Raw genomic sequence first — 288358 nt, 5'->3', positions numbered from 1 at the left:
GAGCACAATGGGATCCAGCTTTGATTACAGTTTTTAATAAAAAGCCTCAAACTCTTTGATGGATTCTTTAATGCTATTGGGATATTATTTTTTCTTCTGTTCCCCACCCCTATTTCAAGAGAGCCATTCAGTGCATTGGTGATATCCAATTTATTTTTCTAGTTGTGAGTGATACCCTCTGTTAGCAGTATAAATTGCACCCGTTGCCCTTGGCAGAATTCTCAACAATTCTCCTGCTGCCTATTATAGCAGTTTCATAAATAGACACACTTCATTAATATACACTTTTTAGAAGACTAATTGAATTTTTCCAATATATCCCTCAGCAGCCATTGAATTATTTATCTAGTGGTGGATGTGTGCAAGCTCATGGGCGGTGATGCTGAAGAGTCACCAGTGGCTAAGGGAAAGTACAGGACGTGCTCTACTTATGTGTTGGTTGAGATGCTTCTGAAGGCCACGCTCCTGAGAAAGCAGGCAAAATAGGAAGTTCTTGTCAGCATCATCTTGCTGTGACAGTGATGTTTGCTTGTGGGTCAAAAGACTTGTCAAAATCATCTGATGAGAATACATTGGGATAGAGAAAGGTAAACCTAGGCTGAGAAAGAAAGGAACAGCAATGGACTCTATGTTCAAAACCTGGCATGACATCCTGGGGAGAAGACGACTTTCTGCAAAAGGCATAGATTGCACCGTGACCTTTGATAGAAATCTTAACAACCCAAGACTTCCTTGGAAGTATTCTGCAATGATGATAAATTCAGTATCCGCTTCACACACAGGTAATTGGCATCACTAGAAGTAAATGCAGAGAATCAATGCAGGAGGAGAAAAGGGAACCAAGAAAGAGTGAGAAAAACCCCAGCACTCAAGACAGGGACCAAGTTCAAAGATAAGCAAGATAGTCACTCTTCCTACATTAAAACTAGAATAGACCAATGCGTGTCTAAGTCTGACAGGAATTAATTAAGAAGTTCATGCCACAGACTTGTTGTCACTAACAGAAAAGAGCCACATTAACAATTGCACAAGGGCCTTTAGCATGATCCAATGTGGAGTCCCAACAAATGTTTGCAAGGAACTCATAAATGGACTTGTGAATTTTCCTGGTGCAGGTAAAGCAGGAATTAACTTCTCTATTTTTTTCCACCTCCCCATCTGCCTATTCTGCTCCTGTGCTGCAGGTCACTGTGTGTAGAATGAAGTCGACACAGAGAAAGGTCTCCTTGAACCCCTGAGGCTTCACAGATTTTTATTAAAATCACAGTAAAGATGGCTTTAAGCATCACATACTTTGCTCCCTCAGACCTGGGGCTGGCAATTCCTGTCAGGAAGGACGGGTCACAGGAAGAAGTAGATTTCAATCCCTTGACGAGGATTTCCAGGGCTCATTTAGAAAATCTCCCAGCAGCCTGCCATTTATTCTAGCGCAAAGAATTCAGCTCGCTCAAAGAAACAGACAGGTTGAGTCAGATGAACAGATTCAGAAGTAAGTTTTCTCCATGTACGACTAGTTCATACTGCTCGTCAGCTAAGACCAATAGATTTTTAACACTTTTTCCTCTTGACAGTACGAATTCTTTGTATGTATATGTATAATAGGCAACTTAATGTGTACAGGGAGATAATCCTACTGCCATTAGTATAAATAGCACTCATTCATCTTAGTGGAAATTAATCCTGTTAAGACTTACTTAAAAAGACTTGCCAATACTGACTGTCTTCAATAATTACTAAAGTTACTGTTTATCTTTGTGTTAAAGGTTGATGCTGTGCTGAGCTCAAAAGAAGTTATACAGGGGCAGAGTTTCTTCCGGAGGACCTGCAAAGGATGAGGCTTTATTACTGACTGTATTGTTGAAATGGCTGTACACCATCTGTTACAGGCTGCTGCCTTTGTGTCCACTAGCACAAGCCACTTAAAGGCTAGTCACAACCAAATTTCCTATGCTGAAGAGAGTTCACAGGCTGCTTTTCCAATGAGCAATGTGACCCTTTCCAAAGAAGAGCAGGAATACTGTGAAGTAACCACATACTCTTACAAAACTGGGGACATCCCAGTGGAAAAAATCTCTGTGGTGACTCCTGAAACAGGGTATTAGTGTCTCCTGGGAGCAGGGTACTTCTGCATATGCATGCAGGTTAAAAGGAATTAGAGCAAATCTGCAACGACTACACCTGCAAATAACATTTACCAAATACAAATCAATTTTTCAATTACACTGAAGATATTATCTCAGCAAAGAATTCACTGCCTTAAAAGATTCTGTTTTGAATAGTAAGCCATTCTCTAGTAAATTTAAATGGCCACAAGCCTCTCAAACATCATGATATTCTGTGGTGAATATGGGTTGTATGGTAGCTATGTCAAAGTTGAGTGAACAGTAGCAGAGTCTTATCCATCCTTTGCAATCTGGCAGTTAACATACTATAGATTTATGGAGATGACTATAGTTTGACTTACATGTCTCATATACATAAGGTTACCTCACAGCTGAGTTTTTCTATATGAGTCTCTTGACTACAAGAATGTTTCCCAGAGAGCAATGCAGTAAATTTTTTGGTTGGGAACTGAGTAGGTGATAAGAATGTCAAGTCATATTTATGCTTTTTTCCCCCTATAACAAGTAAAAGTGATTTATACTTAGGCAAAGAGCTGATATAAAAAGACCTCTATAAATTTAAAATGTTTTTTATCCCAGTGACATAAAAGCACACTGTTCTGCTGGAAGTAAGAAACATGTTTTCTCTGAGTATTACAAAAATGTAATACCGAGAGAGTTAAAATTTACAGTTCTTTTGGAAAACTCAGAAATCTTTTTCAGCTGGACTTCCACGTGTCTTCCTAGGATCCAGCCTGGTTCGTGTCACTGCCTTGTTCCCCTGCTCTTTACAGCTCTCAATACCCAGCAAAAGGAGGGGCAGTTTCATGACTACTTGAAGTTGCAGCCACCTGCTTCATCTCAGAGGGCTTCTGCAGCAACCAGGGGGCCGCTGTATCTGGCAGTGTCACCCTGCAAGTCCCCAGGATGCCCACTTAACCCAGAGCTTTCAGCTTCAGCCCATTATGACAGCTTTATGACTGCTGAGGATTGCTGTGTCTTACCAGACCGCTTAGATCAGCTTTAAGGCCTTCTCTATTGCTAAAGGCAGATTCTTATCCATTATAAATTGCCAGAGATTCATTGATTTCAGTTTACTGATAATGATTGCTTCTTACAATATTACCAGTTGGCCTCCCTTTGATCAAGATGCTGGCTCAGAGCACTCTGGCAGGAAAAATGGGAAACATGGTTATATCTGGGGGACTGAGCATTTAAAAAAATGGGGAGGTGCAGCTCCTTTGAAGCAACCAGTCACACAGCATTAGGAGTTAGTCATGCAAAACCTTAGCCTAGAAGGTTATATATCTCTCTCTCTGTTTGTGTATATAACCACAGAAAGCATCGGCCATAACGGCTGAGAGCTTTGCAGTTTTTCCTCTAAAATATGGAAGCAGTAGAGGAAAGACAATTTTATTTGCCTTATTCTCTCGCTACTTTGGCATCCTATTCAGTGACCACATCCAGGATCTCACGCCAGCTGAATCTGATGATGAGCAGGAAGGCAGGACTAGTCCAAGGCCTCCAATTCTGGAGTCATCCCATCAGGATGCCATCACAGCAGAGAAAAAGCAGCAGCTGACTCATAAGCATTTAGCACAAATAGGGAAAAGATGGGAGGGCGAAAGGTGCCATCACATGAGGGCTGAGGTCATTCCTAATGAGAGCATGGGGAAATGTGATCTGGTGGAGACTCATAAGGGCAAGGCCTGTCTGCGGGGTCAGAGTAAAGAGAGGATTTTGTGGCCATTCTAGAGGTATGAGACTGGGAGGAATTGGCAACTGGATTGGGGGAAAGCCACTAGGCTGCCCAAAGGGTTTTGCCAGCTGGGAAACAGTTCTGTGCTATTTGACAAGGGAACACGGTGTCAATATGTATCCCTTAATACTCAGCAGCTGCTTCTTCAGAGCACAGCAGGAAAGATTTTGCCATGCTTGTTCTGCTGTCTGGGCAAACGGGTGATTTCCCTTTGCAAAGCCCCAGGGCATAAGGCTGCCAACAGGGCTTCTGTTACGGGAACCTTAAAAAGATTTTCTCAATGTAAAACCCAAACCACACCACTCTTGTAGTACTTTGCTTTTAACATTTCTATTTCCTGGGAGACAGTAGAAATTAGTGCCTTACGACCATGTTCAGAGAAAACTTGGTAAAGAAGCATCACAGGTAGGGAGATCAGTCAACCTTTCACAGGGAGAATGGGAAAAAAAAAGCTGCTCTTGTGGGACAGATGTGTGAGGTCCTTGGCCTGAGCTGGCTGGCTTCTCCCACATGTGCCTGGTGGGCAGCAATGTGAAGGCCCAAGAGAATCTGTCAAACCCTCCTATCCATTAAAAAGGTACCATTTTGTATATGAAACAGGTTTCAGGTAGTTTCTGTTCCCAAATATCAAACCTGCAGGTTTTGTAAACAGTCGACTGACAATGTGGCTACCACTGATTTTTCTGCCTCTTGCTGTTTCACACAATACTAGCTCTGAAAAAGCAAACCTAGACTGAGTCCTCTCTGTCAGCTCTGGTGACCACAGTACTCAGGTTTGTCCTACTCCACTGCAAGCTTGCCAAAGAAGAAAAAAACCTCTGAAACCCCAGCAGCCCTGTTTTACAGAGAGCTATCTCCTTTGCTCCCAATGGCTCCCAATTCTGTCATTCTTGAGCACCTGCCCTGTGCTTATGGATTTCTTCTTGCAACTCTCCTGTAAAGTAAAGAGAACCAAGGCCCTAAGGGTTTGAGTAACATCACGAAGGAGGTCTGTGGTCACGCTCAAATGGATATAAAATAATGTCAGAATCCAGTGCCCCGGTCACCGAACCATTTCTGTCTTTCTCATATTTGTAAAAAAAAAATTATTTCCCAAAGCATTCGAGCCAGCCTTAGTCATTTGTTAGCCTAGAAAAGGTTCATACCCAAACGTACAATGAGACATTCAGAGTCCTCCAGCTCCAAAACACTCACATTTCTATGCCAATTAGGAATGTTCTGGTGACTAATTTGTAGACTGCAGTGAGGCCCATGAGTGCATCTTCAACAAATTTGTTCTAAAATATTCAGCCTCTCAGCCATCTAGGCCACTTGTTTCTATTTTACACTTTTGGTTTTTGGGGGGCTTGGGGGGTTGGTTTTGGTTTGGTTTTGCTCTTAATGTGCTGGTGGTTCAGTGTTGCTGATGTTGTCAGCAAGTGCTATTTAATGCCTTTGGCTACACACACAGCATTGGTCTTAACACTCTTTAGCTACACATAGTTGTACTAAATATTCAACTAAGAAGAATGGCAAACAACAATAGTAAGGGAGTAAATGAAAGGCAGATCCAGGCTTGTGTATTCTAGGCAGTGCATTCTCTAAAATATCATCTCTTTCTTGAATTTTGGGAGTTTTCAGTACTATTAGTACCTAAGCAAAATTGCAAGAATCATTCTTGACTAATCTCTACAATGTTTCCTGAGATCAATATAACAAAATTCACACATGGTGGGTTTTTGTGTCAAATACATCGTAAGAAATAATGTTTGTTGCCTTACTGTTACACCATGGGCAAAAAAACTGAAGTCATTTGGTCAGATATAGTGCCTGACTTTATTTCACGGAGCCAACAGTGAAATGCTTTTTCTTCTTGTGCTGTTACCCGAAATACGCCTGAAATGCTCAACTGACCTTCAGCAAGAAAATTGTCTTACCTCTGCTATCTGAAGGAGAGAGATTTTATGATTCTTACAACAGCTTTATCTGGTAAGCTACACTGTAAAGTGCATTTGCATTCACAGCCAGGTGAGGAGATCAACATCTGTTGAGAAAAGCTTCAATACTGTCTTCAAAAGAAGAGGTTAGAACATCTTCCCTAGTAGAAGACGCCTCATACTCTACCAGTTCTAGAGAGAACGGACAGAGGAGGTGACTGGACTCAGGCAGGCAAATGGTGGGCTGGGACAGAATTGGAAGAGGAGAGGTTACTTAAGGTTGGCCTATGGAAGTGGGATGTTTCGTAATTTTGCCCTGACATGGGATAAAAGGGGGATGTTACTCTGAGCATCTAATTTTGACTTGTCGTGAATGTTTTGATTTCTCTTGAATATTGGAGGGAAGTGGCTTGCTTTCTCTTTTTTGTTGTTCCTCCAATCCTGTCACAGCAGTATTTAAACTGAACTTTCATGGAAAGGAAAAATTCCACAGCACACGTCAAATGTCACAGCTAACATTTCACCTAATATACAAGTAGTCCCAGTACTAGGAAGTATAGGAAGGCACACTGCTGGATTGCAGTTTAGCTTTGCAAATTGGCCCACATGCACATTCATTCATTCACTCATTTCTAATGCTACTTATCGAACACATTCTTAGATAACAAAGATTGCAAGTCCCAAAGTGACATTGAGCGTGAGGGCTCCTTAGCTCTGTGTAGCGATGTGAAGTCTAGAACATGTGGTCAAAGCCAAGGATGTGTGGTTGTGACTACGGGTAGTGTATACCTGTTGAGTATATTTTCTTGACAGTGAATTCTGGAGGAATATACTGAAAAGAAGAAATAACAAGTCTTAGTGGTTTTTAAATTAACAGCCTTCTAGAGCTGAGCTAAACTCACAGACCATCAGTTTCTGAGTTCAGAATGCTGCTAATTAATCAAAGCTTCTGTCATAAAGCAATGTGACATTAAATTCCCATTAGATGTAGATGCAAAAATTAGTTTTTTTTTTCCATGCTGAACACCATTCAAATATGCTGTGAGTAGGTAAGATAATATAAAATGATTAGAATTAGTTTCAGCTATTTCTCCCTGCCCCTTTTCCCTGGTTAGCAGAAGTCTGAAGATTTTTTAGCTCAAAGACAAGATCAAGCTCTTCTGAAACTATTTTAAGGGATGTTGACTTTAAAAGGACAGTAAAACATTTGTTCATCTGCCATCTGTGACTTACTCCATTATTTTTGCCTTGTCCACTGAAATCAGTAAGAAATCACCTAGAAACTTCAGTGTCAGATGCCTTGAACTCAAAGACAGTTTTTGGTACCCATACATTTCCTAAGGAACAACAGGAAAATGTCTTCTTGTTCTGCAGCTGTGAGCCAGGTATCTTCCAAATCTACCCGTGAATCACTGAACCTTGACTAGCTCATGTTCTGGAGGGATGTCCCAGAGTCCAGAAGAGAAAACATCTTTAAAGAACATGCAGGCGAAGCACCTTATGATAACCATGCTGCTACTCCTAAGGCAATTCACCAACAGCCAAAATGGACATGTTTTTCGGTAGAATTTGCATGGGAAACAGTGATGGTCTATACTGCAGAAAGCCCATCCCAAAATGCTTTCCATAGGTTCACAGGTCATAAAAATGCTGAAATCATATAGAATGGGCCCTGTACATATCCCAAACAGATCAGTTCAGTCCTGGCTTGAATGAACCATGTCCTTGGTGTTAGTGACAGAGTTTGGATGGTCCCTGTAGCAAGGAGGGACTTTAAAAGGGGCAGTAACCAAGGAACAGTGGAAAATCAGCCTAGCAGAAAGAGTTACAAGGACAAAGAGGGAAGGAGAAACTCCCAGGCAAACCTTGTCCGTTCGAGTGCAACTAAGCCAGTGTGAGCTCCATGGTGAACCCTGTTCTGGAGGAGCCCACGGGAAAGGTGCAGTGTGGCCATCTGGGCAGCCCTCTGACCGGGCCTGGCTCACTCTGTAGATGAGGTTGTCCAGTGTGAATGGACTGAACTGTTCAAAGCATGTGTGAAAGCTTAAACAGAAAATAATACTGAGAAACAGAAGACAGGGCCTGACCTACTTTAAATTGAGGAACTGTAAAATCAGTTGATTTTGTCAAGTGGAGATAGTTACTTCTGGGGTAAGAAAAGGAGAAAAAAAGGCAAAACAAGCTTTTTGAAAAGATCAAGTTCAGCTTCTAGAAACAGCTACACTGAGCACATCCAAGCTACAACTAAGCTTTTTTAGTCAAAGATACCGTTTCTATTTATTCAGATAAATAGAGCAGTTACTACCTGTTTCTGATACCAGTAATGTTATTAGACCCATGGCTGGGCAAGAGATGTAATAGATGCATGAAAAGGCCAAAAAACTGGAAAGATTTTACTTCCTTATTTTAGATAAAAGAACATAATAGATAGATGACTGATAGATTATGATAATAGATACAACAACACAAAGAATGGTCAAGAGAAAGTAAATCAGATTTTTTTATATAGAATTCAGGAATAATGGCTGCACAGGCAAATTTAAAGGTGATAACCAGGAATGTTGCTTCACAATGCACAGTTGCATCACAGACAGTTGAGACCATATGTCAGTAGGATTCTGGTGAAAATCAGTGAATACATGCAGGAAACAGAAACACCTGATTTTTTATTTTATCAGCTGCCTGGAATGAATGTATGGCTTTCTGTTCCAATGCAGTACTGATGTGTTATCATATTGACAGGTGATTTCATTCCAGATTTTTTTTTCTTTTTGGACATCTGGTTCTAGACTGACCTATGGTGTATGTAGTTATTCTTGGTTTTATTATATTCTTTATGTTTAAACAAGAGCCTCTGCTCCTTTTCAGTTCTTTTCATCTCCACTCTCTACTGTTCATGGTACTTATTCTCCATGCTTACACCTATCCATCACTTATCTACTCACCTTGCAGCGCCTATTATATCTGCTTTTCATCTCGCCTGTTGTATGAATCAGCATACAAATCTGTGTTGTAGGGAAGGTAACTGTGAACCATAAACAGCCTTGGTAGTGGTCCAGGGAATTAATCTTTCGGTAGCATGAGGAGAAGTTCCCATCTTGTGCAACAAAATGTGAAAGTATGAAAGTAGCTGCGGTAGCCCTGCCAAAGGGTGTTCCCCTCTGGAATAACACTTTACACAGCCAAGGAAGTAGGCAGAACTAGACTCGCAATTAGAACAAACAGTTTCTTAAACTCAGTGCAAATGTACAAGCTATAGAGTGGTCCCGCATCACAGAACTGTATTGGGAGAGTATTTCATTTACATTTACATTTACCTTCAGCACTCACAACCACTCCTTAAAAGAATCCCTACTGATTTTCTTTTTTCCTGAAATTCTAAAAATGTCAAAGGCTTTTGATATATACAGTCAATATAATTTAAGTAGAGACAGCACTCTGAATCCAGAGACCCATGCATCTGATACTGCATTAGCTTAATTTATTGTTCACAGTAAGCAGTGGTTGTCTGAGCAGATAAGTTTTCCAGTCATATTATTTGACATCATTACAGTTGAATATGCACCAGAATACCATGTGGTGAGTACGTAATAAATCAGCTCATTATGTCTATGATCATTATGATTATGTGTTGTTCCAGATCTCAGTTGTGTTGACATAAAAGGAGGTAAACAGTATAAATTACTGACTCATCAAATGGCTTGTTTTAATTTGTTGAGAACAGAGAATGTTATTTTTTTGTGTGGCCTCTTTCACATGTAGAATCACAGTAATGAATATATAGAATATGTGTTAAATGGGAATAGCAGAATGTGGAATTAATCATACCCAAATGTACTACATAGACACTAAGGGTGAAAATGTAAGTGTCACAACACATTGACCAAAGGTTCCCATCCATACCAAAGGAATCACAGAATCACAGACTACTAAAGGTTGGAAGGGACCTCTGGAGGTTATCTGGTCCAACCCTACTGCTCAAACAGGGCCACCTAGAGCAGGCTGCCTGGGACCACGTCCAGACGGCTTTTGAATACCTCCCAGGATGGAGACTCCACAGCCTCTCTGGGCAACTGTGCCAGTGCTTGGTCACCCTCACAGCAAAGCTGCCTTCCAGCCTGCCAGCCCCAGCATGTATCCGTGCCTGGTGTTATTCCTCCCCAAGCACAGGGCTTTGCACTTCCCCTTGCTGAAATGCTTCAGGTTCCTCTCAGCCCATTTCTCCAGCCTGTCAAGGACCCTCTGGGTGGCAGTGCAACCCTCTGGTGTATCAGCCACTCCTACCAGATCTGTGTCATCAGCAAAGTTGCTGAGGGTGCACTCTGCCCCATCATCCAGATCATGAATGAGGATGTTTAACAGTATTAATCCAGTCTTAACCCCTGGAGTATACCACTAGTGACTGGCCTACAACTAGACTTCCTGCCACTGATCACCACCCTCTGGACGTGCCTGTTCAGCCACTATTCAATCCACCTCACTGTCTGCTCATCCAGCCCATACTTCATCAGCTTCTCTATGAGGATCTTAGGAGAGTCAGTGTCAAAAGCCTTCCTGAAGTCTAGGTAGACAATAATCACTGCTCTCTCCTCGTCTACCAAGCCAGTCATCTCACCATAGAAGTTTATCAAGTTGGTCAAGCACGACTTGCCCTTGGTGAAGCTATGTTGACTACTCCTGATGACTTTCTCATCCTTCATGTGCCTGGAAATGGTTTCCAGGATCAGCTGCTCCATCGCCTTCCAAGGATTGAGGTGAGGCTGACTGGCCTGGGTCCTTCTTCCTGCCCTTCTTGAAGATACAAGTGACATTTGTTTAGCTCTAGTCTTCAGGTACTTCTCCCAGTCACCATGATCATTTGAAGATAATTGAGAGTGGCCTTGCAGTGACATCAGCCAGCTCCCCTAGCAGTTGCGGGTGCATCCCATCAGGGCCCATGAACTTGTGTATGTCCAGTCTGCTTAAGTATTCTCTAACCTGATCCTCGTCCACCAACACTATGTCTTCCTTGTTCCAGACTTCCCCTGGTCTCTGGGACCTGGGATTTCTGAAGGACGGTCTTGCTACTAAAGACTGAGGTGAAGAAGGCATTCTTACAGGCTTTTCCATGTCCTGTGTAACCAGGTCCCCCATCTCGTTCAGCAATGGCCCCACATTTTCCCCAGTCTTTTTTTTGTGACCTATGTACACACAGAAGCCCTTCTTGTTGTCTTTGACATTCCTAGCCAGATTCAATTCCAGTTGGGCTTTAGCTTTCTGAACTTCACCCCTGGATGCTCTGACAATGTATCTGCATTCCTCTCAGGTTACCCATCCTTGCTTCCTCCCTCTGTATGCTTCCTTTTTGTGTCTGAGTTTGACCAGGAGCTCCTTGTTCATCCATGCAGGCCTCCTGGCATTCTGCCTAACTTCCTCCTCATTGGGTTGGACCGCTCTTGAGCTTGGGGGAGGTGATGCTTGAATATTAACCAGCTTTCTTGGGCCCCTGTTCCCTTCAGGGCTTTATCCCATGGGACTCTACCAACCAGATCTTTGACGATGCCAAACTCTGCTTTCCTGAAGTCCGGTGTTGTGAGCTTGCTTTTTGCCCTCCTCCCCCCCTTCAGGATCCCAAACTCCACCATCTCATTGTCACTGCAGCCAAGGCTGCCTTTGACCTTCACATCCCCAGTGAGCCCCTCCTTGTTGGTGAGTATGAGGTCCAGTGAGCACCTCTCCTCATTGGCTCCTCTGTCACTTGGGTGAAGAAGTTGATGCACTCCAAGAATCTCCGGGATTGCCTATGCCCAGCTGTGCTGTCCCTCCTGTATATATTGGGGTGGTTGAAGTTCCCCATGAGGACCTTCACAGCACAGTCTGAAGCAAAAATTGTCAAGAGGTGCACGGTGAGGGCCAAAGACATTTTCACAACTCTGTAGAAATCCACATCCTTACATATTTTCAACTGAAATTTGACATAGCTGCCTGAGGTACAGCAACTAGCGTATGGATTCATAGCGTTTTAGAACCACCATGAAACGGAAAAACACCCCAAATAGTGAGTTCGCTCACAATGGCATACTATTTGTTCCATGCAGTTTTCTTTATATCCTTTTTTTTTTTAATTTTTATAAAGACCATTGCCGTGGTTTAACCCCAGCCGACAACTAAGTACCACACAACCTCTCACTCACTCCCCCCTGGTGGGATGGGGCAGAGAATCAGAAGGGTAAAAATGAGAAAACTCATGGCTTGAGATAAAGACAGTTTAATAAGTAAAGCAAAAGCTGCGCGCGCAAGCAAAGCAAACCAAGGAATTCATTCAACACTTCCCATTGGCAGGCAGGTGTTCAGCCATCTCCAGGAAAGCAGGGCTCCATCATGCATAACGGTTACATAGGAAGACTAACGCCATCACTTCAAACGTCCACCCTTCCTTCTTCTTCCCCCAGCTCTATATGCTGAGCATGACGTCATATGGTATGGAATATCCCTTTGGTCATTTGGGGCCCGCTGTCCTGGCTGTGTCCCCTCCCAGCTTCTTGTGCACCCCCAGCCTACTCACTGGTGGGGTGGTGAGAGAAGCAGAAAAGGCCTTGACTCTTTGTAAGCACTGCTCAGCAATAACAAAAACATCCCTGTGTTATCAACACTGTTTCCAGCACAAATCCAAAACGTAGCCCCATACTAGCTACTACGAAGAAAATTAACTCTACCCCAGCCAAAACCAGCACACCATAATGTTTAAAGGACATGTTCTTAAAGTAAATATGACCAACAGAACCTATTCTTTCTAGCCATAAACTGTGTTATCAGTCCCCGTCTAATGATCCAGGAGTGTTATTACTGTGGCTGAAGAGCGCATCCATTTGTGAGATGCCCAGTACAGCCCATTAGGTATGTGAGAGGTAAAGTGAGAGGGAGATGCTGTGTAACATGTGGAATGAATATTTGCTCTGCTCTGGTGGTTAGACGGAAACTGCATGATCACAAAACACACGCATCACGTCACCTCGTGTATGGTTTTCTTCCTTGGTGCATTTGTCTCTAATGGTACAGCTGCTGACTGCAGCTATCATACCAGAGGACTCATACCTTTTTTGGCTCAGCTCCCAGTCCAAAATGAACGTGTTCATCCAGTCATTCACTTGTTTTTCACATTAATGGGAAGCAAAGGTGTAAGTGCCTTCACAAAACTATAAATGTTAAATGACTGTATTCACAAGTTTGCTCTTCATTGCTCTTTTCAGCTCAGTCTTCAGCTGGAGTTTTGCCTGGGAAAAGTTTTGCTTTTGTTTACTTTTTGAAGTATTCCTAACTCCTTTTCCTAAAGAAGACATGAAAAGACGCTGCATAAAAAAAAGGCTTCTACAGAATTTAAATTTGGTATCAATGTCATCAAAACTGAAAATATGTTGAGAAATATGGTAGAAGCAGTGCAATAAACAACAGGCCTAATCCACACCAACGTAAATTTGCATATCGCTACTGAAGTAAATGAAACTACGCTAGTTTAGGCCAGCTATACATCTTCTCAACATGTTATACCACTACTCATTTTAAAAAGTCATCAGCTCTATTTTTTTTCAGCTACAGTAAAGAACTTTCTTTTAGCCAGATGGTGATACAGTTTGAAGATGAGATTTTAAAACATTCTACAAGAGTCTTCAAAGGCACTGCAGAAGCATGGTTGTAATTTCTGGTGGTTAATTGTATTCTGGCAGCTTCTAGAAAATCCAGGCTGCTGTTGTCCTGAGCTCTGGCCTAATACATATCAAAAGATAATCCCTCTACAGTTAAATTTATCCTTTCACCCTGGTTAATACTAGCAAGTTAAAAAGTTTTAATTCTTTATTATCCTCGATATTATTGAGACCTATGCACACACTTAATTTTCAGCATGTTCCGTTGACTTTAGTAAGTGCTAAGCACGGTGCTTAAAGCTAAGCAATCATCTATGTGCTGCCCTCTGTATGAATGCTTTTCTGCATTAAGACCTACAAAAAGTTAACACAAAACAAGTGTATATAGCTGGAGATGGAAACAGACAAAAGGATGGGGAAAAACAGTAGTAAATTGGCCATGATTCACGGGTGATTAAGCAAATGAGTTAAAAATTCAGATAAATAAACCAGAATAATCTAAATATCTGGTTTGCATTGATATGGTGACACATTGATATGTTGAGATATGATGACTTCTTTGGACTATCAGGACACCAGCTAGTGGAGTTCAGAGCTCATAACAGGGTTTAGAAAATGGTTTAGAGGTCTTTAATACCAATATTGCACGATGTACCAAATGAAACCATTCTATGGTAGGCTGTGGTTCAGGAAAGAGAAAAGGACCTAGGGGAAAAAACAGGTACATGAGAAGAGTTCATAAATAAAGTGGCCATGCCCTGAGTGCATATGTGCACTTCATCACGTTGACCAGTTTCTGCAATGATCTGAGTCTCTTTGATGCCTCTTCTCAGCTTGCCTAGGTTATCACTGCGTTTGGAAACAAAAGCATCCATGCCCTACTGGGCATGGGGAAGAGATTATTAGTCGAGCTGTATTTCAGTCATATTACTGTCTTCATTCCTCTTGGATTTCCTTGTCCATCAGACAATAATAAGTAGACCCAGTGCTCAGCCATGACTGCTGAGAGCAGCATGGGGATTCTCAGTAATGCTGTACAGACAGACGGAAATGTTTATCTGAACTCAGCAGGAAAACATTCGGGCACTAGTTTTGAAGTGCATGGGCATGGAGGGGCTTGGAGCAAACAAAGCTCCCAACCCCTCTCTTTTTTGCCTCAGAATTACAGTTGCTCCTTTCCCACAGGTGCTGGGAGTGAGTCCTCCACATGCTCTGAAGGTGCTTCACAACCCTAAAATAGGAAGGGCACGAGAGCCCATAGAAAAGCTTCCCAGCCTTTCCAGCTGAATGTATATGACTCTTATGGCTATGACTTTCAAGGTTGGATGGTCAACCGCCTCTCTTACGTGCCTTTGAAAACCCTACCATGTTTCCACTTCAATTAATCTCAAAGTTGGTTTCCAAAGAAGAGGAAAGTATTAGCTATAAATACTAAAACAGCTGAAATTTCTTGCTTTGCAAATGGTTTCAGAGCCGAATAAGGGCTGCCTGGAGACAAGCCTGACTCACACTTTTCTGTGGCAGGTTATTTCTTCCTGGGCGGGGAAGGTTGCTGTCGAAGGGAATAGCATTAATATTTTTCAGTGACTTGGACATGGAGAGAAAGACACAGAAAGGAAAAGACGGCAGTGGGGTGTTAGAGCTACATTAAAGGACACAAGAAGCTTGGCTAGCTTGCAGAATTAATTGAGTTAACTGGTTAACCGAGTGCCAAGACTGTGATTTTAGTATCTCAGGCTAAGGGGGGTATTATTAACAGAAAGGGTCTCTCTTAAGAATCCAGATAAGGAATCTTATGTTTGGGAAAGTTTAGGAAAACTACACTAATTTTAACTGTTCCTTGCCGAGCAGCCCCTGAGGTCCTGTGAAGTCCTTGTAGCAGCAAGGTCTGTAAGTGCCTACGGCTACCTCTTCATAAAAGCACAATTGCTGACAAAAGGAAATTGCATCATCCAGCCTTTCTTCTTCTTTAACAAAAAAGGGGAAGTTTCACTGTAGTAATGTTAATGGCAGCAGGATTAATTCTAGGAAGTTTGGCAATGCTTCTTTAAAAATAGGTCATTTAGCAGAATAATGAAGAGGAGTTGAACACTGACTCGGTTTGCCAACCTGACCTTGTATTCCTGAGTCAGACATGAGCAGGGTGAGGACCGGGCTCTATACAGCCCTCCAGAGTGTCAAAAAAAGTAGCAAGATTGTGAAGAGAACGAAATAAAGAGCTACGGGGAACCCCTGGCTGCGCTAGTGCTGTAAATCTTTTCCTGATAAAGTCTGATGCTTTCTCCGCTCTCCCCCCTGCAGTGAGGTTCCCTCGTGCTTGGGATGTTCAGGCTCTTAAGAGTACTGCCGATTTGGTTTTGGCACATGTGAAAAAGTGGTTATTGTTGGTCAATATTGAAAATATCTCTTAAATTTTCCGTGGTTAAGTAACTGCCAGAAAGCCACATTCAGGAATGGCTATTACATAAATATGTGCTGATCTTAGTGGCCACTGTTGGGGAAGAAGTTACATATGCCACGGTAGGAAATGCAAGACGTTTTTCATGATCACTTAACCCATGAGTCAAAGAGATTTAGGATCAATAACTGAGCCTGAGGGTGTTTTGCAGAGCAGTGAATAAAATATGGGTCCATTCATATGGATCAAGGGAATATGATTCATTGATATTTATGACGATTAGAGATAAAAATTATTTTCTTGGGTCCTCTAGTCAACTGTTCTTTTTTCCCCTTAATCTTTTCCACATTGCAACAGAGTTCTCCTCACAGCTTGTACTACAGTTTTGGAAATCCTGCTCCTATTTATCCCTAAAGGCAGGTAGAAGAGTTAAAATCTTCCCGGTTGAAAACCTGTACTTGACTTGAATCTCCGGGCACTGCAGAACCATTTCCTGTGATTGCAGCACAGAGAGATAAAATTCCACACTGGTGGGAATAAACCGAAATTAGATCAAAGATTTCCAGACAATTAAGAGTCCTAACACAAAATGTCTTTTGCTGCTAATATATTTGCTTGGATTTTTTTTTATTTTTTTTTTTTTTTGCAGGCAAACAGGGCAGTGCTTCATACAGGAAGCCAAATTTGCCTATCAAAAACAACAATCCAAATTGACAGCGTGACAAGAGCTGATCCGTATTTGCATACACTGCAATTCCCCATGCAAATTTGTACAACTCCGCAAGCAAACGGCTCATTAGGTGCCTAGATAGCTATCTGTAGGCATGCTTCCTCAGTCGATATATGCAGGACTAGCAAAGGTGGATGGAATTAGTGGATTTGCGATGTGCGGTTCTAGCTCTTCTGCCGTGAGGAAGCTTAGCCTGTAGTTTCGTTTTAGGAGCTGGAAAGAACCGTCTGGTAGAGGAGGCAATGCAGAGCAAGCCCCGGCGCACCGTCGGGGCTCTGGCACGGCTGCCGAGTTCTCCCGGGGGGCTGCTGAGGGGCCCAAGGGCCCCCCGCTGAGCCCCATGCCCCTGATGGAGGGCAGGAGCCTCCAGCTCCCGGGCTATAAAAGCCAGGCGAGGCCTGAGGTGGGGTTGGCGTGAGCTGGAAATGCCTCCCTGGAAGCAGGTACGTGCCCGCGCCCTCCGCATTTGGGAGGGCTTGAGGCGGGGTGCAGGGGCTAAGCGCCGATGGCAGGGCGGCGAGGGGCCCTCCCCGCGGGCCGGGGCCCGCTCGCTGCCCCCCGGGAGCTGCCCCGCTCTCCCCGCGGCCGCGGGGGGGAGCCCGGCCCGGCCCCGGCGCCGCAGCCCGGGCGCTCCCCGCCTCCCCAAGCCGGCCGCCAGCCGCCGCCGCAGCTGCGAGCGGCCGGGAGGCGCCGGCGCCCGCTCGGCACGGCTCCCCGGGCGGCGGCGGAGGCGGCTGGCCGGGGCCGGTGTGCCCGAGCCTCCCGCTGCCGCTGCCTCTTCCTAGCCGGCACGAATCGCCTCCCCCCTGCCCCCCGCGGCGGGGAGGGCCACCCCGGCGGAACCCTCCTCCCTGCCTCCCGCCCGCCCTCCTCCCGCCGCCGCACACCCCGAGGAAGGGCTTGTTTTCCTGCCCGGATGATGAATTTCTCCGCAAGGTCATCCCTGCCCGCGGCGGCGGCGTGCCCGCGGCTCCCCGGGCGCCGCCGCGGAGGTAAGGGGCGGGGGGAGCGGAGGGGGGGGATCGTGAGCACCTCCACACCCCACATCCCCCGCACCCCCCAGCAAGTTTTTTCGGCGCCGGAGAGGAGCGGGGTCGGTGCGTGGACAGGTGCCCGGGGCACGGCGGGGTGGCGAGGCGGGGGGCTGCCTCGCCCTGCCGGCCTTGCCCGGCGCGGGGGTGCCGGCCGGGCCGAGCTGTGCCCGGGGAGCGCGCCCCGAGGAGCCGTGCCCTCCGCCGTGGACGGGCTGGGGCTGCGGCCGCCCGCCGCTCCGCCGAGCGGACACCCGGGGGTGGGGGGCGGCCGGGCCGGGCCAGCCCCGAGGGGGCCTCTCTAATCCTCTGCTGTTTTTTACCGGCGCTCGGAAGCGGCTTTGGCTCACGCGTGTCCGGGAGCGCGGAAAACTTAAAAAAAAAAAAAAAAAGACCAAAAAAACCACCAAAGACCCCCCACCATAATAATAAGGTGCCCCACCACCACCACGCCGGGCCGGGGGGATGCGCGGCGCGGTCGCCGCGGCAGCGGCGCGGTCGCCAGGGCAACGTGTCGGCGGCCCGCGGCCGCGGTGTCGCAGCGCGGAAGGTGCCCCGGAGGCCGCGGCCGCTGCGGGGGGCAGCCCCGGCCCCCCGCCTTCCGCCGCCCCGGCGTGGGGTTCACGGCGAAGGGGCGTCCCCCAGGGCCCGCCCCGCACCCGCTCCTGCGGCCTCCCCGCGGCGAAGCCGGACGGAAACAGACGTGCGGGTGTACCGACGTACCCTGGGACGGGTGTCTTCGAAACCGTGCCCTGGGGGGTGCGGGGCTGAGAGCGGGAGGGTGGCCCGCTCGGGTTGCGAGCTGGGGTGCTGCCGTCGGGTAACAGCGCGCCTTGACGGCTCGCCTGGGGATGCTCGCCCGTGTTAGCGCCGCACTGCCAGCGGGCTGGAGGCGCCTTGAGCAACCTGGCCTGGGGCGTTAGGGCTGGTCACAACCCCCTGATGGGCCTTTTCTTTCTCCTGCTGAAGTCGGTGACGGAAACTACGGATGATCTTGCCAGCTCCCAGCCTGTGACTTGTGTTGTCCACAGATCCACCTGCTTTTTGCACCCCATACAGGCCTTGGCTTCGTTAATACTTTTTTCCTTCATCCTTCTTCTCTCAGGAGAAGATAACAATGCTGCTGGTGGATTTAGAGTCATAAGGAATTATTATGATCCCATAATCTAACCTCTTCCATAATATAAAGCACAGACTATTCCCCAGTGAGTCCAAGGTCCGGCCCACCAGCCTCTTCAAACAGTCTTGATTTAATGACTTCCAACGATGGGGAATTGACTACATTCCTGGATAATTGTCTCTGATTGTTAATCTCATTGTTAAATGTTTGCATCTTTTTTCCGCTTTGAACTTTTCTGACTTCATCTTCTAGCTACTGGATCTTGTAATGTCTTTGTCAGATTAAATAGCTATCTAGTTTCAGATCGTCTCTCTCTGCTCAAGTGTTTAAGGGCAGTAATTAAATAGCCACTTAACGTTGTCTCCGACGAGATAAATAGACCGCGCTCCTTTGGTCTCTCCCTGGAATGCAGATGCTCCCCAGGAGAAAGGGCTGGGCTGCTCTTCTCTGAGCCCCCAGAGCCCCCACCACTGTCCTCGCTGGCCACCGGCACTGCACAGTGGATTCCAGGAAGGCTCTCGTTAATGTCACGTGCGGAGATAATAACCTCGGGCTCAGTATTCCCCTGTCTATTCACCCAATGGTACAAACTTTTCTTTCCCACGACTACACGGTGGGAACTTACGTTCCATTCGTTACATGCAGTGATCTCTGCGTTTCTTTGCGAGCCAGGGTTTTCTCAGAAGCTGGTTGCCTGTCCTGTAAGGGGCATTTAAATTAAATCTTCCTACATGCATAACTTTGGATCTCCCTACGTTAAACGGATTTTTCCCTCCTCCTCTGGTGTGTCTCCCTCTAGAAGTCAGCTGAGTTTTTTTTCTTGGGACCTCTGTGCTAAAACCGTCTTTCTTCTTCTTGGTAGCATTCACTCCAGATGACCTTAAAGTTATTTGAAGTTTACTGAGGGAGAAGTTATACTGTGTAACATACAAACTGCAAACTGAAAGTGCCCATTATGGTGAATTGGTTTCGTAACTGCTTTCGTTCAGCTGTGCCTCCAAGTGTTGGTGAGAGAGAAAGAGATTTGCTTTCCTGTCTTACAGAACTGTAAATACCACTACTGGGTATGATGTCTAGGCTGATACATATATTGTCATTGTGTTGCGAATCTTTAACTTGAATTTTGTGAATTTTACTTACTCTGAAGTGTGCTTGAGCCTGGATTTATAGCTCTCTTTAGAAAGCACGGTGTCTGAAAGTATGGGCCAGAGGTGGGTGTTTTTGACAGGATATTGTCAAGTTTTCCAGTAGCATGTAGCAGCTCGAAGGGGACTGAAAGGATGAGATTGCGTAGTCCGAAGGCACCTGCTGTGGAAGATGATACAAGATAATAAAGTTCTTTGAAGTGGGCTTTTTTCGTTGGGTTTCTTGGCGGGAAGGGTGGGGGTGGTGTGGGGGGTTTTTGTAACCACCTTGACTTACCCTGCCTAACAGCTTAACGCACACTGAGGGAGGGTGATGTAAGAAAGGTCTAAAAAATTAAAGACCTTGCCTGTACATGCAGACCATCCCATGAAGTAAGTGAGGTGATGATCCTTGTGAGTAAGGTTTGTTTGCATGAATGAAGATAGCAGGTTTCAGCCTTTAGAATGACCTAATTGTCTTTAAAGTGTTAAAATTAAGAAAAAGTACGTTCTGATTGTGTAATGACTTAAGTGTCAGGACAATGAGCTTTCTTGAAATTCCACAAGGATTTTTTGTTTTTCTTTTCATGTCCCTGAAAATATGTCTATACAAAAGATGGCACTAAGTATAGACAGTGATGCACTAAGTATAAACAGTGATGGACCCTTAAAAGGTCTGAAAGTCATTACTGAGCTCTGATTGATTAAATCTGATATCACATCTGATATTGAATAGAGTAACCCTATGAGCTCTAGAATTGTGGTGAATTTTCTACAGGCTGGTGTCGGCATCTTAGGAATTGTTTATCAATTGTTTATATAATTGTATATCCCCCCTAATATGGAATTTTATTACCTGGGAGGTATCTTTCCCCCATCCATTCAAACTCAGCTTCTCTCCCCCAAACTGGGCTAATTTCTGAGTTTTTTCAACATATGCTTTCCCTTCTCAAGGTTGCATCTTCTCTTCAACACCTTTTGCAATAAGAAAAGCACGCATATGTTGCCATAGGGTGACTGATCCCAAAACTTATACATTCTTGAGTCATGATGCCCATCCAGCGTCAGCCCAGCATTAAGAACAGTGGCTATTAATTAATCCTACAAGGCCATGACAGACAGAAGATAGTATTTTTATGAGTCTCAAACTTAGTGTCAGCTGAAGACTGTCCAGCAAGTGCCAGGTTAGAGTTAGGCAGATTTCATTAGCAAAATATGTTGGCAGTAGTAAAATTTGTCAGATTTGGGTCCTACAACTGTTACTGCCACCTTTATTTTTAACAACATAAACCCCCTCCGTCAGATGCAGCCAAAGCTAAGGAGAACCTGATTATATTAAGAGCAACACCCTGCCTCCGATTTGTTTGTGAAATCGTCACTGATGTAGGAGTAAAAGCAAGCTGCTCATAGTCTTACAGCTACAGACAGAGCAAAATTTTGTAACTTGTATGACTGTGCTTCTAGCAGCTCATCGTTTCTGAATTTATAACTCCCATGTTAAAGGCAGAAGTGGGATATAGGCTGAATCTGTTGCCTTTATGGATTTAAGAGCAATCCTGGATTAAGAGCTGATATTATCTAACGGCATGTAACGACTTCATAGCTGATAAAACTTTCATATGTGCCCTACAGGGTTATGAACTTGTTCTATTTGTACAAAATTCTTTAAAATTAGTTGCATTGTTACTGGCAGTACTTTGATATTATTATGGAAGATCAGAAATGTAACAAAAGTCACCCAGGATTGTTTCTGTATTAACCTTGGATACAAATTGGGTGCCCCAATTGTAAGCCTCGATACTATGTGACAAGATGTCTAAACTGATCCCATATTTGGTCTTATACATTGGATCATTTAGGCAAACATCACCTTCTTGAGAGTCAGAACAAAACAAAGATTGATAATATTTACTGGGGAAAAACAAATTCTGGATATGTTCTGAATGAAATTAAATTACCTTCCAGTAGGAAAAGCTTTTGAGAGCGTATCTGAGCACAGCTTACTCTTGCAAATAGTAAAAATAGAAAAGGGCTACCTATATCTGTTTTATTATATACACGGACTTTGAACTCAGTAACAGTTCTATAGAAGCAAAGACTTGTACTGATGAAAAATTCAATCACAGATGAACAGTTACTTATTAAAGTTCAGCGATTTGTTTCTTGGAGTCCATGGCTAAGAGTTCACATTTGTAAATTGGCAGCAGATCCGAAAGAGCAGAGGTGTCAGCACGCGGCTGAGTAAAGAGGGAAAAAATGCAAAACCAACACCCAAGCGGGCTGTGGGGCAGAGAGGCAAAGGGAAAGTTGGAGACCAAAGGAGTAATGACTAGGAACCAGCGTAATATCATTTTGCCCCAGTTTGTCCTCTGCCAGTGGTGGACACATGTACTTGGGGAAAATAATTAAGCAGAGGGAAGAATGCCAACAATCACAAATATTACAATGAATTGCTGTAAAAGCTTCTATCGGTGTGCTACAGGCACGTCCACAGAGGACAGATTGAATTCTTCTTTTTTCCCCCCATCTCTAACTCCATGATCCTGTGTTATGAAACTTAGTGGCGGGTATGGAAGCTATTACCACAGCCGATATCAACCAGACATCCAGGGAGATCCTCTTATTTTTTTGAATGATCCAGGAGCAAGAGTCTGTATCTATTATATCTGTGGTTATAATTGTTAGCAACACCCATTACTTTTACTGTTCATTTTACTATATTTAGTATCCATTAGTAAAACGTGGTAGTAACAGTTGAGTTTGCTCACTTTCCTCCCTCTGAAAGGAGTTCTTTTAGAAGGACAAGAAGGAGTTAATCAAGGGGGACACAAATAGACACCCCAGTGCTTTGTTAAACTATTACTATCTGTACTATTAGCATCTCTACATACTATTAGTATCTGTATCTAACATAGTGGAGACCAGCTCTGAGGTGAGACTCCAAGCTTGTGTCACTTAGCTTGGAGAATGAATAGTTATCGTTTGCCAAGTTATATCACTGTCATCTAGCTTTGGAGATGAAAATATTCTGCTGAAGGAGTGGAGGAGAAGAATTTTTTTAGAATGGGATCATAAGAAGAGTGTTTTCTGAGCTGAGATATTTCTCCTCTCCCTCTCAGGCAATCCTCACAGTCACTACGAAGGAAACAAACTCAACTATGATAAAATAGATATGAAGCACATTGCTAGATGGGAATCTTCACTGCGGTCTGGTGAACTTCTGATCCAGGAAGCAGCAGCATTGCTAAGTTTAAAATCATTCATATTGTCTATGGATTGATCGCAGTTACATAGTAATAATGTATACACTCTCATTTGTGTGCCTATACATTAATACACACACACAAATGGGGGGAAGAGCAGAGTTTCCTGAAGGGTTAGTAGCCTAGCAAAGTCTGGCAAGAGCTAACAAAGCTACCTCAGTAGTTCAGTTAGCTACAGCTATCTATTTGTTCAGCTGAAGCATAGATTAGGACTGAAGTAACTAGTGTAGGAAAGGTTGCTTGAGAAGAGCCCGCAATCAGAAGTAATGTATTCTTATTGTCTGAAAAAACAATATACCAATCATAGGCAGAAAGTAGTGACCAAACATTCAGCTTTGGAAACGCAGATCTTATTATTTGCCTTTTTTTTCTGACCCTTTTTTCTGCTAAGTGGACCAGGTGTTTCTAAAAATCTTGAAAAATAATCCATGTTTGCTTGAATTTTCTCTGTGACACCTGTATCTTGAGATTCTGCTGTAGCTCAGTGGTCGTAATCAATATTGTCAGCTCTTCACAATCATCATGCAATTATCACCAGTTGGTGTTTTGTCCTGAAGAACAAGATGGCTTTCTATATGCGTATGTGATTTTCCTTTTCTTTTGGAGAAAGTTGAACAAATATCGGTTACTGTGATCGGGATACCAGATTGCATTCTAGTGGTGAAAATCTCTTTCCCGGTGATGCTAATGTGCAAACAAAGCTCAGTTTTTAAAAGGGGAGTAAAAAAAATGCAAAATGAAACAAGGCGCTGTGCAATCATTTTTACTGCTCTTCATGCAGAAAGACAACAAATTCAGAGGACATGAATACTATGCTACGTTATGACTAATCTTAAAAGGATACTATAAAAAGCAATGGCTTCTTTCAAATGATGACAGTGAAGTCAGTGAAGACTTAATTCAGAAATTTTCCAGTGGCTCCAGGCTCCCTTTTTACATGCAAGACTAGACCTGCTGCTCCATGGAAAAATCACTAGAAATGTGAGAAAATCAGTCAAGGTGTTATCATGGAAACAGCGGGAATTTCCAGCACAGGATAACAAAGGATCTGATGTTACCTTAAATATGCATAAACAGGAGTCAATTAATTAACATCTGTGTGCAAAACAAAAATAGTTATGTAGTTGGGCATAAGCTTCAGATGGATGGATTTTTCCTTTCCTGGGTGGAACAGAAAAGGAAAAGAACAGTAGACTGTTCACTAACCTGATTTTATATGGCTTTGGGAAGAGATGAGTGTTCCTGTTGGTAGAGGGTAGAGCTGGACCGTGGTTCCTCTGGTACCAGGGAAACGTGGTGTCTGTCAGCTTAGGGGTGAGCAGGGTCCCTTAACCTAAAGCCAGACTGACTGAAGGTGATTTTTCTACTCTGGGGCAGTCATTTTGAAGTCCAAGGACTGGTGCTTTACCTCCAGTGTGTTGCCAGTGGGATCTTAGTCCAAACAGTAGCGTGTCTGCCAAGTGCTCAGGGAACAGACCCTCCCCTTCCATAGGGCCCCAGGGCTCTGACCGTGGAGTATTTCCAAAAGCAAGGTCGAACAGCCAAGTAAATCTGGAAAGTCAATGTGATGGACCAGATAGGAAATCTTCTAGCAAAGAAGATGATGTGGACAGGGTACTGTTGCATTTTAGCCAGTTCCCATTTTCTTAGACTACTGGAGCTACAATTCAGAGCAGCCCTTAGGATGCCCTTTGGGCACTGAGGAATGAACTAGATATCATCAGGTCCCAACTTCAGAAAGTGGAGAGGTGTAAAAGTCCTATAAATCTTCCTAGCTCAGCTCTCCTAGAAGCAGTCTGGCTGTTGGGGAGTTAGCTAGCACTTAGGCTAGAAAAGGCTGAAGGATAATCAGCCCTTAGTATTTAACAAACTAAAGGGTCACTATCATTAATGTCACTCGCCTTCCTCTGAAGCATCAGTTTCATGAAAAACTTCACACAGTTGAAAGACTTAGCTTTAGAGATGAGTCGTTAGGAAAATGATAAAATATAATAAGCGTGCTGGGGGGTGTAGGAAGCGGTAGAAGTAATGTGATAAAATATTTGTCAGAAAGATGATACTCTGAGAAGAGCTGTATGGAAACAAGATGACAGAATTATTCCACCCTGAAAGGCTGGTATTTCACAACAAGTGCTGAACTTTTTCTAACACTGCAGCACACCACAGCATCTCCATATTTATTAAAAGAAAATGTTAATCCTCCCCTTGAGGTTAATAATTAGGGAGTGTCTGTTAAAAGTCAGTAAACTGGCTATGAAGGTCTGCATAAGTTTATGAGAACCCTGATTTCTGCTCAAGCTAAGCAGTAGCCTTACACGATCCCCTGTTTCAGTACTCTGAAAAATAACATACCAGTTACCTGTCCCTACAGACTGGATGAAATCCCAATTACAAATGCAGCTGTGGTAACATTTGACAATTCTTAGTTGCAGCACCAAAGGTATTTTCACAGAAAGGGTAAGTGATATTTCGAAGGGTCACCCCCAGTCCGTGGTACAGCAGAATAAAGTGACCAGGCTTTTGAGCCCCTGCCTGCTGTCCTGTCCTTCACATAAACCTGTTCATGCCATAAGCATGAGCACTACTAATTGCAAACGTGCTTTCACCTACCTCAGCCAACGGCTGAATAGACTTGGAAGACCCATACCTGCATGTGGTGACTTCAGGTCAGAGCAGAATTTGTGCTGTTTATCTCATGCCTGAGAACATAGGGTTCATGGGGCTGAATTCAACCCGATGTTTTGGGGCTGAGTTTTGGTCATGTGCTAATGATGCTAGAAATGCATGAGGATGTACTGCAAACTATGAGGAATAAAAGCTGTTCATTCATTTCGTGAGAAATCAAGCAAGCTCCATCAGGAGATGCAGAGGAAAGCTTTAACAAATGGGTATTACAGAAGGATTAACTTCATTAATTTAGCTGCTTGTGCTTTTGGCACTTAGGAATTAATCCAGCCTTTATTGATTGTTTAAGTCTTGATTAACTTGATGCCTAAGAAATGGAAGGGACAAGCAGTTTCCTCCTGCATACAGCAGGCATAGAAACTAACAGAGAGATGGTCTTCCCTTTGATGAGGACAGGGGTCTGTACCTCCTGGCTGGGCTCAGCGTACACCTCAACTTAAAGGGAACAATTCAAACCTCAAGTCATGGGGCCACTTTATACCATCCACAGTGCAATAAAAGCAGATAATATCCTATCATAAGGCCTGGGAGCCTTCCCTCAGAAATACTCCCGTATTACATGGTCTACTTTAAGAGTTGCTTCCAGCTGGACCATGCTTGGCCATTATCATAGAAACATGTGCAGTTGATATTGGGAAATAGCAGAACAGTATTTATCCAGTTCAAAAGATGCTCTTAATATAAAGGGCCTCAGGGGAATATTGCTTGGAAACTGTATTTTCATAATAAAATGACCTATTTTAGAATTACAGTTTTCCATGCTGGAGGAGGCAGGAAGGTGGCAGGAGGCTTACCAAAGAGATAGACAATAAGCACACTCACACTTGCTTCCTAACGAGAAGATGAGTGGACTGAATCTATTAATAAGATAGCACATAGGGGTTTTTTTAGCTAGGTTCCTGCATGCAGGCTATTTGTATGTGTCTGCTATATCCAAATCAACATGCCTGCAGCAATGGGAGCAGACGTTCTGTTGTGGTTTAACCCCAGCCGGCAACTAAGCACCGCGCAGCCGCTCACTCACTCCCCCCACCCAGTGGAATGGGGGAGAGAATCGAAAAAAACCTAAAACTCCTGGGTTGAGATAAAGACAGTTTAATAGGACAGAAAGGAAGAAAATAATAATGATAATAATAATAAAATGACAATAATAATAGTAAAAAAGAATAAACAAAGCAAGTGATGCACAATGCAATTGCTCACCACTTGCTAACTGGTGCCCAGTTAGTTCCCGAGCTGCAATCCGCCCCTCCTGACCAACTCTCCCCAGTTTATATACTGGGCATGACATCATATGGTATGGAATATCTCTTTGGCCAGTTTGGGTCAGCTGTCCTGGCAGTGTCCCGTCCCAACTTCTTGTGCCCCTCCAGCCTTCTTGCTGGCTGGGCATGAGAAGCTGAAAAATCCTTGACTTAGTATAAACACTACTTAGCAACAACTAAAAACATCAGTGTGTTATCAACGTTATTTTCCTGCTAAATCCAAAACACTGCACTATACCAGCTACTAGGAAGAAAATTAACTCTGTCCCAGCGGAAACCAGGACACATTCCTATCAGCAGCCAACCCAAACATGCAGATGACAGGGAGAGAGCCCACACAATGTCTGTTTAAGCCACTCATCAAAAAGCCTTAGGAGAAGAAAATAAAGTAAAAGGAGGACAAAGCTAATAATAGTTTTTTTAACTATCTACCAAGAAAGCAAGCTTCAATGACATTACACTTCTAATACTATGATCCCAAGTAGTGAGCTGTGTAACAAGTGTTATTTGCTGTTACTCATCAGTTCCATCTGTCTGGATGCTCCAAGACAACCCACGTGTTGTTGCTTCTCCAGTAGCAGAGCCTGCCTTCTAGTGACTAATGAATCCCACCTACTCAGCCTCAGTTTGTCTCATATTTTGTCTGTTGAAACCTTTCTTCTTTTTCAATGTGATTTATAATCTAACTTCAGCAATCAAATTAGTGTTTAACCACCACATGAGTTCAACTAGTTGGCAATCAAAGCTACACCTGTTATTGTAAAATCACATGAGTCAGTAGCTAACATGCTGCTCAGAAAAAAAACTTAATTAGATGGCTGAAATTTGACCCCGCAGTTCAAGGCTGTAATTCCTTTGATGCAAACCCCATTAATTGAGTTGCTGTAGTTTATATGAGGTATAAATTTGGCCTTTTATCAGAGGTATCTAACCAGAGATATTAAATTGATGTGAAATTATTCCAAACACCATAGTTGCCATTCTGACATGAAGCCAAACAACATCATCCTTTCAGTCATCCTTAGGCAGCTGATTCAGAATGAATTTAGGGCAGAAGAGGTAGAGATGAATGGACAGAATACTTAGCTGTGGTACTTCATCCAGCCAGTAGCACGCCCTTTGAAATCCTTGTCCTCTACAATCTTTAGTGATGGTCCTGAAATACTCCGGCCTTGTGTAGAGCAATGTTGCCACCCTAAACAGCGGATAATGATGATAATGAACTCCCAAGAGTTAAAAGTTTGATTGTACCAGGGCTTCTGCAAATCCGGAACCCGTCTTCAATGTGCTTTGCATGGATGCAGTGTGCTGTGCAGAAGGTTTCAAGCCCAAAGTTTTCTGTGCAATGGTTTGTTGCAATAGCTTCCTATCATTGAATTTAAGGAAGACCAGAGTCGTAGAAAATTTGCAGAGAAAAAGACACTGAATAGGTCTTGTCATGACCTTCTCAGTTCTGTGTCTGGTTGCAGAAAGGAGTTTTCTGATCACTTTTATGCAGTCTTCCTGATGCTTCTTTGAACCTTTTTCTGAGTGGTTAATGATTTAACTTCTCCTCATATCTTGAATGAAAACAGGAGTGTAAAAGTACCTATTTTCTAGCAGACCATATGGTGGCTCTCGCTAAGCTTTTGCACAGTGGAGTTAAAGACACAGTTCAATGTGTTTTGGGGTGGACCTGTTAGCTTAGTTTTGGAGAGCATTCTGAAGACGAAATGTGCATGAAAATATATATCACCCCTTGAATTAATGCAGTATTCTTCCACCTCTCCTCCCCCCTCTTGAAGGCTGACTTTGCATGTTGCATGTGGAATTTCATCCATGGGCTCCTGAGCTGAGCTCCATGACCAGAATTTAACTGGGATAAATCTCCTGTAGTCACCTAGTCTTGATTTGAAATTCTTCACTGCTGAGGGCTGAAATGGTTAATCAGTCATATACACTTAATGACTAATTCTGCCTTTCTTGAGAGAATTAAGTCTATTTGCTTTCCTTTTTTTGCTTCTTATGTCCCTATACACAGAAAAATACTTTCTGTATAGTCGGAGAGTAGCTTTTTGAATCGTGTTTGCTGTTAGTCACCCACTGAAAGAAAGAGACCTAACAGATTACAAAAAAAATCAGGAAATGGGAAAAAATACCCATCAGAGGCTTAGAAAGACCAAGCAATGCTTACAATGTTCAAGTTGAGCATGCAACGTGAAGTAGCAAGAGGTATGAACATGGTCACCATCACAAATATTTAAGCAGTGTTAAAATTGTCTTTCAAAATGATGTTATACCATGGTGCAAAACATGATTTTAAAACGTCCATTTCTCATGAACAGTTTCCTGGCCTTGAGCTATATGAAGCTGTGAAATGGTCTGGCAAGGAGCATGGAGTAAGAGACAGATGGGGAATCAGTGCTGGAAGAGCATTCAAGCCTAGGTCCAGGAGGCAGAGGGCCAACAAATTTCTGTATCACATGGACTAACCAACTTACTTTCTCCTGCATGTCCTTTTTTCTGAAAGAGCAGCTCTCCTCTTCACCTCTTACATCCTCCTGCCTTCTTACCCGGCCAGAATTCACTCAGCAGTTGTAGAGATAGGTCAGCCTCATAAATGGAATAAAGTCATTGAGTCCATGTGGGAGAAGGCTGGTGTTCCCGGGATCAGCATTTAGCCTCCTTCTCCAATTTTGTGGGAGAAACTTAGGACTGAGGCACGCTAACCTTGAAATTCAACAGCTGAGCAACTCAATCTAGTTGCTGCCCGGAGAGAAGACCAGGGGGCTAACAAATTTCCAGGGCTTGTGGCTTTTCCCTTAAAGTAAAGGGCAAAGCCCCCACACACTAGGGGAAAAGAACACCTTTTCTGTCCTCCTGGGAAGGGAAGAGGGTGAGAGTTTTTAAGTGGTGATGGGGGATTTTCCAGCCCATTTGCAGTGCTAACCAAACATCTGTCTCTCTCAAACCACCTCCGGTGGCAGTCTGCATTTGCAAAAATGTTTTTCTCCTGTTGACTTGGAGTAGAACAAACCCAACAGTTTTCCTGTGGCTGCCCACACCTGTGGTTTAGAGTTGTTAATAAATAGATGAGGGAGCAGAGTGAACAGAGCTGAGGTGGTGAGGATCAAGCTATAGTAATTACCTGGACTGTGTTGACCAGCAGCTGAGCAGGGATGGAGGGGAAGGTGCAGGCTCCTCACCTTAGTGACAGCCAGGTTTCTTGGAGTGGGGCCTGAGTTTTTGATAATATGGTTATACAAGGAATACCTGATAAATTGCTCTTAGTTTCCTAGCTCTATAGCCTGGAGTTACTTGATCTTCTGACCCAATCTGCACCTCTGTCCACATACTTCCTCCATTTGTTCTTGGTCTGCTCTGAGTCCCCTTGCTCAAGCACACAGGCTGCAGGTTTATAGGAAGGGTCATTCAGAACAAATTGCCAGCCTCGCTCTCTGCAAAAGAATCAGCTCACCTGTAAGAAGAAAAAAAAGATAATTTAGTAGAGTCACTTGCTCAGTATCTCATTGCCTGCTGCCCTGTTCACACTGGATGTCCTCCTCTCTGTTGTCAAATGTTCATACCCCATCCAATCCCATGCCCTGTCCGAGCTTTCTGAAGAGCAAGAGCATTAACAGAGCCTTTTCCAAAAGTGCTTACCTCCTTGTATGACCACTTACAGATCTGCAGTGGTTGCAAGTACTTTTCTTGGGTGAAGTAACATCCTTTGCTTGTTCAGCTTTAAGGTGGTGCTTTTGGGGTTTTGTAGGTTTGAGGGTTTTTTCTTCACAAATGCTGGCAGCAGCATATTCTGTACACTTGTTCGGTTTTCTAGCTTGTGCTTTAACAGAGGTGCTAGTCTGTTTTGCCTCTTTATAGATTCAGGACTTGCTGTATAGCAGTAATCCAGCAAGGGGAGACACCCCTTTGAATGTCTTTTGGTGATGTTTCAGAGGTGGATCTCTAAAGCCAGATTCCTACGCTTGTGATTGCAAAGAGTTTTTAGTAGTAGATGATGAGATGTACGAGAAAGGTGTTCTGTAGTTAAAACACTGGCATTAGACACTGACTGTTGCATAGTTTTCTCTGTGATCTTCAGCTGTGTTAGCTTCTAAAGAAGAGACAGAAAAAGTATCGGTTCCTACCTCTGCTCTGTATCTTGCCTGCTTAACCTATGAATGTTTAGTATCTCTATGCTCACATGTAGCATCCAGCAAAATGGTAGAATATGTTAGGGTGTTCTGGCGTTTCTTTGATAAGAACAGGAACAAAAGAAATTGTATTTTCAAAAATATTGAGCAACTTTTGACTCCCACTGGCTTTACTGATATTTCTGATTATTCAGCACTTTTGAGAATCAGACTTGTTGATTTCAGCACCTAGCTTTAATCACCCAGATTAGGCTAGATGACTATATGTTAGCATATATCAAATTTTATGTGTGTATGTATGTCTGTCTGCAATCACGTATGTAGGCATAGTTTGTGGTAATAAAAATTGTATCCATAAACAGGATGTCAATAAAAATAAATTGTGGTAGGAAGCCTACCGTGCATCCACAGCTGTCAGATAACTGGTTGAAGTATCTAGTGCTTATCTTCAAGAAGGTCCTTTGTGGAAAAAAAAACATCTTGTCTGGATTTTCATACTGACTCTAAGGTTGCCATGTGTTTTCTCGCTCCTTCAAGTATGCCTCTGTGCGTGAGGCATCTATGTTCAATGCGAGTCCAGTAATTAAGCCCTAAGCTGTGAATGATCCTTTTTCACGCCCTGCCAGCTTCCACTCCAGCTGACTTAGAAACAAGGACAAAGCTATCGCGCAGCCCTGCTTGCTCACAGCTGCGGTCTAGCAAGGTACAGCCTGACCTCAGCTCACTTCTAAGATTTGCAGGTTAAATATGCTGGCAGCTTGAGCAAGGGCAGCTAAAACTGCTCCGAAGAGGAGTAAAAAGGAGCACAGCCTGATGTGAGGAGCTGGGCATTAGGTGATAAACTCAGTAATTGCTTAGGGCTGCCACATCTCTTTTTTTTTTTTTCTTTTTTTTTAATGCTTGGAGGCATGTTTTGCTTTCGTACCGTGAAGCAGCTGCGCGTAGCTTGAGAAGCTTGTAGCTTCACCATACATGAAGGTGAGCTGGAGGGATAGCTGCCATAGTGAGTGCCAGTCACGCTGCCCATGGGGCTGTCTGGTTTGGGCTTGGCCAGGTGGTCGAGGCAGCCAGCTTCAGTAAACCTGAGACTTTGTTAAACCCAGATGTGATATATCTTGTTTGAGCTGTCATTTTAATTAATGCTAATTGTAGTCATTAGCCAATTTGGCAATTGTTCTGAGGGACAGTGATTCAAGTCAAAGTTAATGTCTTCTACCAGTGCCTCCATCACAGTGTGCGTTGCTTCAGTCACCTGATAAATGGAAATGTAAATATGCCTGGCTTAAATGCAGAAGAAATGAGAAGAGGTATGCCTAGCGTTAGGCTCAGTGTAAACCTTGAACTACAGCTCTGGAAGATCCCAGCCCTCGACAGGAGTGGGGATGTCGCATTAGCTGGTGTCAGCCATCATGGCCTTGCAGAGGTCCAGGGTACGGACCATACATCTGCTATGGATAAGGCAGAGGTCCAGGATATGGATATGGCTGTGCCATATTGCAACAGGCAATGTTTTGGCTTATGATGACTCCAGTAATTGACTCCCAATATTATTATTAGCTTTGAAAGGATTTACAAAACAATGAGTCTCTGAGTCTCTGTTTCCAGCATGTTTTATTCAACTAGTTTCCAGATTTTGCATTACTATCTCTTAAATATTTGCTGTCTTGAGGAAGTATTTCTGGTTTTAGTTTGGTTCTGACACAGATGGGGCTTCCCAAGTCTCGGACACTAAATAAGGATTTGTCTTATGAGCATTGTGATTTTTAAGAGTTCAGAAGCAGAGAATGTAATTATTCATAAGCCTGTGAAAATCCACATTTAAAACACAGTATAAAAAGCTGCAGGCAGTTGGGTACCTTAGTCTCCCTTGTTGGGGCTGGAAGGATAGAATCACATTGAATCTAAGGATAAAAATACATGTTTTGAATAAGCCATTGTTAGGAGACAATTCTAATAGAAGGGAGGATGGTTCCTGCGATTGTTAGTGCGAGAGATTTTTACACCCCTGGGCTGCCTGCAAGGGCAATTCTGAAAAGCTATTACCATCAGACACCTGTGGGATAGACTGCAAATAACGAGTTGTTCCTAAAATAAGCCGTCGTACAGCACAGCTGTTGGTGTTTTTCTTTGCTGCAGGAAGGCAGAGGTGTTGAGAGAGTGACTTGGTGACTGAGTTGGCTTCTTCACCTAGGGAAAGCACTGAAGTCTCTTTGTTCAAGCACATCCACGTGGTGGATGGAGAAGACTTAAGAGCCTCTCTTTGTTCTGAAGAGCTCTCTGGCTATATAGTGAATTTCAGGACTCAAAGTTAGTGAGGTAAGGTTTGGGGGTTGATTTTTACCAATGCTGAGTTGGTATCGGTGTCAGTACCTCCTTTTTCTCAAGCCAAGAGCCAGAACAAAAAGTTTCTCTTAATTTTACCAGATCGGATCTGCCACAGTGGTAGTCGCTGTCATCTGGGAGGTTTCTCAGATGTGTCTTTCAACACCTTCTGTCAGCTCCGAGTGGAGACCAAAGAAGACATGGTGCAGTTTATAGGTATAACATTTTACCAACATGTTCCTATCTAGCATTTGCCTTCATTAGGATCAAGTGGCTGGAAGCCCTCACACAGCTGCAGTGCTGTGTACACAGTTAGGCTGTTCCGTCATATCTGGATATAAAGAACAATGGTGTCACTGATTATCTGCAGTACGTGACAAGTGTTGTTCTTCCTGGCTTTGCAAGGTGCCATTTAGGATGTGTCATCCTGTCCCTGCTTGGTTAGCACATCCTGCTTTCCCCATGTCCCACATGCAGTACCTCATTAGTTAAAAAAATAATAATGAATGAGGCGCTGGTCTCTGGTTTGGTCCAGTTCCACCGGGGTCCACAAAATTAAGCGTATAGCCTCAAGTAAAGAAAAAGAAGAGTCTGAGACTGCGATGACAGCTTTTCATGTAAGAGTCCCACTGAAGTCATATCATAAGCTCGTGTGACTAACGTGAGCAGGTTAGAGTCCTTAGCTGGATGTACAGGTTTGAGTCATTGCCCTCAAAAGAGCATTTACCAGCATTGCAAAGATACCACTGAATTGCTCCGATTTTATCTCTGAACACCGAAGACTTCCAACCTGCAGCCATTTGGTTTCCTGCAGAGCCTCAATACATCAGACAAAAAGTGGCCCAGCACACAGCACTTCCTCTTGTGTTTTTTTGAGAAGGTGTTTAGCAGGAGGCGGTTTACTAAGATTATTTTGTTCTTTTTACTGCTTTTATTGTCAATGACAGACAGCAGTGGAGCAAAGTGAGAATGTGAAGAAACAGGAAGCAACTGCTGAGGTGGCGGCAGGAAGAAGGCAAGATATTTTTAACTGGTTTTTTTCCCTAAAAAAAAAAAAGCCACAGTGATAGCTGTTTCAGCTGCCAGCCTCTTTATTCACATTAGTTGTGTTTCTGATAGCCAGGAGGCAAGAGCAGACATGGTGAGATCATCACCATGCCTTTCTTAGGTTAATCACATGCTATGGCAAATTTCTGTTACAGTAATGACTGGTTAGGCTCTTCATCCTTCTTCTCTAATTACATGCCATTTGGAGTAGTTCTTTTCTGTTAGGACAACGCCTGTAAATGACAATGGATATGTCCTTTGCCAGGTGCCTGTTATGTATAGACCTATTCCCTTCTCTAATACTGAGCCCAGCATCTTCAGTAAAATAATATATGAGGAGAACTGAATTTTTCAGATGGTGCATGAGAGTTAAACATTATCATTGGGTTTTACCTTATGCAAAAGACATTCCTCCTGCTATCAGCTCTTCCAAGGGCAAAATTTTCTTCCTTGCAAGGTTGGTTAAACAAAAAGTGCTGCTACAATACACTTCTCTGGGCACCTATAATATGGTTACTCAGCAGCAAATCAGGCCTAATTATCTAGGGTGCTACCACCACTACTGGGGCTGCTTCAGCCATGTGATGAGTGTTTGCATTCAGTGCACTGGAGGAATGTTCTTAAGGAGAAGGTCATCATGAAATTCAGGAAATTTGCTTTCGAGGATCTGAAAGCATGTTAGAAGTAGATAACATCCTTTGTCCCGTAGAGCCACCCTTTCCAAGGCACACCTACTCAGCAGCAATTATGTTTTCCTGACCACACAAAATGTGATTTTGGTCTTGGTCCAGCTCCCAATAGATGGAGGCCCACATAAACCTCACCATCCTGGTTGCTGCTAGTTGACTGGGAGTCTTAGCAGAGAAAGCAAGAATTGCATGGGCACTTAGCCAGCGTTATGCTTTCACCCCTAAAGACAATCACTCTGCTTTATAATGAAGTCACGTTGGCATTGCTGTGTAGGAAAAAGGTATTTATTGTTGACTATTGTTAAACTGCTGTCTTGAAAAACAGGGCTTTTTTTGTCAGCCGTCAATGTTCAAATGCATTCAGTTGCATGAAATGCATTAATGAGAGGTTAGGTTTCCCCGTGCTTTTGTCAGACAGAAGATGATAGCAGGATAGATAAGGAATGAAATTCCCACTTGGTTGATGGGCAATTCTGTTGCTTTCAACATCAAACATGAAAGTGGTGTTTGAAAGGTCCATACGACCCTCCTGTTCACATCCCTCAAACATCACGTCTTGTTTTTACTCAGTAATAAGCTGAAGAAAAATAATGTGGCAGTGAGCTATGTGAAATGGAGTCACCTGCCTGATGTGGACAGCAGGTTGCTGGTTTCCTCACATGTGCACGTGTCAGGAGCGTGCACACAGACGTTCCTCCTGAAATGTGGTTTACCCTTGAAGTCAGGCTGCGTTTCCTTAAAAGCGACTTCCAGTGTCAGATACTGAAATAAAAAAAATACGCTGATAAATAATGAGGGTAAACATAATAACATTCAATTAAAAAAAAGGGGGGGGGCAAAATATATATCCCTGTGGGTTTTATCCACATGTCACATCCCCTCTAGGGTGGCCCAGAATATGAGCTAGGAATGTTGCTGTAGCTTATGCAACTGCTACAGCTGGCTGCCGGTCGGTGTAGTTGTTGTTTGATTTGGCTGTTTTCATAAAGCCATTTATCCTTCCCTTTCACCTTGGAGGAGAAAGACTGACGGGCTCTTGGCGGTGTTCTGCAGCAAGCCCGGTGTTCAGCAGGGACTTTCACATACTTAGACGCCTCGCTGAAGGAAGCCTGTTTACCGGGTGCTGTAACCCTGGGAGGAGGCGTGCAAAGAGAGAGCCTGTCTTTGCAGCCCTGTGCTGCTGCCCAAGACCCCTCTCTGCCGGCAGGGAGGATTCTCGGGAGCACAGTGGAGCATGAGCTGAGTGGCCAAGTAGAGGGGCAGGACAGGGACATGGGGCAGAGGAGGGGACGGTGTGGGGAGAAGGGTGTGGAGGTGGTGCATGTTCAGGCTGCCACCCAGCCCTCCTGCGGTTCCTTCACACGCCACCCTCCTCTGACTGTGTGTGGGGCTCTTTTGAGAGATTCTAGAGGCTGCGATTACGTGAGGATCTCAGCTTCCCCTGAAAAAGGCTTTTAATCTGTGAGAAGGAGGTGAGCTTTGAAGGCTCAAAACTTCAAGGGCAACTGATGATGCCACAATTCTTAATTTAAATCAGGATTTTCAATCTCCTTTCCAAATGTTGATTTCTAGCAATCTTCTCGAGACTGTATTTTCTACCACTTTTGATATTGTTTTTCCCTGCTTTAAAGTGTTGGAGCACAAAGCAACCCCATTTTCCTTCTGGAAACCTGAAAGAGTTTTGCAAAACCGGGGTGCACCCATAAATCCATAACCTCTTGGTCCTTACTCCCACGAAAACAAGCCGCTCTTGCAGCACTTCCACAGCACATGCCAGCCTGCTGCCTTTGGCCGTGGCCAGAGGACGGTGACCTCTTCAGCAGGGCCAGCCCAGCTTTGGTGCCGGGGAACCTCTGAGTGAAAGTCACTGGTGTGACCACGGTAGCTGTACGCATCAGGGTACGGAAAAGGATAATGTGATCTCTTGGGATACAATGACTTGCTGACAGACATTAAAAGCAAAATGCAACCAGGAGTGAAGTTTACATGCATGCATAAGATTTACATCATGGCGCTGCTAACAGCACACGGGCTCCCATCAGGACTCTGAACAGGCACCGGAGCTAGACGTGGTGGTTGCTGCTTGTCTCCCGGCCAGGGCGAGACGGGCGCTGCCCACAGGGAACAGATGGGACACGTGCTAGAACATCCCGTCTCAGAGCAGAGCTGCAGTCGTACTTCCTTTTAGATGGACATCTTTCTAATTGAAGGGTAACTAATTATTCTGCTGCCAGCAGGACAGTAGAGCTGAATCAGGCTTGGTCCCCACCCAGTTTTTATTCATCCGTGGTTATGGCCCTGCCTATTAAAAGCTGGTTGCAGATATTCCCACGCATCTGTCCCTGGGTGACTGCTGAGGTGCACACGTGTCTCTGGACCGTTTTGAAGTGTTGGGGCAAGATTCTGCTCAAGCTCACAAGCCCAGACTCTCGGATGAGCTTGTCAGCACCATCCTGCACTCAGGCAGCCATGGGACTTGTACTGGTTCGCACCCTTCGGCCTGAAGTTGGAGGAGGTGTGCCCCAAATCTGGTTTTTATACCAGTCTAAAGCTGCTTAGGCCAGTACTGATTTTTCTGGCAATCCTGAGGTCGTGCTAGGGGAGGAGTGACTGATGCTTGCTTCTAAACTGGGATAAACGCTGCAGTACCAAAATCATATAGATGATCCCTTGTGCTCACTGCTAAGTACCTGAGAGTACTTAAGAGAGATCCAGTCTCGGCGATCGTCTTCTGCAGCCTGCTGGACACTGCACTTTCTGGACTCCCAGGAATTCAGCAAGAGTCTAGGGAGCACAGAGAGCATAGATTTAAAGAGAACATGTGCAAGAGCTACCTGCAGAAACAAAATCCGGCAATGCTATCTGCATGCTGCAGTGAGAAAATAATTTAAATATTAGATTTTTAAATGTATTTAAAATTAATCAGAATCGCTTTTGCATCTAGTGTAGTAGACTATATCATTCGCAGTAAGGTTACTGTGGCCTCTTGGAAGGGTGTACTTAAGGTTTGTTAAAAGCTCAGCGAAATGAAGGAAGATGCAAAGCAGTTTGCTCTGCTTTGGATTAGACCCAGAGGCCACTGTGCCATTTGGTAGGACTGGCTTAACCCATTTGCTCATCTGCAGGTTGTGGGCAGCAGGTTAAGCTGAGCTTTGTCCTTCTAAAGTGCAGCTCCCATTCTTTGCACTTTGCAGAGTTAAAGCCTGTACCTGGCAGAGAGATGCAAGAAGAGAGGAGTCAACAACTAGAAAAATATATTTCTTCAGCTTGTACAAAATATTGCTAGATAAATCTTCAGTAGCTGTCAGGCTGATTGGCAGCCATCTCTTTTTGGCAAAAAATGGCAGTGCATCTTGCTCTTGATATTTCACCCAATTTTCCTTGGTTTATTACCATTACAAAGCAAGGACAAGCAGAGCCTGACATTTTTCTTAAGTACTTACCCTCTGTTTTTCCTTTTGGACTCATTTCCCATTTTTCCCTCCGCCTTTTCCGTTTTTCAGCATCGTGTCTTGACACCTGTGCGAGCAGACCTGCTAGGCGCTGCAGGCTGTGTCTCAGCATCCATGTCGTGGTTTAACCCCAGCCAGCAACTCAGCACCACGCAGCTGTTTCCCCCTCCCCCTCCCAGTGAGGTGAGGAGGAGGAAAGGAAAGAAAAAAAAAGTAAAACTTGTGGGTTGAGATAAGAACAGTTTAATAACTAAAGTAAAATATAATACTAACAATATTAATAATGAAATATGATAATAATAGTAATGAAAACGAATACAACAAAAAAAGGGGGGGGGGGGGAACAGTGATGCACAAGGCAATTGCTCACCACCTGCTGACTGATGCCCAGTTAGTTCCCAAGCTGCGATCCGCCCCTCCCGGCCAACTCCCCCCTGTTTATATACTGGGCATGACGTTCCATGGTATGGAATATCCCTTTGGCTAGTTCAGGTCAGCTGCCCCGGCTCTGCTCCCTCCCAGCTTCTTGCACACCTGCTTGCTGGCAGAGCATGGGAAACTAAAAACTCCTTGGCTTAAGATAAGAGCTACTTAGCAACAACTAAAACCTCAGAGTGTTATCAACATCATTCTGACACTAAATCCAAAACACAGCACTGTACCAGCTACTAAAAAGAAAGTTAACTCTGTCCCAGCCAAAACCAGGCCAATCCAGGAGGAAGAGCTGCGAGGTCTGGTGAGGAGCCAGGCTGCGCCCCGAGAACCCTAGCAGGAGCTGGGTTTTCCTTGGGGCTGTTGATGCCGTTCAGTTGGTAGTTTCAGCGGATTTAGTGTTGCGGTGTGCAACACGACTGGTTAAAAAGTGCTTCTAGCGCAGGTGCTGGGAAGGGTTTTAGGAGGGGCTGTGGGGTTTTGTTTGGTGGTGTTTGCTTTGATACTAAAATCAGTGGCCTAGACTTCCAGTGAGCAGGCTTGCACAAATAAAGGTCCTTTTCTCATGGGCATGCATGTGTGCGTTGCCACAGCATTTCATATAGGCCAAATATGCAAAGGGGTTTCATAAATAGATGTGCATTCATTTCCAAAGGTGGTTAAAGTGTGTCCTTCAATTCAGAAAATCCTTAAACTCCTGATAGCCAGCAGCAGGAAGGGTGTACAGAGGATCCATGTCTGCGTGTGTGCTAGGACTTCAGGCAGGCCAGAGCCTTCACCTGATCTGATGTCTTCTAAAGCAAACGTCCCTAACCCAAAAAATAACAAGAATAATTGAAAAGCTTTTCAAATAAACCTCCACACACCTAGAATTAAAAACTTATAAATGAGAAATGTAATTTTTAATACAGTGAAAAATAAAAATAAACAGGTAAGAGAACAAGTCCTTGTAGGCAGGCCCTTGCTGCTAGGTCGGGTTGCAGCCAGCACAGGGGCTCCTGAGCTGCATGAGACTGCCTGGTCCTCTCCAGTCCCTGGGAAATTCCTCTGTCACCCTTGGTACCTGGCTGGATGCTCCCTGCAGGGGCTGCCACATCCCAGCTCCTTCTCAGCTCCCTCTCCAGCATTTGTTCCGTGGCCCATCGAGCTGAACTGTCTTCCCTTCTCCTTCTAGAGGGGTATGACAGACCCAACCAGCCATTTAAGGGAGCATAATAGCGAATGCACAAATAAGACGCATACCATCTATGATATCTTGCCCTGTTTCTGTCCTCAGGGCAGTTGTGATAGAGCAAAACAAGCCTTCAGGTGTGAACTAGTATGACCTTCATATGGTCATACTATTGAGTGGGCCCCTAGCAGCTAGCCCTGAGCCCAGATGCTGGAACAAAAGTGCTCAGATACCATGATGATGGGCTCAGCTGGTGAGCGGAGCTGAGATGAGTTGTCGTTTAAGGTATCAGAAAAGCATCAAGAAGCAATAGGAAAAGGTGAATAGCAAAAAAGGGCAGAAAACACCTTATTGCACTGAAAGCAGTCTAGCAATAGGCTGTTGTCCATCTGGGCTGAGTAAAGTCATGTGGGTTCACTGGATAGTGAGGGAGTAAATAGGTATCCTGTAGTATCTGCTAAAGCGTTACAGCAGTTCTGCTAACTGAATCAGCAGAGGCCAGTCAAAAGCAAACCACCGCATACAGCCACCTGCTTTGCATAACGTCTGCACAGAGGGTGCTGCAGCCCCGTGGTGTTGAACTTGTTGCTTCTGCCGTCCACCTCCCTGTCTGCCTCTGGTATGGGTTCCTGGGGTGTCTGCAGGTGTGGCCTGCAGTAACGTGTGCGGTCTCCAGGTGTAGAAGGGGAAGCGGGAATTTGCGCACCTTCTCCTTGAAATGTCAGCCCCATCTTTTGTGGGAACCGTATGCATGCAAGGTGTCTGTGGGCGTCCCCTGTCGCCTCTTGCTTCCCCGTGATTGTAGCATAAGAGTCTGTCTCCTGTCAGCATCCCAAAGCATGCTGAAGGATGGAAGCTGTGTATCTTGTATCTTACTTCTTCGGGCAACCTCTTTTGTATTTTAATGAATATGTCCTTGGTTTGCGCTGTCCTTCATTTGTAGTGCCACTCTTCGGTCCCACAGATAATTAGGAGAAAACCCATGAAGCAAATTTTTCACAAACAAACAGAATAACAAACACCCTTTGACACTAAAGGGAGGAAGTCACGGTGTTTACAGAGAACAACAACCTAATGAGCTGGAAATAAAAAACACTGGGTGCAGAATTAGAAGGATGCATGTGTATGTTTAAAATCTAAAGAAATGTGCTTTGTCTTCTATATATTCAGTGGTCTAATATGAGTTAGAGTGTGCCATTGTCTTTTCCTCAGATCAAGAAATGAGAAGGGAGGCTGAATTCCTGCTTCAGCACATTTTTATCTGTGTCCTTAAGCCATGCAGTTGTATGATGATTTTCGTGATGTTCTGAGAGATCATATGATGAGATTAGAACTGTTAAGAGCAAATGTTCAGTTATTCCATTTGTAGAGACAAGGGTGAAGAGAGGGCTCAGGGAATGGAAAGCTGATGAGAATCCAGAACTGGAGAGGGTGTGCTTGATTAGTTTGGGAGGTGCTTTTTAATTGCTTTTCATTATTTGTTTTTAAATTCTTTTTAAAATTGAGGGTAGGTGGAGATGCTGGCAGTCTTATTTGTGCTTTTGCAGATTTTCAGATTTTTCAAGAGGGAATGGGACGCAGAATCTTATGCTGGAATTTCCTGGAAATTTCCTGTTTTGTTTTATTAAATGTGCAGACTTTCTGGTTTTGTGGACATTCTTATAAGCAGCAAGAGGGAAATTTGTAGTGTTGTTTTATTGGGGGATGGGTGTTACTGAAATAAATAGTTTCTTTACATTGTCAGCATTGAGTTGCCTGGAAACTTCTTGAGATTTGGGGTTTTGGGGGATTTTTGGGTTTTTTAAAGCACATACATAAAGAAGACCGTGACAAGAGTCTATGAAGGTTTGCTGGCCATGCAGGGACCCTCCCACACCATACAAGCCAAATATAGACTTTGTCAAAGTTAGAAACTTCTTGTTGCAAAAGGTCCAGAAAAATTCTATGTTGAGATGAGATTGACACAGTCAGGCAGACTAATTTGGTCTGAAAGAATAAGGTGAAGAGGAACTGTGTTGGTGTAGAAAATCTGTTCTTATTACTAAAAATTGATTTTGACCTTTCTGGAGATACTAATTTCATCTCCTGATAAAAGAAAATTTTGGATGATTGCTCCAGGTCAGGCATACAACACTTGAAAAATTCATCAGCAATCTTGATTTGTTTTGACATGTTTTTTGGCCTACTGCTGAGTTTTGTATTTATGTTTCTTCTAGGTATTTGCTTGCAGTCAGTGTTGCTTGTTGGTTTGAATCCTCACTGCCTTGGCAGTTGGATAGCGTTGCCCACAGGTCCCAGCGTTGTTCTTCACTCCTATATAATAGGACTCCAATAATAAAAATGAGACAATAATCATAAATAAGACTCCAATAATAAAAATGCCTTTCCAATTCTGTAATTAGTTGGGTTTGCTTGCTTTCCTGTTGCGTAAGATTTATATTTCATTCTGGTTTTTATTAATTCTTAAGAAAGAGCATTGTCAAAAATTACCACATTTATTTAGACTACTACAGTGCCTTTGGCTCCTGTCATTAGGATGGCTTAGTGAAGAGTCTAACAAGAAAATAGCTCCCATGACTTTAACAGCGAAGTCTTTATAAAAACCTCATTCTCATAAACTAACTCATTTTCAGAGTCGTCCCAGGCAGCAGAATGACCCAGCCCCCCAACCCGTGTTCAAGGGTCAAGTGAAATGTCTGGGCTATGCTCTGTTGTCCCACATCAGAGAATAGGTCCATGTAGGTTTTTTGGGGCAGAATTTCCTCTGTCGACATATGTTGAGGACTTGGTAGCCAAATCACTTTTAATTAGCACATGTGGCAGTCGTTTAAATGTGTGTTTCTAGTGATGCTGGTGAAGAGCCACTAAACAGATGGGGAGAATTCATGTGGGGGTTCAGATCAGAACTAATTCACTTAATTGAAAAATTAGGAATCGTTCCCCCGTTGAGTGGGTATGAGTTGAAGACAGTGCTCCAGCGTGCAGATTGCCTTTCCCAGGTTTTGTATAGTGAAGAGCCAAACAGATTTGCTCTGCCGTCTTTACTTCTTCTGAAACTGTTTGCTGAGTAGTACATCTCATCCTAAAAATGGGGGTTGCTTTTGTTCCATTATTTGTTTAGTTGTTCTTAAATAAACTCTGGATCTAAAAAAAAAAGAAATGTGACCTGCCCAATTGTATGTACTGGTTTGGTTTTGCATCGATATTTGGAAAAGGAAGGAAGAGAGTAACAGAATTTAGACAAACAGATGCCCAAAGCCATCTGCTCCTCTCCTCACAGCCATTAGACGTTCATAGTACAACAGCGTGAGCATGGAACGGCTCTCCTTTCCTTCAGGACTACGTTGGCTGGCTTTAAAGTGAGCACAAATGAAGTGAAGACATCTTGTAGGCAGACACAAACTTCCATCGATTTTCAGTCTGGTTTACATAAACTCAGTACCTCTCAAAAAGCTTAGCAATCGTTAGCCTTGCTAGAAAGTCATTTTGGAGTGATGCAGGGCTGCTGTCACAGACTGCGGCTAAGAAACTTGGGACCCTTCAGGGGCAGGATCACTGTTTCCCAGGGCTGGCTTAACCCAGCAGACTGTGTATATCTGTCGTTGGACAGAGCCCAAAGAAACAGTATAAAAATAATAAATTATTAGTATCTGGAAGACATAAAGCTTAATGAGTAAGTAATAAGTCGCAGCGTTTTCCTTTTCTTAGAAAAACAGACTGGCTGTATTTGTTTTAATTTTCCTTTCACTGAGCATTTTTCTCCTGTTGCTCTTTCTAAGTATCCTAAGGTGCTGAAATTTAGGATTAATTTTACAGAAACTAAGGAAGTTATACAGCTGCCATTCAGGCTGAGAGAGAGAAGGAGAGTAGGGATGTTTTCTGGAAAGGGCTTTTGCTGATTTTGCTAGTGGGTAGGGAGGGTCTGGAACAGCTGAGCGATTGCACAGCTCCTTCCAGCAGTGTCTCCCAAGTAATGTAGCAAAGGAGACCCCACTGTGTGCCTGCAGAGACATGGGCACACAGCGGTACAGTAATTTTCCCAGCGTCATCCCTCTGGTTAACATAAAACTAAATGCTCAGGGTGTCTCCTAAGTCTCATACCCATGCTTTGCTGGCAGCATAAGCTGGGGAAAACCTTTTAAACAAGCATAGGTAGCCTGCAATTTACAAGAAGACTGGGGTGGGATTTTATCACTGGCCACCACAACTCTGCTGACACTGACAGGGATTGAGCCCTTGACCTCTAGCAGGGTCCGAGCTGGGCAGTGCTAAGTCATTTTGAGAGCTCAGCCAACAAGCACATTTGGAGATCGCCTCCTGTTTGAAGCAATGGTTTCTCTGCAGTCCTGGCCAGATTTCAACCTGGATAACTCTGCTCCACCTGCTTAAAATCCCTCTCCAGTGTTCCACTGGGTATGGCATGGGCCCCTCCTGTTCTGCAGTGCTGCAATGTTCCCCTTCCAGTTTCATACCACCTGCTCGTAAATTGATTTCTAGATCATCTGTGCCCCCATTTATTAATCGAGCTGGCCTCCTTGTAATTATTTCAAAGGATCTAAATGTGAAGGCAATAAGTATGTGCACAGCCCCGGTGCCGTATGGTGCAGTAGTTTCTCTTGGTGTTTATCTGCACCACCCAGCAGGTTGTCATCCCTCCATATTCCTTTTACCAGAGAGGTTTGGGTTCATCCACGTTAGTCTGAATTGACCTGTTGCCCCCTGTGAGCATGTCCTTGTTGGTAGTGCAGTTAGAGAAGGGCTCTCCATGAGAAGAAGGGGGAACTGGTGCTCAGCAAAGGTGTGGGATCCACTCAGGTCACGGGGTGGGAATCAGATCTGTTCTTCACATAGGCACAACAGGCAAGGTAGCACCTTTCCTTCCACAGGTGGCTTGCTAGAGGATTTTATCATAGCAAGTTTATTTTGTGACCTCAAACTTGCACACAAAGTCTGCGCCCCTTCCCATTCATCCCTGCTTTCACTTCATATTTCTTTTTTTTCCCTCCCTCTTGGCATGTCATTATGTTTTCATTAATGTATCAACAACAGGGCAGCTGTTGTTGCTTTGTCCCTAGTATTGTCTTCTCCATCCGGACCTTGGAATTGGGAGATCCTTGAATCCATGTCTTTTATGTGACTTTTAGGCAGAGTCAGGTGCTTCACTTTCCACCTTGCCTGCTTGTATTTCTCTCCAAGCTGTAAAATCAATCTGTTCTGGGTACTTTTTCTTCTTAAATCTGACTGCTGCTAACACTATGTTTCTTTCATTAACAGATTAGCTTTACAGGAAACCTGTCACCAAGAGCCTGCCCTCTTGTATCCACCGCCCGGCAAGAAAAGTCTGAGGAGAAGCTGAGGGCAAACCACATCTCGGAGACAGTCCATGGGGACTGTACCAGATCCTCTGAGGTCTGCCAAGCTTTCCCTGGTCACAGCTTCTGCGGAGGAGGACCACCTGGGAGACTTGCAGTCCGCCAAGCACCAGCCCCAACTACGCAGTGGAGAGAGGGCCAGCAATGGCTTCCCGTGCACCCCCTCTGGCTCTGCTGGAGTTTGCTTGTTTGACCTGAAATGCACGGCGGCTGCCAGCGCACAGAGGTGTGAGCAATGCCGCGAGGACAATGCTAGCCAGCAAGAAGCCTTTCCTCCCGGGCTCGCCAGCAAAGCTGCAGAGGGGTGTCCTGCAGCCGTAGAGCCTGCTGGTTGCTCCCGGCCAGCGGGCAGCCAGGGACCGGCAGCACCAGCCCCCGCTGCAGCAGGAGCCCCCTCGGCAGGGTGGGGGCCAGAGATGATGCCTGCCCCCCAGAGCTCCCGGCAGTTTGTGCAAGGCAGCCAGGCGAAAACAAGCTCCCTGACGCAAATGGATGACTCTGCCTTGAAACCTCAGGGGACTGATGATCAGCCGGCACTTGAGGTGTTAAATTATTCTTCCCCAGGCGACCCTATCAGGGGTAATGAGTCCTGTCATACTTCTCAGGCAAACCTTCTGCAAAGAGGGGAAAAAGACAGGGGAGCAGAAAAAAATGGTTCTGCTGCATGTCAGTCAGCCTTGCCAGCGAGGCACACCGAAGCTGACCTGGGGAGAGACCCACAGGCCAGTTTGGAGGCAAAAAGCGGGGCTGCAGACACCACACAGTTGCATCCCACAGATAAAACTGAAGCGGTGCAGAGCAGTGAGGCAGCAGCCCAGTCTGGCCACGAGAGCCCTCATCCTGTTCACGATGCGGATGCCGAGCCAGGGAGTCCAGGCCCCACCCAGCTCTCCAAATTCAGAGAAACGGGTACAATGACGGTTCAGCCAGAGAGCAGCTCTTTAACTCAGGAAGCAGTAAGCAGGACATGGCGAGATGCTGAGGTTCAGGCTGTGGCTACCGTGGAGAGCAAATCAGCCTCCACCAGTCCCAGCATCCTTACTGCCTTCTTAAAAGGGAATCCTCCTCCAGAGGAGAAGGAAGAACTGCACATAATTTACCAAGGAGGTATGGGGCTGAGCCAGTCTGCACTTACTGACAATTTATCCTCACAACAAAAGTCCCCATGTTCTCCTGGTATCACGTCAAAATCGACTGTTGTTATGGCTGTGACTGCTTCAGCCCAAACCCAGCCTGTCAAACCGCCTGGGGTCCCATCTGATGTGGTGTCTCCAGCGTCAGCAGATAATGCAAAACCTGTTCTCCCCTTCTCCCCTGCAGCCGTTACCTCCCAAGGGACATCTGTGGGTAATGCTGAAATGATCAGTGCAGCTCGTGACAGCAAGGATGCTGCTCGGCTGTCGATGGATGCTCCAGTCCCACTAAAGCCCATCCCTGTTGAGCAGCTTGCAGCTGACTCCAGTAATCAAACTCCAGCACAGTCTGGGTCTGGCGCTGGTGAACCAAGCACCACTTCTGCTGCCGCTGTCCCAGGAACCGAGAACAACGTGCAAGGTCTTGTCCGTGATGCAGGAAGCAGCCAGTTACCTTTACTCTGTAGCACAGACAGTGAAGTCAAGCAGAAGGAGGTCCTGGGCAGCTCTGAGCAAAAGCCTGTGCAAAGTAAGGGTGCAAGTCAAGGGGAGGCCATTCCTAATCAATCTGTGGTAAAACCAAAGGAAGAAAACTCGGTGGTGCTTGATCCTAAAGGAGGGATGAATGTTAGCAGCCAACCTGTCACTGTCCACATAAAGGCGTGCTTGGAGGATGCAGATGAAAAGGAGGAGAGCAGAGACCAGGGAGACACTGGCCAGGCTCAGATGGCCGGTGGCCAGAGCCTGCAGGCAGGACTGATGCCCGAGTTGAGTGCGAGTTCTGCACGTCTCACCCCTCCCTTGGAGGCATCGGCAGCTCCCCAACAGCAAGGCCTCGAGGCCAAGGAGTCCAGACGCAAGCTTCACACAGCAGCTCTTCCTGCTTCAGCTCAGGCCTTGCCAAACCTGGGGGAAAACAAAAAGCAGCCCACGCCAGCCATGGAGGCGAAAGTGCAGGTGAAGCAGTCCAAACATGTCAGGGATGTTGTTTGGGACGAGCAGGGCATGACATGGGAGGTTTATGGTGCTTCCCTCGATCCAGAATCCCTGGGAATTGCCATCCAGAACCACTTACAGAGACAAATACGGGAACACGAGAAACTGATCCGGGCCCAGAACAGTCAGACCCGGAAATCCATTTCCTCGGATACATCCTCCAATAAAAAACTGAAAGGGAGGCAGCACAACGTGTTCCAGTCCATGCTGCAGAATTTTAGGCGTCCTAATTGCTGCGTTCGACCCGCTCCCTCTTCTGTGTTAGACTGACGTGGTTTGCAGGGGTGCGTAGATGTCTGCGGTGGTAGAGAGAATCCCTCCCCTCAAGTCTCAAGTCCTGCTCTTCAGTTGTGTTATTGGGGTTGTGATGCACCAACAGTGGAAAATTATTCCCCTTTGTTTTCTGAGTAGCCACACATTCCATCACACCGTTATTATGCCACAGCTGGTGTATTTCCACATTATGCCCCCATCCCGACTACTGTCAGATGAAAAGCTAGGCACTTAGCAAAAGCACAAATTTAAATTGCCACCTTGCTGCAGGGAGAGCAGCACCTCCTGATAAAGCAGGAAGCAGAGAGATTGTCAGAATTATTATGGGAAGTTATTTGTGTGCATCACGAGGTCTTATACAAAGGGGTGGGCTGGGGGAAGCTGCGTGAGGTGAAACTAAGCTTCCACAGCTGTAAAGACCTAACGCAAAACAATTTTCCTGGTGTGTAAGTTACCCATGCTGAGGCGAGTCTGTGAAAATTGATCACTCAGAAGTCTCACGTCTGTTGATGCTGTGGGGCACCATTCCTGTGAGCCCCAGAGAGCCAGGTCTTCCCCTCCCATTGAAATGGAGAGCCAGGCAAAGAGTGAGGATCAAGGCTGAGGGATTATCTCTTTGGGAGAAGTTAAGTCAATGGGATTTTGATGGCTAGAAGGGGAGGTGAAAGAGGGATATATTCTGCGGGCTTTCTCTCCCCTGCATCAGCCACGCTTAAGGTATAAGCACGTGATGCACACAGGGCAGGCGAGGCATGAGAGAGCGCATCAGTAGATGTACCCGCATCCGACAGGACGGTGCCCGCACTCGCGCTGTGGTGCTCCAGCCAAGTCTTTCAAAAGCAGTGAGCCGTTCTGGCTCCTCAGCCGGGGTGGGCAGCCCCTGCTCCCAGCCTCCCATGGCGCTGAGCACCTCTCCTCTAAATCACTCTTTACAGCGATGTGGGTCTTTTTTCTCTCTCCAGAGATGCACAGTAACGTTTTCCCGTAGGAGCAAGCTATCCTGTGTGTCTGGGTCCATGAGCCTACATGTCTAGTGTGTTACACTGATTTTTTTTTCCTTTTAAGTCCTTAGCCAAATCTACTTTTTTTTTTGCAGTATTTTGGTGCTTTTCTTGCAGCCTTTCATAAACCGAGTACCATTTATTTAGCCTGTGCATATTTTGTTTTACCTAATGCTCTCTATATTATAAACCATTATATTGTTAACTTGAAACATTTACATTACAGAAGTACTGAAATCTTGAGACAATCTTTGCTGTATTTCTAATGTTAGAAAAGTTGTAGAAACTGCTAATAAAAGGTAGCTTAGTGACTGTTTCTCCAGAAGTGTGATATACAATAATGTCTCAAATGTATGTTGGTCACATTTCTCACCTTAATAATATTTTTCAACCTGGGAAATATGTTTCCCACTAGCTGTTTATTCTGTCCACTAGAGTTCATGATGGGAGGCTGGGGAACTCCTGCAGTTTGTAGAAAATTTAGTTTTCAATCCTGCAAAGCACTGAGGATTTGGATATTGTAATCCTGCAGAGTACTAGAGTTAAATAGGGGTTATTTTTGTTCCATTAAAGACTTTTCATGAATCATGATGATAATTTATTTCTGTCTCTAGTACCATACATCTGACTTACTCTGTAGATCTTACTCTTACAACTTACTCTGTAAATCTTACAGGTTTACACAGTGTAAATGAGTATTAATATCTTTTTTTTTCTTTTTTCTGTGAGGCAGACCTGAGGTGGTCCCCTTTTATTTAGGAGGCCAGACTTTTTGAGTGTATCAACTGCCAAGCCTTCAAAGGAGCTGTTTTGGGGCAATTTTTCCCCAGCAGAGAGGTAAAATACTGTAAGATACAATATTTTAACGCAGTTCAATGAAAGGTGTTGCACCTAGGCATAGTACTGAATTGACTTCTAGTTTTCCTCTAGTATATATTTGGAGGCTTTATGGCACGTCCTTGTTCCATTTCTGTACATTATTTCAAGCCCTCTCCCCCTTGATGCTGAATTGCTAATTCTGAAATACCACATTAGAGAGTGTCTTCCCACCTCTGCCTACCGGGAGGAAAGTCTCCCACCTTTCTTCTGTTAGTACTACTGTTTCCATCCCCTTCCTAGCAGTGTCTGAGATGTGAGTTTCATGTGAAATTTTGTGTGGGATTAATATTGGCAGTATCATTAGGTCAGGTTAGTTGACAAGTTCGGTGTCTCTTCCCACGTTGTGTCCATGTCAGCCCTGAAGAGGTTCCCTGAGTTGTCCGTGGTGTTTGCTGTGTCCTGTCCGGGTCCAAGGCTTTGTGCTGCTCCTTTTGCCTCCCTTCTGCCCGCTCCCTCACTAGCTGCTCCCAGCCTGTCTTCCTGCAAAACGGTGCCCCTTGGCTCAGTTCGCGTCCCTCTCTCCCCTGTCCCCCTTGCTGTAGCGTTGTGAGCCAGCTTACTCTGAACTGTCCCTTTACAAATATGCTCAGTCTGAATATATAAATGGATTGTCATATTTTTTTCCAGAGGAGAATAAATGGCTATCGCACATTCACCAATTTCCATGAACTTTATCCTTTAGCTTAAGCTCTCCAAAATATTTCTAGCATATGGGTATAAGTTGCTTTATTGAGACCAAACTGGGCTTGGCAATGAATGAGCAGGGTGCTGGGCCAGCGCTGGAATTAACTCTTCTTCGTGAGGAATGGGAGATCTCTCCTGGTTCCCTGCAGCTGCTTCCAGCTGTGAGTCTTCACCAGCCGGTCCACCCACACCTCCCTCCCCACCCCAAACGACCTTTCTTCCAGGAAAATTTCATCAATACATACGTACCACAAAACGCCGATGGGCAAGTTACTAAGTGGATGCATCTGAACAACTGCATGGGCGTAATTGGAAAAGCCGTAGTGGTCGGCAGAGCACTGTGCTTTTGTATTCTGGGAAAATCCAAGTGCGAAGACAAACTGCAAGATGTCGGTGACACTGCCTGGTGGGCACAGAAGTCCTGTAGGCATGCATTTGAAGCCAAGCAATAATGTGCCAAAAACCAACACACAGAAACAAGTTGATAATCACCAGCGCATCTCATGAAAAATATTTTAGGTTTTCACTTTGCCTTGCTAGGGCAGACTGTAGGCAACCTGCTAGTTTAACACTGGTAATTTATGCTTTCTCCTGCTTACAATGTCTAGATGACGATCTAAATCCTCATAGGGATGATGCATCTTTCACCAGCAGCAAAATAGAACCATATTTTGGGTAGCAATTAGCAAATATTATGCGTGTGAGTGGTCTTGTAGCAGCCAAGAAAGACTGTTCTTGGTGTCATGTCAGCATCAAAAATGCTGGAGTAGCAGTATGGCAGAGGGTAGGGGGAGATGATCCATGTGCCACCACCCCATTCTTTTTCTCTGCCCAGTGACTCAGAATCACATTGCATTGGTTGGATGGTTAACAACCAAGGAAATCCTTTTGGGCTAATAAAAAGAGGGTTCAAAACAGAAAGTACTTTGTCATTCCCAAGAGTAAATCTGTATGAAAAAAAAAAGAAAAAGACCTGTGTTGCAGCCTAGCCAGTTGAAGTAACTCTCAAATTCAGTTTGTTGCAAGATGAGAAATTTTGGGAAACAAGCTAATCGTCAGGAAACTCTTCCTTGTTGCTTGCATCTCCTGGGAAGGTTGACATGGCCAGAACCATTAATAAAAGCAGTGAACGAGAACGGAAGTAACTTCTAGTTTCACTTCAGGAACTTTCCACTAGGAAAGATGAGAATAAGCATGTTTCAATGTTGCAAATGCAAAACCTGAGTTAAGGGAGAACCTTATTGCAGGCAATTTGCAATATAGTCCTGCATTTCACGTGAGGCTGTGACATCCACCACTGTCTGTGTGCGCTTGGTTGGTGTCTGCCAGCTTTGCGTTGCGTTGGGCACAAGTGCTGAAGTCCTGCCTTGTTTCTGCTGACTTGGTTTGGAAAAAAGAGCGGCGAAAGAGCTGGAGGGACAAGGAGGAGAATATCTGTCTTCTCCGTTTCAGAGGAAGAAAAACCTTCTTTTGAATATACAAGAAGGAATTGCTGAGAAACATGGGGAGGGACCAAAAGAGAAGTAAAACGAAGTTGATGTAGGTGCTTCACAAGGAATTCCCATTCCTTTGTCCATAAAGCCAATGTTTTGCTTAAGTTTTGCCCATTTATTCATTCTGAGCTCACACATTTTTCATATTGTTGGTACCCCATGGCTTTTAGGAAAATGAACGTTTCCAAAGGCTGTATATTTTGCTAGTATGGATAGATATATCCAAATATGATTCAACAAAACCACTAGGCAAACAACCTCCGTTTATTACTGCTGCTACCATGTAAGAGCTTGTAAAATGCACCATTTGGAGAAGTATATTCAAGGGATTCAGAAAAGGTGAATATATGCTCTAAAGATAACACTAGCTTTTATATTGAATTTCATGTCTATGTTGAAGTGTTAAAGTTAGAAGTGGAAATCCAAATGAAAATCAGTGTTGAATTTGATGGAAAATTCAAGTTGGCTGCCACTGGTTTTCAGTTTGGAAACTTGATGGAATCTACCCTACCAGTGTTTCATTACTTAGCTCAGTATATGCAAGGTTTGTATCAAAGTACAAATTTTATTAGCTTATTAGCTCCATTGTCTTGTTCCGTGTCTATCCTTCTACACCTTTTAAAAATGAATGCAAAAAGTTACCAAGACAGAGTGAGTCTTTCACACCCAGCTTATGGAAATGGCTGCTCTGAATGAGGGACAACTGATCGTCAGGCTCCACGGTCTTAGAAAGTTAAGGGCTACGGTCTGAAGGAAACTCTCCCCTCCTTCCCCCCCCCCCCCCCCCCCCCCCCTTTTTTGTAACGTCTCAACCTCTGCCCATTTATTTTTTGGTGACTCTGTGATGCCTGTATGAGTGGTCAGTATTTTCAGTCATCCCAAAGATATGCACATAGATCCTTATCCAAATGCTGCACACTACCAAGTATCTATGGAATCACTGGATGCTGCGGTGGTCCATAGGCCTGAAGGCACATTCAAATGGCTGCAATGTTCTCTTAGGGGCCTAAATTATGCCACTTGAGTCAGTGTAGATGTTTAAAAGAAAGAATGAAGTATTACAGCTGAATTGAGCCAAACTGAAATTAATATCATTCCTTTTTTTTGAAAAATCTGACATTTATCGTTTTTTCTGCTTTGTGCTTTTCTGAGCAGCTCTTCCTTCCCAGAGTTTATAATGTGGATTTTGCATCAAATCCTGGCAAGGAAGATTTTGCAATGTGAAATATATCTTTCATCATTCAGGCTTCTTCAAAGAAGAAAATTATGTTATTACTGAACCCAATCACACAGAGAGGAAATACATTCTCCTCTAGAAAAATGTTTACTGTAGGTAAGCTTATGTGTGTGTGTATCCATGTTTAAAAGAGGTGTACATGTGTGCAGATCTCATGCATTACTCCTACTCTAAGACGATTTTTTCCCTTTGCCCTTCTGATTGAATGCTGGAGGCTTAGCATTTTCCACAACTTTGAGGCAAGTTTAGATCACTCTGCAATACAGAAACAAGGATTTTCTCCTTAGCTGGTCTCTAAAAAAATTCCCACAGCCATATCTAAAAAAAACACCATTTGGCCAACCTCTGTGTCTAGACTGTCAATGGAAAGTGCAGTAGCTGGAGTGTACAGAGATGCACACTGGCTCCTGAGCTTTGTGGAAATCCACACTTGTATGTACAAACTGGTTTCTGCACAAAGACTATGGGTGATAGCAAGCATCTGAGCTCGTTAGGAACAGAATCACGTCAACCGAGTCCCATTTGAAAGACTAGACCTTAAGTTTTTGTTAGCTTTCTGCTAAGACTGATGCTTTCTGGAGTAGAAATAAATGACAATTCTGCCAGCAAAGTCTCCAGCAGTTGTCTGCTGCAGAATACGAGTCTCTCAGATGCTTCTCAGCAGCTCTGCTACAACAGGCGACCCCTCTGCTGGAGGGTCCTCCTGACAACACTTCCCTTAGCCCAGTTCATAATCAATAGTTTCAAGTATGTCAAATGCAAGTTTAGACACTGCCCTGAGGAATTTCAGTAAAATGGAAGAGAAAGATCCATGCATTTGTGGTACCTAAAATCATGTCTGAAGTCTGAATTTAAGGTCTCAGTTGCACACTGAAAAGCATTGGGAGTTTCTACCCAGAGTTAAAGGGAGAGAGGTTAGGTGAACTTTGAATTCCTGGCTGTTGCAAGCACCACAAAAATGACGGCCGTGAATCAGTCAGCAGCAGAAAAAAACCAACTTGGGGGCTTCTAACGACAACTAATATTATTGTGGCTTTATTATTTTTATAGTTACACTGACTGAACTTGATGTACTGTACGAAGTAAAGCTAGTATTAGGCTTCCAGGTGTACCATGGCATTCATTCGAGACGTACCAACAGAAGTTTGCATGTGAAGAAGTCTTACAGTGATACTAAAGCAATGTTACCCACCTGATCAAGTCCCTTAGGAATTTAATGTTTTGCTGTTTTACATCTCCTGGTTTCCATGCTGAGTACAATAAAATGAATACTGTCTTAATTATTCTGGGTCTCTGTTTGTAGGCTGACATGGGAAAAGAAAAGACTTTTAAGTAAGTGGGCCGTTCTGGCTAAATCTGTGAATGTCTGTAAGACAGAGCAGCTATGAAGGGCTTTCTGAATTCAGTCCTGAGACCTGGCACCTTGCAAACCTTGGTGCGGTGGAAGCCACCACACGCTGTCCCTGCCGGAGAAGAGACCTGCCTGCTTGCTTCTGTGTAAGTGCCGTTGCATTTTCACAGCTCTTCGTGAGCACAGGCTTTTCTGCTGCAGCGGCTACTCTACCCTTTCGCATGAATTCACTCAGCCTTTCAGCAGCCCGTTGCCACACAGCAACACATTATTCATCCAGCTCAGCAACCCAGGAGCCGAGGTGGAAAGGGCAGCGTTTTAACCCTGCGGTGTCACTGCTGTAGCAAATTGTCACCACCACCCGCCAGCACACCTGCACACCACGCACAAAGCCGAGAGCATCAGCATCAGAGTAACCTGAACCATTTTCCTCCCCAAAAAGAAATAAAGCTTTATCTCATAGTGAAATGATGCCAGTGAAATATTTTGATCTGGCGGTGTTACAGGTATGGTATTTCCATGTGCCTGTCTACTACTAGAAGGCATGAGGACCCCACCTCGGCGTACTCTTTTCTATGGTGAGGGGAGAGGAGCGGAACAAACCCTGAGATAATATGATTGCACAGTGCCTCTGCTACCAGGGACATTCTGGCTGCTCACCCCAAGCTGGAGCCCTCGTCCCAAAAATAGTTGTTTCCTTCGCTGTGTTTCTGTACTTCTTGTGTCTTGTAGTTGGCTGCTAGGGTTCAGGCTACTTCAACTAACTGCCCAGTGCTTTGGGCAATCACGCAGGCTATTTTATTAATGAGCTTTGCTGGATTCCTTGTTGTATGGTTCAGGTTCCTGCGTGCCAGTGGCTGCCGAAGATTAGTCCCGAACCTAAACTGCCAGGAGCGGGGTGCTTCCCTACGGTAGCTGGGTTCATTCAGCTGTGTGCCGCAATTGGCAAGCTCTCTTTGTAGGCAGAAAAACTGAGGTCTCCCTTTCCTACTTCATCCCTGTGGTCTTGCTGCAGTAGGGAAAAAGCCTACAGATCCCCTGCCCCCAGGGGACTGACCCAGCAGAAAAACGACCTGTGCAGAAAACAAGCTAGCATCCTATCAAACCAGTAATCGCCAGTGCACATTTTCCATCTGACGCAGATTTTATATCATATAACATAGCAGTTTCAGGGAGATAGTGCCTTCATATATAAAGAATAAGTCTGGCTTCTTGTTCATGCATCAGCTGATTTACTGAGGACATGAGCTTTCCAACCAGCAGCACTACATCTGGGGGTATCTGCTTCGCTTCTTTAACCAGCTAAAGAAACCGCCATGCCTTTAGGGATTCAAATGCCATCAAAAACACTCTGTGGTAGGTGGCAGTATTGTGAGTGGAAAACTTAAGATTTCCTCATCAAATTCCAAATTACTCCTTTGAGAACCATAAATGGCTAGTTTTGCTAGCCAATGTTTTAAAAAGTAGGCACTTAAATCTGCAACTGAGTATGTAGATAAACATGGCCTCATTTGTCAGAAGTGTAGGGTGCTCTTATCTCCTTTTGAGGTCAGGTCGTGGAGACCTGTGGATGCTTGATATCTCCACAAAACAAGCCACTGTTAATGAGACACCTATACCCAGTGTGATAGTAGGTAACTCATAGTAGGCAACTATGAGTAGTAATGACAGTCTGCATGTTTGGACCAACAGAAAGTTGTCAACACAAATTAGGAAATGGTAACGTATGCCCCATTGCTACTCGTATTTCAGCAGTCTTTGTAGGAGTGAGGGTACCACTGCTTGCATCACAGAGCACCCTGCTTCCTAAAGCTTTGTCCTTTGCACTTACAAGAGTTAAATTAAGTGGGATCAGCAGCTTGGGAGAGTGGGTGCCAGCCTGCAAAGGAATTTGCCTTTGCTGTGCCATCTTAGTGATGAATTAACTTTTTAAAAAAAAAAATGTTTTCTAATAGCCTGCTGTGGACTGCGGCACAAGGAAGGGATTTGGGTCATTCATGCTGAGGTTCTGCCTTAATTCCATAATTCTATTTATTTCTTTTCCTAATTAGAAACCTGCTCATGGCAGTGCTTCTTCTCTAAATCCACTTATATAACATCAGAAAGACATAAGCAAGCTGAGCAGTTAAGGACGTGTTTCTCACGGGCTGGTGAAAAATATCCCGGCAGCTAGAGCACAACGGCTCGGCACCTGCCTTTTCCTCGGCGCCTGTTAGAAAATGGCTGGTGGGTAGGAACGGCTGTGGGGTTCTGCAAAGCCCCTGCATCCACGCTGAGCCAGGGACTGCTGGGCTGCGTCGCCTTGGGCTCAGGAAGGAGGAGAGACGAGGTCTGCTCGGGAACCAGCAGAGGTGAGGCCATCCACGAAGCCTCTCTTCCTGTGATTTGGGAGCACCTCCCGTTTCTTCCCTCACATTTGTGTCTCTTCCTTTTTTAAGGACAGTTACTGACCTGTTAATAAATGAGACAAATTGCTTAGGTTTAGTAAGTCTTAAGCTAAGGGAAAAGCCTCTGGGGAGATACTGGCTCCATGCATTGGGTTACTCACCCTTCTGAAACGCCTGGGCTTCCATTAGGTTTTGGATGCTTTGAACGCCTGCTCTGTAGGCAGAGGCTGGTGGACAGGCTTCCTTGTTTTTTCCTGGCTCCAGCAGAGAAGGAATGAGGAATAAATAGGGCTGACACTTGCTCGGGTCATATCCAAATGTCTCCCCGCACCCAATGTGACGATATCTTTATGTATACCAGCTATTTAAAGGAGAAATGCTGGCTAAGAAAGCTGAGAGCTATGTGGCAGTTTAGGTAAGACACTGTAATCAGATGAGTCCTACAAACTATCTGAGGCAAATGCAAATGCAGTATACGTTCCAATTTTGGTTAATGATGTGAAATATTCTTTATTACAGGTTTATCTCCTTGCCTTTACTGACATGGCTCTGCATGCTCATATATTTCTCTGCTGGGAAAGTTTTCCTGGTCATTCACCCTAACTTCCCTGCTGCACAGCTTATGCTACAGCAGGCTATACCTCCTTCATCCATGCATCTTAAGAAGTGCTCTCTCTCCTCCCAAACTCACCAACCTTTCCAGCTTGGCTCAGTTGATGTTGAAGGACTGTTCGGAAGAGTGAAGTGGTTGGCTGCTCACTCTCATCTGCTCTCCACTTTTTGGATGTTGCCATAAGCAATACTAGCAACTGTCTTGCATTTCTTAATGTGAGTTCCTGTGCTTTGGGGACATACCCTGAGATCATCAAACTGAGTGCAAACAACACAGCCAGTACATGGCTTCTGCTCCCTGGGGTGGACGTGGGTGAGTAGCCTCTTCCCCATCTGCCACTCATCTCTCACATCTCCCTCTTCCCTTGCAAAGCAAAAGCCAGGTTCTCTGGCCCATTCCCCCGTGGCAGCACAGGTGGAGCGGAAAGCCGTCATATTTTCTCCACTGGGTATTTCCCTGAGATGGCATACTTCCCACAGGCACAGAGCTGCAGTAACCATCTCATAATGTCCACTCCTTTGCTTGCAGGAAGAAAATCTGTCCCATTTCTTTTGTGCATTTTCTTGCCTGGCTCACATACAGGCTGGAATAGCTACTGCAAACGAATTGACAGCACTGTAGAGAGAGCCTACAAGATTGAAAGCAGTCCCTAAATGGTCCTAATCTCTGCTGAAACAGAAGCTGGAGCTTTTGTAGAACCTGCCCCAGACAAAAAGAGAGCTTGGCATATGTTGTATACATACTTGCTATTATATATATAAACCATGTATATATATGTTGTATATATACCATATATATATGGTATAGCTTACAGCTTTTTTTATAGCTACACATGTGGAGGTTGTGTCCAGCTTCAGCACAGCTGGTCCCTTCTGTCTCCAGTGCAGGCTAAAAAAGAAAAAAACTACATTGAAGCCTCCCTCTACTGGGGCACACTTCTCTCTTTTATTTGTCCAAGCAGATACATGTAGTGGCATGATGTACGCATTGCTCTTTCCTGGCAGTCTGCTCTGATTACACACTTTTCTACCATTGCAAGGCATCCAACACCAGCTCCAGAAGAGCTTTCATACTTCTTTAACTTGTTTGGCGAGATTAGCTTGAATAAATTATTTGGGTCTTTCAGTGCTGTGGCTTATTTCCTTAGAAGGTCATAGGCCTAATCAAAACAAAAAAACCCAACTACATTTCCAGATGCTAGGAGGAAAAAGAGGTTTGGTTTCAGTGTCCCTGTCTGAGAATGCAGCGTATGCAACAAAAAAGTGTGATTGGGAAGAACACCACAGTGCAGAGCTTTGCTTTGGTAGTAAAGCAAAAGGTCTGTAGGGGAAGGGATGGGCTGGTTTAAATGCTCCTTTTCCTGGGATGCTCCACACCTTTCCAGGTGAATGAATTATATTTTGCAAAGGCATTTCAGCACTGTTAAAACAGTTCAGTTTGGCTTTCAAAAATAGAGTGATTGACATGTTTTCCAAAGTGGTGCAATGTGGGTGAAAATGAGCAATAGCTCATTAAAATTAAAATACCCATTTGGATGAAAAATCTCTGAGCAGCTTTCCTGTAAGACTGGTTTCTAACCAGCGGTCTTGGCAGGTTGGACCTTGCCAGGGAGGACAGTGAGAAAGGAGGCTCCCATCTCTCCCAACCTTTGCAGGCACCAGGTGTATTGGTGTTACACATTAAGCTCAGGAGGCAGTAGAGGCTTTGCCGGGTGGGAGGAGGGCAGGAGCACAAGTGCTTTTCATTGCTTAAGCCCAGTAAGCAGGGGGAGGTGGGAGGCAGGAGCCTAAAGACAGTTGATAAAGATGCAGTGAGTTGCAGCAGAGATATAGGTATAAGAGTGGGCAAGGGTTCCTCTCAGGAGAGATGGGAAAGCCTCAGGTGATGGCTTGAAAAGACTGTTCATCCTGCAGGACAACTGAGAGAATCAGGGGAGCTGCAGGTAAGGTGTGACATTGAGTTCTTGCCTGAGTGATGACTTTATTCAAGGTTGGTTCAAAGGGTTGTGAAACTTGAATCTGGTGAGTGGAGAGGATGGAGGGCCTGGGTTGAGAGGAGAGACCTAGAGGGGGGACACTGTGCTACATGGAGTGCAGAGTGTTATTAATGCACAGGAAGGAAAAGGTGCAGCTTCTGGGAGAGGCTTTGATTCTCTGCACAGAAATGAAGTGGTTTGAGATGCTAGGCTGGACTTCTGGTTCGTGCTTTGCAAGCCAAGAGTAAGAATAGGTAGAGTTAGATCTGAAGAAAAGAAGGACAAAAGAGCTAAGGCTGCAGCAGGTGTTTCTGTGCTCCTACCAGCAAGGGCAGCCCAGGGAGTACAAAGTGGCACAACTGTCTGGACTTATCGGAGAGGCACACAAAACCTTATAAGGCCAGGATTTCCCCTAGAGCTTTTATTGTTTCCCTCCTTTTTTCTTGCCAAGAGACACATAGTTGCAAAAAGAAATATGAAGTTCCTGGTAGATCATTTTCCTTAAGTTTGCATTGGTTTTAGTGGGAGAAAAATGTGTTGACTGGGTTTTGATAGGTAGAAAAGGCAGATGTAGGTTGACTGGGTAACCTCCCAGAGTACTAGAGAAATATGACACAAAAGCTTTTACATACATAAAAAGTTATTGTCAGCAGAATCTTGTTTTAGCATTAAGACTCCAACAGAAGAATGAAAACGTGCTCTGGTATTGTGGATGTTCTTGGCAAGTTATATGGGATTGCCACCTATCTTAAATGAGATCTCTTTTAAATGGAGCTAAATTATTGAGTCCTCTGTCCTCTCATCCTAGCTCTGCCTGCCTTGTTTACCAGGGACCAAGCATTGCCTGCAGGTATACACAGCACACATTGATTTTAACGTCACACTAGCATGCTGCACGCAAACACCATAACAGTTCTTGAGAGCAGCACCAGCCATGGTGTCACTTGGATATTTAACTCTTTCTCACCCTGAGCCTTTGGCATGCAGGGCCTGAAGTGGATCTGACTTTGTAGAGTCTCTGCTTCTATTTGGGGAAAAAAAAATCTGAGGCTTAGCTCTCCAAGCTGCAAAGATTACCTTGAAATTGTGCCTTCAGCATAATTGATGCAGCTGTATGCCTTAAACCTGCAGGTAGCTCTAAATCGTTTCTTGCAGTGCAAATTAATATCTGACTGAAGAACCCATTTTAAAGCTCAAAAAGACTGTTGGCGATAATTGTGTACAGAATTTGGTCTTCCTCTGCTGTTAGCTATGGCATAGCATAGAAAAGCTGGGAAAAGTGAAGGTCATTTTTTCTTCTTTGAGCAAAAGGGTAAGACTCTTTGCTTCTGAGTGAAGCAAATCAAATCTTTTTCCCTCCTAACTTTTAATGAGCTGTCAAACCTTGATAGAAACCAAAAGAAAACAGCTGATCTTGGCAGGACTCTTGGACTGCAAAGCTAATTGTCCCCTCTGGAGAGAGTGACCCTCCTTATGTCTATACAGCTATGCAACGCATGATGACCAAGTTTACATCCTCCTTGATAAACTGTTTCAGCAAACTATAGGCTAAACTGTATTTCAAGCCTAGGGGAATCAGAAGTGTCACATAAAGTAAAGCTTGTGTGTTACAAGCAGCAAAACATCATACCCTGGTAAATGTGCTTATTAGCAAAGGAAATGCCTTCACCCTTCTGAGTGCCTGCTGCCATCTCTCAGGGCTGGCATGCTCCATGTCTGAGCTCCCCCTCCTCCCGAGATGACCTTTCTGAAGAATTTTGCAAATGGATCACTCTGTCTTAAGGAAACCACTGAAACCCAAAGGGAGCATCTACCGGGCACGACTTCTTAGGCCATGGTGATACAGTGCTTGCATACAGCCTCTTGCTCACAAGAGCAACAAATTTGCAGTAAAGAGGGCAAATGTGTTAGCCCGGGGTTTAGTTCTCACATGTCTCACTGTAGTAACACCCCCTCCAGTAGTGCTCTTTTTGTCTACTGAACCAGCAAGAGAGTGGCTAGTCTCAGCACTATAGTCTTTCCTCACTGTGTCACTTTGTATAAATTGCCATCAAAATGGCCAGCCTGGCAACTGAGGAGGCAATTTCGATTCTTACGTACTTAGACACCACTTTTATTGTAGGCCATCCCAAAGCCATCAGGCAATAGGGAATCTTGGGCACTGCTGTGTAGGTAGGTTTCAGCTGGTGATCTAGGCACCCTAGCACTGGTCTTCTAAGCCTTGGCCTTAACGTCTGAGAAAGAGAGGCTCCTTAATCTTCTAATTATCTGCCTTATTTAGAGAAAGTCTTTCCTTCCATGTCACTTGAACAAATGCCTGCACCCTCTGTTACCTCCAGTCTAAGAGAACATTTTTCTCTAGGATGCCCTGATAGCAGGGGAGCCAGAAAATGCTGCAGTCACACTGCAGGACATTTTACATCTTCTGTACTGAGCTCAAGCATTTTAACCCTGTTACCTTCAACATGCGAAGTGCTCAGGTATGGTTTTGGTTGGTTTTGGTTTTTTTTTAAAGCCACTCAGCTGTTGATCAGCTCGTGGCCTGGACAGGGTGCAACATATGGAGGCCATAGTGAGTCAATGCTGGCTGGCAAGTGTTGAATAGTGTCAGTGCCAGAGTCTAGGAACGTCATCCAACTAAATCATTTGGGAGTGTTTCAGGTAAGACCAGTAAGCTCCAGCTCAGTCAGCTGGGTGCAGAAATTAGTTAACATGTTTCTCTGGCATATATTAGATGGACAATCTGTTCAGGTGACTAGGAGGGTCCCTTCTGGTGAGAAAACCTGCAGAAGACCTGCTCTTCACTGGGGTTTTCCACGTCTCAAAGGACATAACCTTGCAGAAAACATTTCCTTCCAGAAGCTGAGCTCACTCACCTCCCACAGGGCTCAACAAGGAGCTAGGGCCTCCAGACTAGGTCCCCAGTAAGTGGAGGCAGACAGCCTTTGCATCCCTTTGCTAAGCAGCCAAAATGAGCAGGGAACCTCTGCAGGCTAGGTCCCCAGTAAGTGGAGGCAGACAGCCTTTGCATCGCTTTGCTAAGCAGCCAAAATGAGCAGGGAACCTCTGCTAATTAAATGCATTAAATAATGCTGCTTCCTGGAAGAATTTGTAAATCAATGCTTGTCTGTCAATCTGCCCAAGCATTGGCACCTTCCAGCCAAATCTGCAGTAGCATCACTAACAGACCTGTGATGCATCTCAGTGCTGCCTATGGCACTTCGCCACCTCTGATGTTGTTATGTAGGGACACCTTACAGCATGCCCTCTGCAGAAGGGTGAATAAGGCGCAGCATCTGCACCATTTGCTCCGTACTGCCCAGGCTGCCCTCAAGCAGTACATGCTTTGGTTACTCTTCAATGCCATCTCCGCAGTCCTGCGACTAGTACTTACAGCCTTACCTGGATCACTAGGAAAGGAGGTGGCCAAGGCTGTTGTTGAGGGAAGGCAAGGTTGCAGGAAGCCCACTGGAGCCAATCTCCTGCTGCCTTCATGTCGGGCTTTGGGCCAAACTGTCCTTGTGCAGGGTGGAAACAGCCTGGCTGCTGGCCAGCATCCAGCTCTGCCTGGGACCTTCACCTCACCTGAGAAGCCCCAGGTCCCTCCTGCCCAGGCCAGGTGGGATGTTACATTAATGCTATCCTCTTCCTAGGATCACATGCAGGGGTTGTAGAGAATGGATTTCCTTTCGGCTTAATCTCACCTCTAGTTTACTTTTTCAGTAAGACTGCCCTCTGAAAGTCTTATTGCTCCTTCTGCTCCTCAACCCTAAGAGTTGATCAGACTAAAGAAATTCCTGAACTATGGGAACTCCAGGAGGATCTCTGGCACCAGAGCACAGCAGCATTGCTCAGCAGGGAGATTCTTACCAGGAAACAAAATGAAGAGCTTTAATTTCCTTCTGAAAGCCAGAGGGAATCTGCATTTACCTATTCCCCAGCATCCTATTTGGCTTTTAGGTCAGCCAGCCCCTGGACTGCAATCACCAGCACTCTGGGCATTGCAATTGACTCAGATGACTGCCCTGGAATGTAATGAGACTGCAGTGTATCAAGAATAACAATACACATCATACTCCTCAGCTGCACTGCATTGTTTTTATATATAAGGACAGGGACTCTGGTTTATGTAGCTTGCTCTAAAGAGACATATTGGGTCTGACTGATGTTAGATTTGAAAACAAAAAAAACCATAGCTGTTAAACATACATGGAAAAATCACCTTTCTTCCTGTTCTAATCGATGGGCTGTCCACAAATGCATCTGCAGCTTCTCATGTTGGTGTGTAGTTGATTAAAGATTTGTGTCTGAATCAAACCCCAAGGGCCAGATTATCAGCTGGAGTTAATGAACATAGCACTATCGACTGCAACAAAGCCATCAGTCACTTTATAGCGGCTGATGAATTGACTTTGATTCTGAATAACTCCATACACTAGTGCACCTAAGACCTGAATCTGACTTGCACAGCCGCTGTCCTGTAGATAGTGAGACTGAGCTTTGCACGTTTTGGGGGAGATTAGACGAACTACACTGTTATATTTTGAGGCTTAACTTAACTGAGCCCTTGCCAGAAATTCAGTGTTCAGAGTCAACAGAGCCCAGTTTATTGACTATTTTTTCACCTCCCAGCCCCGAGACACTTTGTTTTGCTGTTCTGTTTTGTTCCAGTCCTCGAGGACTGGGACTGCAGACCCAGAGGGGTAGGGAAACCACCCCCGCCCCAAGCTGTACAGTGTCTGGTGTAAAGGGGCTCTGCCTCCTGAATGACCTTCTTGCTGTTACCTGAACATCGAGTCACTCAGTGCTTGTGAGAACCTGACAGAGCTTTTAGTGCTACCCATAGGGCCATTCGGTCTCTCCATCGAAGTGCCCTTGATTTAATTAGTTATTCACTTGTCATAGTGTTTCTATTCAGGAGTGATTGGGGGGGGTTGCTTGTTTGCTGTAGCTGTTTCCACATCTGGATATCATCTTCATAACCGCAGCCAGCAGAGCCAGAGCCTGGCCCCTGAGCTCCCTCTGATCCCTGAAGCCTCCTGGGGGTTTCCTTCCTCGCCATGTGCAGGGCCCGAAAACATTGCTGTGGCCACATGGCCGTGCCACGCAGGCCTGTTGCTTCCCCTCTGCTTTGGGAAAGGCTGCAGTCCCAGCTGCAGGCCTGACTGCAGTTTTATGCCTGGTTAACACATGCACTTCTTTGTGGTCTCTGCCAGGAAGCCACAGGAAACATCTCATAGCTACCATACACTGGGTTGCTAACAACACTAAACAGAAGGTTTTGGGTGTTGCTGATCACCATCAAATGATCTTTTAATCCCATTCCCATGGATGTGTATTACGTTAATTTTTCAGCTGGCAGTGCACAGCTGTGGATGAGCACATTGCATCTCCAACAGTGCTGCGAGGGCAGCTCCTTCTCTTCACCAGGTGTCATCAGGGAGTTTGTGCACGCTGCTGTAGTGAAAGTCAATGGTAATGGGCATTTGGCATCCCAGATTTTATGGGTCTGTTCAAGCAGAGTTGGTTTGGGAGGCAGAGAGCATCTGCAAATTCAAGCTTCTTTCTGAAGATGTGCCTGAGAGATAACGATGATCAGTAGCATAATGGCTAATAACAGCTTGAGGCAGCTGGGCTGATAAGAAACAGCCCAGTTGTGGAGGTGGAGCTGGCATAGCCTGTGTACTCACTTGAAACAGATGGGGGAGTGCGGGAAATACTCAGTTTACACCAGTGTGGCTTTTGTCTCTGTGAATGCAGCATGATCAGGACATGCTAAAGCTCTAATCTTGTCTCCTGGGTACTTTTTACACCCAACTTGAGTGATAGGAAATAGCAGACTCTAATGGCAGCCCTAAGCCCTGAGGGGATGAGAGCTCAAGGTCTGGGTGTTTAAGCAGTCAGAGGATTTGTGCATGTGGAAGCAAGAGGTAGTAAAGAACTCAACATCAGGCAAAGTCATCCTTATTCCAAGGGCAAGTGTTTGTTCAGCGGTTCTTTCAGTATCTCCTACCTTCTGTCTATAATGCATTGATTTCTAAAGCTTTCTGTCTTTTACTGCAGGCCTCCAGCTTGTTGCAGAGGAAGTGGCTGTGGTCTGTGATGGTATGTGGAAGAGAGTGTTTCATGGCTGAATTATATTGCCACTCTGCAGTGAACATTACTTGATCATCAATGTCCATTTTTTGCAGTTTGCCTCTATGAGAAGGAGAAAGTGCACTGCTGCCTTAGCTCTAAGCGATATCTTCAATACTCCTTAAAACTACTGGCAAACTGCTCCTTATGCTACTGAAGAAAACATGTAGAAATAATTAGATGAGTGAACATATGTTGGTTTAAGGCATTAATAGCATATCTTTAACTCCTCAGATGTATCCAGAGTCAGGGAAAAATTATGAGAACAGCAGGAAACTCAGTGAGTCCTGGAAGGTCATTGCAGGTTTTTTTGGGTTTTGGTTTTTTTTAATTTTTAAATGGACAAGCTGAGACTCTCTGTTCAATGTTATTACTGTTGGGCTTAAAGCATAAGCTATGAGGGTCTCCTCCACGCTATTCCCTGCAGTGAATTAATGAAGTTATCCCAGTGCTTTAATACCTAGTCAGATTCTCATTTGCTGAATCTTTACAAAGAATAAGTGTCTTGCAGTGAAACTGTACTATTAAAGTAGTAATTTTAGGGAGGGCTAAAGTAACAGCAAGCCCATTATTTTCACCAGGCAGAATTTCACTATGTTGAAACTGAGGTCTCAGACAACTGCATTTAGATTAATTTGTAATACTGTTCTTTCTGGTAGATGGGGCCTGGAAAGACCAGAAATGGATACAAGAGGGATGACCCAACATTTTTGCTCAGTATTTATATTTATACCCTCAGATCACTGCAAAATCCTGGCCTTTTTGAAGTAACTGGCAAGACTTCCACTGATATCGGAAGTTTTTTTTCCTTGGGGAGCATGTTGTCTTTCCCTCTAAATTTCCAGCAGAAAAAACATCAGAAACAAGTTTGTGCCAACCTAAGGCCCAGATGAAAACCAGGATATCTTGTAAGTGGCTTCCTACAGGGATGGTCTTCAGGTGTCTGTCCTGCTGTGTCTGTAGGATGAGCTGGTGGGCAGCAACACACTGTCTGGGTAACACATTCCTCCAGCAGCAGGCTAGCCTGCAGGAAGTCTTTGGCACAAATTCAGAGCAACATTTGGGGTCCAGAGCAAAAAGCCGTCACTGTGGTCCTTGAGGACCCCTCAGACCGCTCCACGTCCAGCATGGAGCTCAGAGGGGGGCGACAGCCCTGACCAATAACTAAGGGGTTATTCTGGTGGCTGGGCATGTTGCAAAGCGCTTGTCTTTAGATGTGTCATGCATGCATCTGCTCTTGCTGCTGGGACACTGGGGACATTGTTGACTCAGGAAGGCTATCTGCTGTTTGCTCCATCCTTCTTCACTGCAGTGCCCAGGACAGCACCTGCCAGGTCCCCAGTGAATTTTCCCTCTGAGTGTTAATTTCTTAAAAAATGCTTATAAACCCTTAGGTATATAAGTGCTACTTTTCATGCACTGTTTCTGACAAAGTGAATGTGTGTCCCCAGCTAAATACTGCATGGCTAAGCTAACTGGGACCAATATTTATGGATTAGCCCTAACTTCAGCTTTGCCTCCCATGCCTTCCCAGGCAGACATGCCTGGATACATCATCTCAATGGGGAGAGCATCCTTCAGATTACATAGGCCTCCTTCCTGTTTGAATAAAGCTTCTACAGAGCAGTGAAAGAAGCTGTGTCTAGGGGATATAAATAGACAACCTTTCTGAATGAAAACATGTCTGTCATCTTTAAAACAGCAGTGAGAAACAGCCCAGGGATACGTGTGACAGATGCCCTGTAATAGATACCACAGGAGCCATCTATCAGCACTGCCTGTCCGCTGTTGTATCTGGAATGCCTTCGAAACTAGACAAAATATTTTATTCTGATAGAGGAACCCAGAGCGAGATTAAAAATCTCTTATGATTTGAACCACATATATATTCATTACAAATAGAGCTCAGATCGCATCTCATGATCACCAAATCTGACTCTTCACTCCTTCCTGACAGTTTAGGTTGTTTTTCTATCAACATGGTTTTCCTAAATCTTCCCATTTAGGAGTCTGGTCCAAGAAGGATTTTAAGACATGCGTAGCTCTAATGCCAAGGTATGCAGGACTTTGAAGCCCTGTTAATTCTATTTGAACTAGACCATATATGTTAGCAATAGCATCTCTTCCATAAACCAAGTAGACACAAGTTCCTTGGTCTCTTACTGGAAGAAGCATGATTTGGCCACAGAATGCAAATGTAACCAAACCAGTGAGTTGAGGAAAATGATGAACAGTTAGTAAGTGTTTAAAAACTCTTCTTTCTAGCCATGGGCAAATGAGTTATGGAAACGTGATATCAAGAACTGCTAAAATTGTCTACAAGTGTACCTTTGTGGTGCTTCAATTTTGCCTCTGCCCCTGGAAACAAGAGCTGTGCTATTCCAGCAGCATTTTGAGGCAACATTTTCACTTCATTAAGTACTGCCACTTTTTGCATGCATATCCTAAGCACTTTTATACTGAGCCTCTTCCTACTTACCCTGCCACAGAGACACTGGCTGCAGTGGGCTGGGAGTGTAAACACCTTCATTTCTGATTTTCAAACATTTGGCATTTAAAATTTTGAAGTGATTGATGCAAAAGCTCTCCAAGGTTATAGAGGCTTTGCTCACTTGCTCCCCATGTGTTGCCTTTTTTTTTTTTTTTTTTTCAAATGACACCAATACCTGACTGCAGCTGTGGGAGGTCAGTGTCATCCAAATCTGGTATTTTGGCCCTTGGCTTGGCTGCGGAAGAGGCACAAATTACTGTGATTTAATGTCTGATGCATATGCTCTTGCAGGGAAAAAATTGTGATAAATGGGCACTGATAAGAAGAGATATAATAGCTGTGTAGAGATCAACTGCATGGTTCAGTGGAAAGTGTGTCCAATGAGTAGATAAAGTAATAATTTTAGCTATTCCTATGTTGTTTTCCATTGAGTTACTCTGTGTCCGTACTGCCTACCCCAAATATTTAAAATATCATCAGAAAATTATTACATCTTCATGACAACACATATAAACTATTTATCTCTGTCTTCTAATTTTTATGCCTTTAGGATTTTTGCCTGTAGCTAAGTGATCCAGAAACTTGTAATCAGGAGGTGGTAAAATATTGTATGTAACAGCAAAGCCACTTTGAACACTTCAAATACTGTCAAGTAATGGTTCATGTTCTGTGAAGGGGCAACATACGTACCCTGTAATGTTTAAATCCTCCTTCATTCAGTGTAGCAAACTTTGGTCCTACTCTTCTTTCTATAGAAACAACCAGCTGGAAATGGAGTAAAAACTTTCTAAAACAAATTAACAAGGGGGGGGGGGAAACACTGAGGTTATTTTCATACTGAGCAGGAATTTTACTGGTTTCCTATCATGAGCCTCAGTGGTGCTACATTCGCTTAGTACCTGGCAGGTTACTGTGTTCAGACTGCTAACTCATGACATGCAGAGTTAGAAAACAGGTTTTATCTGGCTGGACTGACTCCACAAATGTCTACTACATCAAACCCAGGCTCTATGTAGCCTGGCTCAGCTGTGATTCAGCTCCTGCTCCGTGTTGTCAGCAGAGTCAGGCTACAATGCATTTGGTTAATGAGTATGTCTGTGTGCTAATTGCAAGCATCATGATTTGAGTGGGGCTCAGCCTAGCCCTTCCTTCTGCTCTGCTTTGTTTCTATCACTGGGAATGCAGAAGGCGGGGGGGGGGGGGAACTGGCAGAAATTGTCCCTAATTTTCACCTCTCTTTTGAACTAAGTGGGAAATGAGGGCAGTGCTCAGCAGTGTTCACAACTATAAATATCTTCTAAAATGAAGAGTGGCTTAAAACTACACCTCAGACTGTGGCCTGTAAACTCCAGGGCCTGAGAAAACAGAGTTTACTGACTTGTATCTCAACAGCGCTTGAAGTTCCAAACAAGAAACCAATGGTGCCGGTACCAGTGCCAGTGCCAGCAGAGGGAGCATTCATACTGACCAAATAAAATCTCCTTGTGCTTCTTGTAGGATGGTCATCTACATAGTGTATGAGTGAGAGCAGCTGTTTGCAGCACCTAGTTTCTGTGGCTGTAGTATAGCAAAATCATGAGCAACTCTGCAATAAGTAGTGGTGGACCATCACTGTGTTAGGTCCCAATGGGACAATGAAGCTCAATCTTAAGGCCGCTCATATGGTTACCTTGCGACTGGCGTTTCTGTACACTTGTTAGCAACATTTCTTATTTTCCCTTTGCCTGCAAAAGATCCTAGTTTTGATTCTTAAGAGAAACAAATGTTGATTGAAGTAATTTGTTGCTAATGCAGGATTTGCCTGGATACTAGTTTGATACTTTTGCTCTTGGGAAGGTTTGCGGCAAACTTCAGCACTCGTGATAATAGCGTATGTGTGCACTTAGTATGCTATAGATCATAGAATCATTTAGGTTGGAAAAGACCCCTAAGATCATCAAGTCCAACCATAAACCTAACACTGCCAAGTCTACCACTAAACCATGAAGATGTTAGAATCAGGGACTGAACTGAATAGGTATGACTGGCATATGGCTGAGATGAGTTTGAGGGTAGTCATTAAAATCTGTCAAATACTAATACTGAGTTCTTTTCCATAGCAACCTTCCTTGCTTTGTCTCCTGCAATTCTGGGCAGTTTCATCAGTTTAACACTTCCCCTGGATCATGAGGGAGGCCAGTGAATCTCCGAGGCCTGCAGAAAGCTGACAATTAGTCAGACCTGGAGAACTCTGTCTTTTGATTCACCAGTAGAGACAATATTTCTAAGAGCATTTCAGGCTTCCCAGCATCTTGGTCCTAACATGACTCAGCCTATGCTAGAGGAACCATAAGTATTCCAGGAGTTTCACTGGCATTTCCTGCAAGTTTAAAATGCTTTTGCTGCTTTTGTGACAAAAGAGGAAACTACAGAGCAACCCTTAGTGCAGTTGGCAACAGAGAGGACTTTTGCACAAGAGCAGGTGTGCTTTTAGAGTGTTCCTGTAACCTTGCAGGCAGAAGGTAAAAAGAGAAAGGAAACTGGATGCAATTCTGTTGTGCTAGGCTGTAACTTTCCCTTAGACATTTTAAACCTGCATTTCGTGTCCGTATCCAAAGTGAAAATAGATACTGTCCATTTAGATTGTAACGTAAACACAGCAGCACTGGCATCTGTGGAGAAGACATAGTAAAGACATAGCTAAAAGGTTAGCTCTGCAAAAACCACCACTTGTGGGATAATTGGCTGATAGTGCCTTCAGCTTGAGTATATTGCAATGACCATTATTTCATGGATGAGCTGAATAAGGCAGCTATACTGCTATACTTTAAAAGTTATATTTTACCCACCAGGAAAAGTAATACAAAAAAGCTTAATGTGAATCTGAATTTAGCATGGGATCTGTGGCAGTTGCTGCTGGAATAAGTGTTCAGAACAAATGGTATTAAGCATTCCTGGTCAAAACAATGATTCATCACAAGGCAAATGTTCAAAGTCAGTTTGCAATTTGAAGACTTATCTTTGGGATCTGTCTTTTACCCCACCAAAGCCAACAAACAATACAAAATAGGAATGACAGATGTTTCTCTTTTTTTTTTTTTAATGTGATTAAGAATGAACTTTAGAAATATTAGAAGCTGATGAAACTAGGCAGATATTTCTTTCACTTGAGTAAAGCTGCCCCTCACTTTTACAAATTGCTCAGTCAATCACAATCAAATACTTTTCCCAATTTTGTTAAAAAGCTTCCTGTTCATACCTGGTGAAAATTTCTTCTTCCCTCTAGATGCACTTCACACAATCATATACTGGTTGGGGCTGGAAGGTGACTCTGGAGATCGTCTAGTCCAACCCCCAAGCTCAGAGCAGAGTCAGCTAGAGCAGGTTGCTCAGGGCCACGTCCAGTTGGGTTTTGAGTATCTCCAATGATGGAGATTTCACAACCTCTCAGCCTCTCTGGGCAACCTGTGCCAGTGTTTGACCACCTTCACAGGAAGGAAAAAAAAAAGGTATGTTTAATTTTATGTTTAAATAGGATTTCCTGTACTTCCATTTGTGCCCATTGCCTCTTGTCCTGTCACTGGATAGCACTGAGAAGAGTTGGGCTCCATCTTCTCTACCCCCTCCCCCCCATATCAGATATTTTTACACATTGATGAGATCCTCCCTCAGCTGTCTCTTTTTTGAGGCTCTCTCTGTCTCTCCTTGTATGACAGATGGTCCAGTCCCTTAATCATCGTGACCCATTCTCTGGACTCACTCCAGTAAATCCATATCTTCCTTGTATGGGGAGCCCAGGACTGAACCCAGCATTCCATTTGTGTCTCACCAGTTCTGGAGGAAGGATCACGTCCTTTGACCTGCCAGCAATGCTCCTCCTAATGCCCCCCAAGAAGCTGGTGGTCTTCCTTGTCACAAGGGCACATTGCTGGCTTATGGTCAACTTGGTGTCCACCAGGACTCCCAGGTCCTTTTCCATAAAGCTGCTTTACAACCACTTGGCCCCCAGCATGTACTGGTGCACGGGCTTGTTCCTCCCTGGGTGCAGGAATTTGCACTTCCCCTTGTTGAACTGCATGAGGTTCCTGTCAGCCCATTTCTCCAGCCTGTCAAGGTCCCTCTGGATGGCAGCACAACCCTCTGGTGTATCGGCCACTCCTCTCAGTTTTATGTCCTCTGCAAACTTGCTGAGGATGCGCTCTGCCCCATCATCCAGATCGTTAATGAAGATGTTTAACAGTATTGACCTCAGTATCCTCTCCTGGGGTACACTGTTAGTGACTGGCCTCCTGCTGGGCTTCATGCCACAACTGGGCTTCATGATCACAAGTCTCTGAGTCTGGCAGTTCAGACAGCTTTCAATCAACTGTCCATTTATCTAACCCATATTTCATCAGCTTGTCTATGAAGATTGTTATGGGAAACAGAATTGAAAGCCTACTAAAGTCTACTCAACAAATAACATCTGCTGCTCTCCTCTCAACTACCAAGCCAGTCATCTCATCATTATCAGGTTGGTCAGGCATGCTTTTCCCTTCATAAATCCATGCTGACTACTCCATCATCTTGTCCTTCATCTGTTTAGAAATGGTTTTCAGGTTTATTTCCTCCATCACCTTCCCACAGATCAAAGTAAGGGAGACCAGCTTATACTTCCCCAGATCCTCTTTCTTGCCCTTCTTGAAGACAGAAGTGACACTTCCTTTCCTCCCATCCTCAGGAACCTCCCCCGAGGACCACAACCTTCCAAAGATTAGCAAGAGTGGCCCTGCAATACTACCTGCTAGCTCCCTCAGCACTTGTGGGTGCATCCCATCAGAGCCCATGGACTTAATGTATGTCCAATTTGTTTAAACATTCCCTAACCTGATCCTCTTCCACCAAGGATAAGTCTTCCTTGCTCCAGAGTTTCCCGCTGGTCTCGGGGGCCTCAGATTGCTTAAGGACGGTCTTACCGGTAAAGACTGAGACAAAGAGACTTTGCGTACCTTGGCCTTTTGTGTGTCCTTTGTCACCAGATCCCCTACCCCTTGCTAAAAGATGTTCCCAAGTGATATCCCTCCTGTAGGTTTATTTTTAAGAGAACATGTAGAGTAACCCCATGAATATCACTCAAGCAATTTGTATTGTCTGTACAGCTGTTGGGCAGCAGTACAGCAAAGCACATGAATTATCCCTTTGCTGTCAATAGCATTACTCATGTGCCCAAAGTTAGGCACGTATTTAAAAGCTTTGGGAAATGGGACTTTAATTTCCATCAACGTGAAATGCTTGAAACACAATCTGCTGCTATTTAAATCTTGTCTGAGACATCTACAGAGTACAAAATTGTACACATTCAAAGATCAATTTAAAGAATTGCTGCTAGCAAAGGAAAATTATAGAAAATAAGAGAACAGCTAAGAGTGGTGATTTTAAGGAGGACTAGAAGCTGGACCAGACTGACGTTGTCATGCTTGGTATGCATTTTGCAAAGCTGGATGTATTTGTTTGGATGCATTTGGAAAAGGGCTGTATAAAGCCTGAAACACTGATCTTAAAACACAGAAGACTTAATATACATAGAAAAACTTCAACTCATCTCAGCTCTGAGCACCTCTTTTCCTCAGATAAGGAGTTGCCTTTCCGATGTGCACTGACACTTTCAGCTACAGAAATTCAGGTCTTGGTTTTATGGGGCCTCGGATGTTTTCCTCTAAGCCCTGTAACACAAAGCACACTGAGTGTCTTGCTGAGTGTGCCAGTCCAGCATCCTAGGGGACACTTCTCTGTCTGTGTATCTTGGCCCATTCCTTCATTAGCCTCTCTGCTAGGACGCACCGTTCTTGATTGTAATGACAACTTTGTACAGGGTAGAAAAGGAGTTTAGCTGGTTCCTGTAAATATGACCGATCTGGGAGTCAGAAATGAGTGTTTTCAACTTTGTGATACTGCTGATGTCACTTCATTTCTCAGGGTGGAGGAGTTGCGTTTGTAAATAGTTTCCGGCAAGAGCTGTGTCTTTGCACAGTCTCTGCCTCACTGGGAACCACAGTTTTTTTGCCTAATCTGCTACTTTGAGAGTAATAACAGTCAATTATTGTAATAGGACCAAGATGACAAGCCCCTATTCTGAAAAGCAGCAAAGCAGCTACCACGTGCCAACAGGGTAATCAGAGCTGGCTTTTGAGAACAGCTCTTCCCAAGAGATTAGAGATGACAGCCTGACCTCAAGTTGTTAAGGGCTCTCTTGTAAAACTGAGAGATTAGTTTGACTTAGATTAGCCCTGCCAGATTCTGACCTGGCTGTTTGCATCCTTCTTCCTGAAATTATCTTTGAAGTCTCAGTGAGACTTGGTGTAACAAGGCTCTTTGCTACTTAGCATCAGTCTGCTATCTTCTTCTGTCTTCTCTCGGGAGCACAGAAGAGTGGTTGCACTGAGGTTGAACATGAGCTGACACAAAAATGCAGGTTTTCAATTTTTGCAAGTGCCCTGAGGCTCCTTGAGATGAGGAATGTGAGGAAAACATAAGCATTTAATATTGTTCATCTAGGTACGCTTTTACTTGATTAACATATGCATTAATAGTGCTATCAATAGCACCATCTACTGCCTTCAGGATAGCAGGACACAAGTTCTGCATTATAATAGCAGAGATGACTAGTGAAATGAGAAGAGGGCATCTAAAGAGGTTGCTCTCCTCCCCTCCTGGCAGCAGCGGTGCTGGAGAGCCACTGCATCCACCTGTGTTCAGAACACAGGCAATCTGCTCAGAGCTGGTATGGCAAATCTCTGTAAGTGCTTTGCAGATCTGTTTTCAAGTCATTGGGGCCCTCTTTTTCAGATGTGTGTCACCAAAGCATCCCATCTGAATTGGTAACAAATACCAGGAATATTATTTCTTCCAGCACTTTGCTTGTCTTCTTCACTTGCCCTTGTCAGTCTTTCAGCGCATTCGGGGGCCAGCATCACCTTCTCCCCCTCACTGTCAACCCACTGCGTCTGCCTCTCTGCAAGGCCATCACAACATAATTTCCTTTCTCCCCTCCCCAAGATACAAGCTGTGGATGCCTCCAAACCCTCGTTTGGAGACTAAGCCAGGCAAGGGAATACAGATGAAGAGACATAGATATGGCTGATCCAAACTAAAATCATGAGCTGATACAAGCCATTGTGGGTTTTATTAACCACACAAGGTACATCTTTAAGAGACTATAATACAGTGCACAGTCTGAACAGCTGCCTGAGCATCAGGGGATGACAAGGTCCCCATCCTTTGCACAGGTCAGATTAATGGTGATCTGCATATGATGAAATCTTTAATTTCTTTTGCCCTCCCAGGATACCATAAGACTTTGGACCTCTTGGCTCTGCAGAGCCATAATCCCTTATCTAGTCTGTGAAGAAGGAGCTTTATCCCCAAGTGAGTGTTATGGAGGTTCCTGGATGCTCCAGCCCCATCCCTGGGATGTGATTATGGAAAACAACCACCTTATTATTCACTCCAGATTGACCCTCTTGTCAAAAGGAACAAACTTTTCTTGTTCCTTTGTTTGGCCTTTTTTGTTTTGTTCCAGGACAGGATGTCTCACTTAAAAATCTAATTTTTTTTTTTAAGAGGAATTCAATTTTTCATGCTGCTGCGAGTTGCTTTCCAGCATTCACAGAGCCACTGCTCTGCCCCAGGGAACTGAAAGAAAAAAAAAAAATCATAGGCAAGGAAACAGAATAATCAGAAGTGGCCAGCATCAACATGGGAATGAGAGTACCAGGAAAAAAGCAGTCGTTTCCAGTACTGCAGAGCCAAGGACACCTGGGATATGGACATGAATTTTCAGGGGGAGTCTCTGGTGTCTGCAGAGGGGCGAGCCCACATGCCTACCAACCCCGCAGGAGGGCATGAAAAATACCTCTTTCCCCCTCCTCAGCCAACTGTAGGAACCTAATGTCTCTGGGGCTCCTAATCATCTCCAGACTCTGGCAGAAACGAACAACTGGGTTCAGCAGCGACTGTGGTTAGGGGCAAGGGCTGGGATGGGACGGACAGAGAGATTGTCCCCTCATGCTCCTCTGACTGAATCTTCTGCAGCAAATAAGCCAGCCTGATAGCCCAGCATAAGGCTCAGGGTCAGAGACTCAGCAACAAAAATGAAAACACTCCTTGTGGTAAATTACCATGGGGTTCTCTGGAGAAAAATGTTGTGTGATCATGTCATTAAGGGCTGTATAATGATGCATCTGCCTTTGGGGTCAAGTTAAAGCTGTACAGACAGCCCTTGTTATAGCTCCTCCTCAGTTCTGAGTGTTTGGCTATGCAGATTAAATAGCATTCTTTTGCTGCAGGATTTGGGGGTGTTGTATAAATTTATGCCATGAGAAAGTCAATAAGTGACAGCAGTTTAAGGATCTGCTCAACAGAAAAGTGAAAAAGAAAAAACAAATCCAAGCAAAAAAACCAAACAAACAGTTGAAGAACGCATCAGTCCTGTCTGGATTTGAAGATTAGATAGCTTCATAGCTAATATCAAACAGGAGGAAAAAAAAATCCAAGTGCTTACAAGATACTCGGGACCATGTCTGAATATTAATTATGAAGCTGACTTAAAAACTGAGATGTTTCTATGGGGATGCTTCTGTTGGCTTAATTGTAGTAATAGTGTGATGGGGCAGCAGTGATGCTCTGAATGAGCACCTTAGTCCTTGGGAAAGTCAGGGATCCTACTTATACTAGTCAATTAATTGGCTAACCTATGATTCAACTAAAACTTTGTTGCTAAAACATTGACAAGTGCTTGTGGAGTATTTCAGCACTGCTAATCACTGCTGAAGCACTTGGGCATTCACTGCAGGCAACAGGAGGCAATTTTACCATTGAGTAGTTCCTGAGCTTGGCGAGACCTCACCTCCCCTGCTTCCCCACGCTGCACCTCCCCTTCCTCCCAACCAGCATACACAGCATATTTTTCAGTTTTCAGCTCAGTGCCTTTCTCCAGTCCCCCTGCTGCTGTCTTGCCAGGCCATTAATCACAAATGCATCTAATTGGAATTCTTCTGGGACCTGTTAGCCTTCGTGCCATTAATTTGGCTGCCCATGAATCAGGGTGGCTTGAAAAGGGGGATTTCCCTGCTGTGGCCCTGAGCTGGCAGGCAGAGCCCTGGTGCCCCTCTCCTCAGGAGAGGCCTGCTTTCAGTGCCCTGATGCGTGCATGATTCTGTCCATTGCCAACCTCTGTAAAAAGCAATTGACAGCAAAGGTCAGGCTAGTTGCTGCAAGGCAAACTCCAGGCCCCTTCTTTGTACTTCTGGACGGGTGAAAATGTCTTCAGCCCATTGGTGATGACCTGTAAGTTTTCTCTGAGACATCCTGTGCTGATCCTGAGGAGGGATCTTTTCTTTCCACCCTGCTCTGAATAGTGGGAAAGGAAGAAGTTGCTTGGGTAGGGAGAGAATATAGTGGGTTAGGCAAACCTGTGAGGTTGGATAGATGAGGACATGTGCCATTATGTGCTGTGTTCTCTAATCCAGTGTAAAAACAATTATTAGCAAGTACTCACAGCAGGCAACAAGCCACAGAGACCCGTGAAAATGACCTTGTTTCTGCTTTCTCCTCTTCTGAATCCTGACCTTGTTCTAAGGGGACTCATCAAGACAGATCCCAAGGAGCTGAGTGCGCAGTGAGGTCCTTCAGCGAGTAGTGCACGTCCATGCTGCATCCCTGTGCTGGTTATCATATACTTCTGTATGCTGTGTTGGCTTTTTAGTGTTGGTTTAGCATTCACAGTGCTAGAACTGTTGTGTTATATGCATCTATAGGGTACTTGAATTCATACTTCTGGAAGCAGAATTCTTTGGAGAGTCTAAACTCCCCTGCAATTCCACCACTGTCTTTGAAAATTAGTCTAATACCACCAGCAATGGGCAGCCCTTGCTAACTCGGAGTGCTAAGTCAAAATGTCAGAAGGACATTTGTGTTCCTGTCTCTGACTGCCCATGGTTTTGTGGTGTGCTGGGTGGGTGACGGGTAGCAGTATTTGCCCTCTGCAGGGCCAGAGCCATTGCTTTCGGTGTTCATGGGGCATACTCTCTCCCCACTGAGTTGCAAATGAAGCATATGGAGGTCTTGCTAGAAGGACACTGCAGGATCCGTCTATACCTTCACTGTGAAATGGGGATTGTGCTCCTTTCCTGTCATGGTGAATACAACTGTTCAATGAAAGTGGGCTTTATAATTGCGGTGCCCTAAGGTGACAATTGTGTTTCATCTACATCCAAGCTATACTGTTTCCACTGACCTTGTCTGGTGTCTGTATGACCCTCAATACCCCTAAGGGCTGTGAAACATAAACAGAATTATCTGTGCATGGAGACTTTCCTGTCTCTGCTGAGGACAGGCACAGCAAGTGGCAGCAATCCCCACTGCTTTATGTTCCCTTTTATAGGCAAGGGTGCTGTGACTCTAAATCACTAGGCACTGTGTGGGAGAGATACAGTAAAAATGACCTTACAGCCTCTCTGAGCCAGCACAGACACTAAATCAGTTGGCAGCTGCAGCAGGAAAAGAAGGCTGTGGGAAAAAAAACAAGGGTAAATCAGAGCCATCAATCACGTCTGAGTCAGATCTGCACACATCCTTTTTTGTTCGGCCAGGCTCTGACAAGTGGGGACACACTGGAGGAGAGCTGCTGCCTCCGCTGCTTCCCACAGAAACTCACAGGCATGGAGAATCCTCTTTCTTTCTGCAGCGGGAAGCACACTCTGTGTGTGTGTGTATATGCACACAGGCATGCTTTTTTTGACCAGCTGACATTGCAAAGAAGCTGGGTCGCAACCCAAAAATGTGGATCGTACTTGGAACAACTCCTGAACTGTGGGCAGTATGAGAACATTAAATGAATCTGAAATCTGTGGCTGAGCACCCCCTGCACGTCTTGCTGATAATCAAGCTTTTAAAAAGCTGCATGAAAGAGCTGAGCTGAATTCTGTGCTAACTCAAGCTCATTGAACTACATTTCCCAAGACGCTTGTAGGTGGCAAGAATGTGGAAGACCTGTCAGAGGATGCATCTTCTCCAGGAAGAAAATTTGTTATTCCAGATGCATAAGATATAGAGCTCTGTGACTCACAGGATGAATGAGCAGGCAAGTAGGAGAGAAGCGTTCTGCTGCAGTGGGTAAAACTTCATTTCTTCTTAAACAGAACAATTTTGTAATGGAATCATTGAAAAACAGGCTCTTCAATCCCATTTTTTTCTCCTCTTGGAATAGAACTACTTTTCAAATAAATACATGCTTTTTACTGTAGCCTGGGTTCCTGAAATGCCTCCTGTTTCGTCCAACACAACCCTTGGCTGATTTATGGAAAACAATAATTTATTGTTATTTATTATTTTACCCTTTCACTCAGCTTTATTCATTAATAGCTTAGGCATTGCAAAGTCATGTTTGAGTTTTCTATGGTCAGGTTCATTGTATGGTTTACATCGTTGCAGAACTCCCTGCTCCGACCTGGCCACTGTCCGAGTGTGTCAGGGTTGCTTGCTGCCCTCTCCTCTCACAGACAGCCCATGGAAAGGCAAGCTCGCAGAAGCTGGACGGACTCTCTGCTTCCCTCGCCCGGTCATCCTTTATTTGTCTGTCTTGCCAAGGGTCTTTGGCACTGAAGAAACAAGGAGACAAGGCCATTGCCCAAGGGGTTTACAGCAGATGTTAGCACTTGAGCTTCTTGAAAATTTCCGTATGAACTACTTTTCAGTGGAAAACAGCTTCTTGACTAAATGAGCATGTTTGTGGAACGTGTCTGCTTCCCATGGATAAGTCCTCTTGCTGAAAAAGGGAAAGTCCCAAACTCAAAAAAATTTCAATTTGGAAACTCAGTTCCTGTAAAACACTGTGACCTAGGGTTGCCATGTCATGTGTCTTTCCCTATCGAGCCTTCTCTTGGACCACGGACAGGAAAAAATCTGCTGGGTCCCCAGGGCTGTTTCCTGCTGCAACAGCACCCCATCACATAATCCACCTTCAGACTAGTTAGGTTTCTTGCCTTTACGCCTCCATCCAAAAAGCTACTCCAGAACTTGCTAGGTTTTAAATATTTTTATTATTTCCACCCTAAAATTATTCACTAGCCACATATGCCAGTTTGACCTTTTACTAATGTTGTTCCATACATTATAGTGCTCTCCTCTCTCTGGTGTTTACCTCTACTATGTTGTGGCAGTAAGCAATCATATTTGTTTTCAGTCTTCATTTTGCAACATCAGACTGAATTTTCTCCTCTCTATTTCATCCTGCTAGTTCTTTTCTGCACTTGTCTTCATTTAAATTCGTCTTTCATGAAAAAGGACTGAACACAGTACTGCAGATGAGCTTACACTCATGCCTCAAACAGCAGAACTGGTATTTCTTTGATTCAGCTGGAAACACGTCACATCACAGATCTTAGGATTTTCACCAGGGTTCATTATCATACTCCAGCCAAAGCAGGTCTTGGACTTCCAGCTAAAGCAAAGGATAGGAGCAGGAGTCATCAGGCCAGAATGTCAATGAGATGTGGTGGGGGAATTTCAGAGTTGAAATAATTGATTTTCAGCTAAAATGGCATGTGCTAACATTTTACCCCCCCCCAAAATCAACATTTTCTTCTGAGGAAAACTCTCTTTCCCTGACCAACTCTGCTGAGCTCCAGATCTCTCCTTGGTACTAGCTTTCAGGGCAGTGAACAAGCCCAGTAAAGAAGTCTGTAAAACCTGGACAAAATCAGATTTGCAAAACCTGCTTCTGGTGTGACTCTGAGTTTTGCTTGGCTCCAGGATGCACAATTTCCAACCAGAACAGGTAATCAATGGTTTTGTTACAGTTGCTTTTTGAAGGCCATTTGAGCAGGCTTCAGCTGGGATGCTGACTTTTACAGTAAATCAGTTTGTCAAATGCCATTTATTCTCAAAGTGCTTATTTTACACATTTGGTATATGCCTGATAAATTAAAAATATAACTAAAAATAATTCACAGGGCAATGGCAGCCAACACAAGATCTTCCTTCTTATCCTCTGCAGAGCAGCTGGGTAGCCACAATAAGGCCTCAGAGCTTTACCATGAAGGTTGACTTTTGTTCTCCTTGTGGGCAATGACAAACTCCTGATAGACCAGAGATTCCTAAAGCAAGGTCAGATTTAATGCAAGTGTTACATGTTTGCACCATGGAGCCTAAGTGCAAATTCCCTCTTGAGTGGTTTTCATCTCCAGTGCCCAAATCCTGGTTTGTGGGCTTCTCTGCCCATAAAATTAATGGGCAGGATCCTTTAGCAGTATCAGATGTGGCCCTCTGCAGTCTGGTACTCAGAGACTATTTTGTTATTTACGCAGACTTGTATTTTCAAGACAACAGCAAAAAAACACCAAATGTGTAGAAGTTTTATTTAGGCCCAGCCCACACATTTCTCTTCTATTGATCATGCTTCACTTCACCCTGCAGTAAGGGACGTGTGATTTCTGTTGCCTCTTTGGCTTGGCTCTATGATTCACAGCCTCTTCTGAGGCAACATCTCCTCATAATGCACCCTTTGCAATGTTCAAAGCCAGTAAGAACTTTTTTTCCCCCCAGTTACACTTGAAAGGGGTGAACAACTCTGATCATAATTTGCCAGCTAGTGCCTCATCTTTGAGGCCACCAAGTTCACTTGCAACAGTCAGGGCAAAGGTCTGTGTTTTGTGGCTACGTTTCTCTCAAATCTTCAGCAAACAAACTGAATAGTTTTGGTAGATTTTGAGGGGGTTTTGAGCATTAGTTGTATTAGCAAATTCAAGGAACTCTCCAGGGATGCTGGGAAATAGCTTCTTTGAAGGGAGAGCCTGGGCTTTTACATCTGTAGTGCAGAGAGCCAATGAAAACCAGAAAGTTACTGAAGAGCAGAAAATCCTGACTGCTGTGAGTAGCCAGCCCTGCTGCCTTGTGTTGCTTTTGCTGCCAGCCATCTCCTGGGCAGGCAGCAGTGGGGACATAGCTGCCAGCTTTGCCTGAGAAAGGGCTGTGAAATTAAGCTCACGCACATAACAAATGAAATTTCCAGGCAAAAAAAATTAACCTGGTCTGCTGCACGTAGCTGGTCACTGAAAGATGAATGTTTTTAATATGAAATATTGGAGATATTTCCCTTACCAAAATACGATAGCAAAAAAACCATTTATTGCCCTCCTGTTTTTTCTTCCCTTCTACCATTCACCTCCCTGGGGAAGCCTGGAAACTCTTCCCTGCTTTCTGACAGTTGCCTGCAGTGGCTGGCACTCTTGAAATAGCAGCAGCCCAAACACATTGGGCTGTTGCAACCTTTTTACAAAGTCCAGCCCAGATTCAAGAGCTCAGATTCTCTTTTCCATTGACTTAAGTCTAAATCTTCACTTCTAGCTAAGGCTGCCTCATTACCATGTGTTAGCTGAGCTCGCACAACATTGCCCAGTTCACAGCTGGATTCTAGTGGGGTCTCGATCCCTCTAAAGCAGGGCTCCTGGCCTGCACTGGGCACAGAGGTGTAGCCAGACACTAGCAGCTGGATTATGCTGGTTTTCTAGGTCAGGAATTACAGGCTGAAATTTTTGAGGGTTTTGGAATAGGGTTGACATTCTGTTAAGATCCCCAGGAGTGTATCTCAACAGCAGCACAGGCTCCCACACTCATCTCGTCCCATGGGGATCCTACGTAGCTTTAAGCGTGCTGCAGTCCTGCTAGCTGCTGCCTGGATCTGCCTGGTTTTAAAAGTGCATGCAGGTTTCACCAAGCATCACTTTTAGGACCATGTATCTCACTGTTGGATAGGGTAGCAATGCCATTCTCTCTCCTTGTAGAGCTGTTGATCTTTAGCAGTTTAATTGCTGAGGTTGACTCACAACCTGAGGCAGGAGCTGAGACAGGGAGAGAAAGAGGGGACAAACATTGCTGACCTGTTTGTAAAGCTCGTCACTATTCTCACAGGGTTTCCAATGAAGTATTATTATTCTGCTGTAGGCTTGTTACATTTTTTTGGCACTCTGACCTTCCCATGCCTCCGTATTTCAACTGTTTCCTTTGCTTCTGAGTTCTTTATAAAATGTTCCAACCCTGATGTTGGGTAAAACACACAACTCTCTGTAATGTTTGGGACACAACACGCTGCGCTTCCCTGCTCTGGGTCAGTGTGACTACATACATCACGCAGCATAAGTACTAACCACTCTGAAATATGGCGCTCTCTCGGAGATGAAACAATCCGTGCAGTGGGGCTATTAAAATGTGTATGCTCAAAGTGAGACACCCACAACCAATGAGTGTATTGAGACTGCCATGGCAGTGGTGTGCCAATGGCTCTGCTGGCAATGCTCGGCTGGTTTCTTGGTAGGTTTTGTAACCCCTAAGATTTTCCTTCCCAAACTGATAGGTACATTTAAAGATCTGTCTGACAAATCAGACCTGCAAAAAAAAAAAAAAAAAAAGGGAAAGAACTTTGGTAAAAGTATATCACCAAGGACAGAAAATACTTTCCTAAAAGCTAAGGACAAAAAAAAAAAAGATGGGAATGGCCAAGTAGTCTACCTCCAAAACAATACTGGATCCTTTTGATGTACTGTGCACTGTGAAAATGTAACGTCATGTAATCATCAGTGTCAGTTCTTGCTATAACCTCTAGCAACTAGAAACTGGATTGAGAGAAATAGTGTGCATACAAACTTATAACAGGGTTGTCTGTACAGCCAGAGCGTGCAAGCCCCTGTCAAGAAGGCTTTGCCATGCAAATATAGGACTAGTCTCTCAAGAAAGTGCCTTCTGGAAAAACGGACCTATTCCCTGTTCTGATCTTCACAGCAGCCCACGCCTCTTACCTCCTGTTTTACTTATAGCCCTGATCCAAAACTTACCAGCAGTCTATGAAATTAATGGACTTAAGCTCAGGTTTCCCCTGCTAAGACGGGATTGAGAAGAGCATGTTGATCCTAAAGTATGGCAAGCAGATTTCCTAAACTGATTGGCACAGCGCTGGAATGGAGACCCTTTCTACACCAACCAAAAGTCTTTGGAATGCAATTTTGCTGAGATTTTAGAAACAAGTGCATTACTTTTTTTCTTTTGACCAAGACAGGATTTTCCTTGGGCCCCTCTTATTTATGTGGCTGGAGAACTGGAGGCAGGGGACCCGGTGTGAGATTAGAAACTGCATGACAGCAGTTACCGAGCCAAGAGGACATGCCTTATGCATCCCTCCTGGTTGGTTGGTTGGTTGTGAAACCGTGGTTACTCTAGGCCACAAAGTAGAATTTTCTTTTGCTGCCTTGCAACCATTCGCTTTTGCCACAAGATGGGGATGTAAGCACGAGTTTAGGCCAGGTATGAAAGGGCTTCTTCCCCTGCAGGGATGACTCTCCGTGATCCTTGCCCACTCAAGGACCTCGTTTTGTTGCTAGAATTTGGAGCATGCATACTGGCAAGATACATTCATTCATAAATAATAGCTGGTGGTCTGCTTTGCTGTTATTGAGGGATGCTTGGGTCTGAAATAATTCTGTTTCTTATCTTTGTTGAAATTAAAACATCTCTGTGATGTAGTGGGCCATAAACCATTTGAGCTCCTTGCAACTCCATGTCACATTTTAAATCACTGCAGCAATAGTAAGAGGCAAACCTCTCTCTAAAAATACCTATGTGAATTTATGTCACTAAGCAGAGATGAGTGAGCTAACGATTAGTCAGCTAATAGCTGACTATTGATTTAGTCAGCTAAATCAATTCTAAACTTATATAAGCTGCTTTATTTTCTGTTTTCAACTTCAAGAGTCATCAAATACCCACAAACGTTCTGTCCCAAGTGGCCAAGGGAAGAAATCCAGGCTAAAATGTGGCTGATGCAGGCCTGTGCCCTGCAGATCTGATGTTTAGCTGGCAGTGGTTGGCAGCTTGGCTGAAATGAGTAACAGACTGCATTTCATAACATAGCAATGGGCAGCCCCTGAAAGATTTTGGTAGAAAATATTATATCACATATATATTTATTTTCTTTATGTTGCTGTAGTTAAGCCTCCCATTCCTTCTGAGCAGTGTTTAGCATACTCAGTTGTTCATTTAGCCAGCATTTTCTTAGGCCTTGCACAGATACAGGGGGTTGAAAGGGACTTGAGCACCCAAAATCCTATCTTGCATCATCCGTGTTATGAGGTGATACATCCTTTCATCACCAGTTTGGGACCACTGATATCTTTGTGAACAGCTCTAATCACTCTCACAGGTCTGCTCCAGGATGTGGGACCTCTACAAAGATCAAACACTGCAGCACTTTGATGAAATTTGTGTTTACAGTTATCTGGAGAGGAAGGAAAGCAAAGAAAGAGAGGAGACGAAGAAAATGAAACTTCAAGTACCAGAAGCCATAAACTTTAAAAAATCCGCCCTCCCCCCCCCTCCCCGCATCAAAATGTAGGTACTGGACATTCTTCATTGTTTACCTACAATAAAAAATAGTTTATTTATAAATCCTTTTCCTATTTATCACCACTGATTATTTCTGTGCTTTCTTTTACAGTACTGTTTATATGATGAAGTACTCATTATTCAGAGCATTCTATGCTCAGAGAAGTCACATGTAGTAATGAGTGTCTCCAACAAATATTGACTTTTTCTAAAGGAAATTTTGTATAAATAAAGTGAGATGTCATAGGTAACAAGATAATGTAGAGCAGCAGAACAACATTATTCAGGCTTGATTAAACTGTAAATTGTGTTTCAAGAACAAGAATTTGGTTTTTTACTTTACAATCATAACTTTCATACCATATTTCTCCTTCTCCCTACATCCTCCCCTGCCTTGAAGGGCAAAGGTGCTATGAAGACATTCAAAATTCATCCTGCCATTTCTGTAGGGTTTACATTGGAGAAGAGCCACACAACAAAGCCCTGCCCCATCTTTCAGTGAAAGAGCTCTCAGAAATGCTGGGTTTAATTTTCTGTCCTCCATGTTCTGCCCAGTGGTTTTTGGTGTTTCTCCATTTGGACAATGCAATGAAGTGAAAACAAGCTAGTTTCTAGTCCCCTTCATTTTCTAGTTTTCATGCAGAAGTGCAAGGTAGCCATGTATTTGCTCACAAATGCAAACAAACAAAAAAAACCCCATTTACATTAGTTTCAGATATTTAAGACATTTAGTCTGTTTACAAGAACAACGTCCTGGGGAAAGTCATCCTTCTTTTGACTCCAAAACCCAGTGTATTTTGGTCTAGTGTTACTGAAGGGCAGGCACTATCGTTAACAAGCAAAGATACGTGGAAAGCTGATCAAATTGAAGCCAGCAGGGGAGAAGGCAGCATTTTGCTCTGCTGCCTGGAGAAGTTAGTTTGTTTATTTGTTTATTTATTTATATTCATTTTGCGTCCTCCAGCGCTGGTGCCCGGGGGAGCAGGATGCGGAGCCCTGCTGCTAGCCCTGGCCGCTGGCAGGCTGAGTCCAAGTGCTGGCGCCACCGCCAGCCTCTGCGCATCTTTCTTTGTAACGCAGGCGTAGGCTGTGTTACTGAGGAGTAAAATCCTCAGGAGCAGTTTGGCTGTCGGGCAGCTTGCACTGGCATTTAGGCAGAAATTGTGTAACACGCTTTGTGCTTTTAGTCTCCCACATACGTTTAACAGCCACCGTGATTTTTAGTATGACTTCATGCAGGCACAGCGATTTGCCTGGGCAAAAGTTAATTGCTGTGATATAGTTTTGGTTTGAGGAGGGGGGTGACATTTCTGTGTTGTGTTACAAGCCGGAAGCTGGGGTGGCAGCAGCAGCAGCAGCACTCCTGCTCCTGGTACTCTATTGCTGTTTTAAAAATCCAGCTTTCCCTGGATCATAACCTAAATTATCACACCGTCCTGCAATGGTACTGTTTCTCTGCACAGCAAAATTACTTAGATCACCAAATCCTCAAATGTCAAACAGTTTTGCACGGACATGTTTAACTTTGTAATTAGGTAAGCCTGAAGAAGCTTGGTATTATTTTAAATAATTTTGTAATTAGCATGACTGTCTCCATCCCATTGATTCAGTAGGCTGGTAACCCTGCTTCTTAAGTATACATTAATCTTGTAGTCAGTTATTTGATAGCTATTTTTTTTTCCTTGGCTCCTTATCCTTATAGTTGTATTTTACTGAGCCAAACCAGTTCAGTAATACTTCACATAGATGTCTTGATTGAAATGAATCACATGTTTTTTATCGCATGCCTTTTTTTTTCTTTTTTTTTTTTTTTAGAAAAGGTGTGTTGTTATTTCTTTTTGGATGAGAAGTTCCGGTCAGTTACACAATGGTAGAGAAACCTGTCAGCCAGATGTGTTGGTCTGGCAATTTCCAGATGCTCTTGCATGCTTCTTGATTTCTTGATTTGTCTCCTTTTCTCACCTGCAGCTGCCAGGTCTTACACCACGCTGGTCACTGGAGTACGCTCCCCGTGTAGTCGGACTGGCCTTCTCATGAGTGCCCTGGAAGGTCACGGCAAGTGTCCTGCGACTGGCTACTTGGGCTAGCCAGGATAGAACGGAGTAATGTTCAGGGATGCCAGAGTTGGCAGTAGACATTTATTTCACAGCAGCCTGCTTTTATGTGGGCTGTTGTGAAATGAGTGCTGAATTCTGATGTCACAGTGGAAATGATGAATAATAGTCAGGTTAAAGCAACATATTGCATAGCAGAGATAATGGGATTATTCACAGAAGTGGCATGATGAAGTTCCTTTGAACTTCTAACACTACCCCAGCTGTTCTTCCCCTCTGGGAATGTTGTTTCAACATCTGAGGTTAAATGCCTTATTTGTAAACAAGTGGAAGGGAAAAAAATGTATTTTTTTCCTTTCTTGATTCATTGCATGATTTGATTAGCCTGTCCTTTGCAGTGTTTTTACATTAGCTTTTAGCTGTTACATGGAATTAGAAAGTAGATCATGGAGGTGTGTATCTCAGCCAGAGAATATATTCTGTTGGCCTCCCTTAAAAGATAGGCATTTTAAAAAGCCATCGAACGCTTCTTGCACATAGATGATAATAACAGTATAGCTGAGAACTATAGGAAACAACTGTGTGACCAAAGGTAGGTAGGCATGGTATGTCGTAAAAGCTAGTGATACTCAACTTGTGGGTCTCATAGACTTTTCATCAGTCTTTCACAACGTGTTTGCTCTGATTTGAGCTCTCATGGCTCTAGACATATTTATGACAAGTTGCATAAATATTCATCTTGCAGTTCTACTGCCTATGCAGTATAAAATTCCTCAGGAGTAGAAAAGGGAAGAGACAGTGGTTTGATGCAACGCATTAGCCAGAGAACATGAAATAGCATAATGGGGATCTTATACAGAGGTGTGCTTTTTTGTTGTTGGGTTTTAGGAGTTTTTTGTTTCTCTGTGATAGGCATGACTGCTGCTGATTTTTTGTTTTCTAAGGGTTTTTCTGAATTGCTTAGAGGAAAACAGTGAGGGTTTCCTGAGTAGGGTGCAACCTACAGTCAAATACCACAGCACGTCTTGGCTGATTTCTGTGGTGCCAGAAGTACAGACTGGTGTTCCCCATTCATCACACCTTTCTTTTGAACAGTCATCCTGAAGGGCGGTGGTTCAGTGAAGGGAGAGGAGGAAGATCAGGATATACAGAAACATGCCTCTGGGAAGGGTGGAAGGTGCAGGAAGGAATCCACTTACTTCTAGGCTGGGGTTAAGGAAAAGTTCAGGTAAATCTTACTCTGCCCTGCACAGGGGAAGCTGGCCCTGTGGGCTGCTGATGAGGAAAAGTTAGGAGGGGACAAAGGCATTGAGGAAGTTTCAGTCTGGTTTCCATTCTTCTGCCACACAGGAGACTAATATGCTGGCCTTCAGCTCTCTCAAGACTTGAAGCAAGTACAGAAGTGTCTTTATCAACCCAGAGAAAAGTTACCAGCATGTCACAGCCCCAAGTGCTCCAGTGACTTAAAACAGAAGTGTGACTTCCCCAGCTCTGATAAACAGCTGTGGTGGAAAAATACTGTACTCCAGCCAGAGTACTGGTCTGGGGCTGCTGCCACTAGTGCTTGTCTTCTGGTCTTGCTTTTTATAGAATGAGAATGTACCTGCTGCTTCTCAAACATACATTTATAAAAGCCTTAATGCCGTAGCTGCTGTTCACTGCGGGTTCGTGTCTGAACTCTTCACCCCCAAAGTCTCCAGGGAGTTGCAGTTTCTCATCGTTCACTCTCCAGATTACAGTTTGAAGCATGCCATTGAGTTTTACTGTGAAGCTGCAATTAGGACTAAGAACAAGAGAGCTGTGTGTGATTTATGTGAAAAGCATGTTAGAGGCTTAGAGTAAAGAGGGAGATAGAGGAGGATGTTATGTCAGCCCCCTTTGAGAGTCCCATAGTGGACTTAAAAGGAAACACTAATGCCATAGTCTAAGTTTCTGTTGTAAACTCGCAAACTGGGAAAGTAGTTATTTTGGGTTAGACTGGCTTGGAGAGCAAAACAGAAACTGAGTATGAAGGAGATTCTGATTGCAGTACTTAATAAAAAATGAATTGTGAATGAAAACTCAAATCTGCAGATAGCATTTTCCCTCTGATGGAGAGCTCGATAAAATGTTATTTTTCCTCCCTTTTTCTCTACTTGGACAGACTTTCTTTTGTCCCTGTACCAGAAGCAGGTATTTCTGAGAGGCACTTTCCAAAGACCTTCGGTCCTACCCTGATGCTAAGGCCCTGCTGAGCAATGCTTGCATCTGAGCGGATACAGAAATAAGCATGTATGTGCTTTTCTTCCACAAAAAAGGGTCAAACATTTGAAATGCCACAACTCCACAGTTCTATTTTGAAATGTGCTTTAAATTTCTAGGACAAACACTGCTTCCAGCCTGCGGTGACCGAGAGCGGGGCACTGGGGGAATGAATTCCTCTTCCCGCCGCTGCCATGACGTGACTGCTGGCAGTCACTAGCTGTGTGGAGTGTCCTCCCCCTCCCCTTTTCACTTTAACCTTTCTCTTATTTCACCAACATACCCCTAGATGGAAAATCACAGAGGGGTTATGTTTACATCGCTTCACACTTTCTAAATTCAGGCCAAATATTGCACCCTGTCGTGCTCCACTGGGCCCTGGCACGTCTGGCTATGCCGTCGGAGGCTTCCTTGGCACAGGGGTTTGTTTTGCCTTGCTGACTTGACGCCACGCTGGCCGGCTCCGTTAACCTTTAAGCGTGCGAGGGCAAGAGACGCTCGCGATTTTCACCACAGCCCCACTGATGTCACTTGGCTGAAAGCAGGTTTTGTGGTGACATTTTCAGCGGCAGCCCGGTTCTGATCGAGCCCAGACTCTCACACAGGCAGAGTGTCTCCTCTTCCCGCTCGGCACCTAAGCCGCAGCTGCCGGCTGCCTGGCCTGGGGTCGCCGTGATGCCGGGGGGGGGGGTTCGCCCGGGGCCTGCCCCTCGTCCGCCATGCCCCGAGCAGCCTTCGTGACAGAGAGCCCTCCTCGCCGAACCCTCCCGGCGGCTCCCGCGGGAGGGGCAGGGGGCAGGCCCTGCTCCCCCCGCAGGCGGCGGGGGCGGGCCGGCAGGGCGGGCGGCACCCTGGGGCCGGGCCTCCCGCCTTGAGGGGGCCGCCAGGCCCAGCGAAGGCGGGCGCCTAGGGCGGGCTGCGGGAGTCGGTCCAGCCGCCGGCCGTCATGGGGGCCGGGGCGCTGGCCATACGCGTGAGTAGGGGCTGGGCGGCCGGGCTGGGAGGCCGGGGACGGGGGCGGCGCTGCTGGGGGAGCGGCTGCGGAGCGCGGCCAGGCCGTGGGGAGCGGGGGCGGCTGGCTGCCGCCTCCCTCCCGCCCTCCGCCGGGGTCCCTTGCGAGGCGGGGGAGAAGAGAGGCCGGCCTGGGCTCGGTGCCTTCTCCTCGTCCCCAGCTCTTTCCTTCTCCACTCTCGGCAGCTGCCGCTCCTTTGGGAAAGGTGAAGATTAATAAAGGAGATTCCAGGCTTCCCCCCCACCCCCATTTTTTTCAGCCAGGGAGCAACTGTGTTAAGGTTGTTGGATGAGCTGAAAAAGTGCATCCCTGTGGCATATAAATAGCTTTTTCTCAACTCCAGTCATGTTGTCTGGACAGCACTTTGTGGCGGTATCATGCTGAGATGATTAAGTTGCTTTTTCCAGTCGTGGTGATCAGTAACAGTTGCATTAATATATGGACAAATTTTCCCTGTGTAAAATCAGATCTTCTGTCTATAAGATTATATAACATTGAACTCTTTGTTTCAGAGCTGTTTTGAGGGAGTGATTTCATTTTGATTTTGGTTAGATGTATATTTTGGATAACTGTGCGTAATTTTTTGTTCCTAGTTAGCGCATCCTCTCCAGATCCTGAAACAAGCTCAAAAATTTCCTCTGCTGTTCCTGTGGACATGGGAAATGTCTCTTGGTTCTTTTGCAAATTTAAATCGTGAGTTTCCCCAAGTGAATCCAGCTCTGTGACTCAGGTTTTCAAATGCTGAAACGGAAACAGGCTGGAAACCTGTAACTGAGCAAGATTGTGAGGCTAATTGGAGGCCTTAATTGGAAAAGCTCTCTGAGCATCCCAGCTGCTCAGAAACTGCTCACAGGATTTTTGCTGTCTTCTGAATTTATCCCAGGCTACATGATTTTTGCCTTGGCATGTGTCTGCCTGGAGTGAAAATCATATATTATTCATTTAATCCTGAATGGGAACATCTCTTTTAAAGAGAGATGTGATGTTTTAGTAAGTCAGTCAAATTTTAGTTCAAACACTGATGCCTGTACTGTTTATCGTAAATATTTATAAGGTGGTCACAATAATGCTGGTTTTATTTATATATTGCAGCTCTGTTTCACAAATAATAAAACATATTTATGACGTTTATATAAGCAACATCTTTCGTAAAGATCAGATAAGTGTTGCATAGGTCCTGGGACTATAGAACACACATGGGAAAAATACAGCAGAGTGAGTGAACTGCCAGATCATTTTATATCTGAAAGGACAGTCATGCTTGATAGCAGCCCAGTGTCGCTGTTCATGTTGCTTATAGACTGCAGTAAAAATATCATCTCACAAATGAAGAGATTTCAAGGTTTTGTTTAAAATAAAAGATGTATGCCTTGCTAAAATCTGTCTTAACACAGTCAAGCACCAAGACCTAGGCAAGAGTCTGAGCAATTCTTTGTGTTACTGTATAATATTCTTTATGTGTAAGGTTTCTACTACCTGTTTGTTAATAAAACACAGTAGGAATAAGTTAATTTTTAAGCATCACGCTAGCAGTGGACTTCTTAAACAAATACATTGAACTCCATGGTAGCAGTGGCGCCCAGTTCCTGCAGTGTGATGTCAGAAACATGAGGAAATTCATCAATAGAAGAATTTACCTTTTTTTTTTTTTTTTTTTGAGTGAGTGAGATTTGCTGAGTTGTGCTGTGCTTGTCCATATTAGTGAAATAATGCTTAGGTGTGTATGGAAATCACAACTGTGGTGGGTGATGCTGCTGCTCTGCCTTGAGCTGTCTTTCCAAACATGCAACACCGTATGCTGATTTAGATTTCTGCCTATTATTGATCCTATAAATTAATCCTGTATTCTGTTATTCCCTTGGGGTTTTATTGGCTATGCTCTCATGTTTTCTCTGTCACTGCAACTCGAAACTTGTGAGAATGTTGTGTCTCCAGAAGAACCTATGGGATGTATGCAATTAAGGGTTTATTGTGGAGTGGTTTTTCTACCCCTCTTATTATGTGTGATTAGATTACATAGTCCCTTTCTAACCTTAAAACCTCAGTAATTAAATTTCAGACTTAGCAGATACTAAACGTAACATAAAGTCTTTCATAAGGATCCATCTCACCTGACAGTGGCCAAAATGAATCCCTAGGGAACAGCATCTGGAAGAAGGGTGCAGTGAAGCTTCCCGAGAGTACTCTCCCAGACTCTGACAGGCATCCTGGAGACAACCTGAACTAATGGTGGTGTATTGGGATTTTACATGTTCGTGTTTGTCCAGTTGCTTTTGTAACCCATGTGAACTGCATGAGTTACAACAGCAGTTTCCTGCGATTCCCAATTACTTGTTACTCTAGTAACAAGCTTGCATACAAAAGTGTGTCTTTCTCCCTTATCTTAACTACAGGCTGTTTACACTCTTTTCCTGCTAGTTACTCTTCTAGTTTTTTCTCTGTTCATTCTTATTTTCTTATTTCACAGAGATTTTCCTGTGGATTAAAAGGAAGTAAGACCAAAACCTTATTCTGGAGCGTAGAAGCTGATTTTGATGGATGTGCTTATGTTGTGACTATGCAACCTTCTGCAGCAAATGTGACTAATGCACTTTTTTTTCCCTCTGCTCCTTTAAGCAAAGCAAATCGGCTGTGAGATTGAAGGAGGACATGAAAAAGATAGCTGCCTTTCCACTGAACAAGCAGAGGGACACGACCTGTCCAAAGGTGTTTGGTGTGAGTCTTCTGGAGCTCCAGCAGCAGGGACTGAGCAAGAACGGCATCCCAATTGTTGTGTGGAATATAGTCGAGTACCTCACCCAGCATGGTAAGCTTAATGGAGTCACTTTTGCTTAGTAGCACTCTTTATGTAAGACTCTTCAAAGGGAGGGATCTGTCTTTTTTGTGGTACAGGGGCTAAGTAAGGTTGTGGCACAGGCAAAGAATATTACTGTATGTGGTTTGCTTCTTTTTTTTTTTTCTGCCTTGATGCTGAACTTAGTTTTTAATAGGATATTTATAAAGGTAAACTACAGTGTTATGAAGCAGCACACTCTCATAAACAAGCTGTTCAGTTTATAAATGGAATGTATTTCATTTGTGAAGGTTTGTGTCATTTTCTAGTTGCAAAACATTTGTCTTTAACACTTTCTGACAGTGAGAAGACAGAAGTATCTATATAGAGATATTCACGTGCACACCCCCCCCCCCCCATCAGAGAACATTACTGAAGAGGAATACATGTTCTTACAGGTTTTCAGATAGATTCCAGTTATTATTAATCCCCTCAAGGAAGTAGGCATCCAATTCTTAGCTTCTCTTTGCATTCATTTAATGGGACTTTAGTTCCTGTTGTTGAAATACATCTCTCTGCAGAAATCTAGAGCACCGTTGGTGCACAGATGTATTCTGTGGCAGCTGTTCAGCAATGGAAAAGATATTGTGGAGGTAGTTTCATCTTGTAAGAAGCTGCATCTGGTTTTACCCTAAGGTTTTCCTTTTAGCTACTCAGTAACGATGATCCAATTGCAGAGCCTTAGATTCCATGTCTGTATCTTGATAGACCCTCAGAAGCTGATAGATGCAAACATGATTTGAAAGTTAGCTTGGATTAAGGTACAGTGCAAACTTAAAACATAATCCTACCTTTACTCAGCAGCATCTTGCTTCATCTACTTCTACTTGCCTTAAAGTGGTCTGCTAGAACACTGAAAGAGCAAGGATGCAAAAAGTTTTTGCATCATTTAGGGTTTAATCAAAACCCTGACAAACACTCTTGACTGCAAGTTGTGGGCTGTGCTCTGTGTTCCATAAAAAGATCTGAATCCCACACGACTGTGTCCCAAATATGAACTAAACAAGCCAAGTCCTCTACTCTGCAGCAAGATTAGCTAGGCTTCTGAATGCCAAGGTGATTTTCCAGCCCTGATAAAGATACAATGCATTCTCTTTCTCAAAAGTGCAAGCAAGATCTCAAAGATGCCCTCTTACATGGGAAGTTCTTGAAACGGGTGTCCTGTGCTTGCCTAAGGTTTGTTTTGTGAATTAATGGTGAAGTTAACTGTGAAGACATTTTTTAACAGAGGCCCGGGTATGAATTCAAACTATTTGGAGGCAGAGTGTTCTGTGAATCATGGTCACTGTTTGTTCAGTATTGTCTTACAACTCCTGTTCTGCAAAGATACTGTAATAGACATTGTAGGGCTTTTTAAAGCCAGACCATTTCAGAGTCTCTCTTCTAGCTCATTGAGGACTGACTACCCATTTCAAAAAGCTGAGCTGGCTGTTGGGCAGCTACATCCTTGAACTAAGTTCGCATTAAGCTGCCTATTTTCAAATTTATACATGAAGCCAAGTTTTCCTATGCTGAATTTAGTAGTATCTGATTACTGTTACCAGTATGTTCTAGCCTCTCTTTATTTCCATAAATGACTGAGGAAGAGGAAAGGAAGTTTTATCTGCATGGGGACTGTGTCCTTTGCTCACTTAGTGCTGCAGAAATGAAAATCATTATTGAGATGTGGTGTTTTCTGCTGCCCCCAAGATGGCAGTACAGCATGCCGCATAAGAATGTGTTTTGTTGTGAATACAGGAATACAAGATCTGTAAGCAGTTATCTTATATTAGTCAAGTAAAATGCTTGAGTGCTTGTCCATTTTTTTTCCCTTACTAGATCAGTTTGTCTTCTGGTCCAATAAAAGAGATTATTTCTCGCTACAAACTCTGCTGCATCAGTATTGATTTCTTGGACTGGAAGTGTTCTGTCAGACTGCTGTTTCGTGATGTCTGCTCTGAACTGATGAAAAACATGTATTTTGATCCTTTCAGTGTTATGCTTCTGAAGGAGAATAAGCAGGTCTATAGACACAGTATTAGAAAAGGAAGAATTTTTGCGGTGAAAGTGTTCTAGAGAAAAATTAATTTACTGAGTTCACCTTTAGGCACTTTACTGAAGGTTTTGAATCTCAGCATATGCCTAGAAAGTGATGTTTGATACAGTATGATTCATCTGTCTTCCTCCTTGAAAACCTCCTTCTTTCTGCATCTCCTTCACTGGGTGTGGGGTGTCTGGCCTGAAGTGATCGATACCTTTTCTTTTTCATTGTGAAATACTTTGGGCTTCATGCTGTCCAAAATATGCATTTGCTCACTGAGATTTTCTGCTATCGTAAAGTTGCAGTGCTCATTATGGAGTTACTGCTGCAGTCAGCACACATTCAGATGTTTTTGCTTTGTGATGGTCACAGGTGAGAAACTGTTACCTTAAAATGTGAAGCTGGAAGTAGTCATCTGTGTGAATTTGGCAGAGTCCCGCTCAAGGTAACGGGCTACTTGCAAAAGTGAAACAACAGAACTGTTTTGTAGAATCTGGATCCTTTTCTGTTGAAATATACCAATGCAAAATGCAGCTGTCTCAATTGATTTCTGCACGGTATGAGGTTACAGCAATGCCACTGAGTTTTGTGGGTTCTTAAAGAGTATCCCAGGCCTCAAGATCTGGTCATGAGTGTTTGTTAATTATCATAATCCAATTACTTGACTAGAGGGGGTTTCTGGGGGGGAAAGAGTATTTTTTTTTTTTTTTTTAACTATGTTGTATTAGTTGCCCCCCATTGTATTACTACAAGTGTATTATTCACACAAGAATATCTGTTTCATCATATCACTGGGATGTCTTAGTTCAGATCAATCTCATATGCAATATATAATTACAGGTATGACGCAGGAAGGCCTCTTCAGGGTAAACGGCAGCATGAAAATGGTAGAACAGTTGCGTCTGCAATACGAGCGTGGAGAAGAGGTGGAACTTGTAAAAGATGGTGATGTGTACTCAGCAGCCAGTCTGTTGAAATTATTTTTGAGAGAGTTACCAGATGGGATTATCACATCTGCCTTACATCCCAGGTTCATTCAGCTTTATCAGGGTAAGTGAGAGGTAAAATCTCCATCCTTCAATGCGCTTTCTTTCTGGATAATTGGTTATGCAGTGAGCGTAACCAATACTCTCTTAGTTTACCTACTTCATTCTGCATTTCCTTTGACTTTAGCTCTCACCTGCTCCCAGAGTGCTTGCAGATGTGCAATTCTGTTACGAGAGACAGAAAACTGTTTCTTACATGTTTGGTAAAGTCTAGACTGTTTATGATTTTCTAATCCAGTTATATCTGCTGAATATAAACAGAAATGATCAGCTGGTTTCTTTGAGCAATCTTGTAGACAATACCTGCAGTCTCTTTAGGACACAGATTTGCTTCTGTTTTGTTAGGGTGATTTCTGGCAATTTCGTTCTAATGGACTCTGAAAAGTTCTAACAACTTCGTCTGCTAATCAAATTGAATATCCATTAGGCCCAAAGCATATGTTGTCTAAGTTTCTACTTACTAAGTGATGTGATTGCCCATCAAAAAATGAGCCAGTTTGCAAGTAACAGCAGACTTTACCTTTTATTCCCCGTCATAGCACACAACCTTGAAGACTTCTTTTTTTTCTTTCTTTATTTTTCCCTTCAAGTGGTGGATCAACCATAAGAAAGAACATCACTTCTGCTTTAGAAAGTTGAAACTTGCACAACTCTCTGTCAAATGATTTCTCAATCTAATTAATCTGTATCAGACCGTGCATGTTGTTATGTGGAATAGGTGGTGATTGGCCCTGTTCCTTGACCATGTGGGTCAGTGGCAGTTCTTTTCTCTTGCTGCAGGCAGTCGATGCCTCTTCTTGCTGTCTTCCTAAGAAGCTGCAAAGTGAGTGGGTAAACGTTACTAGAGATGTGCTCTTTGCGGTAAAGCAGGCAAAGGCGATGCATGATGCAGAGGAGGAACATGTGCTCTGATATGCATCCCTAGTGGAAGATGGTGCAAAGTTCTCATGCTCTTGTCCTGAGGTCTCCCTTCCGCTTTTCTTGTCTGCAGTGGAGATGAAGTTTAGCCATTGGCTGGAGGAGGGAGAACACGACCATGTCTCTTCTTTCTTTCCTGTTTGGGGCTGTACAGACTGTTGAGGGTGCACTGGAGAAGAGCTCTGTGCCTTCCCTTGAGTGCAGGCATTTCAGCTGTAATCAGGTTGTATGTGGGCTGTGTAAAATACCTTCCTCATTTAGTAAAGTTGTCTGGGGCCCAAGAATTCAGGGTTCAGGAAGTGTTGTGTAGGAAGGTGCCGTTGTTTTAAAAAGTCCCTTTTTTTCTGGTCATCGCTGTGCTTTCTTTTGGGTTTTTTAGGTTTCACTAGGTCTGACTCATGACCTGTATTTAATTATATTCTTTCTCATAAATCACTGTTTAAATGGAAATTTTGTTTAAGTCACACCTTTGCTGTTCTACATCCCTGTCCCCGCAAAGGTCATATTGGTGTATTGCACCAGGAACTACTGATGAACTTTGTGAACAGTGGTGTTTGTGGAAAGTTTAATTTGTTCCTGCTTCCCACAGGAAATGCAACCCCCCCCCAGTACTTTCTATGGAAATGAGATAGATAGCCTTACTTAGCAGATTTACCCACCAAGCATTTTTGTTTCAAAAAAAAAGTTACTGGTGTAACTTATGAACCCAGTTCTGCAAAAGTCAGTCCAACTGTGACATGTCTTCATAGCTAAGTTTGCCTGTATTGCACAATAAGCTTCATTTATAGTCCCATTATAGTTTTGATTAGGAAAAAAAAATTATTTGAAAAATACCAGATTGGCTGTTATGGCAAGGGGAAGGCTTTTGTAAAGTTTTTGAAGAAAACTGAGGGTTTTTTCATGCCCTAGAAAATACAGCATAAATGAGTTGCTGTGAAGGGCACTGATGACTTTCATCGGGTTCAGATTAGCTTAAGTGTTAGATGGGCCTTTTTACAGTTAAATGATCAACCAGCTATGCAGGATTGGAGGAGTTATCTGTTCACTTATCAAAGTATGTACAAGGATATTCGTTGCAAAATGGTACCAAGAGAGCGCGTGCCTGGGTGTTCTTTTTGTAAACTATGAAGAAAGTAGGTCAAGCTGGTTCTGAGCCAACAGGTTATTAAAAAATAACTTTGAATCTGGAGCCACTTCGCTGCATGTCTGCAGTGAAGGCAATTACAAGCTCTGTTACAACCTCTGTATTCCCTCCTGTCGAAGCTTTGCATGGGAAATGGTTTTTTAGGATTATGTTAGAGTTGCTTTGGAATATTTTCAGGGATTGGTATCAGCATTTTTTTAAGCCAGCTGAGATCTTGGCCTGAGAATAACGCACATTTACTTTACTTCCTATAAAAATTGTTACAGAGTGATTCCTCTAGTTAAAAATAGCTGGACTGAAAATTACAAATTTTACCTGTGCTGTAACCCTTTTTAATTCCAGGTATAGTCTTTGTTACCCAACCAAAGAGTAAATAATCTGCTCTTTTATGAAAAAGAGAGAACCCGACCCATTGGTAGTTCAGGAAGTCCGCGCAGCTGGTTTGGCATGCTGTCTGAAGCCTGTGCAATGTCGTGTGAAACGGAGCTCTGCACGCTGCCCCCAAATCCTGATGCATTGCTGTTTGTATAAATATTCAGCGTAATGCCAAGACTATGCAGTTCCAGAAAACATCACATAGCGTATCCTAAAGGCTGTTTCCTGTGTCCTGACGTTCTCTCTCTGCCATTGGAGAAGAGCAGTGGCAGTGGGAGCTGAGAAGGGCCTCCCTCTGTCAATGATGTTGATCGGAGATGTGTGTAGCAAGTGCAGGCCAGGGACACACTGATAGTGATCTTTGTGTTGGCCGGTCTCCTCAGAGCACCTCACAAATATGAAGGCTGCTCCTTGCAGGGAGTCATGGGGTAAAAAATGTCCATCACAATCTCTTTTGTGACTGAGGCTTCACTGCAGAGCAGAGCTGTGCCTGGCTGTTGAAAATGGGCTGTGCTTACAGAGCAGTGAAAGTTTCTTTCAGAAGCCTCAGCTGGAAGAAATCAGCAGCTCCCATACAGCAATCCCTGCTTGAGCTTGTTTATTCCTTCTGGCTTTTCATTCCTTATCTTTTATATCATGATCACTGACTCTTAAGACATTTTTACGTACTAGGAACTGTATGCACAGCTGTTATACCCTTTCACAGGTCACTTGCTTTCAGCAAGACAGGTTGCTATTGTACTTTTCCTTTTTAACACACAGAAAGCTTCTCCCTTATGTGAATTTCTTTTTTGTTGTTGTTGCATTCCCTCCTCCAGCGGGGGCACAGTGAAATGTGGGCTCTTGTCTTGCTTTGGTACTCAGTCTAATTAAGTTGAACGCTATTTGATCACTCTGGCTTCTTGACATTGCTCCAACCTAGAGAATTTATATTTTTCAGTGGGCAGGAGCTAGATGTGAGTTCTGTCTCACATACCTCCTCCTGCTCACAACCTGCCACGGCTGGCAAGGTTTTGTCTGGTGCCCATGAACAGCCCTGCTAGTTTCAGGGAGAGGGATGGGAGGTGGTGGAAGGGAAGGAGCAGCTCCCTTCTGGATCAACAAGTCAGTTTAGGGAACACTTAGTAGCCAGCAGCTGTTTAAATTACATGAACAAGCAGAACCAAAAATACAGGTTGTGTTGGGGGATTTTAGAGGTCAAATTTCAACCTGAACAGTGACTGTGAAAATGAGTAGATGAGCGCTGACCCTTTAACCATGGTAACTGCAGCAATGCAGCAAATCACATTCACTAGATGTCTGTGGTTCTCCAGGCTCTTGTGGCATCATTTTAACATTTTCCTTTGGCTTTTATTGTCATTTTGGTGTTATCAGGACTAGTTCCAAACTAGAGAAATAACTTCTGTTTTCCACATGCAGAAGATGTTTGTTATGCAGTAAAAACTCTTGGAACTGGATTTCTTATGCAGATGATGACACTCAGCAGAGCTGCAAAAGAAGTGGGAGTGCTCTGCTCCCAATATGTCAGAATGCAGCATAAATACAGGTCTGCAAAGTGCCATAATGATGCAGAGTGAGGGGTCTCGAGTTGGATTGTGATGACAACCTTCTTATGATGAGGACTTCCAGCATTTCTGCTACTGATGGCAACAAGGCGTGATTTCTTTTTTCTTCTGGGGCAGGATTGTGTCTGAAGCAGATTGCTTCTTGGCAGAGAGAGATGGGAGTCCCACTTCCCGTAGATTGTGGAGGTGGAAAGAAATGCTTTGATTCCTCCAACAGCCCGGTGGGCGCAGTGGTACTGCAATGTACAACCTGCTGCCTATGTGCCGAAGATTAACTTCCTAGGGCATGTTGATAGCTACAGACAGATGCAAGCTTTTCTGTCTGCTCTCCAAGCTGGTAGTATGCAAGGCAGCTGAAAGCTATGCAGACATGGTAGCATGACACTGAGCCTTAGACTCTCTTCCTTGCCTCACAGCAGAGATAATTAGCTAGGGCATGGCACTGTGCTGATAAGGTTTCAGTGCTTCCAGGCTGGAGTTGTTTGGGTTCAGACCATTTAACACATGAGTAAAGCAATTATACACACCTGTCTGCAGGCATCCATACCTTTAGTGATGTTCAGGCAGCATACTCTGCAGGGGGAAGGAGTAGCATGAAGAGGGATGGATTGGGGAATTAGATTCTGTCTATAGCATGTCAAAGAAACTCAATATGTTCAGAAATAGGATGAACCATTGGAAAATATGCCCCTCTTGTTGTGATCTGTGGGTGTATACTGAAATTAAATAAGACTGAAAACACCCTTGCAAATGTGTCTGTGCCTCCTACACTGTTGAGGCTCCTGTTTCTAGTTAATTAACATTTTTAGAGAGACTGCCTGTCCTTTTCAGTTATCTCCTTGACTTGTCCCTCAGTAGTGAGTCCCTAGCTCAGTTCTGAGGTGCCACACTGCCTTTGCTGGCTTCCTTGGCCCTCTGCCTGTGTCACGCTGTGTTCTGTGTCCTCTGGCTGCTAAGCCTAGATGTGACCTGAGGCTGCTGGTTTTATTCCCTTCCTCAGCCCAGAAACCACCATCTCATCCCTGTTTTCAAGCCCTTCCTGGCTGCTCATCTAGCTAGGTTTCTCTTGCAGACCCCTGCTGAGGTGCCATCTACTTCACATGGCTTCTGGCAGGCTCCCAAAATAAAAAAGTTAATGGCTTTTGACTCTGCCTTGAGAGCACCTTCCCCTTAGCCTTCATTCTTCTTTTACTCCTTTCTCCTTCTCCCTGCTGTACTGGGCAAAATTTTCAAAAGAGCTTCGTGTGCTGTGCTTGAACATTACGAGTGTGTTGGTAGCTGGGCATATCTGGAAATATGGCTTGAATATAGGTTCCTGAATTGCCTTTGAAAATCTGACACTGCTGTTTCCATTATTTACAAGCTCGTTTTTCTCGTCTCAGGATGCTGCAGAGACTGAAGCATATGCTTAGCTTCATGCCACCCTCTTTAATCTGGCTGAATAAGAAAGACTGCACTTGGTAGTCTTGACTTCCATGGGACAGCTTGTACTTTACAAAATGAGGCATGTACATAAGCTTAGGGCTTTGGTACACTTGATGCTTGTCTGCTTGGTAGCGTAAACAGCACTGGTGCTCTAATGTCTCTCTGACAGTCAGTACCAGCTGAGTAAACCTTAGTGACTGACCTTGAAGCAAATTGAAAAATTGTCTAGCAGGTGGACAAAAGGAGGAGGAATGCTCCGAGGAATTGGTTGTCGTGACTCCAGACTATTTTTGCTCTCTAATAAGTTGAAAAGCTGTTTTATTTGAAGTACTATGGTCATGGATAGCAGAGGTACACTTGTCCTGAAAAAAGTACAAAGTGCATGGAATACTATGTATGCATGTCACCCTCTAAATTCACCACCAATTGTAATAGTAATTTTTTAAAATAAAGCTGAAATCCACGAAATAAGTGTCAGCACCAGGAGAATTAACAAATTAGTTTTGATTTTTGGATTGTATTGGCAGAAAGGCTTGAGTTCCTTCCCTTGGTTTTTCACTGGAAAAGGAGAGAGAGGAAAGCCGTATTTTCTTTCTCCCATTTCACAAGGACAATGATTTCATGGCTCAGTAAATGGCGTTTGCTGCCTCATGTTGTTCAGTGTCTCTGTGTCCTTCAATTAGGGTAATTTCTCAAGATCTTATGATCTGATATCTGTCTCTGTTCTTGAAAGTACAGAAATGAACAAAGGTTTGGCTGTGCGCAGCGATAAGCATCTCTGATGTTGATCTGCACCACATAATATATCATGGTTAATGAACAGGGACATCCTACCCACCAAATACAACTGATGCCACAAGGCCAGTAGCTTTGGTTGTTGTCAAGAGTGCAAACCTGTGTTCAGAATGTTTTGTGGCGGTTATTAGCATCTTTCTAGTTTGGAAGGGATGGAAAATCCTTCAGTAAATGGAAAAGTACCTGTCTAAAGTCCCAGTGGGAGGTTCAGAGAGGCAATTAGTTCTCAAGAGTATTCCCTAATTAGGTGGCGGGGTGATGATGGTGGAAGAGGTGCATGTTTTTCTGAGAGATGGCTTTGGCTTTCCTTATCATAACTGCAAGCAATTTATAATAGAAAACACTATGTGCTAATTGTTCTGTTATCTAAAGAGAAGTATGTTAGGAGGTGAATTTTAATGTTCTGGCTACGTGGAAATTAGTTGTGTTTTGTTTTTCTTTAAGCTTCATGAAAAGATAATTAGTAATCAAGTCAGAGACTGTCCAGTCCGCTTTGATCAGTGCAAATACAAATCCAATTAAATTCCTTATTGTTATTGCGTTTAATACAGCCTTCAGAAGCATCCTGAAATTTTGCTGCAGAAATAAAAATAATAAATCAGATTTCTTACTGTTACCAAGCTGATTCATAGTAGCAAAGTCATGCTTGTTTTCATTCTGTATAGCTCTAAAAAAGTTTTGAAAGAAATACTTGCGGTAAATAAGCAAATAATATTTTTGCTCATCTGCTTCATGCATATTTGATATTTGACTTTTCTGAAGGAGCTAATTTCTTAGCTGTAGAAGAAAAGGATATAATTAATCAGTTGGTTGAAATGTTTGGTCCTGTAATTTGACTGGCATTTTAAACTTTGACCTGCTGTCATGAAAGAATTCATATTAAGTCTGTGGTACCAAAACAGATACATAAAAATGAATTCTCTGTGCATATAAAACTTAAAAGGCTTCTCTTGCCATGTACTGTATTATGCATGTCATGTAGGGCAGGAAACCTAAGCTTGGAAACAGATGAAATCCCGCAAGTTCAGCTGTATGAAGTGGCAAGTACGTACATACGAAACTCATTTGTTTCCCAAACTATACACAGGATAAATCCTGTTTATTAGCCACAAAAATGTCTGGTTGTAAAACAGAAATCATATTGTGACTTAATGGTTGAGTTCTCAGGAGTCACTTTCAGATATTTTTATAGAGACTGCTGATTTACACAGCTAACCACTTTTCAAAGCACTCTACCCCTGGAATACTGTGCAATCAAGCCCTGGAATATTTCTGGGAAGTTAAAAGTAAAAACGAAGATGAAACTTCTGAAGCATTTGTACGTACCTTACACTGTGTTCAAAGCTTTTCATTTTCCCCTCCCTGTTTTTTCCCCTCCGGTTTTTCCTCACAGAAATGTTGGGGAAATGTAAAATGTTCTTTGTTCCTGCAACACAAGGCATGGGATGTTTTCCTGCCAGTCTTTGCTGCATGCTGGTAGCAGGGCATACAGCAGAGGCAGCAACTAGTTGCTGAACTGTTTCAGATGCAGCCTGTTTTATGACATGTTCTTGACTAAAAACGAGTCCTGAAGACTAAGCAAGGTTTGGTTTTGATTGAATGTTGGATGAATCTCCTTGCTAAGGATCATAACGTCCTCTGCATGAAAAAATACCTTGTTACCCTAAGCATGGGGAGGATGTCTGTATTCCCATGGTAAGCCAGCAGCTAATTTGGGACAAGGCAATCTGTTACAGAGAACACAGAAGGTTAGCATTTAGTGTGAGCTCACTTTGGCTTTGTGGAATAAAGACATCCTTCCAACCACTAGAAGTGTTTTTAAACCTTACAGTACATCTCTAAGGAAAAAGCAATTACCCAACAACAGTCTTACAGCATTAACACCATCAACCTATAAGGCTGATAAAGAAAAAAAGTACTAGAAATGCACAGCTGCCCTCATGTTAATGGACACTACTTATAATTAGATCAGTGAGGAGAACCTTTGGGGCCTGAGGTCTTCTGTCTGAAAATGCTGTTGCACAAAAACCCAACTCTGCATATGTGAGAGTTTCAGTGAAATTTAATTTTGGTGGAGAGTAGAAATTAATATTACCAAGCATCCTGTTTTGGCATAAAGGGAAGGAAATACTGAATTGTTTTCAAAACTTTGCTTTTATTAACGTGTAAACCCAAGATTTTGGTGGGTACAAATTACTTTTTGGAAAGTGTTTTTGGGGTGGAGGAGGGGAGCAAAGAATTTTGCAGGGTTTGAGTTCGATTCCAGAAGCAGAACACAATTAAGTAGAAGCTGTGTGTGAGGCCAAGCTTGTGTTCACTGCCTGGGTGTGTATAAATGCAGAATCTGTGAAGTTCACGCAATTTTTGCTTTAAAAAAAAAAAAGGCAACAAAAACCTGCATGAAAGAAAACTGACCTTAGTCATACTTTGATATTACTCAGTTCAGTATGGGAAACTTTTATCCATACTTAAATTGTAGAAGATTGTACAGTATAACAAGGCCACTCTAACATTAGGCCAAGTTTTGGCTCATTACGGAGTGTAACGCTGCCCTGAACAGCCTTTTTGCCATAAGCAGGACTGCTCACCTAAGACTTAGTACAGACTTGTCACTGACAAAAGATACAAAATTGAGCTTTTCATAAAATGCACCCACAGAAAGTACTGTAGTACCATTATTCTACCACCATCTGCATTTCAGGAGACTCCTTGTTTTACTCTGCTTGCTTTCTTCTTTTTGAAGGTTTTCGTGGGAGGGAAAACTAAAACAGAGTATGAGGCAGGGTTTGGGAAGTAGAGGTAACATCCAGAAGAAGCATGGAAGCAGGAGATCTGGTAGAGCTGGAGTTAAAGCAGATATAGTATGTACCAGGTGGGAATAAACATGCTCCAATGCTGTTAGCAATGACCACTGCTGATTCTGCTCAGGAAAACAGTTACAACATAAAGGTGAGCATGAAACAGTGCCAGTGGTGGCCAAGGTGAGCCTCAGGAGAAAGGTGCAGGTTCCCTGTGGAAAATTGAAGGGTTTGGAGGATTCTGTGTCTCTGAAGAGAAATAAGACTAAATTTTAGATCCCACTGCTTGGTCACCCATGTAAATAAATTGGCAGCAATGTAGAAAACCATATACATATGTTTTTTGTTCTCTTGCTTTTCCTAGACACTAGAAACGACATGCAGAAGGAAAGTAACTTGAAAGAACTCCTTAAAGAACTGCCTGATGCTCATTACTGCCTGCTGAAGTATCTGTGCCAGTTCCTGATAAAGGTTGCTGAACATCATGTAGAGAACAGGATGAACCTTTGCAATCTTGCCACTGTATTTGGACCAAACTGCTTTCAGTAAGTTGGAGTTTTCACTTTTCCCCATATGTTGACGGAGAATGTAATGGAGTAGATGGCCAGAAATGTAGCTCAGAACCCTAATTTGTCAGGGTGATCAAACGGAGGCAATGACTGGGGCTTTGTGATAAATTTTAGTGCTAAAGCTATTGTTTGAGCTGAATGGGAGCTGAGTTGCTCTCCCATCTCCTCTTGCTATTTTGCTAAACAGTTGGTCAGTTTTCTATTGCTGCGTCGGCAGCAGAGCAGGAGTATAACAATGAAAGGCCTTCAGGCTGTATAAGTGCAAGGAGACTTGTGCTCATACAGCTTTCTTCCTTTGCCATCAAATAATATGGATGCTTCTCTGCAGAAGGCTTTGAGAAAGGGTACCTGGGGGAAAAGGACTCCTAATGCACCTACCCAGGTGCTGTATAATTTCTAGAGATGGATACTGCATACTCTGCAGATTTGGCCTTGTGATCTGCTCTGTCCTCAAGATGCTAATGATTCTGGACTCTTTATCCTTCTGGTATATTCAGAAACTGCTCTGGAGGTTATGGGGTTCCACTGGCCTCTTTAGAGTTCTCACTGGACTCACTAGTTTTACTAGTTTCTTTCCTTGGGCCCAGTTCCTTGGTGCTTCTGGTGAAGACAACATGTTGTACATGCTCGTGGAGCTTGCAGCAGTAGCGAGAACAGTTATTTCCAGGTGTAAGAACACACTTGACTGAGAATGTTTCTGTTGAGTCACTGCTGTAATGCAGTGCACCATTAGCATCTTCACCCTGGTCTTGTCTGCAGTATAGCCACTGGCTGGCATCTAAGGTATGGGAGACACTTAGGGAGTTTAGTTCAGTCATCAGTCTTGAAAGGTGCGTGATATCAGCAAAAACAGACAAGTGAGTACCTTGTAGCAAATGTCAGATTTGTATTGATCTTTGTAAAATTTTGCTCTGGAATAATACTGAGTTGCCTAATGAGACTTAGATTAGATTAATTGCCTAAGGAGACTATCTCCCTAGGCTTTCTCTGTAGCCAGTGGAAAGAAGTAGACCTCTTTAAAGAGAGAAAACAGAAATTAGGTTCCTTGTAATGTATTGAGCCAGTTCCACATACCTAGGCTAGATGCTGCCTGCTCTCTTTTTAAAGGAGCCTATCTTTTTCCATTAATTAGGGAGAGAACACGCAGAGATGAGACATTTAAACCAAAGCTTGTCCTTGTGACTACACTGCTGCCTCATCTTCAGGTGTTGCTTATGGATGATGAAGGTGAATATGTCAGGATTAAAGCATTTGCTAGGTTAGTACAAAAAGATAAAGCATATTTTGAAAAGAATTGTTTTCCCCTCCAAAAGAAAGAAAACTCAAAAGACAGTAGTATATGCAGGAACGCATGAATATGAGAGTTAGTGGAAGCACAATACTGCAAATTTCTGACAAGGAAAAGCAAAACAATTTTTCAAGATTACACTTGTATGGGCAGTTTGGGAATTTCTGTCTAAATGTATCAGTAGAGTTAAGAACAAACAAAATAAATTAGAATAATCTGTGTCCAATGGCTAAATCTCTCTGACTGAAACTCCCAAGTGGCTATTAGAATAATTTTTAGTTTTCTCATCACTTTGTTCAGGAAAGTTTAAAAATTAGCTCTGCATACTTTTTGGTGTAGAATGCAGAAAGTTGCAGTTTGGAATTGCAATTGGCATTCCTGAGATTAAACCAAAGCATACTTCTTAAAAGCTGCATAGTTGTTGCTTCAACTGATTGCTGCTCCTAAGATGGCATAGAAAAGATGTAACAATTTTTGTAAGGTGCAGGGCCTGTGTGTAAGAGGGGCAGAATCGCATCATTCGATTGCAGAAGACTGAGAAAGGCAGAGTTCACTGGAGGTGAAAACACAAGGGCTCTTGTGGCTGTACATGAATGCAGCCAGCCCTGCAGTTGTGACACGCATTGAAATAAATGCTCATGTAGCAAAAGAGGCAGTGAAAGCAAGGCTTGACACTTAACAAATGGCTAATGCATTTTTTTGAAGACCCAAATATGTCAGAATTACAGATGTAGATTTTTATTTAAACTAAGTTTCACCATCTGGTAATTCAGCTGTGTCTTTCATCAGATCTTGATCTTTTCAAGGTAGTTGAGGATTATGGTCCAGACACAAAGATTGTGAGCAGCAGTTCAAATACCCTTTTCTCCTGTGTTAATGGATGCAGTCTTAAATTGCTGGAACTGTCACCATCTGTATCAACAAAGATTTGATAGGAGGGAAGAACTTGCAGCACTGAACTTTGGGCATTGGGCTTAGCCAGCTGGTTGGCCAAGCAGCCAGAGAGAAATCCTCAGAACACAATTCAGAGCTCCAGAGTAAGGCTGCCTGAAGCCTGCTTGGCAAGGGCTGTCTTACTACTGGCTACAGGCAGCCCCTAGAGAGACTAGCTGCAGAAATTAAATATCAGCAGGTGGTTGAAGCGAACACTCATCTCACTTTGCGTTGTTTATTTAGAGCAGTGTATGGTGTGTTTCTCTGGGACAAGGAAAGAAGGCTTAGCATCCAGCTTATCAGCAATTACACTGCTGAAGCAGGAATATCTGAGATTTTTCTGTCAGAAATTCACACGTCTAAAATCAACGTTGGAGTCTGTGTAGTTAATGCAGTGTCAGAGAAGATAAAGCCCATCTGCTGATAGTGAAGGATTACTTTCTACAAGGTATTTTTAGTGACATTTTAGCTATTTAAACATACTATCTCCTACTCCATAACTGAAGCTATTTAACAATTGAATAAATCTCACTGTTGGACCACTTTCCAGACATTTAGACTTCATTATAATTCTCTTCATCTCATTCTATTTTTCTACGTCAGGTTCTCTGTAATTTATCTCATCTCCTAAACTTTCAACCCTTATTACTTTTATCTTATCCACTACTTCCCTTGCTTCCTTACTTGCTGTTTGACAAACTGCACTGGTGCTTTTCTAATGAAAGGTTATCTTGTGCTGTCCGTATTTCTAATGAATAGAAGAGGGGACAAAATGGCTATTTGCATTGCTTGTAATGAAGTGTGATGTAAGATATAGGAAAATGTAAAGGGCAAGGTCAAACAGCTCGAAAAAGGAAAATATGATGATTTGAGATTTAGTGCACTGTTTCCTTCCAATTTGGATTGTTCAGATTTATTGTGATGGAAGCCAAAGGTCAAGTATACAGAGAAATACAGCCCTTGAGGAACAACGAGCATGAAGGTATAGGAACATAAATAGTTGTCTTTTCTGTCACTGGGCTAATCTGTGTGGAGTATTAACACTTGCAGCAAGGTTACTCTTGGAGGAAGTTATTGTCCGTTGACCTGAATTTCAGCTCCTGTAGAGCCGTAGCCTTAGTTATGGCCTGCTGCGTGTCTCCGCTCGGCTCTCACAGCTTGTGCTGAAGAGGAAGGAGAGGACCAGCTGGGTTTTCTCTTCTCCTCTCTGCTCTCTTGGAGCTGGATATCAGAGGGGCTGCTGCACCCATCCTGTCCTTTGGTTGGGATGGTAAGAGACGTGAGGTTACAACTGTACTGTTACAGTTACAGAGTAAGCAGAGGATCCATTTGCACCCTTTTTTGCAGCTCTCTCTCAAAGAATGATCTGTGTGTGTGGCCTCCACCATTCAAGCCCTCACTAACCTGACTGTGTCTCATTCCAACATAGATTAAGCATGTTGTGAGGGATTGCTCCATTCCCCCAAAAGTGGCTGGCAAATGCAGGTGTCCAGTTAAAATGCTAGAGTTAGATGCGGCTATTTCTGTCGTGGTTTAACCCCAGTCAGCAACTAAGCACCACGCAGCCACTTCCCCCTCTCCCCTCCTAGTGGGGTGAGGAGGAGGAAAGGGAAAAAAAAGTAAAACTCGTGGGTTGAGATAAGAACAGTTTAATAACTGAAGTAAAATATAATACTAACAATAGTAATAATGAAATATAATAATAATAATAGTAATGAAAAGGAATATAACAAAAAAAGGAAGGGGGGGGGGGGAAACAGTGATGCACAATGCAATTGCTCACCACCCGCTGACCAATGCCAGAGCCGTAATCCGTGCCTCCCGGCCAACTCCCCCTGTTTATATACTGGGCATGATGTTCCATGGTATGGAATACCCCTTTGGCTAGTTTAGGTCAGCTGCCCCGGCTATGCTCCCTCCCAGCTTCTTGCACACCTGCTTGCTGGCAGAGCATGGGAAACTGAAAAGTCCTTGGCTTAACATAAGCGCTACTTAGCAACAACTGAAACATCAGCGTGTTATCAACATTATTCTCACACTAAATCCAAAACCCAGCACTGTACCAGCTACTAAGAAGAGAGTTAACTCTGTCCCAGCCGAAACCAGGACAGATGACTACATAACAGAAGTCACCTGAAGGGTTGTACAAGAAAGCATTAGGTATGGAGAAAAGGTAGGTTGTCTTTAGGTATGGAGAAAATGTAGATCGTCTGTAGGGTAGCTGTAGGTGTTTCAGAGATTCAAAGAGATTTCCAATGTGTTGCTGAATTTGTAAGAATTAAAATCTGATCTGAAGTTCTGCATGAATGTCTTTACCTTGGTTTCTAGCAGCCTTGGAGCCTACACAGATTGGGTATATGAAGCTGACGTGAAAGCAGAGGGGCTGAACTAGAACTCCTCAGTGAGTAATATTGGCCTTTGAAACATTATGTGAATGGACTTTGTTTTCAGGCAGTGCAGTCCCAATCCTGCATCAGTCTTAAAAACAAATGTGCGTCCAGGATTGGGGTCAAAGTGCGTACTGAAAATTGTTGTTCTAACATTCATTATTGCAAATTGGAGCATGCAACATAACCTTTCTTACAGGGTTTGTATAGATTGAAAATACTGCATTTGCCAGCACGGTAAAGGAGTTGTTTTTCATAAGAATTCAGTATGCTACACCCTATGATGCAACTTTAAAGCATCAAGCATAATATAGGAAGGCCATAAAAGTTCTCATCCGTAGTTATATTAAATACTTATGAGTGCTTGCCTCCTCTTTGGGAAGTGCATAAGGGACTGTATTGCCAAGCCTCTCTGTGATATATTTTTATGTTTTCTTCTCCTGTTTCTTTTCTGTTGTGTGCTCAGCTTTGTCATCTGGAGTCCATTGAATTGCCTATATGTAAAATAAACTGAAGATTGCTAAAGATGCATTGCTCTCTTCATAAGTGGAGGGGTGTTCTGGCCAAATTCCATCTCAAGTCTTCCGTTCTTCTAGTGAACACCCACCCCTGAAAGTTTCAGTTGAGAAAGTTTTTCTTTTATGATCTGTCCAGTGTCAGGTGTTACGATACTTCCTATTTCATCTCCTGAATGAAATGTGATTATTTCTGTAGGAATAGTGATTATTTCAATAGAAAATGCTCTATGTTTTGGTTTTGGGGGGTTTGTTTGTTTGTGTTTTGGTTTGGTTTTTGGTTGAAAAACTCCATGAAAATAAGTTACTGCTCTGGGATGAAAATGTTCTTTCTTCTGATCTTGATTGAGGATCGGAAATAAAGCATATACCCAGAATTTAAGTGGAGGAGCAGTTTCACAGGAAAAACTACGATCATAGAATATTCTGAGTTGGAAGGGGCCCACGAGGATCATCAAGTCCAACTCCTGTCTCCACACAGGGCAACCTGAAAGTTAAACCATGTATCTAAGAATGTTGTCCAAATGCTTCTTGAACACTGACAGTCTTGGGGCCATGACCACTTCCCTGGGGACCTTGTTCCAGTGCTCAGCCACCCTCTTAGTGAAGAACTTTCTCCTAATATGTGCAAAACAAAATGGTGTTTGAGCTCAACAATACAGCTCAAATACAATCACAAGGAGCATTTTTGAAGAGCCTGTGTTTAGAAGTGTTTGGAGATGAGAGTGATGCCCTTTGTGAGTGGGTGTTAGGCTATGGACTGCCCTTTGTCTCCCTTTGTGGAGGTCACACTTTCAAAGACGCCTACTAACACTGCACTTTCCTGATGAAAAATGGAGCTTTTGCTGGAGCAAAAGATTTTGCATATAAATGAAGCCAGTCTGTGAAGTCTTTGTGGCAGCATCGCTCTAACTGCTTTGGGTTACCTGCATCGCCTGCATTTTGCATTATGCATCTACTGCAAGTAGTGTAGATAGAGAGGGAATTACTGAGTTGACTTAGGCTCCTAAATCTGATGTTACAGGAGATCATCTGGAACAGATTTTAAAAGGTAGGCAGTTAGATACCTCATGGGATTCTCCAGTGCCTCAGAAGCTAAGACACTTCTGTAAGATCTCAATAGTGATATGTCCTTGCATTTGGCCCAAACTGGTGAGACATAAGTCTGTAAATGATGCAGAGCATGTAAATGAGTCACACACACTGAGATGAACACCTGCTTCAAGTTAGTGTTGCTGTATCTTTAGCTACCTGTTAGCCTCTGATCTTACAGAAGAGTCTGCAGGCACGAATATGTGCCTGTTTTTCAGCTGCACCAGTTTGTGGTCCAGTATGTTAAGACAAATCACTTTCATCAGCTGAAGTACAGGGCCAAGTTGTGGCCATGAGGTCACATCTGTTATAGACGCAGTAACATCTGTCTGGAGGGACAGAGCAGACTGCCTGAAGTTGTAACCTCTAAAGATTACTGCAGCTCTGCTCTCAAAATCCTCAGTCGTGCTTGTTGAGGGGCTCATGGGCATCTGAGGTACTAATGAAAATGTTTTGCAAGGGCTGGAGAAACAAAAAACCCATGTAGTGCTCCCTGTCCTCTGAGTCCCTTCATTTCTTGCGGGATCCCCTAGGAGAATGCTAAGGTGACTTTGTGGTGCTCCTCTACAAAAGGTACTGTACAAACAGCAAAAGTACCAGTCAGAGAAGACAGAGCATGTAGCCCTCAGTGGTTTGTAAATTAGGATTACAGTGCTGTCATTCCATGCAAGCTCCTTTTGCAAAGCCACTTAAGGAAATGGTAATGTGCATTCTTCATCTCAGACAGGGCGGGGTCGAACACCGTCGGGAATTTGTAATGAGATGCACCGTTTCACATGGAAATGGCTGGTTCTCGGTTGTGACAGGGAGCTGTCGGCAGTTGTTGCCTGGGGAAATCAGTTTGGTGATCTCAGTCCAGCTCATTGCAGGCAGATGACTACATCCCAAGTCCTCCTGGCCCTCGTTTCCACTTGAAGCAAATTTCTCAAGTGTGGTGGATGGTGACAGAGCCTTGTAGTGATGCCTATCTCGTGCCGGATGCAGTCATGTTTGGATGTGTTACTGCACCACTCTCAGTAGAGTCTGGAGATTCGCTGTCTCCTAAGCCCGCTCTGCATTTAGCCTGTTACAGCTTGTTTACAGGGACCCTGAGGTAAATTCATTTAACTAACGCGTGAAATGTAGGTAATTCTTTCACAGTGAGTTAATCTGACCTCAGGTCACTTTGGTTCTGAGTAAGAGTTGTGACACAGGGCTTTGATGTGGTTTAACTCGTTTGAGACTAGCTTTTTTGAGCATCGCCATGGAAGAAGACACACTCTTGGCTTAAAGTGGTCTGGAAGAACCCAAAGAACAAGTGAGCATGGGGCTACATGGACATGAGTGGCATGGAGTTGCGGTGGGTGGGCCAGGGGCCAGGCATGCTGGTAGGACATTGTCCATGAGTGTGAAATACTGCTGGGTGTCGTATGTTGAAATGAAGGGCTAACGACTTGATCCTGTTCCCAAGTAATGTTTTAACTTTGAGAACTACTGCTTTTTCTGCTTTAAAGTGGCTGCACCAATAATTTCAATCTTTTATATCCTGTAAAACTTGTGGTACTAATGCACCTTTGCCCTCGGCCCTGCTTGACTGAGTCAGATACTGTTAATGCTGGTGCCTTGTTTAGACAAAGTACATTTTTTCCAAATACTTAATGTGGAGCCGCTGTGCTTTGCGCACAGATCACTCTGGGCGTCTCTCTGGGGAGGGCAGGGTGTCCAAGGAATCTAAGGGGGGGACAAGAGAATTTGCTTCTGTCACTGCCTATGCTATGTATCTGATCATGACTTTGCAAGCTACTGTGAGAACTCAGTGGGAGTTTTCCAGCTCAAATCTCTAAGATAGACCTGAACCCATCAACGCTTTTTCTTCTAGAAATGACCACAGAAATTAGAGGTTTATGCCTCCCTTCTAGAAAATGTGTTTCTGGTAGTGAAGCTGATGTTCTGCTGCTGTTTCTGGTGCTGCTACTGAAGTAGTTCATACATACGTGGCTACAAGGGGATCAAGTCCTGCCATTGAGGATTTTGTAGCTGGAGTAAGACGTGTGTCTAACTCTAAAAGCAACACAGTTATAATGCCTAATTAACATGCAAATTAGACATAAAGGAACCATGACTATGAACACAGTTTTACTGTAATGTTTTAACAAGGTCTTCACAAAAGAATATGAAAAATTTCCAAGGAGTAGGGTGTGGATCATGAAAGTGGTAGTGTGAGAGAATACTTTCTCATAGGACTGGGTTTTTCTAGTGAGTTGAAGTGAAATTTTTAGATATCACGACTTTTCAGACAAAGAAAGGCTAAAGTAAGATATTCTTTTTTTACACACATTTTCAGAAAAGTCTGACCAGACTGGTGGATCATGCAGTGTGGCAACAGATGGGTTTTAACTTGTATAAATATGCAGGGTGGTGCGTGCTCATAATCTAAATTTCTTATATATGCTGAGCTGAAGATTTATTGCAAGGAAAAGGTCACGATGGATAGCTCAAAGAGTATAATAGTTCTTGCCATGATGGAGGTCTAATAACAGCAATTAAAGGAAAAAATAAATTAGAAACTTTGTAAAATATGCGTGTTTAAGTGGCAGAGAGATGGCAATGGATAAAGTATGTTACACTGCCATTAAAATAAAACAATTCATGCTGCTCTGCTTGGTTACATTCAGAGAGGGGTGATAAAAAAGACTAAAGCGATGAGCTTTAGCCTTGTGTTCTGCATATGCATCTCACCATACATGTACAGAATTGTTCAGAATAAGATGTTGAACTTTTCACAGATTTGATTTAATAAAGTTTAACTGACAAAGTAATGTGGGGAAGGGAGGGCAAGAAAGCCATGGAATTGTGCAGAAATTAAATATTGTTTGTGTGCTTTGTGGAAACTTTACAGGCTGGACTGTTTTTCAAGCAGGAAGAGTTTTTTGGTGTTAGCTGTTGCCAGTAGGGAGGTGTTGGCTGTAGTTCCCAGCAGATGTGGTTTAGGTGAAGGTTCTGCTCTAAAACTCATTGAAGCTATCTGGAGTCTTTATTTTGACTTGAACTCGCTCTAGTACGTTTTCAGTCCATTTCCTAGGAATGAGGTTCATAGGGGTGCCACGCTTATTTAAGTGGTACCCTGTTTTGGAGAAACACATCAGAAAGGTAACAGTCAGGATTTGTCTGAATTATCAAGCAAGCTCTGTGCCATGCCAACTCTGGAGCACATCATTTAGCATGGGAAGAGGGGTTGCCTTAAATCAGGATGGTTGCATGGGCCTATTGCATACATACACTTTATTTTATTCAGGCTAGTTACTATCTTCTAGTGAATATGTGACATTCTTTAAAGTGAACTGGCCCAAGTATACATGCACATCCATCAATAGAAGTTGTCCCATTTTTTCTTTGTTTAGTCTGAGGCCAGGTTCCACACTAATGAAATCAACCAGCTGAGACTGACCCATTTTAGAGTTGGCAATGTTCTGCAGTGTAAAATAAACCAATTCCTTTAAACTTCAGGTCCTGCAACTCTAGCATGTATTGAATGTTGAAATAACAGCAGTAAAGATTCTCTTCTGGAGCTTACAAAGATGCATTCTGCTGCAGTGGGATCCTCCCCCTGTTGACAGGTAGATGTACTGCAGAGAGTAAAATATTGAGAAGGATCAGTAGCATGCAACCCCTACAAGAAGGCACTTTTTGATGGCAAATTTCTGGGAGCATCTGTTTTCAGAGCCTTGTTGAAATGCATATCTGGCCCCAATAAACTACAGTTACAGTTTTACAGTAGATAGTTATTTGTAAATTTTAATTTGCTCGTTATAGTAAACAGTGGTTTACTTTCAAGTTACATCCCTGTAAAATAGCTCAGATGGCATTTGTTTAACTTTTGGGGGTTTGGGTTGTTTTTTCCTCTCATACAACCACTAGTTGTCCTCAGCCAAAAAATACTTGAAACTTTTTTTGTTTCTGGTTTTTGCTCCCCTACTTTTTCCCTTTAAATCTTTCCTGTTTTCTGTACCTCCTGATCTGCAGTCTCTGCCGTGTTGTAAGGTCCTTAGAAAATTCACATCCATTGCAGCCACTTTGGATTATTGAGAGGAGAGTGTGTCTGCTGGAAGTACTGTACAATGGGAAACACTGGATGACTGGAGAAGTATTTTAAATGCTGAAGAAGATTCTTCAGAGATCTTACTTTTGCATTAAAACAGAATTTAAGTCAGTTTTGGGCACCAGAGTCCAATAAAACATACAGAAAGCCTACATTCCAAAAGATGATCATTAGATGCTTCAATGAATTGTGTGCTCTGTTGTGAGTAATATGCATTTTTTACCACATGACAGAGTTGTGTGAAACACATAAGGAAGGCAAAGGAGCATAGACTGGAATACAACGCTTCTTCCAAATCAGTATCTTGCCTTTTCATTTGTGTGTGCCTTTAAGGTCTGTGGCAAGCAATTCCTCGTTGCCCAGGGGCCTGTTTAAAGAGAGCAAGAAGTTGCTTCTTCTGCAGCCAAGTAGTTGGCTATTCTCCCAGAAAGTGGAGGTTAGGAACCTGTTGGGTTTGTTTTTTTTTTTTAATGAATCTTTTAGGCTGTTCTGCAGAAGGCAGCCTCCATCTCCATGTTTTAAAAAGCCCTGTGAGTTATGAGCCTACTTTCAAAAGAAATGGCAACTCAAAAATTAGATTAAGAAATCTGGTGTACAGCATTGGGGTCACCTGAAGCTGCGAAGATCTTGCTTAACTTTTACTTTTTGTGTTCTGCTCAGCATGTGGGTTTTCTTTAATTTTTTGACTCATCCTTCTTGTATACCTTTGAGGTTATCACAGACCACTTTTTGGAGGAATCTGACTCTTCCCATTAACAGTTCAGAGCATTTAAATGCCTCGTGCTGATTGTGTTGCAGTCATTAACCCAACTTTTAGCAAAGTAGGTGGTATCTCATTTGGTGGTTGTCTCAATTAGATCTCTACGTAGATTCTGTGGAGTAGATAGTTTGACCAACAGATATGGTATTTGATACTGGTAAGAAAACCTGCAAATAAACCATGATAGTTGTTACCACCATAGACACAATCCTCCTTTCCAAGACAGTTTCCTGTGCCTGCTAGCCAGCCTGGATCCACAACTGAAATGTTACAGAGAGTCTGTGCAGGAGCTTTTGTATATTGAGTACCTATAACACTCTGCTTTGTTCTGTCCAATTTTAGCGTGCCCTCTGGATTTGAAGGTATAAAAGAACAGGAGATCTGCAACAAGATAATGACAAAAATGCTGGAAAATTACAATACCTTGTTTGAATTGGAAGGTTTGAAGAAGGATGAAGAAAAGCCTGTATGTGAAGAGCTAGCAAGAATTATTTTGGTAAAAGTGAGTATCTCTCATACTTCATTTTCTTATAGCAAATTAATACTGCAGCCTTCAATTCAGAAATCTTTTAGGTAAGTGGGAGGCAGGCACCGTTGTAACAATGTTCTGTGTTATTGACTGGTATACAGTTTACAAATTGATTCTGCTGATAGGCTAATTTTCATTACTAGTCTGGAAGTTGGTTCTGTTAAACATCTTTATTCTTTGTTAGCTATTCACTGTTATTTATATAGGAAATATATTCACTAAAATTTAAATGTTTTTAAATGAGGAGGCAGAATAATTCTAGGAAGTATTCAGGCTTTCTGACATGGTGTACATCAGTGATGATGAACTTTCATACTTTAGGACAGTATGAGGTCTCTAGCCTTTGCCACTATGAAGTCTGCTTGTCTCGAACACGTACCTGAATTTAAAAATCATGTGTTCTGACTCAGAACAGCCATTTCTGAGTGCACTTGAAGAGAAGCATTAAATAGTAGTTACTATTTGAAGAAAGTACATTGGAGCTGTTAAAGAAAAGTGATATAATTAAAGTATTATACCTTTGGTGGGAAGAGGGCATGTGTGTAACATCAAAGGATTCTAAAGTTCAGAAAAAGTCGACAAAAATAAGTGGGGCAGCCAAAAGTGCCTTGTTCTGGCTTGTGCCATCTCTACTACAGGAAGCAACCTCAAGTCTGTGCAGGAAATGGTCGTGAGGATGGTTTGCAATTGCCTCGTTTCCTTTTGTGTGTTAGCTGTGCAGATAATTACTCCTTTTCAAGGTGTGAGCTCTTGAGTTTGAGAGGGTTGAACTACATGCCTTCCTTTGGTAGGGTTTTGCAAGTTCCCACTGATAAAATCACCGTAGCCTTCACTGGCTGGAATGGAAATTGTCAGAAAATAAGTTATAAAAATATAGTGTCTTTGACCTTGACAGAACAAGAAGTTTGGTGTGAGGTCAAGTTCTGCCAGTCAAGTGAAATCAGCTGAAAACATTTCTGCCTTTGCAGTGTATCACAGGAGCGTCTGTTGAATCTGAACTGCAGGGCAATCTGTATGAGTCGGACCCAGCTGCCTTTAGAAGGGTTGGTTGCTTTCTTACGTGATGAATCAGTCAGAAAGTCTTTAGCTGTTTAGTCTTTTAGCTGTTACTAACATTCACCTAAAATGCTTCTGTGGAAGGAGATAGAATGACTGATGACTTGCAGTGTCCTCCCTAATGTATGTTACTGAAGTCACAGTGACTTCTGGGTAATGGAAATGATCTGCCTGGCAGATGAGACTGATGTTTAGCAGCTAATGGTCACTTCAGTAAAAAAAAACAGGTTAAGAAGAACGTAATTGTAAAAAGACATGGTACTTTAAAGAGCCCAGAAGGGCTTCAGATATGTCTCCATCTCCTTCAAGCCTCAGCCAGTTGCAAAAGCCAAGATAGTCTTTCACTTCTAAGGACTTAATAGTAATTGGGAATGGACAAAGGTGGAGACCTGGGAGATTTCCCACAGCAGTTCAGAGATCTGAGCTATCAAAGTACACGGTGACAACCAGAATTACTCCAACAAAATAGCCTGAAAGATATAGTTACGCAGGTGAGATGAAAAATATTGCCCATCTCTCTGCCTCAGGAGACAGGTGACTGCCTGAGAGGAATGAGCCATGCCTAAACACAAGGGCGTACATTGTGTTTGTGTCTTTGGATCTTGTTGATAGCTTCCAAATTCTGCTGGCAGTCGGCTGCAAAAATTTGACCTTGTTCTTTGTCCATCTAATTTGGGTGGGAAGCTTTCTAGCTTAACCAAGAGAAATACTCAAACACAAGAAATACGAGCATCTAACTTCATGCAGCAAAGCTACATAAGAAGTGCTTGTTGAAATTTGTCAGGTGGCTCTTTGAACGGATGCTTTATACCATTCCCAAAGGTTACTTTCCTTGTATTGTAGCAGATATCCCCTATCCTAGCCAATTTGTATAATAAATTAGAGATGGTGCACTCAAAGAGAAAAGCAAGTGATAATAAATGAGATTCAGTAGAGAAAAGTGATGGCTAGTTTGCTAATGCGTGAACTGTTAAATACAGTAGGAGCTAGCTGATCTGTGTCATAAAAGAACAAATGCCTCAGAGAATTGATCACAGTGTCCAGAAAATAGCAAACCATTTATAAGCAAAGTTACTGCTTCTTGAAAAGCCATTGATGAATTGGTATCTACAGGTAGCTGGAGAGAGATTTGCCAAGTAATCCTGTAGGAAGGAGTGAAAAATGTAGGCTGCTCAGGACAACGCTCTCCTAAACTGAGGCCCTGTTTATTTTAAGGATGTTGCATTCAAGCATGAACCATGGTGCCATAGGGGAGCAGACAGCAAGGAAAAGGAAGAAAATGAGGACCTGCCCTTTACCAAACTCAGCTGCATTCATCTAAATGGCCTTTTTAGCTTTTACATTGTGACCAGCAAGAGGGTGAGGAGGGGAGATTTAGATGACCTCACTCGCTTCCTTCTGGGGTATTTCTGTCGTCCCTTTCCCCAGATCACTCACTGTATTGCCAGTGTTTCACCCTGAGTCACTACACTGCTACCTTTCCCATGATTGCCTTCACTCTCTCTCCTTTCTCACTTTTCCATGTTTACATTTTTCTCCTGAATTCTCACAGCCCTGTCCCACTATTCCTCCTGTAGTCAGCCCTTCATTCCTGCTCCAGAGAAAGGGCTGGCAGTCTGTAGTGAAGTGCAAAAGCTCCAGCACTCTTGATACATGGCCTTCTGTCACCTCCAGTCACTGTGCACACATGCTGTAGCCCCTCCACAGCACATATATCTTTGCCATCCTTTCTTTTATGTTCTTGAATGTGGAGATAATTTTTCCTCTAGGTTAGTACAGTGCTTGTGGTAATGTGACCTGCCTTTTATGTGTTCTCCTGAGTGTGTAGTTTGGAGCTAGGGCTTATTGAGGCACTTTTCCTAGACAAGCATTAATGTCTCCTTTTGGTTGGAATGCTGCTGTTAGCCTTACCCAAAGGTAAGGTTCCCAAAATGTGGGTAGAGGTACTTACAGGAAGAAATTAATTTTTACGTTGTGTTAAGAGATTAACCTCATGATGGTCAAAGCCATCGGTACTGATCCAGGTGTTTCTTAAGAGTTTGGAAAGAGCACCTATAAGCATGAAACTTCTTGTACAGGGAGAAGAATGCCACAAATTTGCAGAAAGACTAACTTGAATCAAAATTTGAAACCCAATGACAGTGGTTTAAAAAAATAAGGAAGGACATCAAAAAGTACAACATGGAACAATGCACTTCTCTCAGTGCTCTAGTATGCCTTTCTAGCTTACTGCGTTACAAAATTAGCCCTGCTTTTTCTTACCTCTTTTTTATGGCTTCAGGCTCTTAACTTTGGTGCTGAAATCTCAACTGGAAAAACAGAAACCTGCCTTTAGTTAGTGTCTGAAGGTATTGCGAGAATATTATTTCTCCCTGCAGTCTTGGATAGTTCTTTAGATGGCTTGGGTGCCTGTTGCTTCATATCATCCACTCATAATCATCTTTTTTAAGTTGACATCAACCCTAAATCATTAATTTTGAGCAAATACCCAGAAACAGGGGAGTAGTGGCTCATGCCTTCCCATCCCAATATGGGAATGTACCTCCTGTCATGTGCTTGGTCATGTTTACCATTTTCCTGAACTTGCATGACTCCTGACACTTCATGGTCCAGATATCTTAAGATTTTCCCACAGTTTGGTCATAAAATCAGTGGGTTTTTAAAAGCAGGAAGTACTGCTCTTTTAAAATGAAAATAAGAATATATGGATCATTCAGATAAAATTGTGAAAGCATCAAGCTTCTCTTTGAGCAGTGTATTGGAAAGGAAAAACAGCTCAAGTGGAGCAAGTTGCATCTTGTCTATCATGTTGGTCATAGCTAGGGGAAATCCACAATGCTACAGACTTCCAGGAGGAGTTAGAGCATTTCAATCAAGTACAGATAGCGGCCACTTAAAGAAAATCTGTTTAAGGAAGCCGAAAGTTAATAAATTTTAGAGATGGGAAAGAGATGTGATTCTGTAGGGCTGTTGGTAGTTGAACTACTGCTCTTGCTGCGTATGTGCACTGAGGAGGCACAGGAACACCTTCACCCCAGTTATATTTCTTCTTTCAAAGATTGCTCAGTCATTGGGAAAGACAAGTTGTGCCAGGTGAAGGGATTTCTTAGCTTGCTTTCTCAGTGGATCATAATTCAGAAAGTAAGGGAGCTGGAAATCTCTGCGAGCTGCATTCCAGTCCATGCTTTGTTCTCAGGACTGTAAAGCCTCCTCTTGCTCATTGCTCAAGCATATGGTAGGATTATAGTTAGAAATGGTGGGGAGTTTTTCTTTGGAAACCTTATGTTAACAAAACATGAAATTTTCACAAAATAGAAAATTTATCTTGGAATAGTTTCTATTTCAATGGGAAATTGAACTGTGAGGTTCCTGATGCTTTGCCTGGAAGGACTTCATTAGTTTCTCACTTCACGTAGTGGAATGAGATCCATATGATCTTCCAGGCAGGTGGCCAGCAGGTGGAAGTATAACACGTACTTTCTTCAGAAATATATATATATATTTGGAAATTCCTTCCCATAAAAGAATTACAGGGTTTGATTTTTTTTTTTTTTTTTTTAATTTAAATTCCAAAATAAGTTGGGGTTTGTTGGGGTTTACAGGTCTCCTTTGCAGCCAGCTATTATTACGATTCTTAAGACTTTTATCCAAGCTTCAGTTCAATTTCCTAACTCAGTGAAGGTCTGGAAGAGTCTCAGTCTGTTGATCAATAGACTCTGCTAGTTAGAGAGAAATGGGTGGCAAAGTGGGTTAAGTGTTCTGATTAGCTATCTGCTCTGTGTTCAGATTTCAGGATCACAAATAGCTATTTTTTCTTGGGCAGTGTTACGTGTGAACAATTAATTCTCTGACAGTATATCTGCACTGCTGTGCATTTATCACATTATAAGTGTCAGGGTATTATAATAAAATGTTGTTTATATTTTGCTTTGGAACAGAATTCCTAGTGTGTATAGGTATGGTCCTGATAGATTTTTGTGGCACTAAACTGAGTGATAACTCATGTAATGAAAGATTAGTCAGTCTTGAGTTGCAGTATTGCCAATTTTATCATCTTCTTGAATAAATAGGTTTATAAAACCTACAGTAACAAGAAAAATAATAATTTTGAATGAGGACCTTTCATTTCCAAAGATCTTAAAGTGCTGTTCGAACTGCAGCTGCATATAGTCCTATGTAGTATAGCTAGCCAGTGGTGTATTGTTACAACTGTAATGAAATGGGACCTTTGAATAACAGTGATTAGGCTTCTCTAATGATCAAAGATAGTCAGTGAAAAGGATTTTTATTTAGTTCAAGTGGCAAGGGAAATCTGGGCAGGCAAACTATTATGAGACTCACTCTTGGGAGATTTCTGGAATTACCCCTTCCACTGGTTTCAGGTGAAACATGTCATCTTCAGTAGTATGATGTTTTTAGCTCAGTATTGTCTTCAAATAAAACATACAACCTGTTACCTAGTCATGCAGGGTTACAAGATTATTTTTTTTTCTATTTTTTTTCACCTTTTCCCTCTAATGCCTTCTTGACAGAGCACTTCTAGTTTTAAGAACCACTCAGCTCAGAGCACATAAATGTTTGCACTGGAACACAAGCACTGGCATGATGAGGATGTAAGGCTGTTCCTAGCTTGATTACATATTTGGGACAGGAATGCAAAAGGTTTTTGCCTTTCTTCCCCCTCTGGGTGGTAGAATATATAGCCCTGTACACCTGATGCAGAAGAGAAAGCAAGTCCATTTATCAAATTAAAATTATAACATTAAAATTAAATTAAAAATTGAAGTTACAAAGTCAAGTAAAATTATAAATGTGCAATTTCAACATTGTGAATATAATGTAGGTGCATCCTGATGACCTCTGAACAGGCAGATTTCGCTCCCTGAAGAGCTACAGAAATTGGTTTCTTGCTGGCTTCTGCAAAAACTAATAGTTTCAAGCCAACCCTTTTATTTTAGATGCAGTTAACTTCTTGCATTTTTATCCTGTTTGTTTCCAGTCTTCTAACAAAAGCTGCCACTTCAATTGGGAGGATTCGTTGGCAAAATAGTTCTTTGTACTTTAAATAGCAGCAAAAGTGCATGCGCCGTGTTCTGCAAGCCTGCTGTTAGACTTCTAAAGAGACAAGCAACCCACCGCTTGCATCTGTTGGTGCTTGGTGTGTGCAAAGTGTGTGGTGCCCAACCCAGCCAGGCAAGCCCCTAAATGCGTTTTTTATGTCAAGGAGAGTGCTCCAGCTGACTTTGGTGGCACTATTTTAAAGTGGAGTGCTTGCTTTCTCCTTCCGGTTGAACACTCAGACCAGATCATTCAGCCCTTGGTAGGATTTGAGCCTTTCATCCCTGAGGAGAGGTAGGAAAGGTAAGATGGTCAAAAAGTTATCCGTCTGGGCTTGACTTTGCTCCCTTTGCAGTCAGTTGTAAAGCTCCATCTCCATTGAAAGCCACGATGTTTCGGATTATTTCCCCAGATGAGTAAAGCAAGATCTTCACTAATAAATATTTCTTTCCGTTCCTCAGCTGTTTTCACTTAAATACCTTAGCGTGAGGATCTAATCCCTTGACAAGATCCAGGAGAAACTGCTGAGAACTCACCAACTCCATGGCTGAGGGGGCTCCCCCTAAATAAGTCACCCTCCCCTGCCACCTCAGTGCTCTGGCCCCATGGTTATACATTCAGCAGACATGAGACCAATCCCTCATTTACGTCAGGAAAGAAGGCATCCGCTTCTAATCCATGTTATGCTGCCCTGGCTAAGCCTGCAGGGTCTAGATAGTTTCCTTTATTCTTCTTTCATGTCTGGGACCATTTTAGCATCGTGTTAATGGTCAGCTTTCAGTACTGGATTAATTCTTTCCCATCAGGAGGCAGTGGGAACTGATCTCCTTTGAAAAACCTTTCTGAAGGTCTCAACAAACGTTTCTGTTTCGTTCAGTATCCCCTTATTTGGGCAAGTCACGCCAGTTTTCTCCTGCCTGGGCCAGGGAGCCCCCAAGGGTAGGAGTGGGTTCACATGGGAGATGTGAAGATGGGTGGAAAGTGCATGAGGAGAAGGAGCACCTGTGGAAGTCTGTCTCTGGTTTCCTGTTTAGTATTTCTTCAGCTAGAATTCACTTTGCAGTTGTCCACCCGTGAGCAGATGGGCATGTTTATAGTAAGGTTATATAGTGATTCAGCCAGAACGACATTTTAAGATGTGAGCTGACAGGAAATGAGCAATATGAGATTTGTAGGGGAAAGTTTATAAGCTTCCAAACCCTTCACCTATAGCAGATTCAATCTGGAGCGAGGAGGACGGTTATGTTTAGGCTGTGATTCAGAGGGGCAAGCAAAAAATCAGATGATCCCCGAACAATTCCTTGTGTAATTTTGAAATAGCTTTCCAGTGCTTCTAGCTCTGCTGTTTTTGACAGCTCCATATATGTATTATTAAAACAGAATGTTTCTGCTCTTGAAGTTCATTAAAGCATTCACGAGATTGTAAATCTGTCACTTGTGGTGTTACTAGATGCAATCCTGAATATTTACACAAATATGTTAATGCTAAACTCTATAAAGTAATAAATGATTATGCTGATATTTCTTTAGCTAGAATTTCACCAACAATATTTTCATTTTAACACATTATGGGAATAAAATTGCTAAGATTTAGCACATTTAAAGGGAACAAAGGTATATAACAAATGTCTTTTTCTATCCTGCTGTCCATATTTCTAGTATACTATAAATTTTTTGAACCCAGCTGGCAAATTTTGCAGTTGAGATGCTTAGGAACTTTGCTTTTACTCTCTCACAATTCTTTCTTTAACCAAATGCCCAGTGATATTATCATTGCCCCATGATAATACCACATAGCCAAAATCTAGAGAAAATAAGATCTGTATGTGTGTCTCGGGCTGTATTTGCACGTTTTACTTGACAATGAATGAAAAACAATTCTCTTGTTGTTTTGTTTGGGTTTGGGGGTTTTTTTGGGGGGGAGAGGAGTGACATTGTGATTTAGCACTTGGGAGCAGTCCATCTCAGTCAGTACAACAACATCTTTCAAAAGTAAAGCATCAAAGTCAGCACCAAGAAATAAGGTACAGTAAAATAAGCATGTGAGCCCCAGCTCTAGCCAGCTGTTTCTGAGCATCCTTGCTGTACCCATGGGGGAAAAAGGAGGTTAGCAGGAGGATGAGAATTTTTCTAAGACAAATCTCTCAGTTCCTCCTGTTCAGATTCCCCAATGTTTATTCTGTTTCTCATTAATTAGTCATTCAGTTAACCAGCTTACACAAAATGATCAGCATTATTCCCTCTGTATAAATCAGCAGTCAGTGCTGCATTTATAACAAGGACATATTGCAGGCAATCAGGACTGATCCAAAGTGAAGAAGTGTAAGACATTTTTCAGCCCCTGGGAGTTTAATTCTCACTAACCTCTGCCATTAGCTTCATCTGTAGTACTTTCAAGGTGGGAGCTTCAGAAGGGCTCAGTGCTGAATTAATTCTTTTTCCCATTGTAAGAGTAGTGAAATGCTCATTGACTTCACTGTAAGTCCTATGCATTTTTGAAAAGCCCTCCTTTGAGTACTATGAAGATCCAGCTTGTCCAGGAGAAGCTGGTTGGTACACCCTGGTGTGCCTATGACATCCACTGCTTTGCAGGGTTTCTGGTGCCCCAAAACTTACTTGTAATAAATAGGGCTCAAGGCAGTCTAAGAGCAACAGGAGTAAGTGATGCAAGGGACACAAGGGGCCAGACGCTCTGTATGTGTCTGAATATGTACGCTCTTGAAAATCTGATCTATCCAGCAGATCCCAGCAGCATTTGACCTTAATTGCCAGCAGTGAACATCTCAGTTTCAGTATGAAGAATGGAGTCTGTTCTCTGTATGCTGGAAATCTTACACTAGTAACTAGAACAATATAGAGACACTTAGGACTCGCTAACTCACTGCAACATCAGATACTCCTTTTAAAAGTAACATTGCTGAACTACATGTGTGAAAAACTTTTTTTCCTTGTGAGTACTTTGATTTTTAGATCAGAAATGCAATTTGGCTTTTCCAGGACTGAGTTTAAGCAACTGTAACATGAGATGCAGGTCTGGAGAGCCTGGGTTTCTCCCGTAGCTAGGTCATGTTTTTCTTTTAGATCATACTTTTTCTATTTATGAATAACATTACAGTAAATAGATAAATCAGACTCCAGTTTTCAAAATTGCAAGGGAGAATAAAATGTTCCCCTGGAACTGATCTTAGTTCTGTTGTTACTGAATACACACACACACACATTAGGTACACCCAGCAAGAGAGCAATGTTGTTGTGTCACTTCGTAAATGTTTGATTTGGTTTTTTTAATCTTAAATTCTGCTGCAGGCTCCTTATTTGTACCTCAGCCATGAGAAGCTGAGTTGTGGTCATTAACCTATTGCATGACACCTTAACCCTGCCAGCTAATATATGATGGGCACTTATAAATTGTGGAGGTGGGCATGAAAGATGAATGTTTTCACTCAGTGAAGTCTTTGTAACCTTTTACAAGTTCTGGAATTATATTTGATCCCAGTATTACCAGTTTAACTTTTTGCCGTGTTCAGTAACTGGTCCTCCTGGATGGCTGGAGACGCATTTTTCTCTTCCTCCTAGAAAATACCATGATATTCCACAGATGTAGTTGCCAGCATTGAGGTATATCGTGGGATTATTACTATGTTTGTCATTTCCTGTTTTATATTGCAGTCCTCTCTAAAAATAATGGATTTCCGCATCTCTCTCTTGCTTTCGTATCACAGTTCATGACCTTTGTACGTGTTTCGTGGCAATAATTGCAGTGGGTTAAGGTTGTACTGAAGCAAAACAGAGTAACCTTTAGCTGTTTATTAAGAGATATGGTCTCAGGTAAAAGGTCATATACATAAATAGTCTTGGGAGAACAAAAGGAAATGAAAGGGGAACTGAATAGGGTATTAGTTTCATATTGAAAAGCAATGATGCGTTTTTTGCAAACTGTGAGATTTTGCTTTTTATTAGTTCTGTCTGAAACAGCTCTGCTGAATTCTGGTTATTAAAGTATAGTGTAAATGATGGCAAGGTAGAACAGCAGATAGATACCGAGTCAGCTTTACTCTTCTTATATGCCAATAGCAACCAAGGCAAAAATCCCATATATAAATACTGGCTGTTTCAATCTTTGTTACGTGGTTTGTTTAGGTAAGAGAATGTTTAACAGCTTTGCTAACGTTGTTCCCCCTTCTAACAAGGATGTTTTCATCACTTTCTGGGTACAAAATGGAAAGGATTCCTAATACATTGCAAAGAGATTTTTTTTTAATTACTGTTCATGTTAAATCATTGTCTGTATTTTTCCTGAAGGTATCTGTGCCACTGAGTGATAGCTCTGTGAACTGATATCTGAGTAAAAATTAGTTATTCCATCCAGTTAACAGTCATGAAAATACCTGTGACCACATGAATTAGAAAATGCCTTTGAAAATCCCCATGCCATTGGCTACTGTCGTGGTTTAACCCCAGCCGGCAACTAAGCACCACGCAGCCGCTCGCTCACTCCCCCCCACCCAGTGGAATGGGGGAGAGAATCAGAAAACAAAACAAAACCTCATGGGTTGAGATAAAGACAGTTTAATAGGACAGAAAGGAATGAAAAACAATGATAATGATAATATGACAATAGTAATACTAAAAGAATTAGACTATATAAAGCAAGTGATGCACAATGTAATTGCTCACCACTTGCCGACCGATGCCCAGTTAGTTCCCGAGCCGCGAACCACCCCTCCCAGCCAGCTCCCCCAGTCTATATACTGGGCATGATGTCATATGGTATGGAATAGCTCTTTGGCCAGTTTGGGTCAGCTGTCCTGGCGGTGTCCCCTCCCAGCTTCTTGTGCCCCTCCAGCCTTCTTGCTGGCTGGGCACGAGAAGCTGAAAAATCCTTGACTTAGTATAAACACTACTTAGCTACAACTGAAAACATCAGTGTGTTATCAACATTCTTTTCCTACTAAATCCAAAACACAGCACTATACCAGCTACTAGGAAGAAAATTAACTCTGTCCTAGCCGAAACCAGGACAGCTACACAATTTTAGTCTTAAAAATATAGATCATTTGATACTTTGTGTGTCTTACGGAGCCTTAGTCAGCCATGAGCGATTTTGCATGATCACAGAGGGGAAGAGATTCCATATTTTCTTCACCTTGTGAGCAGGAGGAAGAGCAGCTCTGTAATTGCTGTGGCCCTTTTGCTTCTGCGTTGGCACCCTTGACAGCGCTGCTGCATGTCACGTCTGCACTGCTGTGTTCCAGGGAACTTTGTGCCAGGAACAGCATTAGTTTGAGTAATATTCACTGCTCCAACATCAAATGAAGGGAAAGCCAGGAACTCTGAAAGTCACTGTTTCTTCTGCACTGCTCCATGGACAACACTGTTGTGCGCTTTTGGTGTAGCCTAGGGAAAAATCGCAGGTGTGACTGCTGACACCTACCTGAAGCAAAGGCTACGTTGCACTGTTACGTGGGGTGCTGCTGAAAGAAACAGAATATTCCGTCCCCTGTGGTGTACAGCTGCTGACCCAGTGAAAAGTCAGCTGTTGCAGGCTATCGCAGTGCAATCAGCTAATGCATCATTTCTGCAATCATTCACAGCATTGAATTCACTGAATAATCCTCTTAATGGTTGCTCATCCTACATAAGAGCAGCTGCACTGGCTCAGACTTGGGATCCATCTAGCCTAGTGTCCTGCCTCCCACACTGGCCATAAGCGGATGTCCAGGGAGGAGTAAGAATAGGGAAGCAAGGTGTTTGCTTCAGTTACTCTGCCAATTTGTGACTATTTTCAGAGGCTTTCCTGGTCTTGATGTGGTTTGTGTATTTAGTGATGTCCAAAGTAATTGTCTTGTGTACCCCTTGCACATGTGTAAGCTTTTTGCTTCCAACATGCCATCTGGCAAAGAGTGCCACAAATTGCTTCCTCTCACATGAAGAACTGACTCCTTTTGTTTGTTACAAACATGGCTTTTACTAGTGTCATTTGAAGGTCACCTGTTTGTTTTTCTTTCTTTTTTTGCTTGGTTTTTTTAGCTGAAGGAGATAGTGAACAGTCCATGTTCTCTCCACCACCCATGACTTTGTATATCTGTCAGATCCTCCCTACAAGCTACCATGATTTTTTTTTTTCTAATGAAAAATTAGTACTGACATTTGCAGCCTTAATCACTGCACCGACAACAACTGTTTTTTCTGTCAAAGCCCCTGCATAGAGTCAGTGAGCAAACAATCATGTGTAATAACTCTTCTCTTTTGGGGCACAAGGCCAAATACTTTGATGCAGTAAATTGGATGACATTTTGGTGAAGTTCAGAGCTGCACCTTCTTTATATCAGAAGGGAATCTGACTCCTTGTTTCTGTAAAAAAACTAATCTGTGCCTTAGTTAAGAAAAAGCTTCACATTGATAAAGTTCAAGTTTGTTTTAAAGTCTTCTAGGTATTAACAGCTAACAAAATAGATCTGATGCTTTCTAGCAGCATTTAAAACTTGAACTGAAAATCCCACAGGCCAGTTTCTTCTGATTATGCAGTTTGTGAGGCCAAAAAGGGATTAATTACTGAACCAAGTAGGAAAGAGAGGGTGAGCACAGCAGTAATAATGGGATTGTTACAAAGATGTCTTGGAATACCAAATTATTGACAAGTAAGTTTATCTCTATCATTAAAATAGAGCACAGTGTATAACCATTGTTTTTACTAACTCTTTTTTTCGTAATTCCTTCCTGGGGCAATTGTAATCAGATGCAATTTAAACTCTTGTGTTACTGTGTGGTAGTGTGTTGCAAATACAAAAGACTGTAAATTCACTGTGCAGTTCAGTATCTCTGGGACTACAGTTGACTGAGGCTGAAACTTCACAATTTTTATGCCCATTCAACAATTTGTTGAAAAGGATAAAAGCAAGGGTAGTATTCTGTTCAGTTTGAACTTTGCATCCCAGCCAGATAACAGTGCAAGACGCAAGTATGCTGCATGAATCCCTCTTACTTAGTAATGGCAATGGATAAAGGAACCAGTACGGTTTATTCTGTTTGAAGAAAAGGTATAATGAATAACTAAAGCTGAACTACTGTAGCAAGTATTGTCTCATTCCATTGAAATTTACCAAAAATTTGCCAAGGTTCTCATCTAGAGCCAGTAGTGTTAACTATTCGGGATGTGGGAGATGAGGTATTTTTGTGCTAGGGTCTTTCTCAGTCTTATTCTGCTGATGTTAGTCATCTCCCTAAAATTAATTCAAGTATGTAATTGAAAATAAATATGTAATTGAACACTCTCACCTTCCACCAATAATCCTGGTCGGTCTGTCTGTCCAAAGAGATAAACATAAAGAGAAATAAGTGCAGGAAGAGTAACTGAGTAAGAGACATTGCTAAGTATCTTATACCCTGCCTGTGATTTAGTCTCTCTTTTAAGGTAGTCTCTCTTTTAAGGATGCCCTTGACCTATTGTGTTTCTTCATTCATGTGGGAGGAAGCTAGGAGCTGGAGTACTCAACCACCTGTCTTTATTAGCGTCAGTACTTCTTGATGTGAAAGGATTATTCTCTTGAAGAACAAATAGGTCAAAGAGTATTCTAGGGATGTTCTAATCTTTCCTAATCATTGAGGTCTCCATAGTTAATTGGTTTAAAGCTTCTATTGAGGTGGAGTCTCTTGCATTGTAAAATCTGCATTTTGTATGACTTGCAAAGAATCTGCCAGAGAGAAAAATTTCTTTACCAACACAATAGCTTTCCTAAGGAAGAGGACCTGTTCCTTGGGCTGGTATAATTCATCCGATCTAGGTGTAAGAACACTGGGGTGGGATTTGAATGAAATGAGTTCTTTTCTGTTTTCGGAGGTGTGGACAAGTCAGCTGTGCTCTGTAGTGGTTTTTGATAATTATTAGTGTTTGTAGCAGAGTCTTACCTAAGAATCTTGTGTGAGGGTCAGGAAGCACTGCTATGTTAACCCAGAGCTAAAAGATGGTCTCAGGCATGCCTGAGGGAGCTTACAGACTTGTTGAGCTGTTTGAGTAATATAAAGTATTAGGAATTTTGGTACAATGGTAATACATCTTATGGAAAATAACAGTCCATGATTTAGAATGGGCCGATGGAAGCTATTATTATACTGTAATGTTAGGAAGATCTGAAAGTCTCTAAATTTACTGCATTCACAGATGTAGGAGATGACTAGAAGCTTTGCTTTATCCTGACATACTTCTGACTGGACCATTTGCCAATAAATATTGCCTCTGAAAGTTAGGAAATAAAATGAGTAGTCTCTGGCTTTCCCCATGATCTTCTCAATTCTTACTTAGAAATCATTAAAGAAACTTAGTGCAAAACCTGGGTTTTGACAGTGTCCTGTACAGATGCTAACTACTTACTTTGGCCCAAGTACTCTTGATAGTAGAAAATTTCCCTTAGTAACAGTAGTGGGGCTTGATGGTGGGACTTGATGCCATGATGAGCTTGTACTCTAGTTTGGCAGGTTTTGGAGAGACTCTGCTGCATTGTTCAGAGTTGATAGGTGGGAGGTGACAGTTTTTCCAGGTGGGATTGTCTTTCTGGGGAGTGTGGTTGCTGGCAGCTATTGACAGTAAGCAGGACTTGGGTAATTTTTCAGATGTAAACAGTTAGGTTACACTGATCGTTGAGCACACGCAGTTGAGCAAAACAAAGCTTGAGCTTGTTTTGTATCCAGTATGCTGTACTGGAGATTTTTTCTTCATATGAGAACGGAAAGTATGCAATTGCTAATAAGCCTTACTCCTCACAGCATTCTCTGAAGGTCTGTAATGGTTTAGAAGAGTGATGCTCAGGTAATACTTCTGCATGGGATGCATGATAGTCATTTTATGGCTCCAAGTTGATTTATCCCAGCTGTATAGTAGCCATGTCATTGGTTTTAAAGGAAATCGGGCTTTAAAGCACAACAGATTTCATCCCATAGTTTCGTAAATTTCACAAGCAACACTAAAAATGAATAAACAGAAATCTCAGAGAATTCTCAAGCTTCAGTAATTCAGAGATGCACAGAAATGCATGTAGGTGGTAATAAAACTATTTTTTTATGCAAGTATAAAAGTTGGTGTAATTGCATAATCTTTCTTATCAGAAACACAGACAGACATGTGCTTTTTATGTCTTTGCAAATGTGAGTTGACTAAATTTTGACATTTTTAGTACTCCATGTGGAATGCAGGTGCCTGACTTTAAATACTCACATTTGAAAATTAAGACTTAGGTTTACTGTTTGAATCCCAGTAGCAGAGAGTGTTCTGAGAGCACCAGGGTCAGATTTCTGAAGATGTACAGTTATTTAATCTCTGCTCGTAGAGTTAGGAATCAGTATAACTATAGTCAAAAATATCTTAAATGACTTAATTTTTGTGAGCTGCAAGTTCACAGGATGTTTAAAAAACAAAATATATTCCAAAATATGCTTAGTTACTGAAATGTGACATATTATTGGAAATGAGCACATGTTCTTTCTACTGTCTGGATTTTAAAGGGTAACATCAAACAGACTGCCAGTCCTTCAGGAGCTAATATGTAAGAATAAAACATTGTCAACAGCGGATTGTCAGCTTGAGCTGTGTTTGAGGTTCTGGTTTTGCTTTGTTTGTTGTAAGTTTTCCAAGTAGCCTAGGAACCTAGGCAGCCTGAAAATGAGACTGTTAGGCCTGCCTAGTACCTTGAAAGACAAAAGCTACTACAACTTGCATTTTTTGTTTTAATGGCAGCGAGTTCTTCCCCTTGTCTTAATTAACGTAAAGATATGCAGTAAAGTTAAAAGTAAGAGAAAACAGCCAGTTTGTAGGAGGAGTGGTATAATCTTGTCCTAATGATTGCCTTGTAAAAAACAGCATGGATTGGAGGATGATAGGGAGGGGACAGGAGATTTGCAAGTGTTGGAATAAACTGTAAATACGATCTTTTTTTAGAGAACTACAAAAATATACTTGTGTGCACTCTGCCCAGTGCAAATAAGATCTCTTGCCTCAGCCTGTACTGAGCAGACTTGTGGAGGTTAATGTTTAATAGGTTCTTAGCTAGAGCTGCTTGCTGTGTTCTCACTATGTGGGTCTCCTGTTCCCTTGGAAGCATTATTTTGTGTGAACTAAATGCATTTTTATACTGAAACACATCAATGTGCTGTTACAGAATTCATGACGGAGCAGTTAATAGTGTGCTAGCAAAGGGTTTTCTGCTTTTAGTTCACACACTTCCATTCTCGGTTTTCATCTCCATTCAACATAATGAAAGCAATTACTGTACTGTGTGATTCCTGCAATCACTGACTGTTGCATGCTCATCTTAATAGTATTCAGTCAGCGGCAAGCCTGGTCCTACACTAACTGCAGGAATGTTAATTTCTAACTTTTGCTAGCAAGTGACAGAAGAATCTGATCTAACACACCTACATGACTCGAGTCATTTGTCTGCAATGACTTGTACTTAAAGTTAGAGGTATACTTATAATGAAGATACAATGCCATGAAAATGGGAGATGGAAAAGAACTGTGAGATCACTTTGAAGATCCTTTTACAGTACAGAATGTATTTTCTGATTCTTTTTCTAGTTCAGAGGTAAATGCTCCAAGAACAGGAAATTTATAACCCTCTTTTGCTGGATTGTTACATGATCTAGTGGAATTTCTAGTGGAGTCTCAGCTTATCTGTATTACCCAGTGTTGATTCAGAGGGCCATAAAAACACGTACTAGTTGAGCTCAGGCACGTGTAGTGCCAGTTTATTGGTATGCTTGAAAGTGCTGCTCCCCCTCTCTTCAAAATCCCTGAGGCCCGAACCTGCTTTTTTTTACAGAGTTCGTAAACAGCATTCTTTATCGCTGAGAAGGAAAAGTGATTCAAGGGTGGGTAGCTGGGGTGAACCTTTGCGGTCGTCATTTCAGTTCTTCAGGTTCCTTTGTTAATGAGTTGGCCATATGGTATTGTAGGGCAGGAGAAATACAGAGGTAAAACTAATTTATTTTCCTTGAAGGATGTGTCTGCACTTTATGGGATATAGTACAGTTCAGGCCAGTGCCAACAGTGTCTTTTAGGCAGCAGATTCTTTCACTACTGTGTAATTCATTGTCGTGCTGTGAACGGGAGAAGTACCATACATGGAGAGAGACAGGTTTCTCAGCAGCTTGTTTGAGACTTTCCAGCCTACTTACATGGACTTCAGTGGAGCAGCTCTGAATTTTGGCACAGCTTCCCGCTTTTCTAACGCAGAAATCCTTTGGCAAACACTTACTTGTTTACACCTCAAACAGCCAGCAGGAAGGATGGAGGAATGTGATGGGTGCTGTACTGACTTACCTCTGTTCCCTGGGTTTTGATGGTCCCATTAACATTTGCCCTTTAACAGCATAGCTGATATTTACAGAGCATTTGCTTTAAGATTCCTTCACTGGAGGTGGCATATTTATTTTAAGAATATATTGAAATATCAAATGATGCCCATTGTAACTACAGTAACCTACCACAATTTTTATTGCTCTCGCTATTGTTCTGAATGGGCAGCTGGATACAGACATGAGCAGAAAGGTTGCCCTGTGGGAAACTGAAAACAGAAATCATCACCATAGTCAGCCTTTTAAGTTCATTCCTACATCTCTTCTCTGATTGTGATCATCTGGCCATATTTGTGCTTCTTACTGTTGATACATCTTCTGTTCAGGCTAGGAGAGTCCAAAGAAACCAAGTGAATGAAAGGCAGAAGTTATTCCCAGAGGAGCAGTGTCTCTCTAGTCAGGTGAGAACTCTAAGATTTGGATACAAATACTTATGTTATCCTTGCTGTCTGTGGGGATGCTCTGACTCTACATTCAGGATAGCAACTGAGGCTTGATTTTTATTTTTCTCAAGAGGCCATAAGCTTTGCTGCTGCACAGAGGTACTCCGACTATGGGCTAGATATGTCCACACAAGGACTTGGTACAGACCAACTGTTCAGCAGTAATTGCTTGACCTGTAGTGCTGTCCCCACCTAAGCATGCCTAAAAGAGGATTAAGCTGATTCTTGACGCTCATAGTGTCCAGTTGCTTTTGTCAGAGCCTGTGACAGAATTCCTGGTTGGTGCAAGGTGTCTGCTTATGAAAGCAACCTTGGGACTCGTTACCAAAGCTTCACTTGGTAATTTGAGATAGCAGGATGCCTGATATCTCATCAGCATCTCTACTGTGCTTGATACTGCTTAAAAATACTGAAGGATAGCCACCAGTATGGAGCAAAGGCCATAAGAAGTACTCAGTTACTTGCTGTGGCCAAGCAATGGTAGATCTATCCTTCCAGTCTCCATATGTGAAACAGAAGTGCAAGGGAAAAGAAAGTAAATACCGTTTACTGTCCACTAACTGGTTTTACCTGTGAGGCTGGTTTGTCCCTGCTTTGTACTTGACGGTGACACGTGCATAGACTCAATCCCAGCGCATAAGAGAAAACACAGCCAGCGTGATGTGTTAGTAGTGCAGACACAGGAGTTGAGAAGGGGGAGTTTGAGGTCCTTGGAGTTCAAAAATGAATTTGTGAATGACTTTGCAAGAGTATGTGGAACCAGGCTTATATATCAGGCAGATGTAGGGTACCAGCAGTTTGTATGCTGAAGTAATTACATAAATTTAAGAGGGGAAACTGAAAAAAAAAAAAAAAAAATACCAAAGGCTAGAGTCTTTCTCAGTGCATTAAGACTATCTGTGACACAAAGACAGTATGTGCCAAACCGTTAGCCGATGGAAATCTCTGGGAAGAAGTGCAAGAGAGGATTAATATATTAATTACATTATTGTCCTAGAAAACATACACATAAGGAATTTGGTATTGCCTTAAGAAGAAGGAGGTATTTTTGTTATTTTGTAATTTTTCCTGTATATTACTTCGAAACTAGCCAGTATATCTCCTTGATGTGAAGGCATGCATGCTTGTTTTGCTTTTGAGTTTTTGGGGGTTTTTTTAGTCCCTCAGGGAGTCCTCAACATACCTTTTGCTGAAATTCCTCTTTGATGGGTGCAGTTGCCAAATCAGACACTTAAATATTTCATTTCAATTTCAGTGAACTGGCTGTGTGTTCAGCTGCGGGCCACTATTCTCTGCCGCACCTGCAGACCCATAACTAGCAAGGTCTACATCAATCCCAGTCTTTCCTCTCCGCTTGGAGAAAGTTCTCTCCTCCTCAATTCAGAACATTGCCCGTGCTAGGTTTCCTTCTGCAAACAGATGCCCCGCAGCAGTCAGCAATCGCTGGGAGCTTGTTGTATCTTCTGGCTTGAGGCCCATACATCGTGTTGCTTTTTGGCCTCCATCCCATGCATGCTGCATGCTTGCAGCGTTTTGACGAAGCTGCCTGTAGAGCTGCACAGGGTAGGAGGCTGAAGGGATTCCCTTAGGCAAACGCACCTGGCCTCCTGCAGAAAAGGGGCCTTAAGGTATTGCTGGTTCACTCCAACAATCTCCTGTTGTGTACCATGGAGAGTCCCAGGTTTGAAGATCATCTTACTACGGGTTGATTTCTTGAATTTGAATGTTTTTAGGACAGGATAGCTTTGGGTTCAAATTATATATTTCTGGAGTGTACAATTTTTATGTTTAGCCTTCAGGGAGAATTTGGAATTTGTTCACTGAATCTGCCCTAGCAGAAGTGTTTCCAGCATTACTTTTTCACTGTTCGTCCAGACCTTCCTTGAGCACTGGAGTGTCAGTTATTTTTGGTAAAGCACTTAATCAACAGCTTTGATATTTGGAATTGCACAGTTGCACAGAGAAAACAGGCAAATTTTGTTCTCCTTAAATATCAATAGTGTGAGTGTTGTCCCAGGTCATAATAAATGGCCACTTGGCTATCAAAGTATTTTGTATTGGATTTATTTTTCCTACATATCGTGCAGCAACGTATTTACAGTAAAAGGGCTTTTTCACTGGTGGCGAAATGATTCAATATGTTATATGATATGTCTTAGGGAATAGATCTAACGGGGAAAAAATGGGGTCAGTATTGAAGTCTTTTAGGGAGCTTCTACTTGTCATTAAGTCTAGCCTTCTCAGTCATATACAAACAGTTCAAACCAAAATAGTGACTGGTTAAATAAATAAGCATGGAAGAAACACAGGTAGCGTGGTTAAACACTGGGAAATGAAGATACAGTGGACATATGCATAGGGCTTCTCCCTTCCTGTGCCTTTCTATATTAGGGGATTCACTGAGTAGGCTGGTTTGAGTTAGTGTTTGGGAAGCAAGTCTGGGAAGAAGATAAATCTAACCAAACATTTTCCAGTTAATGCAGCTGGAGGCTGAGGGAACAGTCCACAGCGTAGGTACCACTACAGTCCTGTTCACTGATGCCTTAAATTTAGTGCAGGGATTTGAATTATGTAGCCAAAGTATGCAGATTTTGGGATGTCCTGTTTCTGTAGATTTGTTTAAAGATGAGGGTAGCTGGAACTGATTCCTCCATGCATCTCCTTTTCATCTTGCTGGTACAAAGAACAGTGAGTAGCAAGCTCAAATACATCCACTGAGACATCATAATTTAAACAGCTCTGATAAACCACAGGTGCAGTCTCCTAGAGTGGTCTCATGTGGCCTTAGACCGGAATCCACCATATTGTACAGATTTCTTTTTCTTCAGACTTTTCTATTGGCAGCATTTCTAAAGTTTCAAGGAATTTGTTTTGGTACAGAAGTAACTAGGGAAAACTGTTACCATCTCAATTAATCTCAGTCTATATTCAGAATCCTGTCAATTAACTTTAATAAGTAAAATGAGTGTCTACTGCTCTTCATTTAGATTAGCTCTGTAGATCTGGTGCAGTTAGAGACAGTGAGTTTACTGTGATTTGGATATCTGCAACACCATTAGTAAGTAACTTGCTGTTACAACATTAATTTAAAACTTCACTGAAGATGGACAAAATTCAGTACAGCAGTTACAAACAAGAAAATGGTCCTAAGTCTGACACAAGTAATTCCTGTACAATTTGAAACCCATGGGCTTTGACCGGTCTATAACAGAGACATGACTTTAACTTTGAGAAAGTTTACTGACACAAAATTATGGGATTCACAGCCAGTGACAAGTGAACTAACTCTGGAGCTAGAAATGCAATATCTGCATAGCTGTGCTTGAATTTCGTAGGCTTTCTGAGAGCATTTGCTAGCTCCTTACCTCTGGAATCATGCAGTGTTAACAACGTTTTTAAGTGTGTGTTTACTTTTAAGCATTTAAGCAGTTCTGCTCTTTGCAGTGGCTTCTGTCAAATATGGAGGCTGTGGTGATGTGGTTTAAAGGAAGATAATACTCGGCTCTTTGAATCCAAAGGGTCTTGTCCTCATTAAGACACAGGAATTTGCATAAAACATCAGAACTTGGTTGAACTTTAAAGCTTCATACACTTTAGGATTGCATCAAATTTATAACTTTGAAATCTGAGTAGGGCGGAGTACAGAGGAGGTGTTTTACTGATCTAATGCCTAAAAATACAAGTAGAGTAAGAGAAATCCAAATTTGGCAGTGGCAGCTGCACAGATTGTAAGGATGACTGCATTCATCATGACTTTATGATTTCAGTGTGGCAGTTAATCAAGGAAGGATTTGGGGCTTGGTTCTGAGTATGGAAGAGAGCTGGTAACTGAATTTTTCAAGTATGTGTTATTGCTTATGTTATCTGTGCTGACTCTCTGTTAAACCTGGCAAGAATTATAGAGCTATTGATCCATGTCTCCCAGTGTCAGTAATTTAGGATGATGAGGCATTTTTTCTTTGAGGAGAACTTGTCAACTGTAATATGCCTACGTGGTTTTAAAATCAATATTGTAGGTGGTAGGTGAAGTGATGAATCGAGGTGATTTTTAATTACTTTTTTACATTTTATTACTTTCTGAACTGAATCTGTGCTTCGGCAAGTATTTGAGCACAAGCCCATTTTTAGCACTTACAGCAGTCTTACTAAAGATGACTGTTCTCTTGCTGTAATTTCAGTCCAGGCTTAAGGACTTAGAATCATAGAATGGTTTGGGTTGGAAGGGACCTTTAAAGGTCATTTAGTCCAACCCCCCTGCAATAAGCAGGGACATCTTCAACTAGATCAGGTTGCTCAATGCCCTGTCCAACCTGACCTTGAATGTTTCCAGGGATGGGGCATCTACCATCTCTCTGGGCAACCTGTTCCAGTATTTCACTACCCTCATCGTAAAAAATTTCTTCCTTGTATCTAGTCTGAATCTACCCTCTTTTAGTTTAAAACCATTACCCCTTGTCCTGTTGTAACAGGCCCTACTAAAAAGTCTGTCCCCATCTTTCTTATAAGCTCCCTTTAAATATTGAAAGGCTGCAGTAAGGTCTCCCTGGAGCTTTGTCTTCTCCAGGCTAAACAACCCCAACTCTCTCAGCCTGTCTTCGTAGGAGAGGTGTTCTCTCCCTCTGATCATTTTTGTGGCCCTCCTCTGGACCCGCTCCAACAGGTCCATGTCCTTCCTGTGCTGAGGACTCCAGAGCTGGATGCAGTACTCCAGGTGCGGTCTCACTAGAGCAGAGTAGAGGGACAGAATCACCTCCCTTGACCTGCTGGCCACACTTCTTTTGATGCAGCCCAGGATACACTTTTTCATCGACCAGTACCCCCAAGTCCTTCTCTGCAGGGCTGCCCTTAATCCCTTCATCCCCCAGCCTGTATTGACACTGGGGGTTGTCCCTATCCATGTGCAGGACCTTGCACTTGGCCTTGTTGAACTTCATGAGGTTCACATGGGCCCACTTCTCGAGCTTGTCCAGGTCCCTCTGAATGGCATCCCATCCCTCAGGCATGTCAGCTGCACCACTCAGCTTGGTGTCATCTGCAAACTTGCTGAGGGTGCACTCAATCCCACTGTCTATGTCGTTGATGAAGATATTAAACAGTACTTGTCCCAATATAGACCCCTGATGGACACCACTTGTCACTGATCTCCATCTGGACATGGAGCTGTTGACCACTGCTCTCTGGATGCAACCATCCAGCCAATTCCTTATCTACCGAACAGTCCATCCATCAAATCCATCTCTTTCCATTTGTCCTGGTTTCAGCTGGGATAGAGTTAATTTTCTTCTTAGTAGCTGGTAGCTACTGTATCCCAGCCGAAACCAGGACACCAATTTAGAGAGAAGGATGTTGTGGGGGACCATGTCAAAGGCCTTACAGAAGTCCAGATAGGTGACATCCCTAGCTCTTCCCTTGCCTTAAGCTCTACTATTATGGAAAAAAATGCCAGCATAGTTCAGGTATGTTTAGATGATGTTGTTCGACAGCCTTTCTGATGTCTTTGTCCCTACTAGTGTAGTACACATAGCATCCAAACCGTGACTTTGGCACTTGCTTCCTCACACACAGAAATTCTGTGCCTTGGCCAGTAATGTAATGAATCAGGCCCTCCTTTGGAGCATAGGAAAAGAAAGTGAGAGAATAATAAAAGAAGTGTGAGAGGAATGTAACTGAAAAATCTCACTGCAGAATTACCCCTGCCTTTGAAAGGTCTTTGGACTTGGAAGATACATGGTCCTCACAGCTGCAAGAGATTCATCCCATCCAGATTCATCCCAGAAGTCCCTGAATGCAATAAAATGGTGGTGAAGCTGGTGTTGTGTGAGAGCTGACTACACTATGAAGCTTTGGAGAACAATGCAAGTATGGCATAAATACTTGGTCTATTCACTGAATGACTTGAAGGGCTTTGCTGTCTCAGCAGGAATTTCCACCTGGTTCTCTGGGACAACTTAGGATGACCTAAACCCTCCAGCAAAAGTCTGCGTCTCCAAGCAAGGCCTGATAAAATTCACTGTCATTGTCGTTACTGTTAAGTAACCTTGGTAGAGAGCTTACAGCTCTGTGTATGTGTGATTAGAAATCCCATTGAAATAGTTGGTGTTTTAAATGGAGTGAATGTAATATATTTGTTTCAAGAGGTATCAGTGGCCAAATACCAAGCCTGGGTAACTTCAGCAGGTGGCTCATTCCCTGGTTATTTGACTGGACAGAACTGGTTGAATCAGGTTGGTTAGCTGTCAGGCAAGAGGTACATCTGGCTAATGGTCTCCCTTTCTCAGTCGTTCATGAAACAGGTAACACTGATGAGTGGATAGATTGACATGTAAGGTTTGTGCTGATAGTTAGCCAAATTGAGACTAGAGTGAGAAAGAAAACAACATTCTAAATTTCCGTGCATTGCTCAGCCATACCTAGGCTTTTGCAAAGAAACGTGCCTTTTTCTATTCTGTAGAATATTTGTATTGATATACACAACTTGTAAGCTGAAAGAGCTTTAGGCTGACAAAATATGAAGCCCTTCAAAAGGTAATACGGACCTCTTTGTTTTGGTGGACAACTCTGAGTACCGTTTGTTTATTAAGGAAGTTTTTGAATGAGTTTTCTCTCTTGTCTAGAAGAGTACTATGTTCATGCAGTATTAAATAAAAGAATGTGCTGCATATGTTTTAAATACCTCTTTTTTTGATGATAACCTTATGGAATTATCTTTATCATCCTTTCGATTATGACATTTAAATATAAACTCACAGCTAGCTTATTCCAGAAGTTCTGCATTTAGACTTCGTAATTACTTACTCGAATGGGTTTGAATTGCCCTAATTATTTACATATTCATGCATAGCTTGGGATGTTGGAAGTTTTTCTTTTTCCTCCTTGAGAAGATGAGGTACTCAGAAAAGCAGGATGACCTGTTCTAAGGATCTGTATCTTTACTCCATGTCCATGCATATGCACAGTGCTCTATGGACTCATCTTGGTGTGGAACAGTCCCTGTTCTTCAAGAACAGAGAAAGATTAGAGTCACCATGCCACATCAGATCTTTAGAGTATGTGGCATATTTATCTTTGATCTTTGAACCCAAAAACTTCTGACACCTCACAAGGGAGATGAAACATCTCTCTGATGCACCCAGTCAGTTATGAAGAATCTTGGCAGTGGTATGTGTGGGGTGATGCCACCTTGACTGGTCAGCTTATGCCTCTAGGGGAAAGGTTTTCTTGCACTTTCTTTAACACCCATCATGATGTATGTTTATACTGGTCATAAAACTGACTAGTCTCTATTAAAACTGCGAACACAGTTCCTTGCATCTGAACTTCCTGAGACAGCAAAACTTGAAAGCCAAAAGCAGGATGTATGGTGTAGTAATTCCTTGTAGTTGTCTGCTCTTTGGTGTTTGGATTATCCTTTATTGGGATGGTCCCTTTGATCATCAGTAGCGTCTGATACTATTTTACTTCTATTTAGCTGAGAATGAAGATGTATTGTAAATTACAGAGTAGCAGACTTCAGCATAGCCCATGCTTTCAGAGGCCACAGCCTGTAACTATAATGTAACAGCCCATAGTATATCTGGTTCAGGCTGAATCTGATCTTTGTCAAATGCAGTTTGAGGTTAAGCTTCACCAGGTAAAAAACTTCAGGAGACAAATATCAAATGATTTGCTCTTCAACCAAAACATTCCTCTTCTTTGGGGTTGTCCTTGGATTTACTGGTGTCATCTTCCAAAGCGAAGCTTTTTATGTATTTACAAAGATTTGTAGATTTCTCTTTGGCAGACCACATCGGTTAGATTTCGCCTGGGACAAAACGCTCCTTTGACACATGCCACACCACTGCAGCAATTCATATGTTCAGATCATTTGCTGGATAGCTGAGAATGTCAAAGGGAAAATTAGAAAATCACAGAGTGGTTGAGGTTGAAGGGACCTCTGAGGGTCATCTTGTCCAATCCCTCTGCTCAAGCAGGATCACCTAGAGCCAGTTGCACAGGACCACATCCAGACAGCTTTTGAATATCTCCACGGATGGAGACTCCAAAACCTCCCTGGGCAGCCTGTGCCAGTGCTCAGTCACCCTCACAGTGAAAAAGTGTTTCCTGATGTTCAGAGGGAACCTCCTGTGTTTCAATTTGTGCCCATTGCCTCTGGTGCTGTCACTGGGCACCACTGAAAAGAGCCTGGCTCCATCTTCTTTACATCGTCCCTTCAGGTATTTGTACACTTTGATAAGATCCCTCCTGAGCCTTCTCTTCTCCAGGCTGAACAGTCCCAGCTCTCTCAGCCTTTCCTGAGAGGAGAGATGCACCAGTCCCTTCATCATTTTCATGGCCCTTCATTGGACTCTCTCCAGTATGTCCATGTCTCTCTTGTACAACACTGGGGAGCCCAGAACTGGTCCCAGGACTCCAGGTGTGGCCTCATCGGTGCCAAGTAGAGGGGAAGGGTCACCTCCCTTGACCTGCTGGCAACACTCCTAATGCAGCACAGGACACCACTGGCCTTCTTTGTGGCAAGGGCACGTTGCTGACTCATGGTCAACTTCTTGTCCACCAGGACTCCCAGGTCCTTCTCTGCCAAGTTGCTTTCCAGCTGGGTAGCCCCCAGCATGTACTGGTTGTTCCTCCCCAGGTGCAGGAGTTTGCACTTCCCCTTGTTGAACTGCATGAGGTTCTTGTCAGCCCATTTCTCCGGCCTCGAGGTCACTCCGGATGGCAGCACGACCCTCTGGCATGTCAGTCACTCCTCCCAGTTTTGTGTCATTTGCAAACTTGCTGATGGTACACTCTGCCTCATCATCCAGATCATTAAGGCTAGTTACTTGCCTCCAACTAGACTTCGTAACAGTGATCAAACAGATAAGCAGTGAAGTCGGATTAACATTTGCTTGATGATTGTTGTTAAATCTGAAGAAAAACCTAAAAGCGGCATAAACCAAATGTGAAGGGCTGTAAGCTAAAACACAAAGCATGATACTGTTTCCAAAAGTCATCTTGAGAGAAGCAAAACAGCTGCTGTACAAGATGGTATTTTAATGAATAGGCAGGGGCTTTCTTTTCTGTTTGTTAATATTTTTAAGAACATGATGAGCTGAAAACAACTGCCTTGTAGTTAAGGGTAGTCCTTACCTGGGGAATGGGGGGATTCTTCCACTCACAACCTTTATAAACCTCACCTGAATCTTTCTTTGTCATTTGGTGGATTGCCTGGTCTGGAGGCAAAATGCAAATGAAGGTGTGCTGCACAGGTAACTACAAACCTCCTACAATACTTGGCACAGAGTGTAACAAGATACGGCCTGTAGAAATCTGTTACAACATGCAACAAGTTTCCATGGGGGCTTTTTTTTTTGTTTCCTTTTAAACTAATGCTTGAACTTCTTACAGGTTTCTTGTGTGCCTTTGTAATAGCCCTCCCGGGGGTTTCACCCTCGTCCCCCAGAGGGTAAGGTTGCACATTAGGCTGATCACAAAAAGGCATGTGTTGGAGAAAATTAGAATATCCTTTATAAAGTGTTGGTCTTTTTTTTTTTTTTCCCCCTTCTCTTTTCTATCATTTAACAACTAAATGCGCTTGTCTTCCCAGTATCACCTTGATAATGAATAACCTATAGCATTGCTGTTTTGCAAGGTATTGTCCTCGCTCTGTAAGGTACTGTTCTCTCAAACTTCATAGCATGAAACATATGCATGTGCATGACCAAAGAAATCTGCCAAAAAATTTTCTCTTGAGAGCTCCACCACCCAAAAAGCATTTAAGCTGCCTCTGTCCATAGTTCTTTAATCTGCTTTGTGAGGAATTCAAATTACAGAAGTCTTTGTCTACCCATGGGCATGTCTTCATCTCAGTGGCACCCCAGTGAAGTGCTGCTCTTACAATAGTTGTGCAGGTGGCTTTTTCACAGGGTCACTAAAAACTGTAGAATGAGATAGTGAACATTGTTCCTTCCTATTGTTAATAAGGATTAAAGACACATTACTTAAATGAAAAAGTTTATTTAACTTTTAATACATAGCAGTTCAAGGAATACTTTTTTCTACATGTATTTTTATACTGATGCAACTGAAAGCAGTTTTGCACAGAAGGAAAGTAAATGTAAATTTTTGTAAAAATGTAAAAAATGTAAAAAAAAAAAGTAAGTTTAATACAGATATAAGGTGTCATTACTTCTAGACTATACTGCTGAAGAAATAACTACAATGCTATGATACTGTTTTCCAAAGCTATCAAAATATTAGCTTATAGATCATCTGGAACAGAGGATGGAGAACACTGGTTCGTTCCTTTCACTTCTTAATGATTTTGAAGTGCCTTAAAAATGCAGTGGTGATCCTAAATTTGAATCTGATCTTTCAAACGGAATTTTCCTGCAGAGCTTGTATGTGATTGGCATGCCTTTTGTTGGAAGTGCCTGCATCCAAGTAATCTTTTACTGCCAGAAAACGAGAAGAATTGAAGACTGTACCAAAACTTTTTTTTTTTCCCTTTTAGAGCACCAGAATAATAAATAGGTTTTTTATGGAATTCTCCAGTATAAGGAGCTTCTGTAAATCAGTGTAAAGTTCATGAACAATTTGCACAGAGGGAATCTGATGCATGCTGTTCGGCAGATGTTGCCTGTTTCCTAGTGCTTCTGGTTGGGTAAGACAGATTCTACAAATGCAGTACCTGGTAGGAAAATTATTTAGCTTTGTTAATTGCGTTCTTAAAATCAGGATGCACACAGTATGGTAGGGGTGGAAAGGCTGGCTTCCTGCTGTTTTCCAGGCTTCCATCGCTGCTGGCCTATGTGGTACATCATAGAAGTTGTCTGTTTTGCTTACACCCACACGTGCTTCTGTAAAGTACTAACAGGACAGTGTAGGAACTGTTTTAGCTTAGAGGGTTGTGCATATGTAGTGTCACCATTTCTTGTTACTCTGGTGGAGAGCTTTTCTGGTGTGCATGGCATCAGCTCTAGCAGGTGGTGGTGAAGTAGCACCAAAAGGCCACGGTGAGAGATGTCCCTGTGCAGGCACGACAGACAACGGTCACCTCCAGCTGCAGAAAAGCTAAATGAGCGACTGCAAGTTTTCAGTGGGGAGGAAAGGCTTAACAGCCATTCCAGCAGAATTCAGTGAGTTGGTGCCTCCAGATCCCAGGCCCTGCTGCTTCCCGTTCTGATTGCCTCCTGTAATGCTGCCAGCGTGTAGCTCCCTGCCTCCCCTCTTCCCTGCAGACATGGTCTTCCCCTTTTAAATCACAGCACCGCTGCCATTTTGTAGCAGCTGAGAGCCACAGCCTGGTGTCCACGTTCTGTGTGCCCGGTTCCCGTGGTGTCAACAGTCAGTGACCGCTGCAGGCGATGGGCTAACAGAGTATTGCTGGAAGCCAGTGGTGGTCCAAAGGTGAGATCTTGACTCCAGGCAAAATGCCCGTTGACATCAGTGAAGGCAAAATCTTGCCGAGCGTGCAGTCCAGAGGCTGAAAGCAGGAAGCTCTCTCAGTGTATCTCTCTGGTTTGCCTCTGATACACGTATTATTTTGCAGTTTATTCTCTTCAGAGCGCAGTAAGAAGCAGCTTTCTGTCCCATGATGCTTTTCAACACACACAAAGCATTAGAAAACAACTGAGCAAAACAAAGCATTACAAAAGAGAGGTAAAACCAAGAATTTTACAAAAAATCTTAGGGTAAGCCAGGTATGAAACGGGTTCAGGAGTGATCCAGAAAGTATGACTTACTGTCCAGCAGATTTGTAGAAACTATAGTAGGCAGCAAAATTAATAAACAACTGGATAATTAGAGTCATTAGGAGGCACCAGTATTACTTCTTTAGAGAAAAAGATGTCACAGAGGAGCCAGTGAGCATGTGGATAGGTATAGTCAATGTAGTGCACTTGAATTTTCAAAAGGTTTTGATAGGATTATCAAGGGTTTTTAAAGAAGCAAAGATGTCTTGTGATTAGAAGGAAAGACTTTTTATGGATTAATAATTAGACAGCAATAAAAATAAATGGTTGGTTTATTAGTGGAGAGAGGTTTCCTGTGAAGTCCCTCAAGGATCTTTGTTGGAATCTGTGCTATTCAACTGCTTCAATAATGGCCCAAAAAGAGACTGAATGTGCTGATAATAGAAAATTATTCAAGGTAGGAAAAACTAAAAGCTGGCTACAGAGACTTACAGAAGGCTCCTAATTTACTCTGTATTGGGTAAAAAAATGATTAGTTTAATTTCTATGACTATATGCTAACTAATGTCCACAAAAAAACACAAATTATATAAATGTGTATACTGATGAGCTCCAAATTAGCTATTGTTTTCAGAAAAGAGATCTTGATAGTGCAGAAACATCACAAAGCTGTCAGCTCAGTAAGCAGTCATGAAAGCAAATAAAAAGTTGGATTTTGATAAGAAGCCACCACTAAATCTGCCTACATATATATAATGCTGCCTGCAGGTCTGGCTGCATTTCAAAAAGGACTTAGTAGAAGGTGAAAAGGTGTAGAGAAACGCAGCAAAAAGGATCAAACGCATCAGAATGACTTCTGTAAAATGAGAGACTATATAAACTGGGATTTTTCTGTCTGATTAGAGACTACTACTGGAGTAGTATAAAGTCAAGAATGGTATGTGGAAGGTGGGTAAGGAACAATTATTTGCAAATTCTCTTAAGTCAAAAACAAGGGAAAGATCATCTGTCACTATATCTAAAATAGAAGTACTTTTTTTTTCTATTTTAATCATTGTGTAACAATGTTGTGAAACTCCCAGCCATAGGATCTTGCAAAGGCTAAAGATAGAAGTGAACACAAGAGAAAACTGAACGTAATCACAAAGGTTAGGTTCAATGTCTGCTGTTAAACACAGTGAACCAGGTGCAACCTCCAAGTCGAAAAAAGCCCTAAACCACAGACTGCCAAAAGCTGGGGCAGTGCATGAGGGGCAGACCTCTGAACTTGCTCTCCTTCTCCCCTAAGCATCCTTTATCTGCCGCTGATACTGGACACTCATCTGACGCACCACTGTCTCTTCTTATGTTCTATACACTTCTGCTGAAAGGTCAGAGCAAGAGCCCTGGCCTTCCTGTAGAAGGGCTCAGTGATGCTTGGAAACTTTGTCTTGGATTTACGGAGCCGAGCTTCCAACTCTGTGTCCTGGCTGCCTCGGCAAAGAACACCAATCCAGAACGTTCACGGCCTGAGAAATTTCCTTCCAGGGCACGTGTTGACATCAGTTGCCATTAAAAAGGATGGGAGGGGGGTTGAAAAGAGATGTATAATTGCTTTTACCATCTGTTTCTCCAGTTGTGTCAAGAAGCAAATTCAATGGGAAGTTTTTTAGTCTGTCTTCTGTGATACAGAAAATAACTTCATTTTACTCACCTTCCTTTTTTTAATTTCACTCTTGCCCCTGTTCTTTCAATACACACCTTTATTTTTCTTTAAATAGTCTTTATCAAGCAGAATGTTTGATTTATATGTATTTTATATTATTATTTTGCACCTTGTCATATTCTTTGCTGTTTGTACACTGGTACGGAATGTCTTTCTGTTACAGATTATCTGAAAAGGCTGCTCTGCCCTTTCTTCCTTTCACACTTCATTTTTCTCTCTCTTTGCTTCTATAGATGACAGAGTCCACAGTGGAAGGATCCAGCCAAACATGCTTAGTGCCACAACCAGGCCTGTCAGATGGAATACCTCAGGTCAGCCTCCGATTAACAGACGGTGGTTCATGTTGGAAGGAGATAGATTTAACAGATGAACTCTCCTTCATTAACAGTGATGCATTTTTCTCCAGGTTAGTGCTCCTTTTTTGTCTTTATGTTTGTTTCTTTGTTTGTTCTGTACCTACACCTCCAGCTCTGAGCATTTTGAGCACTTTTTTCCATTGATGCTTACGAAGTCAGTATACTGGGGTGTAAGGCAACTTAATGTGCGTATCCCTGCTGAAGCCACACATTCCAACAGGTTCCTCACAAAGCCAGCTGTGTGCTTTAGTTTGCCTTTCGAATATAAATTTTCAAACATGTGAAGGTGGCCTGCTTGGTGAAGGAGTGCAGATGGACAGGACTGATCTAAGATCAGGCACTAGAAATTACACCGAGTGCAAGATGTAACCGAAATGCAAGGTGTCTCCTCTGAGTAATTAAGCGTATTTGATCTGCCCAGTTTAAGTCTTAACAGATGGCTTACTTTATTCCCATTCTCAAACCAAAAAGGAAGGGGCTTTTGAGGGGTTTTATCTTTCTGGCAGGAATGATGATAGTACTAGTGTTGTTCAGACAAGACAGAGAATAAAAGAGTATCTATAAGAGTATCTATCTGAATTTATCTATAAGAGTCTATCTGTCTAGAGCATCTATGAGATTATCTATCTAAAAGAGTATCTTGAGTTTTGATTGCTGGCACTTTGTCAATTAGGTGAACAGGTAATGGGCAATTTCGTTTCTTGTAAAGTCGTTCCCTGAACATCAGACTGAACCAGTATCTTTTTGTTGTTCTCAGGATATTGAATTGAGTCTGTCATTCCCTTTCTTCTCGTGTCTAGTGCAGCACATGAAGGATTCAGGTTACTGTGGGAAATTGCTGTATGCTACTGAAATATGGGGTTGGCCTAATGTGGGAAATAGTGCTATTTACATGTCATGAAACACAACACCGCAGTGTCTCTGCATACCAAGGCAGAACACAAAGCAGAGGCAGTGCTGCCAGACACGTAACTGAGTGACTTCACTGTGTAAGCAGGAGACGGGTGCTATTCTCAGCACTAGCGCAGACAGACAGACAGCACTCAGTTTACAAGACGGGTCAGCAAATTATGCACTAACCCCAGATTTTGATTCATAATAATGGTGGGATGAGTTAGGAAATTATGCACTAACACCAGATTGAATCACAATGATGGTGGTGAAGCATAGATGTCAAATCCAGTTTCTAGCCCTTGCAGGCACACATGCTCTTTAACTTCTAGCAGTATCAGCTGTGTGGTTTACTGTCAGCTGTCCCCAAGCCCGCCCCCAAAACTCCTGCAGCCAGAAGACATCAGGTTCATTTACACGTCTTCATTAATCCAGCTCCTTTTGACTGAGATGAGTTAGGAAGCAATTACTGAAGCAGGTCAGCTGGCAAAACTGAGAAGGCAATACAGTTCTACCAGCTAGACAGGGCCAAGCAGGTGGGGCTCAGTCAGAAGTTACGGCCTCTTGCATTGGTGTGCTGGAGCTTGGCAGAGGGTGTGCCCCTGCCTGTACTCCACTACATGTTGCAAGGTATAAAGGGAAATCAACTGCTGGAGAGTTGAAACAAAGAACTGCTGAGTCTCGTGTCTGGGAAGGTATGTGTGACTGACATACTTCATGAGGTGCCCCAAAAAATTGTGATTCTTTTAGGAGAACATTCCCCAAAAGATGTAATTATTTGCTGTAGGAATTCATACTTTCCCGTCAATGTGTAATTCCTTAGAAGAGTACTGTTGAAGTATGGGACAGTTGGGCCAATACTGGCACAGGACATTAAGCACCAAATGAGATGTGTTTGTAATTAGGCAGAAGCCTAATCTCCATGCTCAGGCCTTGAGATGAACGGTGTCTGCATCTGTAATTTTATCTGGGAAATTAATAAGCTGTAGAAATGAATTCTCTTGTAATCCCATTTCGTTCAAGAATGCCCTAGTTTTCTGTCCTGTATCACAGTTCTGTACATATTTATCTAATTGAGTTGAGTATCTGCACTGCTGTTAGCTTCCAGTACTTTTCTGTCAGTGATCTACTGCTGCTGCTGAAGGAGGAGTAGGTAGTGCTTGCTCTTTTCCACCCAGCTCCAGGATGGCAGGTTGTTGGGCAGGACGGGACGGAAAGGAGGCCCTGGACCACCCCTAAGAGGAAGAGGGGAGAGAGGTCTCTAGCAGACCTAACACACTTGGGGGACAGCTGTCCGTGCAACAGTCAGAAACCCCGATTCCCTTGCATTAATGTAGTGCTCTGATATATCAGGGGTGGTTTTAAACATGCTTTTGGCAGTATTGTGTCACTCCTGTGTAATCTAAGCTCACAGTGAGGTATTACCTGGTATTATCTCAGTACAAGGCTACATTACGAGTTTTCACCTTTTTCAGCAGGACTCTGGCATCTGACCTAGACTATGAAGTGTTTTGCAAACACGCTGCTATTCTTGTTGGGGGGGGTTGTGTCACAAGGTACTAACAGTTCTTAAATAAATGTTATCATTAATTATATGTAATTATCAGATATGTTTTAGTGAAATGACTGTATCTGCTCAGCTATCATATGATCTTTGTTAGAAAAGAATAAAGGTTGTTCTTGGCAATGATAATCATTTGCTGTTTCATGAAAACGCCTGTGGTTTGTTCCCTTTCCATGCTCAGATACCATGATATGGGTGGAACAGAAGAGGATGAAGGGCTACACAGAACAGTAGATGCAGAACTCCACCTTTAGCAGGCTCACAAGTGTAACAGTGAAGAAATAACCACACACACTAAGCCCCTAAGGCCCCCCCCAGCAAGGACTGTAATCTTTAATAAATTTTCAATCAGTTTCATTTGACACTAGAGCAGAGGTCTTCAGGGAGAAAATGAAAGACTTCTGGTTGATTAGTAATTTTTGATACTACTTAAAATACCTTTCAGTATGTGTCTTCATACAGTTGACCTTAAAATGAAGATCTGCGTATTAAGTAGCAGCTACAGTTGTGACTACGTCTTCTAGAATGTCTTACCGATTTTTTAAATATTGAAAGACATGTTATGCCTCCTTACAGGTATGATATTCCTCATTGCAGGAGTTTTTTGAAGGTGCTGCTGTCATTTGAAATATGTGAAACATCAGTTGCAGTCAAAACATATTGCAGAGCATAAAATCTGTATCACCTTCTGTTCACAACTGTTATCTTAAGAAAATGGTATTTGTAAAGTTGATATGTTCTTTTTTCTGACCAAAATAGGTGGATTAACTATATGTACCCATAATCCCCACTAGCACATAACATATGTGTTCTCTTGAAAATTGCCTCATTATTATAGCTGTGTGCCAAGGGCAAACTGCTAATTATGCAGTAGCAGAAAAACATACCTGTAATGCAGTCTTCGAGTAAATCCCAAAGCAGTGGAGAAAGAAAGAAAGGAAGGGGCAGGAGAGAAGAGACTGGTCCTCTGAAAGAAGGATGAAAGTGTGCAGGCAGTATGCAGCCTGTTACATATTTCTGTGAGGCTTAGCTCATTTTTGCAAGAGCTGCTGTGCAGAGCTTCAGAGCAGGGCAGCCAAACTTCCGGACCCCTGGGAACCACACACATACTTTATCTTTACCCGGTTGAGAGCCACAGGACCCACACCACTGACCTCAGGAGCTGGGGGAGGCAGCAGCTTTGGGACTAGGGTGCAGGCAGGAGGGAACGGGGCTCCCTGGGGCCTTACCAGACCCTCAGTGAGAGGGGGCTAGGGTGGACTTGCAGCTCTGTGAAGCTCAGAGTCCCTGTTTGGGTCCCTCTTTCTTTCTACTATCTAGAAGGAAAAAGTCTGCTTAAAGCTCTGGTTTAGAAGGGGCATACATAACCAGTAGGAACTGGAGTGATTTTGTATGTGCCTAGAGGTGCTAAAACTTAAGTGCTTCAAGTAACAGATTCAAATGGATTTTACTTCAGGGATAGGTTATATTAAGATTTAAGTGGATACAAAGGTAGGAGGGCCTCTTGCAAGCAATGCTTTTAGCCTTTCGTGCTAAACTTCACATACAAGCAAAGAAAAGGGATAGTGTTCAGGCAGGAGGGAAAATGCTTCCTGCAGCCAAAATGTGAGGCAGGGGATTGTTGATGGTGAGCAGAAATGTCTTTCCTGATGCTGGCTCAGAGGTGCATGCTGTCTGCAGACTTTTGTTGTCACCCTCCTGGATCTTTTGCCTGGGAAAGAGCACTGAAAATAGGCTTTGCTGTTGTATATGGCTGTTCTAGCACTTGCTGGAGCTGCATCTTTTTGCAGTCCTGGTACTGTTTTGAAGGAGGATCCCTCAGTGGGAGCGCGCCCTGCTGTTTGCAGTGCTGTTAGGGTCTGTGTGTGTTGCCTAGGTGGAAGTATCAATCAAAGGAGTGCGACTGGATACCTTTCTTTGCTAGTAGTGGTCAGGTGCTGGGGAATGGGTGCGTGTATGGCAGTCACACTTTGTGAAAAACATTGTGTAGTTCCTGAGAGCCAAAGCTTAGAGCAACCACAGCATTCGTTCAGTAAGCAAGCCGCCTTCTCTAGTACTTTCTAGCCATGTCTTTGTGTGCCAAAGATCATAAATTCCTGTTTGTGGCTGCAGTCACAGCTGCAATGAGATTTGCCAGCACAGATACCCTGTGCTGGCTTTCGAACATGTGCATGTTCTCAAAGAGAAGGTTTGTTTATATCAACCTTTTGTTCACAAAGATCCTTATATCTGGCCTATGTCCTGCAAATAAAGGGATCACATGCTGTGGTAGCCTCCCTAAAATAAGGGGTGGGTTAATGTAGCCTGCTGCACCCTCTTCTTAATGACACTGCATGTTCTCGCTGTTAATTGTTGAGGTATGAAAACACATGTATTTGTACACTGAGAAGTTTGTGCTTACTATAAACACTTTCCCTATTTGTTGGATTTCCTTTTAGCAGCTGCGGTTTAAACCCAAGGCAAGCCAAAACTTACCATTATTCTCTGGCATGTGATAAGAACTTGGGTGGCTGTTGTTGCCAGAACAAATCAAACAGGGGGGGCTGGTGTTGTTTGCTTAGCTGACTATTTTTGTTTAGGTTTGGGGTTTTTTTGTTTTTGAAGTCTGTCATGCCAGTACATTCAGTCCCTATCCAAAGTAATAATTTGCCTTATCACTCAGGAGCCTTGCTGCCAGGTTTACATAAGGGATTGCAGCCAGGCAGCCGGCAGGGCTGCCCTCTGACAGCCATGGATTCTTCGAGAAAACTGCTCAGGAAAGGAGCAAAGGTCTGGAATGAGGTCGGTGGGGAGGTGGTGAGGGTGGTTGCCTTCTGCATCATTCAGCAGCAGCCTCTGGTGGGCCCTGCTCTGAGCCCTCAGAGAGGACTTTTTATGTAAGGTATTGTTGCTGTTTGTCACTTTGTCTCTTTAGGTTGTGTTGAGTTAGTTTTTCCAAGCTGACTCATTTAACTTTGAGAGTACATTTGTCTCCACCCTCCTATGCAATCAATTCCCTTCTTTCTTGCATTGTGAGATGCTGGCAGTAGGAACTGCCTTACATAATGAGTTGTTAAGAAAAGCATTCAGTTTTCTAAAAACACAGCCACAAAGACATGTGATTTATGTGTTTCTCCAAGGTAGGTGACTGTGAATGGCGAGTCAGGGTGTGGTCTCAGCTCTTCCTGGGTTCTTCTGCCCTGTCTATAGCCAAGATGTAATGACAGTGACAGAAACATGTAATTATGTAGAATTTTTTCCATGCAAGTCACCTGGGTGGATTTCCGTTTACTTTTCCAAGCATTTGCCCTCTCTCTTCCACCCTGCACAGGTTACTCCTTTAGATTAGGCTTTGTCCATTACACTATTCTAACCTTCCTATTTACCTCTAGCCATCTTATCTTTGCCTCTCTGTGCAAGATTAACCTGGTGACAAATTATGGCTTGTGGCATAGAGAACATTTTGAATCTGATGCCCTGACCTGTGCCACAGAAGTGGAGGTTCATCTTGGAAGCAAAAAGAATCATAAATGAAACAAAGATCTGACAACTGTTAGATGTAGAAAGCAGCATTTTAATGCCATAACGTGCATATGGAAACAAAAGTTCTTCTTTCAGTCCATGAGCCATTAGCTTTTCCTGTTTCCTGGGAGAGCATCCAGCAGCCTTAGAAACCAGAAAGGGACTACAGTAAGTTCACAGCAGTTGAGTAACAAAGCTGAAAAAAACTGACTCCCTTTCTGTATCTCAGGCATTGCCCTGAGATAGAAGGATTCTTTATTTTGTCATTTTGTTCTTTTTTTTTTGTGTCTGCTTTTGCTGTGCGGAGAAGGTCCCTTCATCTCATGAGGCTGGTGGCTTTCTGACACTAACTGGATCAGATAATAGTTTTTGCTGTAGGAAATTAAGGTGCTAACATCTGTGACAATTTTTAAGTCATTTTCAAACAAAAGGATCGGTGACCTCTTATGGGAGAACACACAGTGGATAATAAGGAATTTAAGCCAGCCTTGGAAATCTTTGCGCTTTTAATATTTGTGTTTACAAAAACCAAGGCACCCATCACTAACCTGTCTTACTAGCAACTAGGGAAGAGGCAGAGCCTCTGCACTGTGACTTGACTTATTTTTACTGCAGTGAGTAGTTCCCTCTCCTGTAGCTTCCTTAGCCTGTCTCCTGAAGTGCCTAGTGCATTGTTCAGCTGAGGAGGTTCAGCATAGCGTGCCTTGTTTCCGGTAGCTTTGCAGAGCAAGCAGTTTTGTACCACCTGAAGCGGTGAGGTACTCCTTCCTGTGCAGCTTCCCAGAGGGGACCTGGGCCCACGTCCTGCAGGCAGTCGACAGGAAGATCAGCGGGCAGAGGTCACCGAGTTCTCAGCCGGGCTCGTTTGCTGCTGCAATTTCCCGGTTCAGCTGAAAGAACTGTGCATTTGGACGTTGTGTTCAGCACGTTGCAGTGTAGGCTGATGGAGTTCAGCTGTGACTTCCCATGACACACATGTATATTTTTAATCAAAGTGGTCAGCTGGCTGTCTAATAAGAAAAGGCTGGGAGTGGCAGGGCAGGGTTGTCACTCACTGCTCTTGTCACTTTGCTTGCATCTGTTTGTCTCTGAGCTGTTTCAGTGTTGTGAAATCCTCCTCTTTCATGGTCAGTGGCCGTGAGAGATTTCCTCTCATTTTATCTGTTGTGAGGAATGTGATCCCAAGCTGACTGCTTATCTACAAATTGCACTTTCTCACATTGGCTCAGTGCCTTCCTCCTGGCCTGAGAGGGTTGCAGTTAGGAAGTGTGAAGATAGTTCCGTTTCTGTACCAAAGCTTTCCTTTTCATTCTGCACCTGCTGCAAGAAGTGTATTTGCACTAGGGATGTCTGCAAAGAGAGGCCACTAGGTAATTGCAAAGAAATTACTAAAGGCCGCTTGGATGTTAATGATTTCCAGTCATTAAGGCTTTGACAGGACTCCTGGAAACAAGAGATTCCACCACCAATTCCTCAGGCCCTTTCACAGTCTCCAAGCTCTCTGCATTCAGAAAGTTTGAGTCATGTAGGGAGGGATTAATATCTAATAAAATAACATTTTTATTGTCCTGCATTATGGTTAGGAGCCACCTAACCACCACGAAATGATTACTCTCTTGGGAGCACTGCTAACAGTGCACCATGTTTTATAAAATTTATAGATGTTTCCTTCAAAAAAACCCACCCTGAAACTCCAGAAAGTGTCAAACTGCAAAAAAATCAAGTGACCACCATTCTGAGAGGACTACTGAGCATCACAGAAAATAAGGTTTCCTCTAAACTCTCATTTAGTTTTTGCTGGATTTATGCCCCTTAGGTAGAAAAACTTGGATTTTTCCCAGGACTGTGAAGGTGGGTTGGGAAGTTGCAAGCTTACAGACTTTTCTCTTGTTGTTCTGAATGTTCCTGATAACTAAACGCAGGCTTATGCTGAACTTTTGTTTCCCTTCAGTATCCACTTGTGCCACTCCTAACATTGCTCAGACTGGCCTGCAGCAGGATAGGAGCGTGTTTGCGCAGCCTGGACACGTACAGAGTGGTTAGACTCAAAGCTGATGTTGCAAATGAGGGGCACAGCAGTGAGCTGCGCCGATTGAGCCCAGCATCGTTGTATCTGGCTGCGCATAAACAATAATTTGTGTTTCTTGATGTATGCACAGCTGCGTGCAGGAAGAAGCTCTGGTGCTGGCCTGAGAGGGCTGTGCTCCAGTCAAATACAGTCAGGTTTTAATAGATCTGGTCAGGGTGGTCTTTTAGCCAGGATCTCCCGTGCTTCCATGGCAGATGCATCTTCCAGCTCTAGGCAGAGAGATGGAGTTATTCTCACCCAGCTCACTCTTCTCTTAGTGCCCCCCAGCCGGAGTCGATCTCTCCTGCCAAGTCATCTTTTCCCACCACCTCTCCCGGGAGCCAGGCCGGCCTCTGGGGCACTTGTGCAAAGGGAGGACTCCTTTCAGTCACATCATTAGCTGAAGAAGAGGAGCTATTTCTAGAGGGCTTTTCTGGAGGGTAACTCTGCCAGACTGCCTCCCTTGCCAACACGGACGGCAGTTTATCTTTCAGTGGAGTAAAAAGCCGCGTGCACCAAACGTGAATGGTGTGGCCTGCTCCTCCGCTTTGCTCAGCCCCTTTTGATCTGGTTGTTATTTTCATAAGGCTAAGGGTGAACTACAAGCATTTCACTTGAAGATGCTTTAGAAAGCGGGAAACGTGGTGGGTGCAGAGGCATGGAGTTCAAAGGATAGTAATTTTGTAGAGGATTGGAAGGATGTTTTTGGAAGGCGGGAAAGTGTGAAACCAGTGACGTTTTTGGTAGGGAATATAAATAATGCAGGGAGTACCAAGGGCCCATTTAAAAATTTTTGTAATCTTTTTGCTGACAAGTGAATGCTTTTTCTTCAGTGTTTGCTATGGCAAACATTTTCATTGGTCTGAAACAGCTGAATTTTTAAAGGGTCTTTGTGCAGACCGTTTTATAAAAATAACAGTTTAGAGGAGTGGGAGAAATTTCATTAGACATTAATATTTAGGAATTTCATTAGATTAGCAGAGCTTTGGATAAAGCCTGCTTTGAAAATAATTTGTACACTACCGGACTCCTGCTTGTTTGCTTGCTCTCCCATGCTCTGGCACTTGGAACTAACTGGTGCAAATGAAGAACCTAGTGACCTGTTGCACAGCATGCTTTACCCTGTTCCCACAGCAGATTAGCTGGCACAACCATTCATTACTTGATGCTTTCCCAGAAAACCCTTTAGGAACCTACTCCCAATCCTCCCCCTTCTCCAGGAGGGAGGCCAAGAAATAATTTCTGGGCTATCCCATGGGGCGAGAGTCCTTTGGAACAAGTTAAAGCAGCTGACAAGCGGGTGTGGCAGTGCTTGCAAAGGACACTGCTGCTTGATGAAGAGCAGCCACAGCAGCTAATCAGGTCTCCTCGGAGCTTGGGGTGTCCTTCTTGATGGGAAGTGTGCTTGCATGCTTATCTGTTGGCTGAGATCAGGAACTCTGAGAACCTGAGGCTCTGAGAAGCTTTCAGCTTAGTGTTTACTTTTCTCCTGTCCCAGCAAGTTTAAGGAACAATTCTGGAATATGTTTCCTCCTTAACAGATTTTAACTAGCTTTGTTTAAAAGGTAATTTGGCCTCCAGGTTGCAGGAAGGAACAGAAGAGCTGCAGTGCAAAAAACCAGTATATTCCCCACGGATATGCCAACAATACTTGTATTTCTATGCCAGTGCAAAAAATAAAAGGGGTAAAATGAAGTCAACTGAGAGCAACCTGCTTCTCTTTTGGACAAGAGGAGTATTAGTTAAGAAAACGAGTAAGAGAATTATGCAAATTACATCTGGGCAGTTTATCTACAGCTTGGTGTTCCTAAACAGAGGTGACTGTAAGTTGTAAGAACGTTAAAAATTCACCATCGTCTTTGACCGATTGTGTCAGTACTTATCCTCACCATTTAAAAATGTCTCATTTCTAGTCATAATTTGTCTGTCTTTGACTCCTAGCCATTGGATCTTGTTCAGCTTGTGAGTACTAGGTCAAATATTAATGTTTCTTGCATGCATAGGCTGTTTTCTTTGAAAAGCACTAAACGTGTGGCGTTTAGTTCTTTTGTTCCCTTCAAGGGTTGTCTCTAAGCACTCTTCAATTTTTCACAACTTGCTTGAGAATGGGAATTCCTGAACTGATCAGAGTCTTCTGTAGCAACCACCCCAGTAGGAAATACAGACATAATACACCTTTTCCACACAATATCCATGTTGATGCCTCCAAGGACGATGTTAATTTCTTTAGCCACGCAGTCACTCAGGGCTTGTATAGAAGTGCTGATCTGGCGTGATGTTGTATCCCCCAGTAGGACCTGTCATCTTGCATATAGTTCCCAGATTTGACTCTTATATGGCGGTACTGAAACTTCTAATGCTGGCTTGCACACAACATACAAAAAGAACCACCGGTATTATTTTACATTTCCTTTCAGATCATTGATAAAAGCATTAAGTGATACAGGGCTGAGTACCAGCCTTGGAAAGTCACTGTTAGTACTTACCCCCTTTCTGAGGATTCCCCTTTTACTAAATTACATTTTTGACATACTAGTTGCTCTTTCTTCCCATTTGTGCTCGTTTGGACAGGGCCTATTTAATCATCTGTCTGCTTTGTTTGGACATGAAGGGCTACGGTTTCCAAATATGGTTTCTATTTACATGTGACTTGCTTATTTCATGTGTGCACACAAATCTTCTGGCCTGCAGGAGATTTTCCAGGGTATTTATCATTTATAATTGCAGATGTTTACATACACAGATACTCTAAAGAGAAAAATGCATGTATCAATGCATGTATGTGTACATAAATAATGGCATTTTAAATTTTGTATTGGTGGTATTTTGAAAAGTACATTCTTTAATTTTCAGTCTGATGATATCTTTGCTTTGCATTTCCTGTTTCTGCCACAGGGAAATTATTGCGTAACTTCATAAACACTGTGGGAATACATTGATGGTATTGAGCAGAACTCCAGCATCTTAAAAACCCTCAGATTTTATCAGACCAGGCAAGATCTTTTTTTTTCTTTTTTTTAAAAAATAGTATCTAATTTGTGTATGACAGTACAGTGAGGCAAGGGATAACTGCTTTTGAGGAGGCAGGCACAGCCACATCCTCATAAAATCCATTATCTAGATCACTTATATCTCGTATCCTCTGGTGCTGTTCACAGATCCTCTTCTCTTGTTGCTTTATACGCTGAGAAAATTACTTGGTGTGCAACTAAGTATGAAAAGGAAAGAAAGAGGAGAAAGCACTTCTGTAATGATGATTGACAGGAGACTTCCTTTCCAAACGTGTGTTCATGTTTTAAACGTCGATGGTGGTGGAGAAAAGTGATTATTCGTATTTAGTTCCAGCCAGTGTCTTTTTTCCTTTGTTGAATCTCGGAAAGAAATTTGCAAATCAAATAGTTTGAACCCAGGTGTTGCCTTGGCATAGGTGCTGAAGTGTGGCGGTATCTGTTGGTATTTTAGGGGGCTTTATCATTTTTATTGTTATTTGCTGTCTATTTTCCTGAAGTATTTGCAATACACTAAGGAGCATAGTCAGTGGAGAGGATGCTGTGCCTGTCCTGAGAGAGGGGGTTTTTTCCCATCCTCTGTATGTATGTTTGGTGGTACCATAAATAGCCACTGCGGTGCATTGTTGCTGCCAACAGATGAGTTTGGCCTTTGTGAGCAATAGGAATGCAAGAATTGTATGAAACTTACAGAAGAGGTTTTGTTTTCCATGTTTAACATGGGAGAACGAATTCAACAAGTACAAACAAATCCAAAACAAAATGTTGTATAATCCCAGGTTTTATATGTGATAACCCATCTTGAATTATGCAAGTTAAAAAGAGTGTAAGAGGGCAGGGGGAGGGTAGGAATTCCTACGTCTGTCAAGTAGCAAGTTGGCTTTAACATAAACATCTGTGAGAAGGAAGTGGAATTATTTGGAGATAAGACTGCAGTTTTCTGGCAGCTTTTGTCTGCCTATTTTGTGCCACAAATACATCGCTTGTGGTCCGTACCCATGAACAGGGGAGGTGAAGAATTAAGGAGTTGTGTGCTCATTTAGCAGGGTGAAAGATTCAAAGGGCCCATTGAGACGATGCAAACTGAAGTAAGGTGACGTGTACCGTGGGGCAATTTCCCGCTGTTTGAGTAGCAGGTACTACTGCTCTTACCGCCGGTTGGCCACCGTGCCCCAAAGTACTTTTTAAAATTTCACTCTCTTTGACATTTCTCCATGTTAAAATCTTTTATTGCAATATCTGCAGCTGCTCCAAAAATGATTAAAACCTTGGGAAACCAGCAGTGCTAGCAAAAGTCCACCAGCTGCATTTTTTCATCTTTGATCTCCTTTCTTTCAATGGGTGTTGAAGTTGCATGCCAGTGGGTGTACAGGGAAATGTGGGCTAGGGTACCTCTTCTCAGTCATGATGTTTTTGGCAATGTTAGAGGCAGATGAGGAAGGAGAGGAGAAAACTGATACCCCATTGAGGGGACTCCAAAAGAAGAGAACAGAAACAGAAGGTGGATCTGAAGGTGCTGATGGCACAGGGAGCCCTGGGCAACTTTAATGTTCTCCCAAGACATCTGGTTGACTTTAGCATGATGCCATGAACTAACCTTCTTTACTGATGCTAATTCATAAATTAATTTTTCTGGTTATTACAGCATCTCTTTTTGTTAGTGAATTCTTTGTTGAGTGTCTTAGTACTCTTAAGCTCATTTATACGGGCAAGTTCCACGGAAGTTATGACAAAATAGCTGGGGTATAAATTCAGAGTACAGCAGCTATCTGAGTTATTCCACTTCTGTTTATTCAGCAAGCTGCTCTGGAGAAGCCTGACTCCTTCCCCATGTAGATGGGTCCTTAGTTAAATGTGGAAAATTAATTTTTTTTTATTGGCAGCCTGATGGCAACACTCAGTTTATAGAAGTGTAATAAACTATGAGTAATTGTGTGTGTATAAAAAAAGACTGGCCAGGAAGAGGCAATTTGATTTATTGTTGAATTGTGAAAACAGTACAAGGTGCTTTTGTTTTATACTGAAGCAGTTTTATGTATCAGAGTAAAATCTTTCTCTCATGGTTTTGGTTGCTTAAGAGCACATATGGCGTGTTTAATTTAACAGGAAGTCATCAAGATATTCATTTAATTGCCACAGATAAGAGCAGCCCAGATCCGTGATGGCAGAGTGCTTTATCAGCATTGCTGACTTTCCTAAAAAGGGGCCCTGTGCTGTGCCTGGCGTGACTGTGGCGCAGCAGAACAGGGTTGTGCTGAGGCAACGGGCAGAAGCGTTACTAATGCACTTCTTCCAGTCAGCCTGCTGACAGGAGCAAATATTAAACAGTTCAGCATACTGAAGCGGAGCCACTTCTCAATTGACCTCTGCATCTCTACTCCATGCCACCGCTTTCCGAGGCTGCAGCTGCCCGCTGCTCTTGTTTTTGACAGAAAACGCCCTTGCCTTCTGCTGAGAGAGGTCAGGATCTGTTAGGCATCCCTGTGAAATGTCCGATATCCTTCTGCTAACCTGTGAGTGTTTGCTGGTTCTCCAGAAAGCTGATGTGGCTCGTGTTTAATTCGCATCACCTACATCTGTATGGAAGTCTTAAACATACAGGTATTAAGCTCTTGCCACAGCTTTCTCCCAACCAAGTGCCAGTCCTCGCTGGGGTTGAAGGTGACAGTGCTTTTAATACTGACTTGAATTTTTGAAGATTGGCATGTCCAGCTGTGCCAGAATTAGCCATTAGGCTTTTATAACTAAAATGTTGAAAGGATCCATTCTCTTATGCCCCTCTATCAGTTTGAGATTGTCCCCTTCCCTGTTGCATAAAGTGTGCAATGCGGTAACATCGTTCACAGGTAGGGCAGCAGCAGAAGTGTTTCTGTCCAATGTCGGGGGAAGTTGAAGGCAATTCCTTAGGCGTTCTGGGCAGAGGAGGTGCAAAGGTGAAAAATAAAACTTTGGGTATGCTCCTTCAGCAGCCATCAAACATTTCAGTGCAAGACCTTCTTAGGGATTTTGTACTGTTCATTTTCCAAGGCTGCTACGTCCTAGAAAGTGGCACACCAGTTGTGTGGGGTCCTTTTGTTACTGCTTTTCCCAGCCCCGAATTTCCACCAAATAAAATGGTGTGATTCGTTGTTTCAGAGCAGTATTTGGTCAGCAGCCACAGATGTAGAAGCAGGAGTGCTTGAGGGTGGACCACTGGGAACATCTGTAAAAATAAGTTTGGCTTCCGCAACACTTGCCTCTCTATTTCAAATGTTAAGGGAAGAGTTCTCATATGCTCCTCTTTGCTGTGCGTCTGAATCGGTTGGCGAACTGCAGCACAAACCCTCTGAACCCCAGTAGCATCTCCTGCAACGCAAAGGGATGGTAAATTTAAAGGCCCAATTGTGCCAGCCCCTATAGACACCTGTGTATGGTGAAGGCGCATGTATGCAGCAGCGTGGCTCGGTGCAGCTTGCAGAGGGGGAGTAGCCCGGCGATGGTATTGTAGAGCTTCGGGTGGGCTAGGTGCCATGACGAGTGCCCTGCCTGTCGGCATCCCGCCCGCCCCGGAGAGGACCCAGCGCCGCCGCGGCCGTGGGGAGGGAGGTTGTGGGTGACTACGTTGCCCCCTGGGTGACATTTAGGAAGAAGGGGGCGGGGGCCGGGTTATAGTTACTAAAAGGGATACAAAAGACCTTGTGGGGTGTTTTTGTTAAAAGGTATCCTGTAGTAATTAGCCCTCAGCGGGTGGTATTCCTTGCAGGTCCAGGACCAACTGGACATCATAAACCTGTTTCGGTTAACCTGTGTCTGCCAAGGCCGGTGGGGTGGGGCGGGCCGGGCCGGGGCCGGGGCCGGGGCGGGTGTCCCTCGCTCCCCGGCGGCAGCGAGAGGGGGCCGGTCCGGGCCCCTCGGCGGCGGGGCGGGTTACCGTCAGCCGCCAACCCGGGGCTGGCGGCCCCCTCGCCCCTCCCCGGGGCCGGGCCGCGCCGCCGGCTCCCCGCGGCGAGGCGCTGGCGGCGCTGCGGGCGCGGCGAGGCGAACGGCGAGGCGAGCGGCTGGTGGCCCCATGGCCAGCATGGCTTGCGAAGTCATGCCCCTGCAGAGGTACGTGTCCGGCCGGGGCAGCCCCCGGCCCAAAACGCTGCGGGGGCAGGCGGGGCGCGGAGCTTGTGCCGGACTGCCCGGCCCGGGGCACGGGGGGAGCCGGGACTCCGGCCCTGCCGGGAAGGGCAGCGCCGCTCCGGGCCGGCTGCCCGGGCGCCGGGGCAGTGTAACAAGTCAATTTATTAATGGGGCTCCGGGGGTGGGGGAGATCTCTGGCTTCCTCGTGCGGGGGGATTGGGGGGGGGGGCGCGCGATGTAGCGCCCCGAAATCCACGCAGTCCTCTCCTTGCGGGGAGCCTGCCGCGAGGTGGGAGAAGCTCAGAGGTTTATAGGGATTTAGGTGCTCCGGGGCCATCCCCTCCTGGCGAGCTGTGGGGGTCTGACGGCTCCCTGCGCCCGAGCAAACCTCTCCCTCCCGCCGCTTCACTGCAGCAGGGGCTGTAATGCGGTGAGAGAGCCCGGCCGGGCTTGCCTCTATGCACCCCCGACCTATAGCTGTCTGCTTACTTACACACCCAGCGTGGCCTGCCTTTGCAGCAGCATGGGCGAGAGGTTTAGTTTTCGGAGGAAAAGGGCTGTTTTGTTTCCAGGGTGTCGAGACACACCTCCCTTGAGCACCAGCTGTGAGTGCATACCTGTGCTGGCATGTGCTCCTGCCACGGTATGGCAGGGATAACTGCAGTCAGGCTTTTGAAATGGCAGGGCACAGACCCACTGAGGTGGGGGGGAGTGTACACAGTCCTTTTACTGAGTCAATAATTTTTTTTTTTTTTTGATTGCTCTTTCAGTTCTCAAAATTAAGTGGTCCATACCTCCTCTAACCTTATTCGAACGGGCTGAATATCAATTTTTATGTAATCTACAAAACAGTAAATAAGTAATTTAGCATGTCATTTCAGCACTGTGGTGGTGCTGTTTACTTGAACACGATAAAATAGTAACTGAAATTGCTGCCCAAACTGTGTTGTCTTGATAAAGCGCGGGGTCCTCTGCAGATAGATGTGGAGGAAGTCTCTTTTGCAGTAGTGCAGTTGTGGGCTTCCATGTTGATGACTGCAGAGAAACAGAAATGCAGTTTGAACGTCTTAAAGAAGTAGTCATAGTGCATCGTTCCTATTTGAAGGACTGGTCTCCCATAATATTTTTAACCTTTTTGTGTTCCCAAGGATCTGACTGTCGTAGCAGCGGTCAGAACAAGTGGTTGTTATTGTGCTCTTGACTGTTCACCCCAGGGGAAGATAGGTTTCACAGGGTAGCTCTAATTAGACTCTTTGTTTTTTGTTGTTGCAAGGATTAAATCTCGATCAGTTAGAAATGCACTCTGCACTTTAAAAGTGAAGATTTTTCTTCAAACTCCCATTAAGCCTTGAGTGTGGTACAGAATTGTTTGAGCTTTGCAGTTAAAAAAAATTATTCACAAAATTCTGGCATCTTTTCTATCTCCTTGATCTATTTTTAGGATGTGTATACTATACTTTTAGCACCTAATTTTCTTTGGACCTAGGGGCAGACAAACATAGACTCCCGGATCCCTTTACAGCGGCGTTTTCCAGGTTGCAGCTTTATTTTCCTATTCTTCCCCTTGGAATGTTGTCTCCTCCCTTCTTAGTGCAGAGTTTTGCTGCAGAAGAGGGTCTTGCTGGCTTTGAACATTTTTCATCAGCTTCAGGAAAGGTGATGCCTGGTAGTGGTTAGTATCAGCTCCGGTAGTGGTATGCTTGTGGTTCCTGTGAGGTGGACAGGCTGATGCCGCTGTTACAGCTGAGCGGGCATGGACAACTCCCAGTGTATGATTCCTGTTGCTGGGTCTAAAGCAGACTAGTAGCAACCTCCAGGTGCTGTGGCTTGGGGCACTTCCCAGGCTGAGAGCATCTGTCTTCCTCTCTCAAGAAAGGGAATGAGCAGGCAGCAGTAATCACGCTTGGTTCCCTTCCTGGGCCAGTGAACTCCCTCCGGCCCATCTCCTGCAGGTGCCCCGCTCTGTGCTGTCTTTGGGCCACAAGCTGGCTGTGCTGCGCCTGCCATGGGAACCCTCCTGTGCTGAAGCAATACGAATGCATCTCTGTGTGGCTGGTGTGTAAAACTTGGGAGAGGGAGAAAGGCGCTGTTTAAGAAGCTGTGACGTTTAAATAGCATTTGTCACTAGAGCAGCACAGTGTTGTATCTGCCAAGGTATCTGTAAGCTGTGAGTCTGTCTTCCTAAAAATCTTATAATGTGCTTGCATAGAGCCATATGTACTATACGGTGTCATTTTATTCTATATATAGATGTCTGTGGAATGGCACATGATGGGATATGGTGGCCTGCTGCGAGGGAGTGACAAAGGGGACGTCAGGGTTATGTATTGTTGCATGGGCAGAGATGGAAGGCCGAATGTGTTGAACCCTCCACTGCAATAGGTACTATATTGCCCAAGCACTGTAAAAGGCACCTGTGAATGTCACATAGGTTGCATTACTGATTTTCCAACAGCCTATCCACCGGTAATTGTCTCTTCTATTGCTAATAGGCTAACATTTTCTGAATAGCATTAGCTTACTTTAATAACCTAGATTCCTAGTTAGAGCATTACTAATGCTGTTAATGTATGTTTTAATTCATTTATTCTAGCTCAGCCTGTTGCAGATTTAACAAAAGCTGTGCAAAGCTGAAACCTGTGGCGGCCGCCTTTGCCAATCACATCTGCCAGTTTCCGTAGGAGATAAGAAGGGCAGGTACACACTCGGGCCTTGTTTGTGATCAGTGGCCTCTCTCGCTTTGCACTTTGCTGAAACAAATAAAGGCAGAGGAAGAGTGAAGCCATCACAAATATTTTTAGAAAGTGCATCTGATAGAAGTAGGGAGTGTGACTGATCTGTTTCTTACCTGTACAGCAGCAGTTATCTGCATGGGCTGTCTCGCTTGCAGTCATCATCGAGGTTGTTTGATTTACCTTACTGGTTTGTTTGCTTGGGATCTTTCACAAATACCCAGTATTTTAGCCTGAGAACACCGTTTGTATTCCACCGCACTTCCTTCTTTTTTTGGAATGGCCATTGTGTTCTCTTTAACAGATTAGTGATCATTTGTGTGTGTAAAGTTGTATCGTAAATAAGTCTGATCCTTTGGACTTTGTTATCACTTTCTATCCAAGGTACTGGGAGTGCTTGACAAGCCCTAGTGAAGTATGTTCTGGAATATATATGTGGAGTGAAGTATGTTCTCTGACGGTGGAGAGAACTTGTATCTGATTTTTTTTGTTGGTTTGGTTTGGGTTTGGGGTTTCTTTTCTGGTGGAAGAATGAAGAGAAGTTGAAACCTGTGGTTCTCATCTTCCTCAAGTCATAGTCATAGCCTATTACAAAATGCTATGTGAATTTTTGGCCTTCCAGGCTCGCATTTGACCCACAGCTGGGTACCCTGTCTTGTCACAGCTGTGACATGATGGGTGTAGGAGCCTGTGGAAGCTTTTCCTGGGTCCCACTGGGTGGGTGGGGGGCCTGAGTAAAAGAGGAAATTGATGTGGACGTTTTCTGTGGTGTTTGATTCAGGGCATCCACCTGATTAGGCAAGAAAATATGAATATTTGCCTAAAAACTGGACTCTTAGATACCTTTATTTGAAGCGTGCAAGCTTTTAACAAACAATCCTGAAATCGAAGTCGCCGGTTACCTAGTAACAGTTCTTCACCATTATAATGCAACAGGTATGTGTGCGTTATGCAACTTCACACTGTTAAATTCTGAGAAGAGGTGAGACTTTGGCTGGTACATTCATTCCGCCTCTTTCTGACCCATTTTCTAGTTTTATCCTAGTGAGGACTATTGCCAAACCACAAGCAGAAGAAAAGACACTGCCCTGTCTTTCATAATAAGCCCCAACTAGTTTAAGAAGTAAAACAACAAAAGCAAGCTGTTTAACATTGACGTCATTTTATAAAAGATAAACATATTTGCAATCCAGGAGGATAGTGAGTAGAAAATAATTACACAAAATTATGCTGTCAAGGGTTCCAGTAGATTCAGATATGTTAATATAAATGGAAAATCAGCCTCTCGCTCACAGTGGCATTTAATCAGCAAGAAGTTCTGCTCATTTCAGCTTGCCATGGGATAGCCTGTACTTCCCTGAAAACATCCCTTTGAAGTGGGAGGAGATGTGCAAAAAGACTTCAGTGGTTTTGGGGTTTTTTTTTTTTCCCATTCAGGCAACGTCCCTCAGCCTCCGTGCCCCCTCACGCACAGCCTGCACAGTTATGCCTCTGGATAATGCAGTATATTCTCAACGTGTATGGCTGTGCTGTGTGTTAGTGTTTCCTAGAATTAAAAGGCTTCTACTCTAGGCTCAGGTACTTGTGCCTTAATCTTGGCTGTGGAAAATAGAACAAGAAATAGTACATGCTCCTCAGATGTGTGACAGAGTGATCCTTCATATTCACCTCAGCTTGTCTCTGTGAAATAGTAATATTGGTATTTTGAATGCCAGATAAAACAGGAGGCAGAAGCTCATGCTTTTGGAAGGCTAATAGGGAACTCTCCCCAAAAGAGGTCTCTTTCTACAGCCCCGTGGTTACATTGCTGCGCACTGTGATCTCGCAGGCTTAAGACGTAACTTAGTTGAGAGACCTTTAGGAAAAACACTGCTGAAGAAACGGCTTTGGGGAAGATGGCGGGATCCTTTGGAGATTAATATTTAAACCAATACCAATCCACCCCCACCCAAGTTATTGGAGATACTGCGGAGTATATGATTTCAGAATAAAGAAGCTGGGTTGTCCGCCTAGTATTTTGACATGTGGCTCATTTGGTGAGTAGCTTACGCAGGTACTTAAGCATGAGCTTAACTTGGTTTCAGTGGTAAGCATGGTTAGGTATAACTATTGTGAAGACTGGAGATAAATATCTGAAATGACGTGTTATGGTTTTGACTATAAAAGTTACCCTTCAGGGAAAATGCAAATGTTTGCATGGAAATAACTCTTACAGAGAAATAGCTGTTAAACATTTGTGTCTTAGTTACTATATAGTGCATTCCTCCTCCCTCCCCCTCTGATTAAGGGTATAGAGCAAGAGTGGCATTGCTCAACAATTGATGGTAAGTGCTGACTTCTAATGATGACCGTTGTATCACCACAGTGTTATCAGGTTAGATTAAATTTATAGTTACTCTTGCATCAAGGATGGTATTATTCTTTCTTCTTTTGCATAACATACCTCAACATTTTTTTGAAGGCTTTATTTGAAGGAAGAAGCTTATATTGCCTGCTATTTCTCATTTGCAAAAACATTATCTTTTACCCACTGCTGTGAAGCACAAACTATGAGTAAATCACTCTATTGAGAAAATAAGCATGCAATAAATTTTCATGAGCAATTTCAATCTTGCATTTGTCGCAAGCTTGAAATAACTTTTATGGGGAAATGACTTGGGGGGGGGAAGAAGTGCTGAAAAATTTGTGAAGAAGACAAGACATTCAGCAAGAAGCACTACTGTGGCTTCAAAATTGAGGCTTCCTTGAAGCTGTTTTTAGTGTTGTTAATGTTGAATGTCAGAATAAGTAAATAAACAATCTTGTTAAAATCCTCTGCAATTGCAAAAATGGCATGTCTGTTAATCCAAGGTGGCACAGTAGTTCTAAATGGTGAGAAGAAAACAAGAGGGAGATAACTTTGAAGTCTTAACAAGTCACCCAAGCTTAGCCTTCCTTCTCCTCCCCCCAAAAGCTGCATTAACTTTTGATATCATTAGTAATTTGACACCACTGAGTTTTCAAAGCCTTTTTGTTTGATTGCATTAAAATTAGAAGCAGCTATCTCATTGCTTGAAAAAAGTATTCTCACTAAAAAATAATTAATTTCTTTTGAAGTCCAGAATATCTGTGGTGGAATAGAAAGCGAGCCATTTCTTTATCTAACTTTTGAGGTCAGAACAAATAGAGCCTATGGCAAGGCATTAGGAAAACATGACCTTGGCTGAGCAGCATGACCCCGCCAGTGTCTAGGCCCTTCATATCTGGTGCAAAATGTTGACACTTGAGTCAAAGTACATTTTCATGATTGAAAAAAAAAAAAACAAACAAAAAAAACCCAAACACAAACACGTTTTTTAAATTTAATCAACTAAATGTCCCATTTAACTTTTGAAAAGAGATGTGGAGTAGGAAAGCAGCGGTAGCTTTACAATGGAGGTACCAGTGCCAGCAAGCCAGGACGGAAGAACTGTTGATAATTAAGTGCAAATAAAACAAGGGGAAGGGCCCTGAGCCACCCTCTGACCCAGGGTGAGAGCTCAGGCCAGTGAGGGGGCTGGGACAGGGGTATCCCATATGCATGTAAATAAATTGGGAACTCTCTGTCTAAATGGGTGTTTTACAGCTTCAGCTCTGGAATGAGCTCAGCAGCTCCCTCATTCTTACTGAAGGGCAAGATGAGACATCAGGGGGAAAAAAAAAAAAAGGAAAACCGTCATTGCTTATTTGAGAATGTGATGGGTGAACGGTTGTCTGTAACATTCCTGTTGCAAAAGGAGGAGGCAAAAAAAGGTAACTGTGGTTCTGTAGTGGAAATTTATCGTTTAACAGTTAGACTTCACCCAAGCTTTCCTATTTCCTTCTTTAGAGACAGAAAGGATGCATTGCGTAAATGCTGTAAAATACATGTGCCTGAAAAGCCTAAGATGTGCTAAACTAACTGGTGGGCAATACTGGCGTTCCTTCCAATCTGACAAACTTTTTTGTTAGCTCAGTGGAGGTCACAAACATAACAGTATTACTTATTTAGCCATAAAATAAAGAGAACAAGTTTTTTCAGTTTGGCTGGTATTTGTTTTGGTTTTTAGCAAGAAGGAAGTGATCAGATATTTAGGTGTCCTTTAAGAGTGTGAGAAATTGCTCTCCCAAGTATTGCATGAAAGAGCAATTCATTTCTGTTTAATCCCTTGGCTTAGGGGAGCTAGGTATTTCTCTGAGAAGAAAGAGACTGCTGTATTTTGCACTCACCTGCTTGGCCAAGTAATCAGTGATAGTTGAATAAATAACTGATTTTTTTTTTAAAGTTATTTCATCCCTTCAGTGCCTTCTGGCCATAAAGCATGTGTAAAGCTGGACAGAACTTTGAGGGTATTAAAAAAAAAAAAAACCCAACACCTAATTTACTACTAAACCTGCTTGGCTAATGGATAAATTCTTTGCTGGGCAAGGTAGAAATTTAGACTGTAAGAGATGCACATCAGAATGACTTGTCCTCTCCATATTGTGGATGACTGGCTTGGTTTGCCAGGTCACTGTGCCAGGTATTAAGCTTTCCTTTCTTTCTGGAGGTGTTGTATATCCCTTTAACCAAAGAGGAATTATGCAGCCCAAGTACAGTACGGTTAAATGTTAAACATATCTTAATGACTTCTAGCATTTTCTTTTGAAAGGATACATGGTAGAAAGGGCTTCCTAGCAATACTAATAAACTCTTCAGTACAAGGTGTTTTAAAAACAAGTAAACAGTTGGTTTTTAATCAGCATAGTGTGAGTGATAGTGATGAAGAGTCCTGCGTGGAAGGTTTTAAACCAATTTCTAGCCTGTTTATTGTGTAATACCAACTGGTGATCATTTATGATTCATATCTTGGACATTTTTGCTTGCTTGCCTGTCTCTTTTATGTCCAAAACTATGTGATTAGATACACAGGTTTAAAACCTCTCACACACAATTTTCATTTCTTTCATTAAACTAATCTGTGCTTGTGTGTATAAGCACATCAGTTTATTACCTTACAACACGAATAATTAATTCACAAAGTATTTTAATCAAAACAGAATCCTTGTGTGCTAAGTGATCGCAGTAGGGCTTGGTCGTCTCGCATCTAATTTGAGGGATTGTGAATTAAGTGGAATAGCTGGTTTAAATCTGTTTGTAATTGACACAGCTCATGTCTTCCAGCTTGCGCAGATGAGTTGACTAAGGTACATGAATTTAGGGAAAGATGTTTGGGATATGTTGTTTTTAATGATTTAGGGGGGAACTGGATAATGTGCTTTACTCAGATGCAGGAGATCTTTTTAAAGTTAAAAGACTTTTATGGTTTTCTCAAAAGTCTACACTTCATACTAGTTAGCTTGGAGCTCTTCATCCCATATGCAGCTACTGATTAGTGCTGCACGTGTAAAAACTATAAAGCACTATTGGATAAGAGAGGTTATGCATAGCTACAATTCTTATCAACCATGTGAAATTTTGAAACATGATGATCTAAATGAAACTGGTATTTGGTTTCTGACTTCTCTAGAGCTTCTTTCTCCCCCATTTCCAGCTAATGTTCTTAAAATACTTGTTTCTCCTCAGTTACTTTGTATGAGTGGATAGTGGGTTGTTGTACAGGTATAAAACTTCCTTGAACTTGTGGAGCAGCGGTTTTACTTGCTGTGGAAGAAAAGGAAGGAAATGCAAGAGGTTTCAGAGTCCCTGTTGAATACTACTTTTCCATCTCATCTGTCAAAGCAACTAGTGGGAGTATGAATATGAGAAAGTTATTTGGGCTTTTTCAGTATCATTGTGCTTCTGTGACTTGGAAGTTAATTACAAGCCCTGACATGAGGAAGGGTTTTTATGATGGAAAAGAAAGCATGTTTGGTGCAGCTTTGACAACTGCCACTTGTACACAAAGCAGCATTTGGTGTTGTCATTTGAAGCTGCATTAATGCACAGAAATCTTGATGATGCTGTGAACTTTTCTCTACATGAGAAAACATTTTTCATGTTTTGTGTCCACCACTGGGACTTGTTTGCATTGAGATTACAAGTGCAGCCGTTAACATAATGAACTGAACATAGCAAAAAACTTTACCAGCAGCTTTGTGAGTTTAAAGTAGCTTCTTTACACTTAAAAAAAAAAAAAAAAAAAAAAAAAGTATATTCCGTAAGTGCTAAATAAAGAGATAACTTATGCATGCAAGCTGAGAGACTGTGCATACCATCAGGGAGGGAGCCTGTACCTGGCAGAGGTTCTTACCCATGCTTTTGTTGCAGGTCGTCTTCTGGGAATGGCAATGATGGGCACTTCTATGTTCCTCTCCACTTTTTCCAGGCAGTCTCAAAGCCGTAGCAGTTTCTCGCAAAGATCCTTCAGGTGATCTTTCCCTCAGTTCACAGACAGGCAGCTGCGTTACCTACCTTGCTGCAGGCAGGTGCTGTCAGCCTGCTCTGCACTGCTCCGTGTGCTGGCCGGGTGTCGGAGGAGGAGGGCAACAGCAGCGTTCAGTGCTCCTGCAGCAGTGGCTGACTGCAACTTGCTCGAGCTGCTGAAGACAGGCTTGTGGCAGTGGCAGCAAAGTTTCCAGTAGCAGCTGTGCTCCCAGTCTTCTTGGGGAGCTGCTGAAAACTGCCCAGTCACTGTTGTGTTACAGAGGCAATGTGAGTTTTGGCAGACCACGCAGATTTCGGAAGCAGCTTCTCTTCCTTCCGGTCTGTGGTATTTGGTGTTACCCTTGAAGCAGTATTTTGAGCTTCCCATGTGACATGCTGGAAGGTCTTTTTTGTAGATGTCGGTAGTTGTCTCTTTATGAATCTCTGCGTACTGTAGGGGGGGGTCGAAATAGTGCAGAATTAAACCCCTGTGATTTTTTTTTTCTGGCACACTGGCTTGCTCATCTGTCTGTCTGTCCACCCTCCTTCCTGGTCTTTCCGACTCCCTTGCATCTTGCCTCCTCCCTCATGCTCTTGCCCCCTGGATGAATTTGGCATTCATATTTGTGGATCTGTTATAACATTGGCTGGGTTCGAAATGAGCCACGGTGAAATCTGCCTCTGGCTACATACAGTGTGAGAGCAGGGTGCTTACCTGGCTGCAGGCCAGTTTCAGCTTGTCTTGCTGAGGGAGCTTCCTGCTGGTTCTGGTGGAAGCTGCAAAAGGTACCTGTGAGTATTTGATGTCCTAGCTACAAAACCCACGGAGATGTTCCTTTCCCCTCTATTCTGTGCTTAGAGAAGCTTTTATAAACCGATAAATAAAATCCTTCAAAATTCAAGAGATAATGGACTCAGGCTGGCTTTTCAAAAACTGTTCAAGCGTGATCTACTTCAGATCCCTGTTGAAGTTGGTCGGGGTGTTGGGGTGATCAAAGCCCCCGGGTGACTTGAGTTTGAAGCTGAGCTTACCTCACCTAGAGCGTTCTCCCATATTCTCTCATCCTCTGAACAAGCTCAAAAGCGATGGATGCCTTCACAGCGCGGCAATGCCCTGGGACCTGTGGCTGAGTACCTGTGGCAAATCACTGAGTGCTGGCGCAGTCCCAGGCTGCTGGAACAGCAGGAAAGCAGCAGGGAAGTGCTTGGTTTCCAGCACCTGTGGGATGTTATCCTTTCTGCTTTTGTTTAAAGTAACGTATGCAGCTTCCCATCTTTTCTGCCTTTCTGGTGAACTTGCTGTGCTCTTCAGCAGACCCACTTAAAAGTCCTTTGGGGAAGAATCAACCTTGGTGGCATTTCCTGCATGCTTGGAGGAAGGCGAGTGTCCTGCTCTGGAGAGTTACAAGGCTTAAATGCCCTGCAAGGCTGACCATTTGTCTGGTTGGAATGACTAGGTGAAATTCATCTGAACCCCCTCTTACAGCAGCACGGTCTGAAATTGACTTAAACCATCAGTCCATCACACCTTTAAGCTTCAGCACCCCAGCAGCTGTTTTCTTACCCTTGTGCCAGCACAGGCATGATGAGCTGGATCAGGGAACTGATCAGCCACTCACCAGGTAGTTATGTTTGGGCCAGGTCAGCTGACCACTGAAACACCATTTTGTCAAGGGAGCTCCACGCCAGCCGATGGCAGCCCCTGATCTCAAGCCTGGGGGAATTTCAGCATAGTCAAATCGGCTTTCCACAAGAGCAATAAAACTGGGGAATTTGTAGCCTCATACATACACCCATGGCTGTTTCTTTGGTCTCTCAAGATGTCATATGGTTTTCTCTCAAATTTTGCTTTAATAGGCAGGTTGTTTAATTCTGGAACAGCAGATGGCAAAAGGCTCTGGTGGTTTTGCTGGCAAAATGCTTTATTGTTGCTATGGGAATAGTCCTTGCACTGCTGCAGAACCAGAGTGACTCCTGGCCGTCTAGCAGGAGATCCGTTACACCATGTTTGTGGACACTGAGAAATGAGTTGGATTCTCAGGATTTAAGGAATGTAACTTAAAGCTTTCTTCCATGAGTACAACCAGAGGACAAAGTAGACGTTAAGTGTTACCTCTGTAACAGGTGTACTGTTTCACTTTTGTTACCTCTGCTTTTTAAGAGTGAGTATCTTGAACTGCAAATACGAGACAGAGCTGCATACTAACTTTAAAAAATATGTTTTGTTTTTAGCTCCCAAGAAGATGAGCGGCCTATGTCACCCTTCTATGTGAGGTATTTACTCAATTGTTTTAATTTATTTTTCTGTGTGGGATTGACTCGTTATTGGAATTAAATGTGGGGAGTGATGCCAGAAATGCTGAACAGACTGTAATCAAACTGAAGATTAATGTTAAGTTCATAATTATTGCTCAGCTAGTGGGATGAATGAGTCTTCAGAGATACAAACTCTGTTGCAATTTTTTTGTATTTAGAGACGAGGCTCAGGGTTTAATGCCAGTCTTGTAAATTCTTAATTAGAAGATGGACGTTTGTTTCCTCTTTTCTTCAGTTCATTATGTAGCTTAGATGCCCGTCATGAGTAGCTTATAATCTGTGGGCACAGGAGAGATTTTTGCCACAAGCTTTGAGGAACTGGCAGTGTGTGCTGCTCGGAAAGAAACCAGGAACCAGATGGTGAGTCAGCAGCCCATACAGCAACTGCTCCTCTGCTGCAGCCCAGAAAAGCAGGAGAGTGCCTGGGTCTCCAGCGTGCCTGCCTGGAGGGAATGGCGCTTGCGCTGCATTTGAACAAATTGCGTTTCTTGTTTTGCCAACTGGAGGGCAAAGTCACTGCTTGTAAAAGTGGCCTAATTCTGTTGACATCAGTGAAAGTTTTCTCTGCTTGCTTCAGTAGCGGGCTCAATTCTAGTGCTTTCATTTATACTTAGTGGAAGAACAGGAGCCAGGGCAATTAACAGTGAAGGGCTGCAGAGGAGGAAGGGCCAGATATTATAATTGGGTTCTTTGATCTCTGCAGAGTTTAAACAAATAAAAAGAAATCCCTGTGGTGCTTTTTGTGAGAGCAGTGATATTTGGAATTCTTACAGTGATCTCTTAAATTTGTTACTTCTCTTGCATATATTCCTATTTACCTTTGTAGCTTGGGTTTTTTATTAAGGAGTTTTTCTGACATAAACTACAGAAAGTGTGCATTTCATGCATACTATTAATATGGAGACTTGCATTAAAACTTTGCAGAAATGTGGGTCAGTGAACTGTTCATGGACTAGCCTGGTTGCATGGTCTTGTCTGCCTTCCTGTTGATTCACCATCATTCCCTTTATTGTATTTGTGCAGATGTTGCCTAGTCTGTGCTTCAGAAGCTCCAAACTGTCCGAGGAGGTTCTGCATTTTCCTTTGGGGGATTATTTTGTAGCTGCATACATTCCCCTGTCACAAGTTTTCCCCAGTTTAAATCCTCACCCTGTCTTTCTATTGAAAGTAGTCCCCATCTTTCTTTCTGGCTAGATGCAACCTTCAAATGATTGTAGGCTTTCATTACATTTCCATCTGCCTTACTGCTTAAAACTGTCCTTCCAAGCCCTTTCCTGGATCATGGAAAAATGATCCAGGAAGGAGATTCTCTTCAGCTGGCCTTGTCAGGATTGCCGAGGAGATGAGGAGCAAGGAGTGGCCCTGAGGAAACTGGTATCAAAGCAGGACATTTCTGAGATGGAGGAAGCAGGTTTGGAAATTTTAAATAGCTATGTGGGCATATTAGGTTGGGGAACAAAGAGCAAGTGTGTCCATTGGAATGAAGGGATGCCTTTCCGTGGGAATATATCTTGCAAATAGGAAGGGAACAGTCAGGAATAAACACATAGTTGGAAAGTGAAGAAATGGCTAGTAGGAGCAGAGAGGGAGCAGCACACCTTGCGACATAAGGCTTCATGCCAAGCTTGTGTCTTTTGTAACATTGCTGAGACACAATTACTTGTGAATAAAGCTAACAGCTTGTAAGTCTTGCTGCTATTTATCACACATCAGAAATGTGTACTCCTGAGGTCGGTTGCCAAGTGCAGTTAATTTGGCAGGAGAGCTGGTGCTGGCTGGGCAATTCATGGTGCTTCAACAACTGACAACTTGAGTGGGTGGCCAGTTTTTTCTGTGCAATTTTGAATGTTCTAATTGTTGCCCCAGAGCTGTGCCTCACACATGTAGGAATTGCATTTCACACCATGGAAAAGGAAGGAGAGACTGACTGCTTTAGCCATCTGATGGTCAAATCTATTTGTACTGCTACCAGCCACACTTACATTGTTTGAAATACTGTTCAAGTAATCCTTCAAGTGAATCATGAATGTGTATGTACAGAGCGGTTGCTGCTGCATTTATACAGTAGTTCCATATAGATCATTATGCAACAAGTTAATTAAATGGGAACAAGAGCTCTTTAGCTTCCAAACACTGCGTAATACTTGGCTTTTGCCAGACTGAAGGAGCGTTGTGTCCCTCTGTAAACCAGTTTTGGTAGGATCAAACCAGAGACTTGATTCTTCAGCGCTGTACCATGTCAGTTAGCAGTGGTGATGTTTCCCTGGATGTTATTTTTAACCATAAGGCAAATGCTCGAGGTCTTAATTTTGTCAGAACTGTCAGAATGCCACCAATACACTATTTCTTAAAATGGCACTGATTTAGGGTTGTGGATTTGTTTGGGGTTTTTTTCTTTAGACATAGGGAAAGTCATGACCAAGTATAGAATTAATCACCACTGCTGCTATGTAAGGGAATAAGCAGTCATTAATGGTATGAGAGTAAGTGGTAAATGAGGCAAAATGTGACATAGGTTTGTCAAGAGAGATGATACTAGTACAACCAAAATATTTTTTATAAGACTTTCCAGAGAGAGGAAGAAAAGCAGTATACCTAAACTGTCTGATGTCAGCAAAATGCTTTATATCATGCCATCTGTATGGAGAAAATGGGCATTAGTACTAGAGCTTAAAGATGGGTAGAGAGGGGGTGAGACCTACAGGTATTGCTGGTAGGAGAGGAAGGAAATTGCTAGTGGAGCTCCTTAAGTGTCATGGACTTTTTTTCTTTAATAGCCACAGGCATAATAAAATAGAATTATGCTCATGAATTGGGCTTATAGCAGAAATTTAGGAGGGGTGAATGGGATAGGGGTGTCTTCTGGGAGAAAATATATGACAGTGAGATATGATATAGGATGATTGAGATAGATACAGATACATACAAAGATAGGCATGAAATATAGGATGAAAAATAATAACATAGGTAATAAAGTCATACATCTCAGGACTAATAATGAAAATCCATGACATGAAAGAGGAGTTCCTCACATTTGGAAATGCCAGGGAAGAAAAGGGTGTGGGCATACTTGTTCATGGAGGGATGGAAGGGAGTCACAGGATGAAAATATTCAAGTTGAAGTAATCACATGACAGTGGATATATAAAGTGAAGTATTTTCAGTATACTTAGAGGAAGTATGGATGCCCTTGTATAAGAGTCAGATGAGGCCTCATACAGTTTCAGTAACTCATGTTCCAATGGCATTAGATTTGTGAAGATGATTAAAGAAGTGGGCAGACCCTGTTACAAGATGGAGAAAACAGTGGGGAAGGCTTATTTACCATAAGAAATGAACCAGAGTACACATATTCCCTCTGGGTTTTAGACAGAGGGGAAGGATTGTTTATGTTAACTAACAATACTGATGCAAGAGAAAATGTGTACAAACAGGCTATGAGTAACTTTGGGCAGGAAATTAGACATTTTATAGCTGGAGCCCTCTTCTGTTGGGCATTGCAAGGGTGAGGTGGGCTTGACCAGTTTGTGAGATCTGGAGTTTGAATCCATTCACCTGCTGCTGACCAGGGTTATCCTCTCCCTCTCTGTACTCCTTGGTAAGACAATTTGACTCAGCTGTGCTCAATACCAGGCAAGGAGATTTCTGCACTGTTAAAAGCAGAGGAAAACGTTGCTGGGTGATTGATTGTTCCAAGGAGTCATGCCTGAAGGGCGTTTATGTTCCAGAACCTTTTGTAACGAAACCTTGTGGTAAAGGGAGTTGAGATTGTTAAAAAATGTGTAGCACTACTCCTTGTATAATTCTGTAATAAGACTATGAATGCCAGCTGTAGTGAGTAATCAGTACTGAGACACAGTGTGCAGTTTCAGGTAATGAGCAGCATCTGGCAACGGCAATTCCCTTTAAGCACACTTCTACTCAACATGTGCAATGAGTTTTTAGAAGACAGGGAACATACAGACCTGCTTCATGCTGGCATATATGCTTTAGAATTGACGTTAGTCACATAGATGGTTTCAGAGGAGTTTCCTGATGAGTGCATCCTGAGATAAACCAGGGTGATATTAGAGGGGAAAAAAGCAAAAGCTTTGTAGTGTGGAGTTTCCTTGTTAACATGCAGAGCATTAAACTGAAATTGCGATGAGAGCTGACATCACAAGCAATGCCAAAAATTGCATTAGATACCCATGAGTGCAGGGCAAGGTGTTGGACAGTTTTGCCTGTTTTAGTACTTCTTTTCCTTGAAGTACTAATGTCCTGTTGGCAGTATTCAGTACAGCTGACTCTTTCTCCTTTTAACAGTTGTTATTTGAGACAACTCTTTTTATATAATGCAAGTCAAGTATTCTTAGCCTGTAGTATATTGGGTAAGATGTTTTACTCTGTTCGTTCTCAGGTCAATTTTCTGAAGAAACTGAAAAATCTTGTTCTAGATATCACGCCTGCTCAGAAATTTGCTTGGCACCCTTCCCACTGGACACTTCCTCCTCGGTGGGACATGCCATAAGAGCTCCTCAGGCCCACAGGAGTGCTGGGCCCTTTTACAAATCATGATTACGTTGTGTGATGCACATTAATGTCCTGCATCACATCAGCACTGGCTGAAAATAAACACCAGGCTGCTGGGTGCCCCTGCTCGCAGTGTCCAGCTACTGTGCGGGTCTGAGGCCCCCAGAGGAGTGTTTCCCTTCTCTGTAGAGGAACTTTCACAGACACAGCCATCCAAATCCACTGAGCTAAATCGGGTGGCATGTATGAATCGCCTTCAGGGTTGTCTCTGCTCCAAGCAGTAGGTGTCAGTGTGCACTCATCATGAAGGGTGATCCCAGTGCAAGTGAAAAACAGCAGGAATCCTGAAGAAAATGAAACAGTTGCTTTTAGTGGGGTTAGTTTTCTGCATAGTAAGAAGGATAATTGGATCTGAGCTTGTGAAAGCATGAAGGTGCTGAGAAAACGTTGAAAATGTGTCCTGTGTGATGGGACATCCCAGTAACAAAGAGCACATCTCTTTATTTTTAAACTCATTATTGTCACATTTTATATGCAGACACAATCCTTCTCTTTGAGGAATGTGTGTCAAATGAAGTAGTTGTCTTAAAATAGATCCCATGTGAGTCTGCAGTATTTGCATGTCGCAGTGTGCAACAGTTGTGGAGAGTGAACAGTGTTTAGACTATATAAATACCTATGAAAAAGGAATTTCCTATGTCACGGGTTGGAATAATATATTCAGGAGGACTTCAGATATTTCCTGTCTGAAATGTCAAAGCCATTTAAACATCCTCTGCTTTGCTGGAATGGCAAAATGGTAACAAGTTTTTGCATCTGTTGAGGCTTTCTTACTGTTGTGCTTGGCTTTTAAAAAAACAAAAACAGGGGGAAAAAAAAGCTTTGCTTCCTGAATAAAGCAGATGGATTGTAAATAAATCTCAGCAATGAGTGGCCTTAGTTCCAGATTGCAAGTATAGCTTATGATTTAGGCCATTAAGTGTGGTCAGGAATTAATTCATTGGCTTCATAAATGAAACCCCAATCTGGGAAAATACTATGCCATTAAGTTAGTTTGCTCTGGTTGATGTTTTTACTTTGCTCTTTTAATACCTGGATGCTAATACATTTTGCTCAATAGTGCCTTGAATGAAAAAAACAGGAGGGGGGGGTTGATATCCAACTCAGTTGCTTGCTTGCTGTCACAAGATGCCCAGTGCAGACCAAACAGGGTGCAGGTATTGCATGAGATAATTCTCACTCCGGTGCATATCTTTTAAGCCTAGAGAGTACTAGTTAGAGGGGGCAGGGGAGATTTAATGCGTTTAAAGGTGCTGGAAAATACCACCCTCCCATATTTGAGGTTGAAATGGAATGGGAGAAGAGGCCATGCAGTATGAGTTTACCTTAGGTGTGAAGCAAGACATTATCCAGAGCTGATGGGGCACCTCTGAAAGTGAGCAAAAGACTTTGGTAAACAAGTTAGACAACGCTGGGAAGTGCTAGAGGTCAGACTTCCCAAAAGGAAAAGCGTGAGGGTCATAAGAAGCCGGTTCAAAAGTTTATAGTGCTTAAAACAGCTGTGTGCCTTGATGCAGGTTTTGTGGCTGGCTCTCTGAAAGTAAAAATCCCCAGTACTGGGAAACACTCCTTCTGCTTTCTGTCACCCAAGGAGAACCTTTAATTTCTATTGAAAGTTGCTGTTTCTCAGCGTGCTCTGCAGCAGCTGCATAATTCAATAAAGATAATCTATCTGTGGAGATAATTGACCATACGTATCAGTGAAATGGAGCAGACATGAGGAGAAAATAATTAACCGCAGCAGAACATGAGTTCCCGTTGTCCAGATGATTTACTGAGCAAAGCAGCCCTTCCGAGGCAGCTGCCTGCACAGGCAGGCATGCCAAGAGGGCTCTTCTGGGCACGGCTCGCCTCGCCTGCTCTGTGAAGCATAAATCCAATGGCAGAGCATCTTTTGCCACCCAGGAAGTCTGGAAAACCCCACAGGATACACCCCGCCTGCCTGGTTGCTCTTCTGGGCTGGGAAATCCTTACAGGGCTGTGCTTTTCCCCAAGTGTGCTAACACACTCAAGCACCTCCTGCTCTGTCCCTGGGCAGGCTCGAATCCTAAAGCCACTGTGTAACTCTCTCCCCTCCACCATTTGATTTGGATGTGAACTTCCTTGATGTAAAAAAGGTTGTTGCAGAGTAAATCAAGTGGTTTAGCAATGCATTTAAATTAAGCTTCAAAATGAAATAGCAAGGAAAGTTACCAATTGTGGAATTAAAAGAATTTTAGTGTATCTGGAAAAACTCTGATTTAAAATCTCTGTCTTATAGAGGGGGCTAATAAAAGAGCATTAAAATATCACAGGGGTAAGAATAAAGTTATATTCAGTATACAAGGAAGCAGTATTTAGAAGGGAAATATAATAAGATCAGAATGTCAGAACTTCATTTTGTAGTCATCCACTCAGTTGGCATGTAGCTGCATGCATATTTCCTTGTTACTTGTCGGTAGTTTAAAAATCACCATATTACTGGCTCTCCAACAGAATCTGTATTGAATGAGTAGGGCTTTTCTAGATACCACAAAGTAATTGTTACACAGATATGCCTCATTATGAATTAGCAAGGTTAATAGACTTAAAACTGAATTGGTGTTAGTAAAGAACACAGTTAACTGAGAATTAGACAACTACAGAATGTACTGGGGTGTTATGAAAATTTTTGGCATTTTACTTAGATATTTTTGCAGCTTTATCTTTTGATTCTTTTTACTACTTTTTGTGTAAAGAAGCTAGTGTGTTTTCAGTAATGATGTGAGTGGTTTGCAGATAGTGACTGTTGGCCTTGAACACCGCAGATGGAGTTAACGGCATGAAGTTTTACTCACGTACAGTATCTAGCCTTTCATTAAGTTTATGTGAAGCAGGAGTTTGCATTTTTGCACGGTATGAATCCTGTTGGAAATAGAGGGAAGAGCTGTTTCCTGAGATCCTCTGTCTTGTCTGATGGGTAGATATACCTACATCCTAGGGATGTTTTAAAAAACCTGGAATCCCAACAATCCTATCTCCCCCTCTACCACCACTTTCCTGACATGAAAACAGAGAAGAAAGGTGTGATATGAAATCCCCACTCAGTATGGATTGCATGTAAATATTATAGAAAGTTGATACAATATTAACTTACTCCCACACATGTAGGAGCAGGAGCCAGCGCATGAATTTTATCTTATAATGTGGTTTAGCCTACCACGCTTGCATCTTACTTGCTAATCCATCTCCCATAGGAGGCCAGGTCTTAAAAATTAGTTTTGGGCTGGGAAGAGGCCAAATAGTTTATGTAAGTGAACAGGAAAGCGAGTAGGGTGCTTGAAATGTGCACTTCAAATTGCAAAGCCATCCAGTAGTTAATAGTCAAGATGTTATGTGTGGGAGGAGAGGGATCTTGCAATTATTTTTTTCCTATATGCAGATTGCATGTCCATAGTAATAAGTACAGTAATACTTGTTGGTATGTCTTCTGTTCACAAAATCATCTGAATGACACAGCTGCTTGGGTGCTGTGCAGGTAATGTGGGATATACTGGCAAATCTGTGACTGCTTTCATGCTGTGCCACCGCATGCTCCAGGGACCTGTGTCTGGGCTGGAGATGAACATCGAGTGAAGCCAGGACTGGAAGGGATGCATGTGTGGTTAGGGCACACTGCTTTACCCAAACTGTGGTGAACACACTGGCTCAGCCAAAGGAAGCTGAAGCGTATTGCGAGTCTGATTTGCAGCTGGGTGTTTGTGGGGTTTGTACTTCACTATAGGAGTTAGGCTGTTTTGTTGGTTTTGTTAAACTGGCTGTAGTGGCCTCTTGTTTACCCTTCTTGTCCTCTGTCGCCTGCCTTCTGCCACAAGTGACACTCAAAGCCAGGAAAGCCACAGAGTGGTTATCATCTGAGAGTGCTGCAGCTTCTTAGCTAGCTCTAGATCTGTACGGTGAAGTGCGAAATATTTGAGGGAAGCAGAGAGGAAACCTTTGGTCAGTGAAGGGAAGTCAGCTGTTGATGGTTCTTCTTCATTGAAACGGTTTGGGAGAAACTGGTAAAGACTGAAAGCAATGAATGGCTGTTTTGGCAGGAAGCACATCTTGCATCCAGCCTAGCTCATACCCTGGCCCACACGGTGCCATTTTATTGGGATATATCAGTCAGTTGTACTGCTAATTCCTCTGCTGATATGGGGATAAACTGAAATGAAACCCCTAAGCCTGTAACTTATTTGACTTAACAAAGATCACAGGAGGGATGAATAGGCAAAAAGTGTCACCTTATCTGCAGAGCCGAGTCAGCATGGGGGAAGAGGGGGCAGGATGAGACTCAGCTTGGCGGAGGGAGGAAAGCAGTGACAGCTGTGCGAGGTGGCACGTCAGCTTGTTCAGAAGGGCTTTAAACAGCAAGCAGTGACACATACAGTCACGTCAGCTCTTCCTGAGCCTGAAAACAGACTGAGGGAAAAGGGAAAGAAGAGACCATACATTTTATTTTTAAAAATGTGAAGCAAAGAACATGAGTATCAGAGAGCGGCAGGAGGAGAACTGTGCAAAGCCTGTATTTTGCCTTTGTCTTCCATTGATATTTAAAGATTCTTAAATATTAAGTCCCCTTTCACAGTGTATACATTTTCAAGTCGGCCTCAAAAGGCAAGGACTTTTGTGATGAGGCTAAAACAACCTGCAGCAGCAGAAAGCTCAGAAGAAAGCAAAAAAATCTGCAGCGTGCTGAGATTGAAATACTTTCCGTTAGACCTTGGCCTACTGCAAGGGATGACAGGGAAATTAATTCTTGAGGATATTGGCATTGTCAAAATGCGCCACGTCACCGTGGGAGTGAAAATTCCTTAAGGGGAAAACTTGTGGTATGCGCATGCAATTGTTGTTGAGACAGCTCAGACCTTTAAATCTTAGCACTGCAAAGAACAAGGGCTTTTGAGACCTTATTGTGATAATTAGATCTAACTTTCTCCTCTTTTTTTCTTTTACACAGTGCCCACGTATCACAAGTCAGTAGTAACATTCCTGCTACAGGAGAGTAAGTGTCTCTTTTACAATTTTGTAGCTACCTTTTTTGTGTATTGGAGCTTTTTAAAGTATTGCTGGTTATTCTTTGATTTCTCTTTAAGGGTTATTCTGATACGCACACAAAAGACAATGTTTGCCAAACCAACACATCTGCAATGATAATAAATCACTTCCTTCTGAAAAATTCTCAGGCCCTTGGTTCTTCCCTTGCACTGTGCCTTCAATGTTTTGGTTAGGCAGAACTTGCATATTTAGAGAAGCCATTCGCACTGTCATCCTCTTGCTCTTGTTTGTGCCCTGTTGCATCCCAGTAGAGGGCAGGGCTTGACCCCACTACCATAACTGGGAGCAGCAGAGCTAACCAGTTGGCTCCCTTGCCAGAGCTGGAAATTCCCAATGGCTGATGGGTTTGCAGAACTGATTCTTGTCAATACATGAAACACAGACATACTTGCCTAGTTAAACCATGTGGTTTTTTGCAGTTGCTAAGATCTTTTGACTTTTTCGGGAACTGCAGTCTCAACAGACTTAACAACTATAGCAACTTAGCAACAGCTTTTGTAAATTCCCTGGAGAAGTCAGCCCAGGTACAGGTTCCCATACTCATAGCTACTCAGTTGAAAATTAACCAGCAAATCCTGCAAATAATTTTTTTAATTATGGAAAAAGCACTAGAAGCTATATATGGACTTTGGACAGGCATGTTTGAAAAACTCATTCTTCAGCAGACTACTTAAAGCATTGCAAGAAACAGGGATGAGGCAGGGATGTACAAAAATGTGTTTCCAAATGATCTTTTCGGGGGGAAAAAAAATTAGATTTTGCCCATAAAAACTTCCTCTGACTAAGGAAGGAAGGAATGAAATATTACAAGAAAATGTCAGTACCAAAATGAAGGGAGATGTGGTTGTGTTGAAAGTGCCAGGAGTCTCACATCTTTAACTGATGCAACTGCAGAGGCTCCCTTGCTGTGGCTTGTGTGGAAGCCCTCTTACTGCCAGTGGGTGTGATGGTGATCTCACACCAGAGTAAGTCAAGTGTGGCTGTGGGTGCATTCATGGCACAAGAACAGTGCAAAACCAGCATGAACTCAGAACCAAATCCATGCTTGGTCACCGAGCTAAGCATATGAGGAGTTTGTAGTGAGGTACTGTTTGCCTGTTCTCATCCCTCTGTGAGACAGCAGTGAATCACCTTCTTGCAGATGATCCATTGCCTTACTGAGCTCAGATTGCACAAGAGACTTGACCAGTGTCAGCATGGCTGGGTAGCAAATACAATTTTGTCAGGGCAAGGACTATTAAAGTGGAGGGTGAAAGTTAGGCACCAATGTCTGTAGTTGCAGTAAGTAAAATTAGCTGTTTTACTGGAGGTTCAGACATCCCTAGAGATAAAAAAGAGTAAGATGAATTGGGAAGGCTCAGCTCTTCTGAGGGACCTGAACATCAGGGTATCTGAAGATTTTGGCTTAGCTCTTTGCAGATGTCACAGCCCTAGGACATTTTATACTGCCTTGCCGTCATAATAAAACATAACCCTCGGATACCCTTGCTTTATTTATTGTTGCAGAGAGGGAGCTCCACAAAGTCTTCGAGCTCAATTGACCTTATTTTTCGGCTTGACAGGTATTTAGAGAAGACAATCCGCTCAGCCGTGGAGCAGCATCTCTTTGATGTTCATGGCTCAGGCGGCCAGAGTTCAGAGGACTCTGAATCGGGAACATCTTCAGCCTCTTCTAATGTGTCTGCCAGGCAGAGGAGGCGACACCACAAAGAGCAGGAGGAAGCCCGGAGAAACAGAGACATGTACGAGCCTGATTTCTTTGTTTTGGAAAGTCTATTTGATTAAGTGTACCCTAGTCATGTCCTCTTATCAAGGCAATGTCAGTTCTGTTATGAAATACACTGGACCTTGTGCTGAGTTGAAAGTGCAGAGCAGACTGCAATGCCTGTGCAGAGCTCCATTGCATCAGTTAGAGCTGGGAAATGTGGAGTTTATTAGAGGCCATGGAGTGGTGCAAAGCATGATAAGAATCCGGGTTTTTTACGCAGTATAGTAGAGTTTTTTAATTACAGTATTTGGAATTGTTTAATTACAGTATTTGTTGCTTTAGTGGAAATTCCCAAGCAGTTAACCCTGTTGCCTGTAACTTTCTTTAGATAAAAACATTGGGTTTAGATGCTTTTCTGAATTCAGAATGTCTTAAAAAATGAGATCAAGTTCCCCTTTTGTATGTGGAGGCACAGCTTATGTTTGGGTTTATTGAGGAGACTTGGGAGTTTGTCGGAAAGTAGAAAAATCTTCCTTTTGATTAATCTGAATTTAAGAATTTTTATCCACCCTGTTACACAAAGTTTAAACATGATTTAGTGGTGAATTTCATTAAATGTCTGTCAAAGAGTAAAAATAATACCTATTTTTCCTTTCATACTCCTCTACTTGTGGCATATATTGTGTGGTACAAATGTATTACCACCACAGCCTTAACAAACACTTGCCCAAGGCATAGCTATCTTTGAGGAACTGTAACTACAGACTTTGCAAGGCCATGATCTAATCAGTGCTTACGCATATGTCTAGCTTTAACGCAGCACTAATTCTTGTAAAGAATGTGTATACTGCTGTATTGGATTGCTAGGATTTCAAGTTAGATTCCAAAATAAACATCTAGTCTCTTGCTGTTTTTTCCTGGGTGCTGAATTTCCCAAATCCTATTGGATCTGCACCTTCCTATACGAAGCCGCTTTTATACAGGTGCATAACCATCAGTACCTCGTGTTAATGTTGCAGCCATGCTATTTACCAAAATGTGTCAATGCTACTGTTGTAAAAAAATCCATAGTTACAAAATAAAAAGCCATTTCCACAGTGAATGAAAATATGCTGTGAAGATGGACTGGGAAATTAGCACTTGCAAGTCACCAAAGTATCTGGCAGCAGCTCTGAAGTAGTTTTTCTTGTTTAGTAGCCCTGCTGACATGCTTCTCAGGTAAGTAGGTCAGAGACTGGCTAGTGTACGTGTTTAGAAGCATATAGTACTGCAGCGCTTTTTTTCAACATTGCGTTACAGAGCTGCCTTTAGCCATGGTTGTCACAGTTGTTCAGGTTCGGTCTGTAAAGCTGGAGCCAAGGATTTAAAGCACATTGGAAGTTTTGAATTCTGGCTAGGGTTCACATTCTTTTCCCTGGTTCCCTTAGGTCAGATTGCTGGAACTCCTTTGGGTGAATTATCAAAATTGGGAATTCCTTTTAAAACTTCTTTCTGTTCTTGTTGTTTTGATTGTCAGTGACTTCATCTCCTTGCCTTGTGATGGATCACAAGAGCATTTGTAATGTCACAAGATGGGACTTCAGATAGGAAGAGTGTTTATCGCAAAAACACATACGTGAACTCCCAGGCTTTGCAGACTACATGATCTACAGGCTATGTATATGTAATTGGTCTGCTCAGGGGTTTGTAAAAACTTCCACAAAGGCAAATGTGTTATCTTAGAAGTTTAATCATAGATTCATAATACCTCTTTGTATCTCTCTTCCACCAACAAAACCTAGAGATTCGTGATCTAGAAAATCACTGAAACTTTCTGGATTTGTTTTTGATCTGAATACTTTGTCATGCTGGCACTGTCCAGGTACTACAGAGTAACTGGTTTCTTGTCACACCAGTGCAAGTCTAGATAAATTCTCCTGCTGTTCATGAAAGCAGGCTTTGGAGTTGCACAGCACTGTATAAGGTAGCCGCACATACAACAGTTAGTAAACATTCCAGTTTCAATGTCAAGTGTAAGCAGCCTGCCTTTAGCCTCCGGCAGGGTAGGATGGTGAAGAATGAGATGCATTGTGTTTCTCCTGTTCCCATAATGTAGTGATGTGTTATGTATGTGCATCTTCATTATTGCACGAAGTAGAGGGAAGACTACTAAACAGGTTGTGAAGGGAAAACTGCATGCTGAAGGACACAGGAGGCTAATTGTGCAGGGCAAGATAAGCCATACGCCAGGCTTCTGGAAAACATGCGCAAACCCTGCTAGCGCAGGGAGTCGCAGCTAGTGCATCACGTGATGACTTAAAGCTAGCTGTCCCATTCACTTCCCAACATAGCAGAACAATCCTCTGTCCTAGCAGTTGTGTTGCCATTGCAGAGACGGATTCCCTTTTCTGTTTTGTGTAATTCCCAAATAGGAATCAAGCATTTGGCTAAAGCACCACAGTCCTGCTCTTGCATTTGAGAACATGAGTAAGAGGGCCGATTATGCGGTGTCATGCACCAAAGGAGATCCTTGGACCGCAGCTGTGAATCACTTTTCTAAATTAAAAGCACGTGTCTCAAAGGAAAATATGCTGCATGTTCTCTATAAAAATACCACAGACAGCCAGGAGCTAGTCCAGCTTCCATGTGAGGTCAATGGGATTCTCTGCATTGGCTTTAGTGGGAAGTGAATCAAGTCCCAAACGTTGATCCTCAGAGCTTTCTCGCCTGAGATGTATACACCTGGCTTTCACTCCTCAATGGGATTTAGCATTGCAGTGTGTGTTGTTTGCTGCAGTAGGAAGAACCAGAGATACTGGTTTCATAGGGCGTAGAAGATGTTGCCGGAACTGCACCAGTCAGCACGATGCACTTCTCTATTGCTACCATAAATGTAGCGGGAGAGTGTTTTAAACAACCTCTTGTTGTAATGTCCCTTTTATTTTTAGGGAAGTCGTCAACAAAGAAAACATTCCCTCTGGATTCAGCAATCTTGAAGACTGTATTCTAGCTGCTCAAGAAGTAGAAAAATTACAAGACAACAGCTCCGGATATCTTAGTGAAAGGAATAAACCAAAACGGCAGAAATCCAGCACCAAGCTTTCAGAGCTTAATGACAACCAGGACAGTTCTGTGGTAAGCTGGCATGCTGTACTATTCGACGCCTAGTACTAGGGTGGGAAAAAGTCTTTTTTATTTCAGTGCACATCTGGTTCCCTTGGGTAGCCATTTTTGCCTACAGTACAAGCATAAGTGGCTATTTTGGACTATGGGGAGCACTGGATCCCGCACTTGTAACCTTTGTGATGAGGCAACTGAGAAGCCGTATTTCTGCTATGATTCTCTTATTCCATCCATAGTCATTTTCTCTTTCCACAACTTTTTGCTTTTTTCTTCTGAATTCAGTGAAGCATTTTGGAAAGAGAAAAAGGAAGTGAGTCTTTTTCCCAGTCTTTCAAAAGTCTTGCAAGGAGATTGGAACCTCAGATGTAGGTTCACATGTTTAGGTCAAGTTTATTTTTATATTCCTGCTAAGTTCTGAAACCATAGATCGCAAGTGACTTCCTGGTAATGAGATGACAAAAGTGTTTTATGCCTTTTCCCTAAAGTCTGTTTGTTACTGTGGTGTTTGCAATTTGCAAAACACCTTGGAGTGTGTTGGTCCAAAAGATGATCCCTCTAGCTACCTTTTACTGAGGAGGTAAATGATACCAATGTAACGTCCTAAAAATTTGCAATACTGTAGAATTTGCCCAGCATATTCCTGTGTGACCTTCACAGTAGAAGACAGTTTGCTGACTTTTACAAGCTGTAGAATAAAACTAATGTACCCTCCTTCCCTCTCAGCCAAGCCAGACACTGATTATAGTGTCACCAGTTCAGAAACTGTACCATGCTTCAACACAGGGTCTGCTTACAGTGGCAGAAGTGCTGCGCGTCCTGGTGCCTGGCACCAGGCATGCATTCCACAGTTACTAGTAACAGTGAAAGCTGTGTGAAAAGACTGTCCTTCCAAGCTATAGGGCATTTCCTTCAGTTGTACTTGATTAAGTTTCAGAGCCTGCTGTGAGTGAGTTCCTTCTTGATGTGACATTGTGTTGGGACTCATTTTGTTTAGGTCACAAAATTGCAATAATCTGATGCTCTTACCCTGTACAGAGATTCTAGAGAGAGGCAGATTTGGCTTCTCCTTGTGATAAAAAGAAGGCAAGATGCCAAAAATTGTAGGCTGTGCTTAGATTTAGTGCTCAATATCAGTAACCTTCTCATGTGATACTTCATGAAAGAGCACAGTGAGATAGACACACTCTCACTTTGTGTCTTTGCTTGTGCCAATGGACTTTAAGATAGGCAAAGGTCGAGTGCTTACACTCTTTTCTGCACCTCTTTTCTGTACCTGTGGAGTGTAAAGCAGTTTAAATGTAAATGAGAATTTGACTCGGGATTTGGGAAAGACTGACAGAAGTGTCCACTTTTGCTGTGGACCTGAAAAACATTCATGAAGTCTTAAAATGTGCCCAGAATAAATGTCTTCAAACTTACCTGTGTCCACTGGACTTTGCCCTGTCCCTCATTTTTGGATCTCTGGAGGGGCAAAGGCTGAAAGGAACATAAAATGGACTAACCTTGCACAAAAAGCACTTTGACCAAGATGACCATCAGCGTGGTTCTTGCTTGCTTTGCTAGAAGAAGTGTCGCAGTGGGATTGTCAACTGGGAGTATTGTTATGAAACAGCTTGCAGAGAGCACAGTGCTAGTCTTTTTGAAGAGCAAAGGCTGCTTTTTAAGTTTTCATTAGTGCGCTTATTTCATACTTGCATTTCAGGGACTGCCAGCAGGATGTGTGGTGGTTTAGCTTTCTTTTGGCTACGTCTTTGCACTTCAAATAATAACCTAAATTAGATTACCTACTTGGAGTATCAAAGGATATAACCTGCACCTTAGCATTTACTAATAGGCCTTCGTCATGTAAACAAGTTTGTGATGTTGTATCTTCTTAGCCACCTTTTTCTGAGCCTTCCTGCTTTTCAAAGCCTGAAAGAGTATGTAGGACAGTGTGTGGAAGCTTTCCTCTTAGCTGTCTAATTGCATCTGACTCAAAAGCGTAAGTCAGCGGTGGAAAAACTGTCAATTCCGCTTACTCTCCGGAGCAAACCAACCACAAAACATTAAAAGCTTGTAACTGCATTTCAGAGACATGGTAGCCAGGTACCAGTAGGACTTGAAGAATCACATTAAGCAAGGCTGGAATGACTGAGCTGTGTCACCTTATGGAGCTGGAGGTGTAGCAGGTGAGAGAGGGCTGTGACTGCCCCAAGAAGTCTGTGCACACAGTTCCTGGGGCTGGGGCAGGAACCACACTCCATTCTACTGACTGACTTCCTCCTATTTGAGAGGGACATGCCAAAAAAACAGGGTAGAAAACCTCCTGGACATGTGCCCAAAGTGGCAACACGGCTTGTCTTCACAGTACTTTCTCAAGCTCTTAGAGGACAACAGCATTAATGTTCCTAATGGTAGCCAAGACAAATTTCAGAACAAGTTGTCATAACCAGCTGAATTTCTTGCCCTGCATTCATATTAGCACAACTTAACATTACCTCTGTGCGTATGGCAGTCTCTTTGCATTCTTCTGCCTGTTCAAGAAGAAACTAGGGAAGGGTTTGGCTGAGAAGGGGAGTATTTTCTAAGATGAGCATAAGGAGTCCTGCTGGGAAGATGCTGTGGATTTTGGTACCTGCTCTTACAGGACTTGTACACACCACAGAATTGCCCTCAAGCTCAGTCTGTAAAATGGGAACTGGTGGGGTACTATGCAGCATTATTCTGTTAGACATTTTGAGGTCGTCATCTGAAAGAGATAAAGCAGTGAGCAGTTGGTTTTTTTGCAGGTTATGGGCAATAAAGTGTGGGTTTTGTTTTGTTATAAACGTGCAGCAGGCAGTAGTCTTGATTGTTGTCTTGTTTCTAGAAGTCCTGTTGGATATTTCTGTATTTGATCTGTTTATTGGCCTGCAGCTTGAATCTGTTTCTCTTATGTATCTTACTGCTTTAACATTTACTGTATTACAGAGTATGGAAAGCTTTAGCTCATCCAGGCCTATAGACAGAACAGGACCTGATGACATGGAAATTTTATCTGAAGAAAGGTGATTTTTTTTTTTTTTTAAATATATGTATGTTTTATTTTCCTTGTGGTTGTAGTACAGCCTAAGAGATCTTCCACCACAGACTATGAGGGTGACATTTAGTTATGCTGCAGAACAGCATTACCCACCATGTTAGCTTCAAAGTAGAAATGTGTGGAGGCACTGCGTATGTTGTGTGGGCACTGCCCAGCAGCATACACCACCAAGACTCTTCTCCCAGCCTGTTAGGAATGGCACTGAAGATGCTGATGGTGCAGACTTGAAGTCAGCTGTGAAGCACCTGAACCAGCACGCTCCACACAGGGGACTGCAGGGCCTGTCTCACCTGGTCTCTTGGTTGGGAATCCAGCCCTTTTCTTTGTGCTTCACTCTTCTGCGAGAGCTGTACAGCCCCACTCTGCTCGCCTGAGATGACAGTTTCTCTCCACAGTTATGTTTGTTGGAAGAGTTGTATTGGTTTGGAGTAAGGGCACTGGAATTAAATGACATGATATTTTTCACAAATAGCTCCTGAGAGGAAGCAAAAATACATAGTTTAGCAGCCTGAAGTGCTGCAGCGCAGAGTGTCCCTTCATTTACTGAATTAATTAGTAAGTGTGCAGCAGTAGCAAGAATCTAAAAAGTTGTGTGTGCAGAAGTCCTGCTTGTTTTTGTTACAAGACAAGTCTGGTTTTGTATTTGTAATATATTGGTTTGTTTTTGTTTTTTTGTAGCAAAGAAAGTGAAAACGATGAGGTTTTTTTCAGGCACTCTCAGGTTAGTATTTTTTTGGTTTTGTGTTTCAGTTTTGTGGTCTCTAAATGGGCTTTTTATTGAGTAGAAGCAAGTAGTTAGGCATATAGTTCTGTGAAATTTTGTTTCTCCCAGAGAAATGGAGTTAGTATTTGCTTTTTATTTCCCTTCCCTCTACTTTTTATTTACATAACTTAGGGACCCTCTCAACCACTGAGAAATCTGAAAGCATCTGCTTCAGTGCCTTCAATCCCTCCTTGCCAAAAAGGGAAGCGTCACTGAAGTCAGCACTTCGGTTTAAGTGACGCCAAGTTCCCTTATTAATCATTGCAGACAGGGTGTGTGACTGGTTATCTCCCAGGGTAGTAAGATGAGCTTGTCTCTCTTGATTTCTCTAAAATCATTTGGTCTTTTATTTATGATTTCCCAGTGTGGCCTGTGGCCTTTGAACGTAGGAGTCTGTGATCCATTTGTCTTAGAAAACTGGATCATCTCCTGCTTCTCTCTAAGGTTGGTGGTTGGAATGGATGTCAGGAGGGGAGATGTGACATTGATGGCAACAGTTTTTTCCCCAGCTTTCCGTTTCTGCTCAACACTCACCTCCTGCATTCACTTTATGGTGTTTTTCATCTAACTGTTCAGCAAAACAAAGACTGAGGTTGGGTTAGGTGAACACCTTTGCAGTCACTGGTTCATTTGGGTTTGCTTGAAACACCTCTAGGCAGCCAAGCATTTAAAATACTAGGGAGAGTTATATGAGGCACCTCTTCCTCAGTTGTGCACCCATGTTAGAGGAGCACAGTAAAACAGATGTGGACAGCATCTGGTTTCTCTGGCCACGTGGAGTTAACTGAGGACTGATAGTATATTTAAACTAGCCTCCTCTTGTGTTTTTTTAAAAATAAAAGCCACTATGCCTTTATTGCCTTCGAAAGACTTCATTTCTGGTAGGTATTATTTCCATCTAGCAGGAAAGGTACAAGAGATTATTTGCTAACAGCTAGGCTCTGACCAGCTGTGTTGTAGCTGGAGAAGTTCATGGGACATTGAAACATGTAACCTCTGCAAGGGGTGTTCAGTGCTGCCTTTGATCACTGCTCTGACTGGGCTTAGACAGATCTCCTACTTTGCTCCCAGAGGGTCAGTAATCCCCAGTGATCCTGCACTTGCTTGTGAGCTGTTGCATTTTCCAGAGTGTGGATTTTGCAACACCTTGTTCCTCATGTAGCGGCTTGCATGTGGAGAAGGTGCTGTCACTGCCATGCCACACAATACTCCCATTAAGCTTTTAAATTAGTCTAGGGGAGGTATATTTGAATATGAAATCATAATCTTAAAATTAACTTCTCCTTAGGAAGAGTTTTAAAATTTAGAATTTTAAGTGCAGGAGAAGACGTAGCCTTAACCCAGAGATTGTATTATATAGGAATTACAAGGTCAAGAAAATGTTACATTCCTGCAGGGTAGTGTTACATTCCTTATCCCTTATAAGCCTTTTGCTTAGGGCAGCTTAAAGACATACCTTTCGTAACAAACAACTCATTCAGGATGAGGAAGGGACAGGGACTTACTCTTTTCTCTTTCTCACCCTGTCTCCAGTCTGAAGATACTAGGAAAAGTATTTGGGATTTGCCATAGCTACCAGTTGTGCAGACGTGGGTCTCCATGAGGCAGTAAAAATACCTTGAAACTCATGTCCTGAATGAATTTTCAGTGCTTTTGTAGCCTTCATAATCTGCCCTTGGAAGTAGCTAACCTCCAGGGTGTAGACTGTGATTTGAAAAAGAGAGGTTTCTAGTACCCAGGTTTTGATAAGGGAAGGGTGTTTAAGATTCACACCAACATGGCAACAAGTGTGGAGGGGGATTGGCATGACTCAGGAGTGAGGCAGCAGAATGGCTGCGTTCTTGCATCAGATGGTATTACCAAGAGGTGCTTAAAGATGCTTCCTGCTTGTGGTTGTAATGGATGATCAGATGTAGGGGAAGCAAGGCTTTTAAATAAAATTGATTTGAATCCACATGTAATCGAACAGAATACAACTTCCTGATCAGAATTCAAAGGTCTTTCTGCTGCCATTTATTTCTAGCTGCTTGAGCTACTCTTTATGCTGAATTTCCTTTGGAGCAGGGAGAATGAAAGCTGCTGACTTATCCCCAAGTTACTTAGATCTGTAGTCACTGGTACCTGCAAAGCATGGCTGCAGAAGCAGCTTCTAGAAAGCAGAACTGAAGTGCCTAGTTTGAAGATTTTTTTGGTGGTCATTTATGTAATATCCGCAGTGCACTGTGACTGCCAACTGCTACTGAGATCATCAACTTGCTGCCCCTTTGGTTTGTAAGAAATTGTGGCACATCCATACCTAAAGCACAGTAGTTCTTCCTTACCTGATTTTTGTCCTGGTGGTTGGCAGCTGGTGGCATCAGGAAATCAAATGGGAAAATAAGTGATGGGAACACTGAATTATCTACCACTCTATGGGTTTGGAGCGTTAATGCAAAGAAGGTTAAACATCTGCTTTCTTGAGTCTCCTGGGTTTGTACCACCATTGTTCTTCAGAATGCCTAATGATTTATTCATTGTATTAGAGGCTATATCAGTGAGCAAGGAAAGGAGAGTAACTGGCTGCAGGCACAGCACAGGCCTGTTCTTAAACAGCTTTTAAATATTTCCAGCAACTGAAGTGACTTTAGAAGGAAAAAGACATTGATATGATCTTTCTAATGTATCTGTAATGAAATGTTTACCCATCTGGGAAGTGTTCTTATACCTGCTACAGATATCTTTTAAGAGTCTTAAGTCAAGAGACTGTACACTCTTCATAGAAAGACATTTAACTCTGTAATTAGTATCAGTGGTGGCAACAAGATGGTATTTTCAGGTCACTCCCTTTGAAATTGTTAAAATCTAGGTAAGTTCCTCTCTTCACGCTTCTTGATGTTACTAAAAATAGCACCTATTTTGAAACATTGCTTTATTTCTTTCAGCCTTGAAATACTATGCTGGCAGTTTAAATGCAGTTTATCAACTAGTACAGTTTGTTCTTTAGTAAATGTAGAAGACTGCCTGTTTCTGGCCACTGACTAATCTTTCTGTTTGTAATGTACACTGACTATTTAGATCCTGGCAAGAAACTTGTTACTGGACCTTAAAGAAATATTTAAGTCTTCCCAACCTGGAAGCAGCTTAAAAGATATTGAATGGTGAATTAGCATTTTTCCATGTACAGCTCTCACAATAAACACATTTGTAATCAGATTTAGTGTCAAGCTGTACGAGTTATTAGTGCTTGGCAAACTGTCATCTAGTGTTTCCTTTTGTTACAATGTTTCAGAAAGGTGATTTATTGAAATGAAAAGGAAATACAAACCTTATACAAATACAATGCATAACACTCTTTACAAATACCAGGGTGTTCACCACCCAGGTTTTTAGAACCGTAGAACAGCCCAAGTTGGAAGGGACCTTGAAAGACCACCTGGTCCAACCTTTTGTGGGAAAGGGAGCCTAGATGAGATTATCTAGCACCCTGTCCAGTTGCAGGGATTGATGGGATTGAATCCAGATAAAAACATTTATTCATATGATTTGTCTACTGGGCAGGTTTTTTTCCCTCTCTACATGAAGCTTACTTGTTTTTCTCTGCTCAAAGGGGGAAAAAAAAACCCGAACATGTCATTAGCATTATGCAGATGAAAAAAATTAAATGTGCCTTACTGGCATGTACTAAGGATATTGATTTAGTACAGTTTGGCCGTGCTTCTGGATTCACAAGTGAAATACGTCCAAATGTACCAGTTATTTTCTTTAGGCCTGTTTTGTTCACACATCAGCATATGCAGATTGCTAACTAGATTATCAGAATACCTGCGGGGGGGTGGGGGTGGGGGGTGGGGTGGGGGGGTGTAATCTGCATGTTGACTACCTGCTAGACTCTATTTGAGAGAATTATGCCTAAGCTGTTCTTACCAAGATCAAATAGTTCATGTAATAATGTAATGCTGTCTATTTGGATAGCTCTGTGTTTGTTGGTGGGTTTATACATCTCACACTGTATGTTTATGTACCTGCTTTACACTTCCTTTTCCCTAGTGCCCGCTGTGAGGCATTACAGCTAATTTATTTTAGAGTGACAAAACTGTTCGTGTCATCAAGCACTATTACAGACACGCGCACTGTGTATCTGGATTGTGGGAATGGCAGTGATTTCTGCATAAATGCACACGACGTGTGGTATGTGCAGGGGTGAATAGTGGTGAGACAAACAGCAGTTGCTTCTAGGTAGTGCTAAATGATGAATCATTTACTTGACAGCATTCTGCTTTTTTTTTTTTTTCCCCCTAAGTCATTGGATCCTTGTGTGGATTTTTTGGCTTTTTCCCAGAGTCCACACTGCTTCCAGCTGAGATGCCAAACCCCACTGCTGTTTGGATTTGCGCAACACTGCTTTAATACCCAGAGCTCCTCCATAAATAGTTCTGCTCTCCCCACGCCCAGCTAGAAAACAACCGCAGGAAATCGGGGAATGTGCAGCCAGCACAGCTTAGCTGGCACTAATTGATCTGAGCCAGCACAGCCTGCATGAGAGCATTCATGTACGTAGCCTGCACTGCTTGCTGTCTGCGGCTGCTACCTCAGGAGCTCTGGTGCCTGCTTTTCAGAAGACACCATATTGCTACAGCCTTAAAACAGCAGCAGCGTTTTTGTTGTTGCTCCAAGGAGTTACACTCCTGTAGGAAGTGTACGCAGCCGCCCCCTCTCTCTCCCTTTCTCCCTGCCTTCCTCCCTCCCTTTTCATCCCAATCAATTATTGGAGGCTTTTTCAGCTGCATGCAGTTGTCAGGGCAGGCAGTCTCGGGAACTTGCAGTGGCTTTCTAAAGAAGGAAAAATTCAAGGAAAGCAGATGGACAGATGTTTTTACCGGTGTGAGTGAGCAATTAGTACGTAGGGGTCACCGAGCAGGGGATTTGGATTTGGAGCTGGAAACGTCAGGGTCTGTTTGTTTGGATCTTTATAGCTAAAGGCATGAGCTTACTGCTGCTGTGACTGCAGTGGGTTTTTTTCCTCCTCTGCCTCCTGAAACAATTTCTTTTCTTTCTCTCTCATTTCTGTGGGTGTACGGGAATATAGCTGACTTCAAGTATGAAGATTCAAGAGCATCCAAGTATTCCTGAAAACAAGTTGCAGAGAAATCAAGATGCTGATGATCAGGAAAACAGCTTTGTGTCAGAAGTGCCTCGGCTGGATTTGACGGCGTTGTGTGATGACAACAACTGGGAAGGTAGGATTGTGTGATGGCTGGTGGTATGAGTGAAACGAGAGAGGGGGAAACCTGAGTGGGCTGGGTATGTCTTTATGTGATTATGTTCCCTTGCCAAAAACAACAGGAAAGCAATTTCATCCTGAATATGGAACTGAAAGTTTGGAGAAACTAGAAGCGAAATACTGGATGGGTACTAATCCTAATTGTTACTTAGAGGAAGAAAATTAATTGTTTTATTCTTGAAGTTACTTTAATGTGCTGTTTAGCACTGTTAAGTCCCTGAGTGTTTCAGGATAACTTATTTTTTGGTGGCTGGTCACTCGAGGATTAAGCTAGACTGCCCTACACTTCCAAGAAACTAGCTATTTCACAGTCTAAAAGGAACTTCCTTCTTTCTCCCTTTTCTTCCACTTCAATCACTATTTGGAAATAATTACTTGGATCGGAAAAGCACAGCTGGAAAAAAGGCTGTCTATCTGCTACTCTGTCTTTTGATGGCTCTTACAAACAACTTTTTTTTTTTTTAATGTATGCTGTGAAAAAATTCTGATCACCAGCTTAAAAGACAGTGATAAATTGCATGTGGTTTAAATTATTTTAATACTGTTTCTTAGCTCTCACCTCCAGAGTGCATGCTTGGTTGGCTGTTTGCATTGACTCACTTAAGAGTGGGAAATCTAGGGGAACTGTGTGGGTGCCACGAACCTCAATTTCATTTGAAATTGAGATGAATTGAAGGTGTCCAGCACCTCTGGGATCAAACCCTTTTCCAGTTACTGAGTATGTCTCTGTGTACAAGCAAGAATTCTTCTGTTAGTTTGTGCTTTAGGAGTGAAAGAGGGTCTTTGACAGGGAGAAACAGGAAAATGCGAGTATGGTATTTTAATAAAGCAAGAGAGGGGAAAAGTGTAACTAATTTATTGCTCTAAAAAAACAATCTCTGAGGAACACTGAGAAGTTAAGTTCTTTGCTCCTGCCCCCACAGCGTACGTGACCTAGTATATTTTCCCTTTCCCTTTAGGAGAGGAGTAGTTATGACACTTCGGGCATGAGTAAAGAAAACCTGCAGCCGTGGCTGCCTTTGATTCAGCCAGGCAACTAGTCACCATGGACTGAAGAGAATTTCCCCACTTGCTTGCTAGGCGGGGATTCCCTGGGTGGTATCACCACACGTGCAGCATGGCTGATCAAAGTGCCATGGAAGGGCTCCCAGGAGGCCTTGGCCGCCTTATGTGTTTGCTGAGATGCTAATTAGCACTGCCCTGCAGGATCTCAAGCCAGGGTGAGCACGTCTGTGTTCTCAGAGGTAATGTGTGGCTTCAGCCATCATGTGAACCTTTGGAAATAATGACTCTTTTTTTTTCTTCCTGGGTTACTAATGGGAGTCATATGAATGCATGAAGGGGAGAACACAGCTCCTTTCTGTCTGCCAGAGGCTTTCCCATCGTATGAAATAAGTTGCACCTTTGGTACAACTCCCTCTTCGTAGGCATGCTCTTATGTTTGGATTCTAGCTTTCTTGCCCTGCAAATATGAAACAGAATTATGAGCATGTGCGACTGTGCTTGAAGAGTGCTTCTCTGATTCCTCCTTCCTCTGTTCTGTTCACATGTGTTTCACAAGAGGAGGAGGTGGGTAGTTGCAAAAGAATCAGCTGTCTGGGGTGAGAGAGATGTCATCTTCTAAAATACGTGCCTTCCAGAATCACCATTTTGTTGGCACAGATGAAAGAGCAGCAAAATGGTGCCTTCTGTGGCTCAGCAAGGAGAGACTGAGTCTTTCCTAGCTGTGGATGTGAAATCAAGCTCGCAGCAGCCAGAAGGGGGAAGATGTTAATGTCAACTCTTAGACTGCTTCTGCAGCTAATGGCAGAGTCTGTCGTTGAGACTGGCTTTGCACGGCAGGGTTGTACCACCCATCCACAGCTCCAGCAGCTGGGGCATCCTCCCTTCCCCTGCCAGCCAGCATGTGTCACTCAAACCTTCACACATCTCTTCAGGATCCATGCTGCAGCTCTGGTTGCATCCCTAGTGAAAAGGCAAAGGACTGTGCCTCCAAATGGGGTAATTTGAGTTACTTATTGCTTTGCTCTAGCAAATTTGGTAGGTTCATCTCTCAGGAAATCACTCATTCCTCCAGGACATAGTTGAGCTGACTTTTGGGGGCAGGTTCCTCTGTATCGTGCTGCAGGAGACAGAGCACATCTAGTGACCAGGGCAACTGCTGGGCCTTTCACAAGTGGCTTGTGAGAACAATTACAGGTTGAGGGGTTGCCTTCAGCTGTAGCTGTCGCTGCCTCCAGTCAAATGTTAGGAAAGAGCCTTGAAGAATGGGCACAAAATTACACAAGACAACCTTGTCTATTGACTAGCTTTTATTTGTCACTCAGGCAGGCTCTCCATCATGTTACGACCAGAGCTGCCTTAAAAACCTTTATTCAGGGGCACAGAACTGTGATAACTGCTGCCAGGTGAGCTGGCAGGACCCCCTGCCTTTTATGTTATGCTAGAAGTAATTTTTACCAGATTCTTTTTTTTTTTTTTTTTTTAAGGTGCACCGCATAGTCAAATCTGTACACAAGAGGAGAAATTTGCTGTATTGCTTTACTTCTCTAGGCTATGTTCCCTTTACCTAAAGCTGAGCAGAGAAATGTCCTGAGAGGACAGAGAAATTTGCTTCCCGCTTCCTCCAGTGCATAGGCTCACGCTCTGCCGTGTGCCCGCCTTCTGCATCTGCCTTGCCTGCTACGTATAGGGGCATATGTGTAGTAATCATCAGGCTATTGATGTAGTACGCAGGGCATGAGCAGTGCCCCAGCCAAATTCAAGTGCTGAACACTTAGCCTGGGTGCATTTCCCATGGTCCAAGAGAAGTATTTTACTAGTGTGCATTTGGCGGATGCAAATCAAATAGTTTTATTCTCAGGCTGGGTGTGAAGCGAGCTGTCTCTGTGAACTGGGATGTCTGACTGCTAGGCTTGCCTGCTAAGCCAGTCAGTTGTTGCCAGCTGAGACGGCTTGCAAGCAAGCGTTTTCAGAGCTACTTCCATAGCAAAGAGTTTTAATTGTTGTGGATTGCGTTTGAATCGAGTGCCGTGAGTGAGGAGGACAGAGTGTTCTCTCACAGTCCAGCGCTATTGTGCAGATTTCTTACCAAATGTTTCTAATTCAAGCCCAGAACTTGCTATCCTGCCCTTAAGGAAAATCTGGAAGTATGTTGCTCTCCATAACAGCGGCTGGCCCTGTCAGAAGCTTGGAGCTGAACAGGCAGTTCAGTAAATCAATACGATGCGTGTGATTGCTGCCTACGTCGCCTGATTACTGACGCTTTAAAAAAAGTTCTGTAGATGAGATTTCAAGCAGAGTTTGCAGTAACAAGCACTTCTGAAACAATCAGCGGACATTCTTCTGCAAAATTTCAAGCTTAAAAAAACCAAAAGAATAAAAGCAGAAGTTTAAAACACAATTTGAGTTCTCAGTGTTGAGAACTCAAGTATTGCAGCACTGAGACCCTGAGGGTGAAGCTGATCTACAAATAGTTTCAACACTGACTTAATTGATACTTTCCCATGAAAAGAGAGTAATGCAAAAAAATCCAAAGAGTATAGCAACAGCTGGATTTATATTTCTTTTTTTTCAACACTGTGGACTTAGATACATCAGTGTATTTGTGTGTAACACTCTTTAGCATAAGAAATCAAAAGGTGGGGAAACACATTGCATTTTTATTACTATGTGTAGAAAAGAATAATTGCATTGTTCCCTGATTTTATTTTATAGCATCGATATTTTAAAAAATTATTTTTTCATTGTTTATTATGACATTTTGTTATAAACAAAATACAAAGTTGGCTTGCTAGCTGAGAGATGTGTCATCTCACTAACTGAAAAGGCATGGTAGCGCTTTATTTGGGCCATTCTTTTTGATCTACGTAGGAAGAATAACTCCTGATGTATTCAGACAAGGATGTTTTCAAACAGTTATTTATAAGATGAGTAAAATACGTTGTTACTGAGCTAGTGAATGTTTTGGGGTTTTAAATGGCTTTATTCACTTCACTATGAGAGGTCTTTCTGGGGTCTTTCAAGTGAGATTTAATACTAGGACCTCAGGTGTTGTAATTAGTTTAGGCTTTTTTAATCCCTCTGGACCTACTTTGCTTTACGGCAGCTAAGATTTGGCCTCCTTTGTTTGTCCGCTGGGTGTGTGTAAAAGCAGTGTTAGAAGCATGTATCAGCTGTGTGGCAGCAGAGAGGGAAACAGGAGATGCCCGTGGCATTTTGCCGGCTGCACCTCAGGTGGGATGTGTGTGTGGGCATCCCTCTTGGCCCTGCAACCCCCAGTAACCTTGTGGCAAATATACAATGCAATGATAAAAAAAGTTTTTGTCAGCAAGACCACTTGGAGCTCACCAATAACACACCAATTTGATACAATTAATCTTTCTTCCTTCTCACGTGACACAGGTTTATTAATATCTCCAGCCCTCTATGCGGCAGGTTGGCAGAGAGGTGGTATTGCTATAGGCGTATGCGTGCCTACATAGTTCTGCAGAGCAACACCTGGCAGATGGCTGACAGCTTTGTTGAAAGATTAGCTGGTTGTGGGATTTTGAGAGGCGGTGCAGCGCTTCTGAAGGACTGCAGGCTCAATACCAGCGTATTTCACTTCTGCGCCAACTTAGAAAAGGCGTACCTAAAAGAAATGCATTGAGAGTGACCAAGAAATAGAAAATTTTTTCACCCTTTCTCTGCAGTGGTACAGCCATGGTGGTTAAATATTCCCAAATATTTTTTTTCATGAAAGGTTGTCATTATGGAAAATGGGGAAAAAAATAGTACATGGAAAGAATGTGGAGATGAGTAGAAAACTGAGAGTTTTCTCTGAGCAAGAGAGATCTGTTCAAGACAGAAGATGAATAAGGGTAACTGCTCTGTCAAGTCAATGGCAAAGAAAAGGTAAAACATTTACATTTTTTACTGAGATTTTATTCTTCAATTAGCAGAAAGGAGAAAGGGTGACAACATTAATCCTGATAGCAGATACTTCAAACCTGAACCATTAAGTCCAGGAATTTAGTAGCCTTTAGAAGAGGCTCAACACCTTGATAGCTATCTTGGATAAATGAATAACAAAAGATAATATGTATTCTGTTAAACAGGAATTGATTGATTGTGCACTGTCAGAAAAAGCGGCAGCTTACCCTTAGTGGGTTCCTGTATATTTGTGCAATCCAGCAATTCCAGTGCTTCCAGCTGAAGCGCCTGGCACCTGCCCAGTAAGAGAGAGTTGAACTACAGCTCTGGTCCACTTCGTGATCTGATGTAGATAAAATCCATAATTCTACATACCTAAATATGTTCCTTAATTACTTGCTGTGTTACTTTTGGGGGGGTTAGCCATTTTGTGTCCAGACAAGATTTTTTTCTTCTAAATACTTACAGTCAGCAATGGAAACAAGTTACCCATGGAGTCAGGCCTTCCAGGAGCGAGGGTTAAAAACAGCTGATTTTCTATAGCAGCCATTTCTTCTGTCAAGTCTCAAATTTGATTCTTCCTTTTAGGACTTTTTTCCTTCTCCTTTTTAACACCTTCTCCTTTGGAATGCGAGTTTCTATTTTTGGGCAGTATTTTGAAATCAACAAAATAGAAAGTACACATACCTCGGTCTCCGCTAACTTGCATAAAGTGCTTTGCTGTCTTCTGGGGTTTGATCAGAGGCTCTTTGAGCCATTGCAATTCCCTGAATGTCGCATGCTATCTGGTATATAAATCCACCTTGGGACAAAGTCACATGCATCATGCATGATTAATAATGGCTTTGTTAGCTGATGTGGTAGGAGCTTAATTTGGTTACTGCTAAATATGCTGCTGATTTCTTCTAAGTTTATTCCATCTATGTAAATCCCATGGAGGTGTGATTTAACAATTTCCAAGAGCAAATTCTATTTGGGGGTGAGAGTGTATTCCAAAAATTGGAAGTGAGAGATGTCTGGAAGAATCGCGTGCATCACTTAACCTCATTCCTGCTAGTTAAATGCATCAAATTTGTTTCTTTTGTGTTATTAGCCTTTATTTTGCTAAAAGAGATCTTGTGAAGACCTTCCTGAAATCATGAGAGATTCAGGGAAGTGTGCGACACCAAAGTGTCGTGGTTTGGCTGAAGGGTTTGCCCTTCATTTCACCTTCCTTCTTATCAGATTTCTTGAGCAAAATATTTCAGGTATTAGGAACTGCCAAGGTTGAACACAGCTTAGTAAAAACTCTTGTTCCAGAAATTAACTGAGACACGTGCAGGCTGCATAAGCTTTCCAGTCCATGGCAAAGCAGCCTACATACACTTGGGACTTGCACGCTTCATCGAAGTAGCCTCTGCGAGCCAGGCTTGTATGTGCTTCACTTATCACAACACCTGCGAGAGGCTCTTATGCAAAAGCCTCCAGCCATCCCTTTCAGCAACGCATCAGTTTGCATGCAGCATCAGCCTCTAAGCAGAGGCATGCCATTTATATTCATGTGCTAAGGAAGAAGGGAAGAGGAGAGCATCCTTTGACTCTGGGTACAAGCAAAATACCACCGAGCCTGTCACTACTGAATTGTGGATGATCTAGTGCTGTCCGAATTGTACGGGGGGGGGCGGAATATTAAACAGCATAGAGGTTCTGTAAGGGAATCCTCATGCAATCCATTCTGAGCTATGAAAATGTTAACCTTGTTCGGCAAAAGGAAATAGTGCTTTTATTCAAAAATTGATAGCTGCAAAAGCCCCTTCTATTCGTGGAAGAAGAGCAAACGCACCAGGCACAGGAAATAATGAGTCCATAGCTCTGCGACTGGTCTGGGAGCTTTCTGTGAGGTTTTTGTTTTGTTACTTGACTCTAGAACTATTTGTTAGATTTATAAGTTCAAAGCCTGGTTCTTAAACTGTCTAATCCTGTGGTGCTAAGTAGGAGCATGCAAATCAGCTTAGTAAACTATCTGAACACAAAACGTTAGACTCCTTATGGCATCTGGAGGGAGTGATCACAAGATTGAGGTGATTGTTTTCCGTGGGCTCCACTATGCTAATCAGCAATGCTAAGTTGGGTTTCCCTTTCTCTCCCACTCCACCATCTCCCTGTAGAACATTACGTTTACTTCCAGCTGCTTAGATCGTCCAGGGAACTGAAGATTTCCTCACTTTTCTACCATGCTGTTAAGCAGCAGGATTGCATGTGAAAGAGAAAAGGGGGAAACTCAGACGATATTACCATCATTATTAATTTTACAGACTAGGCACCCTGTGGAACAGGTAATAATGAGAGACAGCTTTTCCTTGCAGACTAGAAGAACCTATGCTTACTCCTAGTCTTTGAATTTCCAATAGTGGTCGGCAGGGTCATATTGGAGTGCTGGAGGCTACGGGAGGACAATTAATATGCTGTTCATTTACAGCACTTTTACATCCTGAAACTGAAAAAAAATCCTCCTGTATGTGCCAATAATTCTCTCTTGTCCAGCATAACTTCTTCCTCAAAGGTGCTGGCTGGTGATAACCTTGTTTGGTGTCAGTCTGTGGTAATTACTGGCCAACTTTTGGGTACAGTTTCCTGTTGCACCTGGGAGATTATTTATGTTTGTGTAGAGTACCCACTGTGGCCAGGCAATGCTTTGCATTGCTTTGCACACTGGGCAGGTGCGGGTAATGACCCAGGGAATGCCTGACAACAAGGAATTGCGGTCCAGGACAAACGGGTCAGGGTTCATTAGAAAAGTTGCCTGGAGTCTGTTGTACATGTAAAACAAAAACGATAAAACCAGCCTTTGTCTTACTGTTCCTAGAGCCCATCCCTGCTCTTTCCTCATGGCAGCGAGACGGCTTAGACTCAGATGAGGCTCGCCTTTCCCCGCAGGCCGGTCGCTTAATTCGCCAGCTTCTGGATGAGGACAGTGATCCTATGCTGTCCCCTCGCTTCTATGCCTATGGACAAAGCCAACAGTACCTGGATGATACAGAAGTGCCTCCTTCCCCTCCCAATTCTCATTCCTTCATGAGGTGGGTTGTGATTTGCCTGTGCTGACTCTCGCACCTAGCTGTAAAGGGTTTGCACAGTTGCATCAAGCAACATCTCTTTGGATCACATATGCCAGATAGCTATGCTGTGTTGGGTTTCTGTTCCTTCTGACAGGAAATTGATATTTTTAGAAAAGTTCTTCAAAACTAATCATTTCTGAGTTTGTGAAGTAATATCAAGGGAGTTGCTGTTGCTGAAGAGGCTGTTACAGCATGTTTTGCTATCTGTTATTACAGAGTAGCAACATAGCTTTCTCACTTCTGTGGGATTTGCCTTTATTTACACAAAGTTTAAGTGGCCTTCTCTGCATGAAGATGTACTGTGGCTGTTTGGATAAGCTCTTCCTGCAATCTCTGCTCTTGGTAGGAGGCGGAGTTCATCTTTGGGATCTTATGAAGATGACAGAGAGGACCTTACCCCTGCACAACTCACCCGGAGGATTCAGGGACTGAAGAAAAAGATCAGGAGATTTGAGGACAAATTTGAAGAGGAGAGGAAATACAGAGTGAGTCTCTAGGAGTTAAGCATTTGTACGGAGAGGTATACATTAGCAACAAAGGGAAGGGACATCAAGGAAGTCTGTCAAACATTCAGAGGGCTTGAAAGCTTTTATAAGGAGAAAAAAAAAAAGAAGAAAAGAAAAAAGCTGCTGCCCAAAAAAAGAAAATGTGCATACATACCAAGCAAATTAGCTTTGCAGGCATTATATACTATCAGTGCAGCACAAGAGATAGCCGAATAAACTAACAGGATTTTGATCACTTCTTAAGACAGTGTGCCAAAAGCACACACTCAGTGTGTAAGAATAGCTATGTTAAACTTCTGTTTGTTTATTTATTCAAGTTCAGCTTACGGAATCACAATTGCGCATCTTATTTGCATGATGATAATCCCAGGACACCAGTGCGTTGCAGAGGAGAGAGAGCAGCCGCCTTTACTCCTGAGCAAGGAACCACAGTCAAGTGGTGCTGAGCAGTAGCAGTGTACTGTACTCTAATTATTCCTGACATGCCCTTCTCATGCACAGAAAGCTTTTTAAAGAGCTAAAGCTTTGCATGTGTGCATCTTTGTTGGGTGATCTGAACCACAAAGGATTGTACTGAAAGGATCTTGCCTGCAGTAGAAAAGGCTGGAAGAAATGCTCAGAGCTTGCTGTAGCCTAGCATTTAGGTTATTTTGGTGTCTTTGGACGTAAGGCAGCCTTTGGTGTGGATACATGCATCTTAACACTTCTCAAACTGTTCATGCTAGGCTTCCTCTGCTTTGGAGGTGTCCTCTTGTTAGGAAACAATAGGCACAAGGATTCCAATGTGCATCTGGCCCTCTGAGCCACTCCTACAACTTAATGTTTGTGGTCAAATGTTTTGTTTTCTAAAAAGAAAATCAATCTCATGATGTCCCTAAGAGACAGTGTTGTGACAGGCAGGAGCAATTAAAGCAAGGTCTGAAATGAGCTGGTCAGAGGTATGCAGGTGCCAGTCAGAAGCCAGTGCCCATGCTCTATGCTGGGTCCAAATTCTGTTGTACCTCTTTTTGTGACACACGCTTGTTTCAGTGGGTCTCTCCTGTTGGTTTAACACAGATTCAGCATGACTGTTCTTTCCTCCCAGCCTTCCCACAGCGACAAAGCAGCCAACCCTGAAGTGCTCAAATGGACAAATGATTTGGCCAAATTCCGAAAGCAACTTAAAGGTGAGCAGCCACTACTGGTGCGCCTTCGGGGGGCAGCTGGACTCTGCCTCATTTAAATTTGATGTTAGGCAGCAATCCTGTCACTGTCACATTTTAAAAAAGAAAAATTATTCCTCTTCCCCCAAATGTCCCTGTTTAGAGTCAAAACTGAAGATATCGGAGGAAGACCTTGGCCCTGTTGTGCGTCAGCGGAGCAACACACTGCCCAAGAGCTTCGGCTCTCAGCTCGAAAAGGACGATGACAAGAAGCAAGACCTGTCAGATAAATCTGCCAAGCCTGCTGTGGAAGCGACCCTTGATTCTATCCAGAAGAAGCTTCAAGAAAAACGAACAGAGACAAACCGACCTGAAGATATTAAGGTACAATGTAGACAGATCAGATTTAGGCCTTTAAGTACAAGTAGGTAACTTGTGGCTGCACAGTCACTTGTAAAAGCCCTGTGGTCTTCTACGTTTTGTCACAAAGTCTACAACCTTTACTCCTGGCTCACTTACTTTAGTTTCTTTCCCTCTGCCTTTAGTATCTGATTTTTTTCCAGGGCTCAGTTTCTATTGAATGTCATTGTGTGTTCATTTTCTGATCCTTGTATATTCCAAGTAACGTTTCTGAATTATTGCAATATTTCCTGCCCTGTATTTGGCTATTTCTGTTGTTATGTCCAAAGGCTTTTGGCAAATTCTGAGTCTTCCAGGGATTCTGGAGATTGGGTCGTCTGTTTTCTACTAGTTCACTCCAAAGCTGAATGCTCTTCTCTCAGGGCATTTTATCACTGCTCTTCAGAGTTTCACATTGAGCTCTGTTAGCTGCTGTAATCTCTGAGGGTTATCAGCAGGGAGGTCTTTGTGTCTGATGTTGCTAGTTCTGAGGTCTGGGCAGCCTTGTAAGTGAAGTCCTAGAGTCTGCTGACATGTAAATTGTGCAGTGCTTTGTAAGAGAGGGGCAGACAGCATTATCTTTGTTTACTAGATCTGCAGAAGATGATGATACACACAGTGTGTGTTTGGCTGTTTTCTGATGGTAGCAAGAATCCACAGCCTGGCCGTTTAAAGAGGGCCTGTGATGGTATTTGGTGCTGTGATAGGGAGAGAAGGCCCATGTCAGGCAAGTTCAGTGGGGGAACTCTGGCAAACTTAGTTAGGGAAGTCTTCTCCAACTGTCTGCCCTTTTTTTGGCTTGGTCCCCTCAGCCTGTCTGCCAGAGCTTTTCACTCCATTGCAGAATTGGCAGAAGGAGACAGTCTGACTGCACTTCAGTTCTTGGTAAAGTGTGTTTGTGGCAGTCAAAGCAAAGATGGCAAGCTTTGCAAGAGGTACTGGAGCTTGTCTCAGATTTGGAGAAGAAGAAAGAACATGTGTTCTGTTGTAGAATTTACACTTCGGATCTTAACTGAAAAAGAGCCACCATCATTAAAAGTTGCATACCGTTGTTTTTTCAAAGCACACTGGTAATTGGTAAATCCCCCTTATGTACATAAAATACCTTCATATGCAAAGTTTATATGGTTTTAATCTGCCTGCATTGTGCATAGGGTGCCACGCACGTGAACAGTCTCTTTGGCAATATAGCTGGGAAAAGAGCATTGGAAGGCAGAGATGAGTCTTCAAAACATTAATGACAAAATGACATGACCTTGGTTAGGCCACAAATCAGTATTGTTTGAGTCCAGGAATCTGACTTTTTTTTTCTTCCTCCTCTCTCTCTGTGCCACTTTTCATAGGACATGACAAGAGATCAGATAGCAGCTGAAAAAGTGGCTCTTCAAAAAGCTTTGCTGTATTACGAAAGCATTCATGGCAGACCGGTAGGTACAGCAGCATTTTTTCTAAGTACATCTTTATATGTCTTTATCTGTGGTAAATGATCCCACTAATGCTCCTTTGATGTCACAGTCACTAGAACTTCTTGCTGTTCAAACCACACGTGCATCCTCTAATCCACCTCCCTGATCCTTCACTACCGCTGCTACTGAGGAGTCTGTTTTCAGCAAGGTGATGTCTGCATGTCGCACTGGGCTTGGCAGATACCTGTTGGACCGAGCCTACAGGCTGAATGAGGCTGAATGTGCATTAGTTTGGCATCATGCTCACCAGGATCCACAGACATCCAGTTTGTGGCCCAGCAGACTCACCAGTTTTGCTGGGGATACAGTCTGCCCAGGAATAGTTGCGTGTGGTCCCCCACCCAACCAGGAATTTTGCAATTTGCTAGTATTAATGGCTAACTGGGAAGACAGGTGTGCATACATTGCTCCTTCTTAGAGGAGCTACAGTGTGTTTCTCCCAGCGCCTGCTGTTTGCAGGGAGGCACCTGCACCGTGCTATTTGCACAATGCTCTTGTGCAAAAGGATTCACGAAACAGATCCTGAGCATTGCAGCATAAGTTGAGATGAGATTTCCTTCTTCCCCTGAGAAACGGATGGTGTTTTCCATGCGCCAGTGGAAGTGAAGGGCATGAAGTTTCTTGCACATGTGATCTTAACAAAGGAAAATTATTTGTGAAGACAGAGAATTAAGTATTGTGTCCTGTTGATCCCTGCCGTGGCAGAAACACAGTGGCTTCCAGGCCACCAAGTTGGCTTTGTATGAATCCCTCCTCCTCTTTCACTGATGACATTATAATCTCTGCTACCAGCTGTATAGGTAAAGTAACTTAATTTCAGAGTGGTGCTAATCCTTTGAGCAGTGGCTTGGGAGCAGCAAATTACTGCTTATAAAGAGTACTTGATTAGTGCAGCTGACAAATCTGTCATTCTGCTGCTGCATGGGATTCCCGATCTCTTCCTTCCTTTTGCTCCTGAATTATTTCCTCCTTTGTCCATCGTTTTAAAAAAGTCTCACTAATTTATTTAAATGCCTTCATGAACTGCTAATATGGTACAGTCACATATACCAGCAACTGAAAACAGCGTAGTTGTATGAGAGGACATGCAGTTTTATTCTTGTGTAAAATAGCAAAAGGCCAGCACAAGGGAATCCACGTAACCTTCCCTGTCTTCTCCATGAGACCGAGTCTGGTTTTGCTGCTTTTACAATTATATAAATCAACAGGTGGCATCTCATTGAAGTGAACTCACTTAAATCTGTTTAAAATGAGAACAAGCCTAGAGCCTAGCTTGTCAGCATACCTTTTTTTTTTCTTCCCTTTCTGATGCTTTATTTATACAACTGCTTTTTAATTTGTTTGTTTTTAAGTAAGCAGTCTATACCTAGCAACACTGAACTGCATGGCAAGGAAGAGTGCAGCTGATCAGCTTTTGCTGTTCCAGCTCCTGGCACTGCAGCAGTGGAAAAGTACTGAGAGCTTGAGGAGAATGGAGATAGTTCAGCCAAGTATTTTTTTTTCTTAAAGATATTTAACTAAACAAGAAAAACAATGGAGCTCAGATTTATTGTGCAACTGGGTCTTTCTGCACCAGTGATAGATGAACCTGCAAAGGTGGAACTGAACTGTTTTAGTTAAGCCAAAAAGTCCATCTCTGCAGAAATTCTCAAGCTGCTTTAACAATGCAAGCAATGGTCTGTTCCTTGGCTGCTGCTCTTTTGCCATGTGGAGTGTGCCCCAGAGTTGTGTCAAAGGCTCCATTATTCCAACAGTCTTTTTGCATTTTGATGTTCTCCCAAAACATACTCGGGTTTTGCTGGTATTAGTTATGTTTACCTAGTGAGACAGTTTGCCCATGTGCTAAATGTTTCTTTCAGAATCTGCTTTCTCTTAAGCGTGCTGGTGTAAGTCTGCAGGGCTGACTCAGGCCCCATACACTTAACTTCCAATGTCTAAATTAATTCTCTGTGTTCTTCCTCCATGCTGATATTCAGACACTGAAGCATGTTGTTTATTTTTTCCAATCTTCAACATAACTAAGGATTTTTTTCCCATTCCAAGGCTTATATTTATTTTTCTGTACAGAACAGTGCTATTTATCGACTTGGAAATGTCGTTAATTGAAGGTTTGGTTCTCAGCCTCAGCATAAGCCTCAGCATAGTCTTTTTTTTTTTAAAGTAACAGAGACTGTCTGAGCCAACAGTAGTGCTGTGCCTCCTGTTCTACTAACTGCTAACCTAGTAAAGCTAGGAATAATATAATATATATATAGGCTACCCAGTTTCTCCAGTTTTATGCTTGACTGGTTGCAGAGAAACGTCCAAAGTTGGAGGCAACTTGCTAGCCAGTGCAATTGAATGCAGACACATCAACACAAAACATGATACAGAGAGGGCTGAGTGAATTATTTGACGCTGCTCACATCCCTCTAATGCATGCGAGCTGCTTACTCAACGAACAGCCAGCTTGAGGCTGTCGGGTATTGGAGGCCGACTGTGCTTCGGAGGTGTGGGACATGCAGGCCTTAGAGCTCAGACTGCCCATCCGTATGCCCCTTACCAGACTTGGGGATGTTTGCATTGAACCCAGAAAGGAATAAAAAAGTCTTCCTCCCTATTCATCTGCCCCCAACATAGGGAACAGGCTTGGTTATCAGGAGGAAGATGCTACCTCCACATTCTTAGAGTTCATCCCTGCTAGTCCCATTCCTGGCAATACTTACAGCTCTTCTGCCCCTTGCAAACCAACACCGTCTCCTGCTCTGGAGGGAGGATGTGGAAGCTTTAGAAAGCTTACTCCAGTGAAAGTCAACTGCACACAAAATAAAAGACAGTTCACTTTAAAATTTCCTCCCTGTTTCAAGCTGTATTCCCTTTCCTCCTATTTCTATTGTAGAAAGGGAGACTGTACAAAGCTCCCTAGGGGTTACACTGTTGATGTTGATTTTTATATGGCAGCTCTTCAGATGCTCTGGTGATTAGCAGCAGTAAAAAGCCTTGAGGAAGATAGGCATGACATCAGAATCAGTTAAAGCTTCCCCTCATAAGAGCTTTATAATCTAAAGTTAGAGAAAAGATCTAATGGAAGGACAGTCATAGGATGTGGGTCAGACAGTGCTGAATACAAAGAAAGATGATGATCAGGTTGGTTCTGCTGAGTATTTTGTTTGTTTGTTTTCTAACTCTGCTGTAACAAAACATTGAAGAAATAAAACCCAGTTTCCTCACAACTAGTACTTAGTTGGACAGACCTTTGCTTTCCCACAGTAGCTACTGTCTGTTAGGTCTTCCCTTCTCCTGCACTGTCAGTACTACTGAGACTTTTGGCTTAGCTTGGATCTGAAAGAAAAACAGAAATGAACACTCGGAGTTTGTAACACTCAAACTGAGGAGGGAGCGCAACATGCAGCTAGGAGGAGTGGAGTTAGGGACAGAGCAATGTAACGAAGGCTTGGGGTGGGCATCACAGCATTATTCTGTCTTCTCTGTGCCACACAGCCTTGGCACCTTCATCCCTTCTCAGCTCTGTGGTAACTTCTCCCCAGCAAGCTTGCTGGGAGGAGGGGCGGAGGGCAATGTTAGGGGGTTAAAAAGATGAACTGCTGGCTTGGACAGGAAATTAGGAGGAATAGCAAAGCTGGAAGGTCAGCTTTTGTGAAATGTGTAGTTTAATCTACCCTGGGAAAGTCTCCTTACGTTGCAGTATCCAGTCATTGCAGCTCCTTTCTCTTTTCGTGGGTCATAAACACTGCCTCTGAGATCCCAGCCACAACAATAAGGGTGGGAAGCCTCGTGTTGTGCCTTATAATGGTAGACGTGATTACAAGCACAGACTGCTGCCTCTATGGGTCATTTTGTGCTGTGGACATATGATACCTAAGTTGGTCATTTAAACCACCTGTCTCATACAGCCACATTACAAGACACCCCACAGCTTGGGTGCTGCTTCATCTGGCACCTGGGACAGGAGATGCAGTGACGTACACAAGCACTTGCATTACGGGTTTCAGGTCTAATGCTGCTAACCTGTCATGCTCATGGAATTCCCTTCAAGCCCCCTCTGACTAACAGCAATCACAAGCACATACATTATAGAGTTGAGTATCTGCTGCAGGCTTCATGGATGTCACTGCTTTTTCCTTTTCAGGTTACCAAAAATGAACGACAGGTGATGAAGCCATTGTATGACAGGTATCGCTTGGTCAAGCAGATCCTCTCCAGAGCCAACACCATCCCTATCATTGTGAGTAGAGCATTCTTTTGGGAGCTATTTCTTTGGTTTTGAGCTGAGGAAACAGGAATCACCACACTTTTGCATACAACACAGTCACTAAGGCCAAGTCCCAACCTCCCTTATCACTCAAAGACCAAGCAAATGAGTGAATCAATGACACACTGTATACTGAAGTTGGGCAAAGCTGGTCAAGGGACTCTAGTGCCCACACATGAGCCATGGGGCACATCTCACCTTGTGTTGTTTCTCCTCTTTCCATTGGGCTGCTGCTGTTATTTCATCATCTTGTGTTTGGCTACAGCCTCACTTCCCTTTCCTTACCAATCCACTCTGAGCTGTAGGTCTTCCATGTTGCTTGGTTACAGAGGATTGTATGTCAGGAACGGAGACTTGTGTGGGTCCCACAGGAGGTACCAGTCTCCTTGGCAGAGAGAAATGGCCAACAGTCTCCTAACACTTCATTTGTGTTAAAGAGATCCTGCAGGTGGTGGATATTGCCTCATTCGAGGTGGTGCTTTGGCAAGGAGGCACTGCCACCAGCAAGGAATCCAGTGCACGCCTCTAGGGAGCAAACGCACTATCTCTAATTTTAGACAACTTTGTATAGGCCACTTTTTAAAAATTATTTGATCTAAAAAATACACACAGAATACTTTTAGCCTGTCTATGGCAAGAGAATTGTTTTATCATGGTTCCTGTTTACTCTGTCTGTCATGTATGATCCTTTACTTTCTTTTGCTGTTCCCAAGCAGCGCTCATGTCCTGGCCGCTTTTTGTAGACCGCCAGTGAAGTGATTGGACTGGCACAGCATTACTCAGTGCAGTCACACTGAGAAGTGGGGTTTTTTTTCTGCAAATAGTGGGAGGTGGTCCTGCATTTAAAACAAAACAAAAAGCTGTTCCTCCTTGAATGTGCAAAGTACTCCCCAAAATGTGTGCTGTGAAGACAGTGCTGGCAATCTAGAAGCAAGAAACCACGTACCTGTGCTTGGGCAGTTTAATGCAAAGCTCTCAAAAGAGAGCTCAGGTCCTGTTTAGACACAAAACTGAAATTGCACAGTGGCTAGCAGAGGAGAGACAAGACTGGCTTTCCCCAGCCCCTTGAGTAAGAACAGTGAGAGGCTCATGCAGAGGCAGGATACATTTGAAAATCCATCTCTACATCATTAGGCACTAAAGTGGGAAATCAGGCTCCTGGAAAGCAAGCCTGGAGAGTCTAGCTGGGCTTATACTGTAGCTGTGGAGAGCCAACCAAATGGAGTGTGTGTGTATGGGCCTGGGGCTGGGGATTATTTTCTTGCAGCCTTTACTTTGTAGTTCCTGCCCAGCTAGTATTCCAGCATCCAAGCTTTTTTCTTAAAAGTGTTTGGCAGTGATGTCCCTTGCTAAGCAACATCCTGAGAGAAAACAGCCCAAGGTTCAGGGGCTTTGCCAGGCATGTCTGTCTTCTTTAAGAAATAGATTTCTCCTGACGGTCCAGCAATGAGCTGAGAGTGAATGTGTGGGTGAGAATGAGCTGAGAGCAGGTGGTGGAGGAGAAAGGGGTTCATAATGTAACATACTTGTTAACACCTGTCACAGGGTTCCCCCTCCAGCAAGCGGAGAAGCCCTTTGCTGCAGCCAATTATCGAGGGCGAAACAGCTTCCTTCTTCAAGGAGATAAAGGTGAAGACCTCCAGCTGCTAACTAATTGCTCAGTTTGCATCAGTTTTCCCCTTATACCAATGAAAGAGAATGATTGATTGATATTTTTTTTTCCATCAGTGTTGATTTTTTTGCAGTGTCCTCCTGAAAAATCAGTAGCTGCTTTAAGCCTCGCCAGTTCTGATCAAATTCTTCCCTTGTTGTAGATAAGACTACAGTATTTCCTTGGCTTTGCATTCTTTCCCATCCGTCTCCTTCCCCCTCCACCTGCACATGATATATTTTATTTTGCTTTAAAAAAAAAAAAATCACAATTACCTTTGTACCTTGCTTTTTTCTTGCTTTCCTCATTTCTTTTTAATGACACTAACTTGTTCTGCGGTAGTTTCTCTCACTCCAAAGCTCTGTGGCTTGCACACAGCACCGTGACAGGAATGAGCTCTCACAAAACTAACACTCACATGTGGAGCCACCCGGGGCGCTTACGGGATCCTTACCTACTCCCATTCACATGCTTATTTTATCCAGGGCTCTTTGTGACCACTTTGTGAAGGGTATTTCTGACCAAGTCACATGAGGATGGAAGTAAGAACAACTCGGTTCTGCTAGTTAACACTTGGTCAGATTTGGATTGGCAGGATTGTTGTGGTTCTTTCTCATGCTGCTGTGGGGTAGTAATTCTTGGTGGTGAAGACTGCTATGATGTTGGGCCTTCTTCCCCTGAGAAGTGAGGTCCAACAGTTGACCAGGACATATAGGATGGAGCTGGGCCCTGGTTTGCTTTTGTTACCCTTGCAATGTAACAGCAGGAAAAAGTGCTTCAGCACTCTTGGGTTCATTTATCCATTAGCTAGCCAGAGTTTGGTTAATGATGAAAATACTGCAGACCTAGACATCCAAGGTGATTTGATTATTAGGCAATTATAGTAGATTGTATATTAATGGACTGTTCAAGGCACATATTCATTAAAACCAGATTGCAGACTGAAGATGTTAAGCTGCTGTTTGGAGGCTGGTTAATCATCACTGAGCTCTCACTATTTTCTAGCTAACTGCTGGATCAAATCTGCAACAGTGGTCTGGTGGGGAGTATTTTTGCTTCGTTTTGTTTTTTTCATTTAGTGTGTCCTCTATTTTTCACCTATGCTCGAACCCAGGGTCAAAACTTACAGCTATCAATTATGGTGATCTCTGAGCAGCATGGCTAGTGCTGCGCCGGGGCAGCATCCCACCAGCTCAGCAGTGTCCTGCAGGGAATAAAAACCTTGAGAGAGGTTTCCGACTGAAGATCAGGGTGACAGCCTTAAGCCTGTTAACACTTACATGCCTATTAACACTTAAATGGGGCCCTGTGAAGCTGCACGTGGCAGCTTTGCACTGAACTACACTCAGAACTCAAGAGAGGAAATTGCCAAAAGGCCCCAAAACTTACCCCTGTATAGGTCCACTATGGGCAGAGCACTGCCTATCTTGATGGGCCCCTGACACTGTCGAGTTTTTTGATTTTGGTGTGGCTTTTTTAAGCATTTGGGAGAGTTGGATAAAAGCTTGAAAGGTGATTTGAGGTGAAGCCTTACCAAACATTTGGGTACAATATCTTGAATGTTGTCTCTGTTGAAAAAATCATTGGGAAGCTTGCTTGCTGGGAGTGCTAATCATGGGATACTCTGGAGATTTTATATTTGTAACTCTGGAAAAATTAAATGCCTCATGATTGCCTAAAGATCCAAGGAGGTGCAAGCCAAATAGATCTAGTCAATAAAGATCATTCTGGTTCAAGGTGTAAATGCCAGTGCAGGTCTAAAATCAGATTCCCGTGTGAGACTTGTTTAAGCGAAGGCCTTAGATGGCAGTTTCCATTCGAGTTCTCGCTAAGAATCCTTTTAATTCGCTCCTTCATTTTAAACAGCAAAGTGCTTCAAGAAGTCTTGTGACAGGCAGATGTAGTGTTTTGGCACTGACATCTAAACCAGTGAAATTTCTACGCTTTCTCTTCCTCCCATGGGCTTCCATTGGCAGGAGGCTCGCTCCTGAGCTCTGGGCCAGAGTAATCCTTGCTGGCTTGGGCAGCACGCTGATGCCCTGGAGTGAGGCAAGTGAGACGGGCTCACGGGCGTCTGTGGGCAAGATACCTTGCATCTATCCTCAGGAGCAGTTTGTCACACTGCTTGTGAAAATTGTCCCTTTCCTTTCTCTCCAGAAGGGGAATCCAGAAGCAACTCGCTCTCCCAGGAAAGGCCACGGGAGCTCCTCCTTTGGTGCCAGAGAGATTCCCCTAAAATAAAGCATACCATTTTTACTGCTTAGATTGACTTAGCAAATCCTCCTACATGCCACAGCAGGATCGGTGTTCTCCTGCTTCAGTCCTAGTTGCCCTTACCTGGCAGGGCAGGACAGGACAGCATGCGTGGGGACTGGTAAATGGCAGTGAGCAATGGTCTCCCCTCCCCAGCCCAGCCTGAAGTTTTTTGCAGGGTTTAAGGACAGTATGTGACTGCTGGTTTACGCTTTCTGTTTAAACTATATAATTTACGTCTGGAGAAATGGTCTTACCTGATCATATGCTAAATATTGCTTTAACTTTCACAAGTTCCCTGCAGATTCTCCTGAGATGTATTCAAACTTCTCTGTATCTTTTATTATTGTTATTACTCAAAACTTCTCCCCAGCTAATCTTTTTTTCATCCTCAAGCCTCCATCTTGGTTGTAATTCTCAGCCTATGGCTTTGCATTCATTTTCATGGCCTAGAGCTTTAACATAAAAAGAAAACTCTGGGCAAACTCTGATTTCATGTAAATGTGTACGTTTATAAGTCATTGACTTTGAGGGTTTGATGGGACTATGCCAGGTCCTAGTGTTACTTTCTCCCTTTTTGCTTGAAAGATGGGAGCAATCTCTTAGGAATAATTGAACTATTCACAAGGAATCGCATGAAAAAAAGTAAAGAAAATGGCTTCTTTTGATCCCAGTGAAACAATATGTTTTTGCATACACTTGAAGACTTCAGTGGTATTAGCCCTCAAAAGCTTTTAAAGATATGCATGTGCTTAGATCCTTCCTGGCTAGAGTTACGTGGTTGTAAAATAAATACATATACACATACATATTTAAGAGACTTACTGTCCATGCTGGCATTTATTACCTTCCTCTAATGCTCATGCCTCATTCCTTATATTAAGGTTGAAAACTGCCTTCTAGAAATGTCTCTGTAAGTAAGAGAAAACCGGGCCCTGTTCCCTGATAATCCAAAGGATTTCTGGACAGCGTCTCAGGACAAGACCTACATTTGAGAACACTATGAATTAGCAAGTACCAAGTGCAGCAGAGACTTTCAAATCTTGTGCCTATAAATTTTGCAAAAAAAAATTGAACACAACCAGTTCATTAGTGTACTTTGAGGAAATTGCACTGGGCAGAGTGTTTCCACTGTGTATTCCAGCTAAACCGTACAGAGCTGATGTCGGGAACACGTTAGCAACAGCAGTCCTTTTACAGTCAATCATCTCCCACATTTGGGCCATTGAAAGACTGATCTGAGCTCATTGATATCACTGTACGAGCATTTGAGGTCTTGAATTCAGCCATTAGAGAGAGCTGTTGAGCTGCATCTACTGAGAGAATATTTTGCATTTTAACCTGGCAATCTGTATGCTGCCATGTGTATTTGGTAGAGGATGGCTGGTATGCTTTAGACGGTATGCCTAATGACTGTAAGTGTTTTTATTTACATCAGAATACATAAACAAAGCAACAGGTTGCTAAGAACCCCAGGTACTTTTTCACTCAGTTTTGTTGCCCTGGGTCTCCTTAACCAATCCGAGTTGGTGGTCACAGTTTCTCTGACATGCTTTGGGTATAGGGTGTCTTACTGGTGGTCTTCTGGTGTCTTGTGTTGCTTAGCAATTAAAGTGCCTGTTCTGCCTATGCACTTCTCATATCTGTTCCCCCGTGCATGTGGTGAAAGGAGGTACCTGTTTCTGAGAAGGGAAGCAGTAACCTATTCTGTTACGGGGGTGCTCTGTCGCTCTGTAGGAGGAAGAGGAGGGGTCTGAGGAGGACAGCAATGTGAAGCCAGATTTCACAATTACCATGAAAACAGACTTCAATGTGCGTAGCTTCTTGGATCAACTAGAAGATGATGCTGACGGCTTTGTTTCCCCGGTGGATGATAAGATGCCATCTAGGAGCAATCAGGATATGGGGCTTTCAAATCTCCATGAAGCATCCATGTATGTTGAATTCACAGGCAACTTCAAAAAGTTATTTGTTGCTAAGATAGCATTTTATTTGTCAGAAAAGTGTCTAGACTTTTTTTTTCTATTTATGATACGAGTCAGAAGGTTTTGCACTTTATTTTTAAATGCAACAGACCCTCATATGAAAGGGTTTGGGAAGAAACTACCTTGTCCCGATACTGATATTTGATTTCTGCATCTTTGGATTCTAGCACTAAACAGTAGCTCCACTTCACCAGTGGCAAGCCTTTATCATGAAAACAACCCTGTACTCTACAAGGTTTTTTAGGTTTCGGAGAGGTCAAGTTGAACTAGCTTTGCTAGCTTCAAGCACCTAGGTCTGATGCAAACACATGTAGGTCGTAGCCTTAAGTCGTGACCATCCTATAAAAGTCACCAAAACCAGACCCATCTTCAGCAAGTAAGTTTCACAGAAGTTAGTGGTGAATTGTTAAATGCACACTTGACCTCCTTAGAGGCTTCAGCTTAAGTGTATGATTGTTTTGCTGAACTAAATTCAAAGACCTTTTTGTGGCAAGTAACATCACATTGCCAGAGCTGCTTGCAGGAGCATTTCCATTGCTTGGCATATGTACACCCATACATTTGTAGATTTACTGTATGTTTCCTGTTATAATTGTGTACATATGTATAATCTTGTTTATATTTAAACCCAACAGCCCTGAACTCTTAGAGCAGCTCCAAGAAGTCAGGGAAGAGAAAAAGCGAATCAGAAAAAAATTGAGAGACTTTGAAGATAATTTTTTCCGACAAAATGGAAGGTAATAATTTCTCAGCTGTCTCTCTGTCCTTCAGCTACTTTTAATCTGTTTGGCATCTACAAAGACCTCCAAATATGGAAAGTTACCTGAATTCACTGTTACATATTTCTTCATCATCATCAGTGTTTTACCCACATTCATTACAGTTGCCCATTAAAATGAATTACTACACCCCTCCACCCCCCACCCCCGAATTTCAGGGACCACAGCCTCTTTGAAAACTTTGTCTTAGGACAAGCAGTGGGAAGCAAAAGTACAGACTGAAAATCCAGCTGCCTCTAGCACAGCTGACAGGAATGATGGAAGAGTTTCTCAGTGATAAAATAATTGCGTTTTTTACTAATAGATTTCTGTCCTATTCTTGCTTGTCTGTGAGGTATTCAGACACTAGTTTAACAAGTGTTTCTGCTTTAGTGTAGCTGGGTTTATCGTTTTCAGAAAATGTCTCTCATTAATGAGCTGATAGAATGGTTTAATATATTTATACTCTTAAATTATCTTGTTAGTTTCTTGCCATCAGCCTTAGTGGTTCTTGTAAAATCACTGAAAACTTAGAAGTTTCATGTAAGCTAAGAGAAATCTGATGAGATACCATCTTCCTTTTCACAAGTGTGCCTGTTCACATAAGTGATGTGGTGCCAAGGCAGGAGAAGCTGTATTTTATTTTGCTATGCTAGCAGGCTGACATTCAGATGGCTCCTGAAATGTTTTTCAGCTGTTGTGTAGAGGCTGGCAGTTTCAGAGTAGTAGGGCATGCTTCAAATAAGGTTTTGCATTTGGAACCATGGGATTGTGTTCAACCTCAATATGCAAGCGTCCCTTGTTTGCCCCTCTGTTCTTTTTTTTTTTTTTTTTCCTCTCAAAGGATAAAAGTTTTTGTTTTGTTCCCTGATGGTGAGTGGAGGAGAGGAGCTGCTTTGTAGGTCTTGTTGGGGGATGGAGGGAGGCTGCTGAGGGAAGATGTCCTGTTACAGAAATCCTCATGATCTGCTTTCACTCCCACTAGGAACGTGCAGAAAGAAGACCGCACTCCTATGGCTGAAGAATACAATGAATACAAGCAGATTAAGGCCAAGCTGAGGCTGCTGGAGGTCCTGATCAGTAAAAGAGATATTAGCTCCAAGATCATGTAAAGGAGGAGATTGTTTTTGCCAGTAAACAAAGAGGAGAGAGCACCAAATGGACAAATGCATGAAGTGGATGCAGCGGGAGCCTGGCTGGGGAGAGCTGAGGAGCTCCCTGGGAACTGAAGGGCCATTCCCAGAGGCGGGAGGGGAGGAAAGGTGGCTTTCCATCACTCTCGACACTTGCTGTTGCCCACTCTTTCTCCAGGCCTGATGCCCAAAATGGAGTTTGCCAGTGTAGGAGACATGACGCTGCGCTCAGTGACTTCACTGAAGGGATCCTTCTGTTTTGATTTGCTTACAGATCCTGTAATATTTAGAGTATCAAAGCCAGCCATGCTATTCTTTTTTCCCAGGATATCATAGCAAGAGGCAAAGTAGGATGAATAGTGATTAGATCATCAAATAGCTTCTACTTTAGTTTAACAGACAAGTGCCCTGACTGATCTCATGTGAAGGCTCAGGTCAGATAGTGCCAAGACTGTTCTCTTGTAGCTGCAGTAAAGATTTGCTCAGACTTCTGACCTGGCTGTTTGAAGTCCAGCATCTTGTGTTGCTCTAGATAAATGCTGTAAGAATCTCCCGGTCATCACCCAGAGCTGGTGTGAGTTACAGTTTTTCCTAGGCTTGAGTTGGGTTTTCTTCCCACTTTTTTGATGGCCAATTTGGCTGAAGTAGAAGAAAGTACTTGCATCTGTCTGGGATAGCAAAGAAAATGAGCCGTGTGGCAAGGTTCTTGCTGGTTTGTCATACTGTAACATTATGACCTTGTTTAGGCAACTGGGAGGAAAAGAGGTTTTAAAAGCTTTAAGTCAGAATCCCTTGGGACTGTGGTACCTGATCAGTTAAATGTCTGGTGTCAAGTATCTGGAAGGTATCTGGAAGATATCTGGAAGACCCACCACATTAGTATGTGTGCTTTATCATCTGATACAGACGTAGGAGTCCAAGCTGAACAGTCCATGTGGGTGTCATATATACTCGCTAGCCTAAACTTTATTCTTTTATGTACACCATCAATCAGACTATGTGGGCTGCAGCAGTGACGCTGTGATGGTGGCGACAGAGGATGGTCTTTTCTTCCTGGTGTGTATTGGTGGTACACTGGCACAGAAGATACTGCAGGGGACTGAAAGCCTGGAGCTGTGCTCTGCCTATGGAAAGGACCCGTGTCTCAGGTGCAGGTTTTGACAATTCAACGTTTTTCAAATTCGTTAATGACTTTCAGAAAAGAAAGTCCTGGGACACCTGATTCAGGTGCTCGTGTCAGATGCTGCCCGAAGGAGTGAAAGGCAGTGAGTTCAGGAATGCACCAAGTAGCTGAGGGCTCACAGTTCTGCAGCCCCGGGCCACCTGGGCTCGCTCTCCCACTCCAGAGGCTGGTGTGCACCGACTTGCTCTGCCCCGAGCCAGGGCTCGACGCTGATGTCCCAGGGAGAGCATTTCTGTAATGCTTTCTTTTGCCTTGATCCCCCAGGGAGCTAACGTGCAGAAGCCAAATGGCTCAGATCAAATGTAGTGCCAGTCATCGTAGCCAGGCCTCGCACAAGTCATGCCGGAGGAGGCAAGAAGAGGACTCCCAGACCAACTTCTCGCCCTTCCGTCTTTATATGGGCAAGTGAGCTCACAAATAGATGTATTTGGGTTGTGGTACTTAGACTTACCCCCTTCCACTTGCTGCATGCGTCATGTTAATTCTTGCCAAAACTGATGCTGAGGGTGTTTTGTTCTCTTCAGGATCGCATAAACACTTCAGAAGGCAACCTTCTCCCAGTGGATTTGCACATGTCCATTACTAGTCTGGATGGGTAAGGCAGTGATGTGTGTTAGTGAAAGCACTTAGGAGAGGGACTCCCAGGTTGTTTGGTTTTTTTACTGATTGCAGAATTGCCCTTTCTATATAAAATCAGTGAAGACTGAATTTCATATTTCCAAAGAGTCCAGAGGACTTGCATGCTGACCTGGGGCCTTGCTTTTCAGAGATGCTGAGTTTCCATCACTTGAGAGATGTGGGGCTCTGCCTCTGCAGAACTGATCCATTGAGTGTGTTAACTGGGCTGACAAATGGGCTCAAAAACTGCTTTTGAAGATGTTTGACTGGAAGGGAAGCCTGACCAGGGTAAACCCCTGTCTGAACACAGGGCAGCCCAGGAAGAGAGAGCTGTGCCTTTGTCCTTCAGCCTGCTCTTATGGGCTCTTCCTCTCAGAGTTATTTTAGAATGAATGCATTCCTCTCCGTAGTTGTTTTAGATAGAGCAGCTGAGCCAAACTGGCTGCGGTGTCACTCCACTAGTAGAAGTGTGGGATGAGAAAGGATGTTGGGTTATGAAAAACTCCTTAGCGCTGGCTCAGTTTGGTATTGTTCAGGCCCAGTTCAGCAAAGCAAAAGCATGCGTGGGGAGCACGTGCCTCAAGCTGGTCTGCGTTTGGGATTTTGCTGAGTTACGATGGACTAAAGTGTGGGTGTTTTGCTGAATCTGGGCCTGGACATCTCTATACGGACAAGAGAAGCAGTTTCTGCCCTTTCTTCATAGTCATACATTTTTCCAGTGGGCCAAGGCTTCCCAGGAGTATGTTTTCTCTGCTTATTTTTAAAAGCCTGTTTGCACTGTGTACTGATAAATTATCTGTTTTGCTGGGTTTTGCCCCTGACAAATCTTGATAAATGATATGTAGGGAACAGTCCGTTTTATTTTTGAACTGATGAGATTGTAGCATTTTCTGATGCTTAGTTACCGCTGTTTACATGGTATATTGCTAGAATTTCAGATAGTTTATATGAAATGTAAGTACAATTATGCACTTTAGAGAGTTTATATTTTTGAACTTTGAAAGCTAAAAGTAACAAAACCTGTTAACTGAGATTGTACATTAAAAGAAAAAAAAAACATGCCTAGCCATCTCTGTTTTTAAACTGTTCTTTTCAAGTCTTTCCCCGTGGCAAAAAACCCCAAACAAACCATCATCCGCCTAGTTGCAAAGGGAACTGCTAGGAAAGACCATCGTAGAGAAGAAGTTAATTTTAAAATTCCGGTCCTGGAAAGACACGTACAAATGCTCAACTTTCTGTCCTGGGTTTGCAGATGCTGTGGCTCCCCTCTCCCTAGCCTGCACAGGAGGAGGGCTCCAAGACCTGAGCACTAAAATGTTGTCTTTGTATCTCCCACAGATGATTTGACTTCCCACTAACCACACATAGCCAGAAATGATGTTTGCCCTGCCACACTCCTCTAAGTCAGTCCAAGCAACATCTGTGTGTTTTGTTTGATGATTTGTCTATGCCAACATCAATGACTATTGACTGGAGAACATTAAATACAAGACTGTGTTTTCAAAAGGTGTGAAGTACTGTACAAAAATCTACTTTATGTGATATAAATAAGCTGTTAGTATAAGACAACCTGTTTCCATGTCACTAGAACAAACTGTCTGCTGTAGGATGGCAGTATGGTCTGTTGGGCTTCCCATCCACTGGGGCCATTTCAGGCACGCATGTCTGTGTGTTACCACATTGTGGTAGAATAAATCATTACGGTTTATTTAAATGATGATGGTGAACGGGTTGCGGACAAAATAAGATTGCAAGAGTTAGAGGAAAAACTTGTCATTCTCACAAGTTGCATTTGGTTTTATTCTGTTTACTCCTGAGTAAACAGTCAAATGATGGATGTTTATGTTAAAGGCAGTGAAATTAAAGCATCTTATCTTTTAATCATTCTGCTAAGACATCAGTTGTTATTCCTGGTATGTGCAAGTTTCAGAGGGTAAGTGCTGCCAGGCGTCCTCCAGCCTGAGGTGCTTCCCGAGTCCTCTTTGGAGATGTTTGCAAATTGGTGATTCACCAGCACTTGAAACGAGCTGCCGAGGCGAGAGCCAGGCTGTAGCCTGCGACTGTCCCCACGGTGCCCAGAGGCGAAGCTCGCCCTGGTCGTGGGGCCGTGCCAGCCGCTGGCCCAGGGCTGGGGTTGAGGTGGTGGCTGGTCAGCAGGGCCCTCCCGGGGCTGCGCTGTTGCTCTTGCCACCGGTGGCCCTTGCTGGCTGGTGGCAACTGCGCCGAGGCACAGCTGCCAGAGGCTGGGCACCCGGCATGGGTTTTGTGATGCATGAGACCAGCTGGTGCTTGGTGTACGTACAGGGCGCGGAGCTGTACTTCAGCTTGTTCTCCAACTTACTTCGGCTTCACTATTTCTGTTTCCCATCTCTTGGGGAAGGGATCCAAGGAATTCTGGCTGTTGGGGAGGGAATTTGGGTCGAGGCTCGTTTCTCTAAGCCAAGGCATAGGAGGGGACTTGGGCAGATGGGGAAGTTAATTTTGCATTTGAAAACTGTAACAAGTGATGCATTCATGGACCCTCTAGTGTGGGATAACTCGGTGGCAATGGTGGCTTACTTCCTTCCTAACTCTGGACGCTGCCGTGTTCCTGAAGGGCAAAAAGACCCTTATGCCAGTGGGTGCACTTACTTATGAAGTGCCTTCTGGTTTGGCAGAGGATGCCGATTCCAGCACTATCCCCTGCATGTTGTTGTGGAAGGTGGCAAAGCTGAGCTACAGGAGCATGCGGACCACATGCGAATGAGATGTAAGTAGTGAGTGGCAATAATGGGGTAAGATTGTGAGGCTGTAGTAGCACAGAAATGTATATAAATTATAGAGGCTGTTAATATATTTTGGAGGGCTTTAAGGACTTTGTTTAGCTGCTTAAAAGTAGTTGTTCATGATAAAGCAGGACTCACAGCTTGCTTAATGCTTTTGTTTAACGTTGACCTACTCCCTGATTGGAGGAAGAAGAAGATGCGGAAAGCCCCAGAGCCAGTTTGAGCCAGGAAAAGGAGACGTGGTAACAGCTAGCCTAAAAAACACGAAAGAGAGAGAACCCGCCTAGAGACGAGAAAAAGGGCCCAATGAGAGAGAAGACGGCCCCAGACGCAAATATTACTATTGGACCAGACTACGGAGTGAGGGGTGGGCATTTACATTGTAGGGGTATAATTGCCCAGGGAGTTTAGTGTTTGGGGTCCCTCTCCGGAGGCACCCAGCTTGAGCTGTCAAAGTTTGTGCACCACAGATAGGGTAAATTAATCAAGGCCTTCAAAATAAAAAGTATAGAGATTCTGCTTCGGCGAACCTAGGGTGGAACCTGAGGGAAGACAAAGCGCCCGACGGTGAGTGTGAGGAGTCGAAGGGGGCACCCGTCAGCTCACTGGAGTCGCCCGCTGCGAAGGGCCAGAACCAGAGCGAAACCTGGGCCGTGCACCTATTGCGTGCCTCGTGGGCTGGGCTGATTTCACGGTTGTGCGTGGGGAAGCGGTGGTGGTCATTTGCCCGTGGGAAACGGGCCAGCGGTTCACGTGCACGGACCACGCCCGGAGCCTGACGCTGTAGCTGCTGGAGGTCACAGCCATCTCCTCACTGACTCCAGCAGGAGGACAACCCTTGGTATGAGGCATGTACTCGGTACGTGTGCCAGCGCTTGCCAGGGCTCAGCTCTTCCAAACCCTTTGCCGTGCATTTTGTGATACTGGGCTGACTGCAAAAAATTTACATGTATAGAGAGAAATCTCTCCCTACATCTGAGTCACTTACTTAAAGCCCTCTCTCACTCCTCTGCAGAGTAGCCACTTTTCTTATTTGCTGCCTCTGTGGTCCCTGCTTAGGAGGGGGTGAGCTGTGTTAATGCTAAATGTGATGACATTCTGGTAAACGGTCTGTGGGGGTTCAGGGACAGAGGCGGTCTGTTTCTGCAGGGGACTTCCCTTGCAACCATTTAAACAATGCATAAACCAACTGTTTTCCATCCATAAAATGGTAAATTGAGAGTGCAACCGCTGAAAAAGTTAGGGAGCTTAGTCTCCATAAGTGCAGTGGGTGAAATCCTGGTCCTACTGAAAGCAAGTGTTGCTCTTGGTTTTGCAATAGTGCTCAACTGCACTTCAGCGCTTCTTTTTTTTAAAAACGAGTAATGAAGTTAGCCCAGCCTCAGCTGGCTGTGACAAACTCTTCCTCTTCTGTGCCACGTTTTGAAAAAAAAAAGGGGGACTGAAATTGTCACAGACTGAGTCAAAAATAAAAAACTTTGCACTGAGTTCAATAGCTGGAAAAGTACAAAAAGTAATCCACAGTCAGTAGAAGGGGAGTAAGTGGGGCAGAGCGTGCCCGGTGTAGCATACTGGCTTAATTAATTTTGCTAATGTTCATAGCCTGCAATGGCTACATCAGAGAGAGGCAGGAAGCAGAGATGCAAAATGAGAGTGAGCCTGGTCTCCTCCAGGGCGTGTCAAAGGTATTGTTGCCTTTTGGACCATCACAGCGTGCAGTGTCTATGGCCCTTTGCTTGGGACGTGAGACACGTAAATTGGCTCTGAGAGTCCAACCGTGAACAGCCCACCTCTGCCCCTCTGTGTCTTGGTGCCCCACATTAAGAAGATTCATGGAAAACTTGTAAAAAGCTCTTGCCCTTGGAGCTGGAAGTGGATTGACATCTCCAGCTCTTGAGGGGGGCAGCCGAGTTTCACCAACCTGTATGGTCACTAGCAGCACAGGGTGTTGCACACTTGCTGGACCTTGTCTGTCAGTGTGATCCTTGTGCCTCCCTTTGGACACCTGCATGCAGTAGTGAACCATCTCCTAGTATATGGCTATGTATATACATCAAACAAGATATATTTATGCAAATAACTTGGTGTATATCAAATATTTGAGTTGGTTGGAGTGCAGAAGCCAGTACCGGGGGGGGCAGTGCCTGACTGAAAAAAAAATTAATAATCACTTTTTTTCAGACTGCATTTGCTGTATAAAAGCAACTAGCTAACTCTGTCATGCAGCCAGTGTATTCCACAGCTAATGAAACCTTAGCAAATATGGGCTTGGGTCTATGTTTACATGATTTTATGTAAGCAAGCCAAGTTTAATTTGAATCCGCAGTGTCTTTTTTAACATAAATGGATCAACAACCATTATGTGTACATTTTGTATTTTGTATAAAACAAGAAAGCTATTTTGACTGCAGGTGTTTTTGTTTGGTGACAGTTTTTGCTGCTAAGGGTGGCTCAGGTCCGTATGCAAGTGGCTGGGCAGCAGCAATCACCCTGCCCTTGTCCTGGCAGCCCTGAGCTGGCTCCCTTGCCCTTGGTCTTCTTGCCAAAAAAAGAGAGGAGAAGTGGGGCTGACATTTGGCTCCCCACCCCCCGCCTTGCATTAAATATACCACATTGCCCCAGGATGAGGTGGGCAGGCAGGGCCTGAGCTGCGTGTGCAGACACGGGTGCACGCTGGTTACAGCTGGCCACGGCAGAGGGGAGCTCACACAGTCCTCAACAGCCCTGGCCACTGCCTCCTCATCCTCCTCAGCTGAACGTGGCTGACATTTGCTAGTGGAAAATGGGGGGGGTGTGTGTATGTGTGCATAATGTACAAATATGTATATACACACTTTGCATGTGTATATATTTATAAAGCCGTATACACACTTCTCTGTATATTGTGTATAATATATACACACAGTATACCTACACTACTACAACACATGCAATACACTATATGCACAATACATGCTATATACAAAATATCTAGGCTATATACACTATTATACAACTATATATAGATCTTACACAATTATACAATACAGCTCACACAGTGTAGACATCATATTGTGTTTATAGAGTGAGTATATATATATATAGGGTATGTGCATATGGCTCCATCCATGTATACATACATGCGTGCAATATATGTGTCTAACTAGATACGTATTTATATTTTCCATGGAGGCAGGGAAGTATTTTACTTCACTCTTAAATAAACTTTCTGATGGAAAATTCCTCCTCATGTCTGGCCTTTGAGCAGTGCCACCGTTTGCCACCAAATGCTGGCCAGTGCCGCGACAGCCCTTTCCCCAGCAGCCCCACTGAGTTTTGAGTCCAGTCTTTTCATTTCACTTCAGCTCGCCCATCTTGCTGATAGAACACAAATACTTTGAACACGTTTTTAGTTTGATAAGATTTATTTGTAGGTATAACAGTACCATAAGTAACATTAATTACAAATTATGTTGCAAACATATATATATATGTATATTTTTATATATATATATATACACACACACACAAACATATATATATGTGCACATGGTACCTCATTATTAATCCTACCTAGCTGCTGTGTGTTTACCCGCACAGCTAAAGGAAAGAGAGCAGTGCCCCTCCTTCATAAGCTCAGAAAAGTTGAAGCCATAAGCCCACATGATGGAAATCCTGTATTAAGCCAGTAAATTAAGTCTATTTGCATACACTAATGATGTCCCATGGTGCTGGGGAGCCAGGCAAGCACCATGAGGCCACATCATTGCTGGCTGAATCCCCAGTGTAATCCCACAGCAGCTGACAAGCAGGTGCTGAGCACCCCCTCCCCAGGGCCGTTTTGGGGTGAGGTGCTGGGGGTTCCCCAAGCAAACAGGGCAACAGGCCCTCGCGCCTGAGGGAGCATCTCGGCTGCCGAACTGCACCCTGGCCCCAGACAGACAGGCACACACACACACACGCACACACACAGACACTCACTCGCCCTCCGCAAGTGTCCAGTGTTGCAGTTCCTCTGGTATTGCTGCCACAGCTCCTGCACACACAGACCCCTTGTTAATTAATTACTTGCCATTAATTAATGAAGAAACAGCTCTGAGGCTAGTCTTACATAGGCAAGGGGCACAGGGTACTGCAAGGCTGCCATAGCCTCACTGCCTCCAGCCCCCAGCTGGGGCCCCATGCGCCTCAGGGTGCTCAGACCACAGGGGACATGGGGACCTTGTCCCAGGGGTCCTGCCTACACCTGCAGGGCTGTGGGGCCAGGTAGAAGAGGCCACGGGCTGGAGAAGCCTTGGTGGCCTTCAATGCAGTGAGGAAAGGCACTGCTGCCCACCCTGCTGCCTGCAAGGTGGGAGGAAAGGAGGAGAAACACCAGGGATGTGGGGATGAAGGGATAGGGATGGACTGACTCAGGTCTGGTCTCAACTCCCAGCTCTTCCACAGCAGACTTGTGTGCCCTCAGCTGAGCCAGGACAGGCAAATAAAACTCCTCCTGCTCTGTCTGTGGAGACAGCAAGTCCCCTGGCACTGGGGCTGCATCCTGCCTTGCTCTTATTTAGCAACCAGCACACGGGGCCGAATCCAGGTGAGGAAGGGGAAGGACAGCGTTTGATCGAAGCGAGCAACCAGGGGCCAGGCTGGGGTGCTCACCAGCAGCAGGGCCAAGGCAGAGGTAAGCAGCACCCTTCTTCCAGATGCTCAGAGGTACGGTGAGACAGGCGGGAAAGGCAGAGCCAGTGCCTGGAGCAGCCCCTCCTTTGCTTCCACAAAGGCAGCCACTCAGTCAGAATTAAACATCAAATTTATTGCATAATACTGTACTATGTACACACACATCGAAAATAAACATTTGATATAATTGTATATTTGTCTTCAATGCTGCATTAGAAAGAGGCTGGAGGGCTCTCAGTGTAGCCCACAGCTTGTCTTAAAAAAAACCCAGAAGCCTAAAACCTTTTGTTACGAGGTGTAAAGTTCAATACTGTATATTGAACATGGTGCATAAATACTATGTCCTAATAACAAGTCAATGTCAAAACCACCCTAGGCCTAAAATGAGATTTACATCAAGATCTGAAAAATGGGGGGATCGTTCAAACGTCATTTAATGGGGGGGTGAGACTGGGGGAAAGAGGATAAAGGCTCTCCAATCTTACAGGATAAATTTAGGTAATGATCTTGCCTACTCAAGTCCTAATGTACATTTCCAGTCTAATTCATACAGATTGCCCTTTAGGGCCCCTCAGCAAAACAGCTGTCAAGTGAAAGGGCTCCTCTCAAACAGCAAAATAAAGTAACCCTAACTGCAAAAATAAAACCAATCTCCAAACAGAGGGTTGTCACTCAAACGTGGATCTCGTGCTTATTTCTTTCCTCTGACCTGATGAGACTGGAGAGCTCTTACACACCTCATACACTCACACACCCCCGCACGCTCACACGCACGCATGCATACATTCACACAGACGTGATGCCTCTGGAGAAAGGCGCAGTGGTAGAAGCAGCCACCTCACCTTGTACTGGAATAAAAGGTCTGTTCGGATGGAAAAACAGGGCTCGGTGAAGCCCACCCGTCTAACTTGTAGACTTGCCAAGATAGAAACACAACACAAGAGGTGCAAGCTGAGAAACCCGTTATTATAGGTAGGGTTTGTCCTTCCACGAGCCTGAACGCAAACCCTGCTCCAGAGGAGTCTGAGGCTTCTTTAAGAAGACATTGCTTGGAAACAAAGTTCAGGACAAGTGAGGGAAAACAAGGCAACCCCGCCAAACCACCATATTCTCCATGAGACATGCTGGTGCAAAAAGACAGAGCATCACTAATACACCGCCCTTGGGGTCACAAATGACGTCCCAGCCCAGTACCATCCCATCAAGAGGGGATACTTCCATTCAAAGCAAGCAAGAACCAGCTTGCATTTAAAAAGGGAGGAAAAAAGGGTGGGGGGAAAATCACAGCTTTTCAAAAAGGAGATCACTACTTCATCCTCAATTTCCACCATAGCCTAAATTGCAAGGAACATCAAAATACTTAAACTGGATTAAAAGGAGAGGTAAGTGTGTGTGTGTGTTTGTGTGTGTGTAGGGGCATTAAAAGCAAACTACAAGGAATTGCCAGGAGGGCAGTGATGTCAAGTTGGGGGGGAAACAACAAAAATGCCCACTGAACTGATTTTGTTCAGTAGCTGAGAAAATTCAAAGCAATAGCCTCTCCCTGCTGAAGCCCCACAAAATGCTGGCAGCATCAGGCTGAGACTGCATCATCTCAATCTATTATTATTACTAATTGTATTTTCCCCCAAAATGTTCTGATCCATTCCCTTACAAAAATAAAGCCAAGCCCATCGCTTTCTTCCTCCGTACCCAAGTGTCTGTGCCTCTGCCACACCGTTCAAGCTAAGCTAAAACCCTCGTAGTGATCGATGGCTTGCACCAGTCGGGCGCTGAGGATCTCCTTGCTGCTGTACTTGGGCAGGTCCAGGAGATTGTAGCAGGTATGCGCCACGGGCAGGTACTGCTCCCCGCTGGCGGTGGACTGGATGACGATGCGCAGGCTGGACATGCCGTAGATGGGAATGCGGTCACTGCCCGTCAGAAACACTAGGAGAAGCAGAGGGAAGGTTGGGCAGTTAGGGCAGGCGACCTCGCGCCAAGGGCTGCACCTGAAGGCAAACTCCATTCCCTCCCGCACCGCGGGACCCTGCCTGGAGGGGCCGAAACGCTGACTGAACTCCATGCAGGGCATGGCTGGCCTCACAGAGGAGCCGCAGGATTGCGGAGGCAAGAAGCAAGGCCGTTGCTGGGTGCGCAGATGAGTGAGTGAAGTGGCCCACAGCACCCCCGTCCCTTAAAAGCTCCCTCTTATGCCCGGGCAGGATAAAAAGGAGCAAAGCCAGGGCTGCCTGATGCCGACGGCAGGGGCACACGCCTAGAGAGAGGCAGAGGGAGCCCAGCCACCCTCACTGCTGCCAGCCCTCCCAGGCACAGCACCTCGATGCTGGGACCAAGGTTGGTTCCTCCTTGCTGCTCCCCATCATACTCATGCTCCCCCTGAGCATGACCCTTGTGCACTGCCCCTGCCATGGTGGTTGGGGGCGGGGAGTTACCCACAAAAGCCTCTGCTGTGAACCAGGACTCCCGGGCCAGGACCCTCTCTACACAGCTGCTAACTTCAGCATGCAAGTTTTGGCTGAGCCATTTTTCCAACTCGAACATGCAGGACAACTAGCTGACTGCTCGTTTCTCTGGGGACAAAAACCTCACATAAAAACACTGGCCTTTATCTTTCCAGCAGTCACAGAATCACAGAGTGGACCTCTGGAGGTCCTCTGGGCCAACCCCCCTGCTCAAGCAGGGCCACCTAGAGCAGGCTGCCCAGGACTGCGTCCAGCTTTTGAGTATCTCCAAGGATGGAGACTCCACCACCTCTCTGGGTAACTGTGCCAGTGCTCTGTCACCCTCACAGGGAAAAAGTGTTTCCTGATGTTCAGAAGGAACCTCCTGTGTTTCAGTTTGTGCCCATTACCTCTGGTCCTGTCACTGGGCACCACCGAGAAGAGCCTGGCTCCGTCCTCTTTGCACCCTCCCTTCAAGTATTTGTACTCATTGATGAAGTCCCCTGTGAGCCTTCTCTTCTCTAGGTTGAACAGTCCCAGCTCTCTCAGCCTTTCCTCACAGCAGAGATGCTCCAGTCCCCCAGTCATCTTAGCAGCCCTTCACTGGACTCTCTCCAGTATGTCCATGTCTCTCTTGTACACTGGGGAGTCCGGAACTGGTCACAGTACTCCAGGTGTGGCCTCACCAGTGCTGAGTAGAGGGGAAAGATTACCCCCTTCGACCTGCTGGCAACACTCCCTCAATGCAGCCCAGGATACCATTTGCCGCCTTTGCAGCAGGAGCACATTGTTCGCTCATGGTCAACTTGGTGTCCACCAGGACTCCCAAGGGAGCAAAAGTTGCTGGCTGTAGCAACAAACTCGGAACCACCTGCCCTTAAAACCATGTATTTCTCCTTGTCTCCCCTTTTGTCCCCAAATAAAGTGACCCCCACACAGCAGCTCAGATCTGTGGGTGGCTGGGACACTTGATGCCACACACACATACACTTCCCAAGGCCACTTCTGCAGGGGATTTCCTCTCCTCAGCACACCACCCACCATACTAGCACAAGACCACCATCATCAGGAGGGGAGGTATCTGCTACCCAGTCACACCAATACGTGGTCTCATTTTGCTGCCACATTATACGCTAGCCTCTCCACTCAGCTGTCACCCTACAACTGCCCCGTTGCCCCTAAGAAGAGGGCTGCAATGCCCGAAAGCTCAGCCTGCAGATTAAGTATGGGCGCTGGGGACTGCTAAGAATTCACCACCTGGCAACGCAAACAGATGGATACTGCACTCCCTTGTGACAGACTGCATTGGATCTTGCACTGCAGATATCACCCAGTGATTCTGAGGATAAAAATGAACACAAAAGAAAAAAACCCAAGAGAGGGAGAAAACAGATTATCTGACTAGCAGATAACTCAGGAGACAGCCATTCATGCTGGATCATCTTCTAGCACTTAATGCAATGTGCCATAACCCTGGAGCTCTGCAGACACTCCCACCTGAGTCTTCAATTTCAGGAGACACTCTGCACCACTGCAAGATACTTACAGAGAAATTTCTTCTTCTTTTCCAAGGGAAATGCATGAAACGTTTCCCAAAACATTCTCACAGTCGGGTGTGTCGCAGTGTAGTCTCCCTTATAGACAGCGCTCTATTAAAAACCAAAAAGTCAAATCATTTCATCTGGCACTAGAAAGCCAAGACTAAGCAGAACCCAGACTTGATCTCTTCTGGTATCTGACATCAGATTGATGTCTGACAGTTACAAAGTGGAGCACAGGATGGGTCATGGGCAATAGCATGGCTCAAAGACCCAGCAAAGGGTCCTCCTAGCAGTATGGGGAAGGCAGGTGTTAGGCTTCTAGCTATTCAGCTAACTACATGTGTCATGAGGAATCCTGGAGTACTTGCTCACAGGCTGGATGCATGAACAGGATCAGGAGGTCTGCATTGCAAAGCCACTTTTACTGCTGAGGCTGAGACAGAGCAAGTAACTTGCTGATCTATGCATTTTGAGAGGATACAACTCTTACTTTGTGTTCAGACTCCCCTTTGAACCCTTGGCTGTGTACTTTCTGCCCTTGTGCAGTGGAGTGAGTTTTACTGTAGGTGAAGACCCTGACTTTGTCTCTTCCCTTCAGTCTTAGGTTTCATCCCTAAAAACAACAGATGGAAGTCCTTTTCCCCTCTCCTTTCTCATCCTGAATTTCCTCCCTGAGCTTTATCAGTAGCAGAACAGTCTAGTAAGAAACTTTTCATGCGAATGATGGCAAGGTGTACAAGGAGCATAAAAAGAGACATCTGTGGCTTATCACATCTCATGTCCCAGCCTAGTGCCCACCTCATGCAACTGCGCAATCCTGGTACTTGTGGAAAAAGAAGAAAAATACGACGACAAGAGGGAAGTTTTACCTCCTCCAATTCCTCCCAGTTGTAGTTACTGTTTCCAACTATCATGGCCCTGAGCTCTGTGGGCTGGAAGAGTTCCAGGACTTTCCCACCACACACTTTCAGGAAGCCAGTAGAAAAGGCCGTGTACCACTCATGGATGGAGAGATTGAAGATGTAATTTACGTAGGCTTCAACAAATTCTTTCCTAGTGCATCGAGAGAGAGCAGGCAAAGGAAAGCACTTTTAATCATATGCCTGAGCAGCAGCACTGCTAAGTTTTCCTGTTTCTGCCTGTAATGTGTCGTGGTTTAACCCCAGTCAGCAGACAAGCACCACACAGCCGCTCCCTCACTCCCCGTCCCCCGCCCCGCTCCTGGTGGGATGGGGAGGAGAATCGGGAAAGAAGGCAGAACTCGTGGGTTGAGATAAGAACAGTTTAATAACTGAAGTAAAATATAACACTAACGATAATAATAATAATAGTAATGAAAAGGAATATAACAAAAAAAAAGGAAGGGGGGGAACCCAGTGATGCACAACGCAATTGCTCACCACGCACTGACCGATGCCCGAGCAGCGATCTGCCCCTCCCAGCCAACTTCCCCCTGTTTATATACTGGGCATGACGTTCCATGGTATGGAATACCCCTTTGGCTAGTTCAGGTCAGCTGCCCCGGCTATGCTCCCTCCCAGCTTCTTGCACACCTGCTTGCTGGCAGAGCACGGGAAACTGAAAAGTCCTTGGCTTAAGATAAGCGCTACTTAGCAACAACTAAAACATCAGCGTGTTATCAACATTATTCTCACACTAAATCCAAAACACAGCACTGTACCAGCTACTAAGAAGAGAGTTAACTCTGTCCCAGCCGAAACCAGGACAAAAGTGTCTTGCAAACATGAGTCTCCAACAGGTTCAACCCACTGCCCTCCTCTCACCGAGCTGAGTCACTGCAACATGGACAAAGTATTAGGCAGCAAGTACCACCATGTGTCTGCTTATTCCCCAGCAGTGGCAGCATGGGAGGTCCCCCAGCAGCCCAGGCTCTCTACTACCAGTAAACCCACCCACTGGCCTTGCATCCAGTTGCCCATGGGGCCAGGAGGGAGCTAGAGTGACACCAAGTGCTGGGGACGTGTCAGGAACAGAGCCCTCTTCCCTGTGGAACCCGTGGCCTGCACAGAGGTTGTGTTAAGCAAATATCAGGATTCAGTCACCAGAGGAACATGTCCACCCTCTGGCCCAGCTCCTGCAACCCTATGTTTAGGAAGTCCAGGAAATAACCTACAGTTCTCCTCAGCCCGCAGGTGTCCAGATTTACTCAGCACAGGGCTCTGTGCCCAGCTGCAATGACCTCAGACTGCCAGGTTGCTGTGAGCAAGCGCTCTGCTGGGGAGAGAGAACAGATGGTGCCCAGAAGACTACCACTTCCAAAACCAAGAGCCTCACAGAGCCCTAGTTAGGTGAATTTTCAGAGGCAGCTCCTGCTGACTCAGTCTGCAATGAGTCTTGCCAGTGGTTCAGCACTTTCAAAGCCAAAGCTGTAGCCTAGAGGCAGACTGAGGAAAACCCACTCTGAAAAGTCTTGATCTGAAACTGTATGGCCAGTTCCCTCCCTCCTGGCCCCAAAGAGAAAGCCACCAAAAGAAATCAAGAAACAGCCCTCACTACAGAGCAAGAAAACAGTCTTAGAAAGCACAGAAACGTCCTCTTCAGCCTTCACACTGTGGTTAAATAAATACAGGACTTGTGCATTTGGAGTACGTGGCAAAGAGAATGACTCCTCTTACAATGACAACCCTGTTTTGCTTCAAGGGTTCCCAAGAACAGCATTAAAATAAAAACAACATTCTGTAGTCATTGGCAAGAAACTTGTGGCAGGCCCTGGCCAAACCCTGTCTCTGGATTTTGTCAGGAGGTTAAGCACCTTTATTCTACTCTCTCTTTCCTATTCTCAAAGCACCGTGATCCGAGTGCAACAATAGAATTTTATTTGTGCAATGACTTAAAATATTTCCCCCCTCTTTTTTTTTTTTTTTTAAAACACCTGACAATAATGCACCAGACAATGTGGCAAACTGGGATACGAAACTATTCGCTGTGGGTGGAGCTATCATTTTTGCCTGATATTCGAGAGCAGCTCACACCTGCACTCAGAGGATAAGCAGATCAGGCAACACCACAGAATGCAATACCTTAACCTCTAGCTGAGGAGCTCACAACTGAAAGAAATATTTTGACCTTTTGGTGGAGGAATTCTCAATGCATATGCTATGTAAAAGCAGCAAGGGATGGGTGAGAAAGTAAAAAAGAAAAATAACGAAGCAGACTGACAAATATGAAAACTTGGAATAAGAAATCATATTGTGACGGGGGAGTTATTTTCCAGTGCATTTGTTTTATTGTCATTTTCCTGATAGTCACCTGAGCATTAGGGAAATCCAAGCTGATTAAGCACTTAACTGTTGCTTAATACCTCTCTGACTGTTACAGTCATGAACGCTTTATCAAGAACATTTCATGTTGCGACACCCAATATGAACTCCAAAGGCGAAAGGGAAAATGCAGGCATTTCCTACTTGGCATTTTTCAGTCAAAGCAATCCTTCAGTTCCCAGTGAACTTTCCGCAATCAGGAAGGGCAGTGCCCAAAGACATGCACACAGCAAACTATTCAGTCCAGGAGGGCAGCAAATTGGTCCCTGGCCTCTCAATGTAGGGGTGGAGGAAGTCATTAAGCACTGTAAGGTGGATGAATTGACAGCCATGTCTAGACTTGGATTTAGAGGTTAGCTTGAGTTCAAAACTCTGGTCAAGACGAAGCAATTGCATTTTGGAATGTGTTAAGCCAGTGGAGCTACACACTTAGCCTTTCTCCTTACGGAATTTTCTTCTCTTGTTGCCTACCCTGACTTAATAAACAGTTGCAGAAGCTAACCTGGGTGCTCTTCCCAAACATTTGTTCAGCTGAAAATCTTTGTTTCTCCCCCTAGGCCAGTATGGCACACAGTAGAAAAATGGCTGTTTTTCTTTTGAGTGTGCATGCCCAGCCTAAAAACCTAACAGGTACTATCACTGGTATTTTCATCTTCACTTCACTGTCGCAAGTGTAGATTAAGCTCTCCTCTATTTACCTGAAGCCCATCTTCTCTTTGCAGAGGGACAGACTTACACTGCTCCACCTCCACATGGGTTTTTGCATGGAGGCAGCTATTTAGCTGTAAAATTGCACCCTTTGGAGCTGTAGTAAAGCAGGTGAGAAGGTAATACAGACAAAGCTTTTGTTACAGCAATGGCTTTAGACATAATCAGAACCCTTTTAAATAATCAGATTAATAGGAAATGACTTCATCTCCAGGCTCGCCAGCAAGGTCTTCAGCAATCCTAACACAAGCCCCTAACCATGCTGCTGACTAGTCACTGGATCACACTGTTTTGCCAGCAGAGAAAGAATTTGAACACTGCTTCAAGTAATAAAAGCATTTGCAGAAATCCAATTACAGGATTATGAGAAGAAAATAGTTTAGCAGCTGGAAAAAAAAAAGGGGGGGAAATGGTAGCTGTGCTAGTAATAACTCTCAGGTGTTCAGCCAAACGGAAAGGAATCTATGTACAGTAGGGCCTTATGGCTCTAATCAGGGATGACAGTCCTCTACCAGGCGTACTCAAGGGAAAGTGTTTCCGGCTCCAGAATTAACAGTATAAACAAGTTTGCCAGACTCAGTTTTGTTGGTCACATACAGTTCCTCTCTAAACCATCAGGGAGATTAACCTTCAAGGGCCAAAATCATGTTGTAATCTCTATTTACCATGAGAAAACTGCCAAGGGTCTATATGAAGGCCTTTTATAGGGAAGATGTCCATCCAAAAGGGTGTGGGACATTTTCCAGACATTGGTGGAAAGATGATAAAAACCTGCTTTTTATTCAAGTGCCACTGGCACCGAGTAACTTTTGAACAACTGGTCTTAGAATTTGTTCGCAGTGACTTCTAACTCTGTCCCACATTTCTTCTCAGCCAAATTTTCTGTGGCATTGCACCTGACTTCACCACAAGTATGAGTCCATCCCCACATATGCCTCACTTACCTATTGTCCTTCTGCACCAGAATTTTATCTCCATCTTCAATCAGGTTCTTCTGCTCTGTCACACCATAGCTTTCCCTGCAGATCTATACAAAACCAGAAAATTAATTTTACCAGAAGTACTTTTCAGGCCATATGCCTGCAGAAAGATACAGAGCTCTCTTTCACAGTTGATGACTGGCATGTGAAGGGTGGGCCAGAGAAAAGGGTATAAGCAGAACATTTTTTCTCTGCTCCAAATGCCCTGCGTGCTTCACCACCTTCCATCATTTACATTTGCTGTAGGACTGCTATGAAGTCTAAACACAAACTCAGAAAGGAAAAAAGTTATTCTTAGGTAAATTTCCTGTGAAAAAACCCCAAGACATTGATAACTAAAAAACTGTGTTTAACTAAGCCCACATGCTCTGGCAATAAAAAGGACTCCCTTTTTTATAATAGAAGCTCAGTAGGTTAATTCATCTGCTCTCACTGCAAGATGGCATGACCACAGACAGCTTCCTGCTTTTGCCTGGCCTAGGATGGCACCAGTACAAACATATATTCTGTACATGCAGAATCAGTCATGTGGAAAAAATGCAAAAGAGTCAATTTTCAAGTTGCCATACACAAAAGAGACTCAGATTTTGACATGCAAGATGAGTTAGTTATTTCAAGGTTTGGGATATCAGTTATTTATTCATGTCAAAGTTTTAGCAGATATATCTGTACGTCTTTATATATTATGCAGTATATAGTGCAAGAAAGGGAGAGTAAGAATGCCCTTTTGTGTGAAAAGAGAATTTGAAGAAAAATCTCTTGTGTTACTTCAAAGGTATTCTTTTTTACACGGTCTGCATTATCATCATTATGGCTTCATCACCTCATCCTGAATTGCAGCTCTGACCTGCATAAGACACAGTCAGACCCAGGTCTGACTCAGTCCAGAAGCAAGTTTGATCTAAGAGACTTTATGCGCTCTCCTTGATGAAACAAGGAAATGGACACCACTCTCCTAGCTCAGCAAGGATTTTCCTCACAGTGTGTAGCAGAGTTTCCTGGTACCTTGTTTTCACCCCAGGCAGGCCCTGGACAGAGAGTCGAGAACCCAGACAAAGCTCAAGATGAACCCATAACTCACAACCTGTTAGAGCATCAGGACTGTAAAGCAAAGACATTGAAACATGGAAGCCCTTTCCCTGCCCGAGTCAGAGGAGAACATAGCTTGGAGAGTAACGATGCCGTATCTCTTCGTGAGGTTCTAAATGTTTGCACGTGTTGAGGGACATACCTGATATTCCAATGTACATCAAGATCAAACTCTTAATTTCGGGGATTCTCCACTGTGTAACAGAAGCTATTGCATCTAGGTTACTAGCTAGGAAAAAAAACTCTTTTTCTGCCATAGTAGCACAGGAAAGCTGACTACCTCAGCATGTCTCGTAGCAATAGCCTCCAGCATTTTGTTTCCAAGAAAGTCTGGCCAAGTACACTCACTATAAATTTTTAAGTTAAAAAGTATTAATATTATGACAGCAAGGAAAATTCTAAATTGTGTTAGCATTTCAAGAATTGACCTAGTGATGTCAAAACCTAACTTCCATTTTCAAGGAGGATTTAGGAATCTACTTCTCACTGTCTAGTGTGAGAAGCTGGCCACTGGCATTTAAGTCACCTGCCACAGTGACAACGAGGCTATTTTGAAAACCGCTCTGCTTAATCTACTTAATACCTCAGTTTTCATGACCACATACAAAAGAACAAGGGAGTTGACAGCAAAGAATTTTAACATTTTAACATTAACATGGGACATGTGCTACAGGCATAGTTTGGAATAAACCATAATACACATGAATAAGTAGACGGGCTTCAACTGTACCATAACAATCACAGAGCTGGTATGTTAACTGTGTCTTACTGTAAAATTCAAGCAGAATGTCTCTTCTACATCTTCCCCAGGGTAATCTAAAAGTTGCTGAAGACTCCTATGTAACAGGTAGGGAAAGAAATGAGAAAAAAAAAATCAGAGATTCAAAAAGCCATACATCTAAAGGGGAAAAGAAATTCAGCAAAAGTAAACAGCATCATACATCTGGGTAATAGGCTTGCAAGAGAGAATCTCTGAGTCACCTGAAGGGGTAAGAAAGAAATACACCTCAAATAAAGAGATGCTTTGTTAGAAGCAGAATAAATGCCAGTCCACACAAATTATCAATATAGTCCATGCCTACCTAGTACATGGATCCCCTTTAACGATTCTGGCCTTAGAATAGAATTACATTTCTAGTTCTTAAGGACTGCTAGATGTTTATGCCATCACCACACAGAGGTCTGAGGGAGTGGAGGAAGAGAGGGTGATGGATTATATCTGTATCCCCATCATGTAGAAAATATTCTTCTCCTGTCCCTCAAAATCCTGCTGCTGTCTTCCTGGCATTTTACCTCATTATTGTTAAATACAGCTGTCACTTTGTGCTGATAAATCAGACGGCAACTCAGAAGAAAAAAAGACGACAGCAGTCAGACAGTAGAACCTTAACCTCTCAGTGTCAGAGGGAACCAATATCCCCATGCAATTAGGCAGAAAAGATTCAATAAGCCACTTAGAAAAAGTCATTCCTTCATTCCATTCAACTTCCTTCTTTCTGGCATGGGAACAGGTCAGAGTTACACTGGTTCAGGGATGGAACAGTTCACATCCTATGCACAGTTCCCATCCTGGGCTATATCATGAGACATGCAGTGGATCTACTTGCTAACCCAAGCCTGGCTTGAGGGGAAAGGCTGAGGCTAGGATCTGGGATCACGCATGCAATCACACAGTGGATGGACAGGCCCCCACCCCTGTTTTCAAAAGGAGTGTGGTAGGTATCTTTTGGCTGTGTTGATATCCAGTTTCTGGGGGTCAGGAAGGTGGGAACAGAGGTTAGAGCCTAAGCAGATGGATCTGACAGCCTGTGGGAGAGGAGAAGTCTTACATGAAATCCACCACCAGCTTATGTGCTTTGCTAGGATCACAGCCCCCCATATTAATCAGTTGCTCAAAAGGATCAGGAGGTGTTTTATTGAACAGCTTTTACCCAGTTTGGCATTTCCTGTTCTCAGTTGGATGGTCTCCTTTCCCAGAAAGGCTGCAAATTTTGTTTTTCATACCTTCCTTCCGTAGGGGATAGCTCCTTCAAATCCTCTAGGCAGGGCTTCACGTTCAAGAGTTTTTTGTACAGAGCCAAGGGAAAGTGAAGGTCTACCACAGTGAAGTTGTATATTGCAAGACCACATATGATGCCAATCAAGTGAAACCAGTTGTGTTCTACAAAACACTGCAAAACCACGCAGAGAAATCCAGATGAGACACACTGTCACTGGTGCAGTGCACAGTACCCTTTCCCCCACGCACTAAGAAGGCAGCCCCCGCTTTTGCAACTGGGACAAAATCAGAGAGCTCCCATCAGGTCCCAGTTTGGTTGTGAATTCCTTGCTGGAGTGTGGCACAGAAATGAAGATTCAGAAACCAAGTCCTATTACTTTTGTAAGCCATGATTAGCTGTGGAAACAGCAACAGCTGCTTTCTACCTTATCTGCCTTTTACTTCCTTTTTACATACCTCTGCATTTAGACACTAACAAAGCTTCGATGTTTGCTGTCTATGTGCTGCAAGAAAATGTGTTAACAATTCTCTCCCTATCACCCATCCTATTTTCTATTAAAAGCTTATGCATAACCACAGTGCCACCCAGGCAAATATACCAACATAGGTGTTGGTATACTGGCCTTCATTCCTTCGCGTATTTACTCTTACGCTGGTACATCAGTCAGACTGGCTGCCTATATTTGTTAAACGTTGTAAATACACCACTCATTTTCAGTGCTTACACTGTCACTATTCTTAGTGTCAAAAGACTTGTGGTTTTTATAGCATTAACATGAGGAGTAATTGCTCTGTAATACTGTTTACAAGTTACAAAAGGTACCTTGCTATTTCCTTCCTTGTAAAATGTAATTAATAAATTAAAAAGAACCCCACCAGGGCAGCTACACCTTAAGGGAAGACTGACAACATCATTTCCCACCTTGCTACCTAGAATGGTGAAGAAAAAAGGACATAAACCACCACCTCCAGCATAATGCTACCTGACAGGTACAGAACTTGCACTTCACACTCTTCCAAAACCAACCAACTTTCACTACAAATCGTGTTTCTTGCCATTTAAGAGCTTCCTCACATAAAGCATTAACAAGTTTAGACCCTGAAGGTGATAGTGATGCATGACTAAGTGGATTGGTTGCAATTATGTGAACAGCAAGGGAAGCACAGAATTCTAATGCCATTACGACCTAAACCTCTGGTTCTGTAAAACAGCACATGATTATCACATTCATGATAATAAGAGTTCTATTAACTGTCATCTGATACTTAATACAAGTTTTATTACGGGATAAGAATAAAGAGAAAGAGCCAACTCCTTAATAGGCACAATCATCACCGTTCTACAAAAGTTAATGGACCTATACTAATTTACACTGACTGAAAATAGAGCTCACATTGTATTGTGGGTGGAAAATCAGAGGAAGATCATTTCTTTCCCATAGTTTGTCACTAACTTTCTTGTCATTCAAATGCAGCATATTATTTCAACCTGCGTGTATAGAGGCCAAGGGCTTACCGTGTCTGAAAACCACAGCAGGTTTGACTCTGGGTAGTAAGTGAACATGCCATAGATGGGGTTGAGGAGTTCTTTTAACAACAGGAGGAAAAATTCCTTTGTCACTCCCCCAGCGTCAACAGCTTCCTCACCATCAAAGATGACCTGTAGAAAAAGCAGGTCAGTAACAGGGATGCAGAGATGAGACTGAGTGAATCAGACATCTTTCTAATTGAGAGCCACACAAAGCAATTTGTCTAACATGCCCAAACCCACTGCAACCCATGAGCCTGTTTCAGTGCTCTGCTTGCAGGGAGGGAAAGGGAACAGGGGGTGGCAAATCAGGTATTTTGAAAATGTTTAACTCCTTATGCGAATCATAAATAACCACCTGTCCTCCCAACAACTGAAGCAGCAACGTGACAGCAGCTGCTGAATTTTGTAGCAACCTCTCAGAGATAAAACATGTTCTACTGTAAGCGGCCTGTTCCTGCAGAAGAGCAAAACAGAGACTGCATAATATCATAGAAATGCTTCCTCCCCTGCCCCTTATACAGTAGACACACCAGGAAAAGAGAGTAAACCCCCTGCTTGCCTTCTTGTAAACTGTCCACTGCCAAAACACTCCAAGAGTCAGAGAGGAGAAAGACTCAACCCTTGCACTGATTAGATCAAGTGTCCCTGTGTGCTATACCTATGGAGAAGCCACTGTACACTGGTGAAGTGGTAATGTGAATGGCTGAAAGGCTGCAGAAATGTCGGCTGGATGAGAGGGTGCTAAAGGTGTGGGGAAAACTTACTTTAAGAGGCTTTTTCAAATCAATGTCTGAATGGATGCTCAGCTCCCTTAAAGCATCACCAACTAAGTTACTCCTGCGAACATGAAGTACCAGGAAAGGGCTTCTGGCCAGCAGAGGCTCCAGGGTGAGAAGCATGAAGACATTCTGCAGATTTGCACCATTAATTGCAACCTGTAAATAAAAGAGGGGTGAAAAACAGCCGCTGCTCAGCTCCTTTCTTCCTATGGAAGGAAAACAGTTAACAGCTATGTGCCTGGTGTTCCTTTCTTCCTTACTCTTTTTTTGGTTTCCCCAGGGTACAAGGATTATGTGCTTACTCTGTACAAGTGTGTGTGCCTGTGTGCCTACCCGTCCCCCCTCCATTTCCCACACCAACACCTTTTGAGTCCACTGATCAATTCACCAAGTTTGAGCAACAGAGAACAAATTCCTCAAAATTTTTTTACATTAGGTAGGTGGGTGGGGAAAAAAGGCTTTATTCATGCTCTTATTGAGTCAAGAAACTCAGTGTGAACACACCCTGATAAGAGTCAGAGAGTTCACAAGGGAAAGCAGTGTTACTAACATATCAAGCGAGGGGCCAGTTGACAACCGCACCTGGCAAGGCACCAGGGAACCCATCACATACAATTCAAAGCTCTCATCTATATGGATTTTCAGGAGTCGGGTAAGGCACAAAGTTCAGTCAAAGCTTTGACCACACATAGTATATTCATTCTCATGCATTTTCCACAGTAAATGGCAAATTCACATTTGTAAATTCAGTTTAAAAGTCAGTTAAACCTGAGACACAAATCCACTGGAAACGAGGCTTCCTCCGTTCCAGCACTCGCAGAAGTACTGGTTTCTTTGGCCTCTAAGTGGTGGTCTTCATAAACATCCTATCTCTCAGGGCAACAAAACCTTTACCAGCCTGCTGTCCTGCCAAGATAAGGTAGATACCCTCCTCACAGCAGTGCCCTGCTCACAAACTGGGCAGCTGAACATATACACAAGAGGGTGACAAAATGAAAGCAGGAGAAGGTGACTCCAGCTTCTGAGTATAGGCTGAGCCTCCTCTGCCTTGCTGTGGGCTATGTGTTCAAGTGGTCATAGAAAAGCTGAGATGGATATTACATGGAACCAGCACCATGGCCACAAGCAACTGTGATGACAGCTTTCCACCCTGAATGAACCTGACAACCAAGGACCTCAGCAAACTCGTTTCACAGAGGATGGGACTAGTCCCAGACCCCAGCTGCACTAGATGAGGGATCAGTGCCCAATGCTTTGCCCCTCTCAGGAGCCACCTGCACAAGCAATGCCTGGCGCTGGGAGGTTTACATTGGCACAGAGGCCAGCTGTCCTTGTCACAGCCTGGCTGCGAGCTGGCTTGGCTGCCACCTACAGGGTAAGGGTGCTAGAGCTGAACACCTGCTGTGAACACACTCCTGGAGAGCCTCGGGTCTGCGCCCCTCACTGCAAATGGGTGGGTGAGCTGCTGACAACAGCTGCTGCTTGCAACCACGAACAGTGTCAGGAGCTGGTCTTCAACCCTCGCTTCTGACAACCGCTCCCCCTGCACCAGGCAGAAACCTGAAAAAAGTGCCCACTTACTTGAAAGCTTGTCTACTTTTCCAGCCTTACAGCTCCTCTAATAAGAGACCTCACCTGACTTCTTATCCTTGGACTATCATAAATACATAAGTACTCCTTCCCTATACAGTTTAAATTTCCACCACATGCACATGTGGCAGTTCTAATGTTATCAAACGTTTTGAAGTGAAAGACATCAAGCACTGCCTCTGCAATATCCAGGGCAAAGAGGTTGTCCAGCTACTCTATTGTTTCCATGATACAGGAGAGCAAAGTGCTGCACACACTAACTCCCAGTGAACACCTTTCCTTCCAGACACCAATGCAAAAGGCAGAGAAAAAGAAATGGGGCAGGAAAATTGGGAAAGAGAAAGATTACCTGCATCTGTAGTTCTGCATCTGTCTGTAACATCTTGGTCTTAGCCTGAGCATCGAAGATGAAAGGATAAGAACAGAGTGTCACAGCATCCTGCAAGAAAGGCAGGCAGATTGGCTCCTATCTACAGCTTCCATAGCACTCCTTTAAATAAGAGTCACGAAAAACAATTTTCTTACCTGCATGATAGATGGTCTTACTTTCTGTGAAGAAAAAAGAGAAATATGAAAATCTTTTACTCTTTTGATTTTGTGTCTTGTATTTTTTTGGACAGACTAGTTCAAAGGTGACCCGAAGAAAATTTTTCTCCTCTGGGACCAACAACCCAGTTTTTTCCTCTTAAAGAAAAGCATGGGAACTTCCTTCTCAAGAAAATGCACAAGTCGAATTCAAAACTTGAACATCAAACGTTACTAAGAGGACTAACAGGCACAGAAGCCTGTGTTAGCCTGCCGTAGGTGAAACTTACTCTTATGAAAAAACCAAGAAAACTACCCCCAAGGCAGAGACCATAGGAAACAACAGGACAGACCATAAGGCCAAAACATGACAATATAAGACCACTCCTGCAATGCAAATTACTCCTCATTAGCCATATCGATACATTTCACTGTTACATAAATTTAAGTCAGTATTTTATTGTTCTGCTCACTAAAAGTAAGCACAGAGCAGCACTACTTAAATGATGGAAAGTAAGGGACGGGGGACACAGCACACACAACATTTAGAAAGTCCATGAAAACATACACTAAAATTCTTGCTACAGTCAGGTTTTACTCTTGCAGCATCCCTTGGCGGATGTTTTTTGGTGTTTTCTCACACTTGGGATTCCTTTCCTTGCTATAATTAAATAATCTCACTGAGTTCTTACACAGTATATTCCAGTCCTCAGTTTAGTTATCTCCTTTCTTACAGATGGGAAAGTGAGGCATAAAAGAGGTGAAGGGTCTTACCCAAGATCACCCAGCAGGTTACTGGAAGAGCCAGGAATAGAACCCACATCTCTTGAGTCTTGGTTCAGTCCCCTAGCCAGAACGCCACACTGCCTCCTCTTACAGAGCAACATTTTAAGATCACTGGCTACATTATTCACAATACCTGCCTAAACAGCAGAAGTAAAGGGTAAAAATTATAATTTTAGAATACAGGATTTGGCTCCTGAGGTCTCGATTACATTAAAAGGATCCAGTGACTGAATTAATCCCCTTGTGCAAGGATTGAATGAAATTCACATGAATAATCAGACATTGTTGCAAGCATTAGTTAAATATTGTTAGCTCCAGCTCTTCTGACAGCCTTATTTTAAGTCAACTTTGTCAAGCCACCAAGTACCCAAATCTGAGAGGCTTAACAAATAGATGCTCGTATACTGAATACATTATACTCTCATTAAGGATATTAAAAATACAGATCTACAACCAGAGACACAAACATGGACAACTATTTCACGACTACACATAAAACCTCTTACCATTCCAGCCTGATGTAAGAACCACATGAGATAATCCTCCTGAATGTCCACCAAGCTGGAAATCTCAGGGATATAAAACTTATCATATTCTACGTGTTTAACCTTCTGATTTACCTAGTGAAGAAAACAGATGGTTTTTAAAATATGGATATATTCAGCATTTTTCTTAGAACACACAGGTTTGCTTTCATAAAATCAACTATAGCAGCTTGCAACAATAGAAATAGACCCAGAAATTCTTGCAAAAATACATGGTCCCTTATATTTTAGTATGAACCAAGAAGAATTGAGACAAACCTCTTTCTGACCTATTTTAGTCAGACCCGGACTACCCAGCACCAACACAGTCGGAGCAGAAAGCATCAAGGGACAGGAATTTGTGATGCCACAGTGCACGCAGTGGCTCAGCAGCAGCATTCTTTAGGGCAATTTTTTCCTAGTGTTTGAGACAGGACTAAACAATCTTCAAGTACCTTGAATTCGGGAAAACCACTAACATCTTCCCCATGTGGTGTCTTGGTGGACAATGACACAGCTCACAAGCCAGGGCCGTGACCATCGTGCCCCTGCCAATTAGCAAAGGGCAGACAAGACTGAATCATCTTGAGCCAACACGCGCTCAGGCTTTCCTCCTACCTTGTGGAGTTTCTCCAGAAGTCTGAGAGCAGCTGTAATGTAGCTACTGAACAGGACTGGGATCAACAGTGTCTTTCTTCCACTGAGGAGGTAAACCACCGCGCCTTTATAGAGGTCCACTAGCCTGAGGAAATATCTTGGGCACACTTGAGACCACCAGTTATCTGGAAAGCAGAGGAACATCAATATAAATCCTGAATTAAAGGCCAGAGTAACCCCTAAATAAGGGGTTACAGCTGAGAACAGGGGAACACACCTAATGATAGTTTCAAAAAACTTCCCTATTTCTGTCCTAACTGTAGCAACAGGAAAGTGAGCAGAGTCAGCTAGATACCAGAAATTGAAGAGCTCTTCCCTTGCCACTCTCATACAACCACCCCAGTCATTACCCAGCCCCAATCACTGATCAGTGTGAGAGCCTGAATGCAAGGTTTTTCAACCTTCAATTCAAGATATTGTTTCAAGTATCTTGTATTCAAGATACTGTGATCTTGCGGGCAAACCGTTGTCTCTCACAAGTGATAAGAAAGCAGTTGCCTGGGCAATTCTCCATAGTACCACATACTTTTCTAGCAGGTCTCCAGAGCATGTCTCCTGGCACATCTGCACTAAAGGTCTGAACTCCCCCTCTTTAGAAACACTGATTTCTTTCTTGCCAAGGACAGGTAACCCTTACCTCTCCTCTGAAGGGACCCTGACTATTAGCTTCTTTGCTAGAACCAATCCACCTGCAAAGTAGAAGCTGGAGCCTGGGAAAGCATCATGTTAACTGTTAGAAACAAACACCAATTTATCCTCTTAACTGTCAGCACAACAATAGATTCTGGCAGGCAAAAGTATGAGTATCCTTTACATTTCTGTACGCTAACAATCACAGTGGATTACTCTGAGTAGAGGAGGAAACTTGGTTCCAAAGCCTCTTTGAATGAAAAAAAATAAATCACTAAACCTCAAAATAAATTTCACTGGAGCAATGCTCCTAGAGGTCTGAAAGCATTACATCACATTTCACATGATAATATGAGATTTAGTATAAGACAGTCTTAAGAAACAGAGTAAGATAAAGAAAAGTAATAGCTGAGCAAACATGAGTAACAATCATTAAGCAGCGTATGTTCTGCTTAGCTTAAAATGAGCTCACAGGAAAGAATACTAGCAGAAATGAGAAGATTCAGAAGTGGGAAAAGAGCTGAGGTGTTCAGCTTGGTCATGGACCAGCCAATAGCTTTTTTTCTGCACCTTCTACAGGACAAAGTAACTTTATATTATATTTAGTATACTCTTTTATTTACCTTGTACAGAAGGGATATTCTAATGTGGACAATATCTGATTAAATTTAAGAGAATATCTTCACGATATAGAAAATCTATGTTCACATAGAGGCATGCAAATTTGTCTGGAACTGAGTCTTTGAATGTAGGTGAACTAGATAAGGTAAATTAGATTAACATCCCTAGTAAGTGTTCTTTGAAATGATATTTTACTTCTAAATTAAAACAATTTTTAACCTGAATTTTCTTTCTCATTTATTATCCACATCACCATACATTTTATGTTTTATATTATTGTAACTAACTTCCCATATCTTACCTGCATGGCACATTCTTCATTTCCTCATAGTTCATGTTTAAAATTCAAATTTTATGTTTATAATTCTTTTACATGGGAACATAGGTTTTTGGGGGAGGATTCCTTGAGTCCTTTTGGTTCCCAGCTGCTTTTTAGAGGCGACTGCTTCATAACAACACTATATCACAAATAATACCCAATTATCATTGCAGCCGTTGTAACAGAATAGAAAAATTAAACCAACACAAAAACATGACTGAAAAACCTAAAGGCAACACTTCATGTCCCAGCTGGATACTGAGAGCAACGTGCATCTTAAATGCCAGCCTCTTACCAAGAACTTTGCTGGGGTTGGTATCGAGGCGCAGAATAGCCATTGCTAGAGGAAGCGTTAACGTGATATAATACTTGGAGTCTTGGAAGGGTGGGAATTCAGGGAGAATCAGATAGATCCTCATTGCCTCAACATCTGGAGGTGAGCTGGACAGCTGAGGAATCAAAAAACTTTCAAAGCTCTTCAGTATCTAGAGGAAAACAAGACAAAAGAAGACAACTTATCCTGGGTGAGAGAGCATCTGCAATGTAGATGATGTGTAAGAACTGATGAAATGGAGCACACTCAGAATGGGTGTACTTAACAGCTTTTGCTGATGATCTCTTAAAAACACTCCATAGGACAGGAATAAACCCCAGTTTTTCCAAAATGCATGAATGTTTGGATAGGTTTTTTGTGGGCTGGCTAAAGGTTAGTTAACCCCTCTCATTAAGGTCACACCCCTGTTTTAAAAGTCAAACCAAGAGTAAAAAAAAAAAGCTCTAAAAATTATAGCTAAAAAATCGCATGGGGAACATACACGATTTTATCCCACAGCCCCGCAGTCATGAAAGAAACCCTGTGAGTTAGAATAATTTATACAACCACAAAGTACTCAACTCCTCACAGGCAATAAATGAGCACATAGTTATTATTTACAAGTATAACATACACAGAATTAATTTCAGCAGCCATTTCAAGTATTAAATGCCATGAGAGAAAACTTTTTTAAAAAACAAGTCTTAGAGACACATTCTGAGACGGCGAAAATCAGCCCAGGTCAATGGAGAAGTATCCATTGATACCATGAAGGATCTGGCCTGCAGATTTGCAATACAACCCTTCCCCAAAAAAGCTGCTATTACTTGCATGTTACAGAGGGACAAAGCCTTTATTTCCCCTCTGAATACCCAAAACCCCAGAAGTGCAATACCTGGTCTAGGAGAATAGAGTGCTGAGAGTTCATCAGCTTCTCAAACAGCACTCTGGTGGAGTTCAGATCAATCCCTGGGATCTTCGGACTGGTTTTAAAATGTTCATCGATTCTTTAAAAAAAATCCCACACAGACAGGCGTAAGTTTAAGGAAGAGACACCATTACCTGTGTATTGGCACGGCCTGAGCAAGCAATAGAGAAATGACCTCTAGGGAATTAATGAGACTAGAAACAAAGCAGAAGTTGGAATCTTCTTGCTAAAGACAAGATGGACAACTCTCCCTTCTGAACTCCTCTGGGCCTTGGTTAGGGATGGGATTCTTGCAGAGAAACACGTCTTTGATTTCCCCAGGACTCCTTCACTGACCTAAGAGCCTGCCTAGACAGGCCGGACTGCTTAAAAACCTATAAAATATGTGCCTATCATATGTATCAGGATCCTCTGTGTTGTCTTCATATACACTATTTTTATAGCAAAATCTGTTTAATCACACCCAGTAAGAAAGGGAAGGGTGATGCATAAGACAACACCGACTGCTATACAAGGGGACATCAGATGAGGGTTTTTGAAAAACAGGGGAAGATACTCAGAGTAGCTTTTTGGCAATCCACTCAAATTTTCTAAAACTAAACAACAACCACAATCAAAACACAGCACAGCTGAGAACAGTCTTCACATGGTCTTTAGTTGTAACAAACATGTGCTGTCCTTTCTGCTGTGCTTGAAAGGCTGCAATTTACTCAGACTACCTGTGTAAGAGGGATAATGAAGGCAAGCCTGCGGAGGAGAATAGTCTAACAGCCAGATCTAGCAACACTGAATGTCCAGTCCAGCAGGTAAGTTACGTAGCTCAGCGTCTAGAGCATGATCAGCACCTGTAGCAGAGGCTCTCGGCACCATTGCCTGCAGTAAAGCTGCACATAAAGCCTTACAGTTGCTAGTAAGAAAAGGTCATTGCTACAATTCCATTGACCTCAAGGATTTTCCAAGTCTGTCACTACTCATCTGAGACTGTGCTGTATCAGACACTCTGAAGGAAAAGGTAACTATTAAAGTTGGGATGCATTTGTCAGTTTGCTGGTGTGACTATAATGACACGAGAAGCTAAACATAGCCTGCTGTAGTAGAATGGCTATTTCCGTAACAGCACGGGCACCAGGCTAGAAATAGCTCCTCAGAGTCACACTGTGGTACAGAGCGTTTCAGGCTGTGATGTGCAGAAGTAGTATTGGAGCGTGCCCAGTCACATAGCCATGGAAAAAACCGCTTTTCCATCTAACCCTGTGCACCACAATGCTGTATTGCAAACAGGCCTATATGGCATTAGGATACTAGAGGGATACGCTAGGGTATTTCTATCAAGTGCACTGTGACATAAGGCTTCACATATAAAGGTACATGGTTAAATACAGCCTCACTTCAGTGTATGGTGGCTTCAAATTTCATCATTCATTTGGTCAAAGATTTTCTGTAAAAGTTAAGTCCTGCACTAGCCAGGACATGACTAAAGTGGAAGGAGAACTGCATTGGGGTGATGAAGTCATAAACTCCACTCATTTCCACATTCAAAGGAGACGTGGAACTATTTACAGTGGCTCAACAACTTGGATACCTCAACAAGTGTTTTAAACCAACATGACACAACTCTCCTGATGCAGTAACGCGCTGCCTTGTCACAACACTAAAGAAGAAACCATTGGACAAGCAGAAAAACGCAAGAATAATGAGTAAACTGTTTGCTTTTTTAAGTTGCTCTTGGAAAATATTACTCAAAGATTACTCAGAATAATTAAGCTTTTCTTCACCTAGTTACAGGTCATTTACTCATCTCATCACATCACCACAAAAAATTTCTGCTCCTCCTAATCGTATGCTGTTACCTCCCCAACATTTACAGACACAGTCAACACAGTCCTTTCCAACCCATAGCCTTTGACTCAGCTATGCATATTACATCCTTGTCATCACCTGTTGTTGGTTACACCCATTTGAAATTCCTGCTTTTGTAAGCAGAAGCACAAAACTTTCCACAACTGATGTCACCTAAAAGAAAAGTGCTTCCATGCTGCCCCAAATGTATTTTTCAAGAGCAGCCTGTGCTGAAGTATACCTCCACATGCACCAGCCCCCATCAGCTAGCTCAGCTGGGTAAGGGACTATTCAGATACCTGGCATCACTCATTTCCCTTAATGTCATATTCCTATCCGTCTCTTTTAAAGATGTTGATATTCATTTCATAAGGAAAAATAACAGTTGTGACAACTCCAAGGAATTTGTGCCACTTAGAGTACACTCACCATACACCTTCTTAAACCATTTGCCTTCCTTACCCAGCTCTGACCACCCACCTCTTTAGTGGACACTCTCTGCCCCCGCCTCCTGTCTGATCAGAAAAATCAGATCCCACTGCAGCAGTGAGTGAAGTAAAGGGATTCCAGTCTGCCTCAAGGGAAAGCCACACTTCTGTAAGTTTGCCACTTACTTCTTCTCCAAGAAGCTTCCATTCCAGCAGGCAGCTGAGGACAGTATCTGAACAACATTACTGTTTGCAGCAGGAAGACAAAAGAAAACAGAGATAGAGGTTATTAAAAGATGTCCCAACAAATCTCTTCAGCTCTCTTCCCTTTCTTCTATGGGAAAGAATGTCAGGATCACCCCTTCAGAGGCATAGAGGGTAAGCAGTTCATTCAGGATCACATAACGTCCTTCTTTGAAAGGAGGGATTAGCAGTGCCTCCTTTCCGCCCATTCTGCCCTTCTCATGGCAGGCACACAGGGGAAGGAATTTAATCAGTCTGTTCACAAGTTCTTGATGCTTTTCGTGAACTCTAAGCACACAATGAAGGACAACTTTAAAATCCATTTCCCACCCTCCATTTGCAATGTTCTGAGGCAGCCTCAAATTCCTCTGGTTTTGCTCAGAAGCTCTAACCTGGCAGCCTTGTGACTGGCAACTGTCCCCCCCTTGGAAATGACCAAGAACCACACTTGAAAAGGCTGCTAAATTTCAAGTGAAAGCACGGCATGGAAGGCAACAAAATTATTGAAATAAAACTTTCAACAAAAGGCTTATCCAGTGCCACAATACCTACTTGACAGAATTAGAACTGTTCTTTTCTAAAAGCTTTTGCCTCCAGACATCTATAGTTTCATCATTTATTAAACAGGTGTAACGTGTTTCATTTATGGTCCGGAAATCATCAGCAGGCAAGGAATTCTATGAGAAGATACAGATTTCAGCAAAGACAAGGCTTGTAAAACAATTCCTTCTTATTCATAATCTCTGTCATCTATACGTAACTGATAGCTTCCTTAGTGTGGTCTCTGAACAGGTTTGGTTAGGAAGCTGTGGCATTACTAAGAAGTCCAAAAGGAGAGGCATGGAAGGGTATGGAAAAAACCAAGATCATCATCAAATACATTTTAAAAAGAGGAAAAGAAAAAAACCCAAAATATCATTTCCTTAAATATTCCAAAGCCCTCTTAAATGCCACCATATATAACTACAGGCTTAGTACCTTTATTCTAGACCTATTTCCATGCCTCAAAAGTGTATGTCAGACACTTCTTGAAAGAAATAAGAAGACAGAAGCAGAAAAACCAATTCAGCATGCAGCCCTCCATCCAGCATATCTTGACAAAACCCCAGTATACGTGGCCCATGGCCCTACACTCTAATCACGCGGACCCCGGTGTCTCAGGAGGAAAGCAGCCCCTCGCTTCCAATCTGCAAAGGAGCTTGGACTCCCCTCCCTGCTGATCAAACTGAAATCAGTGTCTTCCCAATGGCTCTTTGATGTGCCTCTAAAGGAAGGCAACTTTCAGCCACTCCTAAAAAGTTGTAAATCCCTCTAACAACTGTCATCGTTGGTAAGGTTTGTAAGGCAGAACGGACTCCAAAGCAACACTTCATTTTTGGGAGATATTACCAAAAACAAAAGATGCATTGTGAAGGCTGGGACAGGGGAGCAGACTTGAGAAGATACTTAATTTGTTTTACCTCATATTTGGAGCAAAGCACAAATGTTTGGTCTCCTCCAGAGAAGATATGTTTAACAATGTGATATTTACAGGCATCTGTTGAAGAAAGAGACACAGTTGTGTTAGAGGTTGATGAATCCAAGTTCCTGCAGTGCCTTTTCCCCCACATGTGCACTGTCAGTGTCTCGGGCTTTACACTAGAAGGAGCAATTGGGCCCCTTGAAGACCAGGCTGAAATCAGTTGGAACTCAAGCACTGTAGCATTTTCTTGAGAGATACATGGGGCCTGACAGGAGAGAAAAGTTGTAGTTTTTAAACTGCAATGGGGGTTTTAAAGAGAAACCAAAGCCCTCGGAAATCAGTATTAGTACAATTTCATGAAGGCTCAAGATGGCCAAATGTTCAGCTCTGCCATGAAAAGAGAAAGGGAGAGGGCACACATTAACACGGAGAGCAAGAGGTTACCCAGTAATTTCCATAGTGCATTCGGGCCAGGAGGGTGGGTTTCTTTTGCTATTTCAGTAACTTTCGCAGAACAATGTCAAGATGTCTTTAGACAGCCATGGGTGAAATGAAATTATTTATGTCCATTTGTGACTCCAAATCGCACGTAGTACTTACCAGGTTTCCCTGAGAGTTGCCCATTGTGAGCTGCCCAGTGACCCTTGACGGGAGAGGGACACTTAACATTGCACGTGTGCCCTGTTCCCAGCTGGCCTCTTGTTCCACAGCCAAATGCATAGATCATTCCTGAAGAAGGCACAAAGGCTAAAGTGTGATGTCTGTAACAAAGACGGGTACAAAGTTTGGGCCTTGTTTAACAATTAAAAGAAAAAAAAAACCTGCAGCCTAAAACTTATTCTTGGTTCCCCTAGGCCAGAAGCTGGTGCAAAGCAGCATCTTTACACTAGCACCAATGCTCAGTTTTTGCCACCTGATGGCACCAGTTTATGGGATGGAGCTCTCTAGGTGGAAGTGACAAAGAGCAGCTTGTGCCAGAATACATCTAGTATCAGGCTCACAGGAATTAGCTTAGTCATTTGCTAAGCCTGTACATATCAAAAGGCAACAACACAGCACCAGTGTTACTAACTCTCTTTTCATGAAAGAGGCTGGAAACTTGTGACCAAAGGGGCTGCTGCTCTAAAGTCTTGCTGAATTATTAAGATGCAAAGGTATCTTTAACCAGGTTAAAGCACAGGAAACAACCCCAATTAAAAAACAACTTCCTTTAGAGGGCCTTAAAATTCTCATGGGAAGTAAAATTTAAATTAACTTAGTTTTGACACGTAGGATGCAGATGCAAGACTATTCCCCCTATTTACAGGACTCAGTGTCAGCATTAACCTCCACCAAAGAAAATTTCTGACTGCACACAGGACTCACCTGCCACAAGCAATTTGGGATACTTCACTGCCCATTAGCTCAAGAACTCTTCGGGGGTTCACTTCATCATTCATGGAGTCATGTCCCAGTTGCCCGCAGGAACCTGCACCGAACGTGAACACCCCTCCACTCTGTTAGCAAATCAAACAGCATATTCTCCATTTAGGGACCCATAACCCAGCAGTATCTCTCTGACTCCAGTTTCAGTACAAGCCCAAGCTTAGGCAGAGATTGCTGGGGATTTCCAAAGGATTCAGAAAAGAAACCTGGGTTCTGCTAATGGAGCTTCCAAACAGCTACCTTGCCACCCATCAGAGACTAACAGAATTATCTTTAGGTATGTCTGCATTAGACAAGCTTCCCCCCACCATCACCAGATGAGTCTGAAATCCCAGCAGGTTTAAACATGGCTGAGTAGCACCTATTTCCACAATACTTTACACCCATATCTGTCAGCGGCTGATCAAAAAGACTGTGACCTTTTTCTTTGAAAAAGAGCTTCTACAGAACTAATCTTCTACAACGGTGTTCCTCCCACAGGAATCCCAAAGCCAGCTGTTTAATTCATTTTATAGTGGAAAACACTCAGGCACCAAAAAAGGAAGCAACACCTAGGAAGTGGCAGAGGCAAGGCAAGAACTGAGCAGCGATCTTCCAAATCCTAGCCCTGTCCTCTGTCCACTAAACCATACACCACTTGGAAACAGCAGGTTTGGATTAAAACCTCTTGTAAATGCAGTGAGTGACTGCTAATGTTTCATTTAAACACCCATTCATTTTGACTTGCATTTTATTCTGATGCACTATATCACTCTCTTTTTATCTTCCAACAAAACACTATTTTCACTCCTTTGGATGTATGTTTGTTAATTTTTTTGCTCAAAGCTAATTTCTTTGAGTGATCCACCTGAGTTTTACTATTCATTGTCATGGATTACTAACATCTTCAAAAACAGCAATGGATCATGTTGGCTACAAATCTCAGAGTAAATCACAAGACAACTATACTTTCCATTTAGTTTCTTTTACTGGGGTCGGATGGAATATGGTAAGTCAATCTGTTCTTTTCTACCATTACCCAGGAATGATGTAAAACCATCAGGCAGGCGAGAGAGCAGCCAAGGGTTCCCAGGTTAGCATCTTTACCTTTGTCAGAACTGCTGTGTGTTCCTCCCCACAGCTGATGTAAACAACCTTCTGAGACCGCAACAGCTTCACATGACAAGGGGATTCTCGGTCTGCATTGAAGACAAAGAAAATAAAGGAGCTGTTTCATAAACACAAACCTAAATGTCTGAGAAAACCACTGGCAGTCCAATTTTCAGATGTGGTCTACATGCACAATGGAAGCTTTAACAACTGGGGGAAAAAACCCACGTCCTTGAGTACTTCACTGCTGCTTTCCCCCTCCAATTCTTAAAAGATTTGTCCTGGCTCAAAGAAAATTGTCCAGAGCAAGAAGGCAAATATTGAGAACCTTGTATAAACTCAACATGCACTTCACTGTCGGAGGTATGATGAGTGCAGCCTAGCTACGCCCACCTTCAGCCTCACGCTCCATTCCAGACTCCTTACTGAAGACTGCAAACATTTGTTTCCAAAACCTTGCTTAGATCTTTTCCATACAGAACAATCCTGACACATGGGAGACACTAGCACAACACACAGGACAAGCTGAATCCCAAGGTGTATTTAAATGCCTCGCCTTCCTTCTGTTGTCATCCTTTAAGAAGAAGATCCTCCTACTTGCAAAGGCTAATCCCTGCCAACCATCAAATGATGCTTTTCTCCTTCACTCTGACATTCTAATCATTAAGAGTGGGTCTCCTGAGGATGAATACACTAAGCAAGGTTACATGTTTTACTGATGTAAAAATAAAAGCTAAGCATTTCAAGGAGCAGTAGGCACCCCAAAACAGTTAGATATTAAGGGGAGCAGCTGCTTACTTCATACCAAGAAAAAAATCAGGTTCCTACCTATAGAAGTTGTCCATTTTTTAAGACTCTCACCCAAGGATTTGACAGGTGCTTTTTTCTGGGTAGTGAAAGGAAAATGGTCACATTTCCATGGATTTAGAAATGAGAGCAGATTTTTAATTTACTTTGTTCCATATTGTAGCACTCTGATCTTTATTTTGACAGGAATGACACCTCTTATCTCTACAGCATAATTGTTTAAATAACAGTGCTGCAGAATACTCATGTTTGTAGACTTTGCTATTCATGTTCACTAAGTATAATTCATGCTGTCTTACCATGATTCACTTACCATAAATATCACTTATTTACTACAGTGCCATGTATTGAGGGGTAAGCAGAGTATGATTCCTGGCCAACACAGCCCCACAAGCAGATGCCCCTTGTATGTTCATTTAAGATTAGCCCCATGTCAAAGCAAGCCTCTCATATATAAACTGCAGCTTTGTTGAAATTAGAAGCATTTATCTGCCAGTCTACATGGAAAGAACATGGCTGCTCTTATACTAGATCAGCTCTAGCTTAGATGCAGTACAAGAGAATAGACCTGGAGCATTTTTGAGAGAACATAAGATATGTTACAAGTCTTACAATTGTGTTTCATATTTCTAAAGGTGTAAAGCAAGATGAAATGATACATGCAACATATGGGCCTCCTTTGCTAAATTACAGGCTGTTTTTGAGTAATTGCTTTAAATACGTTTCAGTTCGTAGGGTGGGTTGTCAAAATGCATCGCTCCATTATAGGTACCTCACAAAATGCGAGGTAACGCTTTTCTCTTGCAACATACAGTGTTTATATGCTACTACATTATGCAACATAACATTTACAAATATATACACCTCGTGTGCTCACCCATGCAAAATAAATTATCCATGCATGCTAGGTATCACATCCGCACTCAGTAACTTGCCTAGATATTTAAAGCTACTCAGCAAGTATGCAGAAAACAATAAAGAGGTTGATTTGAAGCTCCAAAGAAAATCTTTCACTCACTTGCTTTTGCAAAAAGTTAAGAATGTGTTACCAACAAGCAGACGAGGTCTGTGCTTTTCAGACTAGTGGTAATGTCATATCCACTCTTCAGCCTCATTTATAAACCTATCTTCGAGTCTGTTGATGGCTAGGCTTCACTGAACATGGCCACCTGAAAAAAACTACCATCGGCCCTGTGTGTCTGGAAAATTGTGCAACAAAAACTAGACAACATTTTACAGTACTGAGATAGTCGGTGTTGCCATCATTTTGTAGCATACAGATGCTCACCAGTCAAAAATATGTTGGCAAACAAGGGGATGGGTTCAGCCTGCTGTTCCACAGGGAGAGCCTTTGCTCCACACCAACTTCAAACAAAATATGGACAAAGCATTTTTCAGAAGAGAAAGAAAGAATATGAGCACTTCCTTCGATGCCTGCATGTTGACACTCACATTTGAAAGATCTTTCTTTTTGACCCTCCTCACTTCCACTAACATCCCCAAGGGAAAAAAAAGTGTTTCTGTTCCTACTAAATATGAAAAGCCTGTAGAGTCCATCAGAGACTGTTCCTCTGCCCTCTCCTCCCAATAGGAGTTGCTGAGGGTTATGTATCCGCTCAGTAAAAATACACTGCCAATGTGAAAAGAGACACTAGGCCAAAAAAGTCCATCCTTCTTTCACCTAGGAGCATAATTTTAATACCTCGTTCATCACTTAGTCCCAGCTGTCCTGAGCTGTTCTTCCCCCAGCCAAACACAGCTCCTGAGAGAGAGAGGGCAAAACTGTGGGCTCCGCCTGCAGCAACCTGAGCCAAAGGGATGCCATCAAGAGACTTGACACGTTGTGGACTGGCTTGGGAGGGACATTCTTTGCCCAAGCCCAGCTGACCATAGCTGTTCTGCCCCCATGTGAAGAACTGGCCATCTGGAACAAGGAAAGAAAGAGAACGGTGAGTAAAAGCTGGTCAACAGAAAAGCAAGTTTGTCAAAATGAACAAGAACCAGTGCTGGGGGCTTCACTCCCACCCGAGCCTCATGATGGAAAAATCAAGCAAGACATTCTTTGCCGAAATAAAAGCACAGTCTGAAGCCACTGGGAAAATAAACAGACGTGTAACTAAGTGCAAAATACAACATCAGACTGTTGTAACTTAAACAGCATAACAAAGAACAGTCCACATGTTGCATACAGAAGGATAATTTCAACACAAATAAATTAATTACACACATTTTTCTACATCAAGGGGGAAAGCTTTTAAGTGTTCCTGCTATCATTCACCAGTGAGACAGTGGGTGGCCTGTGTGTAACATTTTCTTTCTTGACAGTATTTGCAAAGCTCTTCTTCAATATTCATGGTATCTGATCCATTTTATAGCCTCCCATTTGGCCTGAAAGCAGTTGGGACAGGGATGTCCTTGGTTTATTATGCAGAAATATGCAATCTTGGACACTGTGCAAAACAACAGCACACATCTCGGTAATAAATGATGAATGTTACAGTACCTGCTGCCAAAGCCAGGCAATGCCAATTTCCACAGGAAACCTGAAGTATCGTCTGTTGGTTCAATTTCTTTATCAACCTAAAGAAGACAACACTATTTTAGAATAAGTGTCCACAAATACAGTATCACCTTAGGTCGAAATTATGATTTCCATTCATATACTCATTCTACACATACACATAACCTATGGTTTTGAGACTGAGGAACAGAGTCTTGAAGGTGATACAGATCCATACAGAATAGATGCAAATCTGTGGAGACCTTTAGACACTTGACTACTAACTCCAAGTACGTTTTCTGCTATAACGCTGAATCCAGCCATCTGAAAATGGTGAAAATAGCCGGTTCTTGGTGTGTCTCTCACTATTCTTTTTCAGGCATCAACATTTTTCATGCTGTCAGGGGCCTAGCAGTTCCTATGAGTTACAGCACCAAAACCTCTTCAGTGCTTTGTACAGAGAATAGCATGTCAAAGGTTCAAGTTATTTCACAAAAATGTTATTTTTAAAATGGCACTATCACATTGACATGTGAGCCTGTCTCTCTCTGTTATATCGGAGCCACCTGCAAGTTAAGGACTGTCTTCCCACAGAGCCCTTCAGCTCAAACATTGATGTTTTGTGACTGAAAAATTTTCCTTTAGATACTGTTTCAACAATGACAGCCACCCTGGACAGATGTCCCAAACTTCTGCTCTGCACTGGATCTAGAGTGGCAGACCGAATAAGAGACAGACTACATCTGTTATTAATGTAGCATGATACAACACCATAAAGTACAAAGGGACCAGTTATCTTTATTATGGTGATAAGCTGAGACCTATCATCTGTGAACTGCTTTGGATGGAGGAGTCTTGCTGTCTGCCACTGGCCTCTGCCATCATCTGCGTGTCCTTGCACTTAACCCTATTAGTGCTCTGACACAGGTAAGATACATTAAATAAGTAAATCAAGAAAACTGAGCACTACCCTGAAGTTTCTGAGCAACATTCACTACTTGGAATTGCAGTAGGCTGGTTTAGTAGCTTCGCTGCTAACAGGCAACACTGCAAAAGAGTTTCAGAGCTGAAGTGCCAGTTCACACAGCCATGCATTTTTTCCCATTCTTGAAATGTATCTCCTATCTCAGAGGACTTCCTAGGGACTGGAACAGAGATAAGCATCACACACAGCATTTCTATTTTTGGGTCCTCCTTCGTGCACTTCCTTGCTCTGTACAAAACAGGGTGGCATTTTTCATTGAGGAAGTCGAGCACGCTCCAATTTTCTTTTCCGTGCCCCAAGCACCCACAGGCAGAAGGACTGTCCTGCCCAAACCTCCTGAGGACTTGTCTGAGTCCCAGAGGGGCTCAGGGAGCACCAGTACGGTACAGAAAAGGAGGAGGAATCGCTCTTACATCCCTACGTGAGAAGTGCCCAATTAGTGCCCCTCTGAGAGAAAGCAACGCTCCCGCTGACTCCAGGCTGGAAGGCAAGCAACCCTTTACGCATCACCTCCAAGAAGCTGCCTTAAGAAAACCTGAACCTGTTAAAAATTCACCTTGGTACCGTCACTGCGTCTTCTATAGTGGTGAGGCCCAACTGTCCATCGCTGCCAGCACCCCAGGAGAAGAGCTGGCCCTGGTCGCTGAGCGCCACGCTGTGAGACTCTCCACAGGCCACGTGCACGATGTGCTGCCCAGCCAGGGCTCCGATTTGCTCTGAGGAAAACAGAAAACCTCTCCGGTCACAGGATTCATCTCACAGTGACATGCAGACATGAGGTCTGGGCAAATCTGTATGCAAAGCCATTCAGATGGGTGCACTGATCCCCAATTTAGTTTTAAAACACTTCCTGCAAGAGGAAAGCACCAGATTTTACTGAAACCATGTAGCTGCTGAGCTCTTCTGAAAGCCTGGTCTGCAAATCACAGGAGAAAGGCAAGTACGTGCCCCCAGGCACAATGACAGTCTCCACACAGACAGCCTCACATATACAGGGAAACCTATCAGGTTATTTAGGAACAACCAGACTTCCCAGATTTGAGGTTTTCTCACTCAGTTTTGATGTGGGGATCAGTCAGGACCCAGAAGTTGGCAGACCCTGTAAAACATATTTGACCTTCCACAGCTCTCACGTCCAATGAAGACGAGTCATCCACAAAGCTAATCATCCACCCCTTGCTTTTTACTGCTTGACACGTGAAAGCATATGTGTTACGACATCCCTTGTGCTAAGTTTGCAACAGGTTTGAACCTATCAACCTATTACTACCACTGTCAGACACTCACTAAAAAGTCCCATAAAAAGGAAGTATAGCAAGAAGGCCTTACGGAGGAATAAAAGGAAAAAAAAAAAAATCACTCGGTCCTCTGGAAGACCACCCACAATTGACTTTTCATCATTACATCACGTTAGGCAACTGAAGTAGGTTTGACAAGTACTCTTACATCATCAACAATCAAATCTTATTCATTACACAGAGTTTTTAGAAATTGACATGAAAAAGTCTTGTTTTGCAATAAAACATTGGAAATGCCACACATCTGATGGAAAAACTCCCCACAAGCCTGTCCTGGTTTCGCTGGGATAGAGTTAATTTTCTTCCTAGTAGCTAGTACAGTGTTATGTTTTGGATTAAGTACAAGAATAATGTTAATAACACGTTGATGGTTTTAGTTGTTGCTAAGTAGTGCTTATACTAAGTCAAGGATTTTTCATCTTCTCATGCCCAACCAGCAAGAAGGCTGGAGGGGCACAAGAAGCTGGGAGGGGACTCAGCCAGGACAGCTGACCCAAACCGGCCAAAGGGATATTCCATACCATATGACATCATGCCCAGTATATAGACTGGGGGGAGTTGGCCAGGAGGGGCGGATCGCTGCTCAGGAACTAACTGGGTATCAGTCAGCAAGTGGTGAGCAATTGCATTGTGCATCGCTTGTTTTGTATATTCTAATTCTTGTCATTTTATTATTATCATCATTATTTTTCTTCCTTTCTGTCTTATTAAACTGTCTTTATCTCAACCCACAAGTTGGTTGTTTTTTTTTTTCCTCTCAATTCTCTCCCCCATCCCACTGGGTGGGGGGAGTGAGCGAGCAGCTGCGTGGTGCTTAGTTGCCGGCTGGGGTTAAACCACAACAAAGCCAGACAGAAGCAAAGTTGGTTTTCTTTTTTCTTCCCTGAATAAATACAAATGTTTCAGGTGGATGAAGAAAGATTTCACCCTGTAAGCTACAAGGCAGTGATCAGTTTTATTAAAGTCCCACTTGCCTGCGACATGAGAGGGAAGGGTAGTTGCATGTCATTCTATGAAAATGATACCCCACATCAAGGGCATCCAGAAGTCATTAATGTACTTGCACCAAAACCTGCATATCTATCAATCTAAATGTCTTTAATTAATTTAAAAGGAAGTCACCCCTAGGAGGGCTTGCCTTCTAAGTCTGGGACTCAGAAAATGAGAAGGAGAAGAATCCCTAATGGATGTTATGGAAGAGAAAGGTGACAGTTATTTAAATATGTATTCTAGCAGAGGAAAATGGTACCTGAACATGTGCTTCCTTTCACTCAAAATAATTAATGGCAATGGAGGTGCAGTTTACAAGTAATAAGCACACAAACATCTAGGAAGGCTCGAGGATTGGGCCTGCCTGTCATCTGGCCATCCTTTAGCCCTGCCATCAAATAACACCCTTAGCCCTGCAGCTCTCTCCAGCAGGACTAACTTCACACAGTCCCACTGCCAACCCTATGCAAAGACACAGACAGGTTTTGAGGGTGGTAACTCAATTTACACATGCAGTTTCCATGCTTGGGCCCATAAGCATCCAACTGTAGCACTGCTTGGCAGCCTGTGAACTCTAAACAACCAGCAGCTGTAAAGGCTGCACATGCCACCTAAATTCAGCCAAGCATGTTTCTGTACTGGGACCTGAAGGTCCAAAACTAAAGCTCCTGCTGGAGAGGATCCCACCATCAAAAGAGAGATGAAGCCATCCTCACCTCCACAGGAAATTCCTTTGATTCATGAACGCATCACTTTGCTATGAGCTTGCTGGCCACAGTGCACTGAGACTGGCCATTATCCAGAGTGCCTGAGCTCCTAAAACTGGTCAGACTCACCAGCTTGCCCTTCTTCCAAAGCTGGTCCCCGCACACTGCCAAACACTCCAGGGGACAACACAAGTGACAAAATGACAAACGTGCGCAATATGGGAGGCCAGGGCATCCTTAACTGAGACTGTTTTGCTACCTGCAGGCATGACTGAGCTAATTTCTTCCCTGGGAAAGCAGTATTTGCCACAATAATTATATATGCTGTGGAAGGATTACTGCAAGCTGCCTCTGAGCCATCAGAGCACCTTAGGGAGGTGACAGAAGACTCCAGTGACCAAAGGTCAGCATCAGGAACTGGAGGAGGCAGGACTGACCACAGCACTACGACGACTGGAGAAAAAGTGCCCTGAGGTATCAGGCTGTGGCAAGGACTACATAGCGAGGGCTTCACACACTGGTACACAGAGATGACATCCAATGGGTTTAGAAATCCAGAGTGGTTGCTTCAGTCCCCACAGACTCCATCTTAAGTTTAATTTGGCAACACAAACTTGACCTTGCTCTATGTGCCATCCCAGGGGACTAACAAATACAGACTTGTTTTGAAAGGCTGCCCTGTGTCGCTGAAAGCCTTTAGTGACTGCACTGCTCACCCAAGAAGCAGAGTACAGCCTCACCCGGACTCACTGGATGACCACAGACAGAAAAAAACATGGCTGTCTTGGAGCTGAAGACCTTTGCCTTTAGAAATGTAAATGTACGGCCCATCTCACCGTAGTATGTTCCTAAGAGCCTGTCAATCACAGCTTGTCTGCAAAGTCATGAAGAAATGTAAATGCCAAACAGTAAGTTTTACATGCTCACACACATCTCTTTCCAAGAGACGGAAAAAAGCCAGCCTTCCCCTGGGGGCACAGACTGCCCAGGCAGTCCAGCAAGGGTCCCAGTTCACTGTCAGGCTTGCCAAGCCACCAAATGTACCATCTCTCTGCTAACGTGGGTAGTATTATCAAAAACATCTGACAATTACTTCTTTGTTGACCTTCCACCCCTTCCTCACATGAAGATATGAGGTGTTTTAGTGGTTGGTATACATTTGTTTTAATTTCCAGAGCATCACAACACCATTATTCATTCCTTAGAAAAGATGCATCACCGTACCGACATGAAGGGTGCAAAGGGTGAAGTTTATTCTTAGTATTGTGTCTTCAGTAACTGATGAATAAAACCAGTAAAAGGGAGCTTAATAGGCACAATTATATACAAAGCTAAGCAGAACAAAACCCTGAAAACAACAGGGAAGGGTTGAAGGAGTTATGCAATACAGTGTTTCAACATGTCATAAAACTTTTAACAAACAAAGACCCGAAGTTCCAAGAAGTACACACTGACCCAATCTTTTCTTTCTGAAGCCATCAGCTGTCTCAGAACAGCAACAATGCTTGGAAGTCATTTATCAGTTCTTTGTATCTGGTGGAGCTCCCATTTTCATTTCTCTCTTCTGTCCACTTTAACTCAAGGATCTCAATATAAACAGACATATCAAGGTTTGACTTCTTTTGGTCTTAACCTTGTTAGAGCTTTTCATAAAATACACATTGGACCAAAGAATGAGGTCCAGGCAAAACACCTTCAGGACAGCCCTTCTCTGAACGGCAACAGGCCTGGTTCCCAGGACGGCTCTTGTGTTTTCTTGCCCATCTGTGGTTCACAGGGACACTCCAGCAAAAGTTGAAGACAGGTGGTATACGTTTCTGTAACTCAGCTTTCTGACAGTCAGTGCATTTAGCTTGAAGGTTTGAAAGTGGCACTAAAGCTGGGCCAAGAATGAAAACCCCTGAAAAGCCCACCTTCAGTCCATAGCTTCACTATTTATAAACAGGGCTTATACTTTGTCCCCACAGTGTTGGAAAGCTATACAAGATCTTCAGTGTCTGCAACTGCTGGAAGCACAAAGCACTCAGTTATACTGCACTGATTAGAATGCACAGGCAATGAATGATTAATTAGCTTTCCTACTCCTAGTAAGTTCATCAGAGAGTTGGTACACCCTTTCTATGTATAGCTTCCAGCTGCTTGCAAGACAGGCTTTTGCTAGAGGACGTGGCAGAATCCTTCAGCCATATGTGTACCAGGATGTACATGAACAGCACCAGATGGCTTCTACTGTCTGAAAATGATGTAGAGAAACTATCAGCCCTGAGGTTACACCTTCAGTGGCAAAGTCTGGATTTCTTCACTGGTGAGAAGCAGCTGTGGCTTGGAAGAGTTTCAAGTGATTTCAGTCTGCTTGGACACCTGGCCAAAACTCTTCATTGCCTCCCCAGCTTGACAATAAGCAACCCAGAGCATTTGCTCATCTTGGTTGTTACTGTCTGCTAGGAAAGCGCTCACAGACTCTCTAAGATAGGTGTCTTACTAGCTTGCCCAGATAAGAAAAAGATGGTGGCAGAAACATGGGGAAGGGAGAAACAACTGTTGGCAAGAAATTCCTCTGGGTTAAATGCTAGCAGCTGGCAAGTCTGAGGATAGATGAGGCAATTCCTTTGCATCGCCATGCTTGTTAACATAGTCCACATCTATATTGAGGATGCCTGAGCATTGTGCAACCAAGATCTAAAAATCAGAAGTGTGAGATACAACATTTTAATGCACAAGGCAACTGAATATTTAATCAGACACCAATAGCAACCTAAACTTCACCCATATGGTCTTTCTGTTCTCCGAGTACTGAAAAGCCTTAATTATTACAGGAAAGGAGCCAAGTTCTCTCCTTTTGGATATGAATTACACCAACACATTAAGCCATCTAACAAGGTGACACTAACGGCATTAGCACTTATGGAAGTCTGATCCAACAGCCAAAGACTCCATGAAAAACCTGCTACTGCCTTCAACAGGTACTACAAGAAAATGAGAAAAACACTATGGCCCAAACTTAGTCACCAACATTTCATTAAACCACGGTACAAAAAGCAAGTAAACAACAGTGGATCATCAAACTCCCTGACAAGATTTTTTTTTATACATTAAGTAGGAAACTTCAGCTGACTGCTGATTCCCCAGTCTCCACTGGCACATCCCAGAGATGTTTCCGCATATGGACATCCTGGCTGTCTTCCTAGGCTGTGATGAGCTTCATAATTTCAGTCCTAATGAAATCAGCTGAGCATTAAAACATGTCTGAGCATTTTAATGAAACTGGAAAGAGGAAAAAAGTGCAGCAACTGAAATGTTTGCAGTCCAAAGTGCACTAAGAGAGAAGTACACCCAAGATTTCTCCCTCACCTTATGAAGGTTTCTCCTTATTTTGTCTGCATAACTTCAACATCATCTTAGCTATTCAATGCTTTTACCAGTATTAGCAGCACAAGTACACTCACCAACTTTTCCAGGAAATATCATCCCCAGTGGAAGTGTGATTCTGCCACTTGGAAACTGGTAACTGGGGAGGGGAAAATCATGCTGTTTGTCAGGGCCTTTTTGCCTCTTCCTCTCTCCTTTAAAGTTCCCAATTATGAGCCTCTGATTTCCCTCTGCACACTTCCAACTCTGACCACCTAGGTGCCTCGTGCTCACAGCTGCCATGGACAACATCTGGAGCCTGGGACTGGGAGCAAGAAATTAGACTCTATAAACCACTTAAGCAAAATACAGACTTTCCAAAGCTATTAGGTGCTTTTGAACACATAATCTAACCCAGCCAGCTAAAACTGCTCCTGCGGCTTCACTCACATCACCTCTGCAGGCTGTGGTTTGTCAGCAGTAACACCAGAGGAAGGCTCACAGGGAGGAGGCGAGGGCTGAAGGATGGTTTCAAGAACACACCTTCGTGACTGCAGACAGTCTCTGGCATGGCCAGACGTACAACACGCACAACACGTCGGCAGCTGGAACCACCCTGCCTGACACCAGCCCCACAATTTCGCCATTGCTACCTTCCTCCTCCTTGCCAAGCCTCTCTGAGAAGGCATTACATGCTTGTTGCGTCTTGCGTTCAGACTACGTGAGATTACTGCACACAAGGGCGTAGAAAACATTGTGCTCTGCACCTGGACGGCACAAGACTACAAGAGCAAACCCCACTGGGAGACCACATCCCTGCTGTACAACAGCTATGCTTGCTTTCTGCCTGCTGTTCTCACCCACGTATGGCAGCCCACCTTATGCTCAAACTTCTTAGCATGGGGCAAAACCTTTGAAGTATGGAGCAAGCAGATGTTTACATCAGCATGTAACCTCCTCTGACGTTCAACAATTGAAGTTTACTATATCCATCGAGGAGGCTGGGTTTTACAAGTCCAACTCGCAAATCTGGAGGTCTTCCTTTCATGAACTTCGTGAACTGCTGCTATGCTTGCAGCAGAAAGCGGAGCAGTACCAAGAGCAGCCTGATTAGAGAGATTGACAACAGCAGCACTGAAGCTGACAAGGCTCTGATAATTTGGTTACAAAGGAGGAAATGAAAACATAGACTCACTGAACAAAAAAATGGAGGGGGGGAGACAGTAAAGGACAGAGGACAGACCAAAGCAGGTGACTTTCCCAGGAACACTTGGTCACATGGGTGAGAACACTGTCCATAGGTCAAGGCTGAGAAGCTCCAAGTAACAGAGACAATGATTCTGCAGTCCCCTTCCATCCAGAGACACTAATGATGCTTATCGAGATGACTGCTTCCCTGCCCAACACATACAGTACTGCTCATTAATTTAGCATGGCTACTTACAGGCTTAAGTCTGACAGACTGGTTTAGTTATTAGCACTGCCTTCACTTTATAAAGCTGCCTGTGGTCATGTCAAGGCAGGAATGTAAAAGCAAGAAGTGAGAGGCCACTGTGACACCCCACGGTGTCACTTCACATACACTTTGTCAGCTACTCCCCCTCCCAGCTGTGAAAGCAGACACCTACCCTGAGAAAGCAAAGCCCTTCCTCAGACACAGCCATAGAAAGCCTTTTACTTCCCCACATCGCTGCCTTTTGTCTAGGGGACATAGCCTCTCCAAGCGCTTCTCTGAGGAGCCATAGGCAGACCAGCATGGGCACAGCCAGCAGCCAGCCAGAGAAGGCTCTTGGAAAGGGCCAGGCAGGCAGAGAAGGCTTCAGTCTGACAAGCATCAGCTGGCAGAGGGAAGAATCCACCTTCAGACCCTGGAGGTAAACAAGTAAGGGCAGCTCTTCCAAAGAGGGAAGGCACCAAGACTTGTGAAAGAAACACAGGAAAAAATGTATGTTCAGGAAACCCAGCGACAGCTTGTTTTCCTCTTCAGGTTACTGCAGAGAGCTACAAAGGTGGTCACTCAGCCAGGCTTGCTGGCCACTGGCAGCACAGAAGCTGCGGCTGGACCATGAACGCTGAGAAATCCTCAAGGTCCACCATACAGGCTTTGGCAAATGCCACGGCTCCAGGGCAGCAACTCCAGTGTGGGCAAGATGTGCTAGACCTCGGCGTGACATGCTGAGGATGGATGTCAGAGGTGGAACAAGGAATTAGGGAGATCGGTGCACAGATACTGGATTTGATGTGCTGGTACTACACAGTGCAAAGCCGTATTTCTGCCTGAGAAATCCCAAACAAAGCCACAGCAATCTTGAGAGCTGTGACAAAGGTCAATTGCAGCTCTGCCTTTCAAGACAAGAGACATTAAAATGATCCCTCATGTCCTCAGCAAAATAGACTGTACTGATTCTAAAAAAAAAAAAAACAACAGTGTCTTGGCTTCCCTGGGCTCACTCTTGTTTTCACCCCTCAAAGTGAAACCAAGAGAGAAATCTGGTGGTTGTAATAATACATGTGTTTTTAGAGACAGCACTTCAGAGTTACCTCTGAGAGCACATTACAGCCACTTCAGGCTCAGATTACAAATTTCTTTACTGACGAGAAACCAGACTTCTACTGGTTTAGGCTCTCCTAAAGAGCCTTATCTCTCCTCAGTTTAGGCTCTCCTAATCCTGCAGTGTCAGAGAGTATTGGTAGAAGTCAGTTCTCATGATCCAGACCATGCAAATTTTAAAACAGCCCACTATAAATATCTGGCATATTCAGAGCCCTCAGCCAACCAATTCAACACAACGCATGCATATTTAAGACATCTAAGGGTAAGCACTTCCTTTGATTTTATTTCTCATTCAACCATATACACATTATTTCTAAATGAAGTCATTTTTAAATCAAGCCTTGTAATTTTGAAACCTAAAATCATCCTGAAGCCTAAATTGCACCAATTCAGCTGAGATGGACACACCATAACACAAGTCCACATTGCTGGATGTTGCTGCAGTCACTAGTGAAGGCATAACAACCTCAAGTAGCTTGGTCTCATCCTGTGAGTGATCAAAGGAGGGAAAGGGATGAGTACAAATGAACATACCTGACCCTGCAAGGGGTAGCCAGTTTAATAATCTGACTCTTCTTACAAATAAGATTTACAATAGGTGCTGAAACATAAATTGTGTCCTAACCCTTCATTATTTTTCCAGTTTGAAGTCAGCTGCTGCAGGACAGCGCCAAAGGCCTGACTCTGCAAGGGCCTCTGTCCCCCAGATGGCTCCATCCCTCCCCACAGATCCCTCAGCATGCTCGTTTCCAGGCACATCCTCCCAGGCTTTGGCAGGACTGATGCCTACAAGCATGGCTGCCATGCCTCTACATCTTTTACAGCATGAGGCTCTGCTTTGGGGGTGTAGAGAAAGTGTGATGAATGCGAAGGACTCTCCCAGACCACAGCACTTGGGAACTGTTGCAATAGCTGCGTGCTGAGCCTCAGCTCCATGTCCAAACCGAGGGACAAAACTGTCTCAGATCCTCTGTGAAAAGCCTGCTTAGTGGAACCTCCTGGAGTTACTGGTGTTTAAGCTCTTTTTTTCTTGTGTCACCCCTCATGCAAAGAGGAGGAAGGCAGCAGGAACTAATCATTCTCCTGCCACTGTCATCCCACCTGTGAGTGGCTCTCAGCCTTACCTATTCAATGCAGCAGCCATATCTCCTTGTCTGCAACCTGCTCACTTCCATAGCTGCTTCCAACAAACACAAGCCCTGCCACCTCCCCTCCTCCTGAGCAACCAGGGCCTCCTGGATGACTTGTCACCCACCAGGAAGAGACTAAAAGAGGAAGATCCATACAGACTGTCCTTCCAAGCAGGTCGCACATCTGAATTCTCAGCTGTTACAGGGTTTATGATTAACAGGCATGCCCCAGTGAGCACCAAGGTCTCTAGTCACTGTAACCTTGTGCTGAAGTTCAGGACAAGTGGATTTATGTTTGAAAAGAAAGGCCACTGAGTTCAGAGAAGTCCAGGGGATCTGGATCATGTAGTGGTTTTTTGGTTTGGTGGGGTTTTTTCCTGCTTTTTGAAAGAGATTGAACATTATGATGATATTTCTAGCCCTGCAGCTATGAGCAGATAGATTCCACAGTGCACACAGAAGCAATGCTACCCTGCACATTTGCATCCAGACAGGAAATTTGGTAAAAAAGCATGGTTTTGTTTTGTCTGCTGTATGTTACCAGAAGAAAGGTTTGAGGCAAATTTGGCACCAGACATTTTCCTGTAACTCCCTTGAGACACTAATTACCAAAGCCTAGGTTTTCTCACTAGCAGAAGTCAAATGAAGTCCAAATGAATTGCAGAGAACAAATCTCTAGACCAGAAAACAAGTTCCACTTCTCAGACTCAAGCATGTTTCTAAAGCTTTACAAATGGCTAACAACCAGCTAGTTATTTTGCACTCCTCTAATTCAGCCCAAATCCCAAAAGAGCCTTTACCTTAGGTACCTGGGCCTGTCTTGTTCCCAGCATATGCATTCACATTCAGATAAAACACACTTATCTAAGAATCATCACAGGGAGTCAAGACATCATGTCAGACCTGAAGAAAATCAATCCAAGGGAAATTACAGGGCTGAAGAAGTGGAAATTTAGATATAGTTACAGAGAATAAATTTCTTGTTTCCTAAAAATACTGCAGTACAAAATTCACTTACCAATTAGAGACATAACATATGTTAACACCTGATGATGCTCAGGAAATTAATGCAAACTCAGACTGACTTTGCAGAACAGTGGGCTCAATACTTCACAACTAAGATCACTGAGTTGCTTCTCCTAATGTATTGTCAGAGACTCTGGGGAATCCAAGTGCGTAACAACACAAGGAAATTAGGACAGGTCAGACAGAAGCTTTATTAACTATGGTCATGACGAGAGAACACTGGGACAGTGTCTCTCCCTCTGCATCCCTGCCAAGTGATTGCAGAAACACAAATTATAGACTGTTTCAGGGGGGGGAAAGAAAAAAAAAAGAGGTGAGAAAAAACAATCATTTCAATATTAAAAGCCAGGCATCCATTCCTGAGGGATGGACTCCTCAAGTAGCTTGCTAACCACCACAATTCAAAGAAGGAATGAAACAGTAAGTAGCATGACAATGTGGGGAGATGGCTCTTGGTGGAGCCTATAGGAGTGGCACATGCAGTATTACCCTAGCTCAGAAGTGGGGAGTCGGAAACGATCACAGGCTGTTAGCTTTTAGTCGAAAGGAATGTTCTTTTAGTTGGATAAACTTCTTAGACATCTTAAATATTAATTTTACCACCACAATGTAAAACCCAAGGAAAGGGCACTTCCAGAAAATAAACCTCTATTGACTCATACTCATTCAGTAACACATACTCTCCCAGTAATTTCTGTTCCCTGTAGCGGAGAGGCACAAGAATCACTTCACAGGTTGCTATCCTGTCTCTGCATAACATCCACAAAGCTCAGCTGATGTGACAGTAAACACAGCTTTTTAATTAACAAGTTTCTTTCATTTCAAAAGGTACCCTCTAAAGGAATCCTCCAAGAGGAATTACTGAAACACAATTCTATGCCACTGTTTGACATTTTTATGAGTAGCCTGAATGAGAAGCAAAATTGAATCCTCCTATTACAGATATGTGTAAATGGGCAGCAGAACAAGAGAAAAAAATAATTATTTGGAATACATAGTAAGGGAAGAAAGGGAGGTAAAGTCTTCAAAAGCACTCACTGCAAATATAACAACTCTTCTCCCACTGGAAGTCATTAGTAAAACCTGCAAGCTTTTCAAGGAGAACAGGGTTAGATCCATGTTCAGTGGATCAGCAAAGTCCCAGAATTTTATTCACAAGCAGACATCATCCTGGGAAATAACCATCTCTGGATAAACAACATGATCACATATTCTGAAAACACTAATTGAAGCTTTTTAGCATGCTGGCAGCATAAGTCTCACGTACACACACAAAAAAGTGAGAGGTAAAAGGGAGTCTCCTCTTATGAGCACAGACCGGGGCAGCAGGAAGGAGATAACTCTACCCCTCCGAAGTCATCCAGCATTTTTATACAGCCTTCAAAAGGTTTCAAGACCCCCTGCATATTTTCATGTCCTGATGTTACACTCAAACACAACCAAGCCACTCTGCAGGCTGTGGTAAGCATTTCTGAAGTCCAGAGGGGGCTCTCCAGAGGCTGCCTGGAGGGGACAACCGGTCTTGTGTCACAGCCTCCCCCAGCAGGAGATGCAGCTCACTTCCAGAGCTGGGCAGAGGTCAGCCACTTTGCCACTTTTAGCTGCCCTCACAGGCTAGGCAGAATCAAGCCATAAGGCAGTAACACCAAGAGGGCTCAGCCCACACTGCCCTGTCTGGCAGAGGCTGGAGAGATGCAGCTGCAAGACTCCCAGTTCCAGGCTTTTCTCCCGTTCTCTCCCTCAAACACCTGCGGGCAGTCTTCTCTCTATCATCTTCAACAGCTCAGGACCCTACACTCCACACGTACACCTTCACTTCCTACCAGACATGGCTTCATTCATAGGTCCACAACTAACAGCGAATAAGAAAGATGATCTTTGACACACCTTTCTATACAGAAGGTGTAAGGTTGTCTTTATCCCATGCAGGGGAGGTGGGAGTGAAAGAGGCGGCCTTTATTCTTCTTGTTCCTATTTGCAAAGGAGGACTAAGAAATTCAGTTCCCATTGCCGCCAGCCAAAGCAGACCCACACAAAGCAGTGTGTGGGATGGGACTCTCCCCCAGTTCACTGTTATCATAAAGACTGCTGTGGCTGTTCACCATGAGCTAAAAAGAGAAGCTGTTCCTTACTTCACAGTACATCCCTCCCACCTGCCCCAGCCAGCAGAAACCCCATTGCAGGCACAGCCGGTAGTGCTGTGTCAGTAGAGAAACATGGTTTCTCAAGGATGATCACAGGCTCCTCAGAGAGCAGCACTGCAGAACCTTTTTCAGAATTACTGCGAGCTGGTGTCACATCTTGGTAACAGTCCCTTAATTCAAACGGTAGAAGAAGGGCACTTGGATCAAACCCAAAGAACTTTTTATTTCTATTTTCAAATCTCAGACTGACTCTCTTCTAGAGCCCTAGCTGAAGGCAGGATTACCTAGTTGCTAGAGGTCTACACTTCAGCATTCAGGATTCATGAGATCCATTTCCAGCTCCGATCTACTTGCTAAGAAGCCTCCATTTTCATTACCATCTTACGCTTGCTTTATTTTATGGGCAAACAGCAGGCTAGCCCAAAGATATTTCTCAGAGTACACATCTTTACAGCACTCAGAACAATAGTACTGAATTTCTGGGGCCTCTGCACTAGAGTCATGCAGCTAGTTAGGGAACTTGCAGGACAAAGTATCCTCATCAGGTGGGGTGGAATATTCACCAGGCTTGGCTTGCTTTTACTAAGCATCTCATTAATTCAAGGGCCTAAGTTTACAAGTCCTCAGAAGATGAACAGTGGTTGTGCACAGAGAGGACTTAAGCACTCCTGATAATCCCAACCTCTTTTAGTAATTGTCTGGAAACCACTTTTACGAAAAGCCAGAGAAAGAGGCCAGATTCAAGGTCAGCTCCTCTAATCCAGCATCACAGACATCGAGCATCCCACACCTATCACCTCATGCTTGAGAGACAGACAAAAGACACACTGACAGAAAAAAAGGAGTAGTGGAATCAGTCAGGTCAGATTTGCACATACCACATAGGAAACTGTGGGTATTTTGTACACATCTCATCTCTGTCACGCAATAATAAGGTATGCTACAGAAGCCTCAAGTCCTAGAGAGGGTAGCCTGCAGTTTGAGGAATGATGATGTCTTATTGCTCTAATTACCCATGGAGGGATTTTTCTTATATTATGGAAACAGAAATACCTGTATCTTTAGCACGTGCCAAAACCAAGAAGTTAATGGAAAGTGAATTGGAAGGCCAACATTCAAAAGGAAGTCCATAAAAAAGGCTTCAGGGTTTCTCAGAATAATAATACACAATTAACAATCCTTCACCCTGGAAAGGAGAGGCATTAGCTGCCTGTGGTTCTGCACACACAGGTTCTGCCTGTTGGAACACAATGAAGAAAATGCAATTTGAGTCTGGGGAACACAAGGCTACAATGACCTTCTAGATTAAGCAAGCATGAAGGGGAGAAGGCACAAGAAAACAAGGTATTTCCAAGAGGGGAAAACAAAATTCATAAGCCCTCTTGGCCAAAAGCAAGTTTGTTCTCCACAACTATACTCAACACAGATCTATTCTCTTTGAGGTAAATGATAAAATTCCCAACAATAACTGAACAAGAGTAGGCATAAGGATGCAGTACAATTGGAAAGACAAAGCAGAAGACACTTGTGACTCATGGCCCTCTCTTCCCTTTTATAAAAGGCAAGATAATGCCAAATAACAAAATCTGCCCTGAGACCATCTGCGCTTGCCTCTGTTTTGATGCATTTCCCAGACAAACTGAGCAGACCTGTCCCCCCACCCATGCTGCTCAGCTTTAGCTTTCCAGAGCCAGCAAATATTATTCAGCATCGTTACTGTGTTATTACACATGATCTTGCTCTGGAGCTGGAGCAGCTAACAGAGCTGAAGCAACACAAAGCAGCTTCCATAATCTTCTCAGCCCACCAGCCTCAAGACAGTTTGAAGTACACATGAAAAGCAGACTTACCTGGCTTGCTTCCTTCACAGTCATGCCCCAGTTGGCCATTGGTGTTCAAGCCACAGGTATACACTTCCCCATCTTCCAACAGGAAGACAGAGTGGTTTCCTCCACATGCCACCTCCTTGACATTTCTGTCATGAATGAATCCATACACCTGCGGTTCGGGAACGATGACCTGGAGGTTGCTACCTATCCCAGGTTGTCCAAAAGACGAGTATCCCCAGCATAGCATTTTCTCTCTTTTCAGCAAGTCATGTATGCTTCCTGGGCAAGAGAAACAGGAGGAGTGTGAATGAAGCAAGTACTCAACAAGTGATCCTACAGAAATAAGCTGCTCAGAGCAGGAGGTAGAAACAACCAAAAAAGGCATTTCCTGCATGACTGTCAGGCTTGTGGACTGATGGTAAAAAGGGATTTCCACCATTACACAGACAAAGAGGAATCAAGACAGCTCAGCTCAGGTACTGAGTCAGCACCTTCATGCCCTGGCCATCTCCATCTGTAAGGTGGTAGAAGTGTTCTGAAACTCAGCAGACCTGAGCAGCAAAACCACTCTGCTTCAAAAACCAAAATCAACCAACTCCCCAAACCAACTGTAATGCTTTTTAAACTAATGGGTCCAAACCTGAACTTTTAGAGTTATAGTGTCATATTTGGGACCACTGCTTAAACCAATCTTTAAAAATTATCTCAAAGGTGGTCAAACTAGTCCTGAACAGACCCTCATAGGTATTTGTGGTGTACTGGCCAATGCAGAACTGTATTATTTCTGCTAAATCCAGATTAAGAAGTATTTTGCTCAATTGAACACATTCTTGCAACCCAAATATGTGCATGCACACGTCCCTAGACTGCAGCAAGAATTTCCCAAGAAGCAGCAATTCACATGGAGCAGCACACTGACAGCTTGGCTGCGACAGCAATGGACAGATAACATTGATGCAACTTGCCAGCAGTCAGGCATTATCTTTTGTGCTGCGCTCAGTGAAAGTCAGGGATTTCAGAGAGTGGGGTAACATGGGAAGGGAAAAAAAACAAAAAAAACCACAGCAATATAAGAGGCCCAAGGAATTACTCAGCCTGAACTTGATAATGACAACAGGATGCTAATGCACAAAAGCTGGGGAGAGGGAAACAGCTCTCATTCCAGAAGAAGCATGTGAAAGATTTTAGTAACACTCCCTTGTCACTCCTAATCTCAATAGGCTTGGGTTATTTGTTAAACATGCTACACTAATAAGACATTGAGAACTCCTCTGCTTGAACCAGAAACCGATTAAAGCTTTTTTGTAAAGGGGAGAGAAGAGAAGAAAATGAAAGATCCAAGACATAAAGTCTTATGACTCACCATGCCAAGATTTAAGCTAAAGCAATTTACAGCAGCAGCATTTACTACCTCAGCACAGGATCAGAAAGCAGAAGGTAACCCTTGAAGCACCAAAGATTCCTCAAGGAAACAAGATTCCTTCTCCCACTCTGAGCAGATAGGAAACACGTGCATTCAGTTTGTTTCCAAAGCCTGGTGCTAATTCAAGCTCTAGGTATTAGTAATAAAGCCCTTCCTAATCTAAGCCCTAAGCAACAGGTGTTCATCTCTTACCCTGCTATCCTTGCCTGTCAGCTGTGGTCATGCAGTCAGGTGTGGTCCCTTCCACTGAGGCAGGGCTGAGCTGGATAGGGGAGGGAGAGGATTGGATTTTCCAGTTGTAGTTCACCAGTGGTGCAATTTCCTACCACAAACTGTTTACTAGGATCTCTTATTAGGTGCTTTAAAGCATGCTACGAACGCCGTTTATCTCTAACAGCCTTTGCTCCTTTATAGCATAACTCAATTCATTCGCATCCACACATATGCTTATCACTGGCCAGCTCCAAACCACCCAGAGGAAAAAGCAGGGGGTTACAAGGCTCTGTCCAGTTGTTAAATCAGTTGTTGCGTACACTCTGTACTTGGTTGCCCTCAGCACAGAAGGCTGATGGAAGATACCCTCTACACTGACTACACTATTTCCTACACTAAGAATAGGAACGCCGTGGGACACAGTAAAATTGAAGTGCATGCATGTGCTTTAAATGACACAACTGCTATATTTATAGTGAACTTCACGTTCTGTCTCAAAAAAATCAGCATAAGCAACACCCTGAAAGTGGCAACACTAAGGCCTTAATCATTTCAAAACTGACATCTGAAACAGCAGAAATCCGGGGCTGCCATTTCTCTCAGCCTGGGGAATTACCTTGTTACGAAGACATAAGCAGCACAATAGCAGCAAACCTGAAGATCCAAAGATCACATTCCCTGCTAGTATAAGTGGATGTTGCCTCTCAGCTGAAAAGATTTCACCATTATATGACTTGAACTACAATGACATTGTACAACATGAGCTAAATATTAATTTGGGGTATCTTTCTAAAAGGGTCCCTGAACAGTCTGTTCCCCATAGACTAGTCATCTTTCCTAGTGCTAGTTTCATTTAAAATGCTAAAAATACTTTAATTACTTTCCTTGTGTTCATATTCCACACAAGCAGTTGCTGTAATGGGCAGGGGGATGCGACGTGATTAGTAAGAGATGGTTTTTCCTCTGGGTAAGACACTATTTAAAACAGGAAGAGTTCCAACTCCCAGTAATTCATATGCAGACTAGGGTGATATTTCAGAGGAGTTCAGCCCTCATTCATGCAGTGGCCAGATCTGGCAGATGATGAGGCATGCCAGACCCTTTAAAAAAATCTGATCTTAACTAGATTTTTTTTTTTTTTTTTAAAAGCATCTCCCTTGAATCCCACCCCCCATCCTCCAAACGTTTTGCTGATAAATCCCTGTGCAGCCCTATTCCAACGGGTCAGGGCAGCACTTCCCACTCAAGAGTGAAAACCAACATAGCCACTTTCCATTTGAGCATACAAGCACAGCTAAATATTTTCCAATGGCCTGCTGAGCCACATTTTTAAATTACTTGTTTTGAAGACATAGTACACTTTTAAAAGTACAACTGGTTTAATGTTTGGTTTTTTCTCTGCCCAGAAAAGCTGCTGCAAGTCATGTGTTCAAGTAGGAGCTGTGTCCTGAAACACAACAAGGCTTCAAATGACAATTTCATGCCCCGTTTCCAGTCTGGTTAAGGCAGTTACTCTTCTTCGACATTAGCGGAGGAAGTAAAAATGCATGTTCCAGTGCAAACTACCTCTACAAGCTGCATACTCTCCTTATACTAAAACAAGTCTATAAAATGTTTCTAGTGTGTGCAGGCACTAACACAGACATGTGTCTGCATATATACACATAAAATATAGATAAGGTTTATATTCACTTATCTGAAATTTTTAAAAAGTGACCAATTATTCCTAGCGCTTAGCTCGATACACCTTAAAAAAGTTGAATTTTTATCTTCAGAGGACAAACCCTTAGGGAAGGTGTTTTTATTTAAATGCATCAGTTAGGGCATTAAAGTTCCCAGCCCCTTTTAAAAACTGGATTGCAAAAAGTGCAAGAACTGCAGTACCCAACCACATCACCTATTCCTGTTCTTCACAGATCACAACACAGCCAGATTGGTATTCATGTTTCAGGTATAAGAACAAATGCAATGCAGCAAAGCTGGTCATTTGCAGATACTCCCCATATGTAACAAAAAAAAAAGGGGGGGGGGGGGGGAAGGTATAACCCGACATCCCCAAACCCTGACATTCCAGGAATAATTCACCATCAAAAGAGTGAAGGGTGTACACAGCACAGGTAGAGATAGGAAAACCTCACACTGTGGGGAATATTTTGAGGAAATCTATTATGGGTGGAAGATCCACCCTCTGCTATAATAAGGCTCAGCTGACATACTAAGTATATATCCTCTGGTGAAAAAACCACCCAGGTGGTTCAGTAAAATAATAACGCTGCATGTAAGATCATGAGAGGATGTGTTTTCTTTTGCCTTTTTTTCTTTTTAATAACTATCATGACATACACAATGTCTTCACACGATCATACAAACATATTCTAAAGCCACAGCTGAGACCACAACTGCACCCTTTCTGCGAAAGTTAGTTAAGTAAATATTGTGCTTGCAACAAGCAACACTCAAGGCTGAATGCTCTCCAGTCAAAGAGATCTGCCAACTGGCAGGACATGAACAAACAAGTTTCTTCCTTCCCTGTTGTTTGTGAGATTTCAGCTAGCAAATGTGCTCCTTTTATCAGCATTGCCCAATAATGAAAGAATTTACTGCTTCTTTCTGCCACTAAGCTTCCAAGCCCACTTTTTTCTTCCTTTTGCCTTCATTTTACTCCAGCTCAATGTCCAATGTAGACCAGGCTATAGAGCACAAGAATGCAAGGTGTAACAGTGATTGAATGAGTTAAAGCAAAAACAGAGCATTTCCATTGTATAACCACATGCCTCAGCAAGAGGTGTCCCCATAGAAAACATTTTAAAAAAAATAAATAAAATTGAACAAGACCCACATCATCTCCATTTTGCAATCCCAGTAAGAACATCTCCCTGCCTTCACCCCAGACACAGGCTTCTTGGCTTTTGCGCTTACTGCTGCTTCCCACTCCCAGACCGGCGTTTCCCGCAAGCCCTGCGGGGCCCGGCGGGCACACCGACTCCCCCCCGGCGCCAGGGACCGACAGCAGCGACCTCGGACACCCGCTGCCCCCCCCCCCAGCGCCAGCACCCCACGGCAGCAACCCCCTGCCCACCTCGGAGCCAGCCACGCCAGGTGATTCAGCAGCAGCGCCGACCGGCTCCTGCCGCAGCCCCGCTGCCGCCCCCGGCTCCCCGCACCGGCCCGGGGAGGCCCCGCCCGGGGACGCGCGTCCTGCGCCAGGGAGGGCGGCGAGCGGGTGGGGGGGGGCACGGGGCTCCGCCATACCGCCCCGCGCACCCTCGCGCTGCCGCTGTTGCCTTTAGCCCCGCCCACACAGTTTCGGTACCAGGACCGGCAGCAGCCGGACCGACAGCAGCCCTACCGGCGGCCCCGCCGGGGAGCTGGGCTTTCCCTCCCCCGGCACTCGCCGCGCCGGGCCAGGCCAGGCCCGACCCCAGCGCAACGCGTCTGGGCTCGGGCCCAGCCCGGCAGGGCTCTGACCGCGCCGAGCAGGGCGCCCGGGGCAAGCAGCTGCCATCGATCCCGCGCCCCAGCCCCCCGGCCGCCGCGGCAGCGGCGCTCACCTGCCGCCGGCCCCGCCGCTGCCGCCGCGGCAACGAGGAAGTCCAGCCCCCTGATGCCGCCGCCGCCGCCGCCGCCGGCGGGAGTGACGGCGCAGGACGGCCAATGGGAAGTGCAGGGTCGGCCCCCGAGTACAAATCGGCGGCGGGCGCTGCCTCTTGCCCCGCCCCGCGCGGGCGGGGCGCGGCGCGGCGCTCTGTCAGTCGGTGGGTCCCCGCCGGCGGCTGGTGGCGGAGGCTCCCACCGTTCCCCTCTCCGCCCCCAGCCGTCTCAGCGCTTTCCCCGGGGCCGTGGGGCGGGTGCGGGAAGGCCCCCGCGCGGGGCACGCACCGCCCGAACAAGCCCACGGCACCGGCCGGCGGCGGGCCGGGCCCGAGGCAGCGTGACGGGCTGCTTCAGGCTGGCGTCGCCTGCGCGGGCGGCTGCCGTGGCTCGCTCAGGCCGTGCCAGGCCCGGCTCCCGGTGCTGAGAGGTTGCCTGGCCAGCCTGGCGAAAGCAGCGGTGAGGAGGGGGCCAGCCGGCTCTGCGGGGCTCCCCGGCCTGCTGGCATCTGGCAGTGACTGCAGCCTTCTTCGTGGGGCAGGGGGGACGACGCTTCCTCGGGGACGTTGTGTTGCCATTTCTGCCTCGTCCCCCGGGAAGGTTTGTTCAGGGAATCTCCTTTCCCTGAAGCCAGGGCACTGCTTGGGGTTCAGAGCTCCTTGCGGTCATCCGGCATGCCCACGTTCCCGCCGATGGTGAAATGCCACAGCTGAGGCTGCTCCCGAAGACCGAGCGCTATGGATAACCAGCTCACGCCACAAACTGCGGCGGAGGGTTGTGACTGCAGAGATTTAGCAAGCCTTACAGGCTAAGCAGATCAGTAGCTGCACTAAAGACAATAGAAATCAATGGGCAAAGTTGAGCATATGCAAATATTCTAGAATTTAAGCTATTCTAAATGAAGGTGTCAAGGGAAAGCCAGCTTTCCACTGTATCAAATGACTCTCTTGGTTTTGTTAAGCATGAAATATCACTTATTAATAACAACAGTCAGTTCCTTTCCCCTCTCCTTTTTTTCACCTTGCATTTTACATGGCCTTTAGACACCTGACAGGCTTGTTTACTTAGGAACTCATACATTTTATACAAAGTTTCAACCTTAGGAAAATAGTTGTGGTCAAAGGATAAATCTCTGGTGGGAGAGAGAAGAGGGGAAAAAAGAGGCCAATGAGCAAGCAATTATATAACTCCTGAGTACTCATTTTCTGATTTTAATGCCATCCATTAGAAAAAGACTCCGCACGCCGCAGGAGCAATGCACAAGCTGGATCCCACTCAGACCATCAAAATGACAGTCAATATTTGAGCAAGCCACATAGAGATGTTTGCAAGGGCTCAGGGTGGGGGGAAGAGGTCCCTAAAGCAAGTCCAGTGCCCACAGTATTCATCTCCCTTACGCTACATCTCTGGCAGTTTGCAGCGTTTGCATACTTAGCATGCAATGTGTCACGTATCAGATAAAAATTCACCTGTATTTGCATGGGCCGTGCATGTTTAGCATGCAAAGGGCTACTCTCTAGTGTAAAATTACACCTGTGGCGTAATAGCTTTTACTTAACCAGTGTTACAAGCAGCTTCTAGAATAACTAAAAGCGTAGAGGAAAAAATATTTCCTTTGTTTGTTTTTTGTTTTGTTTTATTTATTTCATCATCTGGAGACTTTTGCAAAATAGTCAGCGTTTCTCTTTACACTCTGTTTCCTCTGTTTGTTTCTGATTGAGTAATCAAGGAGAGGAAGGTACACACAAAAAAGTGAAAAAAAGAAGTAGATGAGGGAGCCCGGAGTCTCTTGCTTAAACCAGTTTCTAACTGGCTGCATTTCAGCTTCGTGGAGAACTTTCAAGGCTGCTCCTTCATAAACGGGTAAAATTTTAAATGAAGGCACCAAAATAAACCCGTTTTGTTTGTGTCCCTGCACTCCACTGTGCACAGCTCCCTCTGGAGGCCGCGACCACTGCGGATTTCTTCGTAAGAGCCCAGGTTTCATCGCACCATGGGTCTTCCTCACCTGGGGGTGGTCAGGCTGGATCAGGCTGCAGTCCACCTCTCCCTGCTGGCTCAGGGCTGCCCTAGGCTGGCCCGTGGCCAGGTTGGACCTTCGCCAGAAGAACATGTAGCTCACCGCTTCCTTGATGGGTTAGGTCATCCAGAGACCAGGTCTGAAGATACCCAGAGATGCCAAAATCTGCAGCTCATCCTGATTTCCGAAGCACCTCTCTCCTCCCCCAAGCAGCTGAACAGCAATGTCCAGTGTCAGGAACCACACGGGCAAGCATGTGGTGAGGTTTCTTGGATGTTGTGGTGATACAAGTTATTATTCATTAGCGTTACCTCCACAAAGGAAGACGGGGTGGCAGCTTTTACCTGCCCTGTGAACCTTCTTCCAGTAGGTGTTTTCCTCCAGAGTCCTTCACTAGGTGCCGCTGGTAGCCTTCTGCTACAAGGGGCCATGGCACAGACCTTTTACCGGGGCTGTGCAGAGGTAGTGATGCTTTATGCCTGGTCAGTCCTGCCTGTTGTCAAAGCTTTTCACCAATATGGCAACCTGAGGAGGGGAGGAAAGCTGGCCGCAGAGCACGCCACTGCAGGGAAACTGCCGCATGGGCCACAAGTCTATGCCCCAGGCATCTGGGCCAGAAAGCTGTTGTGGGTAGGAAAAACCCTTCTATGTGGCCATTGATGTCTCTGTGTTGCTCTGGAAGCAATGAACTCCCCTGTATTTTTTCCTTTTTGGTCCTTCCTGTGCTAGGCTGGGCCTAGCAGCTGGGCTAGGAAGAGCTTTTCAGAGGGGCTCCGCTGGGGATTAGCCAGCCAAGGTGAGGTCTCGCTGCTTCCCATGGAAGCGGTATTTCTGTGTGGTGTCCTCTCTGCAGCAAATCCGGCACAAAGCTCACCCCTAATGCACTTCACCAGGCTGCCTCCTTCGTTTCTCATGGCTGACAAGCTGCCAGCGTGTCCTGGCCACCCCAGATCCACCCTGGTTACATCAGCTGCTCTGCCAGGCTCTTGCGCTTCTCTACAGGTGACGTTCAGATCAGACGAGTGGTCTAAAAAAAATTCCCGCTGCAGGTTCAATATACTTTTGCTGCCTGTGTAAAGCCTCTTAAACTCATAGCTGAGTGCGAGGCTCACTCATGTTGTATTCCTCTGCATATTTTATAATGAGCACTGCTTGAGAAAATGTAGACACAGCTTGGTGCTCAAATCAGAAAATGACAGAGGAGCCCTCTACTCTGCTCCCTCTGAAGGTCTTTTTTTTTTTAATAAAAGCGGGGCTTATTTGAGGACAAATTAAAAATAGCCTTGAAAGTTACTCTGGGCTTTAATCTCCCATGTGACGTTGCATCATACATGATGAGAAGGAAATTCCTCCAGGCTCTAAATAAACCTATTATCATTTAATCTCTAATCGGTTATTTTGAAATCCAAACAGAATACATCTTTAGTGCACTTGCACAGCACAGAAGATCACTCTGGATTTCCAAGTGCTAACGGAGGCTTAGAAAAACATAAAAAAGGAAACAAGCAGCCAGGAGCAGGCTGGTGAAGAGCAGCAGGCTAAGCTGCCAC

General features: G+C 43.5%; 3 protein-coding genes across 6 annotated transcripts; 2 read left to right on the top strand and 1 right to left on the bottom strand.

Moving 5' to 3' along the window:
• The first annotated feature begins 45644 nt into the window (after positions 1-45644).
• Positions 45645-48396, top strand: GPRIN3 (GPRIN family member 3). Its single transcript, XM_050896338.1, has one exon. It carries the CDS (start codon positions 45645-45647, stop codon positions 48030-48032), a length of 2388 nt encoding a protein of 795 aa, XP_050752295.1. The 3' UTR covers positions 48033-48396.
• Positions 48397-90873: 42477 nt separating this feature from the next.
• FAM13A (family with sequence similarity 13 member A) lies at positions 90874-226163 on the top strand. 3 transcript variants are annotated; one of them, XM_050895361.1, is made up of 23 exons: positions 90874-90937; positions 93593-93782; positions 96670-96879; positions 106260-106440; positions 117860-118019; positions 149563-149735; positions 176129-176170; positions 185745-185789; positions 187405-187584; positions 190478-190664; positions 193602-193678; positions 194392-194434; positions 199542-199692; positions 207496-207709; positions 208095-208233; positions 209339-209420; positions 209560-209780; positions 211139-211222; positions 215391-215486; positions 217059-217142; positions 221155-221351; positions 222038-222139; positions 223146-226163. In XM_050895361.1, the coding sequence occupies exons 1-23, from the start codon at positions 90911-90913 to the stop codon at positions 223270-223272; spliced, it is 3012 nt and encodes a 1003-aa protein (XP_050751318.1). In that variant the 5' UTR covers positions 90874-90910; the 3' UTR covers positions 223273-226163. The 3 variants fall into 3 exon arrangements, with proteins under 3 accessions (XP_050751318.1, XP_050751317.1, XP_050751319.1); XM_050895360.1 differs by lacking the exon at positions 187405-187584 and having other exon boundaries at positions 90895-90937; XM_050895362.1 differs by lacking the exons at positions 90874-90937; positions 93593-93782; positions 96670-96879; ... (1 more) ...; positions 117860-118019; positions 149563-149735 and adding an exon at positions 164796-164803.
• Positions 226164-232624: 6461 nt separating this feature from the next.
• Positions 232625-284788, bottom strand: HERC3 (HECT and RLD domain containing E3 ubiquitin protein ligase 3). Of its 2 annotated transcripts, XM_050896428.1 has the most exons (26): positions 284749-284788; positions 279583-279840; positions 265092-265251; positions 263554-263630; positions 262753-262974; positions 260241-260332; positions 259095-259225; positions 258330-258490; positions 257728-257804; positions 256820-256944; positions 256211-256270; positions 253725-253836; positions 252812-253001; positions 250908-251071; positions 250272-250385; positions 248980-249003; positions 248804-248893; positions 246850-247020; positions 246441-246539; positions 246071-246214; positions 244560-244726; positions 243325-243391; positions 241431-241513; positions 237367-237550; positions 236503-236605; positions 232625-234441 (listed from the first exon to the last, which is right to left on the bottom strand). In XM_050896428.1, the coding sequence occupies exons 2-26, from the start codon at positions 279806-279808 to the stop codon at positions 234233-234235; spliced, it is 3252 nt and encodes a 1083-aa protein (XP_050752385.1). In that variant the 5' UTR covers positions 279809-279840; positions 284749-284788; the 3' UTR covers positions 232625-234232. The 2 variants fall into 2 exon arrangements, with proteins under 2 accessions (XP_050752385.1, XP_050752386.1); XM_050896429.1 differs by lacking the exon at positions 246441-246539.
• Positions 284789-288358: the final 3570 nt, after the last annotated feature.

This window comes from Gymnogyps californianus, chromosome 4, assembly GCF_018139145.2.
Source record: "Gymnogyps californianus isolate 813 chromosome 4, ASM1813914v2, whole genome shotgun sequence".
NCBI lineage: Eukaryota > Metazoa > Chordata > Aves > Accipitriformes > Cathartidae > Gymnogyps > Gymnogyps californianus.
Note: the sequence above shows the minus strand (reverse complement) of the source record. Positions and strands in the feature narration are given on the sequence as shown.

Coding starts and splice junctions, on each gene's coding strand:
- FAM13A (XM_050895361.1), top strand. CDS start 90,911: ATGGGGGCCGGGGCGCTGGCCATACGC. Junction 93,783..96,669: donor CGAGTACCTCACCCAGCATG/GTAAGCTTAATG, acceptor ATATAATTACAG/GTATGACGCAGGAAGGCCTC. Junction 190,665..193,601: donor ACAACCAGGACAGTTCTGTG/GTAAGCTGGCAT, acceptor ACTGTATTACAG/AGTATGGAAAGCTTTAGCTC.
- GPRIN3 (XM_050896338.1), top strand. CDS start 45,645: ATGGGGACTGTACCAGATCCTCTGAGGTCTGCCAAGCTTTCCCTGGTC.
- HERC3 (XM_050896428.1), bottom strand. CDS start 279,808: ATGCTATGCTGGGGATACTCGTCTTTTGGACAACCTGGGATAGGTAGC. Junction 246,215..246,440: donor TTCAGTTGTTGGGAGGACAG/GTGGTTATTTAT, acceptor CTTTTTCTACAG/GTCATCTTTGATGGTGAGGA. Junction 241,514..243,324: donor CATTCTGCTTGAATTTTACA/GTAAGACACAGT, acceptor GGTTTTGTATAG/ATCTGCAGGGAAAGCTATGG.